Source organism: Oreochromis aureus, linkage group 2, assembly GCF_013358895.1.
Source record: "Oreochromis aureus strain Israel breed Guangdong linkage group 2, ZZ_aureus, whole genome shotgun sequence".
NCBI classification, from domain to species: Eukaryota; Metazoa; Chordata; class Actinopteri; order Cichliformes; family Cichlidae; genus Oreochromis; species Oreochromis aureus.
The window spans coordinates 10257218-10543430 of record NC_052943.1 but is presented as its reverse complement, the minus strand read 5'-3'; the positions used below and the strand labels follow the sequence as shown (position 1 = coordinate 10543430).

Here is a 286213-nt window from a genome sequence, read left to right as displayed (position 1 = left end):
CGTTGCAGATCCGAGTGAAGGATCTGGAGCTGATTCACGACTTCTGGCTTGCTGACATTCAAGACCAGTGCATCATCGGCCTCGATCTGCTGACCCGCTGGGGGGCCTGCGTCGACACCGCAAAGCGGGCTATCACTCTTGGCACAGAGACCCTCGGCCTCCAGTGCGGTCAAAAGCAGGGAGCGACGGGGGCCAGAGCCAGACGAGACAGGCGTCGGGCAGCTGCCACTCAGCGGACTTCAGGTGCCGGTGGCCCCGGGTCATCTCTACTCACCTCAGCCCCGGCCCCTCAGCCCAACAAATCTCCTTTGACCGAGACAACCGAGGCTGTTTGTGACCTGTGGCAGCGCAGCAGCGTGGGTCTCAACGGTGATCAGCGCCAGCGGTTATGGTGCCTCCTGGACGAGAATGTGGACCTCTTTGCCACCAGTGACAAAGACTGCAGGCAGACAGGGCTGGTCCAGCACACCATCGACACCGGCTCCGCCCAACCCATCCGTCTGCGCCCCCACCGGCTGCCCCTCTCAAAACGGCAGGTGGTGGAGGGAAAGATCCGTGAGATGGCTGCGGCTGGGGTGATCGAGCCGTCCAACAGCCCATGGGCGGCACCCGTGGTCCTGGTGGGGAAGAAGGATGGCAGCCCGAGGTTCTGCGTGGACTTTCGCCGTCTCAACGCAGTCACGAAGAAGGACTCGCATTTCGCCTCCGCGGATCGACGAGGCCCTAGACTACATCAGCGGCTCTAGCTGGTTCAGCTCCCTCGACCTACGCAGCGGTTACTGGCAGGTGGAGCTAGCCCCCGAAGCAAGGCCTAAGACTGCGTTCACCATTGGACAGGGGCTGTGGGAGTTCAGGGTCATGCCCTTTGGGCTCTGCAATGCGCCAGCGACGTTTGAGAGGTTGATGGAGAGGGTGCTCGTGAACATCCCCCGTAGCCGCTGTGTTGTGTACCTGGATGACCTGTTGGTACACGGGGCGACTTCGACAGTGCGCTGTCCCACCTGAGCGAGGTCTTCGTGCCATCCGCAAGCTGGGCTGCGGCTCAACCCCGCGGCGCCGGCTGTTGACGAGAGAGACTACGTTCTTAGGCCATGTGATCAGCGCCAGGGCATCGCCACCGATCCCGCAAAGGTGGCTGCGGTCCGGGATTGGCCGACTCCCTCGAACGCCAAAGAACTGCGGAGCTTCCTGGGCCTAGCCTCCTACTACCGCCGGTTCATTAAGGGGTTCGCGACGACAGCCAGCCCCTCCACCGCTTAACCGACAAGGGCCAGCCGTTTGGCTGGAGTGATGCTCTGCGCTGCGGCCTTCGCACAGCTGAAGGAGGCCCTCACCAGAGCCCCAGTCCTGGTTTACCCCGACGCCCGCAACCCTTCATTGTGGACACTGATGCTAGCAACGAGGAGTTGGGGCGGTCCTCTCTCAGCAGGACGATGCTGGAGAACGAGTGGTGGCATACTTCAGCCGAACTCTGGGGCGAGCCGAGAGGAACTACTGTGTGACCCGGCGGGAGCTGCTGGCTGTGGTGCTAGCGGTGCGGCACTTCCGGCCATATCTGCACGGCTGCCGGTTCCTCCTGCGCACCGACCATGCATCTCTGACTTGGCTCCTGAACTTCAAACACCCGGAGGGTCAGGTGGCCCGCTGGCTGGAGGTCCTTCAGGGTTACGACTTTGAGATCCAGCATCGGGCAGGTCAACAGCATGGCAACGCTGATGCCCTCTCCAGAAGGCCCTGCATGGCCGTCGAGTGCCGCTACTGTCTGCGACAGGAGGAGCGGGCCCAGGAGGCGCTGGGGGTGGCTGCTGCTCAGGCCACGGCCAGCGGAGGGGGATGGCTCCCATCCCCGGGAGCAGGAGGCCGATGCGACGTTGGTTCAGGTAGGGGCCTGGCTGGAGGCGGCGCAACACCCCGACTGGACGGGGGTGTCGGGACAGGAGCCCGAGGTGAAGGCCTACTACTCCCAGTACAACAACCTGGAGACCCACGACGGCCTCCTGTACCGGAGATGGCGGGCCCCCGGGCAGGGCAGAGATCTCCTGCAGTTGTTGGTGCCTCGGTCGCTGCGGTCGCAGGTGCTCGAGCTCGCCCACTGCTCGGTGGGGGCCGGCCACTATGGGAATGCCAAAACTCTCCGCCGTCTCAGAGGACGGTTCTACTGGCCTGGCTGGCGGAGGTCGTGGAGCGGCTAACAGAAGTGGTGTACCGTGTTCGCATGCCGGGCCCGGGCGCCTGGTGGTGTTGCACCAGGACAGACTCGCCAGATCGACCGCTTCGCTCCGGCAGATGCCGGGCAGGGATGCTGGCAGCGCCCATGTTCTGACCCGAGTGACTTTTCCCCGCCTGTCGGGACCGCCGGTGCGCCAGAAGAAGGCACCGGGCGTTTGCAGGACTTTGTGTGGGGTAATGGGGTTGTCGGGGACGACTGACCCCTTAGGTGGGGGCTATGTAGCGGGTCAGGGCTGTTCGGGGATGTTATGGACATTTATGTTATGTTTTACAGTTCTATTTGTTGTCATGTTGTCATGGTGACGGGCGTCGCTCCCTCTGTGTGTGTTTTCCGGTGAGAGAGCGCCTTTTTGTGTTGTTGTTGTTTTGGTTGCCGCGCTGAGCAGTTGCTCGCGGCAGTGTTCTCCAAAAGACTCTTAATAAACGGCTGTGCTCCCGGGCTAACACGGCGGGTAGCAAGACCGAACGGAACCTCTGTCTCCTCCGTTTCCTGAGCTCGCCACAATATATATATATATATATATATATATATATATATATATATATAGAGAGAGAGAGAGTGAGAGAGAGAGAGAGAGAGTGTAAATAATACCCTCACGGGAGAATCGATATCTCTGAGCACACCGTCGCGCTGAGCTAAAGGATCCTGTCTATTCCGCAATATACGCTAAATTCTGTAAACTCTCCTTATCAATCTTGCACCTTCCTTGCTCGCGTACAAACGGACAGGACATGGCTGCGACAGACTTCCCAAATCCACCTTCGCGTTTATAGTCGTGGTCTCTCATCTTGATTGCACGTAGTAATTTACTATTACTACTCTAAAATATGAATTACATCTGACATGATCTACTACATGTAATAGAATGATTAATAGTACATTTCCCTTTTTTTCGGAAATGACCTGTATGTATCTGTATGAAATCAATAAAAGAATCAAATGCTGCATTATCTTTAGTTACATTGATAATATTTATTTATGGTAAAACAGTGGTGAAATATCGCCTTGCTTTCATATAACTGCAGCGGACATACCTGAGTGGCCGCGATCTAATCCTGTTTACATAAAGTAAACCTGCTCCCGAGCAGGTTTACGCCACGGATCTGTTGCTATGACAGCAAGTCCCAGATGAGCTTCGGAGAACCGAACGATCCAAGATCACGCGAAATCGTCAACATTCAAATCCGCTAACTTACTTAGCGAGGTACGAAGAACGGCCCCGGGACCTACCTGTTCCCATGCAAGGGGTGACTGAAGCATGCACAGTAAGTTTGGTTATATATATATATATATATATATATATATATATATATATATATATATATATATATATATATATATATATATATATGATCTTTTTTTAATTATTTAGACCAATAGGCTGTACCACATCCCTTTGTAACACCATTTTGTTTCCATTGGACAGGACAGTGAATCAACCCTGTCAGATGACTGTGGTTTGGAGGAAGTCCCAGTAAGTGCATGCATAATTTGGCCTGAATTTGTATCTACTTGTGTACTTCTATGTGTTTCTGACTGCAGTATGATTTGCAGGCAAAGAGGCCGGCAGAGAGGCCTGATACAGAGGTGGGCAGTCTTGTAATTAATTTTACTTCCTATATGACATGTATTGACCGTTAAATGTTGTCTCTACAATTGAAACAGGGTGACATTTGTTTGCTCTATAAGAGAAGTCTCCAGCAAAAAATGGAGTATACTGAGCTAAAGAAACAAAAGCTTCTAGGTGAAATCGAACTTTAAGCTCTAATGAGGCAAAAAGTTCAACTCGAAATCGAGTTGCTTCAAAAGGAACTTCAGAGTAAGTAAAAATACACTTTCATACAGAGCACTATTGATGACCTTGCGTGATCCAGTATATATGATTTTTTTCCTGGCAAATGATGACTGGCTTTTTTTTGATGAGACAGAAAAAGATGCTCAAATAAATTTCAATGAAAAATATGTTTTGTCATGTTTTTATATTCGAAATTGTGTTGCACAATTCTGTCCCGTGCAGCTCTGCCACTAGGTTGGTCCAAGTGCACTGGCTGGAGGTCATCATCAGGCTGCACCTCCACCACAGGAGTCCTCTCCTTTCTGATGGTAGCAATGTTGTGCAGTACGGCACATCCAACAATAATGTCACATGCCCTGTCAGGTGCAACCCTCAGACTTTTCAGACACTGAAATCTTCCCTTTATTTGCCCAAAGGTCATTTCAATGCGTGCCCTTGTCCTGGCTAGAGCTGCACTGTAGCGGGTTCGTGGCCCAGGGTTGGGGTCAGGGAACGGTGTCATGAAGTACTGCCTGCATGCATAACCCCTGTCTCCAAGGAGAATCCCATCGTAGGCCCCTGTGTAATGGAGAAATGCTGTTATGTTAGGCCCAAAATAAGTATGAAATATCAAAATAAGTCTCTTTTTCTTACCACGCTCAAATAATGTGCATAACCCTGACTCTCTGAAAATTCTTGAGTCATGCACTGATCCGGGCCATTTAGCTTCCACATTTGTGATATGGCACATAGAGTCACACACCATCTAAGAGATTTCATTATATGTGAACACACTCCTTTTCATTATATATTACCATCTAAAATATTAGTATTACTCACCTGCACATTTATACTGTGAACCCCCTTTCGATTGACAAAATCCCCTTCATTGGGGCCTGGGGGGGCCTTGATCGCAATGTGTGTGCAGTCTATGGTATGGTACCAATCACATTAGGGAAGCCTGCGGACAATCGAGCTATAGTTACAGACATAGGTCATGATTGCATCACATTCATTATCGAATTTAATGTACCTGCAATAGAAGAAAAGCCCTGTTTGACAACCTGTGGTCTTAAGTGGCTTGGAAAAACCACAAACACACCCAGGAAATGCTTGAGTGCCAGGTATACTTTGCGAATGGAACGGCAGACAGCACTTTTGCCAATGTTCTCTGCGTCTCCAACAGCGTACAGAAACGTGCCACTTGCAAAGAAACACAAGGCAATGCACACAGTTTGTGCAGTTGTTAATGCCCGACTACGGTGAGTGGCACTTTTAACATAGGGATCCAACAAGTTGGTTAAGTAAATAATACCCTGACGGGAAAATCGATATTTCTCTATGAGCACACTGTCGTGCTGAGCTAAAGGATCCTGTCTATCCCGCAATATACGCTGAATTCTGAAAACTCTCCTTATCAATCTTGCACCTTCCGCAATGGGTTGCTTGCGTACAAACGGACAGGACATGGCTGCGACAGACTTCCCAAATGTCATGGTCCTGAGTCTGTCTACTCAGTGTTTTGTGTTTCTTTATATTATTTCCTGTGCTTGTTTATCCTGTTATATCTTTGGTTGAGGTTTGCCATTTGTTAAGGTTTTGTTCTGTGCCTGCCTGCTCCCACTTCTGTGTTCCCTCCGTCTGTTTATGGTGTCACTATGTCCGCTCGTGAGTCTGCCTGTCTAGTTCAGTGTCCTGTCTGGTTCTCTGTGTCTGTGTGTTTCCTGTTTTATTCTGAAAGTTCATGTCTCATGTCAGTGTGTTCAGTTTTACCTCTCCCCTGTCTCGTTAGCCTCATTTCTCCCAGCTGTGTCTCCCTCCTGTTGCCCATTCCCTGATTACTCCCCTGTGTATTTAAGCCCTGTGTTTTCCTGTGCTCTCTGTCGCGTCGTCTGTTTAATTCCATGTCAGTCTGCATTAGTCTATGTTACCCGGTAGGGCTGGGCGATATATCAAAAATTTATCGTTACCGAAATTTGTGACTCTCATCGACGTCATTTTGCCCATGTCGGTAAATTCGGTATTTAAAAAAAAAAAGAAAAGGCATGTGCAGGTTGGCGATGTTCATGTCCCTTTAAGACGCTGTGCTACGTTACAGACTTGACGGGTGGAGTCACATGACTCTACTACCTGTCAGTGTTGTTAACTTAGCGACTTTGTCGCTATATTTAGCGAGTTTTCAGACCCCTTTGCGACTTTTTTTCTAAAAAGCGACTAGCGACAAATCTGGCGACTTTTTCTGGTGTTATTGGAGATTTATTTATGACGACTTTTGACGTGAAAGTGGGTATCGCTTTTACTCTCAACAAGCAGCGGGTGCTGCCGTGGGCACCTCGCCCGTACCAAAGCGCTCACAGGCGGAGGATAGTCCTCCCCAGCTGCTATCAGGGCAGACGATGTTCACACCTATGCGTCCGAACTGCAAATGAATCGCGCATGAGCGAAGCTGTTGCTCCCGCACTGACTGTAACGCAGTCAGTTCTTCTTTACTGTTATGCTGTTTTGTGGATCACGAGGTTTAAAACTACTTATACAAACACACACACACACACACACACACACACACACACACACACACACACAAAGTAACTCACACCAGAGTGCCTACCAGAGGCCTATTTTTGCCGGTCCAAGCCCGGATAAAGGAGCAGGGTTGGAATTCTGACTTTAAAAAAAACAATAATTGCTAAAATAAATTTAATTTGTAGTTCTAAATAAATTCTAAATGCATTTAGGACGTTTTTTACTCACTTTATGTCTCTAACACAATGTTATTTTCTCTCCAACAACGTAGGTTACAATTATATTAGCATGACCAATTATGCAAATTAGGCGATGATGTCATTTAGCGACTTCTGGCGACTTTAGGACAGCCAATAGCGATTTTCCTTACTGAGGAGTTGGCAACACTGCTACCTGTAACAAGACGAGACACGGGTGAACAAATGGAGGACGATTTAAATGTTGAAGCAGCAGCGACGGAGGTAGAGCTGGTGGAGGAGGAAGAGAGACGCTTGTTAAAAAAAAAAAATGCATCATCAATCGTTTGGCAACATTTTGGATTCAACAAGGATGATATTGATCAAAAATTGTTAAATGTAAACTCTGCAAAAGACTGTTGCGTCAAGTCAAGGTAACACAACCAACCTCTTCCACCACCTGCAGCACAACCATGTGATTCGTTTGTTTCAACGTTTGTTTTTTTGGCACTTGGGGTGGTTATCGTCCATTTATCGTTATCGAGGTTAACTGCTCAATTTATCGTGATATTGATTTTAGGCCATATCGCCCAGCCCTATTACCCGGTATTCATTCTGTGTCTCTCTGCCATCTCTCTTTGTGCATTTTGCTCCTCCTCCCGTGAGTGTCTGGTTTAAGTTTTGTTCTTTAGTTTTCCCAGTTTAGGTTTGTTTACTCCCCGCTCTGCTCTTCCTGTTTTTGTCACCTTATCACCGCTGTAAATAAACACTCACTCGCACCCCAGCCAGTACCTGCATTTTGGATTCTTTTTCAATACTCCACACGACTGCTCCCCAGCCGTGACACCAAATCCACCTTCGCTTTTATAGCCGTGGTCTCTCATCTTGATTACACGAAGTAATTTACTATTACTACTCTAAAATATGAATTACATCTGAAATAATCAAATACATGAAATAGAATGATTAATAGTACATTTCCCTTTTTTTAGGAAATGACCTGTATGTATCTGTATGAAATCAATAAAAGAATCAAATACTGCATTATCTTTAGTTACATTGATAATATTTATTTATGGAAAACAGTGGAGAAATATCGCTGTTGCTTTCAGATAAATGAAGCGGACATACCTGAGTGGCCGCGATCTAATCCTGTTTACATAAAGTAAGCCTGCTCCCAAGCAGGTTTACGCTTACAGATCTGTTGCTATGACAGCAAGTCCCGGATGAGCTTCTGAGAACCGAACGATCCAAGATCACGCGAAATCGTCAACATTCAAATCCGGCTAACTTACTTAGCGAGGTACGAAGAACGGACCCCAGGTGAGACACACATGTTAGTCAAATGGTTGTTTACCAAAACTCATCAGAACATGTATCTAGTGCCTAGTGTAACTTTTTAGATACCATTTGTTACTTTTCAAATTCTATATTTATTAAGTTATGCAGGCTTATGAAGGCTAAATAGTTATATAAACTTTTCTGAATCTAAATAGTGTACTTTGGTAGAATTAAAAAAATAAGTGTAGTGCAGGTCTATGATGATTTTTAGTGCTAGTATCATGTAGTTTTGATTCTGGTTCTGTCTTGGTTAAGTCCTAATTAGTCCGGATTTTGAACTGTTGTTGTCCTGTTTTAATTCTGGATCAGTTCTGGGTCTGGTTGAATTGGGGTTTAGTCCCTGTGTCTTGATACAGCCCCGACTTTGTTCTGCCTTGCTGCTTAATTAAAAACTAGTTTAAGGTGTCCTGCATATGTGATATTTATTTTCCTATATGAAGTCAGTCTTTATTGAACAAAACTCAAAACAGAGCCTATTAATCTTACAGTCATTTCTACCCTCACTTAATTTCCTTTTGCTGCTCAGCTCTCACACAGTGGCTCAGCTATGCTCCAATCCCTCCATATTGTGGCCAATCACATGCGAGGATATAGGATAATATCATTATGTGAAAAACGGAGAGGGTGAGAGACGCAACAGTCAAGTGGAGCATGCGTCTGTCCTCTCAGTAAGTGAGTGAGACAGTAGACAGCGGTGAGGAGGGCTGTGCGAAAGCAAAAACACATAAATATGCCTGACACCCGTAAACGAAGCAGCATCTGGCTGCTGTTTAAAGACTTTTTTTGTCTCGGTCCTGGTCTTGGTCTCGTCTCAACTTGGTCTTGATCTTGTCTTGGTCTCGAAACCCTCTGGTCCTCGTCTTGTCTTGGTCTCGAAACCCTCTGGTCTTGGTCTTGTCTTGGTCTCGGATTAGGCGGTCTTGACTACAAGTCTAATCGAGGGGCCCAAAGAGTGCCAGGAAAAGATTCCCTACATCATTAAACCACCACCAGCCTGAACTGTTGATGCAGAGCTGGATAGATCCATGTGCCCATGTTCTTTCTGACCCTATCATCCACATGTTGACTCATCAGACCAGGCAATGTTTTTCCATCTTATGTTATTGTAATTTTGGTGAGCCCATGTAAATTTTAAGCTTCAGGTTCCTGTTGTTAGCTGACGGCAGTGTCACTTCTTGTGGTCTTCTGCTGCTGTAGCCCATCTGCTTTCAGGTTCAATGCGTTGTGCATTCACAACAAATGCTCTTCTTCATACCTTGATTGTAACAAGTGGTTAAATGAGTTGCTGTTGCCTTGTATCACCTCGACGCGGCTAAATCATTCTCCTCTGACTTCTGACGTCAACAAGGAATTTTCCCACAGAGAACTGCTGCTCACTAGATATTTTCTGTTTTTCAGGACATTCTGCTGAAAGATTGTTGCTCAGGAAAATCCCGGTAGATTAGCAGTTTCTGAAATGCTCAAATCAGCACAACAGGCACCAGCAAACATGTGACATTATAACTCCTAAATTATCTTGCTTCCTCATTCTGATGCTCTGTTTGAAACATGTCTACAATCCTAAATGCACTTATTTGGTGCCATATGAATATTTAACATGACCCAAATATTTGTTTGGTTTTGTTTTTTTGTTTTGTTTTTATCAAAATTAATTCATAATGCAAAATGTTTAAGAAATAAAGGTCCATGTGTCTTTGCCTGTTCACACAAACATTCAGAATAGAAGTTCGTCTTTTAACTGTTATGCAAAAAGGTTTAATGTTCTCTTGTAATGTATCATATTACCACAAAATGTCAAAATGTTGTACCAACAGCCACAGAGCTGAGAAGGAGTGGGGGTGGGGGTGGGGTGGGGGGGTTGTTTTTTTTCTATTTTGTGACATTTTTGAGTTTCACTTTCCACAAATTTCCCTTTGTCACAGGAAAGATTACGTATGCAGCCAAAGTAAAAGTATTTAAGAGCCCACTCTGAGTCGAATCCTCACAGCACTCCTGTCAACAATCAGTCTTTAATTGTTGCTAGTCTTTCTCTGGCTGCATTATTATCTTTGCTGCACGTTTTCAGCACCGGTGTCATCTTGAAAACAACAATGTCCACCCTCATCAAAGTGTTTCTGCTCCTGGCTGTCATGGTCTGCATCTCCCAGGCCCAACGTAAGTTTCTTTATTTCTTTATCCTTTTACATGATTTAGATTTTTGATTGAAATTACCCAAACTTGAATTTCTGCACGTTGGATATTAATTTCTTTTTCATTGCCTTCTTTTCTAGTCAAACAAGCAGGACAACAGTGTCTGTGTCACCGTGTCAGGAATCGTCTCGGCATGAAGTCTGAAATAAAGGACGTACAGATCTACCCAGCAACCAAATCATGCAACAAAGTGGAGATTGTGTAAGTTTTTTTTATTGATTATTTTTCATTATTACTTTTGATAAATTCAACATGAAGATTCACTAAGCTCAAATAAACGATTACACAAGAAATTGCATGACAGTGCAAATTAGATGCATCCTAACTAAAAATGCCTTTTTAAGGTAGATAATGATCTTTGAAAAATACTTGTAGGATCAGTGTATTTAAAGAGCTTGTTTATATGTGTCAGTGTATTCTTAGCTTTTCCATTTCTATTGAACTTACCTCTATTTTCCATTTCAACAGCGTTACCTTGAACAGTGGTCTCCGCTATTGCTTGAACCCCGAGCTGAAGGCCGTGAAAAGACTCGTGACTAACATCATGTGAGTAGACTTCACCACACTTATCCAAGTTTTACATCCAGTACACTGATTATCTAAATAATAATGTTAGATTTTTAGTGAATCGCTTCAGTTTATAAAAATAAAGTAATAAATGACATTTTTTTTCTAATGAGTGCACTGTTTGTTTGTTTTTTTGTCAATTTAGGGATAAAAAGCAGAAGACCACTTCCTCCCCAGTGGAACCCTCCACAGCTGCCAATATAATTTTGACGACAAACTCATCAGACCTTCATATCATTTGTAGTATTTTTAAAGAATATTGCTTGAAATTGCACATCAGTGCAAAATAATCAGCATTACTAAAATATGTCTCAGGGAAATGGAAAATATTCAAGAATTTTCCACTTGAATTAGTCCTTTAACATAATGAAACACAGCAGCAACATTTAGCACATGCAAACAGCACAGCACAGCCAGTCACACACAGTCCTGCTATACATAACAAGAGGTAGAGGCTAAAGAAGACAAAATCAAACAAACAAACAAGACAGTTGATTTTAAGCAGGTTTCAGTTGCTGAAAAAAATGATATTCTAGAAATATGAAGGTATGACACCAAAGGATGGTTTCCCTCTTGGAGCATGAATGTTCCCTCTAATTCTGAATTTCATTAATTTGACCCCTGAGATGATTTTCATTTATTCTTTAGTCCTGCTCTAGTTATACTTTATTTATACTTTTTACTTATATATTTAATTAGTCCCTTCAGGATTTTACTCTCTGTATTCCACTTTGTCCTCCTCCCATGTTAAGTTTATTCATGTGTAAGCATTTCCCTGCTGCAGTTGTTGTTATTCATGTCCCACTTTAGTTTTGTAATAATTTGTCTTCTGTGTTTCATGTTTAATTTTACTTCACGTCCTAGCTCATTGCCATTGTCTTCAACTGTGTGATTACCTTGTGTCTGTTTATCCTCCTGTTTTCAATCTCCTGACATGTGTGTATAAATAGTCCTGTCTATGATCCATTTGGCAAAATAAATCCATTTGGTATCCTTGTTGGTCTTCAGACAACAATTCTGACGGCTTAAGAACCAAATGGGACAGACAAAAAAAATAAAAAATAAATAAATAAATAAATAAATAGTCCTGTCTTACTGTCTTTGAGAACTTATTTCTTCCTCTTTCAGATTCCTGCACTTGATTCCCTTTCCTGCAATCACAACAGCTTGTCCAATTAGAATATTACATATGAAAAATGTAAAATATAGTATCAATTTCTCTCCTCAAGAAACCACAAGTAGACAGTACATCAACTTTCACGCTGACTTTTCAAAACCGTGAGAGCTTTTGTGTGTGTGTGTGTGTGTGTGTGTGTGTGTGCATTTGTGTGTGTGTGCATTTGTGTGTGTGTGCATGCTTTCAGTGTCAGCTGTGATGATCCATTTCTGTTGCAATAACTGTTACGAAATGTTTCTTGTAAATGCTGAACAGTCCACGATGCTGACTCAGAAGACTTGTAACCCAACCCTCCATTCAGAACAGCTTCACCTCTGGGATATTTGTGGGTTTGTGCACATGAAGTGGTTGCACACTTTCAAGCAGACTGCCAAGCACAAATTAAGAAGATAAAGTCTGGCATCAAATAGTACACATGACACTGAAGCTGCAAACAGACCAGGATTACAGGGTCCAGTAAGCAGTCAGCAGTGTCCTCACTGACAGGGGTGGCTGAGCTTTGCAGAGTCCTATAGGCTGCTATCCACCACACCCTCACCCACCTAATTTGCATGTGCATTCCCTGAACCCAAGGGTGACCTTAGCCATCTATATGTTACCCAATCCTTTTACCACGACTAGACCTCAGTCTACCCTTAGCTTTGAAACCAAGCCTTAAGTGCAGTTCCTTTTAAATAAAAGGCCAGGCTCTTCCCAGGCCCACAGTGCTGATCACGCTGATCAAGTCTAATCTTTGCAGATGACCCTTGAAACTTCACCATTACTGCAACTCCTCTTATGTAATACACTAAAGTTTAAAAATAAAAAAAGATCTAAAGTTTTAAATGATAAGAATGAATGAGAATTAGGCATTCACTGCAGATTCACGTCTACCAGCAAACCTGCCTTGTCGCCATCCCGCCTCAGCTTTGAAGTATAACATTCAGGATTGTTATGAGGTGATAAAATATACACAGTAACGATCTTGATCTATTGCACCACACCAAAACATACTGAGTCAAGTTTCAGCGGATCCCTCCGCGGCTTAGGCTGCTGCCAAGGAGGTACGTTCACCGTGACGTGGGCATATGGACTCTGTTTGCATGTCCAAAAGTCATGGATAAACTAGCCGGCGAACAAACAAACAATATCCTTTTGTTCGTTATCCCAAATCTGCGCGACAGTGGCAAAGAAATCACTGCAGCTGTGGAGTAATTTCAGAGGGACAGTGGCAGAAATCTTCACGGGTGAGTTTTAAGTTTAAAATATACGATGAAGAGATCGTGCAAATTCTGGACAGCCTAAAATGTAGATCTGTGTGTATATACAGACTAAATGTATAGCCTATTCTAAAAGACATCGTTTTAAAGTGGTTTAAATGAGCTTCTCTGTTTTTTGCATGCATGTATTTTTCTCGGAAAACACTGCAGCGTGAGTAATGTGTTATTCCTCATTTATCACAAGTAGTTTGCGTTAAAAAAAAATCCCACACCGACACGAGTCAAACATCTCCATGTGTGACTTCTTTTCTTTGAGGGGGGTTCTTTTTTTCTTTTTCTTTTTTTTTTTTTGCAAGTCACTGTATCTGGCTTCCATGAGTGCCGACGTGAACAGCACGATGTCAGCTGTCTGGAAAGTAGACCGGACTACTAAACACCACCGACCCATGTCTATAAAATCTGGATTCTGCTGCAATATGTATGAGAAACATGTCACATTCTGAGTTCATTTAAGAGCGCATTCAGCTGGAAAGTGAGCTCAGATCACGGCGATTGGGAGCTAAACAAGACTGAGTGTGATTTTATTCGACTGAATAGGGAACTAACTAACTGTGGATCCGCTGTCAGACGGAAATGCAAAAGTGTCATTTCCTTGTTTAATCCAGAGCTCGGTTGTGTTGTAGTGTTGTGCGATACTACAGATTGTGATATCAATCTGATACCAAGAAAATACACTAAATAAAGTGTCAATATACCGATGCCGAATATGTTGTAGCTGTGTCATGATTTATGAAAGGGATCATCATTATTCTGCGAATTCCAAACACGTTTTAACATTCACTAAATACTCACTGTGCTTTTTTACTTTCCAAAATAATGATTTAGCAAAATAAAAGCATACCTTTCACCTTTTCATATATTTTCAAATCTTTTTTTTTAGACCTGAAATGTAAATATTCCTGTCTCTAAACACTTTTGGGTCAGCTTCTGATGCTTAGATGTGTTAGAAATGTATTAAAAAAAGTGTCACTCTTGTCATGCTAGTATTAATCTGATACCAGTACTAATACTATCGATATTTGGGTAAATTTGGCCACCTCTGCTGTGCTCCTCTGCTATCAGCAGGAATTTATGTGCGACTGATATTAATGGCGCTGCTGTAACTAGACTCTGTATTTCTATTTAAGGCAGGTCAGGACTCCTTGCACTGTGCACAATAATTAATGTCTGTTGTGTTTATTTTTTTTCACTTACCCATAATCATGTTGTTAAACATATGCATAGAGTACATGTGTAGGCCTAACTTCTTCCCCAGGTAAAAGAAATGACAGTAGTGAGCAGTGTTTTACATTCGTTTCTGTGAGCCTAATAACCTTCCGTGTCTGGTGTCATGTGATGAAGTGGTCAGATCTGAGTCCAGCATCAAGCTTAGTGTCAGGTGAACGGCCACGCTGTCAGACCCCACCGTCTCCTGCGGTCAGCTGCTCAGAACACAATGGCCTCAGGACGGGGAGACATTCCAGGTAAACAAGATTTGAGATATGGTACAGTTAAACTGAGAGACAAGTGATTATCTTTTACTGATAAGAGAAGTTGTTTCTCTTGTTTATTTGTTTGTTTATTTACACAGTAACATGTCCTTTTCCTTCATTTCAGTACTTGAGTCCGGCATGCCGTCCTGCCTCATGGGTGCATTATCATCTCCAATTGGAATACAGCGACACAATATCAGCTATGATGAGAACATGGATGCCCCAATGCATTCCCCACCTTCTGACTTGACTGTCAACATCATGTGGAAAGAACCTGTCATCCCACAGCACAGGTTCAGGAAAACTGAGGTGCTCCCCCATTTACCCTTATTTTCTAACCCACATCGTTTTGAATTGGTTACCAGAACAAAATGATCCTTGTATTAGTTGCGTGTAAATGCTTCTTGAATGTTAGGTGCATGCACTTTTGATTTGCTCCCTTTTCTATTATGTAACTAGCTTGTAAGCACAGCCTAACACTTAGGATTTGTGTGACTAGGAAGGGAAGAGTGGTGGGAAGTTACTGAGCGTTGAGGGAGCAGCATCAGCCAAGTCTCCTGGGCCTGTGGTGAAAGCCAAAGCCACCACTTTAATGAGCTCGCTAATGATCAGTAAGTCCACGAAAGCAACTTCACTAAACAACTTTATTTAAAAATATAGAGATACTTAATAAGAACACTGTCCACTACATGAATTATGATGTCCAGAACGACTTGGCTCCCACTTAAACAATCTTAAGAGTGTTAGTGGAGCTATAGTGGAGTACAGCACCTTAAACACACTGACTAGTTGTCTGCAATGTTCCCATAATCTCTCAGAGGAATCCCACGAGAGCCTTGAGGAGTTTGAGCACCAGGCTGGACTAACAGAGTCTGGTTATTATCCTCACAAGGGCCTTTCTGCTGAAGAGACCCACTTTCACCGACGAGGTGATGTCACACTGCTGGTGAGTATTAACAGTTTTAATAACTGACCGCAAGTAACGATGAACTCAAAAGAAAATGCACACCTAAATGTCATTTGTCAGAAGGTTATTATTATTATTACAAAGCAAACATTAAAAAAAAACCATAATAAATCTGACACTTATCTAATCAAGTTGATGGACTGGGTCAGATATATAGATATTTGAGGCCTGTGCTACAAGGCAGGATTTCATCTTATTTGGGTAACTACAGCGTTAATCCTGGGTTTTCTTTTAGTTTTCATACATGCATGAGCAATAAGTTTTTAGAAAGTCACAGAAGAGGACAATATATATCCCCCACCACAACTAGCAACGCACCTACAGGTCCTCAAATTTACTGCTATCTACTGACCTAATTCTTATTGAACTCACAAAGTTACTGAAGATCACTTAAGTTTAAAGATCACTTAGTAAGGTAAGCTAAGTAAACTTTTACTTAAAGAAAATTGATATGTGCATTTCTAATTACATAACAACATATTGTTAACATGGAAAAACATCTTGGTAAACAAATTACGTAATGAGCTGTGCCCTGGCCCCATAGGCTGTAGTTCTTGCAGTATTGTTGCCAAGCAACGCCCTTGCACAAACCAAACCCCCTCCTTTTTCCTGTTCCCTGAGAGGACCAATCACAGAGCTCCTACTAAAACCAGAAAAGGCCTACTTTGCTGCACAGACTGTATCGTCGTCGTTTTCGTGAAAAATAATCGTCAGTTAAACTGGAAATTATGGACAAAGTGAAAGAAACTGTCGGACCGAGGCGTCAACGAAAAGTTATCATAAAAAGGTTAGTCAAGAAGGCGCTGCTTTAGTTGACGACAGTCAGGTCGAAGGTGTTGTAGGCCGTTAGCGAAGCTAGCATTCAGACAAACGTATTTATTCGGAACAATAAAAAAGAAATTATCGGCATATATCAACTACCGTGAATCTCGCAGTACAGAGGAGGAGATGGTGGTTTGTGTATTGCGTAGTTTGATGGGTTAAAGTGGTTAACCATTGTGTGGCCTTGGTTAGCACTGGCTAACTAGCAACCAGCAGACATTTAAAGGCCGTGTTGCTTACAGTGAGTGGAAGCTTCAGGTAAATAAAATAACCAGAAAGGGTGACTTTAGGGGCTGGGAAGCCCTTTCGCACTTGCTTAGTGAGCGTGATGTAAATATATAACTTAGATAATTACTCTGTCTGCCCCTCACTATCATCATTTCACTATCTTTACTCACTATCATGAGGCCTAACGCTAAGAAATGAGGCACAAACTGGTGCTGGCATTAATTTTTTAAAACACTTGTATCTATATTGAAACCAGATTTCACACAGATTCCACTTTAGGTGGTGTTATTTGAAAAATGTTTTAAGAACGTAAATGTAATAAATGTGTTTGTCTTTTGTTTTATATATACACACGAGGAACAAATCGACTACCAGAGGTTTTCCATGCGATATATGTATATTTATTTATTGCTGTGTTAGTGTATTTGTGGTTTTTGTATGTCTTTACTCTTCTTTTTTTTTTTTCTCCCTTTTTTTTTTTTCCAGCTTTCTGACACTTTATAAGCTATACAGAATTGGTTGCATGTGCCAGGCTGTTGTTATAGCCTCATGTTGATTGTTCTGGCTGAGGGCCAGCCGGGTTCATGTAGTGACGAACTAGGTTACTGACCCAAGTAATGTGGATAAAAGGCCACAACGTTGCTTTGCGCTCTTCACTTGCAAAATGGACACTACCCAGAGCAGAAAGCAGGACCTCATGCACAATGGAGATATGAGCTTGGAAGGGCATTTGCCATATGATTGGGAATATGCCCATACCGAATGGAAACTGGGCACTGAAAATGTTTTTCAAGAGATTAGTCATGAACTCAATTTCAGTCTGATGGCAAGTATATTGGAACTTGGATTTGTTTTGGGGTTTTTTTTCCTTTAGTCAAAAACTAGCTTTTGCTTACTCTGTGCTAAGATTGAAGAGGACTGATGATAGACGATTACATTAACATGGATTTGTTGTTTTTTCGTACGTGTTTCAGGGATTTTAATCAATTTTGTGAAAAAGTCTAAGTTATGTAATGAAAACACAATTTGGTGCACAACAGTTCTGTGGTTCTTAATGTGTTTACTGCTGTTTAATAATAATTTAAGATGAGTAATTTTTGCACACTTTGTTTCTAACCTATCTGCGTTCCCACCTGCATAACGTAGTCAATGGCAATAGGCTCTGAGGACATGTGACGTACTATTTTTCGATCTGCAAGCCAAGTAAAACAGTGTTGACCTTTTGCATGGCATATGCAGGGATGTTTGCTCTGTAAATAAAATTAGTTGTTTCACTGACACATCAACAAAAGATCATAAAACAACAAACTTACAAACAGGGTCACGGGGGAAACAAAACACCACTGTTGTGCTTTTGTGCTGGCCAGACACACGTGGGAAGATTAAAACTGTTTATTAAATTTACACTGACAGTGGAGCAGATGGGAGCTTGTGACTATTTTTTTTTTTTTTAACTGTTTTTGTTTTTCGTGCTGTGCAGAAGTTGAGAATGCCAAGTGGAAACTTTAAGGAGGACAGGCTTACAACATCAGCAACATCCACCCCAAGTGGCACCCCTTCTGTTACCCCCAACGTCACCCCCTGTGTTAGTCCCTACTCTTCACCGGGTGTTCATCGCAGGTAGGAACTGTGCTGTTGTAAAGCCAGTTGTGATTCAGCAAAGAAACCCCCTTATATTTATACATTTGTACAGTTTCCAAAATGACTGTATGTTCATGTTGTTCTTGGGTAATGGGAATACAGGAACTGGTTTCATCTGAATCCTGCACCTTTCCTTGCTGCACCTGAGACCCACAGTCCCAACCCAAGCACAGACATGGGAGGAAATGAAGGAGGAGGAGGAGATAGGTGGAGTTTCTTCGGAATCCGATCTGTGGTACAGAAGTCCCCCACTGATCCTGGCTCTGAAACCAGCACAGGTAAAAGATTTGTGCCCACGCCTGTTTCTGTATCTTCACAGTCCTTTAGCATTTTTATGCTGATACTCTGTGAATAGGATGAATTGTCATATCACTCAACCTCACACCAAAACAAACTGTATTGACCCTCCCATTTATTTTTGGGGGAAAAAAAGTTTGTAAATTGATAGCTTTTGAAACTACTTGATGAATTTCCAGTCACCCTTCTAGTCATACCAGAGCCATGTTGAAACCACAGCCTGCAGCAGAACTGTTTACAAAGACAGGCCTCACATCACAGAAACAAAAACAGAAAATGTGATGCTAATCACGTGTGAGAACATAGCTTGTTTTCACTGTAACATGCATATTTTAACCCTGTAAAAGATGAGACCTTTTTGAGACCTTGAATTTGTCAAACAGTTCAATAAACATTCAATTTTTTGTGTGTTTTGTTTTTAAAGAAGAATTTTCTGCCAATTATGTCATGGTTCAGGCTTTACAGGGTTAAATGCAGAATAAGGTGCGATTTAAAAGTTTTCTTTTAAAAGTTAAAAGCTGTAACGGCATGTAGGTGGAATATTTCAGGGAAATTTCACACAGTATGCCAGTGATGCTGTGTGTTGCTCTGTGCAGCACTGAAGTAATTAATGACATCATCTACCACACCTCTCTCCTGCAGGTTTGTCTCTGCAATCCTATTTTGGTCTGCAGAAATCCTCAACCATGGATGGCACCAACACCCAGGTCAACCTCAAGGTGGATGACCCTACAAAATTCATGCCACCCAAGATTGAAATCTCAGACATTGAAGCCAAGCGGCAAAACTCACGGCCGCATAAACTTAAACCTCGGGACATGAATGTTTTGACACCATCGGGCTTCTGAAGACCAGCTATGTAGCTGCTCCTCCGATTCCACATTCTCAATGTTTGTTTGTGTTTTGTTTTTTTTTGTCTGTCCTCTGGTTCCACATTTGCCTCCCTGTCTACCTCTGTTCCCTCTGCCTCCATGCAATTTCACTCAAGCTGGGGGGGAATGAGGACCCATAGTACCTACAGTATTAGCTAACTAGCAGCAGACTGCACTGCTACTCCTCCCTAGCTCACACATTCAGATCAGTCGCTGTCTGCTGTCTATGCCCCCTCCTCTCGTTCTATCTTGTTAGTCCAAAAAATAAAACAAATGGATTAACTTCATTTGTAACCCTAACATTGGTACTGCTTCCTATTGCTTTGTCACGTAATGGGTGCGTTGGTATGCATCGCCTAGATGTCCTCGTTCCATTGTCAGCAATGGCTTGAGATAAACGTTGAAATATCTTGCCAGATTTTTTGCAGAAGTTGTTCATTTTTAAGACTGCTGATCATGCTAAAGTGGCAAGGTATTTCAGTTTATATCTCAGGTTCCTGTCTTTAAATAAGATTATTGGTTTAAAGTTATGTAGTGCTTTTCTCCATCAGCATGCAGAGTATCATGGTATATGACTGATATTGTGCCTAAGTCTGCAATGGGTTTGCTTTTGGCATCAAATTTCAGCTTCTTTTTTTTTTTTTCTTTCTTTCTTTCATCTGTGACCATGTGCCTGCTGACCTGAAGTTATTTCTTTTTTATGTTCTGCTTTAAATCAAGGTTTCTAAATTGTAGGTAGTGCAGTTTGTTGGGTTTGCCACTTTATTTTATTTTTTTTTAAATGTAGGACTGAAGTGGCCATTGTCAACTTTTCAACTTTTTTTGTGTGTGTGTGTGTGTGTGTGTGTGTGTGTGTGTGTGTGCCTGAAATTTCCTGCTGTTTTGTTTGGGAAAAACCGATGAATTCGGCTAATAAAATGCACAAGGGAGCTCTCCCACTTTCATCTGTAAATAAATGTCATTATGAAACTAAATTCCTTTTTGGTTGTTTCTTTAAAAAAGAAAAAGGGGGGGGGGGGGGTCTATTCCCGGTATTTCATATTCAGTGCTCTGTTCTGATCAAGCAGGAAGTGATTCAGAGGTTCCAAGCCAGATGCATCTCATTCCGTGCCAGAATTCCACTCAAGAATTTGAAAATAATACAGGCATGAGTGTATGTATGGTTGTCTCACCAATTTTGCAGAGTTAGAGTAGTAGTTTTATCTAGTAGTTGTCCCAGTTTCTTCATTAACCATTTCAAATATAACACTTAAAATATGTTTGGGTTTTTTTTATTTGTTTTTTATTTGTTGCTACAAGTCTCTTATAATTGTTAAACCTTGTGCTAATTCATGGATAGACCAAAGATGAGTCCTTGTCTTTATATTTTCTATAATCTTTTCAGACAGAGTATATCTAACCAGTGCAAACCTGTTACTATGCTACTGAAAGAAGATGCATTTAAAGTTTCCTACATTTAGTTGTGCTGTATAACTGCATTCATCCTTGGCTTTCACAGTCCATTATGTTCCACAATAAGTTTGTTTTTCTACAAAATGCTAATGTTGGAGCTGATTTTCAGCCATGTTAACCTATTAAACATTACAAATATATATTTAAAAGTATTTTTGTCAATCTACAAAAAAAGTAATGCATCCAGTCAACCCTGATACATAAGAACAGACATTTACATTAAAAAAATGTAAGAATATAAAATTAAAATAGTTTAAATGGGCCAAGCATCTCATTGTTGGTGGTTTATTTAAATAAAACTGAAATTTACATTGAAAAAACTTGATTTTTTTTTTAGCATTTGTGAAGCGTAAATTGTCCTCCAGTTCTGGAATGACCCATTTATCTATTGTGAAATGCATAAACCCACTATAACCTGTTCATCATTTCCTTTGCTATTGCACCATTTACAGTCATTACTGTAGTGATATAAAGATATAAACTGTGGTGCAACAACTTGGCACAAATATTTTACCTACAACTTTTCACCACAAGGTGGAGCAACAACTTCAACATGAGTTGTAAGTTTCCTCCTCAGTTTGACTCTCAAATTTCACTATGATGTTACTCAGACTACTTTGCATTAAAAGTTAAGAAGAGATGCACAAATTCTGCATGTACACTGTAGTAGTAATCAGTTATATTAGCATAATCAATAAAAGAAGAAGTGTGGGAAATAATGAGATAATGAATTTGAGCACACAAGCATAAAAGCCTGTGAGGACCCAGAGGGAGGTTATTGTTGTCTCCGGTCAACTACTCCTCTATCCGGTCATCCACTGTGCACACACTGATTTAGTCTTGTCCCGTAGTCACAGAGACTGGTTTTATTGCACTAATGATACTGTTGACAGTTCCACACAATTGTCAAATTTCAATTTCCAAAGCTATTATTACCACATCAACGCAAACATGTCATATTACAGCAAGCAATCAGAGCAAACAGAGTTTTTCCCCTGAAAGCTCAACCGTGCGGAAGACTTTACCTTGTTAAAGTTCTCAGTAGTTGGTGGTTAATGTCCTGTATGTTGTGTGTGTTTGTGTGTGTGAGAGAGAGTGAGAGAGTGAAAGACAGCAGAAAAATGTCCTGTATGTTAATGTTGAAGATTTATTATAGGATGGACCTTCTATTTTTAATAAGAATGCAGGATTGAAGTTCACAACGTTTCAATAACTTTTTTGCCTACCAACAGAAATACAGTGTCTTACTTTGGCTTTAGTGCTGTAATTTAGGTGTTAACAATGGTCTGTTTGAGGTAATTCACACTTTAGCTGAAGCTTGTAACTGAAGCACTCCTCAGCTTAATGAAAGGCTGTTAACCATTCACATGTGGTTTCCAGGTGGTGCTCAAGAGGCTTGTAAATTAAATAAGAAAGTCAAGTGAAGACAGAGAGCTGATAGTGAAAAACCTAAAGGTGGTCAAGCACTAAAAGCAAAACAAAATGTGGGGGTGGTGGCATAGGGGACACAAGAACACAGGGTTAGGTGCAGGAGTTTGGAAAAACTGCAAACCAAGGTGGAGCTAGTCAGCCTTTTCAGTCTTAAGCCACATTTGTTTAGAGATGTGCAATGCAATACATAAACAGCTGACACAATAATCGTGTCTGTAACACTAAACCAAAAACACACAGCAATACAGCAAAGGCAAGACAAGCCGTGGGTGGGGGGAGTCTGGAAGGGAAAAAGAAAGACACGGGGAAATGGGGAAACAGAGAAGAGGGTGGAGTGCCTCAGCAATCATGACATAACACAGATGGCTTTCTCACTAGGTCTGACATGACGTTAGTCAGTCGAGCAGCCCCCTCACCCTGACGCTGCTGCTTGACTTCTGCCTGATCACGCGGAAATCGTTTCATTTACTCAGAGATGTGCAATGGTGAGCACCACCCTGGCAAAGTAACCACGCAGCAAAACAAAAACAATCACGACATGACTTCCTCGCTTACTCATCTATTTTTGAAAAATTAGTCTGGCAAAACTGCCTCCACACACTCCGCAACTTAAGATTCACCACCCCGGCCTCTATGCTATCTCCACATGGACAGATAATTGGGACGCCAGCACCAGTTTACAAGAAACCACGTCAGGTTTTTTTTTCCTTTTTGGAAGATCGCCTAGCTCCAGTAATCCAAGTTTATGTATACCCGGACAACATTGTTAACGTTTAAATGTGCATAAAGGTCAGCCTGGAGAAAGATTAGGTGAACTTTTATCTAATACGTGTAGGAGTGGTAGAGATGCACTTTATGTCAGGTTGACTCCGGTGAGATTCTGCGAAATCCTCTTAAGCACATGCTCTCAAATGGAAGGATTTTGTAATGAAACACTGTTGGGCTGTTGATACGTGACCTAGACAGAGGAATTAAGGCCTAAAGCATGTGTTTTCTATTTCAGCTGTACTTAAAATGTTCTTCACTGAAGTTTTTGAGAAAAAAAAATCTTATAGTGCATTACTAAAAGTGATAAGATAATACCAACTCATAGAAGTTTTTATTACTGGTGTTACATTTCATTTATAGCTTCCACTGTATATATAGTGCCACTTACCCGTCTAACTATTAATAATGGTGATAAGTAATGTGTCATTTTGCAGGGGTAATGTAGCTGTTCACAGAGCTGGTGACGAAATGTAAGGAGGGATTTTTTGAGACAAAGCGGGTGGGGTGGGGGGGTCTGTTTGACGTTTGTTGGGTGTTGTCTGCGTCGTACGCTACGCCATCTGCCTCCAGAATCACATCTGGGATTGATTTACAGTGAGCTGGCCCAGAGGTGAACCCACCAAGCTGAGTGAGTGAGAGATAGAGATAGGGGCTGGTGAGGTTGGGTGTTGACCACTGGGACTTGATAAGACCTTCATGGTTGTCCTCAGGTGTCCTGTGAAAATAAATATCATCATGTCCACAACTCTTGGATAGGGTTAAACTTTTATGGCTATTACCATAGATGTGGGTTGCATCCAAATCAGATCACTGTGCTTATGTTATGCAATAACAGTTTTCTATTCCTCAGAAATCGTGAAGACGTGACCCCTTGCTGCGTCTCTGTGTTCCCAAGAGCCCCCACAGAAGACGGATTGCAAGTGTCTGAGTAAGAAATGCTTTACAGCTGTGATTTTTTTAAATGTATTCAAAGCTAAATGTGCAAAATTCATTGTTAGGAATAAAGTATTGTATCTGATTTTAGTAGCTCTGCCTCTTCATGATAGCCTTTGATCTTGGATCACTTCCCTGCTAAACTATCAAGATTGAATATTGGTTCCAGCAGAGAGCTGAATCACCTCTGTATTGCCAAAAGGCTCTCCGTTTACTGCTCTACACTCCTTTTCTAAGGCAGTATAAAAGATAATAGTGTTCCTGTTTGTACACTGAGTAAAACACAGGACACAAATGTCAGACATGCAGTTCTTCTGGGTTTTATATACAGATATATATATATGGCTTTTTTTTCTTTCTTTGTGTTCTTTGTGCTTTCAGGGAAAACAAATCAAAGAAAGAGGGATCTACAGTAGCTACCTGTTTCCTATAAGCCAGCTTCCAGCCTCAGGCCCTCATGCTGTTGGTCTCTTCTGTGCAGTTCAATAGTTATTTTCCTGCCATCCCCCACAAAGATTGTTAGGCCCTCCTGTACTGGCCTCCGGGATCTAACTCGAAACAGATGTGAGGGGAGAATCCCCTACAAACTGTGTCTGAAACAGTCAGACTTAGCTGGTCAATACACAAGAACCACATCCGGTTGATGTACTCAGACCTCGAACATTCATTCAGAGCCTGTACATGCCCAGAGAGTGTGTCGATGTCTGGCACACTTTAAGCATTTCCACGAAGCCCCGGCTGTGTGTGTTCGCGTGTCAAAGCAAAACATATAAGAGTAGAGATGAATCATTTATTGGATCTCCTGATATAAATGAAGAATTTAATACCCAAGACACGTATTGTGCAATTGACCAAAGTACATCATATTTTATAATCTCAATCACATTACCCATGCTGCAGTGTTTCCTTATGTAATCTACCCCAAAGCTTGATGTGTCTTCGTTTTCATTTATCTCTAAGAGTTGGCTACTGACCAGGTCTTATCGTTATCGTGATATAGGTATTATCATTACTAATGTTTACACAAACTTTATTAATATTACACTATAAATTACAAGAACTGTTGCCAACATTGCATATCATGCATTTTCTACCAGATAGGTTCAGTTAATGATTTATGATTGTTGTTTTACTATTGTTTTTATACGGTTTTAAGGTTATGGTATTTTTTATGGCTATTAGGTTTATGTGGGTGTGGCCTGATGAATATTTCTGACACTTAGACAATTAGATGGTATTAATCACCAGTGAAATATCAATAAATCACAGACTGACTAACTAGACAAATATAAGTTAAAGGGTTATTGGTTCAAACCCTTAATGTGAAAATGAATTGAAGCTTGACTGAAGCTGGGGCCAAACCTCACCTTGTGCCCATCATTTTACATTGTTGTAGTCATTAAAGAACCTTTGATCTTTGGGGTGAATCTCATTGGATAACCGTGTCAAATCGCACACATAATTATACTTATTAATCCCTTAAGCCAGGGGAGGAATGTGGTTCTTTGGCTCATGTCACTGATTCTCACTCACGAACTTCTACAGCAGCACACCTTGACATGAGTTGGCAGACAGTACAAAAAAAAGAGAAGAGGATTGTACGCAATAGGCTTCAATTAAACATCATTTTCAAAATAGTTCTCCCTCAGTGTGGGCTGATGGGGTTTGGAAAAAGCGAGGTGAGGCGTGTGACTTGGCCAGACCGTCACACATTCCTTAAAAGTAGCCATGGACTGTGGATATGATGTGGTCAGAAGGAACACAGGAACACCCATTTTCATACTTCTCTGAGTCTGGGATTTTAATTTAACTGGGTTTCTTCCATGGACACATGCACACTACCTACTCCGTGTCTTTTGATACATATGCAACCGAGTTACATGCCGGGGCACAGATAAGCAGCGTTCATATCTGCCTCTCCGTCTAAATAACATTGTACATAAATCGACATAAACCTGTCAGTCGTTTCATTTATTATGTTCATTAACAATTAATGTTGCCTTGGAGTCAGTTAGGAGCACTTGGAGGACCTTTGCACCACAGAAAACTAGAAGCAGTGGGAGCAATAAAACTGATAGGAGTTTAAAAGTTACAGTAAATGCATGACTTTTATTCATGAAGGGTGTTTCAGTGTAACTTTGTCCTTATTACCATGGTAACATAACCTAAGCACTGAAACAGCCATGTGAGTACTTAGATGGTTTGGATGGATAATGAATAAAACTGAATTATTGGGCAGTTGTGAAATGAGTAAATAATTTCAAGTTGATTTTTTTCTTTCTTTTTTTTTTAAGATTTTAGAAATTAGAGCGTTTCCATTACACCAGGTGGTCACCACACAGTTGCAAGAACTCATCCAAGTATATTTATATGACAGGGACTAGTAAAACTACTTTTCTGGCCACATAACACAACAGGAATTACTCACATACTCATGGAAGTGAGGATCTATGCACAAAGAACTATTTTCCCACCAAATAAACTGTCATTTTTTCCATATGAATACAATTTAACTGCATAATTACCCACATCATGGAGGCTGTGTTTTGATAGCGTTGTCATTCATCCACCAAGTTCTTCTTGCTCAACTTGATGATTTATTGGTTGAAAACTGAATGCTTCTTGTTACCAATACAAACTTTAATCTAAAAAGAGTTTTATCAACAATTAACTTTTTTAACAAACTGAGCTGCTGGGGCGCCTGTGGCTCAACAGGTAGAGCAGGTCATGTACTAATTGAAGAACTGAACTTGTCACCTTTCACTATAAACGCAGGTTCATCAGGAACTTGCTTGAGTCACTTGAGAAATACTGGAGTTCCGGAGTGCAATCAGGCGGGATTAGGACTGCAGGTCCAGTCCGAATACACTTACTTACACTTAATACTTACTTGGATTCCTTAGAGACCTTGTGGTCATGACCACAAGGTCTCTAAGGAATCCAAGTAAGTAGGGTTTACACCTACAAGGGAAGAAATGTAAGGAAACCTGCAGCTTTGGAGCTTGAGGAAGTAAAAATTCTCGTCATGTCAGTAACAGGGCTGGTTTTGTGTTTTTGCTTGTACAGAGAAAGACTCCCTGAACCTTGATGAAGAACTGTGCACACACTTTGGCATCGCTCACACCTGATGGGCCACCCACAGAGAGCCAAGCGCCCTCAACAGCCATCCTCAGCGCTCTGATAAGGATAATGGTAAGATATACTCACAAAGCATTTATGGGATCCTCATAGAGAGCAAGTCACTGAAAAACAAATCCATGTATCATGCCCCTCTCTGGGGCTGGTTTTTATGCTTTTACATGATCTTTTCAGATCATAGAATAAAGAGCAAGAAAGTCTAAACAGGTGTACGAATAATTAATGTTGCAGAGCAAGGATATCAGACATAAGGAAGATATAGACTCCAATCTGGCCTCCTGGAAGGCTTTGGAAAATGTGAAGGAGTAAACTTTTAACTGTATTTTCATAACTTTTGCATCTTTTCCTACCATAAAGAGCTCCCCACTGCCATTCACACAACAAAAAATTAATAATGTAATAGATAAACTACTAAATATAAGACAAGTTCTTGTTTTTCACTACCTACTATAGAGAAAATAATCTGGTGAACTAACTAGCTTGAGGAAGTAAAAGTTTTTTGGGTTTTTTTTTACAAAGAACAATGGACGCTAACAGTGATCTCTGAAGCATGTATACAATACATTCCTGACATGCCATATTAATGAATGAATGAATGAATGAATCGCCATTTCTAAAAATGTTCTGCTTCTTTTAAGTAGACACCCTTACACAAAGGTGCTTAATGCAAGTTTTTCAAACACTTGGTTATCACGAACTGTGCCGATTGAGTCCTGAGTTTCTGCTAATTCGGGGATAAGTACAGCAAATTCAAACGTCATTTTAGAGTAACGCGTGGTTGTAAACGGATCCCTGTTTAAAAATGTTTAGTCTGGATTTAAATCAATTCGTTTTTCCATAGATATCGATTAACAAATTTATTTATTTATTTATTTTATTTATTTTTTTTAAAGCCTGCATGCTTCAGTGATCGGTGAAGGCCTGATTCTTCATTCAGAACCAGAAGTGCTGTGAAAACTGTTAAAACTGAAATAGAGAAAGCAGGGCCCCACCTTACCCAAATGCATAACTAAAGAGAAAAGCCATTATTATTATTCACACTGTGGTCAAAGTCTACAAACTCTTGAGTCCGGCTGACGCTGGCAGGTGGGTTGGGATAAAACCAAGTTCACCCATCTTTCGACTGATGAAGTAGTGAGCACCTGCGTCCGACACCAGGACAGCGTTAACAGAACAGGCAACAGGGGAGGTGTTAGAGGAGGTGCGTCTCTCCAGGAATCAGTAGTTAAATACGGAGGCGGAGTGAACTGCAGAGCGCAGTCCGTCTGGATTTAATGTCGAAGCAGTAGAAGCATCACTTCGATCGGGAAATTACAAACGTTCTGTTTCATTTTTCAGAGGAGCCGTGTGCGGGAGCGAGGACGAAACTTGAACCATGTGCGGTAAGACTTATCGTCGTAAATTTGCCCTTTTCAGAAAGATGTTGGAAAGGTTGCGGCAATTACGCACGGGAGTTGCTTTGATGGAGAGTGGCCAGTAAAACTACCGATGATTTAAACGCAAGTTACAAAGCAAGATACTGGCAGACGTGTCATATTGTCAAAGTTTTATGTAGTCACTTTGAACTTAGTTTGAGCTCTGTTTTCGACTCTGTGTGGATTCCTGAAAAGTTTCATATTCAGCTGCTACGTGTCAGTGTTTTTACTGACGGGTGTGAGGGACAGGGCAGGGTAGTTAGACCAGTCATCCAACTGTTAAAAGATCGGTCTGTTTCATTCACAGCCATCCGCTTTGCGTCCCGGGAACGTTGAGGTGATAGTGCGTCTCACACTTTTTTTTTTTTTATTACTCTTAAAGAAGAACGTTTACAGCCTGAAGTAAATCTTTAACAGTTCTCCGGCCTCACCCCGAGCCTGCAAGAAAGAGGCCGATATTGGAGGAGTTTTACTTTACCCTCTCTACCTGGCTGCTACAACACTGCGTGCAATGTTTGTCCGTCAATGGCCAGCTGTGTGCCTGCGGGAGCAGAGCTGCCCGGAACATTCCTGCAAACACACACACGCCGTCGTGTTTCCACCACTTCAGAGGACATATCCTCTAAACCTTACAACAAGTCCTTATACTATATTTTACTTACAGACTCGTTGTCGCACATTCAAAAATAAAGATCCTCGGATGTTTATTATTCCTGGACTTGCTCATACCAAGTAGAGCAGTATAAGTGTGGTGAAGGTCATAGTGAATCTTTATTGCAGCTTTATCTTCTTTATTAATGACCTATTAATGAAACACGCCAGATAATGTTTTCTATCCACTGTGTGTTTCTTGGTGCTGTCTGCAAGAAGTATTCCTAATAAATTGTCTAAACTAAATGAACTTTGACAGCAGCTTCAACTCTGAATGCAGCGTTGAGCCTCTCAGAGGATTGAGGTTCTGTTTCTGTTTCTCTAAAAGGGATCTTTGCCTACCTGAATTACCGAGTGCCTCGCACCAGAAAGGAGATATTTGAGACGCTGGTGAAGGGACTGCAGAGACTGGAGTACAGAGGGTACGATTCAGCAGGTAAGACACTCAACTTCACAGAGTTACCACACACGTATACACCCACACACGTATACACACACACACCACAGATGCTTTTAGTTCTCCCTGGCCTCACCTGTATATCATGCTCCTGCAAATGAAATCAAGCATTCAATACATAAACATATATCATGATTTGCTCTTGAACCCTTGTTTATAATATTTGCAGGCACGCAGTGAATACTGTGATCTCTATAAAGGCACAGTCTCACCCACTGAACTGCTTCCAGCACATGTAGGCTAACTTAGAAATGAAATACTCTCAAGTATAGAAGAACCAGTGTAGCATTTGATACCTGTAACTCTTAGCAAAGTGAGATAGGTGACGTGTCAGCACGGCTTTCCTTCTAAAAGCATATTTGACCTACATGCATTTGTAGCTGGTAGTGATGTCATTCATTTTGCTATTATTCCTAAACCAGGTAAATACAGTGCCAGTATTGCTGATACAAGTACCAATCCTCTCAACCTCTAAAGGCAGCTGTAGGGGAAAGCAGTGTCATGGTTTAAAAGATAGATCATCATCAATTTGCAAATTCTGAACACATTTTAATAACCACTGTGGTTTTAACTTTCCACAATAATGAGTTAACACAACAGAAACACATCTCTGAAGACTCTGGGTCAACTTCTGTGTTAAAAATAAATAAATATTAACACATCTTACTGGACCACATTCTGAATTTAGAAAATAGAAACAACGTATGAACCCTACAACACTAATATCTTTCCGAAACTAGTACCAGTATTGCTATCGATACCATCTTTATGGGCCCAGAGGAAACCTATTTAGACAATAACGACATAAGCCTCAGGTTCCACATGATAATAGTATCTGACACGACTTCACCTACTTACAGGCTGCACGAAGATGAGGAAAAGTGGTATTTGTGCAGTTTACAACTGGATTCTTTTAAACTGCCTTTGAGTGCTCTGGGAGAGCAGGAAAGCACTGTAAAAGAATCACTCCATTTACTATTTACCAAGATCAAACTGGCCTCAGACACAGCCCTTATCTGCTAAGTAAGCCTCATACTTAGCAGAAAGATCCTCTTCCTCATCTTCCAGCCTACCTGCTTGTGCTTTACTTGAAGGTCCTATTAGTTGTTTTGAAGATTGATATGACTGCAGATTTTTTGGACTCTTTGAATGACACAGCAGGTTTAATCACTTACATAAGGTCCTAGAAAACAGCATTCGCCTGCATATGAGGAATCTTGGTATAATTTCTGATTCAACTATGAAATTTGAGAGATGTAACAACTGAGTGATTATTGCGTTTTAAAGCTGAGGAATATTATCGTATTGTATTGTATCCTCTTTCTCAAGGATATGAACATTGTTACTACTGCACTAATCTCCTACAGACTTTATTACTACAGCCCACCGGCCCCAACTTATTGCCCAGTCAACACTTAGAGCTGCTTGTGCAAGGGCGAGCTCCGAGTATGTGGACTAGCTCTCCTATCGCAGTCAAATGTTCTTCTATAAGCACACAGATGCATTTTATAGTTTACTTAATAACATCATGAAATGTTTTCATTTACATAAGCATGAAGTCTTTAAGTACAAAAAGTATTGCATTTGTGCCTGCAGTGACAGTGATGAAGATTAACACTTCTAAAGCCCAAACGAAAGTATCACCGTTAACTCAGACACTGCTTAAATAAAATCTTTTGCCTGTTAATCATTTAAATTTATTTCAACCTTCCAAATTCCTAAGAAAGATTTTCCAAGTTTGTCATCGGGAACAATCCACTCTTTCCGGTGTCTCGAAACATGCCCAATCACCCAGATAAGGAAATCCCAGAAAGTTGATTCTGTTCATCTGAAAATGCTACATCCCGATGAACAGAATCAACTTTCTGGGACTCTTTCCAGTAATTTCCATCAAAACAATTTCCCCCTCAGCTGGCATATCATAGCAGCCTTCACAGGAATACCACCAGTTTCCAAAGGTGTGTTTTTCTTTCTGCCTTTCTGCTCCAACCTCTGAGTTTTTCTACACTTTGATTGAGCTCCTCCTCCACCTCCTGCTACACATCAAACCACTAAGTCAACAGGGAATTTCGTCATTGAATTTTATTGTCGTCTGTAAGCATGATCCGAAGCTGCAGTACCTTTATTAAAGAGAAACATGCCATGTTTGGGATAGTTGGGTTGGAAAACACTATGATCCTTTGACAGTGACATCTAACTTAGAGCCTTTCTGTAGTATCCCACACAAAAAACACACCCATACAAACACATGCTTGTATTTGTTCATCCTGTTTGAGCAGGATGAAGCAACAGAAGGTCATTGTAAAACACACACACACATGCAAAATCAGAAATAGTACCTCCTATAATAATGTATTGTATCTCAAGCCTCTTTGATTGTCCAAACTTATCTTGCTGCAACTCATGTTTAAAATCTTTAATGTCTTTTTGTGGTGAGCATTATTGTTATAGTGAGTGCCTCTCACCTAAACACATCATTTTGACAGGTTACTGTTTGCTGCCTTTTTGTTTGAAAAATGGAGTTAACACCTCACCCCCACCCTCTCTCCCTGTTAACAGGTATTGCTGTGGATGGCCCTAGCAAGACAACAAGTGACCAAAACAATAACAGCATCTGTTTAATCAAGAAGACAGGGAAGGTCAAGGCTCTGGACGAGGAGCTTTACAGTGGGTTTCTTGTGTTTTTTTCTGTGTCTGTTCACTTGGTTCTCATTAGCTCTAAAACCTCCTCATTGTCCTCTTTAAAAGTACAAAACAATTGAAGGAATTCTGAACAAACTTTGACATTTGTCAAGCTTAAAAATCATCTGAATTCTCGTCATGTCAGTAACAGGGCTGGTTTTGTGTTTTTGCTTGTACAGAGAAAGACTCGCTGAACCTTGATGAAGAACTGTGCACACACTTTGGCATCGCTCACACCCGATGGGCCACCCACGGAGAGCCGAGCGCCCTCAACAGCCATCCTCAGCGCTCTGATAAGGATAATGGTAAGATATACTCACAAAGCATTTATGGGATCCTCATAGAGAGCAAGTCACTGAAAAACAAATCCATGTATCATGCCCCTCTCTGGGGCTGGTTTTTATGCTTTTACATGATCTTTTCAGATCATAGAATAAAGAGCAAGAAAGTCTAAACAGGTGTACGAATAATTAATGTTGCAGAGCAAGGATATCAGACATAAGGAAGATATAGACTCCAATCTGGCCTCCTGGAAGGCTTTGGAAAATGTGAAGGAGTAAACTTTTAACTGTATTTTTATAACTTTTGCATCTTTTCCTACCATAAAGAGCTCCCCACTGCCATTCACACAACAAAAATTTAATAATGTAATAGATAAACTACTAAATATAAGAGAAGTTCTTGTTTTTCACTACCTACTATAGAGAAAATAATCTGGTGAACTAACTAAAACTATGTGTTTTCCAAATACAGGTCAGTCTGGGCATAATCTACCACAACCTTTTCTCTAATTTTACATCTATAATTAAGAGTAATGAGATTACTATCTTTTTTACGTTAAAAACATGTTGGGTATTAAATGTTTCATTAAATACCTTTGACTCGGTTGGCCTGCTTCAGATCAAAGTGTACATATGTAAAATGAGTTTGGCATCTCTGTTGTAGAGGGTTAACTAGAGATTTCCAAATGGAAGAAGTTGGGTTCACGTCCAGGGTGGCGTCAGAACTTTTTTTCTCCTTTCCACGTGAAGCACATGCAAATGACCTCTTTGCTTATTTTGTCAGAGCTGCTTAGAACAAAGAGGAGAGGGCTGTCTGTTTTCAAATTCCCTCAAAATTCTTCCATCTGCTGCTTTAACACCCATGCCCAGCAAACTAAATAAATGGTTTAAATGAAACACATATTAAATTTTGATTCCCTGAAAAAAACGTGGACTCGACTCCATAGTTCTCGTGCCTTAAATCATTTCACGCTAAGCTTAATAATAAAGCATTAAAAAGAAAGCATTTAAATACCATGCTATGCTGAATATCTTTTTTAATGCACTGGCACACACGCCTTCCATTCATGAAGTGAAACAAACACGTTTGTCCGAAGTATGCCACGTGTATAGGTGTGTCAGTTATGTACCTTGGCATGGAACGTGCTCATCAGAGTGTGACAGAAAATTACAAAACTGACTCAAAATTAGTTTGGAAAATATAGAAGTCTTATTATGTTGTTGTCATTATAATAATGTATGTTTTTGAACTTGTTCGTACTCTTTTTTCTGTCTTTCTCCACCTTGTATTGATTGTAGTATTCAGCAACTCTTAAACCCAGTGCTTTGTGTAAATTAGCATTCGTTCAGTAACAGGAGCCTGTTAAACTTGCTTCAGGGCACACTTAACATTGTCGTCGTCTAGCCCTAAAGGTGCGGCAGTTACATATCTTCTATAATCTTTTCACTCTTGTGTTTTTGCTCAGAATTTGTCGTCATCCATAATGGCATCATTACCAACTACAAAGAGCTGAAGAAGTACCTGGTACGTCATCATCTCATTAGAAAAAATCCTCTTGACGTAAACGCACCTCTTGTGCTACAGGCCTTATTGCCATTGCCTTTTGTGCCACTGGTTATGACACTCTTATAACCTGTAATTGTGGATGCTGCTGGGTTTGGTAGTCAGTTTGTCACATCGCTTAAGCAAATAAAAGAAAAAATATATATGTATGTATTAAGATACTAGATGTTACAAATCTGATTGAATTTTTCCTCTAATTTTTGTCTACATAAATAAATCTTAAGTCAAAACAATCTGTTCACATTAATTTTGTTGAGGTTTCTAAGCTACTGAGCATGCGTACAGTCCCGGGTGTTGCTGGAGCATTCATTAAATGCTTTTAATACAGAAACAGTTTACTGGATGAAAAGCAAGTGAGGATGAGATATCAACAGTGTGGATTCAATTATTATATTAATATTAACTTCTTTTTTTTGCCTTCCTCAGATCAACAAAGGTTACGAGTTTGAGTCAGAGACAGACACAGAGGTGATCCCGAAGCTGATCAAATATATTTATGACAACAGAGAGAATGACAGCATCACTTTCTCCAAGCTAGTAGAGCGGGTGATTAAACAGCTGGTGAGTTGCTCTTGTAGCAGCAATGGACACTGACCTACTTTATGGCTTCACAGATGCACTCTTTTGCTTTCTTCTCCAATTTTTGCTTCAGTTAAAGCAGTGGAAAAGTTTTACAGCCAGTTTGCTGGTAACCGTGAAAGCTAAAAGACTGTCACCGAGTGTCATAAAGTGTATCCGTGACAGTCATACACTCATTTACTTGTTTTACTTGGTGTGAAATTGCTTAAATTTCCTGCCCATTAAAAAACACGCTCCATTACAAACACACATGCTATGGCAACCGCCTGAACAGCATCATCAGTGACATCATTAGTCACAGAAAAAAGGGAAAAAAGAAAATGAAAAAAGAGTGTCAGTTTTTAATCATGTGAGTAACGCTTTAATAGCGTCACGGAGTAGAAGAACAGAGGAAGTATAGGCAGCCATTCTGAGTAATGGGAACCAGACAGTTGAGATACCCACTAAAAAAATCCCGGATCATGACACCATCCCTTCGCCCTCTACTGAGTGCTTGCTTACCCACTATCCACCCACCCATCCTTCAACCCCCACCCCCTATTTCACCACCACAGCCACACACTCAGCCAGTTTGGCTTCAATAACCACCACAGGCAGCCTTGAAGTCAGTCCTTTCGAAACACAGCTGATCTTGTACAATAGGGGTCTTATTTCTTTTAACCCCCCCCAGTTTCCCCACACACACGCACACCCACACACACACACGCACACACCTTGTACCTTAACATCCCCCCTCCTACACACATACAGACACAAATGCGCACATGTTTGAAACCCCACAGGGCCAGGAGAAACATTTGTTTGTGCTCAGTGTCTCTCAAATGTCCCACACTTTCCTGGAATCGTTAATTGCCTTTACGTTAACTTTTCAAGATGTTTTTTTTTTTATTTTGTTGTTATTATTATTATCCTTCTTTCTCACCCTTTGTTTCTTCATCATTTATTGGACTGAATTCTTTCATCAAGCTTAGCTGAATTCTCTTTTTCCTCTGCTTTTTTATGTGTTATAGGAGGGGGCCTTTGCTCTCGTGTTTAAAAGCCGTCATTTCCCCGGAGAGGCCGTGGCGACCAGGTTAGTATGCACGCTCTGACGCACACGCAGTCACACACTGTCTTCCACAATTACCGCCCAGGAATATATAAATGAACCAGACTTAATGGGAGTGACTCATTCCTGTTGTTACCACAATAAAGCAATACAATATAATTTTAGGAGGCTCCTTAGATTTATGTGTCGTGGCTTATCTGAGCTTACATTTACTATGACAGGACTCTGGAACTTCGTTTGTTTACAATAGTGGATATATATGCTGAGGAAATTCCTGTTCGGGTATATGAGTCAGTACAATCTGCATCTTAGGACCAGAGACTGAATTGAGAGCCTCCCTCTCCCTTCTGGGCCCCTGGCCCTAGGCCACCTTCTCTATGACTTATTAACAAAGACGGGTTCGCGTTTCAGCTTCAGGAAATGTGCCTGGGTCGCATGAAACTCCAGGTTAATTGCGTCTCATCATTTTATTTCATACCTTTCCTGGTTCAGTGACCCTGCCAGAGATCGGGGAAAAGGCCGCGCACTGGAGTAAGTTAATAAGGAAGAGAGAAATGAGGAGGGCGGCAAAATGAGAAGTAGGCGTAAAATCTCGCCGTGTTTTTAAGATGAATTCTTGGCGCTCGGGAATCTCTGCTGTCTCAGCTGTCGCCTACGTTCTGAAAGCCGATATCAGTATAACGCATGTCATTGGCTGTACTTGATGTATTTTTGTGGTTTACATGTTTAACAATCAGCATTGTCTGCCAAGACAGAGGGAAAAAAAGGGAATGTTTTCAATTATCTAGTGATGCTAGACACCACCCACCCTTTGCCATCATGGATGACCTTCACAGCAAAACTTTTACTCTCACCACCTTTCTGGGACTTTGTTCTGCCATTTCCTCTCGTGTCTTTTTTTTAATATAAGTCCCTGTCATACCCCGTTGACGGTGTATCATTGCGCCATTTTTCTGCCTCACCGGTCTCTGTAACAGGCACTTTATTGTTGTGCCTTTAAGCCTGCAGTGGAGGTTGTAACACAACTGAATCGGACCAAATCCAAAAGTAGATCCAGCACCATTTCATGCAGATGCTGTTGTGTTAAACGTCACACCCCTCTGATTCTGCTATGCTTGCATGCCATACATGCTAGGGTGTGCTGGGTGTGATTTAGCGTTATCGTGATAAGGCTCTCCGTTGACTTCACTTCTTCCCATCTCTCCCTCCTTTGGCGAAACTACAATATTGTACTGGATGGCCACCACATGTTTCTGTTTGCAATCCTCCATTTTCAAGCCCCACGCCTCTTAAAACAACCATCGGGCTTACGTCAACACAGCCCCAGAGACATGCGAAGCAGAGAGAAAAGATGCAGACAAGAGAAGGAGGAGAAGTAAGGAGAGGCCTTTAGAATACAGATCCTTAACTCACAATGAAGCGCTTTTGTTTTGACATACTGTTTGCACTGCGATCACTAGAGTGCGTGTAAAGGTATCTCCTGCTTTAAGATTGGTGTCCTCTCACCTTCCTCCCCCACCTGTGATACATGTTTACACTTTCTCTGCCTCCTGAGCCAATAGGAGACGGCCACATGGCATCAACGGCCAATACGGATCCAGTGACTTGTTCCAGGAACTGTCAAGCACTCTTGGAAAATATATATAAATTATGGAGGACTAATGTTGAACATACTTATTCTACTGTATATATTATTCTATTTTTATTCTATTCTGTACAGTTGTGTACTGTATTTATTCTTTTTTATTTTATTCTAATTGTCCTTCATAACTTTTGCACTGTCCACTTCCTGCTGTGACAAAACAAATTTCCCACGTGTGGGACTAATAAAGGTTATCTTATCTTATCTTATCTTATCTTATACTGAATTAGCAGTAGTATAAGCAAGAACTAACTAATAGATTTCTTTAATGTTTTGCTTTGTTTAGAAGTATTATAATAAAGAATGCCAGGTCATCTCCTACAAAGCATATCACAAGATTGGATCTGACAGTGAATGTGAAACTTAATCCTTCTCCCATCTTATCCCCCCTCCCCCCTCCATTCTGTTTCTTCTCCTTCACCTGCTTCATTCTTATCTTGGCAGGAGAGGAAGTCCTATGGTCATCGGTGTGCGAAGTGAGCATGAGCTGCTGACTGAGCACATCCCCGTGCAGTACAACAGTGGTGAGCTCTATTCCTCTTTCAGTGTTATATTCACTTACACTGCACCCTAAACCTGCCCGTCTAGAGTCTGACTGTAGATATGAAGATTTACTACACGATAGAAAAGTGGGACATGATAAAAAATTTGGAATGTCAAGATAAATGGTCCATGAAATTATCTAACATGATCTCACTCCTGCTGGTTATCACCTGGATATCTGACCCTTATAAGGAAGCAGTTATAGTTTTATTGTTCAAGGAAGTTTCAACTGAATGGGACAGTCCCCCTGAAGCAATTTGCTTTTTTATAACAGAGCCGAGAAGTTTAAAATATAAATATTCTCCCCCTTTTTTTAAGCAACGTTATTTCATCACTGCTTAAGAAGCATCTTAAGAACTGTGTGGTAAAATTATAATCAATTTAAAGCTTGAAAATGTTTTTCTTCATGTTTCTAGTACCAAGTTTAAATGCTCATTTAAGGATGAGGGGAAAACCCAAACCATTAGCAGCATTTTCTTACTTATGTTTGTTTCTCAGTCCCAAGGTTAGTCAGTCCGACTTAATTTTGCTAAACCTCGATATAAATATTCCAAGTTCATACATTTTTAATACTTTCTGTGACAGTTTGGCACTGTCATTCTGAGCAAACTCATACTGGAGCAAATATTTGTTAGGCCTTGCTCTTAGCCACTAATAAGATGCACTAGTTAGTATTTATAGCAGCAGGACGGTGTATTTGGGGCAGAGTCAAATTAAGATATAACGCCTATGTTTATGTTTAAAGAAGGTATAGAGATTGGTTGATGTATAGCCTACAGAAACAACCCCACACTCTCAAAATGATTTTCCCAGCTACTGTCAAAGTAATACCAGCTTTCCACTTTTTACTGTAAAGTAATAATAAAATAAAACATTTCTTCCAGTGTAATAGGGAACTTTGTGTCAAGTTTTAACGGCAATGATGTTTTGGAAATTTAATGACATCCTGAGAAACATTTAGTTTAACAAAATTCCCCAGTTTGGGTCCAAACTTTTTGAAACCACCCACCCCGGTGCATTCACTGATTCAAGTGGCGTATTCACATGATAGAGTGTCCACTGTTAAAAAACCCCAGTCCAGTGAGAGCAGCGGGAAGACTGACCACTAGTCCCTGTGCTTCATGAGCAAGAATAACTCCAATGTTTAAACTGAGCGTGAGTTCTGCCAGGCTGTGGAGTGAAGCTCAGCCGGCCATATCAGGTCTGCTGATCCACATCAGCTGATGGCTCAGCTGATGTGGATCTTTCCCATTTGCAATTCTCATACGTGCTGTGCTATTTAATATAGTTTGGGGCTATATACAGTTGCAGCCTCTGCAAGCTGCTTTGCAGACGCACCTCCACCCCAACTCCTCAATTTCACAGTATTCTCACTATTTCTGGCTTAATTATTGTGACTGATGCCTCTGTTCTGTGAGGGGGTCTCGCTGCTGCTGCTGTTCCTGCTGCTGTTCCTGCTCTCCCCACTTTGTGCTTTCCACAGCGGCACACGAAAGAGCAGGGAGATCCTGGATACAGAGCTAAATATAAATGACTGTAGTTTGAATAATAATCCCATTTTAAATAAAGTGATCCTGATAGAGCTTTTGTCAGGCGTTGTCAAACCACAACAGGGATTTGTTAAAAACCACTGTTGATCTTATCTAGACACTCCCAGTCATTGCTGCTGAATGAGAGATGGAGAAGCATGCTGGACTGGTATTACTTGCCTGGCTATGACAAACTACATTTTAGTGTAGCCAGGTGTCAGTTTGAATTTAAATTGGCATGATGATTCAGGTGCTTACATTGGTTTACAGTGATTGGTTGGCACAAATTCACACAGCCCTTCAGCCACAGAACCTGCAGAAAGTGGAGGGAACGAAAGAGGAAAAATGTAGTGACGTGTTACAAAGTGATCACAGTTTGAATGTCTAAATCTAAAAGTTGAAGTATCTTTTTTAAATGTCCAGATATTGAATGTTAGAAAGAAATCATCAGCTGCTACGATCACACCACCCTGCTGGTGTTCTTTCTTTCTTTCTGTAGACTGTGTCCGCAGTATCTTATCTATCTATGGTTGTTAATGAAGGCGTCCAAAGTTCAAGGCAGAGGTTCTTCCGGGGCACTGAAAAGCTTAGTGTGGTGTTTCAAATGACCTCAAAATGGAGTGATAAGTCCTTTTTGGGTCGTTTATTTAAATATACCATTACATATAAGATATTTTCTAAATTTAGTGACTCTAATTTATATCCCCAGATTAACTGAAAGGCAAAGATTAATTTATTAACCAGACATATTGAGTACAAAAATCTGTGTTTCACTTTGTCTGTTCTTCACATTGAATGTATAAAATTTTCCTTTTTAAAAAAAAACCATATCAAGATTAGAAAACATCCCAGCCTTAGCAGGCCCCTCTTCATCTTAGAAAAGTAACAGACAGATATGAGTAAAAAAAAAAGTCAGGTATACTTGGAAATTAACAAATTATAGGCTGATTTGTGTGTAGAGGTATGAATGCATACTCTGAGTAGACTCAGAGTATGTGTATAATGTGAGGAGGAGGATGGTTTCCCTCTGCAAATAACCCTGTCTTGGGTACACAATAAGACTTCACAGATGGAAACCACTCTTTCACCCTGCATAAACACTTAGTGTGGGGCTTCAGCAACCCCCAGCAATTTTGTGGGGGTTTTGTTTGTTAGTTTGTGTCTCTACATACTTTGGAATCTTTTGATTTGCAATAAAAAAAATAACAGTATCTTTTTGAGCTGCAAAGCAACTCTGCTTCTCTACTTTGCAATGTGCAGGTTTCTAATGCTGAGAATTTAATGTTTGCTGAATAAAAGCGACTTTCAACTGTTCCCTTACTCACAAGGGGGTCGTCACAGCAGGTAGCTCCACATGTTTCCTTTGGCAGATTTTTTTTTAACACCAGATGCCCTTCCTGACACAGCCCGAGAGGGATTTGTGTCTCCTCGCTGTAATCAAACGGGGCAACTTTTGCGCATTAGGTAAACGTGCAAACCACAAATGAATAAACAAAGTGAAATACTGTGAAACAGACTGGGTGGGAAGTACATGCAAGAGTTTGGGAAATGAAAATCAAAGGATACAGGAATCAAATCCAAGATATTATTAAGTAAGCTATTCTTTCCACAGAAGCAAACAAAATCCAAGATAGGGCTAATCTTAAGAGGAACTTGCTTGAATCATAATAAGTAATAACGACAAGGATAAATGGCTGGGTATGTTGACTACAATTAGTACAAAGACTAAATGGCAAAAACAGGAGCATGCCACTGAACCTTGATTTTTGACTTCTGACCTGCAGCTCACCACAAGGAGGAAGTCCATGAGAAGAACACTCGCAACCGAGCTGACAGCTCCAGCAACATCAACTCTGTGGGGGATGGCAGGGCTGTGGAGTTCTATTTTGCCTCTGACGCTAGGTGAGGCCTCTTCTATGTAACTCAAAATGCAAAAACATAATATTACTAATTTATATTACTCATTCATTTCTTTTTCCCCAAACTTTTCTGTCTACCCACAGTGCCATCATTGAGCACACCAACAAGGTGTTGTACATGGAGGATGATGACATAGCAGTAGTGACCGGAGGGAAACTCTCCATCCACAGAATGAACCGGCAGGCCGGCGAAGACCCAGTCAGAGCTATCATGACCCTACAGATGGAGCTGCAGCAGATCATGAAAGGTCAGAAACTATTTGAAATTACTTTGTGGCTCTTAGGTAGCGAATTTCAAACTGCAAATACTGTGCATGCAGTGCAGCAGATTTAAGTCAATAGTTACACATGCTCGCCCTCTGCTGGCCGAATGAGTGCAAACAAGGCCACAAGACAAACTCCATGCATCCTTATTTCCTGTCTCACTTCTTATTAGGAAAGCATTCAGCATGTCACAGTGCGTCAGAGAATGTGATGGTAATGTATGCTCCTGTTGTCCTTTGCAGGAAACTTCGATGCCTTCATGCAGAAGGAGATCTTTGAGCAGCCGGAGTCAGTAGTCAACACGATGAGGGGCCGCATTTGTTTTGACACCAAAAAAGGTGGCTAGTGAACTGATAGCCAGTCCTACATTCTAGCATGTCCCACAACTCTCTAATATAAATGGAAGTTTTAAAGAAAATTACTCTCAGATATAAAAACATGTATGTTATGATTGCTACAGTAAAAACCTTGTTTTTATGAGCCCTATTTACCTCCTAAAATGCAATATTTAATAACTGCAGGCGGTAAATGCATGATGACTGAGCACTACAGTGTATGACAGACATTAGTTGTGATGCAGTGAGTGATCAGTAGGTCTAACTTTTTTGCCTTCTGTTCTCTCAGTTGTTCTCGGGGGGCTGAAGGACCACCTGAAAGAAATAAAGCGTTGCAGACGGCTAATCATGATCGGCTGTGGCACGAGTTTCCACGCTGCGGTGGCTGTGAGTACAGCAATTACATCACTATTTTAGCTTGTATATGCTTGATGATGTCATTTTGCACCAAAGAAGGCAATCATTAGTAACAGTCTGGTTCAAAGAATTAAATTATTGTATGGATGGAGTGTAGCAGTGTTAATTAATCTACTGTTTTTACTCACTTGCTCTACAGACCAGACAGATCCTGGAGGAGCTGACGGAATTGCCTGTCATGGTGGAGCTGGCCAGTGACTTCCTGGACCGTATCACACCTGTCTTCAGAGATGATGTTTGCTTCTTTATCAGCCAGTCAGGTGACAATGATGCACAATAGCACTTTTTTATCCTCCTTTCTAAGACACATATCCTGAAAGTGGCTTTAGAAAGAAAAGCTTTATTTACACTGTAATTTCCTGTGTGACACCTGTCCATGTTCAATGCCTTTTTCATTTTTTCCTAAAACAGGAACGTTGTTGTGGTTTAATTGCACGTTATGAACATATGTTTTCATTCTCTGTGCTCCTTAGGAGAGACAGCAGACACTTTGATGGCACTGCGCTACTGCAAAGACCGGGGCGCTCTGACAGTTGGTGTAACCAACACTGTTGGCAGCTCTATCTGCAGAGAAACCGACTGTGGAGTCCACATAAATGCTGGGCCTGAGATAGGAGTGGCTAGCACAAAGGTATGGCTGGTTTATGGTCTATGCTTGTCTCGACTGGTTTTACCCCCAACCGGTTGCGGCAGATGGCTGCTCCTCCCTGAGTCCGATTCTAAATTGGTGTGTTCTTTCTCATTGTTCAGCACAGGGGGGCTTATAAAGTGTTTCTCTGTGTGTGTCTTATCCAGGCTTACACCAGTCAGTTTGTGTCACTCATTATGTTTGGCTTGATGATGAGTGAGGACAGACTCTCCCTACAGAAGAGAAGAGAGGAGATCATCAACAGCCTCAAGATGCTACCTGGTCAGTACCCCAACAAAATTTACAAAAAGGCCTTTGTGGATTCAAAAGAAGTACTTAGATGTGCAGATACAAGCTAAATAAAATTAATGCATCATTCACTCATCTTTCTTTTACTCTCTTAGAACTGATAAAGAAGGTGTTGTCCCTGGATGAGAAGATCAAGGCCATTGCCAATGAACTGTATCAGCAAAGGTCTCTTTTGGTTATGGGCCGAGGTTTCAACTATGCCACCTGCCTGGAGGGGGCACTGGTGAGTTACACAAAAAGCCATAATATTAGTCGTAAAATGAGTACAGTGGAATTAGGAATCAGGACATGTTATATAATCGATACAGGGAAATTGTTTTGTAACAGTTCTTGAAATAAAAGCTATTCTAAATAATGATTAACAAAATTATAAACAATTAAATGGCAACACTAAAAGAAGTTATGTAACTAGATGGCCATAGGAGTGATGTTCAGTGGAGCATTTAGTCATTATTAGTCTCTGGCTGAATGTGCACCTCTGGCTAACCACAACACTGTGTAGAGGGAAGGGAACATTGTCTATGATGCAGAGGAGTTTTGACAACAGCTTCCTCTCTGCTACTACATGTAGACAGTCCAATTCCACCCACAAGACTCAGCCAAGTTTGAACAAGTTTACTGAGGTTTTTCATATCATGCACCGTCAAGCCTTTTGCTCTAATTTAGCACAACACAGAAAAAACGTCTGATCATCAAAGGCTCGGGAAACATCATCAACACTGTGCCATTTATGATGAAAGAATAGAGCCTCTGCATGAAAAAGAGCCCATTCTGGCACTTCCTGTAGAGAGCCAGTCTAGTGTTCCTGTCCAAGTAACCCACCAGTACTGTAATTGCTCAGGTCCCTAATAAAAGCCCCCTTTGACTCAGAAACCAGGCGGGATGTCGTCCACAGGATTGGGACGACTGGAGCTCTGCGTTATGCCATTAGGGTGATGTCACTGTGCATCCTTTACTTGCATGTACCCTCCTCATTTGTTCAGTGAGGTGGTCTGTGCTAGTGAAGGTGTCATTGCCGAGTGACTGCTTATAAATGTAGTCAGTAGGTGACTGCATGCTGGATCTGTTGAAGAAATCATTCAGCACTGGCTCTGTTGATGTCCCCATCTACATTTCGGCTGCCAGCCTTGTAACCATGGACAGTCCACATGCCTTTCCGGCTCTGCAGTTTCTGTGCCATCGTCTGCGGTGTTTCCTTGTCTAAGATTCACTGATAGTTGTTTTTAGATGTTTTTAATCTTCTTCCTGTCACCTGACATGAACACCCTAACATCTTATTTGCCACTATCAGATTTCTTTCATTGCCGAGGTGATGTTGCATCTCCATGTCATTCTGATTTCTGGGATATTTGTTGTCAAGCTGATAGCTGTGTGGGCTTGCTTCAGTATGATCAGCTGGTCCCTGATGCAAAGAGTGTAAAGGTGTAGCTGATGGGCAACAGTACTGTCCTTGAAAATAGCACATAAGCAGAACAGAAGATGTCTAACTATCATATAATCCAAACAAGTTTGAGGAAAACTAAAATTAAAGTGAAACCACATGAGAAAAAGTTGCTCACACAGATTTCATACCATGCAAGGAATGTTGGCTGTGCTGTAATTTATCTTCATTTTTACTATTAATCTTCATACTAAACAAGTTTTACTATTCTTATTCTGATGCAGAAAATTAAGGAGATCACTTACATGCACTCAGAGGGCATCCTGGCTGGGGAGCTGAAGCATGGTCCTCTTGCACTCGTTGACAAACACATGCCAGTCATCATGATCATCATGAGGGACGCCTGCTACACCAAATGCCAGAATGCTCTGCAGCAAGTCACCGCCAGATCGGTAGGTCTTTGACAAAACACATCTTACTCATCCGACCCAAAGCACACACTCAAAGTACAACAAACACACACAAATACTAAATTTTGAAAGTCCCAAGTACAACAGAAATGAGTGGACAGACAGAGTGATATTAATATTCTTGCCCTCTCGATGTCTGTCTTCATCAGGGTCGGCCCATCATCATCTGTTGCCAGGATGACACTGAGTTGACTAAGAATGCCTACCAGACCATCGAACTGCCGCAAACTGTGGACTGCCTGCAGGGTATCCTCAGCGTCATCCCTTTGCAGCTTATGTCATTTCACTTGGCTGTCCTCCGAGGATATGACGTAAGTATTCAACACAACTGTTCGTTTGATTATTGACGTGAGTCCTAGGAATAAAGAAATCATCATGACCAAATCCGCATATTTAGATATATAATAGATATAAATAAATACTAATAATGGGCATTGTTTTAGCAAAACACACGCACAGTCACTGCGATGTTTTTAATACCTCAGTAATCACACATTGATATTAATATCAGATGTTATAGCAATATTCATTTTGTTCAAACTCAACGAATGTAATGTGTGCTTCTGTTGTTTGGTTTTCAAATGCTTGCAGTGGAATCTATTTGCATGTGGATTTGATGTTGTCACACATTCATTTCAATTCCACACTAACACACTAAGATACTTCTTCTGCTCGTCTGATTTAAAACTGATTTAAAATGATTACAAAACTTCTAATGCTACAATCATGCCGTTGGAACATGTGCAGAATTTGGCCTTGTCTGGCTTTAATGGGGGAAGGTATTCCTTGAAAAAGACAGTAATGGCAGCCAGCATGTGTTCTTCTAAGCTTGTATATACGCTTTAGGGATAGTGGTGCCCATGAATACCAATGCTTTGTCCATGTCTCTGGTTCTGCTTGTGTCTATTCATCTTTTCTTTCCTTGTGAATGTTTTAGTTTACTAAGAAGGCAGCTCATGTTCCCTACTCACCACAGTGCAGACAGACTTTATCTGTCAGAATTGTGAACTCTTTATTTACAGTCCATGATCACAACATGTATAACATTTATAGCCAAATCCTTATTATGGCACATCTTTACCAGGATGCAATTGTTTTACCATGTACACTAATATAATGAGTTGGGAAATGTGTTATTAAAAAACAAGTTATACAGTGCAGCTAAATTCATTGATCATGTGTAATTTGTTATAACAAACTTTCTTTTGTTTTTTTTAAAGGTTGACTTTCCCAGAAACCTGGCCAAGTCTGTGACAGTGGAATAATTACAGTTCACAAAGCCCTGGAGAGGAGAGACAGCTCTTTAGGAGATTAACAGTGCAATAGTGCAATCAAACATTAAGTGTGTATGTGTGTGTGTGTGTGTGTGTGTGTGTGTGTGTGTGTGTGTGTGTGTGTGTGTGTGTGTTTCTGTATTGAAGTGGGGGGAAGAGACGGCTATTGTCTATTGTACAATGAACTTGTAAAACAAAAAAAAAGCCAAATGTGAAATCAGACCAATACACTGCTGAAGAATGGCCTTGGTAACACTTGATGAGGCCTTGCAGAACAATCTATGAAAACGACATTCACACAGCTGCTGTGCCTTATTCTAATCACAAGATGAGCCAAAACCGTGTAAGAAGTTTAGCATTGAAATGGTATACTGAAGTGTTTACAGTTGTGCAATACGGGGACCAAATGTGCATTATGAATGTACACAATCATGAGGTGATTGATTCTGAATTTCTATTTTATGAGTTTCTTATGTCCACTGGGGGCTGCATACCTCTCAGCTCCAATATCGTGAAAGTTGTTGGGGACTTTTTTTTTGTAGAGAATTCTGAAAGCGATCGATAATACATCTCATTTTATACGTTTCATTGTAAAGTCATAAAATCACTGTGCCTGGTGGGCCAGTAACCCATAACTTTTTTTTTTTTTAATTTCATCTTAATATAAAATATGTCGTCTTTCTGTTCTGTTTCACAGAATTCCAATTTTTAATGTCATTTCATGGCAGAACATAGACCCCCCTCCCAAAAAAACCCCTTCCTTACTCATTGGGTTGAGCATTTTGATTATTTAAAGAGCACTTATGCAGCAAAAACAAATAATATATCATAACTTTTAATAATGATTGTTTTCTTTTGCTTTTTTGTTTGTTTGTTGTTTTTTGTTTCAGGCATTTGCATGGGTTTATAATAATTCTGATAATAGTATTCTGTATTTAACTGATTTTTTTATTATTATTATGGGGAAGACTGATAAAATTGGATTTGTATCTTTAACTATGATTGTGTTTTATACTGTATCTTTATAGACAAATGGGAACTGCCAATCAATAAATAGAAAATGCCTTCTGTTCAAAAGGTTTACCTGTCTGTTCATTCCCCCCTACCACACCCCCATTCACTTTCTAATATTTATGCATAGTTATTGATTTTGTCTTGTGTGTCTTTATTTGTGCCCTCATAGGATTATTGTTATTATTTAGGGTTTCCTGTTTTTTGTAATTTTTCAAAACACATACATTATTACATTAACCAATCACACGAAGAAGAAAAAGTTTTCCAAGTTTTGGCTAAGGGAAAAAAAACTTTGCGCCCACGTAAACTCTGCGTGATGACGTCATGCCCGTGCTGGGTCTCTGCTTGTTGTGGCGTTCCCTTCCTCCGCACCCGTCCGTCCGTGCTGCCGCTGGAGTTAGCTAGGAACTAAAGGAAGGTCTGTCAGTCGTGACAGCCGGGCCGACCGTCCTTTTCAACTTTTCCAAGTCCAGGTTGTGTCTGAGGAGCCCGGGGAGTGTTTTATCTATATTTTCAATGCATGGGAGTGCCCTGGGAGAGACGAAGGGAGAAGGTAGGTCTCGCCGCAGCAGCTGCCGCCTGCTGCCCGTTTGCTGGTCCGCCGGAGCTTACAGTTCAGCCTGACTACCGCATTGCTGCCCACCGAATTGAAAAACAATGGTAGTGTAGGCCCTGCTAACTTCGTACCTTTACTGAGGTGTGGGGAACTCAGCTGTCGTGTATGCTGGTGTAACTTTAGCTGTGTAAACCGATGGTTTCTGACTGTGTTAAAGCACCGAGTGCCAACAGTGCTGCGGCCACGGTGTGTCATACCCGGGTGACTTCATACCTCACTCTCTCTCTCTGTGTGTGTGTATGTGTGTGTGTGTGTGTTGTAGAGCAGGCGTGCGGCGCTATGAAATGCTAAAAATTCACGTCGTCTAGCTGTCAGTTCGCATAGCTTACACACAGAGCCTCGAAAACACACATGTAATCCAAATTAATGACATTTGTGTAGGCCTGCTCACAAACCTTAACCACAGTCACCACAAGCGCAGGTGCAGATGCAATGAAAACTAGGGGGATTTTTTTTCTTCACAGCCCAAGCTAGGTTTTTCTGGCATGTCATTGGCAAGGCGAGCTCGTCAGTGATTCAGCCACTTTGTGCGCACTGAACTTTTTAGTGGGATCACATGGATGTTCAGAGTGTGTCCAACTTTGCCGTGTTTTAATTTGCATCCTTCTTCTTCCCCGGGAGACTGCTCTCAAAGACTAATTTGGTGTGTCTAGTTCAGCAGCAGTAGACTCCCGTGTAGTTGTACCCATCCCTGCTGTGTTTTGTAACTCTGCTACATCAAGATGAGATGCTGAGGCTTCAGGCCACGCTAATCTGATCTCATGGCCAGCTCACTGACTCCCCATCTTAACTCCCAAGTCTAGGCCACGTCAGACCCCCAAGCCTGGATTAGACTGAACTGAACACTCACTGCCACGAGCTTTGGTTGAGGTCCGTGATGCTTGTGTGAAGGTCACTTCTCTCATCAACTCTTTGATCATCATACCATTGCATAAATATGGATTAGTGTAATAAGTATCATCACGTAAGAGAAAAGAGTACGTAACCCCCATCTTTTCATTCATATTCCAGATAACTGTATTCTTTACAGTTTATAGCACCATGAGGTGACTGTTGTTGAGATTTGGTGCTATATAAATAAATAAATATGAATTGATTTGAATTTCTCAGTGACAAAGAATTAGAATTCCAGTGAGTTAGCACCCTGTCCTACTAGGCTTTAACAATAAACTGGAAGCTCATTGTAAAAGGTTTCCATATCCGAGCATTATAACCTTTAACTCTAGAACTATTCATATTTTCAGTAATTTCAGCCATTTTTAGGCATATATCGGTTTGATATTTGAACTGTGCCAGAAGCATTGTAGTACACTGCATCAATCCTTTTTTTTTGGTCGGCAGTTCAATTTCAGGCTCCTCAATCATATACTGAAGTGTTCTTGAGCAATGCACACAACTCTAAACTGCTGCATACACTGTACCAGTCACTAAATACAGTGCATGTTCATATTTGCAATTAAAATCATCTTGAATAATGTGCAGGGGGGGAAAATGTGTTATTTGAGTACATTTTCTCAGCCATAAAACTGTAACACTGTTTGCACTAAGAAAACATCCAGCCAAACTGGATATTCTTTACTATTCTGATTCTGATAAACTATTGCTGCATTGAAAACAGAGTGTAAAAAAATAAAAATAAATTAATTAATAAGGCTTCCAGGCCTGAAAAGTGAAACCAACTGAGAAGTACCTTAAGCTGTCTTTTTCTTTTTCTTTTTCTTTTTTTTTTAAATGGCCATGTGGGCTGGTGGGCTGGTGTTTTCCGCTGTTGACCAATAGTACACAGGAGGGTTTGTATAATAGGTAATATTCCCCAACTGGTTGATTATATTCTGCCTTGATTTATGGGAGTAAATATATATTACTGTGTGTAAGTGATTGTGTGAACAATGGCCACAAGGGCCCCGATACCAGTGTTTTCCGGTTCTGCAGAAGTTTACGGGAAAACAGACCTCAGGCTTGACCTCTGTAAACACTTTCCTGATGACATGATGAGCTCAGTCGCTCATATCGTCGATACAACATAAACTCCATTTAGTAAATTTTGGGTATTCTAATTTTCAGAAAGGAGGATCACACACGGTGTGCTTGTTGAGCCTGCGGTGTCACTGTCAGACTCACCCCTCGCTTGTCACATCGCTTTTCAAAACACCAACCAGATATGACACGGTGAAAACGCTCGACTCGAGGCTTTCACTCTTACTACGAGTAAGCCTTGAAGCTCTTTTCTGAACTGAGCGGATTCTGTCATATTTCAGGCCTGCTTATAGAACAAAATGACTGGGTTTGCATCATTAGTGAGGTCATCAGGTTTACTGATATACACTGAGGTATCGAAACTCACCATTAAGGGCATGGGTGAGGTCGTTAAATGTCGTCTTTATGTGGAAAAGAGTTAAAACAGGACTTCACAAACCAGAGGATGATGTCATAGTAGCTACGTCTACCTTTAATTCAGTCTGAGGGGAAAAAAATGGAGACACTGTTGATGACAGTGTTCCCTGTAAGCTTTTAGATTAATAGGCAGTTTTGTGGTTGACATGGTTTAATCATCCTTTTTAAAATAATTTTCAACCTAAAGTAGTGTTTTGTTTGTTTTCCCTCTGGTGTTTGATGAAGTGTTTTAGCAGTTTATCTGCATTCACAGGATCAGCTGCATCAGTGTTGCCCTTAACCTTGGCTAGTAATGATTAATGGTATCATTCACAAGCAGTTTGTTCTGGGATGTCTCTTCCTTTTAGTGTACCCACAGTTGCTGAGGAATCTCTGGGGAACTTTTTTTCCACACGATCGATTTACCTTTTGATTTTAAATAAATTCCTCAGAGCCTGCTGCCCAGAACTGTGGCAGGTGTCTGCCTATGTTTCTGTTTGGCTTTCTTAGCGGTATGTAGCTTTAATCAAACAGTTGTTCCCTGTCAGTGTTTGTGCTGAATCAACTTTAGAATTACCCAGTAGTTGTGACTAACCTGGCACCAGGTGACTGATGAAGCTACAGTGGTTTTGGTTATGAATAACGGTCTCCTCAGAGCATCCTTTAACTCGATGTGTGTGTTGCAAAAGCAGCACACCAGATCTTATATGAAAAAATATAAATATCTCAAAATGCTGCTGTTGTCAGTGAGGCTAAAATGGTCTTTTCTGTATTTTTTAGCAGAAGGTGTTTGTGTCCTGTGGCCTGAGATCTGTGCTGTTGAGACGTGGAGTACAGCCTTGGCATTAGCATGCTGTTTTGCCTGTACCTACATTTTACATCATTATGTAAACAGAAAAGCTCAGCTTGCGTGTCAGTCACAGCAGTCATGAAAATATATATCTGTCAGGACCATCATTGGAGATATCTGTGAGGAGGCCGTAGGAACGATGCAATTGAGGGGGGATGTTAGTAGCACAATAGGAAAAGGACAAAGCCAAAGAAGTTGTGAAAAACAAAAAGAATGAAGGAAGTAAAGGTCTTTGCAGTTCTTCCCTTGGGTGTAGTCAGAGAGGGTGTACGTTTGAAAGAGAGGAGACAGGCAGAGGAAGAAAGTAACTGAGAAGGATTCATTTTTCATCTGACTAATGGCAAGGTTGCAGTTCTGTACCTCCTACACGTGAAGGCTTTTTCCCAGTGTTTGTTCATGGTCAAAAAACCCCGGCCTACAAACGGGCGAATAAGTCATAACAAACCACAGTAGGAAATAAACAATCATATACAATGGCAAGCAGAGACGTGGACCTTTGCCATCAGTAAATGTCGCCTTATTTGTCGATAACAATGTTTGGCTGATATAGCTGTATACCAGTGCATACCAACCAGCATTATTATTTACACATCATTTTTTTCCTTTATCTAAAAATGGAAGTTAAAACTGTGAAGCAAACAATGAAAATACACACACACAAACACTGGAGATTATTTAGGGCATGTTTGAAAAGTGTCCTTTAGTTTGAGAGTAAGAAACAATTACCAGTGGCTGTTATGCTTTACTTGCATGGAAAAGGCCCAGCTGAGGCATGTATAGGTTTTGAAGGAACTTAGGTTGATCTCCAGACAGTGATCTTTTAAGGATGGTCTAGCTCATTTCAACAATGTGGCACTTACTGAGTGTGATGCAGCACAGTGGTATGTGCCCCCTTTTCGCAGATAGTTGGACAGTGCCAACTACACACCTGGGCCATGTTAAATTGCGGAGCTTTTGAGTTTTCGTGATACGGTGAGGACGTGGCGCCACGGCGAATTTCGATGACTCGCCATGAAAATCTTATTGCCTCTCATTCTGTCATACATTGTCCACCCTGCACCAAAGAGCACACATATGATAAGGCTCCAGCCCTGAACATATTTCAACTGCCATATTTGACATCAGGGACAGCGCCACCTAGTGGGAACAGGAAGTGTCATGTTTTACACTTTGGAGTACAGTATTGTGATCGGTGACATCTGCAGCCTCAAATTTCTCCAGGAAAGCCTTAAGGAGTTGGTCTTGGGTTACAGTGAAAACTGTGACTTTTCGCGAAAGGGTGTGACCCCAGCAGCATGGCGAACTTTGATGTCTCGCCATGAAGAAACAAGTTAGTATAACTCAATGAAATCTAGTCTGATCAGAACCAGACTTTAAAGGCATGATGTCAAACCCGCCCTGAACAGATTGATGTGCCCATTGTCAGGAATACGCAGAGCGCCACCTAGTGGCAACAGGAAATGTCATGTCTTTCACTTTGTTGTACTGATTTTCACATGTTCATCGTGGCCACCTCAAAAGCGGTGAATATCACCATCAGTCCCTCATGATGCTTCAGTGAGAAAATTGTGACTTTAAACTGAACGGCGCACCCTGGTGGCAACGCGGTTCACCATGAACAATGAAGTGGCTTTTGAGGGGCTTGGAAAGTTTAAAATGTCGTGAAATTAGGCGCACACCTCCAATGTGATGAGCGCTTTCTTGTTATTTTACCATTTTCATTGAATAGCGCAAAATGGCTCCACAGCGCCCCCTACAAAATTTCAAATCATCAGCCCCTGCTCTGTGTTTAATCTATGAGTCTGAAACCAGGTAAGCTTATAGGAGCTACCAAGATGTACAAAAAAGTCTCTTGGAGCAATATCCCAAATCCAACAGGAAGTCAGCCATTTTAAAATTAATATGTCATTTTGGCGAGATTTTCCCCTCTTTTCAGGCAGCGTTCTTTGATGAACTCCTCCAAGGGATTTCATCATATTGCCGCAATCTCAAGTGCGTGTAATCTAAAAACCTTTGTGATGTTAAATTGCGAAGCTTTTTACGTTCAGGGAAACGGGGTGGTCATGGCGGCACGTGGAGTTTCAATCACTCGCCAAAAAGCAGTAATCTGCTGTCACTCAAAAACACAATGTCCAATCTCTCCCAAAGGTCGCAGGCGTGATGAGACTCGAACTCGGAAATGTTTGTTATGCCATTTTTCAATAAAGGTTAGAGCGCCACCTAGTGGGACGACTATAATCATGATTGAATAAGACGAAATGTTACCTGGTGGTTAAACGCATGAATTCCATCAATGTGACATCAGATCGGACGTGCTGGTTTTAGGTGTTGGGCGTGACTCGATGCGCTAGGGGTGCGAGGGCCCTCATAACGCTGCTTGCAGCTTTAATTTTGAAATGTATTCCTTATATAAAATTCAGAATAAGCATCACCTTTAGGTAAATTTATAATTGAAATAATTTGCATGCTATTTCTTGATTATTGGAGAATGAACTACTATCATTAGATTTTCTTTTGATTATTTTTTTAATAAATGTTTCTGTCTCCAGTTGAACATTTAAGCTAAACGCACACACTTTGTTACCCGACAGCAGTTCTGTTTCAGATTCCTTATGTACCTCTTTGCTTTTTTAGCTTTACAGTTTTTTTTTCTGGTCCATTCGATCATAAACGTCTTATTTTTCTCGTCAGCACGTTTGTGTCTGTGACCACGAAATCCAGTGATTGCTTGTCTCGCTGTTCCCCGTCAAAGGGGGAAAAAAAATGGGTCTCCTTTCAAACTGGTGACTGTTTTCTGAAGGAATGACAAACAGCCGTGACTGCTTGCTGTTGCGTAGCTACACGATTATGTGTTCTCGCCCACAGATGTATGCACATACACACATAAACTATTGCCAAGAATAATACCCCTCCACTTCCTGTCTGTGGAAACGGTGCTAACACTTTCATATTTTGTTATAAACACTCAAGCACATCGTGTAATTTATTAGCATGTATGTGCTCATCCAGTGCTCATAGCTGAACGCACACTTGTAGTGAAGCTGGATGCAGTTCAAGAAACAATGAAGAGGCTCAAGCTAAATGCTGTGTGTGTGCGTGTGCGTGGTATGTTCGTGTTTACTGAGGGAACTGTAAGCTGTTAGCCTTCTCGCTCCTCTGTTTTGACAAGCACACCAAACATTAAAGGCTCAGCCTGTAGCTCCAGCCTTATGCTGCTGTTATCATAAAAAATATTGGAGAAGCATGAGGTTATCAATTAATCAATGAAAGCATTTAAAGTTCCATGCAAGTCAAGTCAAAGTTTATCTTGGATTAGATATTTTATTGGCCCTAACAGACGATCCTCGTCTTTAGTTTTAGAAAAAAGTAACTCTTTTGGGAAGGGTTGTTCAAGGTTTTTACCTCAATAAAGTGCTACATTCAGCTAAGCCTGTCTCTCATCTGTTAAGCTGTGCTGTGTGCCCCTCTCCAGCCCTTTTCACACACTGTGAAACGGAGAGCAGAGGAGAGCATGCATGGGATTCGAACGTGGTGATATTCATCTGTTTTGTTTTCCTTTGTCCTGCAGACAGCGCTGGTGGTCCTGACTGTTCAGCAGGATGAGTGAGGCGGAGGGGCAGTTCTACAGTGTTCAGGTGGTGGACTCCACCTTCACTGTACTCAAGCGCTACCAGCAGTTGCGGCCCATTGGCTCTGGGGCCCAAGGCATTGTTTGGTAAGACTGCAGTTTTTTTTTAGTTTGATTGATTAAATGGGCACAGGTTAAAACTTTAGACTGCTTTGGGAAATCTACATTCTAACTTGCGTAGTAACTGAAAACCCTTTTTTTCCCTACACCGTAAACTTCCATACCACTCAAGGTGACACGTAGTTACATTTTTCGGGAGGTGCAGGTCAGGTAGAATATTGTGTCGTAGGATTAAAATGGGGTTTCGGTTACGGTGTAGATCTGACGCTGAAGTATAATTCATGTGTTAGTGATTGTTGCAAAATCGGTTGAGTGCCTTTGGGTCAGGTGTTAGATAAGCTGGCTCATTATCAAGTGTCACAGCTTGCAGCGACTCTTAAATAGAGACACAGTTAATGTGATCAGTAGTGTCATCTGTGTTTTTGCTTCCATCATGAGTGTAAATGTTGCTGGAAAAAGTACTGTAATGTCAATATCATTGTTCCAAGCTGAAAATCTCACATTTGTTGAAGCTATTGATTAGAAATATTGGCACCCTTGACTTAATTCATTAATGGCTACATCATTATATCAAATGGAGCTTGAATTTAATTTGAGATATGTTTCCCTGAATGTCAGACTTACAGAGTACTGTGCGAAAGTCCTGAGCCATCATTTCTTTGTGTTTTGTTTCCAAGGAGCCAGATTTTCTGGTTGTTTTCCAAGTGGTCTTGAGCAATTTTTGTCCAGGCTTTCTGAAGGTCTTCAAAGGGATTCTTTTGTTTTGTTTTATTTATATTTTTTTTGTTTGTTAAACCACTTACATTGAATCAGTCAAACAGAAAAAATTAACTTATGGGATGATCCAGTGTTGATCCCTTGAGTTAGGTGTAAAAAACAGACATATTGGCAGCTTTAATGTGGCACTTTGTTACGCAGAAACACAATTTATTCAAATTTCCTTAGTTGAGTCAATGGAAAATCACATCCAAAGAACAGCTTTGAATCTCCTTAACAAAGCCTGGAGAACTATTCCTGAAGACTACGTGAAGAAAGCAGACTCAGAGAGCTCAGGCTGTGTAGACGTTTCAAGAGGTTCATATCAAATGTTAACTTTCAAGCTTGTTGGAATTATATAAAGTCTGCCTTTCCCTCATATACTGTATTTACATGTGTTTTTGCACATGTTTCAGTAAATCACTGCCCCCATCTGGTTTGGGTTTAGGTTGCTTTATGGGTACAGACCCATGAGTAGATTTGGTCTGCAGTCGTGAGTCATCCATCCTCACACGCACCCCGCACCTGTTTTATGTTGTATTCTATTGATTTGCATTGTTGTGTTATACTTTTATTTCTTATGTTTCATTATGAAGCACTTTGTGATTTCTGTCTGTGAAAAGTGCTATACAAATACATTTTACTGAGAGTTAAACTGCTGTGGTTTAGGTGACCTTTTGAAGCTAAATATTTTCCATTTTTCTCAATAATATGGTTTTTATTGCCTTGATAATGTTTCAGAGCCCCTTAAACTTGAGATCGCTCTTTGGCAAGATTAACCACCTTGAATATTCTCTGAAGTCTCTGCAAGCTAACCCTAACTCAAGGCCGTAATGTAGGCATTAGATACAAGAGCTAAGCTGTATTAACATTTATTACAGTGTACTACTGTTAAGGCTTTACAAAAATCAGCACGTAGTGTAGTTAAATGAATATCACTACCCCTAAGGGCTCTTATCAGGGTTTTAGACTGAAGTCATCTTTGAAGAGCTGATTACTTTGCTCTGTGCAGCCCCATGTTTAAAGTAGGGTCGTTAAAAAATCATATTTTTATTTTTACTATTTTTAAAATGTGAATGAAACTGAATGTGTAACTTGGAATTTTTGAATAAACTCTTTTCTCTGGGATGCATTTAGTTTCTTCTTTGATAACATTTGTCTCTGTCTTTTTCCTCTTTAATTAAATCTGTTGCAGCTCTGCTCTCGATACGGTCCTCGGTATACCAGTGGCAGTGAAAAAGCTGTGTCGGCCCTTTCAGAACCAGACCCATGCTAAGCGTGCCTACAGGGAGCTGGTGCTGCTCAAATGTGTCAACCACAAAAATGTAAATCTTCTTTTTCTACCTGCAATAAAATGTGTTGAACGTTTGATAAAGGTTAAACCGAGGTGTGGCCGAAAAATTTTAAATTTTATAATTTCCATCTCTCGTGTGTTGGACAATATTTTTAATATTAAGAGGCAGCCAGAACATATTTAATATAAATTTAAGTTAAAGTTATCTCCTTGCATTAAATATAACATTTCTGTTTTGAGGTAACAGAAGCCCTGCTGTGCCTTTAGTTGGGCCTCTGCAGTAGGTGGGAGAGCGACAGAGTAGAGTAACGGCTTGTCTCTCTGCTTGCAGATCATCCGTCTGATCAATGTATTCACGCCTCAGAAGTCCCTGGAGGAATTTCAGGATCTGTGAGTGGCACTCAAGTGTTTTTTGGCTGCTTTGGTTTTCTCTCAGATGCAAAGATTTAAACTGAAGTATTTTGCGTCTTTCTTTCATTTAACAAACATCCTCTTATTTACTTTCCAACGTTCTCTAATCCTCTGCGTTGCTTTCATTCGGTCTCTGGTTTCTATTTTTCATGCTTTGCCTTTGTCACATTTCCTCTATCTGCTTTCTTACTTTGTCTTCTTTCTGATTCTTTTTTTTTAATCCCTGTTATTTTGTTTCTTTTCTTTGCACTTGTAGCTCTCGCTGTTGAACAGTAGCACACAAAAACAGTTTTCACTTCTAATCATTTCCTCCTCTCAGGTATCTGGTGATGGAGCTAATGGATGCCAGCCTATGCCAGGTGATCCATATGGACCTAGACCACGAGAGGATGTCCTACCTGCTATACCAGATCCTTTGTGGCATCAGGCACCTGCACTCTGCTGGCATAATCCACAGGGTAAGTGCAAGCAGTAAATGTGCTGCTGGCTAAAAGAGTCAGTCTGAAAACACAGTAACTTAATACTTAAATAGCGCTTAAAAGTTTCACGTTTCCTATGTTGTGCCTGTAACCTGACAACTCTTTAATATTTATTCAAACATGAAAAAAATTGGCATTTATTTAAACTTTTGCTTGTTTTGGTATTTTAGCATTAACCAATGAGTATATCTCTGAAATAACATTGTTCATTTTGTATTTATATTTATATTTTGTATTTAGACAATTCTTTCAAAGTTAACTTTAAAATGGTTATATTAAATTTCCAGCTGCTTGTTCTATATTAAACAAATAGTTTTAGATAAATGTGCCTGTTTTCCTACAAATTTATAGATTTTTTTTTTTCCCCACTCAGGATCTGAAGCCCAGTAACATTGTGGTTAAGTCAGATTGCACACTAAAGATCTTAGACTTTGGCCTAGCTAGGACAGCCTGCACTAATTTTATGATGACCCCGTACGTGGTGACCAGATATTACCGTGCCCCGGAGGTCATTCTCGGCATGAAGTACAAGGAAAATGGTGAGTACAAACCAACACCAGTCTTAAAAGTATAACTTTTAAACACTACTTGGTCAACATGTAACACTGTTCTCTTTCAGAATAATTATTTTATAATAATCTGTCTGACATGACTTTATGTAGCGTGCCCGTGCTATACTCTGTTTGCAGAATGAAAATCATTTAACACATCAGGATTTATGAATACAAGCTGCTCCCTGGAGCTCTTCGTGTTCTTGAAGGTTTTTTTAACCTTTGTGATTAATTGATGTTTTTGATTATTGTGTTGTTGTTTTTTTCTTTCTGGTCCAATGCTCCAAAAAAAAAAAAAAACACTCACTGACCACTTTATTAGATGCACTTTGCTCTAGTACCAGGTTGGTCTCCCTTTTACCTTCAGAATTGGGAAAATGACTAAATTGAGTTTCTGTCATGTGACTGGCTGATTGGTTATCTGCATTAGTGAGCAGTTGAACGGGTGTGCCTAATAAAGTGAAAGGTGAGTGTGTATTAGCAATGGTTCTCAAGTGCAAAGCGGTAACATTAATTAATTTTGATTCATCATAGTAAGTTTGACTCTTGGTATATTAACATGATGTTAACAAATATGTTTACTATACCACCACTCTGCTGCAGTGGACCTGTGGTCAGTTGGCTGCATAATGGCTGAAATGATTTCTCACAAAGTCCTCTTTCCTGGAAAGGACTGTATCCTTTCTTGTTCGTCTCACACAACAGTTGGTTGCTCTGTCTGGAGCCAGGAGACATTGAGATATTTTTGTTTGTTAAAGGCAAGAATTGTTTATTTAGTTGTATAAAACACATCTGGAGGGGGGAATCAAAGCAATAGTTAAGTTAATATTCTGAGAAATGCATGCTCTGTGTAGAGCCATTGCAGTCAGAGATAGAAACCTGACCCGTGATATTATTTATCTACTAAACAGACAGGTTATCTCAATATTTTCTGACCTGGGTTAATTACAGGGTGGAGCATGAAATATGACTCATCATATTGGGGTAGGTTTGGAAAATGGAAGTAGTCCTGGAACTGCTCTCCAAAGAATGTAGCTAATCTGTGAGACCAATCATCAGTGAAACCCACCCAGAGTTTACATTTATGTAATGGCTGAGTGGACTTGGAGTAGATTCTCTGGAGATATTTTCAGAGAGAGAACTTTTAATTTTTAGGGAAGGTGAATTTGAGGGAAAAAGAGGAGTTAATGGGTATTTGCCCCAGACAACCACTGACAAGCAAGCAGTCGACTTGGAGAGTGAGAGAGAGAAACGAAATACAGCCTGTCCTGCTAAGTGCGTACAATTACACACATGAAAAATGAGGGAGAGAGCAACAGCTGTGCAAACTGATAAGCCAGGCTGTGGAGAAAGGCGTGGAAAGCTGAGACTGACTCCGGAGCGAGAGAAAGAAAAGCCTGAAGATGGCTATGATGAAAGCCTCAGGCCGCGACTCTGCTGGCAGATGCACCAAAACCGATGAGAGCTCATTTCGCATTTTAAATGTTTCTCATTCAAATTTGAATCCATAGAGCATGATGTTCATCATTCTGTGTGTCACTTTATGTTACTATATATTCAGTGTGGATTTGTATTATGTAGTTGATGTTATCTGGTCACTTTTAATTTAATATCTCTTCTGTGTGGTTATGTGTGTGTTTGTGTGCATCTGTGCGTGCTTGTGTGTTTTCTGTTCCCAGTGGACATCTGGTCAGTGGGGTGTATCATGGGAGAGATGGTAAAGGGCAGCGTCATCTTCCAGGGCACTGATCGTATCCTTCACAGCTCTCATCGTCTCTGTGCCGGTTGTTGTCCCTCCTCCTGCATCGTCATTCACTCTCTATCAAATATTTCTAGTCTTGTGGGTCTCCCGGCACACTCGCACCTTCTCAGCTGTTGAATTTACAATTTACAAAACACTCAGGCTGAGTTTAAACATAAAGTTTTGTGTTTTCTCTGTAGAGTCTAACTCATTATACACTGATATGATTTACTTATTTTGCAGATCCTAACCCACTGAGAATTTTTTACTCCTAATATATCCAGTATAGGTCAGGCTCTAATTCCCGGTTCTCTTCAATAAATATTAATCTCTGTTGTTACATATGTAAGGTGCCTCTTAGCTCCCAGCTTCCCCTTTGCATTGCACCCGAGTAGCTGAGAATGGATGCTGGGCACAAGTGTGATTCGATGATAGATTGCTTCCCATGCTTTGAAGTAATTGCCTTGTCCAGAAGTAACTCAGCAGACCATGCATATCTGTATTTTTAGCCATGCTAACATGGTTCTTCATATTGTAATACTGCTCTGTTCACTTAACTGAGTCGCCACATTAACCTAGACTGAAATTGCCCAATATCCACCTGATGGATTGGGACAGATACCCATTGTTCCCAGATTAGGGACTTTTTATATGTTGCCACGATGTGGTTACATCTGTAGCTTTTCAGGATGAATCATTGCTTTTGTAGTTATTTGACAGTAAAATGACTCAGCGTCTATTTGATGCATTTACATTTCTTTAGAGCACAAATTCCTGTTAATCTGAGTGTGAATGGTAATAACTGGTAATCATGTAAGGTCAAAATTTTCATCTCTCCTATGCTTTGGTGATAGTTACAGCATTACAGTAGTTACATTACCATAAGGCTTGGCTGTGCTTTATCTTTTGTGACTGTTAGTCAACATCAGCATGCTAAATTAGCAGGAAAAAACACACCACTTTAACATAAGCATGTTGTTGTCATGCATCAGCATCAATTTTGACTTGTTTTGCTAGTTTCCACACTGAACATTGAACATTGCAGAATGATTTAGTGTACATGTCGGATCAATTCTGTACCTTTTCATCTGTTCTTTTCACTTGCTTACATGTGCACAGGCCCATCAATTTACTGGATATTTCCATAACAAGTGTGTTTTCTAGACATCGACCAGTGGAATAAGGTGATTGAGATTCTGGGCACACCCAGTCTCGAGTTTATGAACCGACTGATGGAGACAGTGAGGAACTATGTGATGAACAAGCCACAGTACCCTGGCGTCAGCTTTGGCGAGCTTTTCCCAGACTGGGCCTTCCCTTCTGAGTCAGAACATGACAAATTGAAGAGTAAGAATTTTTGATACTCTATTTATGTAGAGTGTTATTTTTAGAATAGAATAGAATAGCCTTTGTCATTGTACAGGGTACAACGAAATTGGAGTGCCACTCCCTTGGTGCAAAATGCAATAATAAATGTAAAATATAAAAAGTACAATAAAACAATCGTAAGTACTCAAACAATAGTAAGTACGATATATACAAGATAGCAGCATTAATATAATGATAGTATTAGTATCCACTGATACTGCTGTACTGCATAGTTTTAGTAATTAATCTGCGGTGTAATGGTGTAGCTTAAGAGGTCAAATGGAACAAATCTTGACATTGACAGAAATGTTCGCCAACACCATCAGGGACAATATTCAGTTGTCAAAAAGAATACTTAAATTTAATGATGTCGTAAGCCTGTTTCAATAGTAATCCTGCCCTTCCTGTGTTGTCATAACAGCAAGTCAAGCACGGGATTTGCTTTCCAAAATGCTGGTCATTGATCCCGAGTGCCGCATATCTGTAGAAGAAGCTCTTAATCACCCCTACATTCACGTGTGGTACGACCCGGCAGAGGCCGACGCGGTGAGCAAGCTGTTCCCCTCAATTTGTGGTAAACTTTATCAGCGCTGCGGCTGTGTGTGACCTTCCTCTAACATGTGTATTTCCTTTTGTTTCACAGCCTCCTCCCCAGATTTCTGACAAGCAGCTGGAAGAGAGAGAGCACACTATTGAGCAGTGGAAAGGTGGGATACACTGACCTCTAGAGAAGCAAACCCAGCAGTGCACCATACCGGGCAACTGCTTTTCTACTGTTGCTGTAATCTGCTTTTGTGTTGAACGTCCAGGCGTGAGTGTGGTCACCACTGAAGGGCCTTAACCTGTTCTGTTTCTCCACAGAACTTATTTATGAAGAGGTGATTGACTGGGAGGAGAGGAACAAGAATGGTCTAATGAAAGAAGATTGCTCAGGTACAAAGATGCGGCTTATTTTTCCTCTGTCAGCCCAAACATAGTTAGCATAAGCCCAAAGCTCCAGCGCCACTGGACTTGTCACTGTTTGAAAAACGCTTCAGCTTCACCAAAACAAACACTCACTTTGACGTTCATAAGGCGCAAAAGGATCCTCGAACAGTGTGTACATGTATTTATATTTTTTGTTAGTTTTGTTTGTTCACACACACAGACGTCAGTGTGCAGCAGTGGAAACAGTAGTTGTCCCTAAATATTGTCTTTCAGTACAATACTCTTAAAACAGCAGCATCATCTTAATGCCAGCAGTCTTATTAGCTACAGTACGCTTTCATTTATGGGCCACAAGACAGCTATCCTTAAATGTACCATTGTGGACACATGTCATTTTAGGTAGGTATGCCATTTTATTAGGTATACCTTGCCATTTTGCCTTGAGAACTATCCTTAATTCTTAGTAGGATAATTCAACAACATGTTGGAAACATTTCTCAGGAATTGTGGTCCATATTGCTTTGATAGCGTCACACAGTTGCTGCACATTTGTCGGCTGCTCGTCCATGATGTGATTCTCTCATTCCACCACATCCCAGAGATGATTTACTGGACCCCGATCTGGCCTGTTTGTGCTGACAGTTAGAATGCAGTGAACTCGCTGTCATGTTCAAGAAAGCAGCTTGAGATTGTTAGCAGAAGAAGCTGTTAGAAGAGGGATACACTGGACATGGTCAGCAAGAGTCCTCAGGTAGCCTGTGATGTTTAAATAATGCTTAATTGGTACTAAGATGCCCAATGTGTGCCAAGAAAATATGCTCCAGACGATTACATCACCAGTAGCAGCCTGAACTGTTGATGCAAGGCAGGATGAAGTCACGCTTTCATGTTGTCGACGACAAATTCTGACCCTACCATCTAAATGTCACTGCAGAAATCGAGACGCATCATATTAGACATTTTTCAAACCTGTGGTGAGCCCATGTTAATTGTAGCCTCAGTTGCTGCTCGCTGGATATTTCCTATTTTCAAACCATTCTCTGTAAACCTTGGAGATGGTTGTGTAGGTCAGTAGTTTCTGAAACACTCAGACTACTCTGGCACCAACGACCATGCCACATTCAAAGTTACTTAAATCGTTTTTCTTTCCCATTCTGATTCTCCGTTTGAACTTCAGCAGGTTGTCTTGAGCATGTCTACATGTCTACATGCACTGAGTTGTGTCATGTGATTGGCTGATTAGGTATTTGCATTATCAGTTTAACAGGTATACCTAATAGAGTGGATGTTCCAGTAATAATGTACTAGGAAGTGTAAATTTTGTTGCCATATGCAGCTAAATTTCTGGTTCTGTCTGTTGTTTTTGTGTGTAACGTGTCAGATGTGGTGTCAGGTTCGGCCTCCCAGTCCTCTTCAGCCAACGATATCTCGTCCATGTCCACAGAGCACACCTTGGCCTCAGACACAGACAGCAGCAGCATCGACACACTGACAGGACCTCTGGATGAGAATCACTGAACACAGACGTTTTCCACACATCTCTCTGTCCGTCTGCCTGCCTGCCATCTCCAGTTTTCGCTGTCCAAACATCAGTAGCCCTTTTCAGACATGGAATATGTAACATCGGTGAAGTCAGCAATCTGTTAAAGTGACGGCACAATCTTTCAGACATTGGTCAGTTTTACATCAGTGTTGTTCATGGATTCAACCCAACAAACATGACATGCCTGAATATTGTCAGCATTGCCTTTAGTTAAGCGTAAACACACTCTTGAGCGCGTTGTTCTCAAACAGGGGCACTCTGTGTATGTGTGTGTGTGCGCGCTGCTGAGAAAAGCCTTCCCACACAGGCTCCAAAGCAAATCTCTCTCTTCATGAGTGGGAATAATGAAAATGAAGAATGTTTTAATCTTATTGCAAACTAAGTTTATGAGCTAAAATGTTAATATGCGCATATTTTATTGTTTAGGGCCTTCTCTTGTGAGCTGAGCAACTCACAAAGACGCGTTCGCGGCACACCTTTGGGCGTGCGTTACCGTTAATGTCCTGCATGCTCTTAGTCTTGTGCCATGCTGGAAGTGTTACGTAACCGTTACAAGGTCTGACCCAGGAGATTTGCCATCACAGGTTTGAATACATGAAGCAGACATGTTCAGACACCGTCAGGAGAGGGTACATGTCTGAAAGGGGCTTAACAGCCATCACCATCCTTTCTTTTCTTTGTTTTTTAACTCCACATCCACTAGTTCTGTCCCTTTATGTCTCTAGTTTTCCTCTTTATCCTCAATGGACAGGTTTATTTTTCTAATTTGTTACCCCCTCTGTCGTTGGAACTGCTGCCTGCAGGTAAAAGATACCTGTCCTCTCTGTTTTCTCCGTTGTTTTACTTGATCACCTGCCTCTATGCGGTGTATGCATCCATATTGATTTGCCAGTAGTAGGTGGGGGAGTTGTTTGTTTTTGTACGCCTGTATTTTAAAAGTTTTATTTTTTTAGCGAGTCGAGACCAGAGGTCATCGTCATCAAATCGGGGCAGGCAAGCATCACACTGCGACCTGCTCTAGTGCATGTTACGCCACAAAGAACAAAAGCTTACCATAAACTGATGGCATCAATCATCTGATGATCAAACACTGATCTAAAGTTTCATCAAAAGTATTGCAGATCTCCACAGCGGCGCGTTCTGCACGGTGTTTTTGTTTTTAATTGAATGATTAATTAATTGGCTTGAGTGATGTTGGTTTTAAGCTTTTCCCCCTGACACCGAGGGGAAGCTGTGATTGCAGTGTTACTGTTTATTTTCCGATACAATGTACTGTATGTAAAGATGTCACTCATAGTGGCTGTAGACCCTTTCATTACACATAGATAGGATGTGCTTGTTTGGTTAAGAAATTCAACATGTCTGTGGAGCTACATATATCTATATCTATATATATTGCAATCACCCCTATTTGACTTACGGTACTGACTATCAGTGTGTACATCAAAAGATCGTAATCCTGTACATCCGCAAGAGGCAAAACAAGATACTTGTATTTATTTTTGTGTGTTCTTGCAGAGTGTTGCACACAATTACAGTGACGCCCGTGGGAATTAAGCCTCTTGTCAAAACATTTCATTGAAAAACGTGTGGGCTGCTCCCTTTTTTCTTTTTTTCTTTTTTTTAAACCATTCCATTAGTGCTGGAAAAGTTACACAATGAATCATGAAACCAGACGACACGTTTTAACCTGCATGAAGGCTTCACACCTGTAAGAAACTGTAGTTCTTGCGATACAAAGAATTGCATTCAAGTGCATTCTTTCACTCACAGTATGTTTCCGTTATTAATTCAGAAAGCTTTTGGAGTTGGGGAGCTGTTGTAGTTTTTCGAGGGTTTGTTTTTTGTTGTTTTTTTTGGCCTTAAATGTGTGTTGTATGTTTTATGAGAACATGCTGTGCAGCGCTCGTCCTTATTTTTGAATAATCTGACCCAGCTGTTCAGGTTTTTTAAAAGTTCCCAGAGAGAAAGCAGACATGGTGTGGTTTAAGCGTGGATGAGACTGTGTTGTCCTGAATCAGAATCTGAAACTCAAAGATAAACCTTGAAAATGGACTGTGCAGCTGCCCCTCTTTTTTTCTTTTTTTATGCATAACTTGATTGCACATGTGATGGACATGCAGAAAGAAGACACTACGGAGTCACCGAGGACTAATGCACTATGTTGTACACAACCATGACCTTATTCTTTCAGTCATGCCTTAAATGACCTGAGGAGTGGCCATCCAACTCTCCAAATCTTAGCAGATAAGGACTGAGCATCACGTTGCTCAGGTTATCTCATGTGTTTACTATGTTTTTAAAAGAAAATACTCCATTGTATACACTGTACATCTCAGTTTGTTCCTCCTTTTATTTCCAGAGATGTCCTCTGTGATTGCAATGACCACAATATTACCATTTGGCCAACATCTTTTGCCCATACTCAGCTAATAAAGTGGACATCAGTGATTATTTTTCTTTCTTTGGTGCCGTTTTGTGCAATTCTCAGATTCTTCATGAGGAAATGACTGTACATTGCTTTATTAGTGACATAGTGATAAAAGACCCTCGTTAGAGTGTAATGACCAGCTCATCTTGTGCATTTATTTCCTACTCTTTGCACACACTGCTCGTATCATAACCTTTCTCAAAAGCTCTTCACAATGTGTTCTGTTTTCTTTTCCTCGTTGTTGAGCTCTCCAAAGATGTCAAAAAACTGCTCCATCTCTCTCTGCATCGTGGTATTATGTGCTTCCGCGGCAGCCCGTGCCCGTTCAGATTCCACGATCTTCGCCTGCACAACCTGGTACCAGTGCCGCTGCTGTGCGAGGTTTGTTTTCAGACAAACTACCTCCACCTGTAGCTCTTCATTTCTCTGCTCCAGACTGATGACGTGAGGAGGAAAAGAGACAGACAATATTAAAGTTAATAAGGAGAAGAATAGGGTAAAGGATAAGAATTTATTTGTAATTTATTTAAAAATGACAGGATGGATTACTGGATTGTTCCTTATATCAACAACATAATTACAGTCCTGTAAAAAAGTACACAAGTCTTTTAATATCCAAGGTAACCTGAGTGAATATAAAATACAGTTTTTAAATGATTTCCTTTAAGGGAAAAAACACTATCCAAACCTACTTGACCTTGTATGAAAAGTAACACTGCCAGCTTATTAAATCATGAATTAACTGTGATTAACCACACTTTCTGGGAAGCCAAATTCAGTTTCACTAGGCACCTCCAGGGCTTATTGTTACCATATGTGTTAAACTAAGCAGTCACTTAAATAGAATCTGACAAACTGAAGTAGGCTAACTTGTTTCAAACAAACACATTTATTAAAAAAAAAAAAAAAAGCCCAGCAAGAAAGAATTACAAAGCTGTTTCTATGACTTTGGGACTAGTGAACGACAGAGAGAGCCATTATCCACAAATGGAGAAAACATGGAACAGTGGTGGCTGACCTACCAAAATTACTCCAAGACTGCCTCGGCAACTTATGCAGAAAGTGACCGGAGAACCCAGAACAACATCTAAAGAACTGCAGGCATCACCTGCCTCGGTTAAAGCCAGAGTTCATGATTCAACAATAAGAAAGAAACTGGGTAAAAATGGCCTCCATTGTAGAGTTCCAAGGAGAAACCCACTGCTGATCAGAAAGAAAACAAAGGCTTGTTTCACATTTGAAAAAAAAAACAAAAAAAACATCTTGATGATCCCAGAGACTTGTGGGAAAATGTTCTGTGGACTGATGAGGCAAAGTTAAACTTTCTGGAAGGTTTGCATCCTGTTACATCTGGCAAAAAACCGACGGCATTTCATAAAAGGAACATCATATCGACAGTCATACACGGTGGTGGTAGTGTCATCGTCCGGGGCTGCTTTGCTGCTTCAGCATCTGGGCGACTTGCTGTAATTATTGAAACCATAAATTCTGTCCAGCCATCTGTTCAAACTTGAGTTATGCAGCATGATGATGAGCCGAATGAAGGTAGTGGAGTGACCTAGTCAAAGTCCAGTTCTAAATCCAACTCTGATGCTTTGGCATGACTTCAAACAGGCTGTTCGTGCCTGAAAACCCTCCAGTGTGCCTGAATTAAAACAACTCTACAAAGAGGTGTGGAGCAGATTCCTCCACAGTGAAAGGCTCATTGCCAATTATTCCAAATGCTTAATTACAGTTCTTGCTCCAAAGGGTGGCACAACCAGTTATTAGGTTTAGGGAGCAATTGATCTTTCTTTTTTTTTTTTACACAGGTTTGGATAGCTTTTCCCCCCTTAATTAATGAAATTAATATTTTAAAACTGCATTTTGTGTTTACTCTGGTTATTTTCATCTAATGTTAAAATTTGTCTGATGCTCTGAAACATGTAACTGTGACTAATATGCAAAAAACTAAGAAATCAAGAAGGGCACAAATCACAGCACTGTTTGGTTGGAGAGTCTGAACAGGTAGTTCTAAAGCTTAGCGTGCAGAGTTAAATCTGTCTGCATATTTATGTATTTCTTTTCTTACGGTCCTTATTGAGCTAAAAGGATTGTCATCTCCACTACTACCAATGCATTACCTTACACTGAGTGTTGGTCTATCTATATCAGTAATAAATGAGGTACGTGTTGTGTCTAGGTCAGCAGCATGGCCCCTTAAATTAGCTCTCTTTCCACTGTCATGAGCTGGTCTATATGTCATGCGCACGGACTGTGCTTCTTTTTTTTGCTGGCTTATACCAACTAGATGGCAACAAAAAAGCAGGTTTCTCCTTATTTTGCCACAAACATAGATGCACATCCGTTTCCACTCCAGACTAAAAAACCCAAATCACAACTTTGGTTATCCAAAATGCAGGGAGTTGTTTCGTGTGTTTACAAGCAGCATTTCCATCATAGCACATCACGAGGAGATCCGTGGGAAACTATGACAGAATTGAATCAGCTCTCGCTGATCTGTGAACTAAACAGGATATAGGGTGAAGCTTGGAGTCAACTGAGGGACCACACCAGCACAGCTGAGTGGACACACGTACACACTTTCTTTGCCTGGGAACAGTGTGTTACCCTTCACTGAAAATACACCGCAGGCTGGAAAATTCTTAAAGTCATTGAGCTGTAAGTGTATGCTAATATTAAAGCCAAAAGCATCACCACGTTACATTTTAAGACACTTCATATTGTTTCGCATGGTGTAATTAATCTTTGTTGGGGATTTATAAATAGAAAATGTAGGACAAAGAAAAACAAGCTGAAGTTACCTGATTATCCGTGCTTCATATTCCTCTCTCTGCTTCATTATCTGGTGCTGCAGGCTGGTGAGGAGGCTGCGTAGAGCACTGGCAGAGGGGTCTGCCAGGGGTAATGGAGGGGGCACTCTGGGAGACGATGTCTGTTTTGGCTGTTTGACATCAGCCGGAGGCCACAGCGGTGGGTCGTGACACTTGGTTTGACACATCTGAGCGGAATTTTGTGTAAGATGTTGAGGAAGCAACATAGGGAGGTGGTGATGCTGCATCAGGTCCCCTTCTGTTAATCTACAGGATCCTGAGTCCAGCTCTGGCTCCTGTTCATGCTCCTCGTCTTGGTCTGGTTTCTGGTCCTGGTTGCTAGAACATCTTTTACTGAGCATCTTTTCAGTCACACGGTCGTCCTCCACCAGTCCCTGGATTTGTTTGGATGCTACAGCTTGGTGCATCTGCTCCTGCAAGTGTTCCTGGAGGCTTGTTTCTGTGTCAAAGTCCTGGAGGCTGTTGGATGTTTCAGCATCAGGGAGATTATCATACAGAGACAGAGCGCTCCGGTGCTCCTCACTCTGTGATGGGCTTGGGCTTTGGTTCACATGAACTCCCCAGCTACACCCCTGTTCTCCTCCTCTGTCTCCTCCTCTTGCTGTGTTTATGCCTCTGCTTAGCTCTGCTTCCCAGGCCTGTCTTCCCAGGCCTTCTTTACAGTTGCAGTAGCTGTGAGCTGGCCAAATGCCAGGCCCTCTTCCCCCACCGACCACTGTCTGAACCTCAGCCACAGCTGGGGCCAGACCAGGCAGTGGGCTCTGGGGGCCTGGGAGTCTGGTTACAGCAGGGCACACAACTCCACTCTCCATTTCCTTCTCCCTGGCTCTCTCTCGCTGGCCAAAAGGTGGGCAGTTGTCGTACGGGGGATCCGTGGAGCAGGAGCTGGCTGTGGTGGGGGTATCAGTGGGAAGGCAGTGCAGCTCCATGATCCAAGCAGACACATGGGGGTGCTGAGAGAGTTAGATAACTGCCCTCCCCTTTTCAGTCTGCTATAACTTGGGATTAAAGGCTTGGATTGTGGATTTGTGAAGCGTGGTATGGAGCCTCCTCTGTGCCAAGTGCTGATGTGTCGCAGGGAGAGGAAGGTGCAGGAGCCCTACTCCCCTTTGGCTGGCTCTCTTTGACCGAGTAGCCAGTGTGGTCTGTGTGCATGTGTGTGCATATGTGTGTGTGTGTCTTTAAGCAGGACTGACATCAGCTGTTACTTTAGCACAGCTTCTGGGGGAGGGAAGAGGGTGTAATATAGTCTGGTCCATTCCTGAAGACTGTCACAGATAACTGAGACCACAGAAATAGATGATGGCCACAGGCACAAAGTGTGAAACACTCTATGAAAGCTGTAATCGCCACACAATCTTTGTGCATTTTTAAAAAATGCATAAACCACGAGATTGAAATTTACTGGGATTACTTTTAATGCACTCATTCTGCATCACTACAAGTCCTAACCAGACGCTTGTACTGCAAGCAAAGGTTCACAGCATGAACTCCTGAGGAGTTCATTAGTGAATAAAAAACCACAAGGTGGCGCTACAGACAAGCTTTTTAACAGAGTGTTTTTCTGTCAGTGGGTGGCGTACCCTTGAGATCGCTCAGGATATTATTTAGTAAGCTCTTAGATACATGTGATTTAATTAGCTCCTCAAATAAACTGTTATTGTTATTCAGTTTCTTTTGTTGCCTCTCATGCACCTTCATTCACATATTACAGAAGTGGTCAAAAGTTTAGTGTATAGGTGAACAGTCCAGATAATTTGGGGCTCTTAAGGACTTCTTTGAATTTCTCTTATCTAGAGGGTAACAACTGTACAGTATACACCTTTACTGACTTTTTTTTTAAAAAAGAATTTGACTTTATTTTGGATTTTCACACCAGGCCAAATTATACACGCAGGCTCAAATGTATCCATACAATGTCCTGACTAATATTTGGTTAAGCATACCTTATCAAGTTGCACCTCAACCAGACACTTTTGTTAGCCACTAACAAGCTTCTGACTGGAGATTTGAGCACTTTTCTTGGCAGAATTGGTAGAGTTCATTTAATTTGGTTGGTTTCCTGGCATGGACCTACCTTTTAAGCATAGTCCACAAATTTTAAGTAGGGTTGAGGTTGGAGCTTTGGGAAGACCATTACAGAAGCATAATTTTAGCCTGCTTTGTCCATTCCAAAACTCAGTTTTGATGTGTGTTTGGCATCAATGTCCTGTTGGAACAGCCAGTTGTGTCCAAGTTTCAAACCATCTGCCTGTTGAATTGAACTGAAATTGAAGAATTAGGAGGTAGTCCTCCTCTAAGGAGTGTGGAAAGAAAGCGAATCCTGTGTGTAAAACTCTGACGCACCTGTATGTGACATTTGCCTGTTTCTGTGTGCTTTTTGGAAGCCTTTGTTTTTAGAAACTAACAAAACCAGATAAGGCATACTGTCTCTGTGGCCCCTCCTCAGGAAACATTCATAAAAGCAGTTTTCTTTACTTTGTCTTTTAGTCACCCTCCTATCAAAGAGTCAGACAACCTGAAGTGATAGTTCTCTGTTTATTTTAACCACTTGTCCCACTGAGGACTGCCTCCTTTCTAGACCTTAAACGATTCCAAAAAAATGTGTTTTACAAACTCGTCACAGGAGTGTCTCACAAATCAAGGATGCACCGCAAATTTATTCTCTGCACAGCCACATTAGACACTCAGTTGTCCATCAACATTGACAAAGCTCCACTTTTATCCGCCCTATGTAAATTACCCCACGCCCTTCAAGGCTGTGCAGACAGGCTGGGGTTTTTATTCTGTTTGTAGTAGTGCATTGCAGTATTTCAAAGCGCTTCTTGAAGCAATTTTCTGCTTTACCAAAATCCTCCTTGTCGATCTTGAAGTTAAAGAGGAAATTGCTTTGAGATTTCAAAGCACCTTGAGTGGTCAACAAGACTAGAAAAGCACTGTATAAATGCAGTGCATTTACTATTGACAGATACGGGTAATGTGTTGTTGTAGTTGTGCTCAAGGTAAGACCAGAAAATACCCCACTGAGGCAAAGCAGCAGCAAGAAAACAAGCCAGACATTAACTGTAATCCCTCTCACATCCCTCTGAGGGTTTGCCCTGACCTTCATGCGTCATTGAATATAGGATGGCCAACCTCGCTGTCCCCCTCCTCGGGCTGAATGCCGTGACTTATCACAGCTTGATCTTCACCCTGCAGAGGTTAAGCTTCCTTCAAGTCCCCTTATCACCCCAGCCCACTGCGCTATTTCCATCCTTCTATACTTCCTGTACATCTGCGTAGTTGTTTGTAGCCATGACGACAGAATCCATGGCAACAAAGATCTCCCTGGTATTAAACTAAAGGTAGATGTATGAGGGGGGAGGAAAGGTGGCGGGGCTCTGAGGGTGTTTTAACAAGCGTCTGGATGGAGAGTAATTGAGAAGGGCCTTGTTAACAAGAGACAGGGTCTTCTGCTTAACAGCCAAAGCTTCTCCGAGCAACACACGCTGATGGCTGTAGAGAGGCACGTATACAACGCATGATGAAATTCAGTTCGTGACTAAGTGTAAAACCAAGAAAAAGATAAAGGAAAGTGTGACTGTGAGAGTTCTGAAAAGGAGTGGGAGAAATCACACAGCAGCTTCGCGAGGGAAACAGATAAGAAAAAGGCAAGAAGGGTTTGTCTGCAATGAGATGTTTTTGTCTGCATCCAGGTGTGTTTTGGCGAGATTAACATCCCTGCCTTTCCTTTTCTTTCATCTGCAGCCTCTCTGTGTGAAGCTTCTCTGCTACCTGAACAGGTTATGAACAGTTTCCTTGCTGTGTATGTAGACAGCCACGTCACCCCAGCAGCTCTCGCCAAGCCTCTCAAACATCAGTGCCACATCGAGTATAGTGCCAAAATATGTTGCCTTAGGTTGGGGATGTTTTTGATTGGGTTTTACGTGTGTGTGTGTGTGTGTGTGTGTGTGTGTGTGTGTGTGTGTGTGTGTGTGTGTGTGTGTGTGTGTGTGTGTGTGTGTGTGTGTGTGTGTGTGTGTGTGTGTGTGTGTGTGTGTGTGTGTGTGTGTGAGCATGTTTCAGGAATAGTCATAATTGATGAATAGACTACATTAGCTCAGAAAAAAATGGGCCTCATTCACACATTTAGAGATTGCCAGCAGGAAGCTGCCATACAAGATACTTTGTGGCAAAAGTAAAAGTATATGCAGCTTCCTTTCTCGTAAAGTCAAATATTTCTCTCAGTATTATTCAGCACATTTTCCACATTTGCATATTAAACTGTATACAGTTCGGTCCATACTGTGTTGTACAAAGACACAGTGCTCATAGCTTTACCTCTGTACACCTACACAGTGGATGTGCAGACATTCATCTTTAATTCAAGGGCTTTTATAAACATTTTACATTTATACTCCAATTGAGAAGGCGTCTGCAGCCTGTCCAGTAAGAGGTGCAGAGGGTGAACAGGATTATCCATGATGGATAACAGTTTGTCCAGTGACCTCCTCTCCACCACAGCTCAGAAGGGTCAGTGTCACAGAGCTGGCCTTCTGAATAGTTTTATCAGATCTGTTGGTGTCACCATCTCCAATGCTGCTCCCCCAGCAGACCACAGAAAAGTACAATGACTGATAGAAAATCTCTAAACTTTGCTGTACGCACTGAAAAAGTTTCTGCTTCTTAAGCAAGAAATATACAGCCTCTGTGGTGGTCATTCTGTTCTGTCTGCTGCTGGTCAGGCTGGCTTCTTGCTTTTGAAGCCAATCGCCATGTCACCATTCAGAAGCAGAAGGTTCCTTGCAGACCCATCCACAAAATCATCTAGTGTTCTGTAATCCTCCTCCTGCCCATCACTTATACATCCAGCCACTGCAGAATCCTCAGAATATTATTGTAGGTGATCTGACCCTGAGTTGTACTGACATCCTGAGGTGTACAAGGTAACCAGGAATGGAGACAGAACCCCCTATAAAGTTTCTGTACTGCACATCACCAAATCAGACTGAGCTCTGCAAAGTGTGAAGACTCAAACCAGAAATGGTGAATGTTTGTTCAGCTTGTATTTTGAAAGACAAGCGTTCTCTGTTTGCAGTTTTTGTTGCACTTTTCACATTTTCACTATTCTGTGAGTGTTTTGTGTTTGCAGACGACCTGGCATCTTCCATGCAAATTACAAGCGGCTGAAACATCTTGCTAGCAATCGAAACAATCTCAAAGGGGCTTTTGTTGCAGCACTAAAGCCTCTTGGTAACCAGCTTCACCGAGCAACAGCCAGCAATCACTCCCAACTGGTCAGTGAATACACATATTGCACATGCGAGAGGTCTCTAAATCTGAATGACTAAGATCTTATATGACTGAGGACCTATAAGGTTAAAGTGTCTTATAATCTTCAAAATATTTACAATTCTCCAGGATATTATGAGACAATGTTAAAGTGGGGTTGGATCAAAAACCAGACATGAACCAGAGAAGTGCCGATGAAGAAGAAGACTGAGCTGAATGCATAGAAATAATCTGAGGCATAAAGAACATCAGGTTAATAGATGCATGAAGAGGAATTAAGCTAATCATCTAACAGCTAAATGGCCACTGTCACCACTAAAAGGGTAGAAATGAATGTCTGGGACACATTTGGCCTTGACTGACAGCAATGACTCAAGGTAAGTCTGGATGCCTCAAGTCAGCAACAGATCTGCCTTATGTGGGCCATGCATCAGATGTGTTGTAACATTTGGACATCCTGCCCATGCACCATATGTTATTTGCAGCAGTCCATGTCAGCTCAGATATATGACTTTTGAGCTACATCTAGTCCAGAGAACACATAATTGAGCCACAGTAAAGTAGACCCAAAATAAAGCTCTATATATCTACTCTAAAAGACAGACTGGAGTAGATACCTATACTTACAGATAGACTGTGGGTAGATATCTACCCTGACAGAAAGACAAAGGTAGATATCTACCCTGAAAGATAGATCAGGGTAGATATACACCCTGAACAACAGATCAGGTAGATAGCTAACCTGAAAGACAGACCAGAGTCGATATCTACCTTGAAAGACACATGAGAGTAGAGATATGTAACCAGACAGAAAGACAAAGGTAGACTTGTACTCTAAAAGACAAATCTGGGTAGATATCTACCCTGGAAGACAGATCAGGTACATATATAACCAGAAAGATAGACCAGAGCAGATATCTAGCTTGAAAGACTGATCAGAGTAGATATCCACCCTGAAAGTTAAACCAAGTTTTGCCATTTGTCAGATGAGTAGATAAAAGCCAGGTGTGTTGAATCAGTAAACCAGTATGAGAGAATAAAGTACAACACCTGCACACACAAATACATCAGCATGAACAGGGAATTAGAGAGGCACAAAAAGAGGGGAAAACCCCAGGAATTTGTTTGTTGTTTTTCCTGGTTCTACCACATATACCTTTGTGGCGTCCTCGGGATTCCCATATGCTTGTTTGCCATTCACCTAGGGACCATTTTTGATCCGAGGACACCACAAGGGTTACGATAACATCAAAATAAAGCAAGACAGAATGACGAACTTTACCCGACATCAAAATGTAGACCGTGTTTGAAGCTATTTCTGGTCCAAGCAGTTAGCGTGATCCCATTGCAAGATTTCTACCATAGTTAATGATTTGCATCATATCCAAATTCATATTCAGTGACCTCCGCTGCCCTTATCTAATTTTTCTTTCATTGTGCTACATTAGTATCTTGTCACCCATTTACATGCTTTTCAGGATTGATTGTTAAACATTCAGATTTGAACAGAATCAGAACTTTTCCGGTCATGCAGCACCCTTGCCCTTTTAAAGTGCCTGTTTCAAGGTTTCACTTACCACCATGGATGATTTGAGAACATTTACAGTGTGACTTCAGGCAACAAGAAGCACGCGCTCACATGGATACACACTCCTGTTCTTTTTCTCAGACAATCCCACACAGATTCATACATTGGAGATGTGCGTCACTGGTATCCATGTGTGGGTAGGTTATGTTAAATGCTAAATAGGATTATATTGCTTTTTTCTGCATGCACTCTCAGTTAAAACCCTCTACACATATTAACTTTTGACACATTCACACCTCTGTGCGAGTGTCCAGAGGCTCTATAGTTTCATTATAGCTCATATCATTAACATTTTGATTAGATAGCTCTTATTATCGTCTCTTGAGGCAGCTGTGCAATGTGATTATCTGCAGAATAAAACAGTGACACACTTTTGTTTGCCAGATTTTGTCTCATCACAAAGTATTACACATTTTGACAGACAATTAGCAAACCTGCCAGAGTTACCATGGGAACAACTTCTTTGAGAGTAGACGGGACAGGCGGGAGTGCTCAGAAGTAACATTTCACAACAACTAGCCTTTCTGGATCACTTCAGCCCTGAGCAGCTGATGCATGTGTTAAATGTATATATATGCGACTCCTATTTGCATAGCACAGCTGCCGTCCCAGGGTAGAGTGAAACAGATGTTCACTTTACTCAGGCTGAAAATGAAATAGATGGGAAGAGCATTTCAGTGGAAATCCCTTATGAATTTAGGGTGGAATCAGAGTGTCCTGCCATCAGATCCCCGAGTGAGGGGATGAACAGGACAACTGTGTGCTGTGCAATGAGAGTACTAAACAGAGATGGGAAAGGAAATTAGCAGGAAAAAAAATTAGATGATCTGAAGGCAGTGAGGCACAGAGAAGAAGAGAATCTACAAGGGATGAAAATATTTGCATGAGCAGATAAAATGGACAGCACACGGGCCACAGGACAAAAAGGAAGAAGAGATTAGATGACTTATTCAGGACTATCTAGTTCTCTCCTCTGAGGATCTCTTTGAAAAGCAGCATGTTTGAAGTGTCTGCATACGTGATATTCTGTCTGTCAGTGGGACGTGGAGCAGGAGGTGGTAGAACAGACGCAAGGACAGATACACAGCATGAGGAGATGTGACTGCAAGGAAGAAGGAACGGAGTGCTTGAAGTAGAGGAAATGTGACAGAGGAGGGCAGAATATTTATGCTTTCTTCTATATGGAGGCCTCAGTAGGCACCAGCAAGGTCAGAGCATGAGAACAGGTTATTAAAAGAGCTAAAGCTTATCTCTTGCATTTGATTAGTAGTAAAAAAAAATCTGGGAGAGGAGAGAAAAATATAAAAAAAGAGCAGGATGGGAAAGGACACAACAAAGGAATGTAATACATGAAAAATAAAAAAAATATAGAAAGAGGATCTGAGAAGAGAACAGCTGCCTAAACATTGGTGAGATATTAAAGCTGAGAAGTGGCACCTCCAGAGCTACGTGGATCGCTGGCCTTTTCACGCCATTGTGAGGAGAAAGGACAGGTCCGAGCTTCTGGCTGGCTAATGGGCAAACAGAGGCCTGACAGTTTCTCAGTTTAACAGGACAATCTGGACTCAGTGTGTTGGCTCCCAGGCTCCTTTGTGTGTGTGTGTGTGTGTGTGTGTTTGCGTTTGGAACATATCCAGCTTTCACCGAACCCCCGGAAAACTCGGCTCATTGGCTAACCTAGCCGTTGCCATGGGAGACAGCCGATTGGGTCTGGGAGAGTAAACAGTAGGACGATGAGAATAGCCAAAGCGAGGGTCAAAGGTCATCAGGGTGGATACATATGAGCAGTGCAGCTACATGCAGAGGAATCACATATATCACAGTGTAAATACTGTAATGAATTCATAGATGTCTTTTATGAGAACATAAATCTCAGGTCGTGTGTGTGTGTGTGTGTGTTTATGCATGATATTGCTGAGGTAGCACTGCATGTATACGCTGTTCATGTTGGCAGGCTTTCATGCAGCATGTGTAAAGATACTGCTCTATTGGTCCCTTTCTATTTGAAAGATTAGTGACCGCTACAGCTCATGTTTATTTATACGGCTGATACACACGGAGATAGCAGGACTGAGGGTTGGTACGCTGCACACAAACAGCCATGGGCATTTATTAGCTCACAGTTAGCGTGGCTTCATAAAGGCACAGAAGGAGACTGTCTTTTCTCTTAGTGAGGCATGTGCTTTAACATATTAAGGGGGTTTTGAAAAAAACACAAAAACCAAAAAACAATCACAGTAAGTGAGTTATGACTCAATTTGTACTGATCACGTGTGGCATGTTTGTGTGTACTGTAGGTGTGCTTCTTTTGCCAGAGCTGCTCCCATCCCCCTCTGAGAACAGTGGAGGAAGGCCATTTCTGTGCTGATTAAACTGTAAACACATAGGAACTATGCCTAGCTTCCTCCATCATAGCAGACACACAGGGCCAATTTAATTTAGAGTACTGAGCAAAGGTCTACCTGTCCTATTTTTATATTTTGCTTCCAAGGAGCCTGACTTTCTTGTAAATTCTTAAAGTACTCTTGAGTAATAATTTTCCATGCTTTCTTAACATCTTTCAAATTTTTTCATTGGACACCTTTTCTTTCTCATGGTTCGGACCTGAATTTCAGCCAATGATGTTGAGGATATTGTCAAAATTGACTGAATAATAAACTGAGAAAAGTACCAACAGATACTTTCAACACCATCCATAAACACACTGTCAGTACAATGGATTGGTCTCCCCACAGCCTGGCCCTCAACATTACTGAAACAGTGTGGGATGATCCTGTCACAGAGTTCGGGCTGTGTTAAAGAATAACGGTGGTTGTACCAAGTATCCACTTTCAAGCTTATTAGAATTGTACAAACTTTTGTGTTTGCCGCATTTACCATATTTCCAGTTGTGCTTGCACGTTTCAGCAGAAACATGTCAACACACTTTCACGCAGTACTGCACTATCAAAGGGAAATTCCAGTGAAATATAACTTGTGTTCCTCATTTGATTATTGCTCTGCTTCTTGCCAGTCTCCACAGTTTTCAGTCATAATAAAGCATAAAAAGCTTACTTCCTAATTTCATAGATGACTGCAAGTGAATGCTATAAACTCGGCCATAGAGTTTTAGCTCTCATTATATCCTTATTTTGGTAAACCTGTTTGGTAAACCATCATGAACCCACAGTTCATGATGATATTTTAGCAATACGGCCGTGTATTTTGGTCTGAACTGCGTAGCTACATTCCTGTATCTCATTAGCATAATGAATACAATGTTATTATTAGCAATGGAAATGACCGACGAAACCGTGACTCGTGTAATATGAAACTGGAATTTCCTGCCAACTTTAAGATGAGGAAATCTCAAAATAAAAAAATAAAGTGAATATGTGATCCTGAATTAAAGAACACAACGTGAAAGCACTGTTTACAAGAAAAGGAAGAAGCTGTTGCTTTTGTGTCTGAACAGTAGCGCTCACGCACAGGGTTTACCTGCTGCTGGGTTTGGAATTATACTTCATATGCACACCATTTATCTACACAGTGTCATAGTCATAGTCACACACGTCTCATTCTATACTGAACGAAAAGCTTCTGTGTCCTCTCCTGTTTTAACTTCCTCATCCTCGATGGAACCACCGCTGCGTGCTGGCATGAATTTACATTAAATGCTGCAGAAAACAGATTTCTTCATTCACATGATGTTATGGATATTACAGATCAGTTAAGACTTTCTATAATGTGACAACTTGAGTGTTAATGACACTGAACTGTTGCAACAGGTAGCAGATCTTCCTTACCTTGCTCATCAACAGCTTCCCTATTGTATGTTAGCTAGACATGCAGTTTTCATTCTTATCTCCAAAGCTTGGTTGTTTTCCAAATCTACACATTTTCTACTATGTGATTTCGAGATAAGGTGACTGGGTAAACTGTGGCACTAGACTGGATAGCACATACGAGGTCGGTTGAGAGTAACACCAAGAAGCGCTGGAGGCATATGCTCTGTCTCACTCCGCTGTCTCCCTCAGTGGGAGGGCCGACGATCGCATACCCAAATGTCTACTTCTGCGTGTGAGTCTGCACACCTACCGCTTTCCAGCCCTGCAGGCACAGACATTTGCTATCTATAGAAACAATCTTTCCTCTTTAATTCAAGCTCAGCAGAGACTTGTGCTCCAAATATCAATGATAAAGGATTCACGGAGCAATCATTCGCTTCATCCTATGGATAGTTATACAAAGCCCTGTGAAGGATATGGGAGTGTTTTATTATGCACAATAGGAAGCTCAATACTCCATCTGTCACACATAATTCCCAAACCATTATGAGTCCTCCCACGAGCAAACATCCATGTATAAATAGGAAGACTCTTATCTCCTAGAAAAGATGTGATTATGAGTGAGGTGGGAGACCATAAAGCGGAGATTTAATAGGCGGAGGCTGTTCTTTTAATGTACCTGCTGCTGCAGAGACCCACATCCATCAGATACTCTTTAAATTCTCTCACACAATGACAGGAAATAGGCTCATTCAAGCTCACGGAGGATCCACATAAAATCAAATTACTGAATATAATACTCTCCTTTCCATTTTTGTCTCTCTCATTCCTCTCTCCTCCCAAATTCTGCGCTCTCTTATCCACAAAGCCGGCTTTTTTGTGAAGATTTTGAGTTGTGCTTCCCATCGGGAAATGTGTCAGGCAAAACAAGACATATATTATTTGTTTGTGTCACAGGAAAAAAAAGTAAGAAGTCATTTCTGAACACAAAAATGAAGAGAAGTGACAAAAAAGGAAGGATTTTTTTTTAGAATGAAAACATTCAGTTAAATTGCATAACAGCATGAGGAATGATGAGCCATACCATTAACAAATCAGCAGTGGCAGCAATTTACATTAATATTCATGCTGGCTTTATCATTACTTAGAGTGTAATGCTTTTTCTCTCTTTTCCTCCTTCTGTCTTGCCCATTTTCACAGATTACATTAAGTCTTGTCATCGGACTGGGAAGCACAGGTGTTACCAATTAAACCAGTGCAACATGCTGAAAACTTGCTTCGATTTGAGATGCGTGGGGCTCAGTCTCAAATTGTCCTCATGTGTGGACATCAGCTCTCTCTCATTAAGTGAATATACACTGGCCAAAAAATCAAAGGAACACTTTTTAATCAGAGTATAGAAAATTAGTTACATGTTAAGTTGCAGAGAGGGGTTTGTTAATCCACTTCAGCTGGTTTGGTGTTGTGACATTAACAACAGAATAGAATAGAATAGAATAGAATAGAATAGAATAGAATAGAATAGAATAGCTCTTTATTGTCACTGTTACAAGAACAATAAAATAGGTGCACTAGGCAGGAAACAATGAGACAACACCCAAAACAGGAATGGTTTTACAGGTGGAGGCTAATGACATTTTTCCCTCCACATCTTTTCTGATTGGTTTTTTCACTAGTTTTGCATTCGGCTATGGTCAGTGTGTCAGTACTGGTAACATGAGGAGATACTGAAACTCTACAGAGATTGCACAGGTAGTTCAACTCCTCCAGGGAGGCACATCAGTATGTACCATTCCCAGAAGGTTTGCTGTGTTTCCCAACACAGTCTTAACAGCATGAAGGACATAACCATAGATAGATAGATAGATAGATAGATAGATAGATAGATGCAATCTGACTTCAAAAACTGAACGTTTAATTTGCAATATTTTTTCTTTAGTCCATAAAGCTTTGCAAAAGATTTGCAGATGCATGAGCTGTGCCGTTAAGGTGTTCCTTGTAATTTATTCAGCGTGGTTTCTGTGCAGACTGTGATTGCTGAAGTAGCTGGAGGTGTTATTTCTACCCGAGCTTCATCTTATTTCCCCAATTTATTTCTTCAAAACATTACCAAGGTCCTGTTACAATTATAGCGAGGTGTCCTCTTTCTTTGGTTTATATAATTGCCTTTTTGTCTTCCATTAGAGGCTTCATTAGAGGAGAGGCAACACCCAGTCTCACCCACCCATAATGAGTATTCCCCTGGATCTTATTTGGCCTCTTATACTGGAAATCAATGAGGACCGAGAGAAAAATTACAGAGGCCTCTTACGCTGATCAGCCAGCAGTTAAAGACGAAATGTGTAGTCATTATTTACCCATTAGATTCACATCGAGACATGCGGGGAGCAAAGGAGGCAACACGCCAGCTCCAGTGGGCTATCACAGACAAAGTGGGAGTAATGATGGGAGGAGAAAAAATTTAAATTGGCCTGTTGAAGAGAAAAAGAGAAGAGAGGATGTAATGGATAGAACAGTAAAGAAGTAAGTATTTATCCGGTCATATCAGAAAGGAGCCTCCGTCCCCAGCACCTCTTCTGCTAAGGGAATCCATGATTGAAATTCAGACAGTGGGATATTCTAAACTGTGATTCATAGCTTTTATTTTGAAGAACACAATTTAAATAGAGCTGATCTCAGTGTGTGTGCAGTGTGGTAACAGATTTAGAAGTCTAAAGACGGCTGTGTCATAATGTGATTTGGCCAGTCTCCTATCAATAGTATTTTACAGACAAAGAGAAGCCCACACCACCCATACTTCCCCTTCCACTCTCATTCCTCCTTCCTCCCCCAATTCTCAACTATCCATTAACTGCACCAAATAGATGCCTGGAGGAGGAGAGGAAAAGGTCCTCACTCTGTTAAAGAGATTTTCTGAGCGATGGAAGGACACGGAGAGAGGCAGCGAGGGAGAGTTTGCTAACAATGAGCGGGCACGGAAGAAAAGGGGAGTGAAGAGCGAGAGAGGATGAAATGGCTTTAAAATGGTAGTTTGGAGAGAAACAGGAGAGGGCGGATGGATGGCATTCAACATGACATAGAAAGTACCCTGCGACCTACTTCTGCCAGCTCAGTCATTATGTTCCTCTTGGCCATTTCCCTGTTACTGGTTACCAATTAACTTACCGTATCCCCTCTCATTCACTATGCATGAGATGACACCAGCAGTAAAAGCATATAGCGCTTCACTATCCAAAAGGAGAAATACAGCTATTCTTCTACAGAAGAAAAGCGTGCGAGATATTATGAGGTAGGGGAAGTCCTGCCCATTTTTCTCTGTTAGAAAAAAAATACAGTCTTTTAATATTTTTCTACAGTTAAAAAAAAGGGGAAGAAACACAACATGTGGGGGATTCTGTCTATAGTTTAAGCTAAGTTGGGCGTGCTGTGCTATTGTACTAAAAAGTTCCTCATGATGTGAATTGAGATAAAGCAACAGAGCTGTTGTTTGTATCCAGAGGCTAGAATTCAATGCATGAACAGCTTACCAAAGACGACACGCCCATATATAAAGCATATATGAGACACTGACTGGGCAGTAAAGCCTGGAATACACTGACCATCCTAATCAAGTCAGAACTATTTTTATTCCAGACCGAGGATGTCAAAGTCGTTTTACATCGTGGACCACATACAGCCTAATTTGATCTTAGGTGGTCCGGACTATATTATAAATGTGTAAAATTACAGAAAATGTTCTGGCAGTTAATGCACAGATCATCCTATAATTGTAAAATATTAAGTTTTTCTGTTAGTTTTCTGATTACTGTAGATTAATTGTTTTAAAAAAACACATTTATATAGCAGATAGTGGAAAAACAGGAACTTTTTTGTCAGTTAACTTTTTATGTATTACTTAATAACTTTGATGTATTATGAATGGCAGTGGCGGGGGTGGGGGTGGGGGGGTATCAATAGGAAAAGCTTATGAAAATACAGTTAAAAGCTCAAAATCTATGCACTCCTTCACATTTTCCAAAGTCGTCCAATGGTCCATATTGGAGTCTTTGCTGAGCTGATTCTGGCCCCCAGACCTTATATTTGACTTCCCTGCCCTGTTTTATACTAACTACACCTGGTTTGTCATGTAACTCTCATTTTCAGCTGAAACACTGAAGTTTGAAAAACACTTTTATTTTATACTTTTATTGAAAAGTATTCTCTCGATTCCACGGGCTTAGCAAGCATTGGACTGCAAACAGATCTGGAGGTTACAGTTATGGGTTTGAGGTACTGATGAGACATGAAATCTGACTCTAAGTCCACATGGAGTAAAGCATTAATGCCTGTGCAAGAGAAATAAATCTTTTTTAGGTATTTTCCAAATATTGGATATCTATAGGATTTGGTACTGGGAAACAAAGTCAAAAACAAAAGAACAGACCAGTGTGACCTTAAATATGCTCGATCTTTCCTCCCCCTCAATGCATTTTGAAGTCTGTCTTTCCACTGTGGTTTAGAGCATTATCAGTCAACATCAAACAGTGGTGCTGCTGAGTGTCATGTACTGATTTGTATACTTTTTTTAAACTCTGTAAAAGAGACTACTACCAGTGGCAAAGCAGTCACAAAGCACTTTTTTGACGTGAGCAGAGAGTAAAATAGGTCCTTCCTAGTTTAGGCGTTGGTGCTTGTGGTGGAAATACACTACCTCCAAAAGTTCCTAGTCACTGGGGGAAGTTCCAGTGGTATAAATGCGGTCTTAGTCTTTCATACTTGTCGTTGTCCTGTTAGGTGCTATTCCACCTGAGATGTTGAGGTCTGATGCTCCTGTGGTTATGTGGGATGTAAATACATTAAGAAAAAGCTGCTACCCTAAAGCGCAGAGTGAATTTATAGATCTGTCATGCATCAGAAACTGGGCCATAAGCACACCACATCCCACCACAACGCTCTGGTAATCTTTGCAGCTCAATCTGCTGTCGCCCCTTCAGAGGTTTAACATATAATAGTGACGAGTGAAATTGAGAGCAAGGCTCACTCATAATGTACATACATTTGAATGAACGTGTATCCACAAATGCAGTAGAATAGAGTAAAAACATATTCATCAGACTCCTTGTTAAAAATATGTGCCACAGTTACAGCCTGCAGCATCTGGGTGTTTGAAAAGAGGGCTTTCTGCTGGTGGACGGCCAGTGCTAGACGGTGGAGAATGGCCTCAATCTAGATGTAGATCTGGGTTCAGACTCCAGACACAGGCAGTCTGTCTGCCTTTGTGGCCCCCAGTGCTTTCAGCCTCGTCTGTGCTCTCAGACTGAGGTAATGAATGAGCTAAATGCTTTTAGGTCTCCTTAGTGTTTTGAGCTGTTGTCTAGTTCCCCTTCAATAACCTTAAAACATTTCCTCTGGTCAAGCTTGTCTCATTTTGTTATTATTTTATTTTTAAACACATACATTAGGACAAATCGATAATGGAAAATTACAGTGTATTAACACAAAACACTGGGTTGAAGTTCAGGCTCTCAAAGCCAGGGTGCTATGATGATGTAAAGTAGTTTCAGCAACTGAGAAAGAGGTGGAAACACAATCTGGCTTATACTGACGCCCGGTGATGGACACCTTGCTTTCTTGTTTTTCTGCCCAGCTGGGATGAGGGCTTAACAGACGTGACAGCATAAACTGAAAAAAGGGTAAAACAGGGAAGTAGGTGGGCTTTTTAAATGACCATGAGCTTAGACCTCACAATAACAGATCACGCTTTGAGGGAGGGGGAACAGAAAGATGCTCCTTAAAAAATGAATTCACCTGGTTATTCTCAGCGGAAGAGCGGATGAATTGCTGGGATTGTATTTTCTTCCCCCATGTGTGCATGTCTGCTCTGCCTGCTCTGTCTTTGTTTGCAGCATATATCCCCAAAATAATCAAATATAATATATATATGTGGAGGCTAAGCTGAAGGATATTGACCAGCTCTGTAACAGGGTCTCCTGGGTCGTTGTAATATAGAAGAAGAATTCATGGCTGACTCGCATGCGTTCATCATCCCTCTCTCTCCCTCCTGACTTTTACTCTCGCACATTCAGCCTCCTCTTTGTCTGCAAACCTCGCTGCTTCTCCTGTGCACATGTCCTTCCATACGCCCACATCTGAACATTTTTGTTCTTCTTCATCCTCCCCAGTGGCCTTCAACCCCCACACCTCTTCTTTGCCGGAACAACAGTTATTACAACTCTAACTTTCCAGATGAGCAGAGATCAGTATTGACTTCCTATGACTCCATCTTCCTCGCTCGTCTCCCGTGAATTGCTCTGGTATATCATTAATTTGAAATTGAAATTTATGTTCAGTGTTTTGTTCTAGCTTAGAAAGCAGTGTGATGTTCACAGACGGGCGCCAGAAGTCAGGCTGGTGGATTTGGATACAAACCATATGACTTGGCCTGGTCTCCTGTTTTATGATTTAAGTCAGAGATTAGATGCAGATGATCATAAAAGCCTTATTTTTTAAATTTAATAAAGTGAAAATGATAAAATAGATAATGTTATGAAACTGTTGTATGGTTTAGAAGGACAAAAGACTGAGAAACAGGGACAGATGGCAGCTGCAGGAATACGTCTATAACAGGCTTATTAACATTCACTGTGCCGCTGGAACAATTATCAAATTAATACATAAAACCCTTTTTTAGTAGATTTCATAGGTGAAAGTTTAAATTAAACACTTTAAATTACAATGTAATTATATTTACTTACAAATACTTGGTCAAATCAAATACAATGAAAATCCATTTAATTACATGGAAATTACAATCCTTATTTGTAGGCTGTGTTATAAAGGGCTACCAAGACTTTTGGCCATCATTAAGATATTTGCGCATCAAAAGACTCCGTCTTATCTTGTGATAATGGTTCTTCCTTCACTTTCACAAGATGGTTGCAGCTGATCGTGACACTCCACATCTAATAATCAGGCACTGTGTGTTTGAAAAACTCCCTCTGACAGAGTTCTTAATGACTTGGAGCTATTTGAATGTACACGTCAGCTTTAACGTGTAGGTTGATTCATCAAGAGTCGCAGAGCCACCTCCATCTATTGCACCCCTCCTGCACTTGCCTATTATCATGCTAATGTTCTGGAATGAGATTAGGTCGCTGTCTCACTTTGGTCAGATCAAGCAATCCTATAGTAATACCGTACTAGACAAAGCCGCTGTATTGCTATTGAACTTCAATACACCACTGGCAGAGGATAAATGAGGCAGATCCAAGCAGCCAACAGCCTCTTTGGTAATCATCCCCATCTTTCAAATGATTTATAACCACTTTGCATTGGGTACTTCTTTATAGATACAACTGATGATTCTTTTTATGGTCTTCTTCAGTGTAGATGAACAACAACAGTGTTTGTAGGGTGAGAATAGAAATCCACGGTTACTCCCTTATTTCCATATCTGGTATTTAAGTCTGACCTCATTAGCCGTTTCTGGGTCCAACCTCCGCTTCAGGTCCCAAAGGCAAACGAACACTGCGGCATCACTGTGAGTTAAAAACTGTCTAAATTCTTTTATCTTTAATAAAATGATCAGTGTGGTTGCTCTACTAGGTGTAACAATTAAGTTTAACATTCAGGCAACAATGAAAACAGGCTTTATGAAGTTTAACAGAGTTAGAAGTTAGCAAGGAGTTAGCTTGCTATTTTCCATCTAAAGATGATATACTGACTGAGGGGTTTCTGAAACAAATTAAAACGTACAGCTCTGCTATCACTTCTGACATAAATGAACACAGAAAACCAAACGGCAGTGACTTTTGTAGGGTTATTAAAGTTGGGCTAGCTGCTGTGCTATGTGGTGGCTAGCCACACAGCTATGTTAGCATAATATAAACACAGTGAAGCTGGAAAATGAGTGCTAACCTTTTTCCACTCGATAAAAGTTAACGTGGGGGTTCCTGAAGGTCAGGGACAAATGCAATCGCATGACAGGATGCTGTAAACGGACCAAACTTCAGTCAGGAGAACAACTGAGATAATCCATCCACAATACGAGGTTAGTCATTCATATACTGCTGCATGGGCTGGGCTGTAGTTACATCATAAGGTTTTAAAAACTGAGCTTTAAAATGAATAGTGGTAATAAAAACCGAGAGAGGCCGACAGTGATCACTGACTGTTTTTAGGGGCTTTTTGAGATTAAATAAAACAAGATACCAAGCATTAAAACACTTTGGACCCGGAAGCAGGTTCATACTTCATCGCTTCAAGACCAGATTGGATCCACTGCAGTGGATTGATTCAGGACATTTAACCGGGTTTGGAACCGTCATTAGAGGCACACTATCTTGTGTCCCCCTGAGACAGGGTTTGTGTCTCCTCCCAGTCTTGAACTGGGGATCTTTCACATGTTAGGCGAATGTGTTGACCACAAATGATTCATCTTGTTTAACGCTGCATATTTCCCACCTTACACACACCTACGCGAATATAAAAGGGGATTTTTGCATGCACTGGAGAGACCCTAACACAGGTCTGAGATATAAATGATAAAAAAAGACAACAAGTAAATGATGATGAGACAACATCTTATGATCTCACAGTTAATAGAATAAAAACATAATGTTGCTGATTTAATTTAATCTGACTACAATTATCATTATGCCCAAGATGATGTCATCAGTAGTGCTTCTTGGCCTATAGGTTTGGGGAATGTAAAAAGCTTTGTCCTTGAGGGTGCGTGGGTGTGTGCGTGGATGACCATACACCGGAAATGTCAACCTAATGAACTTCAGTCTGATGATGACAAATTGGAGTAGAAACACACCCCTCTGCACAATGAGATTACTTAAGCATTATAAGTGAAGTCACATTTAACGGGCTTGTGAAGGTAATAAGGAAGTCGTACAGTCATTTAGACATAATGACATGAAATATGGACATTGTGACATCTCGTGAATACATTCAGGAGCATTATTATGCTTATTTCTCATATAGAGTAGAATGATATTCTGAAGTTGGTAGATACTTTTAAAAATAAAATAAATCTAAATGTGTTATACATACAGAAAAGTAAAGAGTAGAACAGCTACAGAGTCCAGAGTCCTCCTCTCACGTGGAGCCTCGTGTTCCTTGTTATGTGCTTTCACAGCATAATTACAGAATTTGTTCAGAAAATACTGAAAACCTACCAAGTGTAAATATATATTATGTAATAAATCACACAGGAGTTGTTGCAATTACTAAAACATTTAGTATTTTTGATTTTAAAAAATTAAATAAATAACTAAAAGGCCCTGCTGGGTGTGCAGTCTGTTATGTTTTGTCTCAGTTCTCAGGAACTTTGGGTGCCTCAGCAATAATTTCCACAGCGAAACATGTTATATTTATATATTGTGCTGGAAAGAATGAGAACAAAGCCGCTCTCAGTTTTCACTCCTCACTTCCTCTGTCTGTGACCTGACGTGGTCCTTTCTTTCAATGGCCAGACTGTGGTCACTTACTGACCCTGTACACAGCTTCTTGCTCTCTCTCTCTCTGTCTCCCTGATGGAGGAGGAGACCTTCTATCCCAGATCATGCAATGAATCACTCAGAAGCACAATCATCCTAAAACACACACTATAAATCTCTCTCTCTGCCTTTTCACAAACACACAGACACACACAGAGCAGGTTTCTTGTTGAGTTGGTGCAACATGGTGGCTTTCTCCAGGCTATAATAAGTGTCTGCAGCCTCCAGGCCTGCAGAGCTCCCGCCATGCATCACGGAGTACATGTTGTGCTTGTGTGGCTTTGTTTTTGCATTCATAAATAAAGTATCTATTAATAGTTCATGTACTGCCATTGTTCTAATGAATACTTTCAATCTGTCGACGTGTGTTAATGTTATCCCGTGTAGCACTATGTACAGATTCATACTGGTCTTATCTGTCAATTTGTAAAATGAGCCACCCGTTTAAGGAGGAAAGCTGTTTCCAAGTAGCCTGAACGAGCGTTGTTGTTCATGCAAATTAAAGCCCACTTTTGGGAATTGTTTCATGATTGAGCTGAAAGAGAGGGAGAGCAAGGGAGAGCAAGGGAGCAGAGGCTAGTTATCCACTTGCTGATGTGGGGCATTGTGTAGAGAGCAGGAGATAGTGGAGAATAATCTTTCACCCTAGTACAGCGCTACCAGCTGTCTCCCAAGCCCCAGGAATGAAGACAGATAGCAGTGAACGGCTACGATCAGCAGGAGCGGGAATTCATTTGCTACTGTAAGAGAGAGAGAAATGGAAGAGAAAGAGACTGTGTGTGTGTGTGTGTGTGTGTGTGTGAGAGAGTGACGCATGTTGCGGGAACATAAATTTGTTTACACAGTCACAATGTTGGGACCCACTTCCCCTTTGAAAATGAAATGTAAGTCAATATAATGCCCTGTGAAGTGATGAAAATAACATTTTGTGTGTGTGTGTGTGTGTGTGTGTGTGTGTGTGTGTGTGTGTGTGTGTATATGAGTGTGGGCATATATATGTGTGCGTGGTCGAGCTGTAGAGCAGTGATAGAGAGGAGTGAGCCATGCGGTTTTCACAGGCCATTTCACCAGTCTGTGTGTGTGCACATTCAGAGCCTCCAGAGACACCTCAAAGATAGAGGCAACACTTCATATGGTTTAAGATACTCGAGGTATTAGAAGATGCAACAGTAATGACTGTGGGGTTGAAATTGTTGCACTACTGCTGGAAAAGCCATATTAAAATGTTCTAAACATTAATCAAAGTAAGCATTAGCTTGTTTTCCCTTGAAACATATCACTGTGTTTTATTTGGATGTTCTCATCAATACAATGCCGATGACTTCTATGAATACTAGGTGTGTACTTACTTTAGTAGTCCATGAATTTTGAAAGGGAATGTTGTCTCAACCGGTTGAGAAATGAAGATCACAACATCTGACTGTGTCTTCATCTGCAAGTATGATTTGAGATGCTAAAACAGCAAATGATGAGTCTCATCTGTGTTTATAGCCAATTAATGAGCAAACGCCATTTTTAGCATTGCTAGGGATCATACATCAAATGTCACACTTCTCTATGACATCTAGTGATGTCTTGTGTCATTCCCGACAAGTTTGAAACTCAACATTTGGTGTGACCACATTTATTCTTCAACGCAGTCTGAACTCGCTTGGATTTTCTTTAAGTAGTCTTCAGGAATAGCTCTCCAGGCTCCTTGAAGGACCTTCAAAGCTCTTCTTTGAATGTTGGCTTTTGGTTTCTTCTCTGTCAAGATGATCCCAGACTGCTTCAATAATGTTGAAGTCCAGGCTCTGTGGAGACCAATCCATGACTGAAGTGATGCATTTTGTGGTTTTTCTATCTAGGTTTGTTTGGCAGTGCGTTTGGGATCATTGTCATGCTGAAAAATGAAGCTGTTGGCAATCAGATGCTTTCCACACGGTACTGCATGGTGGATCCAAATCTGATGGTACGTTTCTGTGTTACTAATTCCATCAATTTTGACAAGGTCTCTAACACCACTGGCTGAAATGCAGTTCCAAACCATGACACAGCCTGTAGATGTTCATTGTTGTACCGGTTCTAACCTCCTGACAGTAATTTGAACCAAAAACTTCAAATTTGAATTCATCGCTCCATCAGACCTGTTGCGACTGACTCAGTCCAGTTCTTGTGTAATTTGGCGCAACTCAGCCTTTTCTCTCTGTTTACCTTAAGAATGGCTTCTTAACAGCTCCCATTTACTGAGACCATTTTTGATGAGGCTTAGGTGAACAGTACAGGGAACAACTGAAGGGCTGGTGCATCTTCAGGTCCTGTGTCAGATCTTTGCTGGGAATTTTTTCTTTGACTTTCACAACTTTTCATCTGCTGTAGATAGTGTTTTTAGGGATGTCACTTCTTCTTTTCTCCTCCATTTTGCCCAGTTTACTCAAACTTTTTAAAGACACGCTGCACAGCATACTGCAATATGCCAAGTTTTTGGCTAACAGCTCTTTGAGAATCACCTTTGTTAGTCATCTTTGGCATTTTCCATAGACTGAACTAAAGAAATGGGAACAAATGATGTATTTATGCAATAGCGAGTATGTTTCTATTTCCTAAATATAGAATCATATGAATTAAAAGTGGTTGTTTGCTAAGTTGTCATACCTTGAGTTAGGTGCCTTGTTTATACTTGATTCAAGTATCCGGTCTTTAAGTGATGAAGTGATGAATCCTGCTTCCGGGCCCAAACTACCCTGCATTTAATAAGACTTTGTGTTTTTAACATGTTTTAATGCTTGGTATCTTGTTCTATTTAATCTCAAAAAGCCCCTAAAAACAGTCAGTGATCACTGTCGGCCTCTCTCGGTTTTTATTACCACTATTCATTTTAAAGCTCAGTTTTTAAAACCTTATGATGTAACTACAGCCCAGCCCATGCAGCAGTATATTAATGACTAACCTCGTATTGTGGATGGATTAGTTGTTCTCCTGACTGAAGTTTGGTCCGTTTACAGCATCCTGCCATGTGATTGCATTTGTCCCTGACCATCGGGAACCCTCACATTAACTTTTCTCGAGTGGAAAAAGGTTAGCGCTCATCCACAAGCTTCGCTGTTTATATTATGCTAACATAGCTGTGTCGCTAGCGATCACGTAGCGCATCATTATATACCAGCTAGCCAAACTTCAGTAACGCTACAAACGTCACTGCTGTTTACTTTCCTGTCTTCATTTATGTCGGAAGTGTTAGCAGAGCTGTACGTCTTAATTTGTTTCAGAAATCCCTCAGTCAGAACATGGTATATTATATTTAGATGGAAACTAGCAAGCTAACTCCCTGCTAACTTCTAACTCCGTTAAATTTAATAAATTCCGTTTTCATGGATGCCTGGATGTTAAACTTAATTGTTACACCTGGTAGAGCAGCCACTCTGATCATTTTATTACAGATGAAAGAATTTAGACAGTTTTTAACTTGCAGTGATCCTGCAGTGATCGTTTGATTTAGGGACCTGAAGCGGAGTTTGGGCCCAGACACGCTCAATGACGTCAAACTAAAGACCAGATTAAGTGAAAAAAACAAATCCTTTCAAAATGATCTCTCACAGACAGTAAAACCTTGAAAGACTGTCAGAAAATCTGGAGAACTCTTGCTCAAGACCACTTTAAAAACGACAAAAAGGTCAGACTCCTTTGAAGCAAAATATAAAGAGATGAGTGGTGCCTCAAGTCTTTTCCACAGCTCTGTAGACAAATGTAATGCAGCATTATGGCAAATGCTGCAAATGATTCTTAAACATTTCCAGTGCAGTTCTTACCTTGAATGTCATCCTGCAACATTTTGTATCATCTTCCTTAGACACAATAATCCGTCTTGTAACTGAAATGTAATGGCATTGGAATTCTAATTAGTCTGATTGTGTCAGCACTCTAAGCTCCTTTGTAAATGCAGCCCAGCGCCTTGGCAAAGATTCATATAGGCCATCTGGGCACATGTGAGGTGGAACTAATGCCATGTTTCTTTCAGCCTCTCGCCAAAAGAAAATAAATGTTTAAATTTTTATGGTTTTTATGTCATTTTTCTAGAAGAAAAGCACCTTTGCTGCAGCTGCGTTGGTGTGTGACTTGGTGCGTGTGTGTATCAATAGGCAGTGAAAGATAAAATGTTTCCCCCATCCCCAGTGGAGTTTAATCCCCATTAAAACAGGAATGACACAGAACAGGAGATTAGGCAGTTATGCAATAATTGGAATGTCAAATAGGGAGATGCCCTTTCCCTACGCTTCCTTCACTTTTTTTACCCAAGGGACGTTTCACAAGTGCTGACTCATTAACGAAAGCAAGAGAATACTTCACACTATGAGAGTCTGTGCACGCACATGCTCATGCAAGATCACGCACACACATATTTTCTGCTAGTAATCCCCCCAGTTCTGTCTTTTTGAGCCTCAAATCAAAACGAGCAGCCGCTGCAGAGAACACCGCAAAAACAGTTTGGCTCCCAGTTAGCTGTGGAAGTGGTGAACAATCATCAGAAAACCGAGGCGGGAGCATTTGCTGAGAATTTGACACCTTACTTCTAACGCAGGCTCTCCGCGCTCTGGGAGTACACACAGAGACACACAGCACCAGTGACAAAGCTGGAGGCTAAAAATGAGAGAAGCACCCAAATTCACGGGAAGGTGTGCACATTCGGTCGTATATTCTGTGGCACCTTAAAATCACATGTACAGACAAACGCACGTGCGGGAACACAGGGGAGTATTTAAAGAAGCAACCTTACATCATGCACAGAAAGCAAATCCAGTCTTATCACCCTCTTCCCCAATAACACAGCCAACTCCTGCCAGGATGAGTGGGTTTGAATAGTATTTTGGATAAGCTGCCCTGACTGATTGGTGTGGGCGGGCGGGTAGTAGCGGGCACGACATCTTCAAAGACTCATTGTTTAGTGATGCGTTGGGCACGAAAACAAATCTCCGAGATGAGGAGTATAACCCTTTGTGCTTCATCCACACATATATGTTTTTCCATAGAAGTATGACAGCTATGTTGTTATGTAATCAGCCGCGTATTGAAGCTGTCACCGTCTTCAGCTGGCTGCAAAGACACTCTCTATACATAGATTCCCCTTTCTGTTCATCCAGCCTTCCCTGGGCCTACACGCTCTGACTCACCAGTGGCCTCTGTCTAATTCTACAGCAGCGCTTACCATGAGGATAGATGCTGTCACTGCTACACTTCAGAGTAGTTTGACGGGTTTGTCAAAGACCTTTTGTAGTCCTCAGTTTTTGGACTATTTTAAGGTAAGCAAATGTAGATGCTCTAACTACATCATCTCAAAATGAGAAAGGAGTGAGAGGAAATGCAATGCACCGTTTGCAAATGCTGTTTCACTGATAGAGAATATTATAAGGAAAGCAAACGAGGATGCTCGAACTAAATCACACATAATGAGAAAGGAGTGAGAGGAAATGCAACGCAAGATTGGTAAACACCGTTTCACAGCTCTTCACCATAGTAACTGCGCTGGTCTCTGCAGGCATGTGGGCCTTAGCTGGAAGCTGAGTGGAAATGACAGAAACAAATGACTGAGCTGGCACAAATCTCGAGCCTTTACTTTTGTAGTAGAATTTTCTTTTCTTGACTTTTGTTAATTTGCATTTCAAACTGTGGCCCGAGGATGTGGGCATTTCAGTAGCGAGCGTGTTTCTGCAGCATAAGAAATAACTGCAGAAATATGTTCTAAATAAATCCACGGAATAATATTGTTGCATATCTGCCGCAGCTCATCTGCAATCTACATAATCACTGGGTCCAGCTTATTAAATGACAAAATATGTTAATAGCCCAATCAAAATTGGATTAAGTTCATCACTGTCGGGGGAAGGCTACGGTGCTTTTAGCGCATATGGATTTCCCTTTAATATGAATCATATCACAGCCGTGAATGATAAGAGTGAGACGTGCTGAGGTGAATTCTGTATTTACCCTAAAGCAACGTCTTTTATCACTGTACAAGTTGTTCCAGCATGTTCAACAAATCCACCCACACAATATCGGGTGGGGTCCTTTTGTACGAACACACATGCAAAGACATTCATCCATGCCCACATTACGAGTTGGGAAAGACAGCTTCTGTTTCTTCAGGGAAACTCTTTGCACCAGGCAAAATATCTTACTTTTTTCATCCTCCTTAGCTCCTCGTCATTCCCCCCACCTCAGCATCTTCCACTTCTTCTTCTTCTTTCCTGCTCAGCTTATTTCTCCTTTTCTTACTTCTCATGCACACTTAGACTCACGGTAACCATGGGTACTCTAACGATGGCACAAGTCAGATGAGTAACAACTGGGTGACATTAAATTACATGTGAAGTGTGCGTGCATATAAATGTGTGTGCTGCATCTGCTTTTAGGCGCGCTACAACAGTGCTTGTGTGTTTCTTACAGGAGGATGTGACAGCAGTTCGTCGCTCGTCTGCAGAGGAACAAGACAAAGCGGTCTACAGCTGTGCTGCTGGCCTTGTGAGGCTGATACACAGCGGCACTTTCAGCTAAATGTTAATCTCAGCATGTTAACATGCTCACAACTAAGACGCTGCTACAAGGGCTCGTCTTAAAGGAGAACGGATCCTCCAATGAGCAAATTCGCTGCCTAACCTTGTTTTTTTTAAAACGGCTTAAGTGGCCCCTGCAGCATTAAAGTAGGAGGAAATACACAGTGGCTAAGCAGCTGCTTTGATAGCTGCCAATGTATGGATGTCTAAGAAGAGACTGTGAGCAGGTGGGGGTACATATCCAGAGACCCTCGCTTCCATTAAAGTAATTAGAGGCTAATCAGGATGGGGACACTGCTATCCCCCTCTTTGCACCAGCCCTTACACAGACCTGTTGCTAGGAAACCCAACAGAGGGCCTGTGGAAGGACTATCAAAAACAAACCAGCCTGATAATAAATTCCCTGCATCACGGAAGGCATCACCAAATGAGATTCTGGCAAATGCAGACATGATTATGTGACGGAGCAGTTATGAGGCTGAATGGAGGGCTGATAGCGTAAATAGCTTTCCTCACAGGTAGGAAATAGGTTTCAGGTTCTGAAAGATGTGATCACCGACGTGGTTTATTCGATGCAATCTGAAAAGCATCCGTTTCAGCTGTTTAAAGAAGCGAAGGAAGTTAAAAGCTAGAAAACTGCTTCGGCATATGTCTTTGTGTGTGTGCGTGAGTGTCATTGCGGTTGTTTTGTGGTGTGTGCTGCTAAGTTTATTTTAATCCCGCTAATGACAGAGCAGTGTCTTGGTAATTACGGAGAAGGAGAAGCAACCACGTGGGTTCATTTTCACACATAATGAGACGAGATGCTTCTTCACACATCCTATCAATCTCTCCGCCATTCTCACTCGCTTCTGTCCTTTTTTTCCTCCTTTTGCTTTCTTTCCCTAAGTCACTCTCTCTTTCACAAGCGAAACCTAATTTGTTTTTTTTATTAATTTCCCAGGATATGTGGCATTTACGCACTGTGCGCCTCAATGGTGGCCAGTTTCTCCCAGATATGGGGAAAAAACAGTGGGTGCAGAGCAACAGAAAGGACGGATTGAAAGGCGGGGAGCAGCAGCGGCTTACAGGGTGCGATCGAGCAAAGAAAGGATAGCCTTCTGTAAAAAAAAATGAAAAAAATACAGAAAGTGATGTTTCTGTCAGGGTGTGATTCACTCGAATAGCAGCAGACACCAACGATGCAGCTCATATCATGTGGCTCTGAGAATGTGTTTGGTGAGGGTTGAAGGGAGTTTGTTATGTCAGCTGGTTAAAAAAAGTGCACCTTGATAAATCCTGTGAGTCTCCATGAGGAATAACAAACGTGGAGTAACAGACGTGTGCGCAAAATAATTCTAACTCAGACTGTCTGTGAGTCATAATTTATCAGGAGCTCCTGTCTTTGCATTATGCAGCATAAATTGACTATCAGAGTCGTACACCCACTGGCTGCCCTGAGAGTTCAAAGTAGCTGTCATGACTTGAAGCACTGCTCACACGCTGATTTCGTGCAGTTTTCGATAGCAATCTACCAACTCTGGTGATGTGAAGCCATACATGTCACGCGTGGTTATCATAACTATGGCTCAGAGGGGGTGGCTTTAATGCAGTGTCTCTTTGCAAGTATGGACATGCACATTTCTTATATTTTCTTCATGAAAACAAAAGCATTTTGATTTTTACTGTCAGGCTACATGTCTCTTTCGATCCTGTGTGATCTGTATCTACACACTGTTGATGTGACATTGTACTGCTGTGGCATTTTCACAGCACAGAGCCCATCTGAGGTCTTTTTTCCCCTCATTGATACTGATGCTGTCAGAATTACTGATGTACACACTGCTTACTGGCATGTAGGCATGATCAAGATGACCTGATAAAGTTCAAACTGAGCATCAGCATGGATACAAAAGGCACGGGTAAGTGACTTTAAATATGGCATGTTAGTGCCAGATGGGCTGCCTGATTATTTTAGAAACTGCTGATCTATTGGGATTTTCCCCCACACAACCATCTCTTGGGTTTACTAGAAAAGAGGAAATTTCCAGCGAACTGTAATTCATTTGGTGAAAACCCTTTACTGGATAGGTCAGAGGAGTATGGACAGATCGCATTGAGCTGATAGGAAGGTAACAGTAACTCAAATAGCCATTCATTACAAACAAGGTATGCAGAAGAGCATCTCTTCTTGAACCTTGAAGCTTGAAGATGAGCTACAGTTGCAGAAGACCACACTTAGTGCCATCCCCGTCAACTAAAAACAGGAAACTAAGGCTACAATTCACACAAGCTCACCAAAACTGATTTGAACAAAGATTTGAAAAATATTGCATTGTATTATCCAAAGCTCAAATCATCTCAAACTGATTAACTGAGCATGACAGCGAGTTCACTTTACTCAAAGGGCCTCCACAGACACCAGATCTCAGCCCACTAGAACAGTGGTCCCCAACCTTTTTTGAGCCACCGACCGGTTTAATGTCAGCCAATATTTTCACGGGCCGGCCTTTAAGGTGTCATGGATAAATACAACAAAATGAAATGATACGACCAAGACAAAAATTGTGGTATTTTGTAAATATAATAATAAACGAGAATTCACTGTGTAATTGTGTAACTTTATTAGCTTTATTAACTTTATTTCCTTCTGAAATGCACCAAAAACATTGAGAGTAACATCCTCCTCTCTGCCCCTTAATGCTCTCTGGTTGCTATGGTAATGCGTAAATATTTCTTTCAAAATAAGACACAACTATAACACGGGAAAAGATCCAGGGAAACCAAGTAAACTGTAAAAACTCTAAACAACCATACATTTCACACCCGAGCCTCAGCTCTTGCGGCCCAGTACCAAACAGCTCACGGACCAGTACTGGTCCGTGGCCCGGGGGTTGGGGACCGCTGCACTAGAGCAGCTTTGGGATGCGGTGAAACAGGAGAGCATTATGAATGTGCAGCCAACAAATCTGCAGAATCGTGTGATGCTGTCATGTCAATATGGATCAAAATCTCTGAGGAATGTTTCCAGCACCTTGTTAAATCTATGCCAAGTTGTTCTGAAAGCAAACACAGATCTAACCTGGTATTAGCAAAGTGTATCTGAAATAAGTGTGTGGTGTTGGTGTATTTTCTAATTTGCCTCAAAATTGCCCATTTTTACTCCCGTCGTTCCACTGTATCCACCTTCATTAATTACATCCTATATTTATTAAACTTTAATTCCATGAACGTTGGGAAATAAAACCATGATCTGCAAACTGTATTATGAAATATTACTGAAATGATTTCTATTTCATACCAGGCTCCTGGTAGTCAACTGTTGTATTTAGATGACATGGTGTGTGCTTCCAGCTCTCATGCAAACTATGTAGCCAACACTGCTGCATGGAGAATCTTCTGTGAAGCGTTCCTCCTGAAGCTGTAATACAGCCTTCCATGTTTGAGCGTCTGACATGATGTTCATTATCCACCCGTAATTAAGCATGTCACATACCTGCTGAACAAAATGTGTGAAGACTGCTCTGAGAAGTGACAGAGTGCTGGCGTGTATCTTTGTGTGGTCATGTGCCTGTCTGTGTGTGCATACCAAGGTGTGTGTGTGTGCATGTATCGAGCCCCTTATGACTAATTCGACAGTCACACTTGTCCACCTGGTTCTTCCTTAATTATCACTGCAAGACAGCTCAGCGTCTCACCATGTTCCCTTATCTGCTTCTTCTCTCGCATGTCTGGCTCCCAACAGGGAGATAATATACTTACCTTCGAACACCAACACAAAACTTAGAGGAAAAAAAGACCTGAAAGTTTAAGTAATGGGGTTCCAGGTAGAAATCTGTAATTACAATATGGGAAAACTTTTTAAAAAGACACCCTTGTGACGACCCAAAAAGGAAATGTTACAGCAAATGAAAGTGTTTGGGGTTTTATCTCGTTTGCATCCACCCAATCAAATATACGTTCATCACTCTTTTCGAGGTGTAACCTATCATAAACAAGCCGATGTGTTTTCTCCGAGCTTGTGCAAGCACGTTTGTCATCGTGCACATAAATGCTCGCACGTTCCAGTAATACCTGTCATCAGTTCTTCAGTTGTGTTTCGCTGTCTTAGCTCCCCGTGGGAACTTACCTCCTTCTGTCAGGGAATCTTGTGACTGTTTCCCCAGATTTTCATTTTTCCTTTTTTTTGTTTTCAGACTGCCAACACGTTTCAAAGATCGACAGAAAAGCAAAAATATACAACCTGTAATGTGTTGTAGATTTTTTACATTTATTTACTTGTAAGGCTGCTCTTATTTCCTGCAGACATGTAACAGAAAAAAGGGCTTCACAGGAAGAAACATTCATTCAGGGGTAAGATGAGTTTCTACTCCTGCCAATGAAATAAGCTGATGGGAAGACCATGTTTTTGAATAATACAGGATTAGGAAAAAGCACAAGGATTGCCTTGGGTAGGGTCAAATCAGAATATATGGTAGAAGCAACAACAGCAGCAGCAGGTGTGCTTGTTTATTAACTCAACATGCAGGCGCACAGACAGTCTACATATGAGTTATTCTTCACACCTGGTTTTAGATGATAGATTTCCACATTGATTCAGGAATGATCTGGGACCTGTAATCATTACTAGCGAGGCTCTAAACAGATTATTAGACACCTGCGATCGTAATAATTGACTCAGATGGATGATGTCAGTGCCTCCATAGGGAAACTGACTGAAGGGTGATGTCATGGTCTCAACGCTAATCAAGTCCAAAGCTTCATACTGGTGCCTCAAAGCCTGACTGGACTAGTGCACAAGCACAACGGATGATGTCATCTATTTCACTTGGCACTGGCCCAATTGTGCCACGGGCACTGCCAGCGTGAATGATGAGCTGTGCTAATAGCAACGTTGTTAGAGATGATGCTAAGTGACAAAAGGGAAAACGGGGGGGGGAAGGAAGGGGAGAGACAGAGAGGAGCAAAACGAGAGGTACTTTAGCTGAGGAAGCAGCTGCCTCCAGGCTGTTTTTTTGACCCGTTCCAGTTGGTTTTGAATCAAAGACTCCTACCTCTGCTGGCACAGGAAGCCAAAGCTCTATGTTTAAGCATCATCTGAGGGAGAGCAGAGAAATATCTTCACTGTGAATCACAGACAGGCGCAGTCTGCTTTTAATGTCAGCTCCCATTCCAGAGAGAGAACACTGTGCAAGATTGGTGTGAGCAGAGTGTGAGAGACTATGAGACAATGTCACAGTTAGAAACACAAACGACTCACTGTGCACTGTTTGTCTGTGCCGCTGTCATTTGTCATGGGAAGTGTAGGATTGACTAAGACTCAAACACCGTTCCTTGCTCTCTTTCGTGAACGCTCACCAATCTGAGGTGACAGAGATGGAAACCGAGTGTTACAGCAGAGAAAACCCATCTGTCACCCAGGCAACGAGAGAGGTGGGAAGGGTATTATCCAGCAGGAGCAGAACACAGGCCTGTCAATCAGTCCGCCTCCTGGAGCATCTGGTTGTGAAGTGAGAGGATGGAGAGACGATCAATAAAGAGAGAGGAGTTCATAAGGAGAGCACGATAAAAAAAAGCAAGTTAATGTAAGCTGCTATACTTTTTTCCTCTAATTTATAGTCTTCCCCTTTTAGCCCAGACACACCTGTTTAATGGCGACTGTTAAATGCACCATATAGAACGAAAATGTGGCCTCACTCTCTGTTGCTTTTGCGATATTGTTCAGTCCCATCCAGTGGCATGGTTGTCAATCATTTTAAGACTCAACAGCGCCCAAGTTCGAGACGGAAATAGCTTCACTGCTCCTTTCGTCTAATGCCTTCAAAAGCAGGTCAGAGAAGAATAGTTTCCACATCAAAATGATCAGTTTTACTTGTGATTGTTGAAGTAAAAGCTCCTGAAATCTCCTGCATCAAATGAAAATAGCAGTACCTAGCACCTCTATGAAGCCACACAAATTAAAAGCACCGTAGTAGTATTAGACACACACAGATCGGTCCTCTATTTTCTTGGGGTTTTAGGAAGAAATATGAAATAAAAAGCCTAAAATAGTAAAGTATAGATGAGGACCTGCACTGCTGAGTTTTTGGAGAGGTTTGTAGATGAAAGTGACTATGGGGATGTTTTATGTTTTTATGTGGAATCCATTCATGCCCTTTATGGTGAAAATTTATATTTTGTAAAGATTTTTTAATGAAAAAAATACAAGTAGTATTGTTATTGACACTTTTGGTAAAAAGGATTTAAAAAAAAATGTTTAATTTCTTTTTAATCTTGATCCATATTTACCATCCAGTTTCAGCCAAACTGAACCACAGACGCCCCTGAGCATGCAACAAAAATGTGTGAAATACAGCCAATATTCATTCTTTTAATTTGAAATCCAAATTCAATAAATCCAAATCTATTCAAGCTCATCTCGGTCCCCTCCAGCAGAATGAAGTCCCTGTTTTTCTAAGTAAGTTTCTTGTACATTTTGACCCTTCTTATGTAAATAGGTTTTAAATTTACTCTGTAGTCTTATCAGCTACTCAGAGTGAACTGTAGTACTACAAGCCTCATTCAACTGTTCAGCACTTTCACTGTCATACTAACAGCCAAGGACACTTCAACATGCAGACTGAGCCACACATTAAACCACCCACCTTCAGATAAGTGGACGACCTCCTCGACCTCCAGATCCACAGCCGCTTGTAGTAATCATTGGCTCTAACATTCAGGATTTTGGACAGCACATATAAGCCTTTCACTGGGAAATTTTCAATTTAAATATTTAAAGTTTGTGGACGCTGGGTTGACCTGACTTGGTCAACCTGACCAGCATTCAGCTTAAAAGTTTCATTTCATCCTGTTAGCCTCATGTGCTGCCTCTGAGTGAAAGAGGACAAGAGTTAAAGTGTCACTGACATAAAGAGCAATGTGGATAAGAGATTTTTGGTTTTTGCTGGTTCACACTCATTCGTCTACAAACATATATGCTTTAATTATTGAACACACATCATATGTGGTCTCAGTTTCCCTAAAACCCAAAATTACTGCCACTTTTTAAGAGGTTTTTAACTTGGCAGTGACAGTCATGGTAAAACATAGAGGTAATCATTTAATTCCGTATGTAAAATTCAATATAATTAAATATGAACGCTGCAGAATGTGGGATTGCTGCTTGCTTATTAAGTGCTTACTTGTCTCACTCGATTCAATTGCAGTTGAAAAACTGAGTAGAAATTTTGACAAAAAAAGATATGCGACAACTGTAAACACCACCTGCTGATGAAGCTGCCATGATTGACATTTGAGAACATCTACTGTACTCAATCATGAAGTCACATCAGCGTTTCCAGTAGCAGGAATGAACTCTGAAAGGTCTCCTAACCACACTAAGGACAACGCCTCTGATCACATGGCTCAGACGTGCACGTTATAGCAGTAGCATGTGACCTCTAAAGTGAACAGTAGATAAGAAATGTTGTTTTTTGTTTTCATCACACAAGTGATGCAAAGTCAACTTCACTATCTTCTTGAATCAAAAATCATTTTAACAAAGTATCTCCAAAAGCACGCAGGCTTCACTATTTCGTTCAGCCCACTCTTGTGCCAAAGCAGAGGGGTAAAAGCTGCTGTCATGACTGTATATCAATATTCATGTTAAATTATCAACAAAGAGATGTTCTGTGTCTGTGCCAAGTTTTTTTTTTTCAAGTTAATCATCACTCACAACTTTGGAGAATAAGAAATGAGGCAGGTTAGAAGCTGCGGCTGTGGCTCAGGAGGTATGTTGAAGTATCCTTGGGCAAAATACTAAACCTTGAGTCTCCACAGTCCTTCCATCAGAGTGTGAGTGTGAGGCCTTTACAGTGCCTTGCAAAAAAAAGACCTATATACATGTATATATACGTATATGTAACAAATATACACACCGAAAGTGTTGCGATTTTGCCAAAAGTTCATGCTCACTACAAAAAACATTGAGGTCAACATCAGGTAATGATGTTTGGTGCTGATGTGTCTAAACAAGAAAAGGAAGAAACAGAGATTCTGGGAGCAGCAGGGAGAATTTCATGGTTTGATCGAGATGTTGAAGCTGTATCACGGCCGCTTTTGGACATATTTCAGGTTGTCAGTGGGGCAGTTTGAGCTCATTAGTAGAGATGGGACCACATCTGAGGAGGCAGAGAAATAGCAAAAGAGTCGATTGACCCAGAGCAACATCAACCTGTGTGTCTGAGGCAAAATAGGATTATTTTCCTATGTCTGTATCATTGTATATTCAGTACCAGTGCATGTTTTTAGCATTGGTACTAAATGGTCAGATTGATCAGATATGTTAATTTGCATGATAAACACTGGAAATATCAAGTGTGATCTGAAACAAATGGTGCAAATTCATCCTGCAAAATTCCCCAGATGGTGTGAATGTCTACATTATGAATAAGTCAGTCTGAAAAAATGTTTTATCGCACAAATTTCATCCATCCACTGTGTAAAGGCCTTAAATGATAGGTTAAGCATACATAAAAGGACTTGTATGAATGTGCATGTGTGAATGGGGAATGAGGCTTGTAGTAAGAAAATACTGTGAGTGCTTTTTTTCTAGCAGAAAGAAGAGCAGATGTATTACTCTACAGGCAAAAACCAGGTCAAGCTTAAGTTCACAAAGGTTAAAATGAACTGTTTGACATTCATTTTAATCTCTATTTTACACAATCAGGGTTGCAGTCATTCAGTCAACTAAAGAGATGGCTACTTACTCACAAAGTATTAGTCAGAATTTTTTATTTGCATAACTGCTGCAGGTCTTTTCTTTAATAAAGCAAACCAACAAGCAAATATTTGTATCAAATAACTGTGAATGGGTCTTTTTTTCTTTTCTTTTTTTTAAATCTGAAGCCACTGAGACATGCAGTAAGTACAGTGTGTGCTGAAGCCCTGGCAGATACATGATGTCAGGACCAAAGCTGTCAACTCGGATTCCTCGAGCTTCACGATGACCTTCCATCCACCGATCATTTCTGCATCCTTTCTCTCTGCATCAGTTTACACACAAGACGTGACACATGTCAGAAAGCGTCAGCCACAACTGTACTGGAGCGATGCGTTGACACTGTTGTAATGATGCCCTGAAATCCACTGTGTCCACAAACCCCAGAAAAGATTTGTGAAGCTGTTTGACAAACAAGACTCCACATCTTCTCATTTTAGCCTTGCTAAATATTGAAGCTAACTTGAATTTGGATCTGTGATGTTTGCACGGCTTTGTCTTTAACCGGGAGCACAGATTTCAGCTGAAACATCAAATAATCCTCCTCTTGTTTGATTACAACTGAGGCACAAAGCAACCCTGAAGATCCCCTAATGTGAATGGTTTTAAGGAGACTTCACTTGATTTTACAAGTATTTTCAAAGAAATTGGTTAGTTTTTGTCAACTTAAGCTACTTGGCATATCTAGAGGAAAAAATAGAAACTCAGTGTCGTTGAGCAGCCAGCACATTTCCCTCTATGTGGTCGTGTAATTCCCTGTACCCTGCCGATCCCAGAGCCACAGGGCCACAAGAAAAAATGGCTGATCCTCTAGCCCACTGAAGGGGCTCTGCTCTGGGCAGGCTAAACACAAACAGACCCATTCACCCCTAGTAGTGCTGCCAACATTAGGCGGATTATGATGCAGCCTGACATCTCAGTGTGTGCGATTGGCATCCAAGTGCAAGCTATACATGACAATAACGTCATTAATTATATTTCCGCTTTGATGGAATAGCAGAGGTTATGCTGTGTGGGAAGATGATGTGAATAGATGCTTCTTCACAGTTTCTTCTAGTTGTTAATGACATGCAGCCTGCGCAGGTGAGGAAAGAGAAAAGATGACAAAGCTTTCGCATACACCCCCACAAACACTCGCTCTGTTGAAGGTTAAAGATTTTATAGTGACTAACCAAAATCACTTTTGATAAAGTAATTTTTTTTAATTTACTGCAATTGTTCTTTCTTGTGCCATCTTTTTCTCCTCCTTCCATTTACCCCTGATGTAAGTGTGCATTTCTGAGCGTTAGCAGCATACCCACAGACATCTTTAGTCACTGCTTTTAATGATCTCTAAATTACTGTTGAGTTATTCCCCTATTGCACTGCCTATCTGAGAGGAGTAGAAAAAATCACCACCGTGTGCTCTTGAAAAACAAATGACATTTAAAAACAAGTGTTTACGCATGTAAAGCACTGAGTGTGTCTCCTTACTGGAAGAGAGTCCGCTGATTGGGACAGTTTCTAAAATGTAGACATGCGAAATTAAGAAGTGATACACAATAAATCAAACTCATATTTACAAGTGAGAAGGTTTAGCATCAATTTTTACATAGAAACAAAATTTGATTGCTCTTTAAATGACTTCTTTCTGTGCACTTCATGTCACAGATCTGAATTTCTGCTTGCTCACCGTTACTTTGCTAAGTGTTATCAATGTGTGCCTTGTTGTCAACTTCCTCTCATATATCATCATTCATTTAAGCTTTCATTTAACAAAACTGCTGATAAAGTGCTGATTAAAGTTGACTAAAGAATTAAGGCAGCTTGCCTTCATAGCTAGCTTAATTCTGCATGGCACAGAATCAACGAGGTGCTGGAAACATTACTCAAAGATTTTGGTCCATGTTGACATGAGAGCATCACACAGTTGCTGCAGGTTTGTTGGTTGCACATCCATGATGTGAATCTCCAGTTCCACCAAATCCCAAAGGTGCTCTATTGGACTGGATGACTGTGGAGGCCGTTTGAGTACAAGAAACTTACTGTCATGTTAATGAAACCAGTTTAAGATGATCTGAGATTTGTGACACGCTGGAAGCAGCCATCAGAAGATTGGTACACCGTGGTCGTGAAGGGATGACACAATACTGAGGTGAACAGTGCTCAGTTGGTACTAAGGAGCACAAGAAAGTGCCAAGAAAATATCCCCCGCACCATTACAACACCTCTACCACACCTCTACCACAAGCCTGAACTACTGATCCATCCCCGTGTTTTTTATTGTTAATTTCTACCCTACCATCCAAGTGTCGTAACAGAAATTGAGAAATCCAGGATTTTTCTGACATACGCCTGTCTGGCACCGGAACCATGCCACGTTCAAAGACATATAATCCCTTTTCTTCCTCATTCTGATGCTCAATTTGAACTTCAGCGGGTCATCCTGACCACGTCTACATGCCTAAATCCACCGTGTTGGCCTGATGGGATTGGCTGATCAGATATTTGCATTAACAAGCAGTTGAATTGTTTTACCTAACTAAGCACCAGTTGGTGTGTGTATGACAGGGCGTGCCAGTTCTTGGATTTCTCAGCATGCTGAAGTGCTTGGGCTTTCTTAGACAGCCTTTCCTAAACAAAAACAAAGGGAAAAAAGCAAAGGAATAGCATTTATAGGCTCAGTTGTAAGCTGTGAGCATTCACCAACTAGGTTACAACCTAATGCTAATGTAGTACTAACTCCACTAGTATCTTCTATCTAGAAATATTTAGAAAATATCTAAAAAACAAAAGGATCAGTTGAACTTTAATATAACTTCTTCTTTGCTTGATATAGTGTATATCGCTATAAAAAAAATCACATGTGTGAGATCCTTTTATACTTATCTTGTTTCAAAATGAGTCAGTCAGACACAAACCTTTCAACCTATTCCACAAGTTGATTACTCATCTTGCATGAACAACCTTCTGAACTGAGTCCCGACAATGCTCCATGTCGCTGATATAAATCATAATCCAGACTAGCATGGTGAGGGATTTTCACTGATCTCTGAGCTCCCAGTGACTCACCGTTCATGCCGTTTTGCAAGTATATTATGTACACACCAACCACCTACCTCATGACACCCCCTTCCCACCCTCAATCAAACCTACTGACATACATCATCCTCTCTCCTCCCTCTTTGTCTGACCTAGAAATCAGCATCCACACCCATTTCGTGGATCTATTGGGTGTTGTTATTGTGTTTGAGTTCTTATTACTTTCCAATTTTTTTGCCAGAAGGGGCCTACGACAGGGAGAGTCAGACAACCATCCCTGTCCTCCTCAACCGCCACAAAAGAGCCCTCTTGTTTTGTCTCCTCATTCTCTTTATTCCCCTCTTCTGAAATTGAGGGGGACATGGGATGGGTACAGACTGAGCTATTGAGAGACAGAGAGGCGCCTGTTGAAATGAGGAGCGATCAGCCAAGGGTGGGCAGACCAGACTCAGATCTGGCACTGACAACTCTTTGGCCACATTCTTCACAAGCTCCAGTGGACAAACAAAATGACAGACAGCGAAAGGTCTCTCAACTCTCACTGAAGCAAATCTGTCCTGTGAACGCTTTAAATTCCATATTTTTTAGCTTTTGGTTATAGGTACCTGTCATCTCTCCTGAATGTTTCCTCTCTTTTCTTGCTTTCCTCCCACTTATCGCTGACAGCTACTAATCTGTCCATCCTGTCATGCACAGGAGAAATATTGCCGTCTCTAATGTAATCCTGCAGCATCCTCGTATTATATCACTCGTGCTCTTCCGTGAATCGTGAATATTCCATCTGCAGTAATCATAAGTTAGTCTAACTACAGACACAGCATGATGGGACCAAAAAAAAGATTGTTAAATAGAACTAATAGCCTCCTTTTAGAAGTGAATTACACTCGTAACAGATGCAAAAGTAATTTTACATTGTTGTGGTACATTTGCAGTGGCATAAATAATGAGTATGCTTCTGGCAAGGCATGTTGGGCCCTGCAGGAGAGCCGAGGAAGCAGGGCCGTTAGAGAGACACAGAGAGAGGTGGGAAGAGATAACGTTGAAAGCTGAGAGCAGAGAGAAAAGAGGGAATACATCTTTTAAGTTATTTGCTGTCTGGATTTAAAAAAAAAAAAAAAAAAAAAAAAAAAAAAGGTCACCTCCATCCCTACCAGCTCGTGCTATGTACTGTTTCAGACCTATAAGCTTGAAACAGAATTAGCATAGCCACATTTCAATAGTGGCTTTGTCATTGTACTAAAGTGACTGACTGCTGCAGTTGCTGTGAAGATCGTAATGGAGAACACAGCATTCACACCTATACTGACTGTAGCGCTAGATTTGATCTGTGACTGTCGAGTTTATTTGCAGCACTTCTCTGGGATGTTGTTCTCTCGGCACCAAGCAACAGCTTCTGATGAAGGCGCAATGCAGGTGTTATATACTGCAGGCAAATGATTTTGAAAAAGAAAGAAAGAAAGAAAGAAAGAAAGAAAGAAAGAAAGAAAGAAAGAAAGAAAGAAAGAAAGAAAGAAAGAAAGAAAGAAAGAAAGAAAGAAAGAAAAAAGAAGGAGGGGTGGGCACACAAACTTTGAAACGTTTCAAATGCGATCAGCATCTGTCACTGAGCCTCACTGTGCAACGTAAGCCTGCAAGGGGAGAGTGAGGAGCAGAGGTGATGCCACAGTTTTGAAAGTTGGGTCTTCTTCTTCTTCTAGAAGCTTCTTGGAATCACAGATTCACGTTTAGGCCACAGACTAAAACATACAAACACACACACATATATGCATGACAGGAACTAATCAAAGAGTTTAGCTGCTGTTGAGTAATAGAGAAACAGGAATAGTGACAAACATCCCCCTAAACAAATTAGCCTCATATCTGAACTATGTTTGTTTTTTTTTGTCTCCAAGTCCGTCCCTGCGTGTTGCTTCGATTATTGTTGTGTTTGTATGTGTGTGTGTATCACCAATGTATACTCACGCAGCCACAGTGTGGGAAATCACCCTTCCATCTGGGGAAAAACATGCCACAAGCTTAATCATTTGTACTTGTGGTTTTATGTGAAGGCATGAGGTCAGGTATTGAGCACTTAGTTTGAGTGTGATTTTAGTTGACTCAGCAATTATTTTTATCAGTTGTGATGTCATTGTTTGCACACAATTAGGTCTTGGATCTATAAATAAAACTAAAACCAAATTTAAAACACAAATAGTATCATCTCTCTTAACAGACAGTTCATAGTGGTGTGCCAAAATCTTAAGACAGAAGAAGATTTTGCACACTGGAAGCTGAAAGGTCTCCTAGTAGGTGCATTTGCTGAAATGAAACCTTAGGCTATCCATCCATCTTCTTCCACTTATCCAATTCAGGGTCACAGGGGGTGCTGGAGCCTATTCAAGCTGTCATTGAATGGACAAGTCACCAGTCTATCACAGAAAACCATTCCTATCTACAGCCAATTTAGAATTACCAATTAACCTCAACATACATGTCTTTGGACTGTGGCAGGAAACCAGAGAGAGCCTCCAAACTCCACATAAAGGCCCCAACCAGTCACTCAATTCAAACCCAGGACCTTCTTACTGTGAGGAAACAATGCAAACTACTGCACTGCCATTGGTTCTGCCTCTCATCATTCCCTGACAACAACCACTGTGAAAATATATATATGTATGTATGTATATAGCCTTTACTAGCTCTTTTATATGTCTGTCTGAACAGAACAGAACGTCATGAACAATATGCTCACTATCATCTATCCAGACAGCCTGGCTACACCGAAGTACACCCAAAATCTGGCATTTCCCAGGAGGCTAGGTCAGTGAACTATCCATTAGTTTACAACATTACAGACAGTAAAAGGTTTTAAACAAAGGCTTGTGTTCTGCACTGATTTGGAAGGTGAAACAAATGTGATGGTGCATTTTCATAGTTAGATAGAATAATGTGTTCCAGCTTTGGTCTGCTGCTGTTGTTTTTTTAGTCGTCTGCACACTGTGTGTCATGATACCAGATTTTCACTGCATAATTATCCCCAAAAAGTAGTTACAATGATATGACTGCAAGTACTGTGGTATTAAAAAACTGTATGAGAAGATTTTATTATTAACTTTGTTTGCTAATTGCAAATGAAAACAGGTGGAACTTGGGAAAGCACTGTGGTTATGAAATGCAGGCGGTGGATATAAATCTTGACGTGCAGCGTCGTCCTACATTTGAAATGTCTGGCACATCTGACTTCTTTTGAGTGATGGCCTTTCATTCTCAATCTCGGTTGCATTGTAAAGCAAAATGTTACAGAAATCAATAGAATGGATGACTAAATAAAGGTCAGAGCAGTCTCTTGTACAAATGACAAAAACAGCTGTCTATGGACGTGTGAAATAGCATGCACATGTGCAGATTAATTCCCACCTCTCATAACAAGACCCTGTGCACCTGCCTCACTTATTTGTGTGTGTGTATATATAGCAGAGAGAGAGATTTATCTCTGTCCTTTGCTGCAATGTCAGAACAAATTTTTCCTTCATCCAGAAGCCACAGCAGCAGGCATCAAAGCTCCAGGGACAGCAGCTCGCACACAGCCCCTCACGACACGACAAGGACCTTTACCACTCTGCATTTCATCTACTTAATTATCTCCCGCTCTGTCCATCTCTCCCCTTCCCTCTCTCCAACCCTTCCCTTCAAATTAATTACTCCCCTCCAATACATTACAGCTTAACTTTGGAGAAAAAAAAAACTGAAACTGAAAAAAGCAAGACCTCACATTCTTATAGCATCTCCACTCAGTAAGGATGTTTTGAACATCCCATTGTTATTTTTATATTAACATAAAGATATTAAGTCAATTTTAATGGAAATACAGCCTGACTCCGAATGTTAGAGTCTCATTTCCACATTCAGATGTGACCCTTTCAATCTGGGGTCATGGTTAGCGGGCATCACTCAGGCTGTCAGTGGTAAAACAGACGCCTCAGGATTACAAATTAAAAGTGATCCTTGCTTCTTGTAAATTGGTTGTGACTGGAGATGGAAAAGGTGATTCATACAGACAACTATTAAAGGAATTTTGACAATTTGCTTAACTTTCTTGTTCTTCTTATATTGGTTGTAAAATTAATATAGCCATGGACTCAAAGCTCCAGAGGTAAACATTGTTATTTTCACAACCCTGCTGAATACGTCCCAATTAATTTAATTGGGAAGTCTGGGGGGGGTTTCGCATTGTGTTTAAATAGGTGAAACACTGCTGCGATTTATTGTGCTTTGGTATGAGAGTGAGTAGCAGAAACAGAAAAGACCTGTGTGTGTGTGTGTGTGTGTGTGTGTGTGTGTGTGTGTGTGGAGACGGAGGATGGACAAGAAGAGTAAGAGAGAATATCACTGCTTGCCCACGGCAGTATCCAGGTCCCTACTAGAAACAACCACCGGAAATTATTTCTACTTTCAAAATAAAAGCTTAAAACGATGAGAAACGCTGGCAAGACAAAGTTCAACGCTGTTACAGATGCACATGCGTGTAAAAGTGACTTTTTAGACATTATTCAATGTTTATTTGATTGATTAATATGCGCCAAAGCTCCGTGGGGACCATAGAGCCTCACAAAATACAGGATCCTCATAGAGCCTTTATTTTGTGTTTGACTTTCAACTTTGACTTAAATGGCATTTTAAACGAGCCCTGAATCATTATTGCTAACTAACTTTTCAATTGTACTCGATGAACATGTGGCTTTTAACCCTTCTTATTATTCGGGGTTCTCGAGAATTCCCGCAGTACTCGTGGATCATCTTATTTTGAAAGAGTCGAACGCGGAAGTCATATTATACGCTGCCTGACCGGTGAGTAGTAGGAGCTACCCTCCTCTGTGGCTGATCACTCGCTCCGAGGACGTGTGGATGTAACTGTGCAGTCCGCCGAGTCTCCGTGGCGCAGGACAGGACGGTCGCCACGCCTTCAGGGACGCTCTTTTGAACAGCCTAACCTTGCGTTTGTGTCCGCTGCACACCGGTACGCACGAGCCTGTGCGGGACATTTAACAAGCAACTGTAAACACTGTACTTAACGGCAGCCAGGCGGTGTGCCTCTGGAGTCCGGCTTCACTTCTCCCAGCTGATGCCCAGCTGCTTCTAAACCCTGATTAATTTGGGAATAACCGGCACCGGAGCTTATATTTGACATCGGATACAAGTCGGATAAAAGATGAGGATCAAAGTGTAGTGCTGGTGAGTGGCAACAATTACAATATTATCACTCTGAAATATTGAAATTGCGCTCACGCCCACAGCCTGCGCTCGCGCCAGCGTGTGGGCTATTGTGCGTACGGGTAGGTGTGTGTGTATATATGTGTGCGCGCGCGCGTTGTAATCAGACAGATTGCCTACAAGGACACTGTGTCGTCATAATAAGAAGTTCAACTGGAGGCAGTGATGACATCACGATTCCTTATCGCTGTAGAGGTACAGCAGCGTCGCTTGCATCACTTTACTACGATGGAAACATCGCAGATGTGTGCCGTGAGTCAGCGGCGTGCTCGTCTGTTTAAAGGCGTGAAAGGATCCGGCTCTAATTTTTTCTATTTTAATAGAGCGCTGTCACTGCGTCTTCTGCCTTTGACACGTTTATGAGCGAGAATGCGTGCGGGCAGGTGATAATGTGGTATTGGAAACAAAGACAGCAGCCACTCATAAGTGAAAAATGTCACGGTGTGCTGTGCGCTGATAGACTGGGTTTAGTTAACATGCAGTTATTAACTGTGTAAACTTGCTGCTTATTATTCTCAGACAAAATACACCCTTAAAAAGTGCCTTGGAGGGGAGGGGTGTAGGAGAGGGAGTAAACGGGTGTGGTGGTGGTGGCACTGTTGACATTTACTCTGTTCTCCTTGGAATGAAAGGGGAAAGGAAAATGAGCATCCAGTAGGTGGTAAGTAGCCTTGACACCCAAGGGATGATGCAGCAGCTCGCACATGTAACCAAGTACAAACCAGAAGGGTTTGTTGTCAGTCTCTCAGCAGCTTTATGCAAAAGGGGATGGGAGTAAAACCGGTTCTGTCGACTAACCAGTCAGGTGGGTGAGCGAGTTCTGCAATTCACCACCACACTTTGATCCTGTGTTTCTCTCATCCAAGTCTCAGCAGCCAGACTGCATCTCCTAGTCCCCCAGTAGGAGGGAAACACCAGAGTCCAGGGGGGTGACCATACCTTCTCTGTGTGGACTTCCAGGAGGCAGCAGCAGACTCCGTCTCCTCTCTGTTGGCACATGCTCTGCTTTGCCCTTCCTCTGTTTATCACTCAGCCCCACTGAAATGTGTTTTCTTCGCTTTCACCCTCACTGGCACTGTTCGCGTCTGTTTGCTGAACCAGTGCTTCAGTTCATTGCTTCTCTGCCGTCTAGCATGCCATCCATTTTGGATGAAGGGTGAATTATGATTTTTAGTCCCGCAGCGTCATTTACACCCTTTGACTTTGTTCTCCGTGATCAGGACCTCCACTCAGCTCTTTGTTCCATTTCCTCTGTGGGTTTACCAATGCAGCTGACCTTGTCTCTGCTTTGCCCATATATAGCCCTGCTGCCCTCAGCCAGAATATGTTTTTATTTATTTATTTTTTAATTGAACTGACAGCTTGCCCTCGCTGTGCAGTACATGGGGGGGGGATGTACAGATATAAGTCACTGGAGCAGGGGTCTGGCAGAAGTCACTGGTTACATAGATTACAGCTCACATTCCCTCCAATTCAGGCCGAGCCTGCAGAGGATAACAGGTGTGCTGCTAATGAGGGCATCGTTTGGTCTAACGTGAGACTGAAAGAGACAAATTCTCAGACAGTGAGGTCTGTGTGTATAGGTGTAGAGAGAGACAGCAAAGGGAAAGGCGAGGTCTCTCTGGTAGCAGGTCAACAGGGAGGTAAACGCAGTCGCTGTTAGTCTGGTAGCAATGACAGCTTTATCACCACCGCAAGGTTTATGGCTGTGTTTGTGTGGGGGAAGGGGATTTGTGTGTTTGCCTGTGTGAAGTGCTCTACTATACTGGTATGATGGAATTCCACTACTGTCCTGTGACAGAGCAATGCAAACAGAAACCTGCTACATATGACTGCCAGTACTTAAGCAGTAATAAAATACTCAGACTTCTTCATGTATTCATTTTTTATGAAATGGGTGCTGAGTTAATTATAGTGGGATTGGCTTCATGCTCCTGTAGCACTTGCATGGATGGATGGATGATCAATCAGTGAAAAATTGTTGTTGTTTTTTTTTTTTTTACCTTTTTTCATCTTAAGCCAAGATGAATTTAATTTAATTGTATTGCTAAGTTTGCTATAATGTTTTTTTGCATAATATGAACATGAAACGAGTTGTGAATGGTACAAAAAAACGGGCGCTGTAGAAAGATGAAACACAGCCCGTTATTTTCACTGCTACTAACACTCACGCAATGTTCTTGCTAAGTGTTTGCAAATCTCCCCCATTTCACATTGCTAGTGGTGTAGTGTCAAGAATTCAAATGTTTTTTTTCACACATTACATAGTCAGGACGTGCTCGACTCACAAAGGGACGTTACATTATGACGGCCTGTGTACCTGACAGCTCTTGGGATGTCCTTTGGCGACGCAGCAGCTCTGCCGCTGACTCGGAGGTGATGAGACTGATCGTGTTGACAGCTCGTGGCAGATGGAGTTCACATGTGGAGTCACTCAGAGCTGCCTGCTCTGTCACCAGAGAGTGAGCGCGAGGACAAACACGGGATTTCGATGGAATAAAGGGGTGCGAGAAGGGGGGTTGTGTCACAGTGGAGATTCAACAGGCATCTAATTACCTCCCAACAGGAGCCTTGACTCCATGGAAACGCTCTGCGCTCTTCAGAGCTGGTATTAGCTGCCTAAACATGACCTTCATGCTGTCATATGGACAGTATTGATGGTCAATCATAGAGGATTCGACAGGGTCCAAAAAGCAATGAGATATGATTAGATGCTTGTTGTGTTCGATAAACTGTGAGGATGGTGATTGCTCCATCAGATATAGGATCTAAGGCATAAAGCGATGACCGGCAAGCTTCTGCTCACCTGAGGTATGAGGTGGCAGGCGTGTCTACAAATTCAGATAAAGTTCACATTAAACTTTGCTATTAAATCAAGAGTGTGTGTGTTCTTGGAAGTACTGTCCGATATTGATATTGATATGTATTATTTATGCTTGCATCTTGAAGGCAGCAGCATTTATAACTATAAGTAAATGAAGGGCATTTTCTATCTTTTTGTTCCAGTGACCTGCTGTCATTGATGAACTCTAACCTAAATTAGAGACAGCAGCAATATTTCAAAATTTCAGTAAATGTATAAAATAGCTGCTCAACATTTTAGTTTGACAGTAACTAAACTTACTGATAAAAATTTTCTACCTGCAGTCTTGTAGCTTGGGTTGAGCTTTTTAAGCTCAGTACTTTCCATTCAACATTTACTCTTCCTGTTATATGGAGCAAAGGTGGGCACATCGACCCAAATGTCGATAGTATTGATACCTATGTTGGTATTGGTATCGGATCGATACTAGTGCAATAAGACTGATACCTGGTTTCAGTTTATTTATAGCCTATAGCACATTTAAACAACAGATGTCAAGTCAAAGTGCTTCAGAGACGGCCATATTTACATTTCAGCTCTACAAAAAACCCAGTTTCAAAATGCATGAAAAGCTGAAATGTGTGTTATTTTGTGTTAACAAAATAAGAGTAATTGAGTGATTTGGTGGTCACTGAAATGTGTTCAGAATTTGCGACGTTTGTATTGGTATTGATAATATTAGTCCTGTATTTAGTTGGTGCTCGATCATTTCTTTGGGTTTGGGTTCCACGTGAACAGTTTCTAGCATTTCTTGCTTTACAGTCTGGTTGTACTAGATGTTGTGTATTTTTTTTGTTTTGTTTTGTTTTTTTTGTTTGTTTGTTTTTTGCCTCAAACGATAAAACACTCTTGTTGTTTCGTCATTTAGCAGTAAAGATTTTCTTGCATGTTTTAAAAAGTGCTGTGTTTTGTTGAGGGTTGATGAGGTAGCTTGTAGGTACTAAATTGCCTTACATGCGCCTCTCACTCTCAGACATGCCTGCTCTTCTCTCATTGTCTTGCACAAGGGAACATAAATGCAAAGCGTTGCTATGGCAATGATATCACAATATGAGATGCAGGTATTATCCTGGACGACATGGCGCAAGTACATTGTGCTTAGATAACAGCTGAGCACTACAGTGCACCTGAAGAGGGTAGTAAAGAGAAAAGCTAGAAACCATGGCTTTAATGCACGGTTCAAAATATGTTGCCTGAGGGAAATTCCACTAATCTCTCCAGCTCAGACTGCTGTGTTGGCATGCAGTGGTAGATATAGAATCTTTTGGCCTAAAGCTATTCTAAAGAGTGCTTTACGGTGTTTGTGTGTGTGTGCTGTTCTTTTTCTTCTTCTTTTTTTTCATTTATGGACTTGCACACAATTGAATCTGCTGTGCAAGGTGTTTTCCTGCCACAGAGAAACATTTGGGGTTCAGTGTCTTGCCCAAGGACGCTTTGACACATGGAGAGGCCAGCGATTGAGCTGCCAGCACTCTGTGATTAGTGGACAGCCTGCTCTACAAACTGAGCCAAAGCCGCCTCCAGTGTTTGTATAGTGTAATTTGTAGAACTCCCCGTAACAATGAAAAGAGAAAGCAGAAGGTGTGACTGCAAAGTGATTTATTATGCACCGTGTGTGATACAGTTCTGCCTGACAGTAGGTTAAGATGCAAAATGACATACAGGGATATGAAACGTTGGGTCCAAATAGCAAAAATGAAACTAACTGTGAATTAATGAGTCTTGTATTTTGGTGTTGCCCGTGTGTAACCGTATCAAAATCCATGAAGCATGAGCGGTGAACAGACAGTCCCTGTGAAATCACCAAATGCTAATTAGTACGCTTTGAGATCATACATCAGCAGTGACACACAGTGCAGCCTCTGCCTGTGCTGGTTGTAATGAGCTGATAGATGTACTTAAATGGCAAAGGCGACGGCCGTGATGAAATTGTCAAGGTGTGCTTATTAGATTTGCATCTGTTACTATTTCGCTCATTACCTCACGGTGGTTATTGTGCAGGTTTGATTGAGAGTAATACAATGCTGAGTGGGTGTTTCCATTCGCAGACTAATTTTAAAAAGTGCTTAGCGGCCTATTTAGGTTGCTGCGCATTGGCATTGTTTAATTCAGATTTTCTGTCTGGATGCTTTCAATCGCCCTGCGCTGGTTTTCTGTGCTATTTCCTTCCATTTACTTGGTGTGCTGGTAATTTCTCACAAGTAGCACTTGAGGCGAAATTGTGCCTGTTTCGGACAGAGACAAAATCACTCGTCTGATTCTCTGCAAAAGTACGTTGCATGAATGGTGGCTGCAAATTGACATATTATGACTAACACATGGCTGTTTTTTAAGGCATTGTGACCATTGTGAGTGACAGATTTAGGGCACTCACAACTCAGCCATGTGCTATGTGCTCACTAAGAACCAATCTGTGCTCAACTCCAATTATCTCTACATAATATGATAGATTGACCGGGCCCATCATGTCAGAGACCTTCAGCTTATTTTAATACACGATTTTTATCCTCGACAAACCAGGGAGATGGACCCAGAAGTGTGTTTCGTGCACGTGTGAAGTGCTTTGAAAGTGGAGTCTATGATAATGGTGCTCAACCTTTAAATTTGGAGGGTTTGGGGTCTTTTTTTCACCCCTCACAGTTAATGGTTTTTTGCAATGATGAACTCGATTCCATCTAAATGTAAATTTTACAAAGGTGACAGTTTGACTTTAGAGATTAGTTGTCTGCAGTTCCTCTCGTGCTATAGGTTTAGCAGCACTTCTTGGAGGACAGTAAGACGGATGGTTGTGTTCATACTGGGTGAATGACTTCACTTGGACTTGGATGGACGTTGACTGTCTCGGGCTCTTGTGAGCACGTACGCAAACAGAAACTCCAACACTTGCGTGGAAGCAGCTGTGTCTGAACTCGCTCAGGAATGAGGATGGGAACACACACACAAGCTGTTTTCATTAAAGAAATTTCCCAGTGAGCTTCAATGGGACTGATGGAGCTGGTGGGTGTGGAACAGGTGCCAGAATATTAGTGTCACTCCACTTAGACACTTAAGGGGAATTCCACTGAAAGGGATTCGGGGAGTGTGTCCCTGTTGAGCCCTGACTGTGATTTTTTTTTTTTTTTTTCTTTTTCAACCCCAGTCAGGGTTTTATCAAAGGAAAAAAAAAAATAGGCAGATGAATGGGTGTGTAACCAGAATGCCTTCACTGTAACTCGATTCTGAGCTTGGCCGCTACGTGGGTGCAAGTGTGCATAGATATGTTTTCTTAAGATACAATGTACTCGATTGTGTTCAGCTCCTCAAATATGCACACACACCATTACCCAACAATAGTGCGCTGGTCTGGTTTTGTTGCAGCGTGTGTAGTGACATGTGTGGTATTTTGCGGTCTCTCTGTTGTCAGCTGTGCCAGGAGGTTGCTGTGCAGCTCAGCAGCCAGTTTGGCTCAGTCTGTGTACCTCGACATTCGGCCTGGACGCCAGTACACTTATTCTTGGGCTCCTGTAGCGACTGGGGATGATGGCAGAGGCAGAGGGCCAAAAAAGCCTCCCATGCCAGGAGCTCCCACTGGGAGAGCAGGCTGCTGCAGGGCCATCTGTACAGGCGTCCCGACTGGGAGCGTTCGAATCTGGGGCGTGGAGCGGGAGATAAAGGAGGAGGAGAGTAAAATAGGGGACATGTGCAAGGGGAAGGGAAGTGAGAGGCTGCATGACAAAGAGGTGTTTACTCGCTTTTAAGCCTGTGCCATCCTGAGAATACTCATCATTTCAGCTTTCAAAGAACTCGGTAGAAAATTCAGGCCAGAGCTTTAATACTCGGAGGAGCACAAAACAGTGTCAGTCCCAAAAATACCCAAGTATCTGCTTTTTTAGAGCACTATCCCAAAATAGATGAAGTGTTGAAGCTGTTCTGTGTTAAAGGAGTTAACATGTGGGTCCGAAATTAGTTGGTGAGGAGGAAGCCTGCAGAGGACGAGATTAACACTGATAGAGCCAAAACCGTTTGCAAACTTCATTTGGATTGAGTATCAGCATCTTGAGCAAAAAAGGGGAAGCACTTTTTGTTATATATTCTTTCGACTTTCCTTCAGCTGTGATCTCTGAAACCACGAAGCAACGACAGAAGCAAAACAAAACGTTGCTGTAGCACCCATGCCATATACTTGATGTGCTTGCTTTCAGATGATGTGCCGCTTGTCTAAGAATAGCTTTGTATCATGTAATCGTTTCCGTCTTTCTTCGTTGCGTTTCTTAGTATCAGTGCAATGTGTTACAGATATAAGATCTTATATCTATAACCAAAATCAAAGATGTGCTTAACTACAATTTGAATGCTGTATGAAATGTAACTAAAAATAAAATGCAATGAGGTGCAAACCACTTAAATTCAACTTTGAAAGTAGCACCAAGTATTAAAAGGATAGAACAAAAAGCTAAAAATAAAACGTGGGAAAGTGTCTTAGAAATCTTTTGCGTTAAACAGCAAGAGGTCAATAACACAAATGCGTATAAAAATAACTTCCCAGTAAAAACTTGTTCCTTCTAAACTACCGATGTGGAACGCTTCTTTGTCAAAGGCTGCGTGTGCAAACAGTTCAACGGCTTAAGAATGTTTATCAGTGGAAAACTGAGGGGGCTGGACGACGTGGTGAAGGTCCCATTACTTAATGCTGAATAATAAATGGAAGTTTCAGAGCAGAGTGTTCGGGCAGTGTCTTGCTTATTTTAGCAAAGCAATGCACATGAACATCGGCCTGCATATTAACATATGACTTTGTAAAAGAGTTCAGCTACCCTGCCTGACCTGAAACTTTCAGTTCTTTTAGTGTGAACTGCGCACAATTATAGCAAAATATTGAGATCAGATGAAGTGATAGAAAATCAGTGACTTCACTCACTTGTAAGTGGCTTGAATGATATTGTTTATACAAGCCTATTGGTAACAATGAAAGATAATCAGTGAAAATTAAGAAAAGTTCTCCTTCTTGGAGTGAAAATGGTTAAATGTAATGATACAAAAGGAATAATGTTAGTCTAGCCTCAACTTTAGAGGAGATACGCTAGCATCAAGTTATTTCTTTTGTTTGCTTTGCCGATTAACACGAGTTAAGTCAGTTAGCAGGACAGCCTAGTATGTTGATCTCTGGACATGTGTCCGATTATTTATCACATAATCGTGAGGGGGCCCCCCTGTGAATTTTAGCCTTGGGCCACAACAGCCTGTAGAATCGCCACTGCTCAAGGGCACGAAATCAGCTTTGAAAAAACTTCCCTGGAACATATTCAAGTGTCTGGAAGAATATTGTTAGGCTGAGATAAAAATGTTGCTTAGGACTTTGTACAATCAGTTAGCTAACGTCAGAGGAGTTGAAAATATAAAAGTGTTAATATTTGTTTCTTTATTGAAAGGAAAAGAGAAATTTTTGCTCAGACGTGGATGCATTTGTATAGTTAAGCATCCCACTTTTATGTAATTGTCAAAAGAGCCAGACTGTTTATTTTAATATGCGTGTGGGTGTTGACCTATAGACAAGTTCCTTGTCTTGCTTGGGCAATGACTAATAATCCTGAGCAGCAGAGGTAGTGTTTGCCCTAATGGAAGTAAGCAGAGTGACCCCAAAGCTGCTTCTGCCCCATCAAATAACCCCACCTCTTCTCATTTGACCCTTGACCCACTGATGGCACAGATTCTTCTCTTGTTTTTTCTCTTGAAGAAACCTCATCAGTCTGAACGTAGACCAGTCTCTGATGCTGCTCGTCCATCAACCCCTCTGTGAAAGAACATATTTGCACAGTTTTGTCACCACTCACCTAAGCAGGAAGACACAAGAACAGTAGGTGTGACAAGTACTCTTCCTTTTTTGTTTTAGTGAAACAGGTTTTACAGAGAGTGTTGTAGAAATGATTGCTACAAGGCAGCTGACTAACAACAAAGAGGCAGTTTGACAGCTTTAAACTGGCTGGTTATGTCAGGAATGCGTTTGATTCATCGATACATGCGCTGCTGGACAGCCGAGGTGTTGTCGAAGATTGTGTGGCCGCAGACCGTGCCACTCTGTTAATCATAATGGAACAAAGGATGCAGATCTCCTGATGACAACGATAGCAGCCTAACCAAATCACACAACAACATGCACACATGAATACAGGCTGCAAGGGCACATAACAATGACACTCCCCCAGCTGTCTAGACTGAGTGCAAGGCTACCGTAGATCTCAAGGGGGGGATTAAAGCGCACATCACTACGCTCACCTGTTCTTAGCTGCATGTTTCTCAATGTGTTTTTTCATGCAGCGCTGACACAGTGTGACAGGCGCAGAGAGGGCTGCGTGTAGCAGGAGCTGTGAAAACAAGTTATACACAGAGTACAGCTGTGGATGACTTCTTCACACTGTAGAAAAAGCGGTGTAAGCAGTATGGCTTAGAGGGGGGGGGGAAGTGACATTTTACAGGAAGTATTTCAGTTTGTCAGTCATAAGACTTTGTCTTAGGTAAACTGGTCTTCCCTTGGAGTTTCCAAGCGGGGAAGCATTTTAGAGGAAGTTTAACTGGGATGGCGTGAGATGACAAACAGCTGACGGTGCCTGTTGTTAGCTAATGTAAAGCAAACCTCATTATTTGTTGCTCTTATTGATGTTATTCAGTCAGTCTCTGCTCTTGCTGCTGTTTCACTGCAAGCACTACTTTTCCACAGTTGTCTCTTTTAGTTAAATTGGCCATCGGTCAACAAAAGTTGCATAGTCTGTCTTTCACTTTATGTCAGTGCTTACAGTTGCACCGCTGCAGGTTTCACTACTACTTCGAACTCACACATCACGACCTCAACCCTAAAGTCATTTTGGGTTACTTTCAGTGTCGCCGAAAAGAATTTGCTTTCGGCTTGTTCATTTAGAAAATGTACACATCGGCAGATGAGCCGCCTGACTGACTGAAACTGTGAGGTATCGACTGACAGACATGAGGAGCTGTGATGAAATAATGACTCAGAGCCTGAGAAGTGCTGGAGGGAGGAGCGGGAGGCTGAGGAGGAAACAGTGGGGAGAAATATGGAGAGTGGAGATTATCACATGCGATACGGGGAATCATTGACAGTGTGAGCACGTAGTATAAAACTCACAGACACTGCTATACATGTAGAAATACAAACTCAGTGATATACAGAGTTGTGTGAGCGTTTGTGTGCATGAATCATTTTTAAAATGCCAGATTTAGTCACCTTGAACTAAGCAGATATTGTCCTCCTGTCAGTCTTAACATAAAGGAAGTTTTCTTTAGTAACCATAAAGCTTCACTCGTGTAGTTTAGTCCTTTATCCTGTTCTCTGTGGCTCGATGTTATAATCCAATCTGCAGGATGTCACTGCAAGGACACCCCAGTCTTTTCTAGACAGAGCCAGTAACTTTTATGAGTGAAAAACAAGTCAAATGTAATTTAAGGCAATTTTTTTTAGCATTTTTTAACAATATTCATTCATCCTCTATAATCTCTAACTCTACAATTTAAACTCAGTTTATTCACCCACTGTTATTTATAGAGCTTAAGTATTTAGGCTGATGAGTCTGAATCAGATGTACAGTGTTTTGGTTGGTTACACACACCCCCGATTGCACATAGAGCCAAGATCCCTCCACCGATACGCAGATGAGATGTCGGCCTTCTCTAACCACAACATATATTAAAAGAAATGTGACTTTAGGTGTCAGTGGTGTAAGTAGGAAGGAAGGCTCTTTAAAACGCTTCTCAGAACTCCCCATCCCCCAGCCTTTTGTGAGCCTGTCTGTGTGTGTTTGTGTCTAGGTGTGCACAAGTGCATAAGTAAGTGCCCGAATGTAGGGGAACAAGGAGGACAAAGGAAAGCTGATCCACTCACGCAGAGAACTTGAAACATGAGCTGCATTTGTGCATGGCACCATGCGTTTCACCTTTCAACCCAGGGGGACCCACGATACTCATTTATCGGGGCGGCGTGTAGAGGTCAGCAGAGGATGAAAGTATGGCCGAAGACATTTCCTTCACTGTCTTAGGATGATCACTAATATGGACGAACATGCCGTCTCTCATACAGTTTACTAAGGACTTCTTTTGTGTTAGTACTATTGTGTGTGTGTGTATGTGTAGGCACGTATACATACAGACTTTACTATGTGTTCAGGTGCGTATTTAGGCCAAGCTGACAATAGACAACAGGAAGAGTGTTTGGTATGACATGTTGTTGTGCTTGAGGTTTCAGTGTCAGCGTGTAGGTTTTTTGCTTTTATTGTGAGTCCTGCAGGCAGAGATCTTTTGTAACACCAAAGCAACCTTGAGACTGCAGTTTTTCGAGGTGGATGTGGTGCTACGGGTCATTTTAGTCGCTGTCAGAGAGCACAGGAGCTATTCCCACAGAAGAGTTGGATGAAACTATAAAATGTAATTAACTATTAATGGCTGCCATTTTTTAAAGCTGGGTGATGAAGAAGAGCTCTTTTGTACTGCGAGTGACATTATGGTATCACTGCTCTAGCTTACACCACATTAAGCGTTCCTTTCCACTACAGCTGCAGTGTTGGTCCACTGAGGGGAAGAGCCTGTTGAATTTTTAAAATGTGTAAGCCAGAGCCTTACAAAGGCAAAGGGATTCATTTCAGTGGTGGAGACAACATGATCAGCCTCCACAGCGACCTGTTTTCATTCTCACCTCTGGCTTGTCAGCGTGGTAGGCGGGGCTTGTTGTTTAGGAGAGGTACTCTGTATCACCTGCCACTGACAGGCACTCATCAAGTGAGGGGAAATAAGAGTCTTTGCAGTCTTTGAAAATAAGAGTGAAAGCGATACATTAGGAGGATGCACAGAGGATCTAAATGAGACAGAGAAAATGTTTGGGTCCAGCAGGTCAACTGGAGTGAGTGGAAACAAGAAAGATGCCAAACTGGTTTATGTAATGATGATTAAGCTTCCCGGTGCCAGGTGAATCTCTCAGCGTTTCACAGTATAGACCGATTTTAATCTGGTTTTTGTGGCAACATTTCTGCCTGATGCACCAGCAGCAACCGGCTGTACTGGTTAGCTAGAGCTGAAGAGGCGATGACCTGGAGATGGATTGGAAAGTATGAGGGCGGGGCTTGTGTTTCTGTGTCCTTGAATGTACACATGAGATTAAATGGTGCAAATCTTGAATTACACAAACAAACTGTCTTGTTTACATGGCTGTACCAGAGACCTTTATGAAAATGAAGTGAATGACTTTTCTAAATCCCAATTTCATCCCTGTACTTCATTCATTTGGTGTGTTTGTGTTTATATTCTAGTCAGGAATGCCCCAGACTGCGTGCTCAGGCACCATGTTTACCACTCCCAGTGGCTTCAGCCCTCATCTGGCCTGTGCTGAGCCTGGGGAGGAGGAGGCCCCACAGGAAGGCCCGGGGCCGGGGCCTGGGGCTTGCCTCGCCGATGGGCCGCCCATCACTTCTGCCTCCCTGGACACCCTGATCCAGAACCTGGTGCCCACTGCCGATTACTACCCCGAGGTAAAATTAAATGTGTTACAGTCACTGCTGCTCATCATGTTCCCATCAGCCTCAGAGTCCATTTCAGTTTATAGTCATAGTAATAGTGCTGCCGATTAGATTATTAACCACGTGTCTATGTTTAAAGTGCTCCTCTGCTTCTTTTAATTACAGTAAGCTGCAGTGGTGTTTATTGATGTGGCGAGTGTCTTAGCGAATGTCTTTTTACGTCCTTTGACAGAAAGCCTATGTGTTTACCTTCTTGCTGAGCGCTCGTCTCTTCATTCCTCCTCCGGAGCTGCTGGCCAGGGTGTGTGAGCTGTGCATCAAACAGCAGCAGCTGGATCAGAGCCCACTCGATACGGTCAGCACTGCACCACACATAAATACATATTCCCGCGTATGAAAAGCATTCAGGCGTACTTATCTGCTGCATGTGAGCATCTTAATAACCTCTGTTTTTGCCTACACTCTATGCAGGTGTTTTTGTTTCTATGATGTTATAAAACCAGTTGTAAATCTTTCTCATGTCGTTAACAACAGGCAAAAGTACGCAAGTTTGGCCCCAAGATCCTGCAGCTGCTGACAGAATGGACAGAGACATTCCCGTCCGATTTCAGGGATGAAAAGATGGTCGGACACCTCAAAGACATCATCCACAGGATAGCTCCATGTGATGAGGTACCCGTATTATGCCCAATCATCTTTACTTAATATGTCCTAAGATTTTTTTTTTCCAGTTTTGAAAGGCTGTAAATTTTCAAACAGGATAGAATAACCAATACAACTGGACAAAAAACACTATATAGAAAGCATCTGCAGTGAAAAATAGTCTGATGGGGAGCTAGATTTAATTATTGTCACTTGTTCTGTGGCTGTTGATGAGGGAGTCAGTGTAGGGTGAATACACACAGCCTTACTGTTATGCAATCTTACATTACATGAGGGAGGAAGGAAGGATACTAGAGGAGTGGCTCTATCTGCAGCCTTGAGGGAAAATAGAGGGAAGGAGACGGATGGAGAAAAAGGGGAGAGGGTTGGGATGCAAGGGCGCAGAGAGCCGAAGAAAAGGTAGGGGAGTGGGAGTGGAACAATAGTGAAAAATGTAGGGAGGTGAAGGGAGGATAGAAAGGAAGCAGGAAAGACAGGTGGTGATGAATGTGCTGCTATTTAAAGCTGGCCGTCTGCACTACGGGTGTGTGTGCATACATGTGGGAGGTGTGGCTCTGGGTCACTTGTGAAACAGACTGACCTCACGGCCTCTTTGAAGCCCTTGTGTGGAGCGAGGAACACCAAAACACACATTCCCAGGCAGGGCACACAGCACACCTCTGCTTGCACTGCTGAAACTCACAATAAAATGTTTAACATGTTGCTCTCCTCTCCTCTCCTCTCCTCTCCTCTCCTCTCCTCTCCTCTCCTCTCCTCTCCTCTCCTCTCCTCTCCTCTCAAGGCATACTGGAAAACCCTGAACCAGGTGCTGCAGAAACTTAGCCAGAGGCTGTCCCTGATGAGCCAGGGGGAAGAGAGCATTGTCAAGGTCTCCCTCAACGCCTCCTCTGACAAGCTGGTGGCCTTCAAGACCAAGCCTCCGCCCATCCAGAAGGACATACTCTCCATCTGCAACGACCCCTACACGCTGGCACAACAGCTCACCCACGTGGAGCTGGTAAGGAAGAGGAGGGGGAGGGGAAGAGAGAGCAGGATGCGGGTTAGAAAGAGGTCAGGGGTAAGAGATGATAACGAGGGTGGACGAGGGGAAGTAGAAAGGATGTCAGCGGAGAGATGAAGGCGGAGGATGGTGAAGCATGGGTGGAGATTAAGTCCACCCATGTCAAGGACGTAAACATTAAATCACATCAAGAGAGCGGGAACTGGAGGGTGATAAAGATTTTAACAGAACAATGGAAAGGCAGTGAACGAAATGATGACGAACATAAATCATCAAAATAACTCGCTGGATTTTGACGCCATGCGTTTGATAACCTGACCTTACTTGTCAGCTATTACAGCGCCAACTTCCTTCACAGACAGCAGAACAAAGGGAATGAGGAGATGAAACCCACATGAACAAAGGATCCGTGCATTGTCCCTCACATTGCATGCTCGGTGCCTTCAGTCTGTTCATGTGTGTCTTCATGTGGACACGTGTATCTCGGGGTGGTCGTGTTTCTGTCTGTGCATGTGAGAGTGTCTGAGTAAGCTTGTACCCTTGTCTGAGCGGTGACATCACCTCTGAAGTCAGTGATGTGCCCGGGGCCTCAAACAAAAGGGATGAAAACTGCAGTGGATATATGTGACCTGACAGCTTCACATGCGTTCACACGCACACATACAAAAGGAAACAGAGATGGGCAGGCAGAGAGGCATGCACCAACCACACAGCCTGGATATTGTTGTATGTTTTAGCAACATGTTGCTACTTATTTTTAAAACTACACAGCTGTGCTTTATGCCACTGTGTGCACGCTTGTGTGCAGCGCTGCTTTGGTTTTGGGTTGCGTCACCAGTTGAGATGGTGCTAATGACTCATTTTGATTTGCACATGTATGCGGCTGCACAGCTGTCTTTTAATAGAGGTGAATATTGTCTCAAGTGTCACTGTGAGGAAATCTGATTCCAGTGAGTCACCTCAGTCAGTCATTACTTGTCCATATTGATTGCCTTCCATTACTGAAATGAAAGAATTATTAATGGGGCTACCCCCGTCGGTGTGTGTGAGCGGACTTGTAATGCTCATGTTATGGGAACATAAATAAGTTGCTGCTGTCAAGGAAAGACTTGGTACGATGTTGGGGTTGGTTTAAAGTTCAGGTCAGATTTGTTATGGTTAGTAATTGTTATGGTTGGGGCATGTCTAGGAAAAGAATGAGAGTGAATGTATTGTCCTGCAGGGATGAGTGATTCATGACTATGTGTTTGTATTTTCCAGGAACATTTGAGTCGTATCGGACCGGAGGAGTTTGTCCAAGCTTTTGTTCAGAAAGACCCTCTAGATGGAACACAGGTGAACTTATTTTTAATAAACTGTCCTATTTAATTAGAAAAGTAGTTTTGCACTAAGCTTGCCAGAGTCTGTACTTGGATCAATCCTGTAGACTGTAAATAGAAGATGTCGTCCGTTCATTTGTGGACTTGAGTTCCGCATTTGACCATCGCCATCTTGGTCTCTTCAAAATGGTGCATAACCGTGTATCAGCTTACTAACAATAAAGGTGCATCCAAACAGGAAGCAAATCACTCGTCTCATATTTCTTTAAAGCTAACAGCTGATCACTATTAGGCACTGGTTGCCTAGGTAACATTCTAATGTATTTACTACTCTGTTATATGCCACCAGTATCCCTCATTGGTAGTCCCTTCAATCACTTGCCCCAAAGTTGAATAATGTTTATTTACAGCAGGACCCGCTCACTTTGTTTTGGCTGAAAAGTGGTCAAATGCTTTTGATTTTCTTTGGTTGACACGTTGCTGCAAATTCCTGATGAATTTCATAAAGACTGCAACACAGATGATTTAAAAACAGGCTTAAAACATGGTGTTCTTAAAAAAATGTCACTGTTACTATTATTGTCATTAGCTTCACATTTAGAACCAAAGACTAGATCCATTTTTATGATCTTACAGTCTACAGTCAGACCACAGCATTTGTTTATTTTTGTATATGTGGTTAAAATTGTTATTTTGTACGTATCCAAACAAATGTCAGTGAGCGTAAATGTCACAAATGGCAAACTACAGCAAGCACACACAGTGTGCTCTCTGTGCCCTCTATGTATGACCGCTGAATGCTTCCACCCTCCGTTCCATCGCTGTCACTCATTCACTGATTTCCTTTCATTTTCAGTTATCATCACTTTAACCTGTCTTCACTCCGTTTCTCCTTCCTCCCCTTTTTAATTTTTTTTGTGTGCTCTAAATTGGTTCTGTTATTTCTGCTCCAAGATCGCCGTCTTTGTTATTTGCACTCACACAGGGGGTCAAGCTTGTAGACGGGAAGCTAATTAATAGTGGAATTCCCGATAGTAGCACTCACTTGTGGTGTGTGTGTGTGTGTGTGTGTGTGTGTGTGTGTGTGTGTGTGTGTGTGTGTGTGTGTGTGTGTGTGTGTGTGTGTGTGTGTGTGTGTGTGTGTGTGTGTGTGTGTGTGTGTGTGTGTGTGTGTGTGTGTGTGTGTGTGTGTGTGTGTGTGTGTGTGTGTGCATCTTATTAAGCAGCCGTGCTTCAGTGACCAGAAGAAAAAAACCTCCAACCTGGAAGCCTACGTGAGGTGGTTCAACAGACTGTGCTACCTGGTAGCAACAGAGATCTGCATGGTGAGTGGAAAACACAACTCAGTTTCAGCCATATTGAAACCTTCAAAACATTAGAAAGATGAGGAAGGAAAATGAGAACAGAACAAGATTATAAACACCTCCCAGAGATCTACTTCAGACTGAATGGGGAAAACCTGGAAATGTCAGTAACACTACAGGATATATTTGGGTACCCATTGTAGCATATATGCATGTTTTTAGTTTATAGATTCTCTTTATTTAATAGTAATTTCAACTGAATTCTACCATAGTAGTAATTTATTCCCCTAAGTAAATGGACAGAAGATAAAGGTTGTTTAGTTTTTACAGGGCATTACTGCCCCTTAATGGACATTGTGTGTTACTGCACTTGCACAGACAACATTTCTGCCTGTATCTGTATATGTAGAGAGAAATTCTCTATGAATAATTAAGTCAGAATTTTAAAAAATGTTTTGTTTTGGGGGTTTTTGTCTCACTGCTGCAGCCAGCGAAGAAGAAACAGAGGGCCCAGGTGATAGAGTTCTTCATCGATGTGGCCAGGGAGTGTTTCAACATTGGAAACTTCAACTCACTCATGGCAATTATTTGTGAGTTGTTCATTTTACAATCCCTGAGCATTGATTCCCATCTTGTGTTGATAGTTAAAAAAATATATATATACATTTTTTCTCTCAGCTGGTATGAACATGAGTCCTGTGTCACGGCTGAAGAAGACTTGGAGCAAAGCTAAGACTGCCAAGTTCTTCATTCTTGAGGTAAACACAGCTATTCGCTGTCTGAGAAGTAAAAGACGGGAAAAACTAGATGCTGACAGTGTTTTTGCTTGTTGCCATTTACTCTTGACAGCATCAGATGGATCCGACTGGAAACTTTTACAACTACAGGACTGCCCTGAGGGGGGCCGCCCACCGCTCTCAGACTGCCAACAGTAACAGAGAAAGGGTGGGGCTCAGCAACACATTGACTGATTTCCTCCAAAAACCTGCTGGCTGCAGTTCAGTATTCACTATTTACTTTGCCTTCCTGCCCATTTTCTCTCCTCAGATTGTGATTCCTTTCTTCAGTCTGCTGATAAAGGACATTTATTTCCTGAATGAAGGATGTGCCAATCGGCTGCCCAACGGCCACGTCAACTTTGAGGTGAGGCTGTTTCCTAACCCTGCCTCTCGTCCATTGTTAACCTCATCCTAAACCATTAAATGGTTACTCGCTTATTTATTTATTTAGAAATTTGTCGAGTTGGCGCGGCAAGTTGGCGAGTTCATGACATGGAAACAAGTAGAGTGTCCATTTGAGGAGGATAGGGCCATCCTACACTACCTCCACACTGCTCCCATCTTCAGCGAGGACGGTGAGAACCTGGCACATAGTTTTCATTTACAGTCCAGTTCGTTTGATGCCTCTACTGCTTTGTTCCAGAAAGATCTGAACATCTTACAGTCTTTGTTGCCTTGTATTTTCAAGTTGCCCTCAGGCCAAATTTGAATGACGTGACTAATCCGCTTACTTTCCATTTAGCGCCATCGTTGGGTCAAATTATTCATTATTCCTAATTACTTCGGTTTATGAGCAAAAGCCTGAAAAACTAATGACATTCTCATCACCCTCGGTTGTAATTTGTTTTAATAGCAATCGGCAAATGTTACCATGGCGACATTACCCTTTAGCTCAAAGCATCGGTTTCCAACATCTTCACAGCTGCAGACTCTTTAATGTCTCAGCCAAATACATTAAAAATAAGACGGCAACCTCCATGTGACTGTTGCCCAGAGGTTGAGCGTGCAACACCTTCAATCTTTGGAAGACCACTTTTGATTGCAAGGCAGTTCTATACATTACCTAGTTGGAAGCAAAGGTTTGCAAATAACTGCCATGTAATTTATTAATTTAGGCAGATTGTAGTTGTAGCTCTTTTGGACTTTTCTGAAATTCCTGAAAACACACAGTGTCTCTTTTTTTTTAATTTATTTATTTATCTGTTATCATTATTCCTAGGGCTCTATCTTGCTTCCTATGAGAGTGAGAGTCCAGAGAATCAGGTAGAGAAGGACAGATGGAAAGCACTCAGGTGAGAACACATTAAATGGGAACTGCTTAAGTCTAAATAGACCTGCTTTACTTAATTAACCTTTCACCTCTTTGCTCCCATCAGGTCCAACGTCCTGGCAAAGACATGAGGCAGCGAAGGCAGCTCACCTGCCACCAACAAGGGAGCGTGTGGTCTCTTTGCACTAAACTGAACTGTGAAGGAACCTAACTGGTACTTTGATGTTTTTCTATGAAGAAAAAAAAGGGAGAAACACGATGAACAGGATTCATCATGGAGTGTGTAAAAAAAAATTAATTAAAAAAAAAAGTGAAGTGACTATATTAAGCTATGAAGCAAAATCCCTCTGCAGTTTGCAGGAGGCTCGGTGATGAGGTACAGTATATTGGAGAGGGACAATGCTTCTCCATGTGTGATGTGTGTTTACTCTGTGAAGATGTTTACTACTTTAGAGAGTACAGTTACAGGGAAAACCACTTTCTAAAACAAAAATTCCTATTAATGCCGTTTGTGTTTTTTTTGTATTTGCTCCTCCCACCTCCTTCTCGCCCTCCCTCTTCCCCTTTGCTACAAAACCTTGTCTAGGTATTTAAATTTGACTTTCTTTTTTTTTCTTTACTTGTAATGTACTGTAATGAAACATGAAAATAATGTGACGGGCGCTGGCTAGCCCATTTCAACTGTCAAGTTTTATAGGTCTACTGAAGAAATGGCATCTGTGTGTTTTCAGAGAAGATGGAAGGCAACATGCCTTGAGCATTTTACGACATCTCATCTGACTGTGCGTGATCACGCGTTTGTTCATATTGTCTCTGTCTTGTGCTACACGCTAACGATCGGAGAAACCTGTTTATGGTTCGTCTCTATTTTTTATTTTTATTTATTCTTTTTCATTTTGGGGAAGGTGTCGTGTGGGGATTATCAACCTGTTTTAAAAGTGTTTACTTCTTTTAAATGTGTTGTGCCATCAACTACACAAGAAAACTACAGTAATTGGTCGCTGCATGGGGAGCCAGGCCAGGTGTAGATTGTGTACAGGTGACATTTACCCCTCATCTTTCTGCTCTACAGGAAGTTTTCTCTGACTGATGTTCAGTTGTCTGATATATTTATGGAGATTTCTGTGCTGACAGATGTATAATTTTTATTGTAATGTTCCTTTATTGGTTATGAAGTCCAACGGCATGCTACGACAGGTGTTCTTAAAGGGGCATTAGAGTATCCACCTTGTGAAGACTGCAACACAGACTTTGTGGTGAGGATGCTTTGTTACATTTTGTGGAAGGACGATAATGAAAGGAGGTCTTCTGTCTTGATATAAAGTAAAGAGGGAAACTTGTGCCATACAATTCACTGGTTGTCATAACAATTCAGGTTCCTTTGACTTGAAACGTGTTGTTGAATCGTTTTGTGGGATTGTCACCGAGTTTTGTTTTTTGGCTTCTTTTTTTGGTTCTGTGATTCTAGAGCCATTTTTGCGAGGGAGGGTATGGATGGAGGGGAGGGGAGGGAGGGAGGGAGGGACTATGACATGATAAGCTTTTTTTTTTTTGTATTAAATGGTCTAAATCGGTTTCTTTTTATTGATTGATGTCAGTGTTTTCTCTAAAGAAGCACCTTTCCCTCTCTATAACAGTCTGACTTTGATTCTCCCACTTCATTTGTCATCAGTAAACTTCCTTTCACTGCAACCCATTCCTCAGATAATTTATTCCAGAGAGATGCGATGTCAAATCTGCCACTCGTGGTAAAGACATGTTTTTGTTTTTGTTTTTGTTTTTAAAAAATGATGGCTGTGCTGAACATGTGCTTTCAACGACAATCGTCTACGTGTCATCAGATCCGCTCTTACTTTTGCGTTGTTGTTTTTTTTCTTCTTTTTTTTAAAATAGTGTGACTGGACTGTCTGCTCCAGTTTTGCATTTTTATTTTATTTTATTTTATTTTTGCTTGCACACGCATCACAGTGTGCAGTTAAATGGGTGGAACACATTCAGTCTTTTTGGCTGTAACTGCAAAATTTGTGACAAGTTCCTTTAAAGCCTTTAATAAAACTAAACCATGCTTGGTCTGGTGTCTGTTTGCAGTTGATGTTTATCTGTGATTATGTTTGCTCCACAGTTCAAGGTTTGTGGCTCCATTAAAGTTAGTTCTGGTTTATAAAAAGCACCTTAAATGCCTTGAGAATCTAAGATTTCTACAAGATTTCACCCTCAAATTAAGCTGAAAATTACATTTAGCGTTACTAAATTTATGAGGCAGCCACACATCAATGTTTAGTTTGACAAGGAAGAGAACTGCATACTTTAAATGGTCAAATCCTGTGACTACAAATTATAAAATGTGTGCTTTAGCTTTCAGGTTTATTTAGTCTTAGAGAAAATCACATTTTTCTATTAACTGCATGCATATGCATGTTAGTGGTCAAGGTATCTCAAAGAGAAACCGGGGTACTCATTCACTCATAACATGGCTATAACAGTTAACTATGGAAATTCGTGCAGCAGCAGTATCCACCCACTAAAAATAGGAAAGTAAGCATGAATAATACATCGCTAAGCTGATAATGGCCTGTCATAGATTAACGAGTATCTTCTAATATGCAAACTTATTTTTAGCCATTGTTGTCAGTGGATTGATGAACTTGTGCCATTCTTATGCCATGACAAGGCAACCGTCTGTCCACTACTCACAAGGAATGCTTCTCCTCCTACACTATTGGTCACAATTTAATCAAATTTACACACGATCAGTCCTCAGCCAAACTGTACTCGAGGTCAAGGTCACATTTGTCATTTTACAGGCAATAACCTGTTTTTTGTGGTGGGTTGTGAGACAGATACGCTACTACGTCATTGACTCTCTGGTTTATAGAACCTAATATAGGAAGCACAGGATGTAGTAAATCAGAAATGGTGTCATCAGAGTTTATCAGATTACCACTAGTCTTGTGAGTCACTGCAACACCTTTTTTTTTTCTTTTCACCCTTTCTGTTGTAGATTTGCTGCCGAGCTTGGGATCATTGTCCTGTTTATGATCCAATTTTAGCCAAGCTTTAATCAATGAGAATCAATTGAGTGTAAAGGTGCCCAGGTCATTACCCCTCCACCACGGTGTTTGACAGCTGGTATGAATGTTAATGCTGATATACTTTGTTTGGTTTCTGCCAAACATCTCCGCTTTGATCTCATCTGGTCAAATGACATAATCTCAGAAGTCTTGTGGTTTGTTCAGAGGCAACTTTGCAAACAAGCTGTACATGTTCGTGCTGTTTTTAATTGTGCTGAGCATTGGACAGTCTGACCTTTGAATTAGTTTGCTGAGACATCCACTCCTGGGGAGATTGTGGCTTTGAATGCTACAGACCAGCAAATTTCTGCTTTTATAGGGTTAATTAATTCCTATAGAAGCAGGAAGTAGGTCGATTTTTTTTTAAATAGGACTCTATGAAGAACTTCTACACATTGCTGTATATGGATATCAGAAGTTTTTACTACCTAATAAGTCTGAATTGACATTGATGTTGGATTTTTAAAGCCAGAGTCTATTTATTGCTTTAAAATGTATTGTGCAATTTATTTAGCTTTTTTAGGGTGAAAAAGAAAACGCACACTGATGATGCAGAATTCTCAAAAACTCATGTATCAAATATAACAAACTTAAATCTTTTCTGTAAATTCTTCCACAAGCATATTTGGTGATTAAATGCAAACAATTATGATTAGATGCAGCTCATATGAACCTGCATTTCAACTACTGTTTTGTGTAGAAAAAGTTATACTGACAGGCAAAATCTTTATTTTGTCTGCACGATTTAAATGTAGAATCATTAGAACATCTCAGAGCCATACAAAGCTCAATGTTTTCAAGTGTAATAAAATAAAGACATGTAGAAAATCTGCACAAGTAATTAAATAGCTACTCAATTAATTGGTTCAGCTCTAATTTTAAAGAAGATATAGTGGGTAGTGCAAACATAACAATTTATATATTCAGGGCGAACCAGAAAAGATTTCAGAACAGATACGTCAAATACATTTATTTCCACCATGACAATCTCAGGCATTGGGATATACCATGTGAAACAGCGATCAAGATCAAATGAATGTGTTTATTTATAGTTCAGTGCATTTAGTCTTTGAGTTCTTCTCCACCTGGGCCAAATGTTATCCTGGCCAGTTTGGTATATGTTTCATAGTGCCTGGATCCCAGGTAGGTGCCGAAGAAAGCTTGGAGGACTAAAACTGCCCTCATCCTCCTCAAGACCGGTCTGGAGATCTCCACACAGTAGCGGATCATATTGCCCTTCTCTGGCATTGGAGCTGTGCTGTACCTGGAAGCAAGGCCAATATTCATAGGTAAGGCCAGGAGGATGGGGTACACCCCACCACCGATCACACCAACAAGTGCACCTCGTATTATTGAGCACATGGGACAGTTGAGGTCACCGGACAGGAGCGGGTTGGACACGGTTGCGCTGTACAGGGCGCATGTTGTCAGGAAGGGCAGCACGGCCATGGGCAGGCTGGAGGTGATGGGCGCCTGTCTGACGTTCAGAGCTCTGCGATACAAGCTGTTGGATATCAGTCCCGCAAGTCCGGCGTTTCCCCCCAGATACAAGGGTCCGTAGCTGAAGACTTTCTGATCAATGTCAGGCAATCTCTCGAAATTCTGCAGCAGCATTTCAGCAATCACCGCTTTTGTCAGCCCATTTCCAGAGGTGATCTTCTTCTGAGGATTTTCCGACATGTTCACAGCGTGTTGGAATCAAGCCGGTTTGCAGCTAGAAAGCCTTTGGATAATTCAGATATTCACTGTAAGCAAGGTGCTTTCAGGAAACAAGACAGGGCGCAGACATGTCTTACCCACAATTCAAAGCGCCGATATGAGTATTTGTGCCCTGAACGCAACCTGCCAGGCGGGGTTGAGCCTAGCTAGGCTAGCTTGGATTTCAACAATGATAACGTTCAGTGTATTCACTTGGATGTTTTTGTCCCAGAACCCTTTCAAAATATTCCTGTCATATGGAGAAAGTATCATTTCCACTCAGATTGCGGAGAGGAGTGAAGAGGATCTATTTATTATATTTGAAAAAGCACAAAAACAATAATAAAACGGAGTGGTAACAACCAAGTTCAGCATAAAAACAGGAATGACAAAAGTATATATGGGTATAAAACATTTGAAAGATGCTGTGTTTGTTCCTACTGCAAAATCAAAATAAAATTATTTCCTAGTAAGTAAGGCAAGATACTAAAAACACCCTGAAATAGCTGTTTATTATTTAACATTGGATTCTTTAAGTAATACAATTATTATGATTATAAAAAATGTTTTTCTTTTTTTGCGCCATAGTTCAGGAAAACTAATTCGTTGTGGGCTGTCTGAAAGACTCAGCGTAGAACAACAAGTCCCAGAAGGCATTGCGATAGGCGTTGTTATTGTGCATTGCGTCATGGAATGTGTTTTAGAAAGTTCCATCGGATTCTACGGAAGGTCGCCATTTTTGAAGACGGCTGGACGGTCCGTTTTTCCGCTTTCTTTGTCCGTATTTTTCCACACAGCCGCAAAAGTATCGGCTTTATAACTTGTAACTGTGAAATAAAGGTAAGACGAATTCTCCTGTCTCTGAAAATTACTATTTGGTCCGGTTTTTTTCAGTCATTGGGTATTTTTTACTGCTGGCGTTTGCTCTTGAGCTTCTATAAGAGTCGACGCCTTGCTAACATGGTAGTTGCGTGTCTGATTATTAACTGCCATCTCCTCGGAAATGTTTTAACTGGCTGAACCGAATATGATGCGCTGCTTTCTACAATGTTACTCACTCTTAAGTACGATCAGATAGTAATGTAATGTTTATTTCAATGAAATTAGCCTGCTAAAGTACCATTCGCGGTGGTTGAAGTACTCGACGTGTGCAATACAAGCTAACTGCAGCTAAGCTGCTTTATCCCTACACTGCTAAGCAGTTTTACACAAGCAATAAACAAAAGTTTCTGATTGTGTTTGATTGAAAGTTCTTACAGTCTGTGCAAATACAAGCGAGAAACGCAGGTAGTAGATGGACAACGTGGAGCCCTTAAAGGCCCTTTGCGGTTACCGGGTCATTGTGAAAACGTCGACCATACGTCCACGTTCGGCCTCAGAACTTGTTTGTTGGGGCTTTGCAGTTGTATTAATGCGTCTTTACCCAGCAAACATCACATATTATGAAATATTTGATATTTTTGATAAATCCCCTTAAACTAGGCGAAATTTAGTTTTCTTATTGTCCATTTACCTGTTTTGTCTTTTACCCCGAACAGCTTACGTAAAATGTGACTATAATAGTTAATAAAGGCTCGGGTCCTATGTTCAGGTTGCTAATGTGGCTGTTGTTGTAGGGTGTTGATTTACGGTTACATGAACAGAACAAAAAAAGTTTAAATCAGTGCTCACTATAAGCTGAATTCAGAACATATTCACATAATTTTCTAGAAATTAAATTCCTATTAAGGTTCTTCAGTGTTAAATCTATGTTAATGATTTCAGCGTTATTTGCTTAGTCATTAGTACTTACATTTCAGCTACAATTTCTTCATTCACGTGTAATGCAGGATATTGGATGTCTGCCAGCAGGATAAAGGCTCTTTCTAGGAAGCTGTTTATCCTGTAGCTGAGGTCATGTGACCATGGACCAGTAGGATACAGTGCACTAGATGATAAATAATCAGATTTAACACTTTCTGAAGTTTGAGTAGAATTCCGTTCTACCCAATTGACGTGTTTTGTTTGTTTGTTTTCTTTTTTTAAATTATCTTTACCCATCATGTCTTCCAGATGCGCCACTCAAAGCGAATGCGCTCCCCTGGCATCTGGCTCGATGAGTACAGCTGGGAAGAGAGGATGGAGTGTCGTAAGCGAAAGAGGCGAGATTCACACAGCAGTGAAAGAGAAAACAAATCTCGAAGAACTCACCGACACCACAAGACCTACGAGGGGTAAATATCTGTCAGCATTTATAGGATACCAATTCAAATTCTATAACATGTCTTGGAGGTCCAGTAGTGTTATATTTTTCATTTACTAGTATCCCACATATTTCAAACAATCGTTAAACACAGTGAAACTGATACTGTTATACTACGTAACTGCATTTAAATTGGTTTGCCTGTCAGGTGTGTCAAACATTAGCAACGACACGTGTAGCTAATCTTTGGTATGATGGGTGTCTGACCCAACTAAACCTAACATGAGTAAAACCTGTAATACATTACTTCACTTGTGAACAAAGTTCATGTTGGAAAGATTTTCATGGGGACTTGTAAAGACAAAATGATCCCCTGCTACTGCACAAGGTCATCAGACTGGATGTTATTGTTTTGAGAGACCTCTAGTGGCGGAAGTTATGTTTTGTGGAAAGACTGTTTGTATAATCTGGCATTGCATAATGATTGCAACAGTTGATAGCAAACTTTTGATTGAGTGGTCTTTAAAAAAAAAAAAAAAAAAAAAAATAGAACATAGAACCAAATATACAGCTCCTGAACTGGGAAGCTCGATCAGCACGAATGCCAAAAATACCTGTACATATCTTGACACAAAAAAGCGTAGTTGTTACACAGTGTTACACTGGGGGAAAACTGTTAACTGTGAAGATAAGCTGTAATTAAAAATAAAAATGAATCTACCTTCAACCAGTACTTGATGAGTCAATTTGTGCTGCTGTGAAGTTATGAGAAGCACAAAAACACGATATGGGACAAGTAACCAATACCGGCCTACTCAATGTGGCTGATGCAGTATATTTACAAACCATTAAAGGTTTTTCCTGCATTTAAAAATAAAAGGATGTCCATCAGAGATTTTCTCCTTCCACCAACATGATATATAAATTCACTCTTTAATCAAATGGCTCTAAATAACAGGACTGCTTGACAGTCTGTGGACAAATAGTGCTTATGTGTAGTAACCCCTAAAGGCCCATTTTGAATGAGGATAAATTGGTATTAATCTATAGTGGTTTATTTTTTCATAACTGACAAATTTATGTAAATATATTTTTGTAACACTGCAAGTCTTCACTGTCTCTGTAACTGCTGGTAGACAGGAGTAGGTGCTGAGCTGGATGCATACTGAATGTATTGTACACAGGATATTTTTTACATTATACGTTAATCAAACTTGAGCCAATTTGAATGAAAGCCTGCAATGGTGTGTGACTCAATCTAGAGCTGGAAGTAATGGTTTGGCATATTGCGTTAGAAGCCCTGTAAACTCTTGTTTTGATGAGCAGGGGAATTGGTGTTGACTGTGGGTGGAGTACTTGAAGGTGACTTGTTACAGTTTATTTACTTTGCTCTGCTTGTTCAGCTTGTTGGAACACCCTGGGTCTTTTGTCTTGTACAGGCATACTCCATAATACAAGTGGATAATGAGCACTTAAACTCAGTGTTCATTTACTTAATGTGTTCACCAAGGTCATGTTCACCAAGGTCATGTTTACAGCGTTTCAACCTTCATGGCAATGCTCGTCACAGGCCACATCTTTCCATAAACAGGCAAAATCAGTGATTTGATACTTAGGCTACATTGCACATCCCTCCCCGCTGCTGGTGCCATGAACTTCGTTTTTTCTTTTTTCTTTTTTTTTTAAATGATTCATGTGTCATAGACAACCGTGTGTAACACTCTAAATGTGCATGTTAAACTGTCAGTATTCTGTCTGTTTTTTTGTTTTTTTTTCAATAACACAAAACTCAAAATAAAGTGGGTTGGAGACTTTCGTTTTGCCATTCCCAGCTTTTTGTGAGTATGCATGATGATTCATAAGGTTACATTAGATGTTTTCCAGATCTACTCTAATTTTAATTCTGTAGAGAGGCAGACTTCATTTGGAAGACACTTGACACCACCAGGGTGCTAAGGCTCTAAGGGTTTCTTGGTCTTTTTTAGATGCTTAGGTGCTAAAATCACATGCTGGGTGGGAGTTTGCTCCAAGTTAGTGGAAACTTTCAGCCTTATTGAGGAAATGGCGAGTAAGGTATGTGTATATGCAAGTAAACAATTATGCAAGGAATAAATGGAGTTTTCTAACACTAGATTTTCTATTGGCTCAAATGGTACCATGAAGGTGTTGACTACCAGCTTCCAAGATGCACAGGTGTGGAATCGCAGATTATATTTCGCACCATCAACTATCAATGTCTTGCACTTGAACTCTGCCAATGTGGCTCTCTGTCAAGGTGAATGCCTTATTAAGAGGACGTGCTTTGGGCTGCCAATGAAAAGCTGTATAAATGTTAAAAATTGCCCAGAAGTGTGGTGTTACATGTTGTTTTGCCAACTTGCGATTGGGGTATTTTTGATGAATCTATGAATAAATTTGCTTTCTTTAGTTGAACCCCTTATTGAACAGGATGCGAGGTGTTTGGTGGCTGTAAACCAGTAGGTTGCTAATTCCAAATGTTACATAAAAGGCTCCTGGATAGGGTGTCAGGCAATAAGCGTATCATTAGCACTCTCACATCCAGTCTTCAGTTTAGAGCTTGATCACAAACAAGGAACTGGACTGTTCTTACCTGAGCCCTTATGCGTGTTTTTCATCTGTTTGTGTTCTCGTTTGTTTGACTGCAGGCACTACCTAGAGACCCGTAATCTGAACCAGAGACTGGACTCTCGAGAAAGGGACCATAGCTGGGACATGGCCTGTGACGAGGACAGCCATGAAAGCAACTGCAAGGAGAGAGACCGCGATTGGCACCACTACAGCAAGTCCTCTGCACGTAGCGGTCGCAGCAGGCGAAGCAGCCGTAGCCGTAGGCACCGTGATAGAAGGCGCCAGCGGAGCCACTCTCGCCACATGTCCTCTTCGGTACGGGAACTTCCTTCTCCCCTCTACCCCCGCCCCTTCCTATCTATACCACCAAGATGAAAGGATCATTACCACTGGTGTTTAGCCAATGCTTAACACCCATTTCTTTGTCTTTCTGTATCTGTGCGTGTGTCCTACTCCTTACTATTAAGCATGATTTCCAGTAATGAAACGTATGGGGCTTGGGGGGGGGGGCCTCGGGAAGTAATGGATTGTGAGTGTAGTTTTGCAAGAGAAAAGTGGACTCATTATTTGTTGCTGTGATCATAGTGGGCAGTCATTTGACGTGATGGTAAATGGTAAAGCTGTATCCGAAGAGTTAAAAAGAGCTACATGTAGAAAGACTGTAATCAAGTTTAGTTTTTTTTCTGTACTACTTTGAGAAAGTCTCTCATCTGTAAATTTTGTTGCCATGTTTTTCTTCTGTAACACACACTATGTGGTGGCTGCCGCCCAATTTCTCTGACGGGGCTGAATTTGAATTTGGCTGCTCCGTCCTTCCGTCCATTCGCCTGATGGTGTTACTGAACGGGCTGAATCTATCCACCCCTACAACTCCCCCCCTTGGTCCGGTTGAATGAATGGCGATGTCGCATTGTGGTGGCCTGGTGCTGGCTGGCTGATGGGTTATTGGTGTGATGGCGGATTGCGGCGGTTCCGGTGCAGAGGAGGAGCCATCACCGCAGGAAAAGATCCAGGAGTTTTGAGGATGATGACGAGGGTCACCTCATCTATCACAGTGGAGACATGCTAAGAGCGAGATGTATAGAATTATATACCTTTTCTTTCTACTGTTGTTCACACTTTGTCTCTTTCACTCTCTTGTTGTCTGGTTTTTATTTCCAAACATTAATTTAGAGGCTGAAATATTTGGTCCAGTAGACTTACATTTTTGGTTTAGACATTGATTGTCAGTGTTACATTTACTGAGTTTTATGCCAGTCTTAAGAAGACTTTTACTGTAGTGTAGCTAAACAGAGCAATGTAACATCAGGCAGTGAACCAGGAAACGGTCAGTTTTCTACTGTCATTGCTAGGTGTCTAACTTTTACTCTTTATTTTCTGTAGATGAGATTGTGTGTACTCTAGGAGAGGGAGCCTTTGGGAGAGTCGCAGAGTGCATTGATCATTCAAAGTAAGTACTATCAGGAAAGTCTAAGGAGCTTGGAAAGAAAAGGAAAAATGTTCCTGTTAATGTAATGTGTTCATTTACTGCTGTATACTTGTAGGTTTAAATATAAAGTCCTGTATTTCCTTTTGTTTCAGTGATGGGGCTCGAGTGGCTCTGAAGATCATTAAAAATATAGACCGCTACCGAGAGGCAGCTCTGTCTGAGGTAGAGGTCCTTAAACAGCTGAATTCTCTCGACAATGATAGGCGATAGTAAGTTATTATCACACAGCAATGACAACATACTTAGATTTATATAGCTCTACATGCTGTGTATATTAACATCCTCTCTTCCTTCCTTTCCCATTAAGCGCTTGTGTTCATATGCTGGACTGGTTTGACTTTAATGGTCACATTTGTATTGCTTTTGAGCTGCTTGGGCTCAGCACATACGATTTCCTCAAGGAAAACAACTTCCAGCCTTTCCCCATTGACCACATAAGACACATGGCCTACCAGATTATTCGAGCTGTACGATGTAAGTAATGAATACTTGCTCTGTTTGTGTGCAGAAAGCTCAGTATGATAACATAAAAGATCAGGGTTAAAATTGTTTTGTTTTTTAAAATGTGATCTTGTCTTTCAGTTCTGCATAAGAACAAGCTGACGCACACAGACTTGAAGCCTGAGAATATTCTCTTCATAGAGTCAGAGTATGATATGGAGTACAATCGTGAAATGGTAAGGTTTCGTTGATATCAAATACTGGTAAAAGGTGAAATATTATATGTGGGAGCAGCTGTGTGAGCTTTATGGTTGTATTTTGTTCTCAGAAAAGAGATGAACGAACGTTGAGGAATCCAGATGTGAAAATTGTTGACTTTGGTAACGCCACATATGACCACGAGCATCATACCTCTGTGGTGTCAACACGTCACTACCGTGCTCCTGAAGTCATTTTAGGTAAGTAGCTGTTTTTAAGCACCATGCTGAAGCTTGAGACAACCCCTGGGGTGGTGACTAAACGATTTTACATGGTGTCCTTCAGATCTAGGGTGGGATCATTCCTGCGATGTCTGGAGTGTAGGCTGCATACTCATTGAGTACTATCTGGGAAATACTCTTTTTCAGGTAGGTAACAGTACAGAGCAGGTGCACAATGCTCCTGCCATTTGGCATGACATTGAACTAATTCAGGTCATATTGTTCCCTCATTCAGACACATGACAGCAAAGAGCATCTTGCTATGATGGAGCGAGTCCTGGGCCCCATCCCTACAAACCTCCTGGAGAAAACAAAGTAAGAGTTGTTTGAAAAAGCTGCTTGTTAAAATTATTTACTTAGAACTAGAACTTATATAAATTGTGATTATGTATGTTTATATAAAGAATTGACAATGTCGAATGAATTGACTTTAAAAACAAAAATGTTCTGCAGAAAACGGCGATATGTTCACCGGAACAAGCTGGATTGGGATGTACATAGCTCTGCTGGGAGATATGTCAAGAAACACTGCAAACCCCTCAAGGTAAGAATAACTGCGATGGAGAGACTGAAAGTCAGAGGTGGAGACGTGTTTTTATCGAAAAATATTAAAATCAACATTCTCAGGTCTGTCAAATTATCCCGATTGTGTTCTTTAATTTGTAAAATATTGGTTGTTCTAAAGCAATAAGCAATGACTTTAGTAACAAACCCATAGAAACTGATTAACAGTTGTCATTCTTTTTTTCTCTTCTTTTTTTTTTTTTTTTTTTGTTATGTCATCAGCATTACATGATGTCAAAGCGCGAAGACCACCAGCAGCTTTTTGACCTGATAGAGAAGATGATGGAGTATGACCCAGCTAAGCGCCTCAGTCTCGAGCAAGCCCTCCGACACCCCTTCTTCGCATTCTACCACAAGAGCAGGGGCAGCAGCAGCAGAAGCAGCCGCAGTAGCAGTAATAATAGCAACAGCAGCAAAAAAGACAGCTCCTGAACCTGTAGACCTCCGGCATGTACTCTCATTTAGAGCCTGGCTGTCTCAGGCCAGTCTCTACTTCCTGCCTCTCTGGGAGAGGTGTAGATAAGCTGACTGTATCAGTCCACTGCCCCGCTACGATGTGTCCTGCCCTGAAAACTGTTTTGTCTCATTTGTTAACCAATCATGTTTACATAGTTGGCATTTTTGATGTAATGAACCCACCATAGTTGATATCTATTTATTTGCTGGTAATTTAAATTGTATTTTCTGAACATATCCTGGAAGAACTATTTTTCTTCTTTTTTTTTTTGAAGTCCAGATTTTTCAGTGCTCTCTTTGCAATGGGATATAGGTCATTGATGAATGAACAGATTGAGAATCTCTTAATCATTCAGTGTCTTGAGTAATTTCTTAAGGGTTAATGTTTAAAAAAATAAAATAAAACACACAAACGATTGGGGCAGAAATTCCTTGTACATAGTACTAAGCTTGTTTTTTAGTTTTTGTTTTTTCCCCACTGAATGGTTATGTAAATTTTTGTGAAATACATTTTCAATAAACAACAGATCACAAACTCTATTGAGTTTAAATGGTTTTTGTACATGGGTTGCTGTAGTTGCATTTGTCCTCATGATGGCGCCAAACAGCTAAAATACTGCAAAAACTGAACCGTCTGAAGCCAATATTACTAGAGCCCGTTGTGGCAGCTTGAGCTGAACCAGAGCCTCGTGTCCATCTTAGAACAATCACTTAATATTCCCCCCTTAGTAGGACATCGCGCTAAGATTTCAGCCTGTCTGTGTGACCTAACCCTGATCATTATCTTACTGTCAGACTCTGTGGATCAACTTACATCTCAAACTAGTTAAAAAGCTTTTTTTTAAAGCAATGATTTTGTCCTCTAAGATTAAAAGACAGTAACTGGTTCAGCACTAAAGACTGCGCAGATTCGTTTTCTCCTTTGTAAATGATCCTGTTTTGTATTAGAGTTGGACAAAAACAAGCCTTGAGCACCCACATATCTCCTGAACATCATCTGCTGCCGCTCTCATTTAAATAAAACGGACTGCAATGGCTTGGAAGAGTTTACTGCTATAATATATTCTTAATTTTTATTTAAGTCATAGGAACCAACCCGGATTTTCCTGACTGATTTCAATTGTTCCAGCCAAATCTGTTTTATTTACAGCTGTCAATCCAAAGCCTCCCACGTGGTCTTCAGGGCGGGCGCATCTCGACTAGTTGAATGTGCAACTTTTAGGGGGGCAGTTGCACTTGCACGTGCATGTAGGATACTCATCAGAAAACAGCGTCCTGGAAGTCTGGAGGCGCGTCTTCTCCGGCATCCAGATTACTCCCATCTGGTGTAAACCCAGTGCGCGCTTTTGCTGCCTCTTATTCCAGGACTAATTTCAGTCAGCGCTTTGAACCCCGAGCGCACTGCGCTGTGGTGGAGTGTGAGTGCGTTTAGTTCGCTCTGGGAGCCTGAATACGGTTTATATTTTAACAACGCCAAACACAACAAAGTATTTTGGCCATTTCTCTTGAGCAAGAGGACTTTGAAGTAGGATCGCACCATGGATACGGTCGGCGACTCTATCGGAGAAAGTAAGCCGGTGTGCCAGTGTACCCGCAAGTCCCGGAGCCAGCGATGGGTGCCAGGTTTCCCCATCGCTCTGTGCTTGCTGATGTCGATGAGCTCCATCACCGTGTGTCTTCTGATGAGCTTGAAGACCTATCAGCTGGAGAACCGACTGCAGATGGAGTTGGACAAGGCGTCTATCTTCCAACACCCGAACAGGGCGTTCGTAAACGAGGATGGGACCCTACTGTCAGAGTTGAGCGCCCCAATAGGAAAGCTCGTGGAAGAGGTACATGTCTGTTGTGGATACGCAGTGATTGTCGTTGATAAATACATGTGCTGTGCGTGTGGATGTCTGCTCCCCGTGCTCCCCAAACTTTGCGCAATAACGCAGAACATGTGTAGTGTGCGCAGGCAGACTTGGCAATCGTTGGTAGTTGTACCCTAATTGCCTCCCCACCACCACCCCAAAATCAGTTAATGCACAGTGTTAGGAATTGAAAGACAACATGCAGCTGGCCAATTAGTTTGCGGTTACGGCGCTTTATGGGGTGACATAACCGCTGATGATAGACACCAAACTAAAATGTTATCACATGGAAAAGAAATTAAGCAAACTCTTCTCATTTGGAGCTGCATATAATAGCAGAAAGATCATGATCTCATAACTGTTACTTGGATGTCTTGATAACATTATTTTGTTCTCTTAATCCCAATTTAGTCCCATTTGTCTCGTAAATTAAACTGAAATCTCATTCTCAAGGAACTTTTAGAGTTAGTGAAACTGTACTATTTTGCAACTGAATGCATTCATGCATATTTATAACGTACTGGAATTTGCTCTTTCTTTGCAGAAAGTGGTGGCTCTGACGCCAAAAGTGCGGCCAGCGAGGGATGTTGGCCAAGAGTGCTCCTGTCCTCCAGGTACCTGTGTGTCTGTACCTTAAATACCACCTACCAAAACACATAAGCAAAACACTAAAACCCACCACTCTCAGGTAAACGTTAACGACTAAGCTTGCAAACACTTTTGGCAGCCCCCCTCGGACTCTGTTTGTCTGTCTGTGTGTGTGTGTGTGGAGGATTACAGCCCCCTAAAGCCTGGGGTAGGGCTCGTAGAGCTCAACACTCAGCAGATCAGTGGGACAAATCAGTGGGACTGGGATGTCCATCCCTGAGCATTTCAGCCTTATGCCACTTTAATAGATGGAGCAGTCCTGTGCCAAGATAGGCCACGTTTGGCGTGTGGTGTTCATTACAGGGCCAGTGATAGTTCCTGGGGTGGAGAACAGTGTGTGATCCACATCATGATACACACACACAAACACACACACACACACACACACACTCCCCCATTATCCTTCTAAATTAAAGAAAGATATAAGGTATTTCTTTGATTTCTAATTACACTGCAGTTTGGTGCAACTTGCGTGCCAAGAGTGATGCATAAACATCAGCTGGAGTACGCTGCTGCTCAGTGCTGCTTTACACGGAGCATTTGGGCTGAGCTTTTAAAGGGGAAACTGTTCTTTATTGACAGAAATCTTTTGGCTAGCAGCAACAGGATGTGTGAGTGTGTTGAAGTTGGCATTCATGACATTCCAGTTTTGTTTTTTTGTTTTTCTTTTTCTTAAACTTGCAACTCAAGTGGAATCTGGCCACAGTCCCTGCTTGGACACACTTTCTTTTCTTGCTTTCTTGTATAAAGAGGTAAAGCCAGAAGTAGAGTTTTCAAGGTGCTTATTGCAGATTTGAAATTGCCTTGCATGGTTCTTCTTTTTGTTGTTGTTGTTCTTCTCTTTCTCAGTGTTTCTGGGCGTGAATAGCTGTGCAACAATAAGAACAGGTGAAAACATTCACAAGTGGAATTTCTGGCCCGCTTTCAACACTTTGTGCTTTCCATCCAGAAGCGTGCTCTGCCGAGAAAAGCTTGTTGGTGCTGTCTGCTGGGTTAGAGGAGATACTGATACTGCTAATTTAGGTTTTAGATTTATTATATATGGATTTATTGAATGCAGTTGCACTCCAAGCACTCTTAAATCAGACGTATGCAGCACACACTTTGTAAGAAATGCATAGGAGATGTTTTTACTCCATTAGATCTTATTATTGTGTCACATGTTGCCCCCTCGTTTTCCTATAAATCTCGTAAACTGCTGCGTAATCGAGTGGTTTTGGCACTGATACGATCCATAGCAACTCTTCAGGAGTCTATTTAAAGTCCTCTCTAGATGTGGTGGTTTGTTTTTGTCGAAACAAAAGGCTATTTTGTTTATTGCGGCTTTGATGCAATAGAATGCTTGTGGACATCTATTTTTTTTCCACGTCTCAGCGATTTGATTGCTCAACACAGACTTGTTAACATTTCTCTATAAAAATGTGTTTATTTCTAAGGAGGGATTTCCAGAAAATAAATGCTTTTCTTCTTCTTTTTGCACGTTTTTATGAAAAGTATCGCGTATTTGTCTGCGTCCTTGGATGAGGGTTTGCGCTTCACGTCGTGGTCCCATGTGGCTGCGTGTGTGGTGCAAGTCTGAGTTTCTGTCTCCGAGCCTTTGAGGGGCCGACAGGAAGGGGGGGGCTCCTCTCTCTCTCTTAATGCGACACTGTAAGATAAGACCATCTTCTCCCCTTTGGTACCAACTCTCGCTGCTTGAAACTTGATTCTCTTACCACCAGGATCACAGGCCAAGGTATTTCTGCTTGTATGCGTGTGAGACACAAACTACCACACTGCATGAGTGGCATTTCTGCCATTAAGTCCGTGCCCATGCCCTCCACATCAGGGTGCTCACCTTTCACTAAGCATGAGGCCAGGAGCCCAACAGGGGGCAGCAGCTGTGCAGCAGCGTTGGAAAGGATGATGCAGAACTGTTGGTTGACACTTTTTAGTTGAAAGATGTTCCTCTAATGGAAAAAAAAAGTAGTAAAGATTGTGAAGGCCGGCAGACCCACTGACTGTAAATGGTAATGTCCCTCACGCTTTCCCTTCAGGGACATTTACCTCCAGCGTCCTCCTAAAGGCAGCAGCACTGGGCCTCCTCTGTGTGCTCACAGATACAGCACGGCCAGCCGTTGTTAAGTCAAACTGTCACTAAATGCAGCTCTGCTTACGAGCTTCAGGTGTTTGCAATTAACACCCGCCTACACCCTCAACGCACACTCAAGCAGCACATGCACACAGGCGTACACAGACATTCGCGTACACAGGCGTTCATTACTTACACATGAGCACAACACCTCTACGGTGCCCCGACTAATTCGAATCATGTGGGGACAGCATGTGTCCCGCGAGGAAGGAGTGTATTGTCATCTAAGCAAATTGCGCTTAAAAGCTGTTTAACAGGTCTGATACGTAGTAGGGGGCACAAAGTCTGCCAGCACTTTGGCGAGTACCAGCCTGAAAATGACTATAAATAAACCTGAGTCAGCAGCCAGCGATGGCTCTGCTGAATGAATGGGTGTTAAAAATATGTTGTTTTATGTGTGCTGTGCTTGTTTTCTGCTATACGTGAGGACTGAGCTCCTTCAGTGTGCCTAATGCATCTGTGAGAGTCTGTGGTGTTCTTGTATGTGATGCCACGAGGTCAGACCCCTGGTTGTGCAGTCAGATTAGATTCCATGAGATAAGAAGAGGTCATTAGCACACTAAATGGGAGCACGGGGCCCCTTGAGTGTTTGTGCGTAGTAATTGCCAGAGCATTCTCACGGAGGGATTCCTTCATGCATTTAACATGTGCCGATGCCAACAGAAGTCCTACATATATATACTCTTGACGCCTTCTGCAGCAGGGTGATGTTTAATCGCCTGAGAAATGCACTACATCTTGTGTGAAACCCTCCTGCACTCTGTTGGCGTTAAACATCCCGGCATGGGATTGGCCTCTCACTCTCACTTAAGGGCAGCTGAATGCACTCATTGCCCAGCACCGTGCTCTACCACCTGGAGGCGGGGATGGAGAAAAGTCTTTTGGGAGATGGAGACCCACAGCGGGGCCAGCAATCACCCCTCCCTTCAGGCTGAATTTTGTTTAAAAGCCATAATAAATCAGACAGGAAGCTTGCTGCTACCTATGCAACGTATTGCCACAGGAAGAACACATATAAGTTTCATTAATGACCACTTTAAAACAATAAAAGCAGGAAATTTTGTTTTTGTAGGCCATGTTTTAGATCTGTTACACTGTAGCTTTGGGCTGGACCGGAGCACATAACCAGCTCTTTGTGCACGATTGTGAGTCCTTTGACTTTGTGTTTGTACTCGCACCCATGTATTTCTAGTACTTGTGTTTATTTTGATGTCTGCAGGTACATGGTTTATTATGTCTTGAGGTGACTGAATACATTGCTTTAGGTATCATATGGCATCAATATCCTCTCCCCTGTGGTAACAAGTAATAACCTGATGCCACAGGGGAGAGGGGTTTTCAAAAAAAAGGGGGAGTAAAATGGACAATTTTCAGGAGACAAAATCATTTCTGTCCTGCTGGCACACAGAGTTAATTGTCTGTGCACACATACTCATACTTGCAGATATCAGTTGGACCACAGCTCCTTTTTTCCAGCATAAATCTTCTTCTGCTCCAGGCAAAGTTGTAGTGCAGAATAAAAATATGTTCTACATCCAGCTGACCTATTTTTTTTCTCTTTGCACCTGTTTTACTTCACATACTGTACTTCATGAGGTGAACATACAAGCTAAATAGATTTACACCTCTGTGCACTCTAAGCTATTTATTAAATGTAATTATTTGAAAAGAATATTTCAGTAAGACACCAGTGTGTGTGGTGGTCTTTTATTTGAAAGGAAGTAGAATGTTTCCCTCTTCCCTCCTGTGCTGTCCGACAGCCTGCTTCGCATTTAGGATACATCCCAAAAGACTACACACATCATTTTCACATGGACAGCAGCTCCACAGCATTTCGTCTTCAAGTTACTTTTTTGCTTCGGCTGACATGTCGTTAAGAAGGGGAATAAAAATAAGTGATGTATCTTAATTTTTTCTTATTTGGAAGATGATCTTGGAAGGCTTAAGTGTACTCAGTTTATTTGTAGGAGGAAAGCGGAATGCTGCTTCTTAGATAGCTGGAGATATTTACTTTGGCGATGGCTACGTCTGCATTGCTGAAGTCATGCGCTGAGTGCAGCGATTGAGTTCAAGAGGTGTCTCTAGATCAAAGCCTTTTAACTGGTAGTCACTGTCAAACAAGTAATTTTAATGGCTGCACCATTAAAAGTTACAAGGGGAAATTGCTGAATTTATACATTTAAAGTCTTGTAACGGGTTACAGGGAGGACTTTTGCACATGTGAAAAACTTGTAGGAAACCTTTGTGGCTTTAAAGGGAAGCTGTGTGAAGTTTGGTGCTGTGTGACTGACTCCAATCAGCAATGCAAGAAGGAAGTCATGAAGTAAATGTATTATTCCCACAGTTTGATGTGTGTGTTTTACAAAAGTACAGTTTGAGCCTTCTCAGTTTACGTCTTCTTTACATAACTTTTGGTCTGTTATGATCTTGTTAGAGCGATCTTGGTAAGCCAGGGTGAGTGCCAGTGCTTCATCTGTTATGTGGCTGAACCAAGATGGTGTCAGTGAAGTGAAGAGACGACTCGTCTCTATATGAGATGTTCATGTGTTCATGTTCACCAAAACATTTTCGTTAAAGTCAGACTGAAGCACAGCTGGTGGAATCCACTCCAGGTGTGGACATTTTTATCCATGTGTGAGCCCTTCTGACCATCGATTAGCTCTCTCTCTCACACACACACACACACACACACACACACACACACACACACACACACACACACACACACACACACACACACACACACACACACACACACACACACACACACACACACACACACACACTTGCACTACATAACCGCAGAGAAAAACGTCCACACGTCTCCCCTCTCTGTCTCTCAGCAGCTCTTTTTATTAAAGTTAGCTTTGTGAAACCACAACATTTAACAGCGGGGCCAACATTCTTCCTGGCTGGACACAGGCCGGCCAGGCGGCAAGGCCCACGCGGACCCCAGGAGAACGAAAAACTGTCTGAACGCAGCGATCTGCCCTGGGATCGTAGTCTTGATTCACAATAAAGGTTTCTGGATGCAATTATCTGCTGGCATGTTATCATATTATCTGTCAGAATTGACCGAGGCCATTAAAAGCAGGAAATGATGTGAAGCAGTTAAAGGAGGAAGCACAGATTATGGCTTATTTAAAGAACTTTGCATCCATGTGTACATATTTAAGCATCGTCACCTCTTGGCTAGCAGGGGGAAAATCACCTGTTTTGAATGTTGTCAGCCCAATAAATAGCTGGAGCCGGCTAATGAGCAACAGCTATTTAAGGACATGTTTATATTTATAAAGTGTTTTTCTAGACAAGTAGAGAGCTGAGAGCAGTTTCTCAAGCGCGGCACAGCAGTGGTGCGAGGGCATTAAATAAAAGAATCAGTTTTGAACACATCCCCAACACAAACATGAATTAGATGTTTATTTTTTACCACAGATGGACACTGACTTAAAAATAAAATTCTGCATTTTTGAGGTTTATTGTACATTGTGAACTGAATCAACAAGCTATTTTAAAATTGCTTTATTTAAACATCTTTTAACATCAAATGCTACTTAAAAGAAAAGTTAAAGCGATTCAGCGGGAAATATAAAATCAGATATCAATCATTTCAAATGCACATGGCATCAAAGTACAGCTAGACTTTGAAGAACATCTGATGTGCTGCTTTTCACACAGTAATGCTTTGTCTGATGGGCATGATTTGAAAACAGCCATTGTTTGCAGCAGACCAGCATGCATCAAAAGCATCAAATGTTGTGTTAAACCACAGGGATGTAATTCATTTCTTTAGCCCTGGGTTGATTTAGAAGCATCACCACAGAAGTATCCATGGTGTTTCTTTGGCTGGAAACTCAGCAGATGGCCTTTAGAGGATTACTTTAAATGCAAAACAGCACTTATTATAGCTATTGAGTATTTCTAGTTTATCCATACTAGATATTCTGGTATTTTAAGATGTGTTTGGGACATTTTGTCTCATATTTTCTTTCATAATAATCAGTAATGGAAAAAAAATACTTTTTTTTTTTCCAGGGAGTCCATATTTTCAGGACAAGAAAGTATGGTTTTGCAATTAGGAGTTGCAGGAACTTGCAGAGTGGTGCAGAGCAGACACGCAGTGCCAAATGTGGAAACTATTAACGTGTTTTCTTTAATTATCACAAGTGGCAGGTGACAAGGTGAATAGCCTTTTAATGGGGGAGCAAAAAAACTCTTTAACACCACCATGTGGGCTCCTGCTGGCTGACAGCACCGTGATGATGAAAACAGCCCCTTTCTGTGCTACAGTATGAACCTGTTTTATATAAATTTAATTGATTCTTGTTAATTATTTCTCTGTATTCACAAAGATCTGAAACACCTCATCGTGATGTCTTTTAAAGTGTGTTTTCACTTGAACGCTCTTATCCTCTATTAAAGAATAAAGATCGACAGAAATGAGTATCCCATATCAGCCCTTCTGCATTTTTACAGCCCAGTTAATCTGTCAGGAATGTAACAAGGCTGACCCCAGCTGCGGGACGGCACTCGTGCAAACACACCTGGATTTATTGGGCAGTTAGCATCTCTGGACATGAACCCAGACAAGCAGATAGGCAGGGATGGTGCAGAGGATACTGTTTATCCTTCCAGACGCAGACTGGTAGTAACAGTCAGGGTATATCTCTCTTTGGGAGTCACAGAACGGCTGTTGGAGATGTGAAGAAGAGCACTGGTGATCCAGATGGTCACACTGTGGCAAACGTGCTCCTGCTCAGCGTAAAAGCTCCTGGATGGACTCCACTCTCCCGGCACCTCTTTAATGAGAGCTGAGCTCATAAAACTGGGCCTGAAACCTTTGAACGGGCCCTCGGCACCACTGGTGCATGTTATTCTGTCATAGCAGGGAGTGCAGTATAGCTCTCAACAACTTAACACCCCCACTTTGAGCAGCGGTTTATTTACTTGTCTCAGGTCTGCTCTCGCTCTTTCTCTCTATGTTTGACCTCTCCAAATATGTCTTTCTGTCTGTTATTCCCCCCCCCCCCGCCCAATGTCTCTGTTTCCTACGAGCAGCCCCTCCCCCATCATTCTGCTCAATATTTATGATTTCAGGAGTTTATATTTAGCTCACGATCTGGTTGGTCTGAGGCTGCTGTACATCCACACTGGGTCAGTCAGTGTATACATTAACCCAGAGTTCAGCCAGAAGTGAGGCGGGGGGAATGGAGCTTGTTATCACACATGCTGTAAACAGACGATGAGGAGATGCAGGGGGACTTTCACGGGATAAGTGGGGAGTCCCTGAAGGTACAGGCCAAGGTTGTCTTGTATTATAGCTACTGGTGAAGAGGAGCAGTAGCTGTTTAAGGCTATAACCTGCTGACTGAATGATTGCATTTCTAATAAGATGAACAATATGAGCTGGGGTTTATTTTTTAGGGTTGGTTTAAAAAAAAAATAAATTAAAAATCAAAAATGGCAAAAGTTAGCCAAGCAAAACTCGCAGTCATTCTGCTCTCATGTTTACAACCATATGTAACACATGCAGGGCTTAAGACTAAGCCACAGTGGCTGCAGTTAAACGATCAGCATCACTCTATGTGAAATGGCCTGTCCCGCCGATGGAGTCATTCATCTCTCTGAGGTTTCTCTTCACTGATTTGAGGATTTCGCACGCAGTGGTCCGCCAACCCGACGTCGCGCCTAATAACCATACCAAAAATGACCCCGTAAATAGATCTGATCGCCGGCCAAACTTGGGCAGAAGTCTGTGCGTGTTCAAGCTGTATGTCTCTACGTGGGGGTCACCGATTTTGGGTGAATGTTTGCCAGCGGGCCTCAGGGTGAAGCAATGTGATAATTTGAGCTAAATGTGTGTTTATGTGCACACAAAAAACACACACACACACACACACACACACACACACACACACACACACACACACACACACACACACACACACACACACACTTGATTTGCTGCTATTAAATTGAAACACTTGATTTGTATCAAGAATGCTGTTGCTGCTGCTGCTCACTCTCTAACTGCTTGGCCCGGATGGAGGCATAGGTGGAGGTGGGGCGGGGGTGGGAGGGGGCGAGGAGGAGGAAATGGAGAAACTTAGAATAGCAAAGTATATTGCACATGTTGAAACTTTTTATCAGCGTTCCATCTGTTTTTTACATACTGAGCAAGCTTGTGTGCGAGCGTATGCTTGTTTTGTGTGCGTGTCTATATGTGTGGGCTCACCTTGTGTGTGTGCACGTGTGTGTTCCCCACATTTCTGCATACCACCCGACAGCCCATCTCCATTGCCAGCCTCTGCAGGGACTTCTTATCTGCATATTTGCTGTTCCACTCAGGAATCATAATAAAACGAGTCCTGAGTGCATTTTGGGAGCCAGGAGAGTATATCACAGATGTCCAGTCAGCTTGGGTTACACATGGAATATCTGACTTGAACATGTGGACAATCTATCAGGTCTACCATCTCTTTCCTCTCATTTTCTCCCTGCCTGCATCCAAATTTTGTTTCTCTTACTTGCTTTTCCTACTTTTCCCTCTCAGTATTTAGCACGCAAATGCCGCTCTTCTTCCCACATAGCGTTTACACAGACGGAGCATCGGAAGTATGTAAGAAGGATCCAATCAGCGTGTTTGCGCATTTTTGTGTCACAGTATTTTGTTTCAGGGGTTGCAGCGTCAACGCACATCAATAGAAAGAGGCTTGCAACCCATTTAAACATAGAACCACAAAACAGCACAGATGCATGCTCAAGTTTTTGTTTTTTTCCACCGTCAGTCTTCTGCTTGCTGTTGATACTCCTTAAAGCCGGGGATTCACACTAGGAACTGAGCAGTCTCCACTTTAGCTCTGTTTATTTACTCCGAGTGTTTTCTCGCTTTCATGTGGTTCTGATGTGTGATCTGGAACAAGGACAAAGACTGGGATGAGTGGAGAGAACGGGGAGAACAAGACAGCGGCCCGAGGAAGCGCCAGAGAGACTAATGTGTGCAATGTGATTCCCATGAATGGGATTTAAGATGTGAAGTAGACAAATGAAACCAAAGTCTTTCTGTCACTTTAAATTGCTCTCTGTCCTTTACCAATTAGCAAATATGGTGTTACTGCAACACTCTCTTGGCATGCAGCATTTCCTGCCCTGCCTGGAGCTCCATATGATTCCTTTTACACTCGGAGCACAGATTGGCTGTTTTTAAACCAAAAGCGAATGTATACACATCTATAACCGCTCAAACTGGATCTTAAACGGGCAACGTGTTTATAACGCGCAATGAGCCAGTAAGGAGATCTGACCCAATTCAAGCTGCTCATCATAAAACGCGCTGAGCGTCGGAGCCAAACCACCAGTGAGAAGCGATTCTCTAGTGTACTCTTAATTGGAAGAATTGGCTTGACATGCGGTGTTATTGTCTAAGAAGGGGGAGGAGGGGAAAAAAAGAAAAAAAGCTGGCACAGATGAGAGAAAACTGCGGTTGTTCAAATGAGCGAGGAAAATTAAGATGTTATGGTATGAGGCTGGAGATGGGAGGTAGGATTTCTAGCTTGTGGATTTTTGTCTGGGTGTGTGTTTTTACAGAAGAACAGTGGAATTTATTAGATTTTTAAAAATGGTTCTGATGAAAGCTAATACAAGCCTAACCAGTGAAAACCAGCTGACTGCAGGTACAGCTGCTTTGCTCTAAAGTAACACCTCTGACACATTTTTCAGTTTCTAAATCGCGTTTAGTCGGCTGCTGCTGCGAGCTCTGATCTGTCGCTTGTTAGTGAGGCCTTGTCTGCCTGTTAACTCATCCAAATCTGTTTCACCTTGCTTGTGGAAACTTTAAGATGAACTCTCAGCCAAGCACCTTATTTTCCTTTTCTGGTTGCTTTCTCTTGAGGTTGTATGAAAAGAAAAACACACAACTATTTTTGGTGCTGTCATTCTCCTGTGAAGAGCCAACCTACTGTAATTTCCAGAAAACCCCAACGCTATCCTATTTTTCTTTTTTCAGACCCCAGTTTTGAACAACTAGTGTACCTGGCTCATTCGGGAAACAGGAATGTGACTGACTCTTTTTAACAAGCAGGTTTCTTGGAGACAGATTTCCTGGCGCCATGGAGCTCTCATTGATTTATTCGGGGCAGCAGGTTTGATCAAATCAGACAGACCTGACGAGCGTCTCTCACGTGGCAGATCAGCTGGACAGCCCGTCATCTTGCATGACCCTTTAAACCGTGTTAACATTCATTCAGTCTGTCTCTGTGTCCTCCTCTATTGGGAAGACAGACAGTGGTAAATGGAGCATAAGTGCACTGATGCTTGTCTTTCCTGTGCAGGGTTTTTGCTCAGTGCACATCTTGAATGCTTGTTTGTGTGTATGTGTGAGAGAGAGAGGAGTAGTCCACGTGCAGAAAAATGCAGAGGGAGGGTGACTGACTGCAGGACATGCTGGGGGTAGGAGGGTGTCAAAGTTTGTGTGCTCTCCATGCAAACAGATAAAGTCTGAATGGGGCACAGACCCATTTTCTCTGCGACTATTTCACCTCCTAACATCTTTTTTTTCCTGCTTCACCTCATCTTTTTCACTTCCCGGTTCCCTCCCAGGAATGTTTCAGCATAACACTCCATCTATTATCTGTATTTTTCAAACATTATCCTCATGTTGGGAGTTTCCTTTGTGGTGTCTCCCCTCCTGTTCTTCACTTTACTGCCTCTTCCCCATCTGCCTCCTCTCGCTTCTTTCCCCCTCCTCTCTGCAGGACCTCAGTAAAGTGGGGTCAGCCTTTAGCATGTAATGCTGTGTCTGTCCTCTTGTTTCTCCCCTGCTCGTTGACTACTTCATTAATGCTGGCCTCTCCAAACTGGCCGATTGCCTTTCATGTTTTCCCCTGGGTCATGGCCTAGACACGACAGTAGGCCTAACATTTCAAAATAAGGCCTCTCAACCGGGACATGTCAGGTTTTTGCACTGAATTTATGTGTATTTGTGTCTAACGGGATTAGGACAGAGCAAAAAGAAAAAAATCTTACAAACATCTGTGCTTGTTATCTTTTTTTAACCTGATTTAGTGTCACCGAGTGGAGCCATTGTGGATTGTGCCATTCATCAGGAGATAGAGGTTGAAGTTCTTTCAAAAAAAACCAAGAGTTTATACTTAACGGAGGAGGAAAGTTAGAAAACGGGGAAATGTGAAACCTGTCATTGTATGCTGTCTTGGAATAATCGTCACGTATATTTAGCTCATTGAGACACAAAGACAGCTGTTGTTGCCAGCTCACTTCTATTTTGGCCCTGCGTCGGTCCCTCCTGTCATTTTAACTGGGCCCATATCTGTAAATAGTCTGTGCCGCTGACAGGCTGTTCACACAGATCACACGCCACACCAAGATCTTATCTTTTAATATTAATAGAAGCCAGACTTTGGGGATCTAATAACCTAAATTAAACTGAACACAGTCTTAGGTTCAGTTATAGAAATTCGCTGCTGGCCCTCAGCACACATCAGGCGTTTAGTTTATCCGGGATCTTGCGTCCAGTAATAATCCTTAGCCTCTAACCTTGCAACCTCTTCACCTTTTAGTAACAGTGGAGCCCCACAATCCTCCTTCAGTAAGCTTCAAAACCTAAACAAGGGCAAACAGGATGCTCGGTCACTCCTCCACCTTTTAATCTACCTCCACTAAAAACACCCAGTGTTATCTCTGGGAGCTGAACGCCATCATCAGCACCCCCGCAAACCTCTCTCACCATGGCTCTGGGTGGGGGGAGTGTTTAAATTAGGGGAGAATAAACTACAGTTATAACATGTTTGTAAATGTTTAAAGGTTCTGACAGATGAATGTCTGACAAAAGCATAAATATAGTAGTTATCACAAAATTGTATGTGAAAACTATATCTGAACTCTTTTCCCCATAAAGATGACATTTGACGACCTCCCCTGCACCCTAAATGACGAGTTTTGTCACCTTAGTATGTGTCAAAGCTGTGGTTTGACAAGCATCAGAATAGTTTCCAGGCATTTCCGAGGGTAGCTGCATATGCAGAGAGCACCCTTAATGACGTGTGATGTACACCCAGACATTTTGTTCTATAAGGAGGCCTGAAATGTGACAGAAACTGCTCAGTTCAGAGAAGAGCTTCAAGGGTTACTCCCATAGACTTTCATGGAGGCCAGGTATGATTTAAACATTACTTGTTTTATACTTTACCAGGAGGGAACTGATCCCTATAAATTCTTCTGAGTGCTGAGATTTAAGTTAGAAGTGGAGCTCACAGTTCAAAACACCTAAAACACATGTAAAGGATACTTTAAGCCAATCATCTCTCAGCTTTTGGTCTGAATCTACCACCTTTACTGTGCAGACATCCATGCAAGAAGAAGGATGAAGATAAGGGTTGTTTGTCTCTGTAGGGTGGAGGGGTGAAGGAGGAGGAGCAGAAGAACTGGAGGGCTGTCAGGGTTCCACGAAGGATCTGATCAGGCTGCTTGAGGGGGGTCAAGGGAGCCTTTCCTAACAAAACAGATCAGATGACTTGGCGTTTGGTCCTGAAGTTGTCCATTCATCTATCTGTCAGTCTTTCTGTCTGTTGGGTTATGTGGGTCTGCCAACCATCAGTCATCATTCACTCAGTCTCCCACACATACACTGACCTGGCCCCCTCAGTCCAGTATCCTGCCTCTGGCACAGATACTGGACTCGGCTGTGGTTGATGTTGAAGTTGGAGCTGAATTGAGTTAGCCAAACTGTTTTTGGATCCTCATGACATGAAACAAAAGGGCCCCCGAGGAGAACATTGAACCTGCTTCCAGAGAGCAAACAAATATGTTTCGACGCAGGGGCCCACATGCACAGGTATATGGATGTGTACACAAAGGCAGGGCTTACATGCCAATAAAAACAGATACACATACATGCAAAGCCATGTTGCCATATGTGCGTTTGATGGAAACACACGTACATTTTGGATACAATCCAACAAACCCTTGATGGATTTTCAGCTCCACTCTACCCTAGGACACACTCAAAAACAGTGACAAAACAAAGAAGCAGGAGCCATAGAAAGAAGCAGGAGAATGTCGTCTCTCCCAATCCCAGTTTTCCTATTTTTCCCTTGAGGGACGTGAAGTGAAACCATCATTTGTTCTCTTTCCCCTCATCCCAGCCATCGTTTGTCCCTCTTTCTCCTCTTCAGCTAATTCTGATATTTTATGTTTGAATTCACAAAAAAATCCTTCATGCTGGAGACCCACACGATGCCCTTCTCTCCTCCTGGTTGTGATTGTACATGTGGTATTGGGCTCTTTAGTCTTATGTACTGCGGTGTCACTTTTGTGCTTTGTGGTATGGTGTTGCGGTAACACCGAAGGGACATTGGGCAGACAGGCTGAGCAGGGTTCTTCTTCAAAGTGAATTTTTAAAAAGTCTTCATTGTTTTTCATTCACGTCTCTTTCACACGCTGACATAAACGGACATATGTGCACACTTAAGGTAGGCTGATGTTCCTGTCTCCAATTAGGTGCTTTTTTTTGGTGGGGGGTGTCTGCAAGTGCAGCCCATGTGTGCATAGTACGACTCTACCTCTGCCTATGGAGGCACGCTCACACACTGCAGACAGCTCCAGGAAAAGCTTCAGTAACTCGCGCCCTCAACAAAAGAACCTGCAGCTGGCTGTCATAATGAACAACAGGGCCTCCTCAATTGAGTAAGAATGGGAGACGTCTAGAATATCATTTTAAATGTCTGGAACATAAGACATGACGTAGATTATCATGTATTGCTGTCAGAAGAGTGCAAAGGCAAACAAAACCCATGAATTGTGTTGTCTTAATGATGATGGAACCATAAGTAACATGCTAGCTTAGCTGTGTGGACCGGACTACAATTATTCAGTAACTGGCGGATCACCTGCTGGATCCTAATGACTTTGGTGATCTTCCAGTTTTCTTCATGCCACCGGGAAGTTTGTGGCTTTGAGTAAAACGTCTCAACAACTATTGGATGTCTTTTCACAAAATTTGGTGCAGCTGTTTTGTCTGTGTAGTGCAAATTTGCAGATGTTAGCACACTATTACACCAAACTAAGTTAGTGATAATGGTAAACATACAGACCGAACGCAATTTGTGGCTCATGGGTGATATTTTTTTTTATTTTTTTTTTTGTGTGTGTTGCTTGAAGAAGGTGCCTCCTGTGGGGATGCACTATTATAACTGGATGAAGAACTCAAGTCTTCATAAGCTGCCAAACCAAAAACAGCGGTTTGGCAACAATAATACACACAGCATGAATACAGTTCAATTCAGTTTTATTTTTATAGTGCCAAATCACAACAACAGTCACCTCAAGGTGTTTTGTATTGTATGATAAAGACCCTACAATAACACAGAGAAACCCCAACAATCACATGACTGCCTTTGAGCAAACATCTGGTGACAGTGGGAAGGAGAAACTCCCTGTAAACAGGAAGAAAGCGGCAGAACCAGGCTCAGGGAGGGGCAGCCATGTGCCACGACCAGCTGGGGGTGAGGGGAGAGAGACGGGGCAAATATACGCTGTGGATGAGACCCAGAGATTTATAATAACTAATGATTAAAAGCCCTGTAGAAACACATGCGTCGTGGGAATGCCCCATGAACTAGGCATATTGCAGTGTGACTGTGGGAGGATTCAGGGTCACGTGATCCTGCCCTAACTATAAGATTTATCAATAAGGAAAGAAATGTGACACAAGGACCCCTGTGTTCACTGTGCTTACATGTGCAACAGGAAGTCAGAAATCCAGATGTCATTGTCAGGTTACCGTATTTCCGAGTTGAGAGAAATCTAAAATAATCTGATGTGTTAAATCTGTTGGTTTTTCAGTGTTTCAGGTCTTAGTTTCACACCGTGAGGCTGACTGTTTTTCCCTACAGTTTTACAGAGTTTTACAGAGTGACAAGTTGTTAGTGTATTTTCCAGTTAATAACAAAATTTACCTCAAAGCATTTCCAGTATATCATTGATATCCCAGCATGTAAAATTATGGACTTGATGTTTTCATTTTGCAGTGTACCGCCATTTTTTATCTTCGATAGTTAATAAAATAGTTAATAAAAAAAAAAACCAATCTCTTTTGGTTTTCAGTGCTGCTGTAATTAACATAACTGAACATCATGTCTCTACACAAAATCTTCCTGCTCTGACCACATTCTCATGCTTTTAACAGCTTTTTTTAATGCTTTTATATCGAGGGTTAAAGCGATCTCGAGCCTAATCCCATTTTAAGAGTCAGAGTCCTCCTTCAGCCTTGGTTCTTGTTGGTTTTTCAAACCCTTTGCTTGACTGGCTTAGGCAGAGTGGGATTTAGCCAAACCACTGCTGTCACTTTCAATCCACAGGATCTCAGTTGTCATTTGATTGCTGCTTTGGGTTTTTTTTTCTTTCCTTTTTGGTCATGATTCAGTCAAGATGTTTCCACTGCAGAGGACTTTAACTGTATAATGTTGTAATGATTTTGCCAGCACATTAACTTGACTCCACACACACCTGCAACCAGACGGGGAGAGGTGGGATTCTCATTGGGGGTCATTTTGTAACTGATCTCCTGCCTGTTCGCTTTGTTGTTTTATGTTTTACGTTGCCAATCTCTCCTTTGCTCTGTTTCGCCTCTACTCTCATCTCCTCTCTGCTGCTCGGCTGTCCCCTAAGTGGGAATGCAGATGTCAAAGCCATTTGCTGCATTGCCTGTGTTGGTGACAGGGGTGTAAAAGGGGGGACAGTAAAAGTCAAAGACCGCTATTGAACATGATCCTCAATGTGCCGTTAACCATAATCTGACCTGATTTGATCTTTCCTTCCACTCTTCCTTCCAGTTTTCCTCTCTCTTTACTGCTTCCTCGCCGTTTCTCCATCATTCCCCCGACTCGTCTCGTCTGCCACTTTCTTACTCAGTCCGTCTGCAGATAGAAAGATAATATTCAAAAATGTCTGTGGTTGCTTAATAGGGTTGAAAAGGCAAATAATGACAGGTTATGGTCATCTGTAAAAAGAGATGTTTTTAATATTTGTGGCAGTACAGAATGAAATTGTGCCGTTCTTTGCAGAAAAACCACAACCAGTAGATGCCCCAGGCGAGTTTAAACCAAATACTAAAGATGATTTGATTTTCACTTTAATCCACATTTACTATTTAGAGAGCGGGGCTCGTTCTTTTCCATTCACTTACCCCATCCTCTGACCCCAACAGACCTCAGTGTCTTAGGAAGCATCTCTTTTTTCCACTCATTTCCTCTACGGCTATCATTCTATTGCTCCCCAGGGTATTTTGTGTCCACAAATCCCCTGAACGTGGTTTCTCTTTCGCCCCTTATAGCCCACATGTGTCACCAAACACTCTGGTGTTATCCTATTAGCACACCAAGTAGCCCTCTCGAAATTCCTCTGATAGTTTTTAATGAAGCCACTTGCTCTGGGCATCAGAGCAGCAGTTTTAAATTTAGGCTTTCAGTAACCATGTGTCTTACTACTGTCAGACGGCGGGCAGGAGCATGATGTACAGTTGGTGTAAAGTTAGCACGCTGATGATCCAATCCAGACATGGAGATGAGAAGGAGATCATCACCAGAGATGGCTGGTAATAGATGCATCAGTGGGATGTATGGATAAACAAAGGTCTGAAATGAAGGCAGCTTGTCCAGAGACCGAGGAGGCCAATCATGAGAGGAATCGGGGGGTCGTGACCCTCGACAGGTGTGGAGGGTGGATGGCATTGTTGAAGCATTCATAAAGGACCAAAAAAGGACAGCAGATATAGGAAGGAGATGCCCCGCGTGGGGGAAGCTCACACATCAACAGTTCATCAACACTTAAAGCCTAAGAGGCTTATGAAGACATTTTTCGAATTTATTTCCCTTCTTCTCTCATTCTGCCAACACATCATTCAGCAAATCTTGTATATCCAATGTTTTCTCAGTCTGTATATGCTATATTTGAGTTATGCTAATGAGAACTTGCCCTGCCAGCAGAAGAAGAAGAAAAATATACTTCATAGCTGAGCACTTTCCAAACAGTCTGAGACTCCTGCTGCTTGTCGGGCTGTTTTATACTGAATAAACGGATAGACAGTCACTGCTCGAATGACACCAGTTCGTAACTAATAATGAAAAAATGAGAGCTCAAAAAAGTTGTTTAAAATAATCTTGGGATCAGTTCTGAACTCTGCTGGGAATTTTTTGAAGGAAAAATGAAATTCGTACCTGAACTTACCGACAACTTCTCATAGACAAAGCAGTTTATTTTGCTTTTCTATAATAAAAATTATAAAAATTGATTACTTCAAGCAGTAACTGTAAAAAGTCATTAAGCGAATGACAGTTTTAAAAAAAAAATTAGATATAAAAACTGAGGTATTACTACATCAATGACCTGCTGAAAATGGTACTTTTTAGGATCTGTTTCACACTCTTCTCCTTCCACCATGACAGTTCTGTGTAGAAATAAACAAACATCTGGCTTTTCATTGTTGATTTTCATAAATAGGTTAGCAAGTAGGACCAAAACCTAGTCCTGTTGTAGAGTACGATTAGTATTGCTACAGTATCTTCTGTTATCATGCAGCTAATTCAAATGAATAAACTGGGCAAAGAGAAAAAAGGCCCATCCACATGATGGTAACACTTTGAGTGAAGCATCAGGCTGTGGTGAATGTGGGGCTGTAGGTGTTGGAGGGGTCTGCAAAGAGAGGATCTGGCAAGTCTTCACTGATGCCAGGCACCAGTGGGAATGTTGGGAATGCTGGGTGCCCTTCACAGTGACCCATGTGTGCAAGAGAGATAAGTGGGAAATGTGGGGGAATAAGCGAGCGTCCTTGAAAAGTGTATAAGGTGCACTGTATAAACAACAGCAATACTCCAGTCGACCTAAATGCACTAATAGATTTTCCGTGCCGTGCAGTCGCAAAGAGCCTCATCATACCGAGCTTGTAGGGCATGAAGCCTCCTGTGTTTGGGGTTTAAGGCAGAACTAATTCAAGTTTTCATTAAAATTCTCACTCTATATTTGTCTGTCTGTGAACCGCTAATTGGAAAATATCTCAGGGAATCAAGATTGGCCTTGGACGCCGAATTTGGGGTATGAAATTGAGAGCAGATGTTTATAGTCTAATTAAGTCAAATATTTATTTCTTTGACATTTTGGTCTCTTTTGTTGTGTTGTGCTAACCCCTTATAGTCGAATAGTCAGCAAAAAAAGTTCAAAGCAGTTACAGAGTGGAAAAATAGACAGCTACAATCTTCTCAGGGCATTTAAAGGAGCTGTGTTATGGTAATTTGTCTCTGTGATACCCCTATGCATGGTAAATCTAGGTTTTGTGTTTAGCATCCATCACGTTCTTATCAGACCTGTTGGGGTGTACCGCTTCCTGATTGATTAGTTGCTCGTGCAAAGTGGAAGCTGCAGGGTTTTGGTGTTTGTTTTTTTTGTACAGACAACCCAGAAAAAGACAAAGAGAGAAGCCAGCAAAGGAGTAAATGTGGCACAGAGATCGCTTTCAGGAGCATTAAAGCTCTGGAGTGTCTTGCACCAGAGGAGTGAAGGCCATGTTTAGAAAAGTGTGGAATGCTTTGGCCCGTTATTGTCCCGCTGGTCTGGTGATGGTGGTGTCAGGTTAACTGTGAGCCCGAGTTACTCGCATTCCCATCGTCCCCTCCCTAAAAACACCCAGCCATCCCAGCCCAGCTCTGGGACTGGATCCTCAACTCATCTGCCATCATTGTCTCACAGGCTTCTCGTTCATCATATAGAGACAGGTATGCTAAGCCTTCTGCCCACATTAACATTCATCGGATGTCAGTGGGTGTAAGGTGGGAAGGACAGAGTCACCTTTTCCAAGTTTTCTTTTTCTTCTTCTTCTTTTTTTTTCAGACAAATCGATAAACATTCAGGCTGACAGCCAGAAAGATAACAAACTCTTGCTTATCAAGGACCCGTGAAACAAAGCCACTGGAAGGAACTCTGCATATTTTAGGCTCACTATAGTCCTCATATACAAAAGCACATTTGTATGTGACCATAACCTTAAGCATGCGCGTGTGCGCGCGCACACACACACACACACACACACACACACAGTCGCACAAGCTATTCTTGTCTGAACCACTCATCTGAAAAAGTGCCGAGCTGGTTATGTTACACTGGGACGGGCCGTGGAGGATTTGAAGGTCAGATGTTGAAGCTGGATAACCTCTCAGGCAGTTTAATGTCACTGTCATTGTTGTTGGCTCGGTACCGTGCTGCTGACTGCACAACTTCTAATAAAGTTAAACTTGCCCATTATGGGAATAATTGTTCTGGTTAGGCGGAATGTGGGCTCAGTCTGTGTGTGGCCGGGCATCGCCTCCCTCCAATGTAGCTCTAAATGCTTCACTTCCCTCGGGGAGGTTTGTGTTGCTCTGCTTCTCTTTGCCTTCACACACACAAACGCGCACACACACACATTGAGCCTCGAGGCTGGTTCCATTGGACAGTTCACAGATCAGATTCACTGACATTTTAAAACGGGACAACAATGTGAAATCTCAAACAGTCAGATGTAAATTTCAAAGGCGGGATGCAAATGAACTGGGACGGTGGTGGAACAGCAGAGGATGAATGCAGATTAACTTTGTCATTCAAATTGATGGTTAGATATCAAAAACTCGGTTCTTGAAATAACCTCAGTGCTGACAGGACTTTGCTGTCATTGTTTAGAAGGAGAGCCAGTGGAAAAATCACTGAAATGCCACTCAGTGTGGTTTGTAGTCCCAGATTTTATGAAGTCCCGCGTCAACAATTCCCTTTTTTCCAAATTCCATTTAAAACCTCAGGAATCTTCCCCACTGTGTCACCCACTGCTGGTGACAGAATATTCTCAATGACAAAATAAACCATGAGGATTTCTTTTATTCTGATTCTGCAAAAAGCCGCTGTAATCCACTGGATACAGAGAGTGGAGGGATACGAGCGGTCTCTGAAGTTTTACATTAAAAAAGCATTCTGTTAGATATTCTGCTTCTTTTTTATACCAAATGATGACTGATTTAGATCTGCATATAAGTATTGTCTGTGAGCCAAATCAAATTGTTGGTTTGGAGATGGACAGATGCAATCAAATTATGCTAATGAAAAAAATAGTGCCAGCATGAAAATATAGAAAACTGCAGTTCCTCGAATGGCCACTTGAGACTCAACCCAAATGCAAGTCAGTCCCCGTAGACCCCATGTTGAAAGGTTTACAGTGTTTTTAAAAAATCTATGAAGTGTTTTCTATTTTTCACAGTGGAACTTTAGGTTTGGAGCAGCACAGTTTTGAGGTGGCTAGCACTGTTTCCTCACAGCCTTCTGCCCTGTCACAGCTGGGATAAGCTGATAATGAAGAAATGATGCTCTAGTAAGTGAAAGAAATCTATCAGTATGAGTATTTGGGTTGAAATAAGTGTTAAATTATAAAATGAAAAGTTAGACTGTACTGTAACTATAAAAACTTTTTTGATTTGATTTTGTTTTTTACTGCGGATCCAACTGAAAATGAGGAAGACATTTCTATAATTATGAAATATTTGGAAAAAACAGTAAGATTTGTCATTTAAATGTCTGTTATTACTAATTTATTGCTAATTCAGGCCCGTTGGCCTTACACACCTCCCCTAGTACATACAGTTTAAAGTTTACTTGCTCCAACTGTACTACCAAAAAGTTGAAGAAAATGACTTTCCAAAAATGAAACTAAATATTTGTGTTTTTTAGAGATTTACATCTTCGGTAGAAATGCTAGAATTCCCCAGCTAGCATAGTCAGGCTAGGGAATTTAAACAAGAGACACCCGCAATTTCTGTCTAGAAATAGTCACGGAATATACTGGCATTGCGTAAGGTATGCAATTTGTCAGGCTTGTCTTTTCCTTGGTTTTTGTGTTTTGTTTTTTTTTTTTGTTTTTTTTTCATGCGACTGACAGGATACTGATCATAGATCGGACCTCAAAACAAAAGTTTTCTAAGGAAATCCCAAATCATTGGCACGTTGCAGTAAATTGTACAGAGTGTGTTTGGCGTGCAGTCGCTCGCTGATCCCTATCGCTGTGATTAGAACTGTCATTAGTTCCAGCTCTTCCAGCTCCAGCAGAGCCTAAAAAAACACATTTATCTGTGGACGCGTAAAGTATTAGAATGCACACGGACGCGAACAGAGTCCTTTTTGTGCGACTCTGTAGGACACTGCACTCACTTCCTGGCTTGACTCAACCCTTACTGTAACCTTAAGCCAGATCTTCACCCTGAATTATAAGGATTTATAGTATTGCAACTTGATCGTTGTCAGCAAAACCAAAGTCAAATTATTGAGATTACATAAACAGATTTATGTCTCTACAGCATGAGTAATACAAGTGCACAAACAAACACGCAGACGCACACACTATAAAAACGTCTGTGTGCCACACGCTAACAGCTCTCACTCTCTGTATTTGTTGTTGTTTGCTTTGTTTGTGTGTGTTGTCCTGCCTCCGTGTTGCCCCGTGTGTGTTTTTGCATGGTGTCTTTGTCCGCATGTGCATGTTTGTCTTTGCCATATGTTTGTCATTTGCGAGGAGCTAAAAAAAAGGATTTAAAAGCCATTCGTTTAAGGACTCTGCTCCGTTTCCGTCGCTGCCTATAGGACCGCAGTTTACATTTTCTCTGTATTAATGAACAGAAGTGGTGTGTGCCGGCTGGCTTGGCTGCGAGGTTAGATCTGTGTACTTTCTGTTCGATGGGCAGATGTTTGTGTGTAAACACTCCTCCTGCTCCAGATGGGACTTCAAATGAATCTGTCAGCTGCCAAAAAGGAAAATGTGTACGAGTGCTTTTAATAGATGATTTATAAATACAGACTGTGTGTGTGACATCTTTTTTGGCTCATAGAATCTTCCCACGTTTTGTTCTGGACTCTTACATCAGTGTATTATATGCACAGTATGAAGTCGTTTGTTAGGGTTTTTTTCAGTTTTTCATGCGGTATCAGTACCCCTGTGATCTTTAAGCTTTCAGGGGATTTTTTTGTGCATTGTCCTGTTTGTAGGAGTTTTCAAGTATTCAGATTGTGATGTTTCTGCAGGCATGGTGGAATGTGTTTGAAGTACTGGTAGGAGTATGTGGCCCTCTGCCCCAATGGCTCCCTTGTGCTGTCTGAAGTGTGCCAACCCCTTCACCCTTTTCTCTCCCTCCACCAAAGGGCCCCCTCGTGCTCTCTGCTCCCGGCTCAACCCTTACCCCGCTTTAACTCCCATTGGGCCTCCTGCTCTCTCCTGCCCTGACCCTGATCCTGACCCTTTCCCCATCTTCTCCCCTCTCCCCTCCATCTTCACCTGGTGTCCACGCTGCCCTCTATCTGTCCTCATTTGCGTCTGTGCTTGTGGATGTCCCATTATCCTCAGGTCTTCTGGGAGCTTTAACCTCTTCCATTTCTTGCCCTTGCCTTTGACAAGCTAGCGCTTGATGCTAGGAAAGAGGAATGCGTCCGCTCTGTGGCGAACAGTCAAACAAAAATACGCCACTTGTATTTCTTGAGCGAAGGAAACGGCGATATTATGGTGTGAAGACAGATGGCTGCCAGTTCTCATCATCTTCTCAATAACTTGACCCCACATCTGGCTCCAGGGAGCCGCCACACAGGCAGGCAAGGTGTTCATGCACTGCGAGAGATTCATGTGCGGGTTTTATGCATACAAGTGTGAAGAAATGAGAGGTTGGATCCCCATAGTGCAATGTTTATAAGACCTCACTTATTGGGTTAGCAGGATATAAATGAAAGGCTGTCATTCCAAGTCCTTTTTAATGGGAACGTAATGTAGATCATGATCCTTTATGATCACTTAAATCTTAAGGCTTAGAGCTCATTCTTCTTTTCTTTTTATATGACTGTTGCGCCTCTGTGTCTGTCTTTATTGGCTCGTGTTGAGTTGGCCTCAATGAAAAGTTCAACAGCCAAAGTGGAAATACTAGTTTTCTTCTGGGCAACACAAATTACCCCAGTCACAAACACATTCAGACAGAAGCGGCACTCGAAACAACGCTTTGGCTTGACCGCCGCTATTGAGAAATGGAAGCAAAAAGTTGCTACACTCTCTCTTCTGTGACAAGTACTGATGCAATCTACCGATAACACTCAGCCTTGTTTGACAGAATAAGACGTTTCCTCCTCATCGGGCCAGCTGACCCTCTTGTGAGGAGACTTTAGTAGAGCGTGAGATCAGTGATGGCCAACGCCTAGCTGGTGTGGCGTGACTGAGTGAAAAGTAGACGCTTTGACTCTCTTATATAAGCGCATTACAGAGAGGCTTTAGTTTACACTAAAGGTGCAGTTGTGTTCGAACTGATGGAAGTTTAGTCATTTCTTGCCTTAAATGACCACTGCTATTGAGTACGTTGAGGCCCAGTTTCTTTTTGTTCAACCTCAGGACTTGTTGTAAGAGCAGTAGATTATTCCAGATAAAAGTTTGGTAAATCAAGGAAAAGAGAACGCTTGGTACACAGCAACACAACACACCCTTCAGTCTATCTTTATTTTCCCCAAAGAGCTGCCCGAGTGGGCAAGCCCAAGCTGCTCTGTATCAAACAAGCCGGGCTTCCTGATGCGTGATAAGTGATGAAGAACTGGTCCGGGTCCACGGAGAACAACCCCAGAGAGACACCGAGAGGTCGCAGGGCATGTCAGAGGTCACGAATGAGGAAGATGAAGAGAGATTGGGTCGAGCTCCTCGTGGGATCTCAACACAGATGGCAACGGGGGGTAATAAGAGAGGGAGCTGCTATTGCTGTGCAAATCAAAACATGGGAACTGCAGCTACTGCCGTCTGTTGCTGATGATCTGAAAGTGTGTCTGCACGCATGAGAGCAAACAACACCTTCAAACATGCGCTCCCACACCTATAAATGAAACACTCGACTGAAAACATGACAATCAAACAGGAAAACTTTCTGAGCGGCACAATTAAGAGGTTTGTTTTCCGAATGTCCAAAATAGCTGACGTGCTGCCCATTAATCTTTCATGGAGCTCGAGGCAGAAAATCCCCATTATGCTACAGAAAGGTACACAGAGTTGGACGAGTTGTTTATTTACCATGAAATTTAAACTGCGGGGGTCATTAGCTCATATTATAATTGGTGTCATATACGCTTTTCCTTTATGGTCTGGTCTCAGTTCAGGGCGGCACTGGATGGCAGGTGTGACTAATTAGACTGCATGTGTACTACTATGTGCGTGCGTGTGTGTGAAAACAAGCCTGAGATGAGAGTGGAGCATACAGATGTGCATGCATGCTTGTACTCCCTCATGACTGATTGGTGCAGGGCTTGTAGCATTTGGCCCTCTGCTGTAGGATGACCCCCAGTTGAAGTCCTGCAAGCTCTGGGGACCAGCTGCTGAAGTGGGTGCCTTCTGTCTCAGATGGCGCCCTCTGTAGTCTCTTTACCAGAGTAATGAGAGTTTTAAAGGGTGTAATAAAAGTGTTATTTTTCAAGAAGATCCAATCTGAGTTGGGTTAAACTCCGGAAGCAGGACAAAACAAGGGAATGTAAATGGCTTCACAGTCTGTTAGTCATATCGTCAAACTCGTGTCTCTATCTTTCCTTTTCAGCAAGTTAGGCTAATTACCTCCTGTCCTGGCTCCCTTGCGCAGTAAAAGTCAAATCTCTCAGCAGACGAGCGTTTCCTGGTTGGCAGGAAATTGACTTTTGAGATAAAAGCTATTTGCATAAAGATGGTAGGAAAAATGTGCATGTAATTATTAGCAGGGAGATGGAGAGTTGGGTCAGAACTTATTCCTTCTTGAGGGTAAAGTCCTTGTCTTGATAGTTCTTTGGTTATCTTTATTATAGTTCTTTGATTCTGTTGACGTATTTGATGTTTTCTTATCACAGATGTTGGCCTAAGGATAGTTCCCATGCATTTGGCTTAGAACGAGAATCATTATGCAGTCCAAATGTGCTGATTTATTGCGATGCTATCGAGTAACGAACCTATGTTTTCTTAGATGGAAAACAGGCAGCGGATTTACCACCAAGAGGGAACGTAACCTGCCGAGCCAGATGGTTCATTACACAGAAACATCTGAGGAGCGCTTGTTTGGAAAGCTGTTTGGAAAGCTGTTTGGAAAACGGCAGTCACTTTCAAAAAGGAGAAGGTGATTGAAGGCGGCATCTATCACTGTACAGTTTAAACCAGGGCCATGGGTCTCATTAGCTCCTCCATGGACACTGATTGGTCCGAATCAAGCCAGTGGTGTGATGGATTTTAGTTTAATCTTGTTACAGTCCAGCTGCCAGACAGGGCACCAGGGAGTGTTTTCTGAATTTCATGGAGGTTTAGAAACACGTTAGTGGAAGCAGATAAGGTTAGCTTGGTGTCTTCTTCTTTAGGGGTTGGCACAGCAGAACATCTGCCTCCATCTCACACTCTCCCTAGCATCCTCCTCTGGTACACCAGCCCTCTGCACGTCCTCTGTCACTACAACCATGAATCTTATCTGTGGTCTTTCTCTTTTCGTCCTGCCTGCCAGCTCTGTATTCAACATCCTTTGTCTAGCATTTCCACTATCAACGTTCTGCACATGTCCAAGGTTAGCTTAGTGACTGAAACCTGGTCTCTCTATCCAAAAGCATCTTTAATCTTACAACATAACTTTTTTTTTTTATCACAGGTTAAACAGTCACAGATATCCTTAACTTAAGCAGAAATACAAATACAGCTGTAGATTCATCTACAGGCAACACCTTGTGAATAGCAGAGCAGCCAAATGAGGCTTATTGAGTGCAAAACACTGAATTCCGAAGTCATATGGGAGCACTGGACTAGCTCTTTGTTGCAGTGCCTTGTTGCCTAAAATACACATCTCTGTATAACACTGTAACTTTTCATGTCGATATAAGTTTTCGACCAGATGAATATGTTTATAAAGCAGCTTGACAGGTGTTATTTGTTGAATCAGACAGAAGCAGGCGCACTGTTTCCTCCCATTTCCCGACATGTCAGATGGTTTGCTGGGAAATATAGGAAGTGTGTGTGGTTTTAAACTTAGTTAGCTTTTAAGTAACCTCACAAGCTTGACGAGCTGTTGTCGCCTTCCTGTTGAAGTGTTCCTACAAACCAGTCCTTGTAGTTCCCCCTCAACATCAGCCGCACCAGCATACATGCATTAGCAAGGGCTCACCTTCCAAAGACCGGCTGACTTTAGAAGACGCACTTCACTTGGACGTGATGATGTGGAGCTTTGGCTGCTGTGTTAGATGAGACATGTTTTGGAGGTCGGTGTAGATGTCTGTATGCGATAGGGTTTGGTAGAAACACGCTCTTTCTGTTTCAGATGGAAGTCCTTTGGTAGTCTGTGGTTCTGGCCAGGTAATGAGCTGCTATTGAAACCTCATGTCTCAGTTACATTTACAGTTTGCTTTTAGCGTTTTGATATTTTATCTCCATCATGGAAATCTAGATGCCAAAAAATGCCCAGTGTATATCCGCGGTTTTATTTCCATCCACTTCAACATGTCCACAGCCAATTTAAGAGAGGGCAGCTCTGTCATCCAGTGGCAATGCAGAAGCAGAAACACACTGATTGACTCTGGTTTAGCTCAAATTGCCTGAATGTGTTGAGATCATCTAAAACGTATGGTGAGAATCTTGTGGGTTTTATAGAAAGTAAGGCAGAGCTGTGTAATTTGCATTTGTAATTCATTGATGAATAGTAAATACATTTTTTTAGCCTGATGAACGAGGAACCAAAGGCATGCAAGCATAACAACCAACTCCTCAATCCTTAGCTTAGGCCAATTCTGGTGAAGTTTGGTGCTGCTAATTTACATTTTCCCCAGTTTAAAGCTCTTAACTCATTGGTTTCTAAATTGGATAAGCACATCTCTTATCTGAGGGTTGCCGGTTCGGTCATCTACCAAGCCTCTCATGGGAGTGTATGCACTAATTGCTGGTCAAAGGTGAGAGATTACTGCAGCAATGTTCTCACGCCATGTCAGCATTAGCACCGATGGTATCCAGCGCCGTGATTGATCATCACAGAGCTTTAAACTTTGCCTAACTTCACCACAGAGCCAATGTGTACAAAACAAACACGAAAGGGACAAAAAACAGAATCAAACACCCCCTACGAAAGGCAACAGAATTGACCCAATTGGCTTAAGAGAGACTTCTGGCAATACTTAATCTTCCTCTGTGGTCTTCTAGCTTTATACTGTTGTGGGAATGATGCTGGGACTGGAATGATGTCTAAACTGTGTACAGATCCTGTTCATCCTAAACACATGGGATATTATAAATGTTTGTGTCTGCTCTGTTTTTAGTGGCAGAACTGAATTATACAATCTTAGCTAACACACACATTTGATTTCCTAGAGGCACTATTGCTCACACACATATACAAATGCTCAGTGCCCTTTCTAGAGAATACTTCATGAGTCAGCAGTCACTCATGTCATTGCATGGGTAGAGATTAGGAAAATGAGGTTTAGATGAAATATATGGGATGATCTATTTACTGTTTTTCAAGTACATCAAATATTTTTCTAAAGGTTTGATTTTTGTGTATTTTTTTTTTTGCATTCGATGGCAAATTAATCCAATTTTCCTCAGAAAGCTCATATGTGAAAGTGAAAGTGATCCCCAGCAGCTGAATAAAATATGTGATTCATGGGTTAAATGCATCAGAAAGCACATCGGAAATTTTGTCCTGCTACACTGGCTTTTTGTATTCACCACTGGGTGGCTCTTGAAAGTTTGATAAGTGTCCTACCCCAGGCCATTAAATAGAAGCTTTTGATTTTGGGAAGAAAGCCTCTCTTTCATTTTTCTGGTCCAAGTCTTTGCTTCCCATTCAGCCAACCTTTAGGCGATCACCATCTTCAGCTGTTATGGGATAATCAATTGTATTTATTGCCTAGTATTGGAAGGGAAAAGACCTATAAATAACCGTATGGACCTCCGCAGTCTGGCCATGTTAGCCACGGTGAATAGCACAGATAAAATCATGCTCCTCTCCACACCCACTTCCATTAAAGGTCTTCCACTGTTTGAGTCTTCTAACAAACAGCACATGGTTCCTGTTTTAGAAAATGATCTCTTAGTGCTTTTTTCTTTTTGCTGTGTAGTTTGTTTCTCCAAACTAACAGATGGACAGTGGATTTGAAAGGTAAATGTCCTCCTGCAGGGGGGTTGGCTGTGGATCATTGTATGCACTGGTGTTCGAGTTACATGAGATGAGATGAAGTTAGCAAGTAATGAAATGTCACGCTACTAACAGGCAGGGAAAAAGATGACATCATAATCCACATGGAGGGTCCACCTGAACAACATTTTTCCCCCACTCTGAGTATGGGGTAATAGTCCCCTATAGGGCCCCTTCACTGCTACATATGGCGACCTCTGTACCCTTTTTATATTTTAGACTTCCTGTTTTACGTATGTCAGTGGTTCTCACAATTTTGAGTTATTCCATCTGCAGTAAAAAGTATCTTGGTTGAATTTTAGTGAAATAAAGGCCAGTTTGATGGCATAAATGAATGCTGTTCGTGTTTATTTTCCCTCTCATAAGCTTAGTTTTGTTCCGTATTTTTCCCCTGACATCAGAGGATAACCATCCAACCATCCATGTTCTTCAGCTCATCCAATTCAGGGTGGAGCTGGAGGACCCTGAGATGGAGCCCACCCTATGACACCTATCCCAGCTGTCATAGGGTGATATCATCCATGCTGTGGGTGGTTGAGGCCGGTTCTACAGTTTGACACCTGTTGATCTTTATATTATTTGGTGTTTAGTATCAGACCTTTAATATAAACCAGTTATGTTAGGATTTAATTTCTGGAAGGTTAAGAAGTCACGATTTACACGATTTAATTCATGATTTAAATGTGTTTTAAATGTGTAAACAGACACGCCTTGAAATCAGGTCTGTGTCCATATGAGTGGACTGTGAGGACAAACCTTATGAAAACATCTGAGCGGGTCTATAGAGCTGATGTCTCTGTGCTGGACAGCCAATGGAAGTGCTGATGGTTTGGTGGCCCAGCGGATGAGATTCAGTCACAATTAATAAAACTGCAGCACCACTTCCCGCTGTGAAAGCCCAGCAGCAGTCTGGGATAATTTTCAAATATTCCATTGTTTTCCCTTCTCTTTGGTTTTTGGACTCTCATTAAATCGAGTGTGTTTGCATGTGTGTGGAGATGCAATCGTGCCAGTATGTGTGCTTGCACAATCTGCTGTCTGCATGAATATGACTTGGGAGACTTGGTGTCTCGGTCACAAACTTAAATAGGATGCAAATTTATGAATACTTTGTGCTGAATAGCTGGCAGTATCCTCAGAGGAGCAACTTTTGTTTTGGTTGGAGCATCACGCTGACCCTCATTCCACTCCCACAGCCTCATCCCTCACCATGACTTTCACCCATGCACATGTGACCCATAGTTTGTTGATCGCTGCTCGCAATAAAAGTTTAAGATAACACTTTTGAGTGGGAGGGTGTTTGATTTCTGAAGTTATCTCTGCTATTTCCGAGTACTTTTCAGAGATTCACTTTTCAGCTCGTATCTTGAAGGAGTTTAAAAATATCTTCTTTGGAATCTAGACCTAAGTAGTAGCTGCTTGCATCCCCATTTCTCTTGATTTCTGGTTCAGAGCTGTGGAAGTTATATGCCAGCACACTGCCTTATGAGGATAATTTTATCACAGGAATACAAAAGCAAGGCTTTAGAGTCAGATGAGCGTTGCAGGGGGTTAAGCTGCACTTTCAAGTCGCATCCACTTGTTTGAAAACCAGGTCTTATATTCTTCCTGCCTCCTGCCATCTTAGTCCCGTCCAACTGACCTGACATCATCCGTCCTGCAGGCGCGCACAATGCTAACACACGCTGTTGTGCTGAATGGCTATCATTCTGGGCTTAGTGTTATCTGGATGCTCATTTCCTGCTCCTCACACCTCACTGCCCTGTGCTCAAACACACACACACAATCAAATGCATACACAGCAAGAGAGGGAGGAGGGGAGATTACAAAGGTAGTCACAGAAGTTAAAGGTTACTAAGTCTTCACCTCCCGGTGATTGTGGGTCAGTGTGTTGTGCACCCTTGTGCTTTGCACGCATACGTGTGTGCGTTGAAGGTGGACAAAGCGGGGCTTGTGTACACGAGCGCGCAGCTGCAGTGACCACATCGTGTTGATGAGGTCTTAATCAGAGCGCTTACAGCTGGGGTTAGAAGGTCGCTGGGTGACTCTAGGTTTTGATTGGGCCCCTGGGAACCTGAGCGAGCCTGAGGGCACGATGGCAGGGTGGCAGCGGAGGGCCGCAGCGCCACGACATGGCTGATTTCTCTCGGTCAGTGCACCCAGCATGTTTCTTTCTTTTTTTTTTCCCTTTTCCTTTTTTTTTTAAAACACATAGGTACTCACACAAATGCACACACATCTGATTGGGCACCACACAGAGACAATAGCCAGAGGTTTGTTATGGCAAGACAGGAAGGGTCTATTGTGAAACTAAACCAGCTCTTGTACTGCAAACAGTCTCTTCAGCTCAAAATCTTTGCAATGAAGTTATCAGTAAGCTAAATGTGTAATTGTAGAAGACGGAATATAAAAGATTGGAATGGTTTAGTGGGTTTTTATAGGGAGTCTGCATCCACACTGTGGACTGTGTCTGGAGGCAAGGATGGCTCACACAGATCTGGAGAGTTTAGAGAGCTTTTGTGCTTGAGATCTGTGGGCATGTTTTGCGTGTTCGTCACGGTCACACAGTTTCTAAAAATGCCCTCTAAATTTCAGTAAAAGTTTAAAATAAATCAAAAGCTGCCACTGGAAATTTGGAGCGCAGCTTCCCTGTCCACGTTTATTTACATGAGCGTTTGAAAGTGCAAGAATTTTTCCCTTGTGGGCCACTGAAAGAGATTTGTGACTGTGGCCTTTTTTGTTCCAGTGTGGAAAAGAAAAATGAGGTGGTTTTTGACCAGACTACTACTATATGTATGGTGCCTGAAGCAGCAGAAAATGTTTGGTGCTGTGCCACCAACAGCAGCAGAAAATACTGACCACACACAACCCATTGACAGAATATAAAGCGATCGTTATGCTGGTCCAAGGACCAGAAGATGAACAGTTTGGTTTGGTATTGGGGAGTTTAACACCACAGCAACATCCTCTCCTGTATGGGTGGTAAAAATCTGAAAAAAAAAAAAATTACAAGACATTTTAAACATGCAATCTGAATATTTCTTTGCTTACATGAAATTACATGCAATTATAATAATTAAAAGTTCGATCAAAGGTTGACCTAGAGGAGAACTTCCTGCTGTCCCTCCACAGAATACCTTTGTGATAGCCTAATGGTCTTCTCTGGCCCCAGAGCACGCATCCCCTTCTTTGCTTTAAGCTCTTAAAAGTCCAAGAAAAGAACTATAAAATGAAATATGAAAGAAGAAAAGGTGAAGCAGAGGTCACTGCAGAGCAGTTGCTCAACAGCGACTGGTTTTCCTCCATCCAGCAGACGTTCTTGGGAAGCACAGCTGCAGTCAGAACCAATCAGTTTCTTTAAGAACCAGTAAGTGTAACATGTATTTATGTTCTGAATAAGTATATGCCATATACTTTTGATACAGTGACATGCCCAGATCCTGTCCTATATATCATGCGCATCCTTTAATATGCAGTATTAGATCCACATCACGTTTCTTAGTGATGTCTAACATCTGTCTTGTTTCAGGAAGCAGATGCTTTGTAGCACTCTGCCCTTCAGGATTACTCAAAATTAGAGGCCTTCCTTTCCTTCTATAGGAGACTACATGTTTGAATGTTGATTTTTCTGCCCAGTGTTTAAATGCTGCTGTTTATTCAACCTTGTCCCTTCTGATCCTAAAATGCTCACTGAAAATAAATGGATGGGGATGTGCCGTGTTAGGTGAGGATGAGTGGATGACGATACTGGGTGGAAGATGCAAACATCGCCTTTTGCTCTAATGGACCCAGCTGTTGGAGCGGTAATCACGCACATACAGTCTGTGACAAATGAGCAACAAAGCCCTCTAATTCAAGGAACCGCTGTCCACATGAAGAAAAGCAGCAGTTAAGGTGCTTCCTCGTGTCACTGTGAATCCTTGCGGCTCCATCAGTCCACAATAATATTTTACTTTAATCCGTTTCAGGGTCAGCCGCCCAGGTTTGGCTATTCTCGTACCTTCAGTCTCTTTCATTTCTGTTTCTTCATATTGCGAAATATAAATCTAGAGAGCTTGGCTGCCCTTTAAGCATTTCAGTTTTTATCTGCTTGTTGGTGAATGATGACAGACACGCATAAATACACACACTTTTTAGCTCACGCTAAAAGACAGTCTTTCTCACGAGACCAGCACACTGACAGGCACACACCCACAGCAGAGAAAGGTTAAAGCAGTGTAATCAAAGCCACACTGGTTCATTTCATAGTTCAGATGTTTCTGTTTTAGAGGACTGATTGACAAAATTATTAACCCTTTTGTGATACAGTAAAATATACTGACTGCTTTATGGTTAGAGCATAAAAATGATAAACAGAGTGAGAACCCCAGTTCTGAAAAAGTTGGGACGCTGTGTAAAATGTAAATCAAAACAGAATGCAATGATATGTAAATCTTATAAAACTCATTTTCAATTTGATGGCAGCAAAATCTCTCAGAAAAGTTGAAATGGGGCCATTTTTAACCCTGTGTAAACATGTCTGAAGATCACGGGCCTTGTTCCTTGCACACAGAGATTTCTTCAGATTTACTGATTCTACTGATGATACTCTACACCAGGGGTGGGCAATTCCAGGCCTCGAGGGCCGGTGTCCTGCAGGTTTTAGATCTCACCTTGGGTCAACACACCTGAATCACATGATTAGTTCGTTACCAGGCCTCTGGAGAACTTCAGGACATGTTGAGGAGCTAATTTAGCCATTTAAATCAGCTGTGTTGGTTCAAGGACACATCTAAAACCTGCAGGGACACCGGCCCTCGAGGCCTGGAGTTGCCCACCCCTCCTCTACACTGTAGACGATGAGGTGGTCAAAGTCATTGAGGAACATTATTCTGAAATTATTTCACATTTTTAGACTGAGTTTTTTGCAGATCGATGAAACCTCTGTCCATCTTCACTTCACTTTGCTCTTTTTAGACCCAGTCATGATACTGGCCTGTCACAAATTAACCTAATTATTTGCATATTCCTCCAGTTGTTTCCTTCTAAAACCACTTGGTTTTCCAGTCTTTTCTTACCCCTGTCTCAACTTTTCTGAGACATGTTTCTGCCATCTATTTAAATATTTTCAACAATATAATAAAATGTAGCTGTTTAACTGTTTTTTTTTTTTTTGTTTTCTAATTTCTATTGTAAGTAAAATATGGGTTTATGGGATTTGCAGATCATTGTTTTCTGTTTTTAATTACATTTTATACTCTGTCCCAACATTTCTGGAATTGGGTTTGTAGATGCAATCCAAACAACTGTGGTAAAAATCAAAATTTGCCTTTGAGAATTTCAGTGCATTATAGTACAGCTTGTGCATGTCCATGGTCAGGCTTCGCTATGTGGCACTCAGTGATTCTAGTCTGCTATGCTGGACCCACAGGGTGTCTCTATAGGGAGATTAGTGGCCTTCCGCTGGCTCAGTTAGATTTGGGTCTTAGCATTGTTACAACAAGCAGACAAACTGCTTTGCAGCTCTTTTTCATTCAGCCCCGTTTTTTTCTGTTTTGTTTTGTTTTTTGGGGGGGTGACCCACCAACCGGGTGCTGGATGGATAAGAGGAAAAGGATGGTAACGAAAAGAAAGGATGTCAGGGAAGAAAAAAGAAACCAATGACATCCATCGTGAACAGTCATGTTTATTTATTTATTTATTTGTTTCTCTGGAAATCCCATCAGTCATCAGCGTGTGAGCAGAGGTAATCGTGTTTACTGCTGATTAATTGATAATTGATAAATGCTGTGGTGCAGTTTAGTGCTGAGAGGACCGTGAGCAGGACCATGTGGAACCCCCGCTCGTCCCGGAGATGAAAGACAGACCTCCCCTCATTGTTTTGGTCCTGCATCAGTTTGGTTTTTTTCAGGAGGCACCAACGAAGGCCAACGAAAGATCTCGATCCAGTCAGCCCCATTAAAAAAAATGTTGGGGATGGTGGTGGAGGCTGGGCAGGGGACTTCCATGCCAGGGGATGCCAGATGTGTGACCCAGCACATCACTCTGTGATAAGAGCGACAGCTGACTCTGGGAAGACGGAAAAGTCCAGACGAAAACAATTGTAGAGATATGGAAAAAAGAAAAAAGAAAGAGAATATGGGCAATGTGACAAATAGACGATTCAGAGATTCTAGCATGGGATAAAAGGGGTTTTTGAGAAGGAGAGAGGCTTCTGTTATTCATCTGCACTTCACATGTGCAGTCCTTTTTTCACTGAATGTACCAGCATGGTGAGTCCTCGAGGCATCAATAACCAGACGCTCACTCAACACAAGTTTCAGCCCTCTTTCCACCCCTAACAGACTATGTAATAAAACCAGTGTGTTTCACAGAGACTCTCTCTTTTGTCGTCCGCTCCTCCCCCCACATTTTATGTCTAATTACCTTACCAACACTAAGTCGGGCTGTGCAGGGTCACCTATTTATACAATGCTCGCGGGGGGCCGGGAAAAGATGATAGCGATTTATTGGTCGTGTTTTTTATTTTAATAGACTGCAGGCTCTGCAAGGCACACATGTTTGCTCCTGTTAGTGAAGGGATTTTTTTTTTTTTCCTCTTCACAGGTTATGACTGACCATCCATGAGCTAATGGCTAATGTTATCTGAGTGATCTGCTCACCACTAGATCCCCCGCTGTGTCTAACCTGGACACTGCAGAACAAAAACAGACCACATGCTGATCTGTGTTGTTTTAACCCTCTGGGGAGAGGGAAGAGATAAGTGATAAAGATCTCTGTCGGGCTTTTGGCCAATCCCTATTGTTCAGACGGAGAGAGGAATCCATCACTTCATCAGTTCGCTCCGCAGTCAGCGCAGGCACAGTAATGTTTAATGTCAGGGTACGGTATATTCTTTTGTATGTAGCAATGGAGGTTGTGCAAGAGCGAAAGAAGAGGAAAAGAAGGGGAGGAGATGTGGAAAAGAAAAAAGAGGCAAAAGTAGCAAAATGTGTGGATAAAGCTGTATGAGACAATTTACAATCAGGCAAAGAGAAATTTAACTCGGAGTCTTAAATCACAATCAGTGTGCTGATTGTGGACGCAGCAGGTCAATTTAAGTTGCATTAGCGTGAATAACGCAAACGTTCCTAAAATATCAGCCACGACAGCGAAAGACCCCAAGAGAATGTCTTCATTTACTTTGTGGGATTTAATAATCATCGAGTTACAGGAGTTACAGTGAGTGGGCTGTGCAGGACGCCAGTCGCCACAGGACCACCGCAACCACGGGGCTCCTCTGCAGTGTATCGCTTTCATCTCTTCTCCCATGAAAAACCTTTGTTACACCCCCCACCAAAAAACCCCCACTGTGTAGTCAACAAAGCGATTCATCTGAAACATAATTTTAGGAATCACTTTATATCACTTTACAACGTAAAAAGTAGCAATTCATCCACATCAGATCGACTGAGGTGCATGTTAAAGCGGAGAAGAGTCGTGCGTGTGCGTGTGCGTGTGTGTGTGTGTGTGTGTAGTCACCCCAGAGCCTCCCCTTAAAGTAGCCATAATGAGAACAGCATGTATTGAGCAGCAGAGAGAAAAAGCAGCAGAGTGCTGTTAGCTGTCTGTTATCAGTTGGCCTTTGATAGCACATATTCCAAATAAAATTAAACAGCCATTTAATTCATTAAATGTGGATTAAGTTTTAAAAATCTCTTTTATACACAAATCCTTATCCTCAGAACTACCTAATATTAGGTCCCAATACTGATATTAATGAGCCAAAAAAAAGAAAGGCACAAATATTTACATCCTTGTGTTTGTTTTCTCCTACACTTAAAGCTGTCATGTTTGACTGTCCTCGCTTTTGTGCGTGTGTATGTTTGTGTCCATGAGTCGGACTCAGACAGCGGTAAGCCCAGAGGAAATACAGCTCAATAAAGTATGCAACCGTGTCGAATAGGAGACTTGCGTAAAGGGCAAAGAGAGGTAACAAGATTTCAAACTTTCACTTAAAGAAACATGATAGATCAAATCATAGTTTTGTTTTGTTTTTTTACTTTGAATACTCTTCCTTGAAGTCGTATTGCATGGTTCACTGACCCTCTCTTTAAGGTAGTGTTTTTAACGTGTCTTTTTAGGGGACGGTGATCTCTGTTGGTCCTGGCTGCTCTTTGGCACCACCTGCATTGGTTGGTGTTAGTAGGGTTAAGACTATGCCAAGAAGAGATGAGTTGAAAATTAACTGAAATTACTTCTGGGTCTTATTGATATGAGCTGTAGATGAAAGAAATGCACTGTACTTGCATAAGGGGAGCAGTGGCATTTTGGGAACTCTGGATATCGGAGATCAGACGCACGGTTTGCTTTTTGTCACCATCTGCTTCTTCCTGAGCACATGTGTTTGGTGTGTGTCGTGCGTCTGCTTCTCGGCTTCGCACACCGTGTTTGTGTGTGCCTGTGCTTGTGTCATTCCAGTGTTTGCTGTTGCGACTCAGTTTGGTCGAAAGCACAGGTAACGTATTACCATGTCACATCTGGTCTCGGGTGCTTTTGTCGGGTTGTTTGAAGTTCTGGCCTGAGCTTTGTATCGTTTCTCCCTCAGTGACTATTTCACCTCTCTGTCCCTGTCCACTTGAGATGCAGACTGGATGCTGCAGGCTTCGTTCCTCTGCGTGACTTTTTGAAGTTTTAAATGGAGGTCCAGACCTCGGCTGATCCTCGATGATCCAGATATTATAGTGTAGAAAAAAAGAAAAAAGCTGTAAAGATTCAGACTTTGATGATCTGCGCTGAAATAATCTGACTTTGATGACCTCTACCGCGGTAATCGTACTTTAATGACTCTCACATACTCTGTGCCAATGTTGCTCTTGTTCATTAAGACAGACAGAATCACTGATGTATAGCAGCAAGAGCGATCCATCACGTAGGAACTTGAAACAGGGAGCTGAGTCAAAAGAACAACATGAGGCATAGAGGAAAGAAAGGGCTTGAAAAGCAGCGTGAGAGAAGTCTCTGCCAATTATTTCGGGCTGTTTAGAAATGCAAAAAGATGTTTACAGTCATTATTTGCAGGTGGAGACGCTGAGATCACTGTCAGTGAATTCCTCTCTGTCGAACCGCGTCACTGTGAGAAAGTGCCTCTTCACTAAAGAATAACTTTCTCCTGCTATTGCCTATAAATCAATCAGAGAGGAGAGTTTGGGTTGGAGTGGCCATTAAAGTGCCAATGATGCTGATTAATGGATAATCTCTCATGTAAAGTGCTCTGGAGCATTGTTTATGAGGTGGTGGATGTTTCACAAAAACAACAGAGAAGATTTTAGATATGATTTCCTTATGTCAGATCTGTCAGGGGCCGATGATTCGTGGGTCATGCAGCTTCTCTCCTGCTCAGTTGCCAAAAGCTCCCCCTTGTGTTCAGAGATATTTAAAATAAGGATCCCTTCTAGGTTTCTCCGGGATATGATTTTATCTCTTCTGATTTACTCCTCTCCTTTGTGTGTCTTGCATGAAGTTAAAGGACTTTGTGTTCTCTAATTTTCAGATAGAGAACACATTTTCTAAATCAGTGGCACATTTGCCCTCTGCTTGGATCAGGAGAAAGTTAACTAATCATGCCAAACAAAGAGAATGTATGTGAATATTAAATGTATGAGCATTGTGACATCTTACAAGGGTAATAAACTGCTGTCAAAGTCTATAAATATCTAAATGTGGTTCACTTTGTTGCGTTTCAAATGTTGGAAAAATGTGTAAGTAGTGCATCTAAAGCCGTGCTTCGTTTAAGGACCTACAACAAAACAAACTTCTTGAAATCTGTTGTCCTTTTTGAGCGTTTTTCTTTAAATCTCCACCAAAAAACGTTTTAAACTTACTGTAAATTAATCTGTCTCAAATAATCTAGTTGTGGTTCCTTTTCAGCTTCTGATTAATCTGTGTCATCTGTACAGATGGCATCTCTTTGTCTTTGCCATGTGTTTTATCTGTTATGCTGTGAAGCACAGCAGATGAAGAGCAGCATGAGTTATTGGAGGATTTTTAATGTTTACTGCTGTAATAAAAGCATATTTTTTTGGAGTAAAGTATTTGAATCCAGTTCAGTTGGACAGTAAACGCAGCCAGTTTAAAATGCATATGTAAGTATTTAAAGGTCTGTAGAGAGTAGCGATAAGTAGTCTGACTGTTACATTTTACAAACAGGGTGCAATCCTCTTGACTCAGTATCATGTTTGGCGTGAGTCAGGAGGGTTTGAGGTGTACCACTACACAACTTCTATTTTTTGCCTCTGTTGGTACTTCTAATTTATTCAGTATTTGGCAACTCATCACGGGTCTCCTCATGACAACCCTGAATTAGATAAATATGGACGGATGGGTGGACTTTGACTAATTAATGAATGTTCTTTGGGAGTAATGATTCATGGGAGAAATGTGTATATTAGGGGACACCTCAGGTTTAGTGGTTTAGAGACAAAGTTAGAGAGGAAAGGCTGAAATAGTTTAGAGTTAGGGTTCTGTGTTTAGGGGTGGAATGAAGCCATAATTATGAATCTAAATCTAGATTGGGCGCCGTTGACCTGGTGGCTGTTAAGAGGCTACGATCCGGCTAAAGGGTTAAGTATAATAGTTAGAGTATGCACGATGTCTTTGCATATTGTAGAAGTTCAAAGAAACATTGTGTGTGATTTATGGTTTGCTGGAGGTTTATTTTGACTTGAGCACCAGGGCAACGACTGACAGCTGGGTTTGTCGCCGTCGCTGACACACACATTCACACATGCCACCCTGATGCATCATATGAGATTACACATTCACACATTCTCACAGGCAAATAGTGAAATTCATTATTTAGCTCTTATTCTCTCTATTAACTCTTTTATTTCTTTTTTCTCTCCCTCCATGTCGTCGGGACGGCATCTCCCTGTGGTCTACCACCTTCTTTCCGTCATGTCAGGTATGTGTTTCAAGTTGGCCCCACCTCCCCTTCCCATCTCTCTTTTCTTTTTATCCTATTGTCACATATTCCCAATTTTTCAACCACTGCTTTCAACTAATATGTTAAACAACCACACTGTCGAGGCACTCAACACACGAGCCTGAATGTCCTCCACGTGTTGAGCCAGCAGTGGTATGTATTGGGGCATACAGTCGCCCACTGCAGTGAATACTGTATATTCCAAGCACACTGACAGTATGCCAGTAAATATCATTAATCACAGTCTTGTTCTGGCTCTTTGAGTCAGCCATGTGGAAGTGATTTCTGTGGCTTAAACACTGTTTAACTTTTGGGCTCTGCAATGAGTTTTACTCCTTCAACCTTTTTTTTTGCATGTTTTTTATTTTCTGTTCTAGCCAGAGTTGCTCACAGAGTGACTCGGCAGTTATTCACTCCGGCTAAAAATATACCTTCCCCACTGCTTCGGCCCCTCCTTTATCTGAGGAAGTGGCAGTCGGAAGAATCACAAGCTGCGTGTTTCTGTTTTGTTTTCTGTTGTTTGATGCAAAAAAAAAAAAAAAAACAACCTTCAATCACAGTGGTTACACACTTGACTCTGTGATACATGTGTTTGCATGTTTGCCAATGTGAGAACACGACAACACGTCGGTAAGTGTTTCCCGATGGGCACTTAGTGGACGTAGCTGATATACGTCCTAACAGGTGGAGAAAAGGGAGAAGGATGTTCTCTTCAACCACCTCTCAGCCTTTTTTTTTTAGCTAGGGATGTCCTGTGGTGGTACGAGTAGTTTAGAAATATGTGTTGCCGAAAGAATGGCGAAGGAGATTCATCCTGATCTCCAAATGACTTTTCTTCCCCCCTGAAGTGAGTCATCTATGACAGCTTTATGTTATCTTCAGTTTACCGACAAACACATTTAGACTAATCACGCCGGGATAATTGAGTTAACTGCGTCACCATCGTATTCAGCACTACTGTTAATCTGATGATGGCGACAAATATAATTGTGTACGTCTGTATTTTTATTGAGTCTGAATGTCTGGATGTATAAAGTAGATAAAGGAGTCTCAGTGAGTCACAGTACATGTCTTCCTGGGAAACAGCTGCCAGGTGTCCACATGTTCCACCACCCATTTTGGCACTAGTTTCACAAAAATGATGAGTTGATATCAGGTTATTTTAAGATTAAAAAATACTCTTTGCCAGTTTTATCTTACCCTCAGATACACCTGTTCGACTTCTTATTAATGCACAAATCACATGGCAACAATTCAATGCATTTAGGCAGGTAGACATGGTCAAGCTGACCTGATCGAGTTCAAACTGAGCGTCAGAATGGGGAAAGAAAGGTGATTGAAATGACTTTGAATGCGGCATTGTTGTTAGTGCTGGACAGGTTGGTATGAGTATTCTCTAGGGTTTTACAAAGTATGATCTTAAATACCTATACCATACCAATACTCAAAAATACCCACTTGTTACAGCCAAGTTATACAGAAGTGGATCTCTCAACCTTGAAGGAGATGGGCTACAGCAGCATAGGAAGCCCTCCTGTCAGCTAAGCTTAGCCAAGCTTAGCCAAAAGTGACCAATAAAAGATTTGTAAAAATGTTGCCCTAATTCTTTCTGCAGTCATCAAAAGTTGATGTAAACCACATTTAAGGATGGATGCGTCCTGCCTTCTAACATTCGTTAAGGCTGGTGGAAGTGGTGTAATGATGTGAGGGGATATTTTCATCTAAAACTGTTTCTTGAAATGACAATACGTTCACTGTACTCTAACGGCCTCCACAGTCACCAGATCTCACCTTTGGGATGTGGTGGAACCGGAGATTTGCATCATGGATGTTCAGCCAACAACTCTGCAGCAACTGTGTGATGCTATCATGTAAATCAAAATCTCTGCCAAATGTTTCCAGCACCTTGTTGAATCTATGCCATTTGGGAAGTACCACCGTGGTCTACAAATCTCCCATATGTTCTATATCAACAGATAAAACTGCTTGTTGCTTCAAATTTACCATCTTGTAATATTTTTGAATGAGAAGAAGCAGAAGAAGCACAAGCTCTGAATCATAAAATCTCAACTCAGTAAAACTGGACAGAAATCTGATAATATTAGCAACATAAGTTTTAAAAGTATAAGCACACACTAGACTTGGTAACATGGGATATTGTATTAGTAAAATAGTTAATGTTCTATAATGTATTTCATTATCCTGCAGCAGTTTAGATGTTAATCTTTTAAATATTTCCTGAGCTTCTCTTGCCAGTATTTGCTTTCATAGCTTCTTCAGAATTTATGAACTCGTTTCTGCTGTGAAAGCATATCTGACATGCGTTAAGTATGTTATCATTGTCCTGTTAAATGCAAGTGGAGGAAAGCCATGCCTGGTTTCACTTTATTTCTCTAACTGGCTAAATATGTGGCCCCAGGAATATCTAACATCCCTGCAAAATCAAAAATCAATAAATGCATGTTTTAACAAATTTTAAATCCGACGTGAGAATCTGGGCGCCTGCCAAAAGGTGTAGAAACCTCTGCTGTCACTGCTGGAGCCCTGCGAATGTAACCGAAAGTCTGATGACGCTACTTCTCAGTGGAAGTTAGGCTGGTTTCCCGTCACTTCAAAAGGACAAGCATACAGTTCAACAACAAACTCAGAGCTTAGCACTTGGGACGGCTATTGGATACTGACTGTAGAATCAAAACAAACCTGATAAAACAAACAGGACCCCCTTCCCTGGGCTAACGGATGCGTGCTGGGGGGGCACCACTTGGCCTGCTGGGGGGGGCTCTTTAATGTGCCTCGGAGGCGTCACACTGGAATGCGCTGCATAAACAAGCCTCAGCGCACATGTGTTGATGGTCAGTGTGTGCGTGTGTTGAAGGAAAGCACTGTGATGTGTGTATCTGTGTGACTTTTCTGCTAAGCGTAGTCTAGGCTTTATATGGACCCCTGTATTAACCGCAAACCCACACTGTGGTTGTCAGAGAAAACACGCCTGCAGCGACTCCAAACAGGGACGATTCGGCCTGAGTCTTTCCAGGTTTTCTAAAATCACATCTTTATCTTTTTTGCAGAAGTCTCTAGCAACACTGGGGTTATTCAAAACACACACTACAATTGCACAATCCCTTTACCTCCATCATGTTTACCTTACTGTGCTGTCTTGTGTGGCAGTTAGTGATGGGGAAACAAATATCCCGTTTCCCTGCTCTGTTCTGAGTAGTTTTTTCTCTCCGTTCCTCTGACTTTCTGTGGTTCTTTCTATCCATTCACATTCACCAGAAACTTTGTTAGGGACACTGTTTGCCTTCTTGACTGCCTTAAGTCTTTATAACATATATTCAACAAGGTGCTGAAAACATTCCTCACAGATTTTCATCCATGTCGACATGATAGTGTCAATGCACATCCATGATGTGAATCTTGTGTTCCACTACGTCTCTAACATGCTGTGTTGGATTAGACCTGGTGACTGTGGAGGCCATTCGAGTACAGTGAACTCACCTGAACTCGTAATGATCAAGAAACCGGTTTGAGAGTATTTGGATACACCACAGTGTAACCATCAAATTGAGTTCACTGTGCCATCCTTTCATGTTGTTTATGCCGAATTCTGACGCTATCATCCGAATGTTGCAGCAGGAATTGAAACTTATCAGATCAGGCAACATTTTTCCAATCATCTATTGCCCAATGTTGGTGTGCTCGTGTAAATTGTTGCCTCAGTTCCCTGTTGTTACCTGTTGGAGTGCCATGCAGTGTCATCTTTATATGCTGCAGTAGCCCATCTGCTTCAAGATGAGCTAGAGAGGTTCTTCTGTGTGCTTCTGGCATCCCTGACTTTCCCAGACATCTGCCACTCTCTGGGTATTTTCTCTTTTTCATATCATTCTCTGTAAACTCTAGAGGTGGTTGTGTGGGAAAATCCCAGTAGATCAGCAGTTTTTCAAAAACTCAGAGCAGCCTGTGTGGCACCAACAACCATGGCACATTAAAAATCTCTTAAATCACCTTTCTCCCCCTTTGTGATGCTCAGTTTGAACTTCATCAGGCCGCCTTTTACATGTCTACATGTGTAAATGCACGGATTTGCAGCCATGCGATTGGCTGTTTAGATATTAGTGTTAAGAAGCAGTTGAACAGCTATGTACATAATAAGGCTGGTGAGTTGTAACATTGGTGATGGAGATAATCTAATTTTTACTAAGTCCCAATCATGTTGACAAGCACTGCTTTTATATTGCTAACAGGTACATCTGTTTTCACTTCTGAAATCCTGGGTGCTAATTAGCTAACACTAGCTTGCTATTTAATATTGATCCATCAGTGTTAAAGTACAGTAATAACAAAACAGTAATAGGTTATGACATCTTATCTTATTTCTCATGTTAGTTTTAATGACTCTTCATTGACAACCTGAGTTGATTTGGAGAAGAAAGAATCGGTGCAGTTCAGCTACTCTGCTGGTCTGGGATTAGAAAATGGGTTTTTGTAAGCTGTTTTGTCCACTTTGCTAACAGATCAACTAACTTTGTGCAAATGTTTGTATATAGCGGTATTGTAGGGTCATTGCCTAACAATATAAAATACCTCGAGGCAACTGTTAACAGCTATCCATCATTATAAAGCTGGTAAAAGTACAGTTGCTTTTAGCAGGAAAGCTTTGTTTTGCTCTCCAGGTGGGAGTTTCCTGAAAACTATAAATATGCCAATTCCTCATGATGACCGTTTCTGCTGTCAACATCGCCTCCATGCCATTTATTCTTATCTCATTAATTTAGGTCACATCAATGAAAAACACATTACTGCCATAGGCTGTTACACAAGTATTAAAAATTCCGCACCAGCATATAAAATCGTGATGAAATAATTATGTTAATATTTTGCCTGAAATGCTTGAGTTTTAAATGTTTATCAATTACTGAAAGGCAAACATTAGTGCACTGCACTGCCAACAAACATCCCCACGTTCCTTTGTGTGTGTTCTATTCAGATGTGAAGTTAAGTGAGGCGTGTGATGGTTTTCTGAGCTATAAACATATTAATGAAGTGACTAATTTATTAATCCCTAAGTGTGATAGTGATATTCCACAATGCTTATCTGAATGCATAAACACGGGACTGTTAAAACCTTGTGTTCGGCTCCCAGTGTAAATTAAAAGATTAAAACAAGGACTTATCTGGTGTAGATTACGTGAAAAATTGGGAAAATATTAACAAACTTAGTTTGTATATGGCCTTGGATATCCTTGAGGAACTCGAGTCCCGACTCTATAAACAAGCTTTCTGGAGTAGTTTATGTTTACTTGTATTTTGCATTGCTTTTTTTTGTCATGCTGTGAGCGCTGCCATTTGTTGCTGTTTGTCTTTGCTTCTTCAGATACAACCATTACCAACTTTGTCAGCCTTGTTTACGTGCTTGCGTAAACATCTCAGAGAGGGTGGAAAATTGAGCCACAATTAAAGGCGAGAGGAACGAAAGTGAAAGCTTCATTTTCTTTCGTTAAAAGGAAATGTGTGTAAATGATTGGGCCTCTGATACTATTTGAAAAGGTTAGCCATCTGTTCTTTCATGCTTGATGGTAACCATGTAGATCGGTTTGGGTTTACAATTCTTGCCAAGCACTTAAAGCAAGGGCCCCTAATAAGAGTCTGAGGGCATAACTTCTGAGACACAGAAGAATGAAAGGAAGGAAAATACTTTTAATTAGAAGCCTGCCATTTATTAATGTCCTAATTTTCTCCACATACAATAGATGGTATGCCTGGGGATTTAATGAACTCCTGACAAGGGGATAAATGCAGCCGAAGGGGGTGAATTGGAATAAAAGACACCATGTTATTTCTAAACCTCAGGTTAGGCACAGTAGCTTTTATATTAGGATTAAAGCAACTGCTCCAGCAAAGTTTGGTTAAATGGATTTTCTACTCTGTTAAAGGATTCGATTTTGGTGATATTGCATAGTTTTCTTATTGCCAACAAATCCTAAAAAAAGACCAAAAGACTGGCATATTTGTTTTCATCCACTTCTGTCCAGGTTCAGCTACAGACTGATGCGGGCTACCTAATTATTCTTAAGTTGAGCCTTGCATTTTACCTTTGTGCTTTTAATACACAACAGTGGGACTAAAAGTGCATGTGCATGCTTCACTTAGTCTTGGTTGCACAATATTTGCCTGCAGTAAAAAAAAAGATGGATATCTAATCTCAAACAAACAACAAACTCACTTCATTCTCACTCTCTTCAGTTCATACCATCCTGTTCAAGCGAGGAAAGAAAGTTAAACTATTACAGACGTTTTACAGAAACTGTTTGTTGAGCCACCTGCATTAATCCCATCTGTTTTGTAGGCTCAGTGCACTGGTATCCTCCAAGTGCTAGTGTGAGTGCTGTGTTAGGCCGGAAACTTCCTATGACACCCAGGATAGGCTTTATAGGACCTCAGGTTGGGTAAAGGGTTTAAAAAAATGAATGAATGGATGGCAAAAATGTATGGGGATTTATCCTTATATTACAGTTTATTGAGGTGATGGGAAATCACTTGTGGCATACTGTAAACAGTACAGTCCCTGGTCAGTGTCCAAACCCCCTTTAAGCCATCAGGAACCGCTTTACTCCAAATGTGCCATTTTTGCACAGCTGCATGCACTACACATGTCATAAACAATCACATAAGGCATAACACGTGTCTAAATATTCAGCAAATAAGAAATCACGTAATAATCCAACATGGAGGCTCGTCATTAAATACAACTTCCAACAATTAGCAGATGTCCAGGAACCGTGTCAAAATGTATCCACTCATAAATATCTAATCCAAGTTAGCTTTGTGCTGAAAATCGACTGTGACAGCAGCTGATGAGTTTTATGGATCCTTCCTGCACGATGCTGACGTGACCTTAGCACTAATCGCCCATTGTTTCCATGTACGTCTGCAAAAAGCTCACCAATTTCCTTAAAAACATTACCATTAGTAGTTTTCGGGAACTCTTTAGGTTATAAACCATCTTAACACTTCACTCAGTCACTGCTTATTACAGTTCTTTAGACAATTTATTATTTTAAATCATTATTTTACACAGTTTAATCAGTTTGATCTCACCATGTTGACACAATCAAGTACATGTATGTGTGCATCCTGTTACTGTCCCTTACTCCTTTATGCATGCTGCCAAGTTTGCTGAAACCGCCAAATGGTCCTGATTAATGAAGTGTGGAGGCATATGAAGGTGACTACGCTGACCGTGAGACTTAATACTGGCTGTATAGCATAATTACATGTGTGTTTATACAACGCACAGACAAAGGAAAACATCGGAAAGTACAAATTAACCTCGGTGACTTCATACTGATGCATTGGCTCAGCAGCCGCTCATAACCATATGTTCTATCACTGAATGTGAGCTTTTATGAAAATCGCCCTGTTCCGCACTGTTCTCTATCAAGCTGTTCTCGTAATATCATGTCAGAAACAATCAGCCCCCTGCTGAGACATCAGGTGAAACGGTTAAACATGAGCAGAACCCTCTATAAGGAAGAAGGGATGTGGAAAAGAGGCAAAGGAAGGAAAGGTGCAGCAGAGGTGCAGTCAGAGTGCTGCAGGTCAGGGTGCTGCATTGACCTGTAGCACAGGTTGTGTATCCTGTGTGTGTGTGTGTGTGTGTGTGTGTGTGTGTGTGTGTGTGTGTGTGTGTGTGTGTGGAGGGGGGGCTGGGGCTGTCTCAAAAAATGATGATTGATTATTAAAGTGTCTAATGTTGCACGCTTAATTATTAAATATTTGTAAGGTCTTGTTTCTTGTCATTGGTAATCAATGTTGGGGGTCGATACTCAACTAAAGCTAATGTATCACATCTTAGTTAATTATTCACTGGAGAAATAATTTGGTATGCTATTCGTTACTGCATTACTTTCATGTTACTCTGTAACATGTCCTAAAATGCATTGTCATGCAAATACCATGTAATAGCCTATAAAGCTAAGCTACAGTCCCTACATTATGGTCTTTTTTTAGTGTTTAACTTTGAACACAAAGCCAACAACACTTAGTGTTAGCATTTCTGTGCAGATGCTTGCAGAGAGCTGATGTATTGTTAGCAGCATAAGGTTCTGTCATGGACAGTGTTTGCCCTCGCGCTGTGGTCCTAGAATAAAATTCATGTTCATCTCTCCAGTCTTCAGAAGTTGTACAGCAGGCATCAATTTGCTTAAAATGTCCACAACACAAGGTTTGAAACTCATCCACAGATGAGAAAAATATTAAAAGAATATAACAGGCGGAAAAAAATGCACAGAAACAGAAGAGCCGTGTGAGTGTCAGGTGTAACGTACACATGGAGCAACAGGGAGCAGCCCTTTGGCTCAGACACTGACTTCAACGCTGATAAATTTGGTGTAAAAATCTAATAGACTCTGTATATGCAGGCCGGAGCCCCGCCTGCTCTCTGGTGGACTTCTTATGCAGTCCGAAACTCCCTTTGCACTCTGAGGCTCTATTAATCTAAACCCTCTACCCAAATGAGAAGGTTTGGGTCTCACTGTGGGACCTGAGCTCATTAAAACCTATATTTCTCCCCATGTCATCAAGTTCTTAACTGTCATTTTTATTCTTACAATATCCTGTTCTGTACTTCCTCTCTCATCTGTGCTAAGTCATCAGTAATTTAAAGCCAAATACGTATCAAATATTCCAATGTCAACAGGTTTGCAGGTAAATGTAAGATTGTGCTGTGAAAGGGTAACAGGACTTTAGATTCCTCAGGCAATAAGAAAGTTATTAAATTTAAAAAGAAACCACTGTCCCAGCCGGTCAGACAAAGATGTGTGTGTCAGTGTGTTCATGCAGTATGTTTAGACTTATTAAAAGCAGAACTGTGCTTTTACAGGCAGCACCAGTTACATCACTTTTAAAGGTGAGTGTACAAAATGTACAAAATACCCCGAAGTGCACGAGCAGTGCTGCATTCATTATTACTGTTTCACAATAAGTTGGATTTGACTGGTGTGCCAAATGTGTGTCAATATTTGTATTTTGGAGAAAATCCCTTTTATGAATTGATTACACTGCCTGTGAATCAAACCCAGCTGGAGCGCAGCTCTCTCGACATGTGTGCGTCTGCTGCGTGCGCGAATAGTCAAACACGAAGGCGAGCACTCATTCGTCTCTGATTAAGAACCCATGCCTCCCATTCGTCTAACACTAAAGGTGCACTCGATGACATGTAACTTCTATGAAGTACAACTAGAGCGGTGGATTTGCTTGGAAAGGGGGCGTGGGGAGATGGTGATGCATCACTTTTATTTAGCAGGGACAGATGGCCCATTACTGCTTATTATAGCCTGTTCCCTCTACTTACACCATAATTTGTTTCTAGTTATTTGTACAGTAACTGGGGCTTTTCTTAAACACAGATATTGAAACATGCACGCACCCACCGCTTCTCTTTTGTGCATGTGCATTCATATGCACATTTTTGCTCTTGAGAGGCCTCCTTTTTTTAAAACAAATGCTAATGAGGGAAACTTTCTTACACATATATCAACTTTAAAGTGCGTTTGTGTGCATTTGTTTGCCACTGAGGGGTGAAACGTTAGCTCGCAGAGCAGCTGGGCATCGGGCTTGCTGCCATTTGCCCTGGTCCAGTAGGGATGAAGTGCTGGGGAAATTAAGTTTAAATGAAGTCGGATGAGGACTTGGAAGGAAAGGACAGGATGGAAAGTGGACATTTTAGAGAGGAAAAGAACATCTAATAGTAAAAAGAAGAAGCCTTTGGCAGAGAATGCAAAAGAAGGGAGCATAACCGAAAGCTGTTCTGCACTTTGCCAGATTCACATTAATGAGCCGTTCACTGTCAGCCAGAGGCAGCTGAGCCAGAGGTGCTGATGTCACGGACGGGATCTTCCAGCTGACTTTACTGTTTCACTTTATTTGGAATTTAACTTTGAGAATAAGGTTTCACAAGCTCCTTTAATCTGTTATAATGGCTACGAATAAAGATTCCAGTGTCTATAATGAGTAATTACAGTCATTTAATAATTTACAGCTAAGTAGACTGTATGTCCAAGGTAAAAATAAAAAAAGTATCCTTTTATAGCACTGAAATATTAGTGTTGACCATCCAATCAGTGAAAGCATTGGTTATCAAACTGTAGTTAAACTGTTAAGACAGTTGTTCTCCTTTTTTAGAATACAGTTTATCAGGATGTGAGATGACGTAAGGCTGTTTTTGTCCAGATGTTTCTCCACAGCAGGGACACAAGCTTAGCGTCCCTCAACACATTTTTATTTGCCTTCAAACCAGTTTGACAATATGAAATAAACCATAATAAATTTAATAAAGCTCGTCATCACGTGTGCCAAGACCAGTCACGAGAAACGTTAAAAGTATTTCCAGTAATATTTCACGTGCATGTTGACAAATGCCTTTCTGATCTCATGAAGGCAGGTGATGCAGACAGCGAACAGAGATAACTGCCTGCCAAGTGAAATTTGGTTTCTACATGCGCTGGATTGATCCCATATTGAATTTTTAAAGCCTGACATGTGACATATAATAAAATGTAAAAGCTTTTTTTCCTGCAATGAGCTGTCAGTCTAATTCAAACTGATTTTCATTCTCCGGATAAAAGAAGTCGATTAAGAAGGTGCTGGTATTTTGATATTGTGGTAAAGTTCAGGCTAAAGTGTCAGAGATGGATGATTGTTCTCCCTGTGGAGCAGAGGGTGATGTAGGAGCATGTGCCACAGTTTGATCTTCATGTTCAGACTACAGGCCTTCCTGCCTGTGGCGAGACTAGGACACCCGATCTGAGTCCCTGTCAAGCACGGTTAACCAACTCCACGCCCGAGAGCCTGGAACAGAGCATAAAATACAATATCGAACGTATGCAAATGGAGTCAGAGTTGAACCCAGTTGTTGTTGTAAGCTGCAGTTTGTGGTCGAGTCTCCGACAGATGCTGTTAACTCGTAACAGGGAACCATAATTATGCCGTGTTTTCACTGTAAATGATGTTACCTGAATGAGTCAGATCGCTTAGCGTTCCCTGGAGGTTCATTTCTTGGTTCACTGGCTTTGATAGGTTAGGCCTGCCTTGTTCTGTGCCGCGATTGGCTGCAGACCTCAGAGTACCTCACAACTTGAAAGAGGAAAACAAAATTGTCGATAAATGACATAAATGTTTCTTGTGTTTGTGGTTTTTTAGCCAAATTAGCCACAAACTCTACTCCAAATCCAGTGAGGCTGACTAATATGTCTGCTTCAGTAGCGTAATTTAATTCACTCAAAATCAAGAAAATGTCCAGAAAGTAGTTTGCACTCAACAGATGCAGACAATAAAATACATCCAACCTCTTAAGTGTGGGGCGAAGTCGGAGAGGTGTAAACTATCTCCTCCCTAAACACGATTGTTTCCACTACCCTCTGTGTGGATCCATCTTTAAACAAGAGCTGGAGACACCAAATGGTTAGCGTATGAAGTGGATAATGCTGAATAATTACAGCTTGTTTCCTGTAATGAAAACCTTCTGCAACCGTGACTCACTGTGACCTGCAAAGCTGGGTCGGCCGGGCTTCTATGAGGAAGATACAGTTTAAATAAGAACTGTTGTGTTTAGATGTAGTTGATGCATCTACCATGCTTCACCTCAGAGCATCTCTGTAACACAGCAGGAAGCATGTGGACATCTGGTGACGGGAAACGCGAAATTTGAGGCGTTTAGCTTACACACCTGTGCTTGCGCAGAAATTTGAAGTAATGATGCAGTTAGTTTGAGTCGTGGCCGCCTCCCCGGCTCAGTTTTTCCTCCCCTGTCTTCTCTGGCGAATCTACAGAGAAATTCCACGATAAATTATCTGTCCTTGTCGTCCCTTTCTTGTGGAAGCCACATAAAGAGCTTTGTGGGCTGAAGCCGTAGTGGATTTTATTATGACTGGTAAATTAAAACTAGCTGCCAGGTTGCAGGGGACATCAATGTGTGCATCACAGAACTGAGACTTTTTTTTCTGTTGTTGTTGTTGTATTTTTCGGGACTTTTTAGCCTTTAATCAGTCAAGACGGTGGAGAGAAGAAAGAGCGGGGGGGAGGATACCCAGTAAAGTAGCCTGATGGGATATGGATTGCAGGCTCAACCCAGAGAGCTATACCAGCACCTCAAACTGAGAATATTTGATGTTTTACTGATCACATAAACTTTATGCATACATATCTGTATGAATTTGGATGGAAGACCCATTTAGTTACATGTCCATTGAGGGCCCGCGTAGCATAACTTTCAATTATTCCCCTTAAACACTAATACTTAGTGTATCAGCTGAGGCTTAATCACTAAAGACAACACAAAGTGCTCTGTGATCGTGTCAGAACAAATGAACCCCTTCCACCAGTTCAGCAGGGATTCTCAAAATATGAAGAAAACCTCACAAAACATCAGTTTTCGTGCACTTGTCAGTTTTGCCCATGCAGAGATAATGATTTAAAGTGGCTGACATCTCCACCACCCCAGTTGACAGGTTGGGAGGCATTTCTATCAATGCGCATTAACTTCCTGCTTTCATCTGTTTGTTCCTTGCGATGAGAAATGGAGTCTCTCTCCTCTCAGGTCACATCTCTTTGTTTTCGTTCCCTCTCCGTATGTCTCATTCTCCTGTTTTCAGCAGTCATGATGAAAGAGACATCGGCTGCTCTGCTGTAGTCTGATTGTCTGGTTGACAGCTGGCCCAGATGTTTGTTTTTGTATTTATCTCTGGCACTCCGAGCCCTCACATGCTCGACCGCTCGCGAAATCGACGGGCCTAGCCCGGTGAGAAAGGGGAGAGATGATTGGCCAGATGTGTGGACAGACTGTGCTATGTGTTTCACATCAAAGATCATTTCTTGAGAATTGTTAGATTTGACAGATCTGGACTCATTAGGCAGGCACACAAATATACTCAAGACTCACACAGATGAATACCACTAGTGTTTACATGAGGAAACACTTGGATTGCCTAATCCTGAAATGTGTTGTTCAGTTTTTGCCTGTCACAAGCTCAGGGCTGCTTCTTGGTGTTCTTCAAACCACCGAGTGTTCTGCATGTCAGTTGTCTCCTGATACGCAAGTACTTCCTGTGGATCACATCAAGGCCTTCTAGAAGCTTGAGTTACTTACATGTGTGTTTCCCTTTAGGTAAGAGTCACTTTTTTCATCTGTCAGCGAGGCCCAGATTCAGCAGAGCCAGTCATGTGTGGCTTCTTAGCAGACATTTTTACATTTAAGTTTAAGTTACCTTTAAGTTTCCTTTCCATTCAAAAGAAATATGAGCACCAGCTTGCAGGTCGTGTATAGCCGTGTTAGCAGGAACGTTGAACCAGTTACGCACACCAGTGTGCTGACTCACTAACAGTGAAGATGCCATATACTGATGGTTAGCAGGGAGCTTTATTGGACCACACAACCTTTTGAATTCAGGTGTTTTCAGTACCAATGCTCCGGGTGAATAAAATCAAACAGCTCATCGTGTAGTCACGCCTTTACAAACATTTGTGAAAGAATGGCTTGTTCTAAAGAGCTATAATTGGGTTCCACCACTGCAAGAAGACAGTTCCTGAAATTTCTTCCCTCTCGATATTCCACAATTACCTGAAAGTGGTGTTACTGCAATTTAGCAACTAAGCCACAAAGTGGCAGACCACATAAAGTCACAGAGTGGGGTCAGTGAGTGCTGGTGTATAGTGTTTGAAAGCTGCAGACACTTTGTGGGCTCAATAACTACAGTTTCAAACCTCTTCTAGCTTTAACATCAGCACAAACATTGAGCTTCATGGCATGGGTTTCTGTGGTTGAGCAGCTCCTGTTGGTGTAATGTGTAGATGACACAGTACTTCACATATACTTGTCCACATTGTGGGATGGATGCAGCTCAGGCGGTAGAGCAGGTCATCGACTAACTAGAAGGTTGGTTTAATTCTTGGCTGCTCCAGTCTGCATGCCAAAGTATCCTTTGGCAAGATACTGAACCCCAAGTTGCTCTCCAATGCGCTCAGCGGAGTGTGATGGAAAAGCACGTATGCATAGAAAATAGTGCTTGATATATCTGGTAGGCATTCTTGTGCAGTGTATGCTGCAGCATTAAAAATGCTGTTGAGGAAACGTGCATTTTTTTGCCACTGAGGGTTGAAATGTGAGCCCGCAGAGGACCCCGGAACAGAAACTGTGCATCCTTTGTGCCATGAGCTTCCACGGCCAAGTAGCTCCTAAAGCTATAAATTGTTGATGGCTCTTTAGTTTCTCCCTATAGTGTACCATGCTCACTGACTTTGATGTTTTAGCATACATGTAGGTGTTTCGCTATAAATTGAACAAACACAAATTTTGACCTGATGACAATTGTGACTGGTGGATCATAGCTGTAATTTTTTTTAGTTCACAATTCATCATGAGGCCATAAATGTGGTAGGTCTGTTTTCTAGTACTGAAATGGATATTGTTTTATTTCATCATTAGAGCAACAGTCAGTGATTTACCAGAGTCATTAAAACCATCTGGGAATCATCAACATCTTCACAAATCTATCATGTCATCAAGTTGGTGTTGATATATTTTATGGATTTTAGCGTTGTCCCGCTGGTAGGGAAGATTGAACAGAAAAGGAGAATAGAGAGTCACAATTTGGGTATCTTCAATGAAGAATTATTATATCTTGCAAAATTCACTAAAATCAATCCAATATTTCACCCTGAAGCATAAATTTTATCTCCGTAAATTGGAAAAACTACACTCGCATTAGGATTCATCCCCTATGGACCATGAAAATCAAATAATTGCAATAACTACAGGAAAAACTTCAAACCAAAACCATGTATGCATACTTTCTCTCTAATTATACATCCCCAGGCACAGGATACCAGCAAACCCTTTGTAAAGGTGCAGACACTGTTGCACCAGCATACATCTGCAGCCTAGCAGGAAGCTTCTTCCATCCCACCATGGGATGGTCTGTGTCTGTCCATCTTCAAGCGCTGCAGCAGGTTTGTTCCACTGCCTGGAACTAAGGAGAAGTGGAAGGTGAGGTCACATGGCCTCCTGACCTCTTAACCCTAGCTGTGTTAACCTCTGGCACCAGCTCTCTCTCCTTTAGCTGCTAACAGGAAGCCGCATTTGCCCCTAGAGGTGTCTGTTTGCTCTGTGCATCTGTGCTGATGCTGAGACCCAGACCGGACATTCCCCGACCATTCCCACACCTCCAACCGTGCCAGAAAACCCTTTTGTCTTCATTACTCATCCTTCCTCACCTCTCTGTCAGCTGTATTCTCACTAATTGAATTACACTGTCGCCTGAGGGAGGAAGAAGGGCCTGTTGTGAGGAGGGACTCACTGAGCAGAGCTGAGAAAGGATCACTGTTTTTCCTGTGTTTGTTACTAATATTGTGCTCTGGAAGTCTTAAGATGATGGCGGCGGCGGTGGTTGACAATGACGTGAACAAATTTGTGGGAGCAGGAAGGGATGGGAAGCCCCGTTAGTAAACTTTGTCCTAACTGTGAAAACCACAATTGGGCTCCAGTCAGATGTTGTGTTGAATGATATGTCAAAACGAGCCTGTGATCTCTGAGTGCAAAGCTGCAACAGAACAGATCACTACATGGATTTCTTTGTTCTTTTGTCACGATGTGTGTATCTGTGCAAGTCACTGCATCGGAGCGCCGCGAAACCTGAACCCGCACGCCTGCGACTTCTTATGTCCAATTGATGGTCCACAGTGTTGTTTGGAGTTGAAGAGACAAGAAGGTGTTGTTTCTTCTCTCTGGGGTCGACTGAAGAAGACAAAGCTTCCTTTTAAAAGTACAGTTTGTTCTCTGAGCAGTATCTATCCGTTTCATTAGGAACTTTGATTCGATCTGTTCAGCTGTTGTTTGTGCCGTTCCTTCATACAATTCAAGTCTTCTCAGACACCACAAGACAGTAAAGCCTGCCACGCTGTCAACCGGGGAGCCATTAAACAGGACCAGATCAAAGCTAGACTCCATTCTTGAAATAAAGCGAGAGTTTCTTTATTAGTTGTTGTTTCTGTTCAAATGTGAACGGTAGTGTTTATCTAATGTTCCCGTGATTTATATTTATGTCTCCAAACTTTCAGCGGGGCCCAGCGGACCAAAACAGTCACAGGGGTTTCCACGTTACCATGTTTACTTTGAGTCGACCGAGATTTCGTTGCAGTTTGTCATTCGTCTTTTAGCACGTTATTTTGTTGTATTTTCTTTTGAAGTCAAAGCTGTAGAAACGGTACGACACTATTGTCAGTTTAGTAGTTTGTCAAACCCACACCCTGTTTATTAATATTTGGCTTTAGGTTTATACCAGAAATACAGAAATGTACCAGCTACTGCTTTTTTTTTTAATTGGTTTTGTTTTTCAGATTAGAAATGTCCATCCAATCCAAGACTGGATTCGCCTCCCTGGAAGCATTCTCTATTATGGTAATGATAATAATAATAATTAGTGATTGTCATCATTATAATTGCTAGCCCTGATTTTGCCAGGCCTGCGATGCTTTTTGAAAATTCTTAATTCCTTATTCGTGGTGAGTCGATCAAAATTCTGTTGCAGATAAAAATTTTGGTGACCGGTAATTTACCTACTGGCATACATGGAGAATGTAGCATGCTCAGTTGAAATCTAAATAATCTTTTAAATAATCTTTTGTAATTTATAACAAATGTTTTAAAAAACACAGTTATCATTATTATATATGTGTCATGATGTTTGTGTGAAGTTTGTTGAGTTCGGCCAACCATTAAGGAGAAGATACATAGGGACACATACATACGTTTGCTACGATCATTGTACTACGATGACTACGACTATTATTAATATTAATAGTAGTCGTAGCGAACATATTTCATTTAATGTACTACTTAATATGAAACGGAGCAAAGCATTTGGGAAGCTTTAGTTTAAGACATTACCTCCAATCCGTTTTTATTACTTTTATTTAATGAACTAATCAAATAAGGAAAACGCTTTATTGCTCTGTTGCAGCCTCCTGAGAGAAATAATCTGCTCTTATGTGTTCTGCAAAATTCGTAGCTGTTTTCACCAAAAGGCAAATGAAATGCAGGCGATGGCGGTGACGGATGCCCTTAGACATGTTTAGTGAGATAGGTTGTTCCTCCTGGACATTGGCTAAATGAAAACATGTGGTGAGAGGTAATGGACGAGTACCAGGTGCGTCTTTAGCCCGTGATGTGTCTGCATCATTGATTAGCTGAGCAGAATAGCGTGAAAGGCTCATTGTCCCGATTTCCAAAGGCTTAGGGAAAGACTTGATTTATATGGAAACAGTATGTTTATTTTGAAGCAACAATTTTCTCCATCTTCTCATATTTGCGTGCAATAAATATATAATAAAATACTACATTTGCACTTTGTTCTCAACACTTGTGCCCTTTCACATGAATTGCCTGCAGTCTCAGTGGAGTAATCCTCTTGCCTGTTTATGGTGTACTCTTATTTTGTGGAGGACAATGAAAGCAAACCTTACTCTTTTTTCCAAGAGTCCAAAATCCATAATCCCTTTAGTGGAAGAAGGCCTTGCAAGCTGGCTTGGCGTTTGCACGTTTTAAATATGAGGAAACCTTGTATCTGATCTCTTTTCTTTTTAAGAGGAAAACCATGCTGAACAGCTGCTATGCTCATTCGTTCAGTAAAGGTCAGCTAAAACACACTTTACATTAGAAAAAACTTACTATGTAAACTATTTGCCTCGTAGAGCCTCCCCCTTTATCTTTACCCTCGCTCTTATCGGACATTAAAGAACCTGGTGGCAGTCAGACCCGGGACCTGATAGCCTCGATGGTCATGGTTGGCATTCAAAAAAACAGAGCCACAAAATGCACTAAAGATAATATAGCTCTGGTAACTTTGGCAGCCGACCCGCAGTGAAGATAATGTAACACCAACAAGATGTGTGGAATGGCCTCATGAGTTCTCTCAGCGGCGTGCCTCAGGCCTGCGGGCTCTTACTCCGAGTCACTGAAGAGAATTAAAGCTGACTTTCCCCATCAAAGGAACATTTCTCCCCTCGGGCTAACAACTACCCAACTTTCTTCATCTGATTCCAAGGTATTGTGCTGACTGGGACAAGGTACATGACCTGTCCCCAAGATACAGTTTTATATGAGCCATGATGGGAGAGAGGTGGAGGGAACAGAAGGAAAATTGTTGGTGTTACTGTTAAAACAGAGATTTGGTTTCTCTCTGTAATGTTTCCTGGAAGCAGATCGTTAAGTCTTTGCCACAGGGTGACATTGTTTGCCTCAGAAATCGTGTAAATCTCCTCTGCACAATGATTCGGTCTCAACTGACAGATGTAGATTTGGTTGGAGTTCAAAATAATATTGTGAAACTTGTTTGTCCATCAACTGCAAACAGTAACTACTAACAGCCAGCTCAGCATAAATTTAATTGAGTACACTTTGACAAAATGGAAACAAATTGTGGCTGCAGCCAACTACCTAACAGCCTGGAAATACACAAACTGGGCACTTTATTAGGTACACTTTGCTTGTACCAGGTTGGACGCCCTTTTGCCTTCAGAAGTGATTTAATTCTTTGTGGCACTGATTCAACAAGGTACTGAAAACGTCAATCAGAGATTTAGGTTCATATTGACATGATGGCATCACACAGTTGCTGCAGATTTTTTAGCTGCACATCCATGATGTGAATCTCCTGTTCCACAACATCCCAAAGGTACTCTAATGGGCTGAGATCCGGTGACTGTGGAGGCCATCTGAGTAGAGTGATCTCATTGGCATATTCAAGAAACAGGTTTGAGATGATCTGAGGTTTATGACAAGGTGCTGCTAGAAGGAGCCATCAGAAGAGTGTAAACTGTTCATAAAGGGATGGACATGATTAGCAACAAAACTCAGATAGGCTGTGGTGTTCAGATGGTGCTCAGCTGGTACTAAGGGCTCCAAAGTGTGCCAAGAAAATATCGTACACAAAGTCAAAGTCATTCTGATGCTTAGTTTAAACTTTGGCAGGTTGTCTTGAACATGATGATTGTAGTTCACACAAATATCCTTGATTAAATGAAAGACTCAATTTATTCTTATTTGTATCGGTCGGTTTATTTATTTCTCTATTTTCCAATGTGACATAATGTTTGGAAGATGCTCAACTCACCCCCACAAGAGGTAGCTTCAAGGTTTTCCATGATCGTATGATTTCCAGTTGACCAGATCCATGTTCTCTAGACACGTCTGATGATGCCTTTGTTTTGTCAAAACTGTCAGTCGTCTTTAAACAGTTGCATCATCAAATGCGTCTCTGTCCAACATGTGGCCTCCTCTGCACTGTCAGAGAAGATTTCCTGCGACCTCTGCCAATCATTTAATCCCACAGGGCCAATTACCTCGCAGGTTAAACTCCTCAGTTTAGAGGTCACTAAAAGAGGTATTCTCAAGTCATCATTGTTATTTTACTTTTTTATTTCTAGTGATGGACACGGGGGGAGGTAATCTGCTTTTGTTCATCTTTTTGGCTGAAAAAAGACAGTCCACTGCCTTACCGTGTCATGTCGTATTGTAATGATTACTGGCTGTCATTATCTCAATGAAATATGGAGGACAGGGTGAATTTGGACCGTGGCCTTTAGATCTGTAACTCGCTTTTGAACTTTTCTGGAAGAGATCAACAACACAGGGTTGATCAGCCGTAAGCAGGTGAGGATAAATAAAGGATCAGCGTTCGGAAACATCAGACCACCATCACTTTCTATGATAATCATGTCCACATTTTAAAAGTTTATGCAGGTGGAAACGGATATGGATATGGATAAACTGCGATAGACTGAGTGTGGGTAGGGAAACCCTTTCCAAATATACAGCTCAACCCATTTCCAGTTCCCTGCTTACTGGATGTGGCGCGTTGAAGATGTGGGCGCCCCACGATGCACGTTAGCTGCAGGCCACGACTGATCAGAGGCCAGCTTCGACTCACGCCATCTCAACAACAACGCAAATAAACAAAGAGAAAAACGATGAAGGATGAGGCATGGGAGAAATCACAAAAACAAGCAGCGAACAAGGAGGAGTTCAGCAGAGAGGGTAAACGACAGAGAGATGATAGAAGGACGCAGGAAGAGAAAAATAATAAAACGCATCAATAAACAAAGACATCCCAAACCTCTCTTTGACCAATTACAAAGGGTTTTTCTTTTGTTTGTTGATAACCCTTAAAGTAGCGCGTTGTTTACCAGTCTCACCACATGGCACCGCTTATTGCGCATGGCATTTTCTAAAAATGTGCTGCCACGGTACTTTTACATAGAACAAAGGTAGTGAAAGGGTCAGGCTGTTACTGTTGTTGGTTTAGCTTGTGGCTAACAGAGGCTTCGTCTTCCACCACATGTTTTTGTAATATTTTTGTGGCACTCCATTTAAACAGTGCTGGTTCAGCACGTATGACGAAGTCTTTGGGACCTCCAACGGTCAAAGTAATCATTTAATCTCAGCATAATTTAATCTGGGCCTTTCAACTGCCTGATATCTGTGTTGGGAGACTCCAGTGATGTCATATCTCTTTTATCACTTCGTCTCCTCGAAGCATGGGGCCCTGAGCGTACGAGTAGTGAATGGAGTCCTTTCTTTATTTTTGCAAACCCAATGGTGCCATTAGACCTCCATAACACACTCTGTCTATGTTTCTGTGCAACTTTAATCTCCTCCCTGTTGCTTTGTCTGCTCTGCTTTCCCTCCCTTTCCTTCACGTTGGCCCTCCACCACCACCACCCTATTCTGTGCACACATAACATTCCTGGCTCTGGTCTCAGGTACAATAATATTATCTCAATCAAGTGTCTGTTGTTCATGCGATCTTCACCATGGGACTCCAGTTAACCATATCCAGACTGCGCTGCTACTTAAGAGGCTCTATTTCCATTTCTCAGACAGTACTGTAGGTCATAATTAAAGTGAAACAACGCACTGACCTGTGACAAATGGACTGTAACGCTACACCCACCCCATGCCCTCCCTGCTCAGCATAGCACAGGGCGACAGATACGGCATGGGCGATACAGTGAGATGCAGATGGATGGGTTCTGCAGATTAAAACTTAGCTTGAGGGCAATGAGAGAGAATTCCAGGGAAGTGTAGACATTACAGCACGGTAAAACTTTGTGAATTAACCCTGGAACTTAAAGTAATTACGAAGTAATTACATTAAGTGCTGTCGCCCGCAGCCAGAGCGGAGTGGATGATATCGTCCTGCGGTCACATGTGTGATGGTTATTTATACTGCAGCTGCAGTGAGAAATACTTGGAACTGAGAGTGAAATGATTACGAGAGCACCTCAAGGACAGCTGTCTGGTCAGCTGGCTGTGCACTGAGTTTATTAAGTACACTTGTACACGCTGTTGCACTGCGGCACAGCATCTCTGCAAATATCCAGTTTCATGAAGCTGTGATGATTTAATTGATGAGTTTCTCTCTTTTTTTCGATTTAGAGTTAGCAGATCTGTTTTTGCAATTTTATGTGGTTGTTTTCCTCACATGTGGTACGAAATGGGAAGGGACGAAATATTAGAAAGATTTTGCACCTGTGTTAGCAACTTTACAACTATTCTTGCAGCCTTTAATATCGTGTATAAGACCACTGCAGGAAATCTTTCGTTTTAGAATAAACACCTTTTATAAAAAGATTGAACCTTCATCTGATTGACAGTAAACAAAACTATGATCTTTTAAAATTTGGTTTAACACTTTCCTTTTTTTATAAAGCTTAGAGTTAGGGCTGGATCAAGTGACCCTGAACCCTCCATTAGTTACATTACAATAGGCCTGGCTGGTCTTATTAGTCTTGATTACTTTATAGCTGCTGGTGCCTTCCCGTGATGCATTGAGTGCATCTCTTTCACTCATCTATTTTCACTATATGTGTTTATAGGCTACTTTGCTTTTCATCATTAGTTATCATTAATTTCTGGCTGTGTTTCAAAGTGCCGTCTGTCCTGTCTCCCTGTCCTCACTCCTAATAGGTCAGGGCAGATGCTGCTGGAGATTTCTTTCTGTTAAAAGTGATTTTTTTTCCTTTCCATTGTTGCTAAGTGCTTGCTTATAGGGGGTCATCTGTGTCTTTACCTTACAATATAAAGCGCCTTGAGGCGACTGTTGTCATTTGGTGCTATACAATGAAATTGAACTGAATTAAATAAATTAGCTGAAAATAGATTTTGTATTCTGTATTACTTACTAGTTTGTAATTATTAAATGTTTTTCAGTTTTTTTCCTCCAAAATGCATATTGTAATGTAAAACAACACAGCTGATTTTAATATTTTTATTGAGACGTCTCAATATGAAGTGCGTTTCTTTGATTAAAATGAACTAAACACCAGTTCTCACTGATATCAAGAAATTATGTAGTTGGCATTAACACTCTCTTGTACTTATCAGTCACTCGTGATTCATCAATCATTCCAGACTCCCCACAATGTTTTAAAGTCTCAAGTTGTGGTTTTCCCTGCATCATAAACCATCATGCATACATGCAGAACGAACTCACACAGCGAAATGCACACCCAGCAGCATCTGTTACCTGCTATTTAGAACCTCTGTGTCATCCTATAATCGCTCCTCTGATGCAGCTTATCTGTGTTTTGTATGCATTCTCATGACTGTTTATACATTCATTCCCCCGTAGCATGTCAAATAACATAGAAAAAAGATTTCTATGAGTCATTTAAGATATTTGAAACGATAATGCAGTAACAGTAATTACAGTTGAATTTCCCAACAGGCGCACTTCTCAAGCAAATCATAGTACAGGAGAGTTAAGCGTTATTATTTATTATATATATCACTCTGTAAGGCTTGTTAAATGAGACGTGAAACACTGATGTGTGTGTGTGTGTGTGTGTGTGGTGGGTTGGGGGGTGATGTATTTCAGAATCACAAAAAGTCCCCTGGTAATACTACGCCCGTGTGAAAAGGGCTTAACATATACAGTACATGGCATATACTTTATGATCGTAGCATGCACTGGAAAATATAAAGCAGAACATAATACTTAAAAGTTGCAGGGGTCATGAGAATATGAGGACTTTTAAACAGAGCAGAAATGTTAAAAAGATGCTTGTTTACAGTAGTACTCCGGCTTCGGTCAGTTTTAGTTGATTTGTTGTATCCCCAGAATATCTCCCACATAATCCTGTCATCCCTTATTCCCATCCTCTGCTAATTGCAACAGAAAATACACACAGACACTCCCCACAGCTTTTAACCATGCAGTTACCACAGGTATGTTAACTGTGCCTGGCTTTGGTCTCTGTGCATTAGCTGCACATTCCGGTGGTGTGCAGGATGGGATGTTCTATTAGGAGCTATTTGTGGCTTTGCTGTGGCGTGTCTCACCAGAATCCAAAGTTCACCGAGGTTTTAACCTCTCTGGGTGAAGGATAGGAGAGGAGTGAGGGCCTGGTGCTTTGTCTCCGTTTGCCCCGTTTGTTTCAGTTGTCAGGCCTTCTCCTTGTATATTTGTGCTCTGTGCAGACAGGGGAATGCCTGTTTGTTTACCGTCTGTGCACATGGCATGCTTTCTCTTTTAGATTTTACACCTTCACCGCTGCCTGGTCTCTGCTCTGTATGTTCACTATCGCAGTTCGCGTACACGTTATTCTGTGACTCTGTGTGCGTGAGACCGACGGAGACCTTGTGGCCACAGCAGCGAGGGGTGGCCTGTTGACACTGAGCTGCAGCAGGGGAGCTTCCTTCTCTCCGGCTTATAGAAAGCAAACAAGCTAATCAGAGCCAGCGCACCGGCCCCGTTTCAGCTCTGCACCCAGTCAGTCAGCCGGACAGAGGACTACAACCGTCCCGCTGCAGAGGAGTTACAGTGAAAAGTGTGTGTGTGTGTGTGTGTCTGTGTAGGTGGTGGAGGAGGAAAAAAAAACGGCAAGCAGATGTGCCCCCAACAACCTCTTGAAACTGTTGATAGTCTAAACTTTCTTAACGCTTCACTGGCCACATCCTGATTAGCAGCCCCTTGTTGGTCCTTCTCAATGATTTGCGCTGAAAAATGACTTGGTTATGGCTTCTTTCTTCGAACACTTCAAGGACTTCTTCTAGTTCATTCATACACTTTGAAATAACAGGAAATCTCCTCATTGCAAATTTCCACTTTTTAGCCATGTCTTTTCCATTACAAAACACACAGACACACACACAATCTGGCAAGAAAGAAATACCCTAAAATTTACAGTAAAATACCAGTAGCAAGGTTGCCACCCACTGTATGTAATTTTAGTGACCTTAGGGTAATTAAAAATACATCAAAACACTGTAGTTTTTACTTTTATTTGTATGTCTTTACTGTCCACACATCATTACAGTTTATTCAGGTGTGTTGATATATGCAAAATGATCTCATCTGCAGACCAGCTCATTTTGTCCTTTCCCACAGCCTCTCCTGTCCACTTCATTCATCTGTGTACTTTAAAACGACCTTTTAGTCAACACATATAATATTCCACTCCACCCACCCCACTGCCGGTGTTTGGGCCGGGCAGCAGAATCTTTTAAAACGTCTGCCCGCTGTGTACAGGTCACAGTCAGTGCTACAAACATACAGAAGCTATAAGTCTTAACGGAGTTGCGTAGTGTAATCAAGTGTGTGTTTTTCAGTGAAAACACCTTAATCTCCTCTCCTCCGCTCTTTAGTTTTAAGTGCCTCTTTCCAGATGGGGTTGTGTGTGTGTTTGTGTATGTGTGCATGTTTGTAACATCAGGTGCAGATTCAAATTCATCTCGGACTTTTGTAAACACTCCTTTCCCCCTTGTCCTACGCTCCACTTGACGACCGCAAACAAATAAAGCCTCATTCAAAACATGCACACCTTCTTCTCGTCTGATCACCTTCAGGGAGATGTAAGGTAGATTCCTACAAGATAGGTTTTTAATTACCCATGATCCTCCTTGGCCGTCCTTGACCTGGTAAAAGCTAACAGAAGTGATCTTGAAACAATTTATGTGTAGCCTGTGATACTCCCTTGAACTCTTTGCTCCGTGTCAAGTTGTGTCCATGAATTCTGGTCCTGGCCATATCTTCTTCTGTCAACACTCTCACGCTCCACATCCTAACTGCCCTCCTCCAGGGAAGCAGAGAGGGACAGACAGTGAGGGAAAGAGAGGGATGAGCAACGATGGGGAGGGATGTAAATGCTATACAGCAACTTTCTGTTTCTGTGCTTCATGACAGAAGCCATTTGACAGCTCTGTTATCTATTGAGCTGTTCTTCACTCAAGGTCTGGCCTATGCCCAAGACCAATCATCACATGCATAAGAATACATAAGAACATTAATCACAAGCTTCCTTCCAGCACAGATCCTGCTGGAATTTAGTGTGAGGGTTTGAATTTCTCATCTTGCACATTTAAATGCAGTTTTGTTTTTTTGTTTTTTCCTGTAAAACTAACCCAAAGCCTGTCCTTCACACCCAGAACCATACATATGAATAAAAGTCTCATTGAGATTAAAAGTATCTTTTTCAAGGCAGATCTGGCAGAAAGAGGGCAGGAGGAAAATAAGTCATACTGACCAAGGGAACTATTTTCTTGCTCCTCAAACTCCTCAATCCTAACCAGTTCTGACAACTTCAGTTCCTTCTGTAGATTATTCCAGGAAAAACGGGCAGTGTGTTTAAAAGACTCTTTTTTTTTCCTAATTCCATTCTGACTTTAGGGACAAATATTTGTAATCGTCTATAGACCGTACTGGTCATCATTTTTACACATCAGGTTTTCTGTGTCTTGTGTTTTGTGTACTTCAAGAAAAGATTCTGTATAAAAGTCGGTGGTGCAGATAATGAGATAATGGTTTTTGTTTCAGAAAAGACAGGTAGGTACAGCTTGCAAAGGGATTTGAGCACTGATGTCAGAGAGACAAAAGCCAAATCACTATACTGTTTCCAGTGAGAACCAGTCATATCTTCCAGCATGTTTCCACACCTTTCACGTTTCCATTGAGAGGATGCAATTTATCATTTCCATGTAGTATATATAACTGATAAAAAAAAACAGCCATAGGGAGGTATATATTACCATTACATCTCCAAGATACAAACAGAAAAATGACTGATCATTGTTTAGCCGTAAGATCCTTTTGAAACAGTCCAAAAATGGGGGAAAGAAATGTGGGAATTGTACACAACTAAACTACATGGACATGGTCCAGTTGTAATGATCCACACTTTCGCTGTAATAAATCACAACTAGCAGACCCAAATCCTGACTCTTGAAACTGATTGAATAAACTGAAAGAGTGCTTTTGTTGAGTCAGTGGACAGTTCAGACAAAATAGAAAAATCCAAACTGAGAGAAGGTAACAGACTCCTAGAAAACTCCAAATATATGCACAGACACAAATGTGAAAACAGCTGGGAAACAAGACACAGGTGAACAGAATCAGACAATCAGAAAGGGAGGGAAAGATATAGGAGACCACTATTGAGAAACAAAGGCTATGTTCACACTGCAGATCTTAATGCTCAATCCCGATTTTTTTTTTTTTGATCAAATCCGATTTTTTTGATCAAATCCGATTTTTTTTTTTTTTTTTTTTTTGTCTGATTGTTCACACTACAAATAAAATGCGACAGCAAACGCGCTCTAGTGTGAACGCCAAAGCGCCCGCATGCTAAGAAAAGAAGATGTCACACACAACGCGCGGTTTAGACCCAGAGCAAACAGTATTGTTTGACTGATGGCCTTTAATATAAAGACTTCGGACTTTACGTTTCCCAATTTTTGCTTTTGTTATTTACATAATAATGTTATAGAGGAGCAGTTTCAAAGGATAGTTTGTTATTATACATAATAATGTAAATAACCTAAAAATTATCCTTATTGCTGTTTTAGAGGAGCGGTGCTTCAAAGGATAGTTGCAGATTTCTGTCAGAATCTGCAGATTATACAGTACAAATAAAATGTTCACGTTGTCTTCCCAACAGTTTCACTAACATCTACACTGGATGGCCAGGAAGCGTTTGCATTATGTCTTCTCGGACGCTTCTCTGGCGCTGATAATCATGGCGTCTGTCTTGTGTCAGTGGAGTTGTTATTCAAAAAGACGGATTTAATACGTACATGACCGCTCAAACAGCAGTCGCTTTTATTTAAAACATCGGATATGTATCGGATTCAGTACCACATACAAAAAGTGACCCAGATCGGATTTGAAAATATCGGATTTGTGCCGTTCACACTGGCATACCATGATCGGATATGGGTCGCTAGGAATACTGGGGGCGGTTCTTGATTCCCATCCCTAGTGAAATGGTAAATGGAAAAAAATCGGATTTGATGCGAGTAAAGCTTAGCTAAAATGACTAAGTTCGCCTGCAGTGTGAACTCAGCCAGAAGTAACTCAAGAGAGGACCAAGTTAGGGCACACACACACATGCAGTTTAGGAAATGGGAAATGTAGGGATGGGAATTGAAAAGAATTTAGCAATTCTGATTCCATTATCGATATCACTTATCAGTTGTCACTGGGTTCATTGGTTCCGTTTTGAGAGTAACCACCTTTGCTAAGAAGCAATAAAGAAATTGCATTCATGCAAGTTAATTATATGCTGTGGGTCAAATGTTGAGGTATTGCCCTCTTTGTTATGATCAGTGTTGGAGTTGTTATTCAAAAAAGTCATTATTACACAGAACACTTACTTAATTACTCCCGCGAAAGAGTAATTTGTTATTGTATTCTTTACATTACTTTCATGTTACTCTATAAAATAGCTGAATTACACTGTCTCATAATTACCATTTAACACGAGTCCCTAATCAGGACACACATCTCTACGATCTTTCTCTTAGTAGAACACAAAGTTGACCGCGCAAAGCAAAGATGAAAACCAGCACAAAAAAAGCGATCGCCACAATGATTCTGCTTTAGAAACGTGAACAGGTAGAAAGCGAGGCTGCAGCCTGACTGCTCGTCTGCTTGTTACCTGTTGAAGTTCAGGGTCTGGCTGCTGGGCTCAGCATTCGCTCAGCTTTCACTCCAGGTTCTTGGCTAGCTTAGCGTTAGCATGCTGTCTTCACTGATACTTACAAAGAACCGAAGTTGTTTTAGCAGCATAATGCGGTTGTTTCTGTCCTGGATTCAGTTTTTTTACTGTACTTTTTATTTATTTTATCTCCATATCCAGGCTCCAGACGGTGTCACTATTTTCCTCCTCACATGCAAACTGAAACCAGCTGATTGTAATGCGAGTGCAAGAACCAATAAGCAGGATCCGTTGGCAGGCAGACTAACAATTCCTAGGAATTGGACTACTGGGAATCGGTTTCCCAAAGAACCGGTTCTTGATTCCCATCCCTAGTGAAATGCGTTTTTGCATAAAAAATGGAATGATTCTTATATAGTTCAGCCTATTTAATATTTTTAATTAAACACAATATTACATTTTACAGTGTAGCACTTTTCTACTCTACCTGAGCATTCAAAGTGCTTTATTGAACACTCAGTGCTTATAAAGAACCCCTACCATAATATGGAATGATTTTTTATTTTTTATTTTTTTTTAAAAAAAAGGTCAACCAAATAATAGTAATAAAAACTGAAACCAGAAAAGTTCAAAATAATCACAAAATCCAAGAACTTAAACTGAATCAGGCCAATATTGTTCCTTTTATTGTGGCTTAATACATATATTTCTTCTCCTCCATTGTCCTTGAAAACAGTTGGAAAAAAATGTATTTGAGGACACTGCTTTGTTTCTTTCCTTTTTAAATGTGTTGCTTTAAAATTACATTTGTGTACATCTAATGTGGAAGTCAGAACACATAAAATATGCGTTCACATGTCTACTGAGTAACGGAGAAGCCTCGGGAACACGGCCCTAAGTGGAAAAAGGTGACATCTACTGACATAAAGGCTGTTTTGCACTACCGTGAAAATTAAAGTCCTCACAGATGTCTACATATGGCGAGCACACTTGTTATCGAATCAGCATAAGCCTCTGGTCTGACCCGTGTTTATGGCATTGGTAACTTCAGAACACTATTGAATAAAGAGAAATGAGCCTCCTCATTCCTCGCAGTGTGTCGGTGTCAGATGGATTACTAAGGTATATATGAAACACTTCACAACACACATGGTGCCTGAACTCTCTTTGGGCCACTGTGCAGCAATGTCTAATCTGCCGCTTTGGTCAAACAAACATCAAAGAAAGTGAAAGTTTAGACTACGTGATAGTCTGTGTACCCCAGCAGAGGAAATCTCAGGCTCCGCTAACCTGAGCCACTCGCTTCTAAGCTGCTCTCATTTGCATTTACACGCACACCTTCCCCTTGTGGTGTGTGCCTGGCGTTTGTGATGCGGGTCTGTGCACCACACAGCATGTGGTGTATGTTTCCCTTAGTGTATCCCGTGTACAAGTTTGTGTGCGTGAAAAGAAGTGCAGCTTCTAGACTAACAGGTACTCGTGTCATTGTGGTGAGTCACGTTGCAAGGACCTTGGGGATATTGGAATGTCTTCAAAGTGATTTTGTTTCTGCTGCTGTGAAATGAGCTGAGAAGATCTGGACTGGCCAGATGAAAGAAGTAAAAGAGCGTGGTGGGACTTTTGCACAGCATGTCACCGAGTGAAAAGGGGATCTGTAGCACAAAAGCGAAGCAGGTCTATGTTGTGGGGCTCTTTAGGAGGGCTCACACTCTGCTAAAATCAGTGTAAACAGCTAGCTCATGAGTGTCCTGTATGTGGGGTTATCACAAAACATATCATGGGTTCACATGAGGAAAATCATGAAGTGTGGAGCACATGATTGCATACCTTTGATCTCCAAAAACTTGAAAACAAGACTAAAGAATTATTATATTTACATAATTTATTTTTTATGCTTCAGTTGATCCCAGCATTAGGAAACATGGCATATTATATCAACGTGTTATTACAGTTAGAAAAAACAATCAAGATGGAAGACAGACCTTTATATTTATACGCATTTTATCAGCTCCATCAGGAAATTTCTTGCAGTAAGAAACACACTGGACTAGGAGGAGGAAGAAAAACATTTCCAACAGACTGCACGGTGATTCTGCGGCCCACTCGTGATATATGCATAAATAAATGGTAGTTTGTACACATTTGCTTTACCTTTTTGTCATTCGGTGTTTACTGTGGATGAAGGATAAGACACATCCTGAATGTTAGAACGGCCACCTGGGTGACCGTGCAGCTGCACTGACCGTGAGTGCAACTGCGTGACTGCGCAGCCTGCAGGGCCGTAATGAGGGAATCCATCAACAAGGTGCAAAGGGTCCGAGGTAAGGGCGATGCAGGTGCAAATGCATATACTACCCTAAAAAGGAAAAACTGTGTTCTGGGAAACTTTTCTTGTGAAGGTGATCAATTAGTGACACTTAAAATCATTCTGCAACTTAAAGCCGATGATTTGTTAACAAATGAACAGGCTGGATGATGAATAGAAAACCTCAGGCACAAGACCAAAATTATGCACGCCAAATGTCCAAACCTCTCCCAGCTTTTTTTCCCCCCTTTTTAAATTCCCTAAGAACAAAGATGAATGAGGGACATGATGAAGTCCCCCCTTTTTTTTTCCCTAACATGGATTCTCCACATTTATAAATCCCTCTCTCCAGAGTCAGTCAGGCTTCATGTAGTGTGTGTGTGTGTGTGTGTGTGTGTGTGTGTGTGTCCTAACAGCTGGGCAGGTCTCACTGAACCAGAGCACCATGGATGGCTGCTAATAATCCACCCTAATAATCCCTACATTACCTAATGTCTTTCTGCATTGAGTGCTATTAAATACCCATTGATTGTAATGCCACCAGTTACAGCTATTGTGACCATAGTCCCAGAGGAGGCGGCTAACGCCAGACGATGCCTGGCTGAATCTGCAGTGGTGCAGCGGGCTAGCTCGTGCCCCTGGGTGATGATGCTTTGTGATTACTCAGGGTCCCAGAGAGGTGAAGCTCTGCGCAGAGCTTCCTCAGCAGGGCATCTGGTTAATGAGTTTAGGGCATGTGGCTGGAGACCCAGACTGGAAAGGCAGGAACTTAACACAACTTGATATTGTACTGGTAGGCAGCCACACACACAAGCACACATGTAAATGCAGAGTCTCAATGGTCCTTTGCTTGGTGCTCCATTTCCTCCACACAGTGGATCACTATGTAGAGCCTGCTGAGAGAACCCACAAGACAAGTAGCTGAACCTTAAGCACACATTTGGTGGCTTATATTAGTCACATTTTCTGAAGCCAAATATGACTAACAGCGTTCATGTGTTGAGGCATGCTTGTTATTCCACAAGTGCTTTATCCCAGATTAAGTCTGAGTTTTAAGATGGCATGAGGCTTAGCAGTCCATGTCTTGATTACGCTGCTCTGGATGTAAAGTCTAATTGGACGCACAGAGGAGCTCCCCTGGAGGATGGCTGGCTATACACTGGGGACTCTGGGAACTTTACTGGAAACCATTAAGGAAACAAGACATTTCCGACCACAAGGAACTAGAAAAATGACTGAAAATGAGGAGAAGGCAGAAAAAAGGAGACTGAATAGTTAAGAACATGATTGCTGTGTGTGTTTTTCTAGTCGCGTGCCAAATTACACGTTGGCCTGGTACCAGCATGGCTCTGAATTGTCAACTCGTATCAGCTTTTTACCCTGTAAGACATTTAATTCTGTTCAGTCAGCTCTGACATATATATATAATAAACCGTCCACTTATTGTCATCAGGTTTTCCATTTAAACTAAGGCTTGAACTTGTTTGCCTCTGTGGCAATGCCCGGTTCAGCCTGTGCAGGGGTGAAGAGAACACAGAATACACTCTTAATATGAAGCCCGAAGTTTTTCTGTCACTTTCAGCTTCTCTTGGAGAAACTGATGGAAAGTCTTCACCATAGTTGAATGGTTACTTGAAGCGTGGGGTTAAGGATAGTTAGCAGCCGCACACTTGAACAGCGGTGGAATCTGTAAGAACACCTGGAAGCAATTGCGTTTCCCTCCTAGGAATATTTATGCACTGGTGAATTATTCTAAGCATGTTCCTGGTGTTTATTTCTACAACGATGTCTGCCTGGATGGCAGAACAACCATGCAGTCACTTGAACACTCTGAAATACTGCTGCATGTGTGTGTGTGTGTGTGTGTGTGTGTGTGTGTGTGTGTGTGTGTGTGTGTGTGTGTGTGTGTGTGAAATATGTCTTCTATCTATTGACAGTGTAGTACCAAACTAGTCCAACTGTATCCCTCAGGCTCGCCTTTTTATAAGCACCATCCCGTGTCCAAACACTGCTAAAAGCTCTTAAATGTCGTGCATAATATTTTGATACCTGTCATCTTACTGTATGCTGTTATAAAGAAGCCAAAGGGAGAGGAAGCTGCCTTTGTTTGTGGTATCCATTCCCAGCATAACACACAAGCTCCAGTTTCCCATGGGTGTCTTTGCTGTGATGTCTCGTGGCACCAAGGCAAACAGACACAGTCTGCACAAGGCCGAACGGCCCGGTGGATTTATTTAGTCTTGGTGGATGTGACACAAGATTTTGATATATGCTGGTTGTAAATTTCAAACGAAATTGATTCCACTATAAGAGCTGTGGTCTCTGGAATAGATTGTTTTCTTAGCGGGGCTTTTAATGTCGACAACTTTTAGCAATGATGCCAAGGTGGATGACGGTGACAGTGTAGCCGGGTAAATAAAGCCGGCACTTTGTTTAAGCTACAATGCCCATTAAGTAGCATGTCAGTATCACTGACGTGATGTTTAATGTAGATATACCAGATGATGAGACTTTGATGATCCTCAACCTCAAGGACCTCCGCCAGGTTACAAGTTGTGGTTGAGAGTAAAATGTGTCAAAAGTGATGAGGTGGTTGGTCATAAAATTTTATCCAGACATTCGATATGAATTATAATAACTTTGCGTTTCCTTTTCCCCTCACTCTGGTTATTGCGTCCAGATAGGGCTAATTAGCAAATGTTAGTAGGCTAAAATGTTAAATTAAGTGAACGTGGTAACAATTTACCAAGCAGAAGGTGGGGGTTGAACATATGGAAGTGCCAAAACTGCAGTTACTTTGATGGGGAACTGGAGGGTTTTTTCAAAAACAAGTCAAACGCAGTAGCCTCACTTGTTAAAATATGTAACTATACAAAAGAAATATAATGTGGTGCATTTAGAGAAAGTGTATGATAGGATGGTACTGCACAAAGAAGTCAGGAGTGTAGTGAAGTATGTGAAGGTGGTGCAGGACATGTATGAGGACAGCAAGACAGTAGCGAGGTGTGCGGTAGGAGTGACAGATGGGTTCAAGGTGGGGGTGGGATTACGTCGGGGATCAGCTCTGAGCACCTTCTTATTTGCAGTGATGATGGGCAGACTGGCAGATGAGTTCAGGGAGGAGTCTCTGTAGATTTTAATGTTTGCAGATGTCACTGTGATCTCTAGTAAGAGGGGGGAGCAGGTGGAAGAGAACATGGAGAGGTGGAGGTTTATATGTTTCAGTGAGAGGGAGACAGATGGATAGGTGAAGACTGCATGAGAGTTAAGGTAGATGAGTTTAAATAGCTGAGGTCAACCATCTAAAGCAACGGACAGTGCAGGAGAGAGGTGAAGAAGTGAGTGCAGGCAGGGTGGAGATGAGTTAACACAAAAAACGTGAATAATCAACGAAACATTGTGAGTGGGGTTACTCACTGGCTCCATCTGCAGTTTTTTTCCCCCCCTTAAGCTGAGTTACGCTCAAGAGTAAGGATGAGAGAGGTGGGTACACACCATATGTTGGGTGTGGGGAGGGTGTTTGAGGAATGGGGTGGTGGGTGAAAGGTGAGACTCTGACAAGTGCTGTTTACGAGAGTAGAGAACACCGGAGGACAACTGTCGGCCGCCTTGAATATGAGACAGAAGATGAGAACAGAGAAGGAGGGCCTCTGAGACGGAGACGTCTGAGAGAAAAGTGAGAGGAAAACGGAGGTTGAGAGCCAAGTTGTAAGACGTGACGGGGACACGAGGATCTCTCTCAGATTGACACCTGCTCTTAACCCTCAGCTCTGAAAGATGGAGACATAGTGAGAGGGAGACTTGGTATTAATATGACACAACCACTGAGGGATCTTCACAGAAATGTGACAACCACCTACCGAGTCGCAACGTGTGGGTGCGCACTATAAAACTTTATCTCTAGTCTGTATTTTATTGGTTTAATGTGTGTTTCACAGCCGTGCCTGCAAAGAAAATGTGAATGTCGGGGTCAGAGGTGGGCCGTGTTGGAGTACGGTGGCAGATTTATGGGCTCCACCAACCTGTAGGCTGGAGGTCACATCCTGACTTAATTACACGCTTTAACCATCACACTCACCCCCAAAGTAGTGGCACACACACACAATATCAGCCCTGCTGATGTTAGATCATGTGTGTTAAGATCCAAGAAATAGGTAAAACATGGAATGAGGTTTGTGTGCGAGTAAATGTGCGTGCGTTAGGCTCCGTCTCATCTCATCTGGCCCACATGTAAAAATCTGATTAAGATGGAGGACACTGGACGTTGATCGATAACAAGCTTCTGGATCAAAGATGAAAGATCAAAATCGGATCGTGTTGCTTGGTATCATTAATATCTATCAAGAGCAGTGCAAAGCTTAAAACGGCCAGACATGGATGGATGAGAGGATGAAAAATGGGGGAGGAAACAAAAACAGCTTCTCAAGATCTAGTGTTGCCCCTCTCTAGTGCATTCATTTGTTATCTCCCTCCCTTTTTCTGCGACTATCCAGAGGGAGCTCTTATCTATCCTCCGGGGTGGTTAAGCTGTGAAAAGTCAAATCTATAAAGTTTTCATCAGCTCCTTTACAAAACGATTCATCCTGTGATCCTTGGTACATGTTTCTGCTATGTTTTCTTCCTCTTTTTTTGCCCTGTTCTTTAATTATTCTTACCAGACTGACACTAAGTGTTTGTGTGTTTACACTGATTCATCATTCGTCGTCTGGAGCCACCCTTCATTACTTTTGTTTTTAAATTTTCCTGGGAAAATGGGAAATAGGCGCAGCGCTTTACTGACACGTGCAAATATATATATATAGAAAAACACAGTATAGTCCTAAAGCGACGTTTGCCAAAATCTATATCTTTTTCTTTCATTTTTTTTAAAACAAGCAGGGTGAATTTGAAACAATTGTTCCCTTGTTGTACCCTTAATTTCCTCCAACAATGGATCTGTTAGGAAATTCCTTTAACAGAAGGTTGATTCAGAGGGGAGAAATGTGCTGTAAGTGCCGTTTGACCATATTTGGTTTTGTGTAAGGCCATATTGGCTCAGCTACAGTCAGGTGTATTCAGACAAAGCCTCCATTGTTTGAAAAACCCAGATAGTTAGTTTTACCATAAACCTCCTCTGACCGATTTATGAGGCAGGCACCGTTCTGTGAGTATGAAACATTTTGAAAGCGCTACTTCTTGGAGCAGATGACAAGGGTCCTAAATCACTTTCAAAGTGACCACAAAATGTATTTCTTGTTCTGACATATCAGTTTACCCGCAACGCCTGTTGATCTGGGACTCCAGCTTAATCCAAGAACCTGTCTGTTGGTCAGAGGGGCGTTACAACCACAAGCGGTTTCTTCCACTTGACCTGGCAGCCAAATGCTGAAACATAAAGCACGCCCTGAAGCTGCTCTAGGGCAGCACATCAGGTTGGTTTCAGACCTTAATCAGTTTCCATGTTGGGCCAGTTTTGCTCCACTGAGAAGGTTCATTAAATTATGTTCTGATATCCAGATGAGGGCTTTTATGATTAAAAATATACAGCTCCTCTTATTTATTTTTTTCCGATGCTCACGCTCACATGTTGGCATCCTTGCAAATGTGGGAGTTTGTTGGATTTTAGGCCAGCAGCAGCTGGGGTCAGGCAGCTTGGCAAGAAGGTGGCGCAGCAGGAGAGCGAAAGGCGCGTCTGTTTTCATCTTTGGTGTAAAGAAAAGAATCCCATTAAGTCAAAAAACAGCGATTTATATAGAGTGGATAATCATGACACGACTATTTGGTGTGGCATTAGACGAGCTAAACGAATGCTCTCTGCAGCTGTTGTCTCCTGTCTTTTATATGAACGTGCTCCATCTTAACTCCTATGCAAGGTCACTTTGTTATGAATGCGCACACAGAGATGCGATTGGTCTACAGCGTTGAATGGCACATACCTCTCCCAGCTGTGTTTAACTTTCATCATTGCACATGAAGCCTATCAGGCATATCAGCTGTGTCAGCCATCTATCACAGTTGCAGCTGCCGAGCTCACACACACTAGCAAAGTTCAACACACACACTGACACGCTGTAAAGATCTTCACTTGAAAATCTGTACGGTGGTGGACTCTCTAATAGAGCCGTCTGCTCAGAGAAATGAAAACTCCATATATTCCTAACATATATTTATTGAAAGTGATATTATCCATGGTGAGTGTTTGAATGACTGTAAGTAAACTCACAACAGGCTGAAACATCAGACTGATCCCAGTCTATCACCAACTGTGTTAAAGGCTCGACAGCCATCCCAGCCATGTTCAGGCCCCAGGAACTCAAGCAGCTGATTGGACCTAAAATGGGAGCCACCAACCGGATAAAGTGACGCATGACACCCTACCCATAAAGTTCACACTGGGGCAAGTCTGCACCTGCCACAGGAAAGGACTTCACAACACACCATACAACACAACACACAAGCATGGACGCACCACGCTGTCCCAACTCTGAGATCTCACGGTAGCGAAATGAGAGCGAGGGGTACTCAGAAACCCCGCGGTGACGGCAGCGTGAAGTGATATCCTCCTTGCACCCACCTGTATGTGTAAGTCTGAAATAAAGAGATGATGATCTTCGAAGAAGCAGCTGAGGGCTCTTGTTTAGAAATCCTAAAGTGTTTATGAGCGATCACAGAGGCAGCGCTACTGACGTAAGTGACTGACAAAGTTCATGTCCCAACCGGCTGCAACAGGCGCTCCCATGACATGAAACTGTGACCCAATAAAGGTGAACTTCAGTCTGAGTTTTCTTGATGTAGTTACTGTTTTAAAAAATACAAATCACTAGTCCTGGGGGTTGATCCTGAGGTTTTAGTATAGAGACACATTAGGGTATTTTAAAAAGTGTATTTATCCATTATAACATGCTTTATGTTGATTTATGAGGTGGTTGTAGCTCAGGAGGTAAAGCAGGTCATCTGCTAACTGGAAGTTGGTGGTTTGAGCTCTGGCTGCTCCAGTCTGCATGCCAAAGTGTCCTTGGGCAAGATCCTGATCTCAAAGTTGCTCTCTGATGCGTTCATTGGAGCGCGGATGTTAGATAGAAAAGGATTTAGAAGTAGAAAAAGTGCTTGTATGAATGTGTGTGAATCGGTAAATGGGGCATGTTGTAAAAGTGCCTCGAATGCTCAAGTAGTAGAAAAGAAAAAAAAAATAACATGCAGTGAAAGGAATAATTATTTATAGTCTGAAACGTCTTGCTGTTTTGGCTGTTGTCTTCATCCTTGATTGCTACCCAATCCACAATGCACCCACAAGAAGAGTTTCACAAGTGGAGTGGTGCGGTGTCTGCAGTGATGGGATGGTGTATCAATCCATAGAAGAGAGAGCTGAGTGTGAAAGCAAAATTGTCCATTTACTGCTCAGTCTATGTTCCTGCCCTGACATCTGGCTTGTTCCAATGAATGAGCTGGAGAAGGTGGCCATGTAGAGAGACAGGTCTAGGCTTCTCCGCGTAGACCTCTGCGACCTGGACCTGTAGAAAAACGTATATACTGTAACTGGAAAAGTCCAGTATTTTCTCTCTTGTATTGAAAAATGTATTTTTGCAGATTATGACTGAGCAGGAGACCACAGAATATATATCGCTATGAGTTTAAGCCCCCCAAAGTAGTTTTGACAGTATTGCAGCTGCACAAGGCATTGAAAAGTAGTGAGCCTTCACATACCAACAGTGCATGCTTTTAGAGATCCTTTGTGCACTGCTTAACGTCTGTGTGCACATAAATTGAGTGTAAATGTACAGAATTAGGACAATGTGCCCAGTATGCAAAGCCAAGACCTCTACAAGTCCTACATATTTACACATTTCCCCTGAGTTTTTGGAGTACTGTGAATCACATCCAACATGGACATTTTCTTGTCAGAAAGCCTGTAAGTCTGCGGTTTTCTTTATTCCTCTATCTGATGATTTTTTTTCTTCCTTTTTTTTCGCCTTCATTTGGAAACTGCTCCTCGTAATCAATCACAGTGTGCCTGTTTGGCTATGAGCTTTAATTCCACAATAACGCTGATTATTCTTGATTCATCCACATCTGTCAGATAGCATCAGGGGTTCTTTACTTAAGTCAGGTTGGGTTGACAGAGAAGGTTGTTCACTGGGATGGAATTACTATGAGACCCAAGACAGGATATTGGCAAATAGAGCAGGTCACATATCATTGCTGGTGAAGTCATGGAGATTGGAAATGTACAGAACGCATGCTGCTGATGAACTTACTGTATATGTGAAAAAGATGAGTGAAGGATGAAGAAAGTTAAATTAAATGTAACAATATAAGTAGGGTCAAATATTCAGATTCTAATCAGTACATTCACCCTGCTATTAACTTAGTAAGGTCCTCAAATAAAGCAAGGTTTGGAATCTGGCAGACCACTTAGGTAGTCAGAGGAGGAGATCTGACGCAAATTTCTATGTACAAGTAAAAGCACACTCTTAATACTTTGCACGTGAAGCCTATCAGCAGAAATTGCAAGAAGCATTTAGTCACTGTTAATCAAATGCACTTTATGAACTGATCATCAGCAAGTGTGACCACCTCTATAAAAGCAGAAATTCACTGCAAGGTCAGACCACCCAGGCAGAGAAACTACATTCAGGTGTACACCATGCCACCATCTTCCCTGAATCGACATCCCATCAAATTCACACCAAGGTCAGACCGTGCAATTTGCAAAAAAACTCAAGAGCTTCATCTTCAAGTCCACTAGCTTCAGTTGGCATGTTAAATGTTAAATTTCATGACAGTACAATTCGAAAAAGAAAACTTTGTAAATATGAAACCAAAGTGGAGATGTTGGGACATAATTCACTGGTTTTTCAAAAACTAAATGGAGAATATTAGCACAGATATCTCATACTAACTGTTAAGCACAGTGGTGGAGGGTGCAGGGGCTTCTCAAAGTATCCTAGAGTCAAATGTGAGGTCATCTGTCGGACAGTTAAAGCTTAGACAAAGTTGGGTCGTCCAGCAGGCCAATAAGCCCAAAGAAAGCAGTCGATCTATAACTGTATGGCTGAAAAAGAAAAGAGTGAACCTGACTGCTGTGGTGGGACCTTAAGAGAGCTTTGAGGTTATTCAAGTTATGTAAAGATATTGAATCCTTACTTTGTTTTTCACAGGACTGCATAGAAAACATTTTGTATTTTTCATATAATTTTACATATAAAACAAAACAAAAAAACCCAGATAACTTCAGAAAAACCACAGGGATTGTGAATGCACCACTCCTTCTTAGATCCAGATGCCCATTCTCAGTTCCTTCACGAAGCCGGGTTCAGCATGCCCAGTCATGACTGTGTAATCTACACGCTCTCACCTTGGTTTCCAAAGTAGCTGTAATTGGCCTGTCTATTTTAGGTGTAAGAACAGAGGAAGCACAAACCAGACAGAGGACCTAGCTCAAGGGTAAGGTCTAAGGGCAATAGGTGTGAAACACCTGTAACGAAAAAGAGAGGTGGAAATAATGGTGAGAATTAGAAACTGCTTTCAAATGGTTGGAACTGCACAGATATGCAGGGCTTGAAGAAATTTGAAGAAAGCTGTGGGAACGACAGAAGGTGGAAGCCTTTTGCAATAAGATAATTGTTAAAGCAGGAGTTAAGCTGCCTTTTGAACATTCACACCATGTTTCCTCAACCATGGTGTACACACACACACACACACACACACACACACACACACACACACACACACACACACACACACACACACACACACACACACACACACACACACACACATATACTGGAGTATTCGTGGTGATTATTGCGATTTTCTCTTTATGCCTCCGCACTTTAAGACCCACCCCCGCGCTCTCCATGCCCGGGTCTCCAGTTTTGCCCTAACATGTTCCAGAACTTCCAGAAACTAGAACCACATTTTGTGAATGAATAAAGGCTACAAAGATAAAAGAGCGTTTTTATCCTGTTACAGACCACCGTTCACCATAAGCTGGCCCCGGACAAAACCAGCACTTCAAAAATAACCCCGTCAAACTACCACTGAACACACTGATGCTGTTGATGTTTCTCACATTAAAGAGTCTGAAACTTTTATCTTCAAAAACTGTTGTCCAAATGCGCTGAAGGGAGTCCTGATACTTTGTATATTTGAGGCACAATCCCTTGTTAAAGAAAATATGTTAAAGTCTGTATTGGTAATATCAGATATGCTGTTTACTGTCTGCTTGCTTTTTAACACTAAAGACCTCTCCTAACCTTTGGTTTGGTATCTGTGTCTTTGTTGAATGATAATGTCCCAGAAGTGCTATGAAATATCCAGCCTGTCTTTTTCAAACTTGACATGTGTTGCCATGATTTTTGTGGGACTCGTATTCACCGTTTCTTCAGGTCTTCACCTCTTTCAGGGTTGCCTGTTGTACTCTTTGTAAGCTTTGCAGGATGTCCACTCTTAGCGAGAGTAGCAAGAGCGCTGAATTTCCCCCATTTGTAGACGGGCAGTCTTTAGAAGAATTTAGCCCTTTCAAGCTGTGATCAAGGCATTGTTTACACCCATCAGTCATGAGGACAACCGATTTCATCCTTTGTATGCCTTTCTTTACATCAAGGCTTACCTCTAAACCCACACTTTCAGTCACAACCCCTGAATTACATCACTTGACTCCAACTCCTTTTGGAGGCATCATTAGCTTAGAGGTTTACTTATTTGTTCCCATCTGCACTGTGTGTGATTATTCAATGTTCAATAAAGCCATAAACACACACCATGTTTGTGTCATCATGATAATCACACCACTTTTTTCTAAATTTGTCACTTAAATGACATTCAGACCTCATTTTCTAACAAATCTATGCAGACATGCAAAATTTTGTTGCACAATATGTAATGACTTCCAGGAGAAGACTACAAAGATTTTGTTATACAGCGTGCTGTTATAAAGTGAAACTAGCTGGCATCAGTTTTTAACATTTTACAAGCCAGACGCAATGTGAAAAATTAAAAAGCAGGTTGCCATAGCGACAAACCTTCAAATCTGCATCCTCCCTCAGTTTTGTAATATAAATTCTACAAAAACGTAAAAATAATGTTTCGTCAGTTTGTCTGCTTTACGTTACTGTCTTGTGCTAGTGTTTTACCGCATTACTTGTGACGTCACTCCTCTTACTGTTGCACATAAACATGTCTGCACCCGTTTCTGCCAAGTGTTACATAAGTTTAGGCCATTATTTACTCAGGCAATGAGTTATGAGATGATATTTTTCATCGTGCTCATCGGTAAACATTTTCTTGAGATGAAAAAAACTTAGTTTTCCACCCTTCCACTGCCTTTCTGGCCTTAGTTTGTGCCTGTATGTAAATACATCTGGTAGCACCTAAAGGCAAAAGCTCTGTCCCCTGTCTGCTGAACTTTGGGTGCTTTGGTCTTCTTTGTTGTGATCTGACGTATTTGCTATGCTTGGCTGGGGCTGGCTGTGTTTTTGCAAGGATACTGTCATTGTTTTGACTGCATCTTTCTCTGTGTGGGGCAGTCCCGTCCCTGCCTTCACGTCTCATTAGGTGTGTCACACGATAAATGCCCAGGCGGCCTTTCAGCACCAGCCCAGCGCTCAACACAAACCACCTGCCAGACGTCGCAGCGACAGACCCAGTGCAGAGCTCCTTTGTGTCTTCCTCTCCAACCTGCGCGCACTTTCAAACAAATATAAACACGTAATCAAAGTTCTCTACAAGTATACACTGTGTCACCCCAAAAACACAAATGAGCTGTCAAAGATTATGCGAACCCACATCAGTGCCGGCCTGATGAGTTTTTAGAGATGGAGCTCGTTAGGGCAAAATGAATAATGCAGCAGACACCTAAACAACCCTGCAGCTTTAAGAGCATGCATACATACATCGCTCGCATGCAGGTTTACAGCGGCGTCACTCAGCTTTGACGGAGCGTGCTAAGAAAACTATATGTTGATCACACTCATGGGCGTGAAGCAGGCATCCAGTCCTTCGCACAAACATACTCAGAGAAAGACGCTCTGCTGCCACGCAACACTTGCAGAAACTCAAACACAAAAGCCGAAACTCCGCCGGTTCTTATTTCCCAATCAAAGATGACCTTTGCTTGAATACCAGAGAGATGTTTACTAGCATCTCTCTCTAACCACATATCAACAGTCGCAGAGCCAAAGTTCAACCCACATGAGAGGCAGACAAGTTTTATAAAGACAATTTAATCCACAAGAGGTTTGTATTACTGATGTGATTCAGGCTGTTCATCATCTGGTGAGACTTCCAACAGCAGTTCTTACACTGCTTACCCTACTTTTGCTGTCTTATCCGCAGGAATTAGAAGAATAAGATTATTTCTTAAAACCATTTGTACTAAACTTTGGAATACGAGGGACATTTTTTGTATATTTTCTTTAAAACGGTCAAGTTTGGTGTAAAACAAGAGGTTTGTGGCGACATCATGCCAGAAAGTCCAGCTCAGCCAGCAATCCTGGTACATCAGCAGTGAATAGTTGAGTTCAGTGCCAGCCCACATCACCTGATACCTCCGTTGACACCTTCTTTTATACATCCAGCCTTATATATAGCTCACTGTTCACACTTTCTACTCTTCTTGTCAAGGAAAGGCTGTGTGGCAGACAGGATGTCGACCTGGGGAAACAAGAGTAACTCAAAAAAATCAGTTTTAATGCCATCAGGCAAAAATTAAGTCCAAAACGCAACACTGAACAGGGGCAGGAAATCTAAATACCAGAAACCACAGAGCAAAGGGAATACACACAGCATTGAGAAACAGCAAAACAAAGGGGAGACTCAGACAACATATATATTCCCTGATAAGTAGGGGAGAGGCAATAGGTGGCACGTCAAGGCACAGAAAAAAAATAGCAAAATAAAACAGGAAAGGGTAGACAAACACAGCAACAGACAGCAGCTTCACACTAACTGAAATGCTGGGGAAGACTTCAAACTTGAAAGAGAAACTCAAAAACTAAAAGCATGAAAGTAATTTACAAAAAAACTCTAAACAATCCCCCAAAACCACAAACTAATAATAAACATGAACAATGCATACCCCATTTTCATCTTCTTTCTGACAGTAGTCAGTGATGTTTGCTCACTTCTGTACCCCATAAACAGGGATTGAGGTGGGATGGGGTAGATGGGAGGGACCCTAAGATCTAGGGATGATGTGTATTTTCCCCACTGATGAGGGGGAAAAAACATCTAAATTAATAACAACAATGCATGTAAGCTTTAAAATGTTTAGTTTATCATATAGGCCTATCACTTGCTTATCAGTTTTTACCTCTGAAAGCAATCTCTCATCTTCCTCTTCTGTGCTCTCTTCCTCGTGTTTTTCTCCATCTGTATTCGGACTTAGAGTGAGGACATAACTAGTGAGACCTAATGAGTGCCAAACGGCACAGGAACACTTTGTGCTTTTGGTGATGTTTCTTGAGTTTTATGAAACACTGCCAAAACGTTACTAACATAACTGAAGGATCTGTGTCCAGTGCAGGCAGAACCGTGGGGTGAGGTTACTTTATGACTTGTTACGTGAGATCTCCACAACATGAGGCTGCAGCATATGAAAAATGAACTTATTGGATATTTTTATGTATTAAATTGCCTGTGAGATTTAATTAACTGAAGCTACTGGAAGCCCGCTTTTACCCATGTCTATACTGGGGTCTTTGTTGCTGGTTCCAGAACAGAGCCATAAAAAATAAATTATTGCGAACAGAAATAATAATTTTCTCTGACTAAAGTAAGAAGAATATTAAGTAATCGTTTGCACATATATATGATATGCAAGGTTGTTATGATATCTGTCACAAGAAGATTTAATAGGTTTGAGTTGGAATTTTCTAACTATTTTTCCTGCTTGATTTGGATTTCTGATTGTACCCACTATGAGATCGGATATTCATAAACCCAGACTGAGCCACTGAACCTCGCCTGACCCAGAACAAGAGAGATGCGGGGCAGCTGGTGAATGAATCATCGTTACGTGATTCACATCCGTTGTCTTTTTGTCTTTTTGTAGCTGTTTACATCCACAGCATGTGTCCCCCAGCTTGCTGGAACAAAACTTGGACAAACACGAATGTGGACTGATCAGGAGACGGCAGAGAGAAGTAGTTTTGTTTCAGGCAAAGAAGCTTAACAGCTGTCCACGATTCTGCGAATCAAGGGAATCCTCGCAATCGTGCCTGATGTCAGTAGACGTTTGCAGTGACGGCACTTAACCTCGCCTTATGAGACCATAAATTCTCTCTCTGACAAAAGGGGAAACAGTTCGTTTAGTTGCTATAAACATATTTTGCAAGTATAATCTTGAGTCAAGTGTTGCAATATTAGTGTCAGCATTTCTACAAATGTGGTCAAAATTTGGCTTAAGGTGGTTTTAGCTCACCAGCATGTGTAGAAAACTCAGGTATCTGCACAGAACAACCTCTTCAATGTTTTCATGATTGTAATATAAGGTGGAAAAAATCTGTCATTAGTGATTATTCATCTCTGGCTCTCTTCCACAGCGTGTTTTGTTTGAATTGCAAAATCAAGAGATGATATGCTGTAGGTTCATTACCTAAAGCTATTATGAAAGCAAGAAACAGACCTTTTCTACTTTCCTCTCGATATTTCCATCCCACTTTTCTCGTTCTTTGCTCTAAATTCATTTTCCCATATTTGTGTGTGGGGAAGGTGGATGGAAGGATTTTAGTTGGCTCTTGTTGATCCCACCTAGGTTAAACAAAATAGGACCTTAACAAAGATAAGGTGGGCTCAGTTCTCAAACATCGTGCACTTTATTCTCTCGAAGTTCTCTCTTTCCAAGAAATGTCACAATAGCTCAATCATGCCAAACTTCAGCTATGAGAAACAAACAGGAGTAGATGGAAGATGGACTGGCGTGTATGTGTGTGTATGTTATGTTGATTTGAGACCACGGTGGGTTTAAATAGTTTTTACAACCTGTAAAAACGTTGATAGAAAAATGGCTTACGGCGCCGCTCAGGTCGATTTCACTTATCAGCAGGAATTTTGGATTTGCCTGAGTGTGTTTGTGTCTGTGAATGTCTTCTGTGTGTGTGTGTGTGTGTGCATGAGAGAGCTTATCCACAGGACTGTGATGTTCAGTATTGGTCAATCTTTAGTGGCTTCCTGAAAGATACTGTGTGAAGACTTGAGAAGGATGCTGTATCTAAACAGAGATCCATGTGTTTGTTTTTCACTGGTTTCTGACATTCTCTCACACACATAGAAACTCCGAGGGGGGTATTGGCTCACTTGTGGCCTCCCGGTCAAACCTTGAATGCTCTCTGTGTGGAGCTTGAGATCGAGTGCTTTGGGCAAGCGTGCACATACACGCACACGCACGCGCACTTATCTGCAGTTCAAATGAAGTTCGTTGTATGTTTCCGTGTTATCGTGCTGTTCCCAGGGATTTCTTAACATGTGCTCAGCTGAGTGAGCTCATGGATGTCCAGCGTTTTTTGCGCATCTCTTAAAGAGATCTGCACACATCACACATGTTTACGTGTAGCCTTATTTTCTAAATATCCAGTATTACACATTTATCAGTTCACATTTTTTCTACCTTAATCCCATACGTCTGTTTGTTTAGCATCCTCCCATCTGTTTTACAGTGTGCAAATCAACCAGTCACTCTGGGAAATGTATTGCTGCTTTGTCTTGGAGTTGTACAGTCATCTTTTAGTCAGTTAGCAACCTAGACCTCTAAAGAGTATAATGAAAACCTGCTTTTGTGTGCTATCATCCCATTAAATCATCAGTATAAGTTGTCATCACTCCCATAGACATCACAAGTAGGCTGCCTGCACCTAGTAGTAGGCTCAATAGGCTGTTATCACTTCGTGGAGTTGGTGCAGCATTGCTTAAATGACATAATGAGCATGTTTCCACTTTGAAATAACAACACAAGTCCACATATGGAGGTTGGAACCAGAATGTCACCCAGGAGTACGTGTGTGATACTTCATTTTTCATTTGTTTTAGATTTATTGTTTTTAATCTGCTTTACATTTAAACTTTACATTTGCCTGCATGACCTTTCTGTTTCATGCCTTGCACACTTTGACTGGATGATACCTGCTGAGATTTTTTTACATGTGATTATTCAAGTAACCTCAAATTTGCTGACTTCTACTAGATTGAAGAGTGTCCTTGCAGACTCGTAGGACATTTTCAACTCCTTTCACCTCAGCTGACCCAGAAATGCCACGGTGAAACAGAAAGACAGAGCTGAAACCCAAGTCAAGCCACAGCCATTTGTTTGCATCTCAGCCGATATGTGCTCACCTCGCTGTTCTGGAGCAGGAATCTGAACTGCTTTCACACATGCCTACACTCTGCTCTCCAGCCCTGCTGCTATTCCCATTAATTCCTCCAGTCAATCTAGTCCTACATCAGCTTGTCATCACCCGCCACAATTCCCCCTCAACTATGCCACTCAGGACTAATCACGCTCCCACATTTCAGTCACTCTGACGCCTGCCCCTCCAGTGTTTGGCCACTAACCTGTCGACATGCAGACGGCCGCCTTTCAAGTCTCAAACAAAGGTAGAGCAGGCATGGCCCGTGGTGACCCATATCTTATGAAGTATACGCTTGGTTAAGGAAGAATTTTACACACCCAAAGACCATGTACGTGCAAGACTTGTGAAAGCATTCATCCATCGATCCCTGCTGACTTCGTTTTGTCTGCCAATCCTTTCCTCTGTCATTTTTCTTATATTTGTAAGGCTGTCTTTCTCTGTCCCTCCCATTTAATTTCTCTACCTCCTGGTCTTTCCTCCCCATCCCATCACTCCCATGCACATTCCTGTCTCCCTGTTTCCAGCTTTTTCAGCTTTTCCAACTTGTCATCTAGCATCTCTCTCCATCTAGTCTCTTTTCAGAGGCCTTGGGCTTATTCTAGCATCTCCCACTCCTGTTTATGACGGTGGAGGCTGAGGGAGGGGAAGTCAAGCCCACTGTGAAATATGGAGGCTATTATAATACGGCTGGCATCTGTGCCTGAGGTTTGAAGGTGTAGAGGTGTTAAAAGTGTAAAACTGTTCAAACATAAATTTTAAATGAGAGTCAGTGCAGTGGGTGCACAGCTGCAGCCCACTCAGTTTCCTTTGTTATTCTTTGTTATTTTTTTTCATTTGCCAGCAAAATCCTGTGGGAGCTTAAAATGGCAAATGGAATCACTTACATACAGCATAAAAATATGATTTAGTCAAGCACTTAAAACAAGGTTCAATCTTCATTTCTTTAATTAAAGTTATTACTTTTTTTTTTTTTACTATTCCTTAAATCCCCGAGTTCCAGTGTCATTAATAGCTCATTGCTGTTGCATTAAGGAGGATGAAAGTAGAAGAGGCAGACATGAGTAGGAGGTGGGAGCCATGATTGAGGTCTCCTTGAAAGGGCTGGCAGAGTCAGGAAGTGATTAGGCCACTACAATACTCTCAATAATGACAATAGAAAACATGCTCAGAGCCATTTATGTGGAACCAGTTTGGTTCTGATTTCACTATGAGAGCAGGGGAGGACGGTCACATGGAACAAAAGACAGAAGAAGTGAGGTGTTGCCCACAGAAGGGTTTTAGACCATGGGAAAGCAAGCTGAAGGCTTACTTGTTACTTTAGCTGCCCTGTTTTCTTGCCATGTCTGGATCCTGTACAGTAAATTGACGGCAAATTTGCCTTTTGAGATTAATTTTTAGAACAAGGAGAATATATTTTTCACAGAGAGGTTGACAAAAACAGGTTCTGACATGGAGCAGAAAGAAAGTGATCGTTTTGAGGCTACCATAAGTCCTGCGTCAATCAAACGACTCCCTATGAGCAAGCGCTTGGCGACAGTGGGAAGGAAAAGCTTCATTTTAGCAGGAAGAACCTCCAGCAGAACCAGGCTCATGCAGGGTGATTCTGGTGCTGAGAGTAAGGGGAGGAAGACAGAACAAAAAACACACTGTGGAAGAGAGCTAGAGATGAAGAACAACTAATGATTAAATGCAGAATGGTGTGTAAGCACATGGTGTATACAGCCCAGTATAAAGATTTTTGATACTAGAATTTAGATTAGAAAAAACAATACTGGACAAGTAAGTCAAAGTCCAGAGTTTATTTATTCTGATTATTATCATTATTATTATTATTCCATCTTGTCTCGCTGGTTTGAAAAGAACCTCAAAAAGTTAAATCAGAACGTGTGACTCGATTAAGAATGTTTTCCTATTACTTTGGCAGCGATTCGTCGTTTATAGTAAATTCACAAAAATATTTAACATGGCTGCTTCAGTAAGGTGAATAATGACAATAATGATAATGAGCAGTTCATTCCTTCTGATGCCTCTCTTGACACATCCTTTCAGCTCCTGTTGCCTCCTTATGGCTGACCCGGCAGTAGTATTAACATACTCGTAAGTTTTTCCGGAAATTTTCTGGTGTTTTGCTTTTAATGTTACAGGAGAAAATGGGGTGAACATTCAACTGTGTGTTAGACAAACCTGCGGCTAGCATGTCCCCAACGTAAGAGAAATATTAAACTGAAATTGCAGCATCCAGCGTGCATGGAAGCAACCATTTTATGGTTGACTATCACACAGTAGAAGTGGATATCGATAGTATCAATACCAGTGCCGATCAATACTAGCACCAATTGATCTTTTTTTTCAGTTTGTAGCCACTGAACTGTGTTAAATGTATTTCCTTTATTTGAGGGGAAAAAAAGAAAAGACCTCAAACATGCACTGTGAAAAATGTCTGAACCTTTTTGTGCTGACTGTCATGTCTTTTGGATTTATAGCCTCTGGCGCATTGAAACAAAAGAAGCTGACCCAGAGTATTTTAGGGACAAGCACATTTAATTCAGTTCAATTCAGTTTTGTTTATACAGCGCCAAATCACCCACAGAAAAACCCAACGATCATATGACCCCTATGAGCAAGCACTTTGGCATATAGCACCAAATGACAACAGTCGCCTCAAGGCGCTTTATACTGTAAGGTAAAGACCCATCAATAATAAGGAGAGAACCTTAACAATCATATGATACCCTATGAGCAAGCACTTTGGTGACAGTGGGAAGGAAAAACTCCCTTTTAACAAGAAGAAACCTCCAGCAGAACCAAGCTCAGGGAGGGACAGCCCCTTACATTTCAGGTCTCCAAAAAACCAAGTTTCAGAATGCATGAAAAACTGAAAGGTGTGTTTTATTGTATTAACTCATTATTGTGAAAAGAAAAAACCACAGTGATTTAGTGATCAGTATCGCTCGCTGCTACCACACAGTGGATGTGCATCAGCATTGACAGGAGCTTATCCTGATGTCCTGATAGGGCAGTAGGCAAAAGGAGCAGTTTGCATCCTGATCGGTACTGATCGGTCCTACTGTAGCTCCTCCGATCTGCATGCTGAAGTGTCCTTAGCCAGAATCCTAAACCCAAGTTGCCCCTAGTGCATACATCACAGTGTGAGTGTAAATGTTAAACAAAAAGCTTAAAGACATCGAACATGTGAATGCATGTGCTCATGGGTGAATGAAGCGTGTAGAAGAAAATACTTTGAGACCTCTTTACTTAAATAAATAAGCCCACAAAATATCCTCAGCCTGTAATATTCTGCTTGGGTGTAATGTAATTAGCTATAACACTGTGGCAAACTGTGCTAAAAATTTGCAGTGTAAATTAGAGGCTAATTAGAGACTACGGGCTGGTCTGCTATGCACCAAGCAGCCAGCTTGGTGCATAGCACATATGGAGAGAACTTGGAAAATCTTTTGTGGCTAGCTACAGCTTTTAAGCCAAATGGGAAGCTTGAGTGATCTTTCTGAGGCTGATCACAACCCTATTTTTCTTTGGGGTGCATTCAAGTGCACTAGTTGTAAGAACAGTACTCCTGTGAAATCACCAAGCAGACACTGACGCAAATCAATGGAAGTGTAGAAAATGACTCCTGGTCTTCTAGCAGCATGAGGTCTAACGTCTCACATCATCTCCCGTTCCTTCTATAGCTTTCTTCCTAGTTTTCCAAGCTTGGCAAGAATTCGCCAACAATGACAAAAAAAGCTTTTTACTAGAAAGGTCACAGTGGAGGCTGCATCATAACAGGACCAGAGGAAAGTTGCTGCATGAAAGCCAAACAGAGATGAATGTGATATTCGCCCAACATGAGGGGAAGAGTCTTGTACACACACGAAAGTCTTTGTTCAGCCAAACTGAAAGTCCCAGAGTGCATTTAGCTCTAAAGAAATCTTTTTCTGTCATTTTATTTTTGTTTCTCGCATCTGAAACTGAAACTACATGTGCAATTTGTGCGCTGACATTTTAGCGTGCCAGCTGTACACATTTGATGCCAAACAGCGCTCGAGCAGCAGAGGCGAAACTGCGAGTGAGGTTGAGTTGTTTTCTACTCATCCCTGCAGTGCTGATTTTGGCAATTCATTGCTCTGTCTGTGTTTCCACAGGGCCTCCAGGAAAACGTGGAAGGATGGGAAGAAGAGGGGAACCTGGTAAGTAATGCCCATCAAATCATTTAACGGTTTATTTTTCCTTTTAACCTCTTTTCCTGGAAGACACACACTTTGTTTTTTTCTTCATCGCACTCACACACCGTCCCTCTTTTTCCTGTGTGACTGGGTAAGTTCGAGGCGAGGGCCCAGCAAAGGCAGTGATCCATGAGTCAAGCCACTGGATGATGGGCTTCAGTTGGCCCCTCTCCCTGTCCCTTTCCATTTGCGCCGACATAGTGCTAACTCTGGCCATGTGGTTCCACTAACTTTGCCCAGATGTCAGTCGTTCTTGCTGAGCGGTAGCAGCTGCTGTAGTACGAGCCTAATGAGTTTGCCTCGCCAACATCGCTACCCACCATTATGGTGCTGCTTTTTCAATCGATCCAAACCACAAAAACACTCCATGAGGAACCAAAACAGAGCAAGGACATAAGTCTTGTTTCACAAATGTCATCGTGAAAGATGAAGCGGATGTTGTACAAGTCTCACTCATCCCGATTTTTAAATGTTTTTTATTAAAAGTGGGCTCCACGACAGTATTAGGCAATTTTATCAAAACCTGCAGGATATGTGTCACTGTCGTAAAATTTCCATTGTGGTTGTGAATCACTGAGGTGGATGTTTACAGATGGGATCTCTTCTTGTGAACACGGTGACTAAGTGAAAGATCATCAGTGATCCCTTTCTGCTTGTCTGCTTATTTGATTTTATCTGATCAAACGTCCATCATTTAGGTGACGGGTCGAGCAAAACGTCCCATAAATCTCGACTCGGAATTGCACTTTTTTTTTTTCTGTACTAGAGGGCGGACAAACAGGATATTTCTGTTTTCTAGAAATCGCAGGAGAAGGTGAACACCATCAATGTGTTAGTCTCTTGCAGGCATGAACGGCCTGTGTGTGGTTTGTGCAATTTGGTTCTCTTTGGAGATGCAAATCTTAAGTCTTAATCTTACCGTTTACAGAGTTTCAGTCATTTTCTGAAACGACTAAAAAAAACAAGAAGTGAAATTAGATTTGTTAGGGTCAATTTGCTGTGGCAGATTTGGTGGACTAGTAAGTGTTCACGGCAGCGTTACGGTCTCAGCGGGACTGACCCAGTTCAGCATTATACCTTACTCATGTTTTTAATGGATTTTGGAAAGCAGTAGTGACTGGTCTCAAATCTCGATAATCAGTTTACTGTCTAAGTAAATTTACATTAGCATAAAATGTGGAAATCCCTTTGGGTGTCCTCCAGGTCCGTTTAATGGAAACCTCATCATTACGAGCAGGGTGGGGAATTAATTTAAGAAACTGGGACTGTTATGGAGGCCCACACCCTTGGGAAAATTAATTACCCACCCCTGATTTGGAGGATGTGTGCTGCTACGGTTTCAGCCGAGAGTGGACGCCTATTTGAGGCAGATGGTCTGTGTCTGAAGGGCGTCGTGGTTCTGTTTAGGCTATCGCTTGTATTTTTTAGTCTCTCATCCTCACATTGCATCCTGGGTCAGAGCAAGTACGTATATGAAATGGAGAGGCTGTTTCGCCATCCTGATGCTGATGACTCCAGGACAACATTTTACAAGGCCAGAAGAGGTTTTTCTCCATTCTCTCAGGGAAAAAAAACAAATGAAAGTGGAGAAGGGAACGCACAAACACAAATAACAGGAAAGAGGGCAGACAGAGTAGTTAAGCATCTTAAAATCAGCCCTCGCTGTCGTCTTCTCTCTTACATGCCTCGTTTTTTGTTCTTTAAATTGTTTCCTTTTCTCTCATGTTTGCTCGTGCCTCTCTTTGTTTCTCAGTAGTCTACAAGCACATATACACACCTGTCCCAAGTTCTAGTAGTTAAAGCTTGTCTTTCTGTGTGGCTTTCCAAGCTAGTGTGTTTGTTTGCGTAACCGCCTGGCCCGGGAGGTCCCCGTCGAAGCATCCAGACACAGATAAACTTTCATCCCTCATGAACCTAAACGCGTCCCTCCTCTTCTTCTTGACACATGCTCGCTCCTAAAACGTGCATTTTCATCTCTCTCTACGTATGCAAAGCTCCTGCTGAATCAAAGAGCCCACTTCAAGGCCACAATAGAATCTGTTCATGTTAACAAGGATTTTTTTGTGAGCCTGTTTTCAGTCTTGCTGACTTTATGTAGGTGTTTGATGTCGTACTCATGCTGATGAGGTATGCTGTACTGAAGCTGCAAAGGTGGCAGAGCCCCAAATGACATCATACATTATAAGCTGCATTAATCAGCATCATTATCGGTTTTATCGGATAGCATATTAAGGAACAGCTAATAGAAATTCTGCTAATGATGCGTTCACTTTGTAGGGATTTAAGTGATTTAATAGTGCTCCTGGTCATAGCCTCGGACTTTAAGGAGATTATTAAAAAAAAAAAAAGGCCACTAACAACAAAAGGAGTTCTTTGATCATTACTTTTGTTTTCTGTTAGGCAAAGAATGAAAAGCTGAATGTAGTTTTGCTGCTGAGGCTCAACATCAGAGCATTTCAATCACGACAAAAACACTGCCCCGGAGAAATCTCAGAAGCATCTCATTCTTTTTTTTCCCCCCAACTTTAAAGGGACAGACAGTTTGCCAGCACGCCCCGACCTTTTTGCTCGCTGTTTTTCCGCCATCCAATACGCCCTTATGTTCTTAAGAAACAAAGTCCTGACATGACTTCATTTCCTAATGCAAAACATGACCCATTATCCAGAGTCTGTTTATCATAACGGGTTCACCACAAACTGCGCTGGCGGCAGCTCTAATATGTTTGTTCTGTACCGTATTTAGGTGGTTAATTGCAGCCATCATCTAACGAACCACATTGCATGTGCAGGTTTTTTCTTTTTTTTGTTTTTTTGTTGCAGACCACTGTTCAGAGGAATTGATTGCTGTATAAACCAGAGGCTGCTGCAGCTCTTGCATGTTGTGCTTCATGTGTCAGTAGAGACTTATAGCATTTACTTTCTAACGCCTGGTTTCTCTTTTGTGTTGCAGGGCCTCCTGTAAGTACCATTCCACCTCATCCAGGTAGTATCGAAGCAAACTAAAGAGAGGTTTCAACATCAGTCACGCATGCACACGCATCCACCTTGTATCATCCTTCGCTGTGCGTCGTGCACGGCCCGGCAAACTGCGGGACTTGCCAGAAATCCTTTCACTCACAGACGTACAGACTGTCACAGACTCACTCACACATGCATCCACAGAGAACGCCAATAAATGAACCACCTGTGCATGTGGGTGTCCATGACTGTGTTTGACTCTTTAATGGTGATGGTTAGGGAGGTGTGACTTATTTGCAGTGAGTTATTCTCCTCTGTGGGACTGTAACTCCTGCTGACACTCTGACACACTCGGGAGATAAAACGCACAGTTACTCAAAGCCTTGTACAGAGTGGAAACTGATGCAGCTGCCTTCAGATTTGTTTTTTGTTTTGTTTTTTCCATCTGCATTTTAAATGTCCAATTTCAGTTTTTATTCCATTCTTTTTCTTTCTTTTTTTTATTAAATTGTCCCATGTGGCACTGATCAGATATGCAGAATTGGAAATGCTCTGAAACACACCGTGACGCGCTTCCTGACACATCAGAACAAAAACAGCACGTCCGGCCAACCGGGATTTGTTCGATTGGTCTGCATCTGGTCCACACTAGGTGTGCATGAAACAATGTCTTTTCTTAAAGACCCCCAAAAACTTACAGCCTACATCCCATAAAGTTGATGGGAAGGTGTGGTAATCCAGTCACTCGCTACTCTGTAAAGTAGCAATCTGTCAGTGCCGTTTATCTAAGTAATGTGCAGTGGCTGGTACTGTAGACACAATGAAAACAACTGATCTGATTTTGTTTTTGTTTTTTAATTATTTTTTTGTGTGCAAGTGGCTTTTAGTTTTAAAACCGTGGTTCATTTTTGAGAGCAGATGAGGAAAAAGAAAATCCCAGAAAATGTGAGTCAAAAGCTGTGGTGTAAACATATGACCTCGCTAGTTCATTCATTTCCAAATACAAATTTAGTCTCCATTTACAGTAAATTATTTCATTCAAGAATTCAATGTTTTGTATGAATAAATAAATAGTCAGCCACAATCCTTTAAATCATTAACCACTTGTCTCCTTTTATTATGTAGGATGCCAGGCTACATGTTGATCTTTGTGAGTTTGTTGTGTGCAGCTGTTAGTGTCTGTTCAGCCTTGATTAATGCTTCATGCTTCAATGTCTAACCTCACCAGGGCAAGGCTGGACGGGATGGATACCCGGTAAATTAGATTTTTATTTATCCTGTCACTCTATTCCCTTCACCTACTTGTGTGTCTGGGCCTGGATCTGTTCTAACTTTTCCCCCACATTTATTCTTCTTTGCCTTTTCTTTCTAAATTACTAAATTAACTCATTTACCCTTTCCATGACATCCTCTTCATAACCAGTAACCAACAGTGATGTATCCTGCCTCATAAATGAGAAGTAAACTCACAGATATACAAAGCTCAGACTGGTTATCAGACTGGTTGTATCACACGAAATACGACTGACCCAAGGCAGTTGGCAGGGGGAAATGCAGCACGTTTAGTTCTCAGTAAACATAAAGAGTAAACATAAAGAGCAGTAGACATAAATGCTCAATAATGTTAAGATATCATCAGTAAACACAAACCACAGGAGTGTAAACCGTACCACAATGTGAAACAGTCATCCACAAGGCTCCAATCATGGCTTGCAGCTTCTAGTTGGGCTTTAATATGCTTGGAGTAATGCAACAATGTACATGAATAGCTACTGAATGGAAAGCAGGTTACCAATTTCCACAAAAACACAGAGCCATGCCTAATGTTATCCAGAGATACAGTGGCCTCTAGTGGACAGCTAGACCATTTTTCTTTTTTCTTTCTCCCACAATTTATGAGATGAAACGGTGATTTCTAGCTTATCATCCATTTATGAATACACCTACACAAAACAGTGTGACTTCTATAAAAGTGTGCACAATGCCACAGTCTTCCCTGAGTGGACATCTCGGCAATCCCCCCCAAGGTCAGACGATGCAGTGCTCAGAGAAACAGCAAAACCCCAAAAGCATCTCAAACTCTACAGGCCTCAATAAGCATGTTAAATGTTAAATTTTACGACCGTACAATTAGAAAAAGACTGGACAAGTATGGTTTGTTTGTTAGGGGTTGCGGGAGAAAGAAAAATATTGTAGCATGGCTTAAATTTGCAAAGTTGCTTCTGGAAAAAAACAAAAAAAACACCAAAAACCAAAGACTCTGGGAAAAATGTGCTTTTTGAATAGACAAGACCAAAGTGGATCTGTTTGGCTATAATGCACAGCCCCACATTTTGAGAATCACACACAATAAATCAACACAAACACCTCATATCAGCTGACAAGCAGGGTTGTATTTTAGTCAGTTGTGAACTCCTCTGTATACCAAAGTACTCTAGAGTCAAATGAGAAGCCATCTGTCTGATAGCTAAAGCTTGGCCTAATTGAGCCATGCAACAGGACTCAATTTAAATCTAAACACAGCAGCTAATCTACAACAGAATGGCTTAAAAGAATCAAAGTGTTGCCCAAAGTCCAGACCTCAGCATGACTGAATATTCTGAGAGTTCTGTGCACAAAACAAAACGCTTAAAGAAGAGCGAGCAAAGAGGCCACAACCATGTGAGACACTGATAAAGTCATACAGAAACATTTACTTCAGATAATTGATGCTAAAGGTGGTTCTACAAGCTCCTGAATCATGGGGTGCACTTAGTTTTTCACACTTACAGTCACATGTGAACTCTTTTTCACATGACTGTAACTGTATTGGTATACATGCTTTGTGAAACCATGTGTCCTCCTCACTGGCTGGTTCCATGGTGACCCAAAATAGTCACGCCATCTTAACTCCAACAACATCTTTGCCATGCTGGCTGTGTAGTTGTGGATGTTGGGAATGTGGGTATCTCGGGCATATTCCCATACAGTCTGCCTGGCACTGCACAGCCCTGCTGACGGGAAATGCCTGCTGCTAATTACACACAGGTGGACTCGGTGCACAGATAAGCCTGTGCACATTTGTGTTTTTTAGAGGATTTTGTTTGTTTGCTCGCTTGTTTGTTTTTGCCTGTGACCGTTCATCTCCATTGCCATCTCCATTTGAAACCCCAGAGTTATGGCACATTTTATTGTCTTGTTTTCATTTAACATTGTCCTGGGATGCCATTATTTGTGCATTGCTTAAACGCTGCACAATCTGGTTAATTCTTCCCAGTCTAGTTAGGATAATGAAATCAATCTGTATAGTGCTAAGATTACATAGATGAAACAGTATAACAACTGGAGGAGCTCAGTCTGCTGTTGCAAGAGGCAGCTTCCTGGTCCGTGTGTGTGTGATTATAAACTGAGGATGCTGTGTGCTTGAGGTCACAGTGAAACAACGGCAGATTAATCACGCTGACAGTTATCATGGACAGTATATCATTACATTTAGCAGCAGCAGAGATGATAGAGTTTCAAACATCTGACTTTAAAAAGGGCCGTTCTTCCTGTTGGGTATCAATGTTTGTGTGTCTGTGTGCACATGTGTGGAGGCCATATGTGTGTGGCCTCCGTCCAAACCACCTATTGTTTATGTATGTCTCTGTAACAAACGCCAGGACTGTGGAAGTGGTCAGAGGTATGTGTGTGGATGTGAGTGCTAGATATGTTTTCACACCAGTATTTTCTCTCAGATGCTCATATATGAGGAGGGCAATCAGCACAAATGAGACAAGTCGGTTACTGGAGACCGCTGCGCTGCTAACTGCATTGTGCCAGAGATTTGTGCCAACAAGACTTTTTTTTTTTTCTCTTTCTGTTTCCATTCCTTAAACAAACAGCTAGATTGCTTCCCAGTGTTTTTTCATGTCCTCTCTCACCCCTATTATGTCTCTCTGAATTACATACAATGCCAGTTCAAGCTTTTAACCCTCCCGAGCCAAAAGTCTGTAAGTCTACAAACTAGCAAACAGTTCAACAAGATGATAATAACAGCTGTGGAAGTCCAGAGTAACAAAGGGAATGTAATCAAGTACTAATTAGAGGTACTTGTCCCTGATTTACTGGTAACACCATTTTCTGCTGCAATTTATTCTCCTGCACTGCAATTTAGAGGCATTTTTTATAATATACGTTTTTGTACACTTTAATGGACTTTGAATACTGTGTACTGCTACTTTCGATACTTAACCTTTGTTGGTTTGGAGTGTTACCAACTATTTTTTACATTTTGATATTGCAATTTTTCCATCAATCCATTATCTTCAATTTGTCCTGAGTTGGGTTCAGTTGAAGCAGGCTAAGCAAACGTCCTTCTCACCAGCAACGGTTTCCAATTCATCCAAACTTGAGGAGAACCTGAGGTGTTCTCAAGCCAGATGAAATGTACACTGCTGAAAAGGACTGAAACATGATGTCCCAGAGGGGTTCTACTGGATTTAGGTCAGGCAAACGTGGGGCCCAGGCAGTGGTATCAATTCCTTCATCCTCCAGGAGCTATCTGCATATGACGGCTCATGAGTCCAGTTATTGTTGTCCACCAGGAGGAACCCAGGACCTGCAGCAGCAGTGTAGCATCTGACAGTGGGTCTAAAGCTGAGTCCAGCCATCCTACAGAGGAAACTCATGTATTTGCAGCTTGTATTTGCAGCCCTACTCTTTCAGTCATTTATGCCATGACCATAGATGAGGGTCAGATCTTAGATGGATTGATGATTTGGAAAAGCCTCGACTTTCGGTTCAGTTCTCTCTTCACCACAACAGTCCATGTCACAGTCCACATTCCGTCACTCATGAACAAGATTTCAAGATGCTTGAATTCCATCACTTGGTCCATCCTCTTTCATATCCTACCCATACATGAAGCCAACAGAACCACATCATCTACATGAGGAAGGTTGCAGGGAGGTTCCCAGGGCACATGCCCTCCTAAGCCTTGCTACGCCTTGAGATCCTTTCCATGAATATCTCAAACAAGACTTAAGAAAAGAGGGAATCCTAGCAGAGTCAAACTCCAGTGAAAACAGGCCCGACTTTGCAGAAAGTAAGTGGATACACTTGGTTTTATGAGGACATGATGGCCCGTGACAACTGACTCGCAACCGCATACTCCTGCAGTTCCCCCAACAGGTGCTCCCGGGGGACCTGGTCATAACCACTCTCCAAGCCACCAAAACAACCCTAGCCTCAACGTTCAAACCTCTGTGAATTATCCAGACGTTCTGCAAGGGTGAAGATCAGGTCCTCTGTTCCACAGCTGGGACTTGATCCTGAATCCAAGTTGTAATTGCAACTTTCAAATATTGGAATTAAAAAAAATACTGGTGGAAAAAACATTGGATCCCTTCATCCACCACTGAAGACCTGTTAAACTGCATGCATGTGTGCAGTGTGAGTGCACATGAGCTGCACTTCATTTAGGTGGCATACACATGTTGAATTCATCAGCCTAATTCATGCAGCAGCCCACTTCCAGTGAATCATCAGTTGTATGATAAACAGTGTTAATGAAATGCGGTTTGCGTGTCTCTCAAGCATAACACTACGATGTGCGTGTGTGTTTTTTGCGTGTGCTCATGTATGTTTTCTCCCCTCATGTAACCCCTGCCACTTCTTCCTCTCATAAATCACAGCCAAGGCGAGTTTCAGAAAAGAGTCTTCCCCCTGTCAAATAATCACAGTCAGGCAGGCTGACAGAGCAGGGCAGAGGGGTAAACACACACCCACACACACCAACTGACTCCTTTTCACATGTGCAGCATGCCCAGCCACAAGTGTGTTTATTCGCGAGTGCAACACTGAGACAGACAGCGGACCTCAATCAGGGAGAAGGGCCCAAGCTCGCCGTTGTTCAGCCTTCAAGGCTGCAGAGCGCAGATCAAAGCCTGACGGGCACCCGGCAACATGTTGGCAATTTTCTGTCCCAAACAAACAGCACTCTGGTATGCTTTATTGTGCGCTTTGGTTCTGCTTGTAGCCACTGACTATTTCTAAGAGCCGTGTATCACAAATTGCGCACATGTAGAGCTAACACCGATTTCTGTCCCTGTGTTGACATTAAACAAAGGTTTTCATGGGCAGCCTCAAGAGGAAAAAATTAATCATATCCCAGCAAGAGAATGAGGAAAGCGCTCTCTCACTATCTCGCCTTCACCTTAATGGCATAAAAGTTTGTTGAGCCTGCAGTTTGCAGCATATGCAGCGTGCGATTCTAGCTGAGACGCCGGCTCTGATGTGCAGACACCAGCTTTTCATGCTGCATCCTCGACAATCACACCCCCGTGGATAATTAGCAGTCTGCACCGTAGGGAGTACAGTAAAGGCAGCTAAGACAGCCTTCGGCTTCTTTCACCAGGATTAAGAGACGAGCGCATGCAAACAGACACGCCTGAATCAACGCGCGCATTCACACATAAGCAAACACAGACATGTGCCCTCCTGCAGGCCATGTTATTTCCCAGAGATCTCTTTAACAGCCTTCTAATTGATGGGAATGTGAGTCAAAGCTGGTTTTTTTGTTGTTTTACCTGCTGAGGGATGCTGCAGGATAATGTGGCGCTGCAGACTAGAAATACAAGTTCTTTTTATGCAAGTGTGGTTCTTTATTTTGTTTTCTCCCACATTTACTTGAGGTTTTGGCAGTAATCTCCAGCTCTTTTTCTCACTTTTTCTAAACATTAGTCTCCTATTTTTTATTTTTTTGCCTTTTGTGTTCTTCTACCCTCCATCCTTCCCTCCCTTTCTTCTCCAGCCTGATCCATTTGTGGTTTTAGATGCAGAAATTTAGCAGCAGCCCCTCAGCCCAACACCCTGAAACCCACCAACACCACTCATGTTTTTTTAGTTCAGCCTATTTTTATTTGAATTCCAGCACACGTTTCAGGCTTTGCAGACTGTTTTAAAGTGAAGCTATTATATTAAAAAAAACAATAGATAAGGTACCTAACTCCCTTTGATTCTGTTTGTTTCATCGTTATTGAAACCCATTTGTCATTGGTTTTCAGTGAACACCGACTCTTATTTCTATTGCTGATTTAATGAAGCTTGTATATTTTAAAGTATTTTATTACCAGACATACCAGAGCTCTCTCCACTGCTCGTTGCATGAAATATTGCTTCAGGCAGCTCTAGCAATTCCTCAAGTTAGTAGAAATTCTATGCTACTACTTCTTAACGCAAGTGGTCCGATGTCAGACATTAGCTACAGGGTTTTATTACTGAAAATAAACCTTTCATACACATCTCGTCGCAAAGAAAAAGACCCAACCAGCAGTTGTACCCACAATTCATAAGGCTCTTTGTCGCTTGTTAGCGGCCATAAATCAGTCCCTTTTAGATTGTGCAGCAGCCGCTGACCTCGCATTGTTCACCTCTCCTGCTCATCCTGACGAGTCTTGAAGGAGCCAGACCCCGATAAACGCTCCCAGATGCAGAGATGTCCCCGCATAGATGTATGTATACATGGTAGAGCTTAGTGTGCATGTAGGGATGTAGCCTCGGAAAACTCAGAGGGACATTTGAAATTCTCATGGGAAACTCAGAGTGTTGTTTTTAATAGAGGGGTGGACATCCAGCCTGTCCTGCGCTGCATTCAGTGAAGGATACTAGGAGCATTTCATATTTAGTCTTCACACTCTGAACTTTGGACAGTCATGGTGAAATTATTGCCGTCCAATTGGTCCCAGTCATTTGTTCCACCCTGGTCTCGGCTACCTACTGCTGACTTCACAAGGGTCCCTTAATCTAAAAGACGTTCTGTAAAGACGCACTTTTTATGCTTTTCATAAATCTCTTTTACGGGCTGCTTTCAAGTTTGACAGCAGTCTGTAGCCACGCTGGCAAATTATGAGGCAAAAGCAAAGCAGTAAATGATCAGATGAGCGGGTAACGAGAGCAGCTTCACATATCGCTCCCTCTCTGTACCCACTGCCCATCCAGCGAAGCAGGCCAAGATGAGACTGTGGTAGGGTTGCATCCGTGGGGCTGGTAAATCAGGAGATCATGAGAAAAGCCAAGACTTGTGTGCGCCATCCAAGGCCAGAAGTGATTATTGTTAATGATGGTTTCCACCCTGGAAAGCCACCAGGACTGTGAACAGTTGAGCAAGCCAGTACTTAAGGGACCCTGTAAAAACAGTTAGCTTAACATAGAGTAGGGTTGTTAAGAAGGAAGGCGGCAGGAAGTCAACATTAGCCCTTACCGCATACATCACATATAAGTGTTTGTCAGGAAAGTTTGATCCAAGAGCCGACTCTTCCTTCATGTTTAACTAATCCAAAGATTTGAGCGCCTTTGAACCGAGCGTAGAGGAAGTTCAGTGACTGCTTGTTAGTTGTTTCTATCGAGGTAAACAAAGTGAACATCTCCAACTGCTGCTTCAGTGCTAGAGAGTGGATGAATAGGGACTTTATTTAACTGCCTGTTGTATAATCTCAGCACCACAAACACACACACACAGGAGATGTGGGGGTGTGTGTCAAATTAATACAACTGGAACAAATCCACTCAAGTAATATAATTATACAGCACATAGCCTGGGAGGCTTTTATGTGAGTGCTACTTGCATGCACACACACACACACGGGGCAGGATATACATAAACCTACACATTTACTTAAATACAAAACTGAAAAACTTTCTTCCCTTTCCTACTTTTTCACTCTGAAGTTTCGGTTATTTTTGCTGTCCTCTCTTGAAATGTTTGCCTCTACAAATCCACTTAATTGCTTTTTCCAAGGCTAACACAATTTACATTTTTTCATAAGCGATATGGAGACGAGACTAAAACATTATGAAATACTAATAAGTAACAGCTGCTGTAGGGTATCTTGCCGAGAAAAGATTGTCTTGTCCGTGGACTGAAAACAAATAGTGCCTTCAGTGTTTTGAAGCAATGCTTTATTCACAGCAGACTCGGTAGGGTGACCTGCCAGTATAATTATTGGCTCATTGTGCCTTCTTAAACCAGCAATTAAAGAGCATTTTTTTCTTCTTCTTTTTTTTAAATAGGCCTATTTTCTTTCTTGTTGAGAGTCTAATGAAAAGATTGATACCATTCTCATGTCTGCAGGTTAAATATAAGCTCCAGACAAAAGTGCCTGACTTAGTTTAATTAGCATAAACACGGCAAACAAGGGGAAATTGCTGGAATTGCTCTGAGGGAAGGTGAAATCTCTAAAGACTACTAATCACAACTTTATCGGCACAAAAATGACACGTAAAAATGACAATGTGGAGCTTACCTTCTTCTGGCTTTAATTCTTTACCGAGAGAGGTGCTTTAATGTGACTCTCAACAAGCAGTGGGCCAGTGTGTATTCATATAATGTTCCCAACACAAGATAAGCTGTCATGTCGGCTATTACTTGGGCTTCATTTATAAAAATGTCTTATACTTTATAAAATATTAAATCATATATAACATCATTCCCTCATTGTTAAAATATACCTATATAATGCCTGCACAAAGGAGGCTTTAGCATAGATAGACATATAGATAGATGTTTTCTGTGTAATTTTGTTACGTAACTATAATGTTAAACTTTCAAAATTGAACGAAATCTAGAAAAATGACATTTTATTGATTGGCTTATACCAAACTTATTTTCCATAATAATGCATTATTTAAATAAATAAACCTTTGATTTTATATATTTCAGTTTACTCCAAATTATAGCCTCGTGTTAAAGAGAGCAAAGAATCTTTTTTTGAGTGCATGTATCGAAAAAGAAAAGCAAACTCCTGAGATGAGATCATCGCGCACCAAAAATTTCGTCCTCCTAAAAGTGTGTTTGGCTTTTTTTAAAGCAGCCGTGGTTACATGTCTCTAATTTGATATATGAATTACAGAACACTGCATCCTGCTTTTAATTCAAAACACCTTTCGTCTGGCAATTGATAATTCCCATCATAAAGCTCACGCGAAGTTCACGGCAAGCGTGGAGGCATGTGTGTCCAAAATTGCAATAGCTCTTACATAACTGACAGGAAAATCACTAAAGTCTACACTTTAAGGTTTTTATAAACGACTGCTTATTCCTGTTTGACTCATTTTTATAAATGAGGCCCCTAAAGTGGTTCAGTAGTGACAGGGCTCTCGGGACTTTGTGTTGGTCATAATTTCTCTTTGTTTCATTCCCAACAGGGTCCACTTGGCTTAGATGGCAAACCAGTGAGTATTCTCAGCCAATTTTGCCAAGTATGCCCAAAATAAATGAAAACAAGTTTGATTTTTAACTCTGTTTTCTTTCCTCTCAGGGTCCACCAGGGCTGAAGGGAAGCCAGGTACACCGTCACACGCCTCTTATTCTTACTTTCTTATTTTTATTTTATTTATTCAGTTCCTATTTAAAGATTTAAAATAAATCCAGCTGGGCACTGCATTTGTCCTGTAAGACCGGTGAGAGTTTGCTATACCTCATCAATCATTTGAGAAGTCACTGCAAGTGCATGAAAAACCCGGTAGCCATCTTACTTCCTGTTCCACCTCTTAAGTCATCCCAATGGCTTACAGCCACGGGGGGAGTCTGGGCTCAGCTGAGCTGAGTGTTGAAATCCCCTTTGCACTCCCATCCATCAACTCGCGCCTGAAATGTTGGTGCACTCAGAGGCACGCCCAGGTGCAGCGTGGAAACAGGTGAAGCAGAGCGAATGGGTTACACACCATTTGGGAAAGTAAGAAAGAGATTAGTTTATAACCTTCAAACAGAGACTCTTTAAAAAGTCATTATTGTGCCCCCTCCGCCCCTCCTTCAGCACATCGCTGCGCTCACCCACAAGAGGAATAAGTCATCAGCTGAAATGTAAACCCCCTCGCAGCATAATGAGAGCTGTTCCTCTCCAAACACCATTAAACTGTTCCTGTTCCTGTGAAAGGAGTCCTGAGGCTGGGTGTATCCTTTAACAGGTTTCTCCCCATCAACAAGGGTCTGGCATAAAACCCTCAGAAGGCGTGACTCATGACCAGAGTCACCTGCAAACCCAAAGGATGTAGAGGGGGCATGAAAACAACATAATAAAGGGGGAAAACATGTAGCGCATTTTTCATCTGTGAGGGACTTCTGTTTCCAAAATTAATAATGAACTTTTTATGAGCTGGCATTTGTTTTTTTTTCTTTTTGAATCAATTGGAAAACTAATGATTTTTTTTTATAATTTCCCCTTTTAAAATGCCATTCCTGCACATAAAATACACAATAAATGAAATTAAACCAGATGGGAAATCAGTTTATTGAAAATCTACTGATTTTTTTTTGTTTTGTTTTAGATCATTATGAATGAGGAAGTTGACTGTAAAGTTAGTCTTGTTTGAACAATTTGTGGCTTGGCTCTGAGTTTATGAACGTTAAAGGCGACATCAAGCTTTCTTCCGCTGCTCGCTCTTTGGACTGAAAGAGCGAGCAGCTCGGGAGATAAGCTCTGTCTGTCATCGCGTAGATAGTCACATTGACACACTGCTTGTCATCTTCGCTGTTGTGCTCTTGAATGTGTTTATAGCTCCAAGATAAAACTGTCGCCAGATGAAAGAAGTTATGGAAGAAGGTACAAAATAGAGTGAAAGTCTTCAAAAAGTTCCAAGGCAGATTTGGAACCAGGGGACTGAGAAACGGCAGAAACAGGGGACAAGTTGAGTGCGATACAAATAAAAATAGAAATGTGAAGGGTCTAACCTAAGTGGTGACTTGGCTTTAAGAGGTATGATCTGTCCATTGTTGTCACAGATGGACGGTGGATGCTTTCCACCTCTTATTCTTCTGCCTGTCACAGTCAATAGAGGGCCTGCAGTCAGTTTGCTGCTTGTGCTTCCACATTTGGCATCCTTATGCTCCTTACCACCAACAGCAGCAGCATACTGAGACATGGCCCGACACAGAAATGGACAAGGGCCCTGCCTCATACATAGTGCTCATATGAGGATTTGAAACTGTCCGACACAAAGCGGGACCGTGTATCAGTGTAGGATCGCACAGGGATGTTTGATACCCCGTGTTTTTAGTTAGCGTTTCAGCATTCCTCATCTAAAACATCTCAAGAGGTCCCAAGAGTCACTGATGGAGGAACAAAGGTTTTATCTCTGAGAAAACTTTTATCTCTCAAAGAGCGCTCTTAAAAGGGATTCTTGGGACAAGCTTGAGTCATATGGTATTCTTACTGTGAAATACGCTCAGACAAAAGTGATGTTTGGATTGAGCGGTCTCAATGCCATGAATCCATTAAGCAGAATAACTGCCTTGTCTTACCGTTTGATTGAAAGCTCCCTTCTGAAGGGCCATTGAAGATGCGTGTGATGTGTGATAACTGATTTATCTTGACCAAGTGTCTCTGATTTTCTCCCCCCCTCCTCCCACAGGGACCAGCCGGACCCAAGGGAGAAAAGGTATGCTTCAATATGGATTTCAAAAGCCTTTCTAGACAAGTCAATGCACTGTACGAGTGTATTTTGAACATTTATTTATGGGCAGAAGGTGCTCGGACAACCTTGCCGTCGCCCTCCCACGTTTGAGTTTTCGCTGCGTGTCCATCAAAAGAGCCGTAGATTACATTTAGCTTTGCAGGAGCTCATGTGTCTCTGCACATTCTCACGTCAAGGTACTAAGCAGGTTTACAGGCCTTCCGCAAAGCTCGATGATAGCCAGATGTTTTCCCGCTCTGTGAACCTCTGCCCAGCCTAAGATCTTAGCAACCGTAAGAGCTGTAAGTGCTGGCAAGAGGAGCCTCGTCGTGTGGTCGTTTCTCTCCACACTGCTGGTTGGCTCTGTGTATATGTTCGAGACTGCGTTTCAGCAGAATCACGAGGGCAACACAACTGCATTAAAGTGCATCTGTCAGAGCGGGAATCAGCCTGATTAATGAGGCGATTGCATCTGACAGATGAAGCTGAGGTTCGGAAAATTGGCTCGCTTCATGTAATCATGCTAGTAGCCCTGTGATGAGAACATGAACTCCAAAATGTTGATCAGAAATCAGCTGTGTTCAGCATGTGCACTCCGCATTTTGACTTCATTGATATTGTGCTGTCAGATGATTTATGGCCTACCAAATGATTTATACAATAAATGTCAAAACGCTGAGCTGTTTAGGAGACAGATGACCTTTGAACCACTTCCTTCCCATAACCAAATCTTCCATTTTAAGCCTGTCTGTCATCGCTGCTCCACAGTAGCTGAGCTCTTTTGGATAACTGGTCTGCTGCACATATACAGTGCTAATAACTGCTGACAATTGCTATTTTCCTGTTTTTCCTCCAGGGTGACCAAGGAGACATTGGGCCAAGGGTAAGTCGGTGTTTTCTGTATTCATCAGAGAAGGTTAAATATGTTGTTTTTGGCTGTTATATGCACATTTTGGAAACTATGTCCTCACTGCAGCTGACTCTGGAGAAAAGATGCTGTCCTTTATATTTTTTTTTCTCTGTGTAATTTAAAAATGACCTTCCATTTAAACCTTACTTCCAGTTTTTGTTCTCCTTTTATTTTGAGTTTTTGTCTGTTAGTGTTCTTAAACATTCACCCTTTTTAAAGGTCATAAGCCGCACTTTCCTTTCGACTGAAACAAAGAACATACGGTACCGTGCAAAAGTCTGGAGCCAACCCTCATTTTTATCATATTTCGCTTCCAAGGAGCCAGACTGTCTTCTCATTTTTAAAGTGGTCTTGAGCAATAGTTCTCAAGGCTTTATAAAGATCTTTCAAAGTTTTTATTTGGACATTGGCTGCCTTTTCATTCATTTTTCAGTCCAGATGTTGTTTGTTTGTCAAGCCACTTAACACTGGACCGAGAACCAGTTTTAGATTGTGTCTTTAGGCAATTTGTTATTAGCCGCCTGTCGCAAAACACATCATTTGTTCACATTTCTTTAGTCGAATCGATGAAGACTGCCAAAGAAAACACAGTTTGACAGGTATAAAATATCATTTTTGCCACAATGAGGTGATTCCTACAGAAATAACGGGTAACTTGAGGCTTTTACACAGTGCTGTTGAAGTTAAAGAGAAAAACAGAAACTTGACATTTTAGAAATTTGGCTATTGCATGTGAAGCAAGGCTTTAATGTGTTATTAAGTCAGTAAATAGAAATTCTGTTAAGTAGAGCCAGAGTTACAGTTTTCCCCATGCAGAGCTGTCTTTATGCTAACTGCCTGCTGTCTGAGATGAGTGGTAACGATCCTTATATATGATTTTTCGTAAGACAGAATCACCAGTTTTAAAAGCTATGCTTGAAATTAGCTTAATGTATTTTACCTTTATTATAACTGTAGAGCTTCCTCAGCTGGTTTCTAGTCTGCTATCACAAACTGAAAATCAAATGTCAGGGAGACTGAAACGTTTCTTCTCCGAAGTGTTTATGTCATCTGAAAACCACTAAACGGTTTATTTGTTATCACAATGTGGGAAAAATCTGGATAAATAAGGATAAAAGTCTCGGTCTGTCTATAAAACGCATACACAAAGTATTTTAATAATCCAAAAGCAAACGTGTGTTTACCCCAGTGTGGCTTCCCCACACACAACTGCACTGACAGCACACGAGGTTTGAGTCTCCCATCTCCAAAGCCAGACATGAGAAATGACGTTATTAGCAAACATTAAACCTTCACCATGTTACCTCAGTGGTCGGGGCGGTGTGCCAAAGCTGCCGTCTCTTACCCAAGCTAAGCTACTTTTTTTTAACATTACAGAGAAACCTCACCCTGCATCTGGTCTATGTTGTCAGTGCTGCCTTTTCATCTGATATCATTCCTCCCTCCATGAGAGCTCCCATTTCATTTAGTGTGGTTTGAAAATAAAACCTCTGTTCTTTACATGGTAAACAGTTTCAAATCTTTAAAGAGGTCACATACCCATGAATGGTTTTTTTTAGAGCGCTTAGATCAGAATGCCACATAAAGCCGCTTCTTCACATGAATTTTAAAGTGGGGATGAACATGAAAACATGTTACGAGCATGTTTCTAATGGTGCTAAAATCTTCTCATAGCCATTAATTTTTGTGTTTATTACCACCAATATCCTTTGATCTGTCCATCCATCCATTTTCAACTGCTTATCCCGGGTCGGGTAGTGCAGGCAGCAGTCTAAGCAGAGAAACCCGGACTTGTCTCACCTTTGCCACCTCTCCCAGCTCATCCTGGGGACGCAGAGTCATTCCCAAGTCAGCTTAGAGATATAATCTTGATGGATCAGTAGATGGATTGTAGATTAGAAATGTGGAAGTACATCTCCTATGACTTGAACCCCAGTAATGGAATCACAGAAGAGTCTAAGGTTATTGGAATTAAACTGGCTATTGTTTTATAGCAAAACCTAAATGGAGAGTAAATGTGATGTGGCTACTCAATGGAACAGTATTTATGATGCGGTTCAAAAAATTACAGAAATTCCTATCAAGGCGTAAGGCATTTGATTTCCCCACCTATCCTTTCAGATAGTTTGTGCAAGAATTAAATCTCTTTTGGCATTTTGCATTACATAGTTATTCCAAATGATAAATATTGCACTTGGCCCAGGCCTCTGCAGCTTTGATGTTCCTGGATAAATCTGCAGCCCCAAAAACCTCAAGCTTGGTTCAAATCAAACCCAACAGCTCCTAAAGCTACTGTAGATGTGGATGAGGTTTGGCTCCCTCATATAGGTTGTCACAGATACGGCTGTAGATGGGTTAGAAAACAAAAATCTCTTGCTTGCTCAGTACTATTTTTAACAGTCTGATTGTCTTCAGGTCATTACATATGCTCATTTATCACCTTACTGTGATTTCAAAACTGTATTCACAGGTTCAGCTCTGACCTTTACGGGCAGATAAGCGTATATGGAAAAAAAAGAAAGCAACCACGAATCTCCGTCAATGTGCCGCTTCCTGTCAGTCCATCATTTTTAGTGCCTCTTCCAGGCTGATTCTGGTCTCAGACCAGGATGTCAAAACAGGATAACAGGGTTATTAAAATAAAATGTTAAAGAACCACCAAAATCATGTGAGGAAAAAGGTCATGTATAGTGTTGCGTCTTTCTCCAAAGCAACTTTTTGTTGAGCGGAGTAAAGCTGGTAGCTATTTTTCCCAAGCCTCCATACTGTCAAATCCATACGGAGGACATTGTCACTGCATGTTTAGGTTCATCTGGGGGCTGTATTGAAAGACAAGCTCTGATGAGAGTTTGATCCCCTGCCAAATCCTGCCTTTGCCTCCCTGAGAGCATCTGCAAACAGGCCATAGTGAGACGGGCCTCCAGGGTTGAATAGCCATTTGTCTTAGTATCAGCCTTAAGTCTGATGAGAACAATGTAAAGGGGAAACCCACCATGAAACAGTCTATTCTCTTATGCAGTGTTTAAGGAGCATATGCATAAGTGGTCTTCATGGTGGGAACGGTGTGAATGAGCGACTGTGACAGTGGGCAGAGAGGGGTGCACAGGCCCAGAGAGGAGGAGGTGGAGTCTGCGGTGGTGCAAAAACCTCAGCCATCCAGCCCTCACCAGAGCCTGTTAGCAGAAACTTCTCTAGCAGACTAGCAGCTCTCCTTCTTCCCCTGTCACTCTCCCACCCCCCTCTCTTAGATCTTCTCCCCATCCTTCCTTCCCTCCCTTGTGTTTTTGAGGGAGCTGAACCAAAGAAGCGGCACAGTGCTCCAGGCTCTGTGGCAGCAGAAAAACTCTGCTCCTTTCAGCCTGACAGACAATCAACACATTTACTGTGTAGACTGGAAAGAGCCAAACCACCACTGTTTTGTTTGGTCACAGTGGAAATGATGGGAAGGCACTAAATGTTGTGCACACACACACACACACACACACACACACACACTACTCCAAAATCATTTTTCAAGGGTCAAAATCCACAGCTATTGGGCCTTACTTGCAGATTTTACGGATGTCTGTCTCACGATTTGCCGATGATGCATTTTATTTGCACCTGATGGGTTTTTAACTGCATATATAATTTGATTTGAAACAGCTGCAAACATGACTGTAATGCTGCGCTATCTTGTTCACCTTTTCCTCTTCTCTTCAGGGTCCTCCTATGTACGGCACACATGCAAGCCTGCACAGTAATCAGATTCTCACTGTTAAGGTTTGTGCCTCCTAGAGAACTGCTGTCGGACTGCTGAGCTACCGCTATCCCTGCAGACAGAGGAGCAAAACACCTCTCTTGCAGTTTTTCCCTCCTTTCTTTGTGCTTAGAGCTTAAGAGGCTGTTGAACTCTTATCTGTTTTTCCTGCAGCATTTGTTTTCATGAACTCTGGACTCACGGTTAACAGCGGACCTCTGATTTCCAACTTATGTAACTGACGCTCTTCTCGCGCTCATTTTAATCCACTCCATGTCCTCTTCTCTCTTTTTTCTGTATCCCCTCTCTTTCTTTTCTTTTCATCACTGGTGCACCCCTTTGCATCGTAGATGGTTTTCCCCAGAACTGACCACGGCTTTCTCTCTCGAGAGCCGACCAACAGCTTTCAGAGACTCTTTCTGAAGGTAGACCACAACTAAAAGGCATGTGTGCTTTTTCTTTTGTTTCCTTAACACTTTAACCCGCTTTTCCTTGTCGTGTTCTGACTAGCGTCCTCCCTTCTTTCCCACTTTTTCCACATTCTTCAGTCATGTTGCATGAAATTGATCTCGTGTTTCTTGTGTTTTGGTCAACTAAAAATTTATTGCTATGAATGATTAATTAAAAGTGTTTTTATTCAGAGCTCCAAAGCGTTTTGAAATGTAGGAAAACATCTTTGGAAGATGAGCCACCCACACTGTAGAAATGTGCGGTTCTCGTTAATCTTACTCCTCAGTCTCGAAAACATCACTTCATCACTTTGGTTCAAGCTCGAGCCAAACAGGGACATAATAATTATCAGTGCATAGAACTGAGGTTCTAGTCTGCTTTAAGGCACTGGTTATATCATTTTCATGAAAGTGTTTTTGACAAAGCAAACCATAATACATCACATGTCTGTAGGGATGGGAGAATAGCATCAAAGTGGAGACAAAACTGGTGTCTGTTTTAGCCTAAATAGGCAGTGGGATGGTGGTAATTTTCAGTAAAAAAAAGATGGCATGCAGTATAAATCCAGTGATCAGATTTATTTTTCACGTACAAATGAAGTTGTTTTGCCAGCATGGATTTGTTTGAAATGTCAGTCTAACTCACCAGATAAAAACTCTTCTTATTGGCCAGTTCCTCCTGCTGTTGTCCTTTATTACCAGTGCCCTGGTACAAAACCACACTAACTAACAAGCTGCATGCCAGTAATTGCAAGTTAAGTTTGAGGGATTTCTGCTCATAACACAAAGCATATTTAAAGCTTTTCTTAATAAATGTGTTTGTGAGATCCGTGGCTTACAGTGACCCACAGATAATTATCACCCAACTCTGCAGTTTCCCTCAGCTCTACAGAACTTTGGAGAGTCTTTTATCTCCCCGTTTCTTACTTTCACTCTCTGTTCTCTCACTGCTCTTTCCTGGCAGTCGTTGCGTCAAAATGAGAAAGAAAATGTAGGCCCCCGCGATTCCTTTCAAGCACCAAACAGCAAACAGTGTTCTCAACTAGCTGTTAAACATATGTGGAGCATTTAGCAGATAAAGAACCAAATATTTTTCTCACGAAACTCGACTGGGTCTAAAGCACGAGGGAATTTTGTAGTCATGTTTATCAGGTGAAAAGAAAGGCAGCTGTAAATAAATGTTGGGCAAATAAATAAACAGAATAAGGATTATACACCTTGACTGCCCACACAGACAGCTGCAGAAGCTGAGGGGTAGTTCTTTGTTTGCCGTATAACCTTAACAGGTCACTGGCATGTCAGTGTTTGCTACTGTTGCTAAAAACAAATCAGTTAATGGGGGCGTTTAAGGAGTTTTAGCTTAATATATTATGTAATTATGTGTACTTAAAAATGTATTTATTACAAGTTTGTAGTTGGTAGTTTATTTTTGCTTTTTTTTTTTTTCTTTTTGTTTTTTATCAGGGTGATCAGGGTCAGGCTGGACCCGCTGGTCCTCCCGGTCCTCCAGGTCCTCCAGGTCCCCGTGGCCCCCCTGGGAACACTGGAAAAGATGGACCTCGTGGTCTTCCCGGAGAGCCAGTAAGAGAATCTCTTTATCTCTACCCCTCTTCTTGAACTAGCCCTCGTTTCTTTACATTTGGCTTCTAAGGAGCCAGACTTGTATTTTTCAATTAACAAGGTGATTTTTAAAGAGCTCTTAGCTAAAAACTTGGCATATCCCAGCATGGTGTGCAGTGTGTTCTTAAAAATTTTGAGGCAAAAGAAAGGCAAAAGAAGAAGTGACAGGCCTAAAACAGTATCTAAAAGAAATAGAAAAAATCCAGCAAACCTGGCACAGGACCTGAGAGACGCATCTAGCCATTCACTGAAGACTCATCAGAAATGGTCTCAGTGGAATGGTGGCTGTCAGTAAGCCATTCTTAAGAAAGAAAAACAGTTAAGAAAGGCTGAGGTAAATTATACAAGAACTTCATTGAAAATAAGTGGCAACATGTCGTATAGAGTGATGAGTCCAAATTTGGCATTTTTGGTTCATGTCATCGTCAGTATGTAAGGTCAGCAGAGAGGAACAACAGTGAGTGTCTACAGTCATCTGTAAAACACAGCGGAGCTGCAATTAAGCCAGTGGTGTTGAGGATTTCATCAAAACTGATGGTGTTATAAACAACACAAAGTACAGTCAGATTTTGATCCTCCATGCAATAAAAAACCTGAAAAGCTTCTGACTGGCAATGGCTTCATTTTTCAGCATGACAAAGATTCCAAACACACTGCAAATGCAGTAAAAGCATACCTGGATAGAAAAACAAACAGTGGAACACTATCAGTCATGGATTGGCCTCCTCAGAGCCCAGACCTCAGCAGTATCGAAGCAGTGTAGGCTCATCTTGACAGAGAACAGAACAAAAGTTCTTCAAGAAGCCTGGAGAACTATTCCTGAAGACTGCTTAAAGAAATGACAAGAAATCTGCCTAAAAGAGTTCAGGCTGTGTGAAGAATAAAGGTGGTGATACCAAATATTGACTTTCAGGCTTGTATTTAAGTCAGTATTTCCATGTGTTTGCTGAAGTTTCAATAAATCACTGCACGTATTTCCCATTTTCCTTGTAAAATATGAAGAAATGATGGGTGACTCAAGACTTTTGCACAGTACTGTACAACAGCCAAATCCACACTGACTCAACAAAACAATGCCCTCCCACCCCCACTGTAGCTCTCCTCTTACTCCATCCCTTCTGGCTGTCAAACTAAGGTTACACCACAAGCAGCGCAGCCACTTAGAACACCTCAGTCATCAGCGGCTTTGTTACTCCCATCATACTCTTTAACCACAACACTGTGACAGATTGCAAACTGCGTAGCTCCAACCTGTAAATGTGGAATCCTATACATGTATTTAAGGGGTAAGGGTGTACACAGCAAATGGCAATGAACCCCTATTCTCATTTTTCTGGGATTTGCCAGCATGCTGTGGCTTACCTAAAGAAGTCCCAGAATAGCAAGTCTACTCCTGGCCTCATCTGTTTTGTGTAAGTTAGCGGCCACAAAGTTCTCCAACACCCCCCCCTTTCCAAATCCACATTCTCCCACCCTCCTACCACAACTGTGTTGCTGTGCACGCTGAAACTGATATGGCACTGCGGTGAGTTCATGGGCAGTTTGCCGGTCTCACCAAACAATAGTACGCTCCTCGCCTGTGGCCGTTTTCGTTTCTTAAAATTAACTTTTTGCTTCCCAGGGTTTAGTTCAGATGCAGCAAAACTTGCAGCTGTGGTTATTGAATTGAAGAGAAGGAGACTATGAAGGTAATTTTTGTTTATTCAAGTGTAGGAATGAATGCGCTGTTACCCTCAACTGGCACAAGAGGACAGCAAGGGATTCAAGTGAAAAATGTTGGTTTCGGTGTGGGTCACTTGAGAACTGCTGAACCAACATCAGGGAAAGCCAGCGCAGCTCAGAAAATGACAAAAAACAGACGGGTCGAAGAGAAAAGGGGGCCCATCCTGTAACCTAGTCGATTGCAAATGTGCTCTTCAAGTTGATTAAAGGAGTTGCAAAACCCCAAAACAGCAAAACAAAGCACAGAGACTTGCAGAGAGCCACTCCATGTTGTGGGCAGATGTCTGAGCGGGCCGAGCGGGAGAAAGTGAGCGAGACTGCCAGCCCTGGTGTCCTCAAACCTCCATCGTTTTTTATCTGTTATATAGAATGAAATGTCTGATGCTATTGGGTAGCTCTGTCACCTTAAAGTAAGAAGGGTACTGGGTTTTAACCTTCCAATCAGCAGGGTCTACATGTTCTGCCTGCATGGCTTCCCACAGGTTAATTGTCAAGTTAATTGGCAGTTGGTCGGTTCGGGTGGATTGATGAATGTACGGATGGATAGATGTTGTTGAGGAAATATGATGAGAAAGAAAGAGCAGTGCCAAAAAGATGAATGTAAAACAGATCCAGAAAACAGTAGGAAGGATCGCGATGACACTTTTTCACGCTGGCCAGCTGGAGAATATCTAATCAGCTTCTGCATATTACTGAATGGAAGGCTAACAACCTTCAATTTATATCATGCATTTATTAGGGTGCACTGGCCGATCAAGTAAACACGACTACTTGATAGTAGTGCGTGTATCTGTGTGTGAGGAAGCAATGGAGAAGGAGGATCTTGCACAAGAGCCCTCTAAGCTGTCTCCGCCATGAATGACTTCATAGCAGATGTTTAGCTGCTTCCACCTGGCTCTCACAGACAGTCGCTAAAAAAGATCTTTTTTGCTAAATAAAAAATGTGTCAGATCATTGATGGTCAGAAGTTTGTGCTCACTGGCTTAACACTCATCAAACACAGGCTTCAGTTTGAAGGCTTCAAATTCAAATCCAACTGCAAACAGAACAAAACTTGTTTAGTCTTCTTTTGTATGAATGGGCGTCAAAGCAAAGAAAGAAAACTCTCTTAATGCATTCTTAAGAGGCCTTTTGCAAGTCTCTTGAACCCTTTTTGGGGAGGTCGACGCACCATAAGATTGATCTTCACTGCTGACACGGGAACACCACTGTCCAACAAGTTAGACCGAGGTTGGGTTTATATCTGGCTGTTGGAAAGGCCAAAAGAGCATAATTTTCAGAATTTTCCTGCTTATCCATGCATTAGGTAACCAGTTGTGGCCTGTATTGAAGCATCTGTCTTTGTTATTTTTCTCTGCTCATCATTCATCCATTTCCTGTAATTATTCTCTAAACAGTCCAGCTCGTGCTGAAGGAGCTGAAGTCCACACACTGCCTTGTATGCCTTATTGAAAAGTGACATCTAGTGGCCAAAAAGGTTCATGTTCCTGAAGTAGATTCACCTCATTAAATGTCTCCTCTGTCCTTTCAGGGTTTTCCTGGTCGCGATGGAGCTGAGGTGAGCAGAGGTCACACTAAGCTTAAAGAGTTTGTTTCACATTTTGTTTGGTTTACAGCTGAAGCAATTTGGCTTTTTCTATTTGAGTCTTTTTAGTCGGAATAATTTGACTTTCTCTGAAAATTAATAATTAATTTTTAAAATATATTTCCACCTCAGGGGCCACAGGGACTGCCTGGGAAGCCGGTAAGACTGCTAACAAACTACTGATCTTAACTGAAATGTTGCCATCAAAGGGCTCAGAAGCTGTTTTAATGTAGCCAGACATTTAGCTCTCTCTGCATTTAATGGCTGTTTTGAATTGCTAGGGAGAAAATGGGCAGCCTGGTTATCCAGGACAACAGGGTCCCCCGGGGGAAAAGGTAAAGCCAAGCTTCACTCTAACACTCTCATGTCTCTGACGTGGATGATTTTAAATATGTTTCTCACCTTTAATATGCATTTAAACAGGGCGAGCCTGGGACTGCAGAAAAAGGAGAGCGAGGCATGGATGGACTTCCAGGATTAAAGGTAAGAAACATATCTGAAATTGTTTTTTAAATAATAATGATCAATAATAATGCTAACAATTATGCTACGAACAAGTTTTACCATAACATGGTGTTCATGGTGCAAACAGGGTGACAGAGGAGAGCAAGGACTACAGGGACCCATGGTATGTTATATGTTATGCTTAAGGGCCAACCCTGTCCTTCTGTTATTATGCTGAGCCATCTATGCATCTCTACATTTATATAAAATATTCCTACATTATTATTTTTTCTGCCTCAGGGTTTTCCTGGTGAGAAGGGCACCCCGGGCGCTTCAGACATCATCGACTTCAATGGGAAGCTTCTAGATGCTTTGCAGGTGAGTCATATTCAAGTGTCGGTGTCAGCGACACCCGATTCATTCAGCCACTTATGACTGAATTCCACATTAGGATTGAGGCAGAGCTTTTAAAAAAAAAAAGTAAATAACACCAGAGCTGGCAGTGTGGTAAAAAGAAACCAAAAACTGAACATGTCGCCATTTCTCTTCGACAGGCCATCAACACCATCAGTGTTTCGGTAATCTGCTGCTGCTGTTGCTGCATGTTTTTGGCGGTGTGACCAGTAACTAACACCAATGCACAGATTTGCATCTAAGCATCTCTTGTGTATTTACTGCATCACCCGCTTTCTCTTGCTAATAGGTTTTGTTTGTTTGTAGATGCCCTCAACAAAGAGCGTTGGACTTCATATGTATTGGATGTCACTCTAGGGCCCACATCTAAAGAGCATTACTGAGTGTCCCAGTTTTCCAGAGTCTCTTGTGTATTTGTTTGAGACATTAAAAAAAGCACAGCCCTTACAAATAAAGCACAGCTGTGCTATCAGATGACACGCAGCCTAAAGAGCTTTGATTAATTATGCAGAAAAACAAAAGCCTTCTGTGTTTTTATGGCATGTATGTGTAAAGTATGTGTTTGAAACCTACTACAGGGCAGCATGGTGTGTTTTACTTTGTGCTAGCACATAGAGAAGGGAGCGCCTCACTGTCAACACAGTTTCACATCACTCTCTTCAGACACGAGGTTCTTTGATCCCACTGTACACCGCAGTACATGCTACTGGCACATGGCTCTCTGAGAAGTGGAGCATGCATTTGATTTAAAACAATTATGAACCAGGTCCCCCTCGAGCTGAGCTCCTGCATGCAACAATCAATTCAAGCAATAATAGAATGTTGCAAAGGGATTGGTGAAAGCATGGACCCGAGATTTTATCGGGAGCTCTTTGCCATTGCGGATTAGTTGGCACAAATTCACACGCAGGGCTCCATGGAGCAGGTAGCGCTCACTGGCCACCCACCTTGTGAGTTGATCGCTTGTTTGTGTGAAAAGCAGTGTTTCATGTGCTTGTTGTGAAATGTTAGGTGATGATGAATTTGGTTTAAAACAATGCTAAGATGGGTTGTTTTTCACTGTCAGTCATTTTGCAGATGAATAGCATTCACCTTCCAGTGATGGAGTGTCTGGGATCAAATAGTTGCTTGTAAACATCAGTTTCCATGGCTTTAAAAGCGGAGAACGAACAACAAGTTAGAAACTGGAAAATGAATCGTACACCTCTGGGAGGCGACGTGGGGTTTTTTTCCTTTTTATTGCTTCAAGATGACCGGAGCCTTTACAAGGAGGAATAACAAGTGTAGCATTGTGAATATAAAGACTAAGTGGAGTGATTTACAAGAGCTATCACTCACAGCAGAACGGCGGAGCTGCATGGGAAGAATATGGCCTATTACATATATGCACGCCATTCTTCATTCATCATTAGGGTTGCATAAAGTCACATGAATGTTTTCTCCAGCAGTCCCATCATTCAGACAATCACAGAGAGCCGTGCCAGGCTATTGTGTAGCACAGACCACATTCAGAGCTCTTTTACAATCTCTGTGAGATAAAAATTGCTTCAATTTGGTTGTGATCAGCAAAAAGGAATGAAGGAAGGTTTTGGACTTGTTTACTGTCAGGCCCACATTGTGAATTATAGCGTTTTGTGTTCACGATTTGGCCCTTTTATAATGAGTTACCAGTCTCACTGTGATAAACAGTGTGAGAGTGAGCGGATAAAAAATGCAGAAGATGTCTAAGGGGCTGTCTGAAAATTGCAGCTCTAATTAAAGCTGTTATAGTGTCATATTTTTATATGATACATATGACTATTTGTAAGAGAAAGACCTCCTTAGCTCCCCACAACTTTATAGCTGCTTTCAGGTCTTGGTTTGATCTGTTTGAGTTTGGTCTCACAGCTCACACGAGCAATTTTATCCACCAAGAGAGGCAGCTGTTGTTAGCACGCCAGCCCGGCAGCAAGTGACACACAAAGTCGGTGACTAGCTTTAATGAGCTAAACCAGAAAATCGGTTGCTGCTAGGTTAATTTAGTCTAACACTGGTCACGCAACAAAGCTTTGTGCTCATTTCTTTTATTCTGCCTGTTTTTCTCCAGGGCCCACCTGGACCACCAGGACCTCCAGGACCTCCAGGGGAAAAGGTAAGCCATACAGCTGCGATTGGCTGATATTTATTGTTTGATAAATACCCAAAATATGCCAAGCCTGATTTTGTAGACAAAGTCAGATATATTAGTCCGAGTGAATCTTCCCTCTTTTTGTTCTGCATCAGGGTGAGCTCGGGTTACCTGGACCAGCAGGAGTTGACGGGGAGAAGGTAAAGCGACAAAGAGAGTATATTACACCCAGGCGCATGCTCCTTTCTTTTTTCACTACTTCATATAGCAGTCAGTGGGACGTTTAGCATCATGTGCCTTATTAATCTCTTCTTCATCTCCAGGGACCCAAAGGTGACATGGGTGAGGCAGGACCTCCCGGCATGAGAGGAGAGAAAGGAGAGATGGGTCTCTCTGGGCCTACTGTAAGTAGCGACAGTGACTCTATTTCACTAATAACACAATGGTGACAACTTTAAAAACAGCTGAAAGTTAATCCTGCTCTTTGTGGCTCAGGGTATGGATGGACAGAAAGGAGAAAAAGGCGACTGCAGACTAGATGACAACTTGGTTAGTATGAGTATGAAATACATGAATACTCTGAAGTTCATTACAGATTGCTGCCACTCCAAACAGTCAGTTTAAATTGTTATTTATTTGTCATTTGCATGTTTTGAACCATCTGCTTCATTGCTTTAAAGATCTGAATAATGTTCACACTCATTGATGTAGATTTTACTCTAGTTGTAAGTTCTTCCCAATTGATTTTCATTTTGGAAATGAGTGAGAATAATAAGCTAAAGAAGTAAACACATTAAACAGTCTGAAATTCTCTGGTTACTTTGAGGAACGGCTATACAAAGTTTTGAATTTAGCTGAGAAACTAAACAGTTGTGGCTCTCGACCACTTTTTTTGACTTAATTTATATGCTTCTCCTCTTGTTTCCACTTTTTCATCGGTGCTAAAGGTTCAGATGATTTCCCAGCCAGGCCCACCTGGCCCACCAGGCCCACCGGGAGTACCTGGGCACCCTGGATCCATGGTGAGTACCTGCAGCATAACTTTATATCATTTTCAGATAAAAACAAGTCCAGTCAGGTCTGTAGTTTGCAAAGACTCACATCACACAATGTCTTACAGGGGCTGCATGGAATGCCTGGTCCTAAGGTAAGCTCATTTATCTGTATGTGATGGAGGCTGATGGCAGCTGTATGATGCGTTGTCTGGTACTCAGTGGGACTTTTTTGTAATGCAGGGTGAACCAGGAGTGGGGATAAAGGGAGAGAAGGGAGACAGTGGACCTCCTGGATCCAGAGTAAGTGATAATGGGCTTTATTATTATTCTAACACCTGTAAAATACATTTTGGTCATGGCTCAAGAACTGGACATGATGCAGTGATGAATGTCTGCTTTTACTGCAGGGATCAGATGGCCTCCAAGGTCCACCTGGGTCTCCAGGCTTAGTGGGCCTTCCTGGTGCCAAGGGAGAAAAAGTAAGGACCCAACAACCTCCATAAAAGTGTTTAATAGATCTGTTGTTCATTCTGCAGGTTTATTCATTATTTTAAAAAAATTTCTCAATGTCTGTTTGTAGGGAAGACCAGGAGAGCCTGGACTAGATGTGAGTTTCTTACTAAGAATATACACATTGACATTTTTTTTCATAGTATCTTCAGTTTAAATAAAGTCTAACATATATTGGGTAATAAGTTCCCTCATAGATTGTGGTTTTATATCCAGGGTTTCCCAGGCCTGAGGGGAGAAAAAGGTGATCGAGGCGAAAAAGGAGACAAGGTAAGTCCAAACAGATCCTCAGTTCTCCTCCAGCTTATCGCATCTTCCTCCTTCAGTTTTTTAACATAGCAACAATAATGACTGACTGCTTAAACTATTTCCAGTGTATAATTGGGCTGTGTTCATTAGCTGCATGTGCTAAGTGTATGAATTTGTTTAACTGTTGTCCTCATCACTCCCAGGGTGACAGAGGAACAGTAGGGAAGAGAGGTCTAAAGGGCCAGAAGGGTGAACAAGGTCCTCCGGGTCTGGACCAGCCTTGTCCTGTGGTATGTCTCCTCCACACATGTACACACAAAGACTTTGCAGCAATGCTGATTTACTTACTGCCACTTTACTCTAGCGTTTTAGTTTAAAAACACTTAACATCTATCTTATCTCTGTTTCACCCTTTAACTGCTTTTCTGAACTTGTTCTTCTATGCTTTAAATGTCTAACCGGCTCCTGCTGACAGGGGTGCGATGAGTCTAAAGAGCAGTCTGTGAGGGCAGCGCTTTCTTCCCCTGCAACTCCTCCTCTTCCTCCTTCTGGCCCTGAGGGCCCCTGTCCTCTGGTACAGTATCTTTGCTTCTTTTCCCCACTTCTCTCTGATCACTGCTACTGATGCTGCTATTGACTGTTTAAGCGCTTCTTGTCATTTTGGTCTTTTGGAGGGGGGATCCATTTGGTCCCAACTCTGGAACATATACACTGACATTTACCAACACATTGTTCATGTGGGTCTGGCTTTATAATAATAATAATAAAGAAAGGCTTTCACAGATAATAAACAGCAAAACTGTCTAGGCCAGATCAAGCCAAAAACATAGAGCTTGCTATGAATTTGTGAAATATACACACAATGCCAAGTTCCAGAAATGCAGAATTACTTACTACACTTGATATCAAAGAAGAAAAACAGAAACGGAAAAAGCAGGTGTAATCAAGAAATTAATAGTTTAATCAGTATGAAGGATCGTGCAAAATCAGAGCCACAGACGGACATTTGGTCAATGCTGACAATGAGTCAGCATTGACCAAATGTCAATTTGAGACATGGTACAGTTCTTGCAATATTACTGTAGCTGGTTGCCATAGTTTTGCTTGGAGACTAGTAATAGAAGGAAACATCTAGCATATACACTATGTGGGCAAAACTACTGGGGCACCTACACATTACACCAACAGGAGGTGCTCGGCCATGGAAACCCATGCCAGGAAGCTCCTGGTGCACAGTTTATTTGCTTATGTTAATGCCACAGGTTTGGAGCTCTGCAGTTACTGAGGAAAGTTTTATGTGCTATGCAGCACAGCACTCAGTGACTAACTGTACATGGTTTGTCACTTTCTGGTCAAGTTGCCATAGTTCCTAAATAATTCCACTTTACAATAATACCATTTATAGTTGACGAAGACATTGCATGAACTGACTGCTGCATCCTACTCAGCAAGCTCTTTACAATGACCAAATGTTTCTAAAAGCAGACTGCATGGATAGGTGCATTTTATACACCTGTGGCAATGGGACTGAAAACTCATCAATTCAAAGATAAGGAGGTGTGTCCCAGTACTTCTGTCAAGACAGTGCACCTATCCAAAGCCAAGCTAACTGGACTGCTGACTGTACCTCTTTTTTACAGATTGACCATCGTGTTATCCAAGTATTTCTCCAAATATCTAAATGTTCATTTTAAAAGTGATAATAAAAGTAATGTAGTACTTAGAAATCTGGATTTATTAGAGTAACCTACCTATGTCTTAAAATCAAATCAAGAGTAAAATTAGTTTTTTAATATGACATAACTTGGCTGACCGTGAGGCCACACCAACAGCACAGTCATCAGTTATCACCGACATTAAAATCAGCAGTGTGCAAATTCTTCAGATGCGGGGAAGCATGCATCACTGGACATTTTCAGGCTTTTTTTAACTTCTGTTTTCACCTTACAGGGACGTGACGGGCTACCCATACCGGGCTGCTGGCACAAGGTGAGTGTCAAAATTTCTAACATATTTTTTTAATCATTTTTATTAACTTATGAAATCATTCCCAAATGATTTTGATACAGCAGAGAGTGCTCTGGGGGAATGGCTAACAAAGTCAAAACATATGCTTAGTATTATTCAATTGAATTCATATTTGTTGGCTTATTTGACACAGGAGCATTTTGTAAGTATATTACAGTGTGTGTGCGATTTTGTAATTGCAGAGCATGGATATCTGAATGCAGTGGTTATTTGCTCATTTTAATTCTTCCGCACTAATCGGTCTTTGTTTTTCTTCTTTTGCAGTGATTACTAACCAGCAGCATGGAATCTGTACATATTGATGTGGTATATATTGCAACAGAATACTATGCCAACAACCCCACTCCCTTTTTTCCTTTTTTATAAAATCCTATTATATAATATATTGAGACTTTGAGAACAAGGACATTTTTGGGTCTACAGTATTAAAAAAAATGTTTAAACTCGAGATCCGGTGTTGTTGTTGTGAAAGCAGCCATGCTTTTGAAGAGACTGACGTGACGTGGCCGTGAGACTCTTAGTTTGGAGGACAGTCCAGATGCCAGTGTTGGAGTAGAGGAGTGCCTAACTAACAAAGCCTGCCTTGTTGCCTGATTGTCGTGTGCGCACTCGTCCATTCTCACAGGATGGATGGATGCTTGGACGGATGGACGTTATTTCGTGGCGGATGCAAGAGTGTGTTGTCAGTACTCTCTTGTCCTCTCTCTGTTTTTGTTTTAAAAGGAGGAAATGGCAAGGCAGAAGCTCAAACGCAAGCGTCTCTCTCAGCCCTGAAACGGTGGGGGGCCCGGTTGGAGTAAGGACACGCAGAAATCACAAGGGGCTGATTTGCTTTTTGAAGCAGAGCCGGCCATGTAATGCCCCTGTGTCAAACCGAACTCTCACATCCTCCGACATGGAATCTCTCCAAGAGGACGCAAACACTGCGTTTCCACATTCACCTCAGAGGGAAAGATAAACCTGCTTCTGATGATGTTTTGCAAAGGCTTGAGGTTTTTTGAGAGTCAATGATGTCACTGGCACATAAGGAAGGATTTACTGTGCAGATAGTTTGAACATGTTATGGTGATCTCTTAAATTAATCTTAAGTCAGTAAGTAAGTTTTCACTAATGCATGATCATAACAGTTTTGTATAACATGCTATCAGCTTGTATGACTTGTGGTCCCTCATTGAAACCTCAAAGTGCATTAATTTTTACATACAATAAGCATTTTTAAATGAACAAGCCACTCAGAAATGTTAGTCCACTTTTTTACGGCTTACGTTTATGATGACTTGTGCCGTTTTGTTTTATTTTGGTATATTTTTACCTATCGCCAGTCTCATTTTTGCATTCCTGTGCATTACCATGATTGTGAGATGACTAGGTAGTGAAACTTTAAGGTCAGATTTGAAGGAACCATTAACAGTATTCATAATAAACCAGTGTTTCAGTTGTTTGACAAATGATTGCCAATCTTGATGCATTTTGACTGATTGTTATATTTTAGTCACGGAAAGAAAGGAAAAGATGTTTAATTACTGCTGCCAGTCTTTCCTGGACAACAGTAGAAGTCCTTGCTGCTGACTTAAATGTTTGTTGTTTGTTAGATAGCTTTGAATCAGTCATGGAATGCAGGACTAATGCTCTAAAGAAGAAACCTTTAATCAAACATGCACATAGCAGTTGTTTTGGCGGGTAGTTTCTTTTTCATTCAGCAAGATCTCAGCACAGTGGTTCTAAAGTCTTTGCAGTCAGATGACTTCAGCTAGTTTGTGGTTTTTGTAGTACATTTTCCTCAGACTTACTCATTTATTGGTGCTTAAATACTTTTGTGTACTGTTCAAATAAGACACAGACCCGCACAAATGCACACCTTTTAAAGAACTGTAAAACAAATGGTGAAATGGTAATCTGTGTTGGCTTGGACACTATACACAGGACTGATAATGCATAGGATCAATATATGCAAACATATTCATATTAATGGAAAGTGATGTTGAAGTTGTCTACGCATTGATATTTGTAATAGAGTATTACTATTACTCAGTAATGATCTTTTTGAAAGGCAAAATACATTTTCAGGTTAATCATTTTTGGCAATCTACAGGTTACACTGGTTAGTTGTCTTCATTACTATTAACCCATCACCACAGAGGCTGCTAAACATTTTCAACTAATGCTGTAATACTTCAAATGGATTTTATATTACAACAGTACATTTGTAATGCTGACTTTCTTGTAATTATAAATATCTTGATGTCCTATAACCAGGCTCACGTAATGTGCGAGTATGGTTTAGGCTGCAGATCCAGTAACTAACAAATTTGTTAGACTACCTGTCATTAAAAATCATAAATATTTTAGAAATCTCTTAAAAATGTGTTTAAAAATATAAAAAAAATATATATAATGTTTGTTTATTAGGCAAATACAAACTAAATTCATGTTTTTTGTATCCAAATTTAAGCTGGCACACTGGACTTCTCTAAGAAGTCAGAAATTAATGGAGCATAACGTTAAACCACTAACACTAATTTTTCTGTACAAGGTATGTAAGCATATAACCCTAATCTGGAATCTTAATCCAGAAATACTTACTTTTTATTACTGTTTTTTTCTGTTTTGGGTAAAACTGTAAATTGGAAAATTCATGGACAACAACAGTAATTATATTTTAGTATTAAAAATATTATTTACATAAGGTAGTTTTATATACTGGTGGATTAACCGGTACAGAAGCATAAGAAAATGATTTTGGTAATGACCAATACTGTTAATTTAGGGCAGCTGTGACATAGACCTGACACCAGGTGGTAGTCTAATAAATTTGTTAAGCTTTCTTCCAACAGAATATTTCCTGTTTAAGCCTCAGATAAGAAGCTGTAACAAACCTCATACCGCCTTTTGTTTATTATCATTTTGCATGAAGTCTTTTACATTGTACCTGCAAAGTTGCGTCACTTAAAACATACAAAACAATTTCTGTATCAGTAGAAAACTATACTTAGTTCAGGTTTTGAAAGATTAGTCCACCAAATGTTAACTTAAATAACACATACTCAAAAAACTAAAAGAAAAGGCATTGCATTAAGCTAAAACGAACTTTCTTTGGGATTCATGATCAAATGTGTGTTGAGGTTGCAGTTATGTAGAATGGTTTAATATGCAGGTTTAGGTTTTGTTTCATTGGGAAAGCTGGTAGTTATCTGCCACATTACATATGTGTGTTTATTTCTTTTGCAGATTCTATCAGTGTCTTTTTTTATGGCTAAATGAGTAAATGGCACCATGTCTGGATAGAGTTTGTTTTAGCAACTCTTTTACCACAGTGTTAGCTTAACTTTGTGAGAATGTTTTTGTTTGCTCTTTTTTTTTGGTTGGGTATTTGGTTGTAAAAGATTTAAGCTATTTTTTTAATTGTCTAAAATGTATAACATAAAATCTGGTAAACTAAACATGTAGAAGGAAATAAACCCTCTAGTTCTATGGTTGCTTGTCATTAAATCATATCCATGTTATATTGTTCTGGTTCATTCATTTTACATTAAAACTAAGAGGTGCAACCAAATTTGTGCCATACTTCATGCACTGAATTTAGAATCCTTCTAGTCATTTCTAAGTCCTGAATGATCAGGTCAGGTTAAGATTAGCAGTAAAACTTTCCTTTTTAAAAAGAAAATCATATACTTAGAGATGGATCGAGTGACCTTGACTCATCCCTTAATTATGTTACTATGGCAGGGGTTCCCATGATGCACTGAGCATCTATTCGCCATTCTCTATGCATCACATGTCACCACTGCATGTCATTGAATTAAATTGTGCTCTCTTCTATAGTTTGTTTTCTCCCTCCCTGTGCCTGTTTCTGTCAGAAGTTTCTTCCTGTTAAAAGGGAGTTCTTCCCTCCTGCAGTCACCAAATGCTTCCTCATAGGGGATCTGCTGATCGTTGAGGTTTTGTCTCTAATATTTTAGAGCCTCTACCATGCAATACAAAATTTCTTGAGGAACTGTTGTATATCAAATATAAATAAAATTGTTATTGGAATTGATCTGACTGCACTAAAGAATTAAGTGGCATATCCATGCAGTTTTCTTGTTTTTTAGATACTAAAATGTATTCTCCAGTTATCAATAAATGAAATTAAATTTTACATTACTTAGCAGGAAATTCATTTGCAACAAACAGCTAGAGACAGAAGACGGAAGACCTCTGGATTGGCAGACCGGAGTGGTGGTTCCCATCCTTAAGAAGGGGGACCCAAAGGTGTGCTCCAACTATAGGGGGATCACACTACTCAGCCTCCCGTGAAGGTCCATGCCAGGGTGCTGGAAAGGAGAGTCTGTCTGCTAGTTGAACCTCAGATACAGGAGGAACAACATGGTTTTTGTCCCAGTGGCAGAACACTGGACCAGGGCACGCTGGAGAGATTACTCTCAGCTGGCCTGAGAATGGGTTGGTGTTTCCCTGGAAAAGCTGGAGGAAGTGGCCGGGAAAAGAGAAGTCTGAACTTCTCTGCTTAAGCTGCTGTCCCTGCGACCCAGCCCTGGATAAGCGAAAGAAAATGGATAGCTGGATAGATGCACAAACACCTAGAGACAGAAGATTAAAGGAATAATATTCTAAAATTTTTAGTTTAATTTTTCATTTTATACATATTTGGACAAAGGAGCAAAAATGTACACAGTAGGAATCTCGAAGAACAATTAAATGGATTAATTCTATCATCCTACCAGCAGCGGCTGGTAGGATGGACCCATGGATATTTGCATTAGATTTTACCTAAAGCCAAAAATGTCAACCTGCTGAAAGGAAAAAAGTCTAAGGATTACCAAGGTCAGCAGGCTTTGTCCTCTAAGGATGTTTGTAGACACTGACAGAGATGCCTTCCACATATAGAGCTATGATACCAGCATTACTAAAAGTAGAAATGCTATGTCAAACACATGTACTGCAAACATCAGAGGAAAAGCTGCCTGTAATCTGATACACCTAACTTGATATGTTACTGATAATATTTATTAATATTTAGCATCTCCAGCTTTTCAGGTATTTCCGGAGTCCCTACTAGAATAGTAAGTTATGCGTATAAGTACAAATTTCATTTAATGTGAATGGAGAAAATATAACACATTATAATTTTACACCTACTGGCATGTGTGGTGTTGAGTATCAGATATTTTACCTTAGAGTGAGAAAAGGACAAACGCAGATGTTTTGTTAATAATGCTGTCATTGTTAATTTAAGTGTCAGAAGGTCAGGTGGTGTTACAGTGAAACATGAACATTAGACATTAAAAATGTTTGTTTTTGGAATCTAATATGACTCAAAACATAGAAAAACTTCTACTTTGGGAGGCAAACTCGTTTCCCGTTTCCAAAACACTCAACGTTTTTGTTCTGCATAGTTCCTAAAAATAATAATTGTTAAGGTTGATTAAACTGTTGGGGGGGCGGGGGGGTATGAAAATCTACAAAATAAATGGAATGGAATAGAAACAATAAAAGAGCAGTCTAAGATCTGTGCAAACATTTTTACATTGTCACAGGTCTTGGTCTTGTTTAAAATGGATTTTCTTTTGAGGCATTATAAAGTCATAGTCAACAGATATTGGGTTTACAGTTCGTTGGCCAAAGAGCCAAGACAAATAATGAGAGAGACACAAGCAAAGATTTCCAGTTTATTAACCAAATGAACCTTAAACAGTAATTAACTTTATGAGGTGGGATAGTTTTTGTCTGTGTTTCAGCAGTTATATGAGTGATCAAATGTTAGCTGTAGGCAAGACAGAGGGCCATCACTGTTAACAACTATATTTACATGAAAACAAGTTGGCATTAACCACAACAGAAACACTGTCACCTAAACAAAAACTACCAAAACTTTAAGCATGGAAAGATGTGACATTGTTATTTCTATATTAAAATGTCAAATCATCTAAGACTACGATTATTTCATTTTTAAATATTTCTAAGATGCTGTAATGGAGCTGAACCATTAGATCATTCGTTGTGATTACACCAATGTTTACATATGGTACACTTCACTGATTACCGAGCTCTTGCTGTCTACACTCTTTGACAGCAGGCACTTTGATATGAAATAATAGGTCCAAACTCGGTATCAAAGAAGTGTTTCTGAGGAGCTCTGTCTTTTGGTAAAATAAACAGTTAAAAAAAAACATCTTTGATTAGGTCTGTCATGAGCATCTGCATGTACACCATTACTCAGGATTAAATACCCGCGCCTGTAACAAAGCATTTCGCCCCTAGAGGGTGCTATAATTAAAAGCAAAGCTTCACACACGTTTGAACAATTACACAAAAATTCAACCGGAGTAAAATTCTGAATGACAATATGAAGTGAAGAAGTGAAGAAGGAAAATCCAGATTAGAATCCAGATCAAAATAAAATAATCCATAATTCAATCACTGAAGTGGAAGAAATCACACACTGTATACAAAAATAATGAATTCTGCTGCTCATAGTTTCATACCATGAAAAATAAGCTGATGTATACAACAGAGACCTGCCCAATACTAAAACTAAACTAAAAAGAGTTAACTGTTTCAAAAATGTTTGTTTGTATTTGAATACATGTAGTGATTTTCCTAAACCTTGCGTCTGGCATATGTCCTCCTTACAACAAGAGACTAAAACTAACACTTAATCTATTAAAAATTAAACTAAACATTTGGAAGCAATAAAAAAATGAATCTAAACTGAATTAAAAACAATATGTCAATACGAAATAAAAATGAAAATAATTAGGAAATACATAACTATATTAAGTATTGAAAGCATTTAGAGCCAGGCAGTGCTTGCTCATAGGGGGTCATATGATTGTTGGGTTTTCCTCTGTATTTATTATTGTGCTATCTACTGTACAATATAAAGCGCCTTGAGGCGACTTTTGTTGTGATTTGGCGCTATATAAATAAAATTGAATTGAATTGAATTGAATTCCTTTTCTTCTTCTTCTTCTTTGATGAGCAATAAAATAGGTGGTACGTAAATACAAGTATTAGAAGTTACATGAATTAAGCTCAATTTCTATTTGGGTAGAGAGCATTAACAAAAATGACAATGTCTGCATTTTGTGTTTTATTGATTTATTATTATTATTATGATGATGATGATGATGATGATGGAAAACGTACCTTGATACATTTTTATGATTATTGTATTACATGTTTGTTTGTTTTCGAGGCTTTTTGAGGACCATTTTTATCAAAACTTTTGCTAAATATGACAAAGTACAAAGAGAGCATGAATTTAAAATCATCCGTAGCACATACTAGATAGAGGTTTTCTTTTCGTTTCTTTTTACACATGTCGCTGTGTAATGGGCTGAAGTTCACATATCCCAGAATCCTCCGCGGGCCTCTCACCCCCTCTTAGTTTTTGCATCCGGGTCTGAACTTCCTTTTCCTCTGTGCCTAGATGCGATGAGGACCTAGGTTTTCCCGGACCTCTGAAAAATCCGAATCCATCCTTGCAAAAGGCACCACCGAACCTCGCCAAAATGACCGAGCAGATGACAGTGAGGGGGACCCTGAAGGGGCACAGTGGATGGGTCACCCAGATCGCCACTACGCCCCAGTACCCCGATATGATCCTGTCGGCGTCCCGAGGTGAGGCTTCCCCCGCCGGTTGCGCCAACATGGCTCAGATAGCATTGTTAAGGTAGCTGCTGCCGCTGTAGTGTGGGGCAAATACTTAAACTGGTGTGAAAGGAGCAGATAAAACATGAGTAACCACGTAATATTAGATAAAGAGGACTCCAACTTTTACATTAAAAAGGTCCTAACTAGCTGGAAAGAAGGAGGTTAGCTAAGCTCGCTAGCGCTATCTGTCGTCATCTGTAACAGACCCGGTGATGTCCATACTTGTAGGAGGAGGGTTATACCACGTTTAGTTACCTGAATAAATCTAATTATTTAGCATCAAAACCCAACTAACCTTAGTATACTGAGCCCGTGGATCCGAAGTTTAACAGGTGTGCATGTAGTGCTAGCATTAGATGCATGCTGATGCTTAAATTATTCATTTCCTGAATGAATATTGGACGTTGAGACATGAAAACGTGTTGCTTTTTTTTTTTTCAGACAAGTCCATCATCATGTGGAAACTGACCCGTGATGAAACCAACTACGGTATCCCCCAGCGCTCCCTGAAGGGTCACTCTCACTTTGTGAGTGATGTTGTGATCTCCTCTGATGGACAGTTTGCCCTGTCCGGAGCCTGGGACGGGACCCTCCGCCTGTGGGATCTCACCACGTAAGTGCAGGGAGTCTTTACCCCTGGGCAGATGTTTAGAAGTACAGGTGAAAAGCCAAGTCTTCTAAATGATATTTCATTTTTAAGAATCACTTGAGTTTGAAGAGGGCTTGTGCTAGTTTCTCGGATCTGTTATATGCCAGAAATAGTCTTACGAATTAAGTGTTTTCTTAGTTTCAGGATATCAAATTGTTCTCTATACCATCAGTAGATGAGGTCTGATACCAACAAAGCCTAAGTTGTCTAGATCAGGTCACACTGACTTTTACGCAGTCTGATCAACCTCACGTAGACAGAACCACCACGAAGGTAATGGGGAGAAGGTCTGTGCTCAGACAGGCACAGGTTCTGTCAAACCCATCACCTGTCCTCTACCCTTAGTATGAGCTCAGAAAATCACACATCCATGAGCTGCTGTTACTGTCTTTGCACACTGGACTCACAAAATCGAGGGGAAATGGAAGTTTGAACATAATGTAGCTGATTTTGTTCCTGTGTGGGAGCATAGTCAGAAAACAAGAGGTGTTTTTTGCTTAACAGATTAAGGACAAGTAGTATAGAAGAAACTGTAAGTGTAGCTGTATTCATTAGTGATTTCACAGACTACTTATGAACCCAAACCACATAGTTTGTCCTTTTCTTCACCTCTGGCCGTTGTTTTCCTTGATTTTTCATTTCTTTTATCACTGAAAACTTAGTTGAGCAGAAACATTAGTGTTTCTTGAATGGCCTCAAATAGCTGGCTTTTGGGTGTGCACAATATTTCACTGCCCAAGATCTATGCTGAAAACAGTGATGGTAATAAATGTGCCAAGGGTCCAGTTTTGCTGCAGCTTTAAAATCTTGAGTTGTATTTTTTATTCATTTTTTTCAGTGTCAGTGTTTGCATTGTAAAACAAAGACACAAGAAAAACTGGTGTAGTAATTTTTTTCTGGCTCTTAAATTAATGTCTAGGCCTTGGACTCATCAATAGTGTTTGGATGCAGTGGCAGCAGACATGTGTTGATTGGTTATGCTAAGGTGTGCAGTAATTTAGTTGATCTGAAATGTCTGCATATTTTTCTTCCTAGTGGTCTCACCACCCGCCGATTCGTTGGACACACAAAGGATGTTTTGAGCGTGGCTTTCTCTGCTGATAACCGCCAGATTGTGTCTGGCTCCCGGGACAAGACCATCAAGCTGTGGAACACTCTTGGAGTCTGCAAGTACACCATCCAGGTGAACTTCTATCTAATGCTCTCCTGCAGCTATCAGCCAGTTCTTAATGCCTTAATATTATTTTGAATGAGACACTTAACAGTTAAAGATGCTAGCTTTAATGTAAAGCAACTAGATGGCACTTTATTGTTGACATCTACATTTTCCCCACCTTGTTTGCCTGATTGTGATAAAATGATCTGGCAGATGATAAAACTTGGTGTTATGTGGTTTGTCCGCTCGATGATTATTACAAATTTTGCATGTATTACCTGATCTCGTTGATGAGAACTATTGATGAGGGCACAAACCAAATAGCATCACGTGACGCTTTTAATACCAGCATAACTGATAATCTGGCTTTGAGAATTCACAAAGCTCTTTATTTTGCAGGATGAGGGCCACACTGAGTGGGTGTCTTGTGTTCGCTTCTCCCCCAACAGCAGCAACCCCATCATCGTCTCCTGTGGCTGGGACAAGATGGTTAAGGTATGTTACCTTTGTGGAAACTTGGTCTTGTGTGGTTTGCTCAGTGATTTAAAACCTTTTCGCATGGCTTAACTGAACTCAGTGATGAGAATTATTTATGAGAGCAAAGCTCAGATAGGCTGACACGACGGCGCTTAAATCAGTGCAGGCCTAACATAATGTGCCCCTTGCTCATAGGTGTGGAACCTGGCCAACTGCAAGCTGAAGACCAACCACATTGGTCACACTGGCTACCTGAACACAGTGACCGTTTCTCCTGATGGCTCCCTGTGTGCATCTGGTGGAAAGGTAAGGCAGAGTTTAACTGAATGTCTTTTTCATCATTTTTACTCCACTTAATAGGAGTAAATTAAAGCCTGCAGGTTTCAACAATGATGTATTCTTTACATGCATCTGTTTTAATATTGATGACACCAGAGGCTGTTACTGAGTGATTCCTGCACCTTAAAGAGATCATCATTAGTGCTGAAGATTTTTAAAAGTGACTGTTTGCTTTAAATGTTACACAAAGATGTTTGAACTGAAGGACGTCTTCTGTCTTCCACATTAGGATGGCCAGGCCATGCTTTGGGACCTGAATGAAGGCAAGCACCTCTACACCCTGGACAGCGGTGATGTGATCAACGCCCTTTGCTTCAGCCCCAACCGTTACTGGCTCTGTGCCGCCACTGGACCCAGCATTAAGATCTGGGTAAGGCTTCACACTCTGGTATCAGTCTGTGTGTTAAAAATTGAAGTTGTAAAGGGCAGTGATGTAACCTAACATGCCAGCTGTATTCTATGATGAAAACCAGAGGCTGTTTCTGAGCTCTAACTTCGTTTGTTAGTTTAATAATAAATTTTGGTGCTCAACTTCAGTCACTCTTTTATACCTGTTATTAATCACACCACCTCTTGGCTCTTCTTTTCATGTAGGATCTGGAGGGCAAGATCATTGTGGACGAGCTGAGACAGGAAGTGATCAGCACAAACAGCAAGGCCGAACCCCCACAGTGTACTTCCCTGGCATGGTCTGCTGATGGACAGGTAAAAAAAAAAAAACACTTATTAAGCATATCTCACTATCAGAAGAGGTGCTTTTAGTGTTTTATCCCCAGTGATTATTCCCATTCACTTTTACCTCTGATGTCTACTGGTGACAGTCCTGCAAATATGAGGGGCACTAAAAACCGTTATCTGAATATGATCGGACTATAAAACGGCAGAAATTGGTTGATGAGCGTTGACTTTGTGTTCTCCATTTCTTTACAGACCCTGTTTGCTGGCTACACTGACAACCTGATCAGAGTGTGGCAGGTCACCATTGGAACGCGATAAGAAATCCTCGTTGAAGCAACTTTAAATAAAAGACTGTTTGGAAAGAATGTGTCCCGTCTTGCTCTGAACATTGTATAATATTGGTGGTTCTCATATAAGTTGGTTAAAGTCAAATTTATTCATATAGCACATTTAAAACACCAACTGTTGATCAAAGGGCTGTACATTTAAAATGATCAAAAGAGATAAAATAGACAAAATTTAAGAAAAGAAGCATAAAATGAGAAAATTTGAGTAAGAAATAAAACAAAATAGAACTGATTCTGGTTTAAAAGCCAAGGAAGAAAAGTAGGTTTTTAAACGGATTATGTAAGTGTCTGATGTTGGGGAGGTCCTGATGTGAAGAGGGAGTTTGTTGCACATTTCAGGAGCAGTCACAGCAAAGGCCAATCTCCTCTGTGCTTTAATCTGGACCTTTGGACAGCTAGGAGCATTTGGTCCCCAGACATCACTGATCTTGAAGGAATTTACCAGTTGAAAAGATCAAAAAGGTACGAGGGTGCTGACCTGTGCAATCCCTTGAAAAGTTAATTGTATTAGTCTGATTTAAGAAGGAAGCAAATGAGATCTAGTACAATATTTAAGTGCAAGTTTGTGGATCTCAGATCTTTTACTCAATTGTCTGATATCTTTAGTTAATGGTTACTTTTCAGATCATGTTACAGATGCTCCCTGAATGATAAAAGCCTCTTATCTCTATATCTGTTTTATGAATAAGATTTCGAATATATCAAGGGTCAGGTCTACTGCTCCTACTCGCTGAGTCAAGAGAGAGAAGCAGGTCACAGAGCAGCAATGCTGCAGAGTATGGAGGTTTGATGTGATCTGTATACAAAGAGGCTCAACTTTAAATATGTGCAGTAAAAGGCCTGAAATGGTCAATTAAATGGCCTTTGTAAAGCATTAATGTCTACTTTAGTAATATTTAAGTGTTGCTTTAAAGTATTTTCGCTGTCATCCTGGCAGTTCAACCAGGGTGCTAAGGTGCCCCCTTATTATACTGTGTACCACAATGTGACAGTCCTCCATATTCAAATTACTTTGGTTTGCAAAATCCATGCGAGTCACGAAAACAAGTCTGATTATCAGATCTGCTGCTGGAATAACACTGTTAATAGTTATTGCCACGCAAGAAGGGGGCATGCAAGTACAGATATCCACGAAAAGGTTTCTTCACTGAGGTATAACATAATGTCCCACATCATGTTTATTAATATACCCTGATATATTTGGCAAGATTTTATATAACTAAATAGATTTAAGAGAAACTGATACTTGTTTGAGGAAGGGGGACAAATATTTATTGAACCTTTGATTTCGCGAGTTTGTACATCGTAAGAATTGTCCTGCATGCGGTCCCGTACACGTGTATCCTAGCAACAGAGACACACACATCCAGAAGGTGGGTCAGTGGTTTAATTGAACGAGTAATCGCAGTTTGGCTTTTAAAAAACATTTTTATAATGAGGTTACTCAAACTCTTCATCGCCAGCTGTTATTAATATTAAGTAAATTACTATCATAAAGATAAATGTTACAAGCGTTTGTCTGGTTTAATGTTAGTGAACGAGAGGAGATGGATGAAAGTTCACCTTGTCGTATTTATGTGGAAAGAACACTGGCCATTATTAAACCAGATGCCATCGACAAAGCTGAGGAGGTAGAGAGTATTATCCTCAAGTCGGGCTTCACCATCCTGCAGGTATGTTAAAGTTTCTTACGTTGGTAAATTACAAGATGAGAACTGTGGGGTGAACTTTGTTGTGTCAGGAACGAGGCAATCCAGCTGAGGATTTTTGAGGAAATAATTTATCTATTTTCTATTATAAGAAGTGTGATATCTTCATTCATATAAATGCCCATTTTAAAAGTAATAGATTTGCTTCCTTTGCAGATATCAGTAGCGCAAAGGTTTTCCACTAGGGGGCGTTAATATCCAAAGCAATTCAATTTTATATAGCGTCAGCTCTCAACAGCAGTAACCTCAAGGTGTTTTATTCTGTATGGTAAAGACGCTACAATCAAACGTCCTTCTTTGAGCAAGCATTTGGCAACAGTGGGAGGGGAAAACTACCTTTTAACAGGAAGAAACCTCTAGCAGAATCAGACTCAGGGAGGGGCAGACATCTGATGCAACTGGCTGGGGGTGATGGGAGGAAGACAATAACTTAACAACAATAATAACAAACAATAGTGGATAATGCAATCACTGGGCACTTTATTTCTAGTAAACCTGGATCCCCTTTTCTCTCAGAAGTACCTGAATGTTTTATAGCATGGTTGTTGGAAACATTCCAGTTTGAGATGATTTTAGCTTTGTGACATGGCGCGTTGTCTTGCTGGAAGCAGCCATCAGAAGATGGGTATATTGTGGTCATAAATCGATCGTACATCTGGTACCTAAAGTGTGCCAAGAAAATGTACCCCACACTATTACAATACCACCATCCTAAACCATAGATACAAAGCAGGATGGATTCATGCTTTTGTGTTGTTTATGCCAAGTTCTGATCTTACCAAGTGTCGCTGCAGAAAGTGAGGCTTATAAGGCACAAGGCACCCGGTGTGGTCTTCTGATGTTGTAGCCCACCTGCTTCAGGTTCAATGTGTTGTACATTCAGAGATGCTCTTCTGCATATCTTGGTTGTAACCAGTGGTTACTGTTGCCTTCCTATCAGCTCGTAGCAGTCTGGCCATTTTCCTCTGACCTCCCTGAGAACTGCTAATATTTTCTCTTTTTCTATATTTTATCTTCTCAAGTCAATTGACTGTAATGGTTGTGCAGGAAAATCCCAGTAGATCAGCAGTTTCTGAAACACTAAGTTCCGCCCTCTGACACAAACAATCATGTCACCTTCAGAGTCACTTAAGTCGCCTTTTTTTCTCATTCTGATGCTCAATTTATACTTCAGAAGATCTATGACTATGCATACATGCCTAAATGGATTGAGCTGCTGTGACGTGATTGGCTGATTAAATATTTGCATTTACAAGCAGTTGAACAGGTGTACCTAATAAAGTGACTAGTGAGAGTATGTGACAGGACAAACCATTTTGGCACATGGTAAAAGCAATTGTAGTATGCATATGCAAATAGCAAATAGCCTCAGAATACCAGCCTGCAGAAATTAATCTGATCTATCTAATGTTGTTAGAGATAAATCATGACTGTGTTCACCACCATGTGCTTTCTCTGCCATATCCAATATTTAATCCCTGCATTAGAAGCGGAAGCTGCAGCTAAGTCCAGAGCAATGCAGTGATTTCTACGCAGAGGAGTATGGAAAGCATTTCTTCCCCAGCTTGACGGCCTTCATGAGCTCTGGCCCCATCATTGCCTTGACGCTAGCACGCGACAATGCTATTGCCCACTGGAAGTCCATCATAGGACCTGTCAACAGTGCCAAGGCCAGAGAAACCCATCCAGAGTGGTCAGTGTCATTCCTTGGGATAATGAAAAGTGGGCTGTGATTAGATTTTGAAATAGAAAAGAAGAAAATCAAAGGCCGACATTATTAAACAATATATACTGTGCAGCATGCTCACACTTTGGTGTAAAAGCACTTGAATATTACTCTGCAAACCTGCCCCATCCTTGGACTCAGACAAATGAATAACAGTAATAATGTGTATTATTTACATGGCATTTGTTATAAATTCGACTTGTATATAACTTACAGTGTTTGATTGTAATTCTGGATCTCAGCCTCAGAATTTTAGTTCACCGTGTCCTTTGACAGACCCATCATCAAGGCTTGGTATATTACTTTTATCAGAGGTATGGAATAAAGGTTGGCTCTGTTAAAACTCATACACAGATGTACAAAAAAAGAATGATGTCCTTTTCTTCAGCCTTAGAGCAAAATATGGCACTTCTGAGCTACAAAATGCCCTTCATGGCAGCGATTCATTTCAAGCAGCTATAAAGGAGATCAAATTCATGTTCCCAAACTGTAAGTAATTTGCACACCCACAAATAATATTCTATACATAGAGATCTTGTGCATATGCAAGTGTTTTGAATGCTTTTCATTCTTTGACCTATGTGCTTTTTTATGCAGCTATAATTGAACCTTTACCCTCAAGAGAAGAAAATGAAGAATACCTGAGCAGGTATATAAACCCAGTTCTGCTATGCGGGCTCACTGAGCTCTGCATGAACAAGCCACTCAACCCCATTGTAAGTATTAGAAGCTACACATGTTCACTCATTAGCCAGCTGTTTAGAGCTTTGTGAACATGTGGATTGGTATCTTGTATGTTTGCTGCTGACAGATTTGGCTCGCAGACTGGCTCATCAAAAACAACCCAGACCAACCTCAAATATGTGAAGCGGTCGTTGTGGAAGAAGACCAATGAGAGGCAAACAGTGGGAAAAAGGAGCAACGAGCACAGAGTTTAATGTCTTTCCTTTTGACTAAGAAATGAATCTGTTCAACGCTATAATGAAATAAATCATATTTTCAGTCGTAAGCATCTGTTTGCTTTCTGGCATAAATCAGCAATAGACTGGTGATCTGACTAGGTTCTACTTCGCTTCTCACCTAAGCCACAGAATTTGGGTTAGGAAAATGGATGGATGAATGAAAATTAAAATTCTTCTTATCACTTAAATATAGACACAACTTCTTAACTTTTAACTAAATACATCAAAAATGGCTGTGGCTCAGGAGGTAGAGTAGGTTATTTGCTCACTAAAAGCAAACAAAAGTGTTTAGGCATAGAAAAGGTGCTTGGTTGAATTAAGCTTTCTTACTAGAAGAAAGAAAGCACTTTCTTACTGCTTGTAGTAAGGTTTGAACTCTCAAAGCACTTTCTAAGCATTAAGAACAATTCTTATAAGTAAAGTTGTGTTAGTTTGTCCACTTACTTTCGAGCCTCTGAAAATGGGGGACTGCCTAGGTCTACTTCCCATTGAGTTGCAGTGGTTTTAGCGTGTCTGGTGCTGCACTTTCAAAGTAATTTACGTGTGATCTTACGTCATTTTTTACCTTGAGATATTTAAAGAAGTCTCATTGTGAGTGAACTTGACTTTGTTGGAAGGATATGAGAGTTACTTTTAGGTAAAAGTGGCCATGTTAAATATTTCTTTTATCCTCCGTGCAAAACAGTGCACCATCTGACTTGGAAGGAGGAAAGAAAGTATTCGGTATTATTGGAAATAATATTATTGGTGACTGTTTAATGTTGAAGAGCCACTCCATCTCCAACCCAGCAGGTAACACTGCTGGTCGACAAGGCAGTAGACAGCAGGGTAAATATTTGGCAGCACCAGATAACAGGACAAACAATTTTATAGGGTCTGCAAATAACACTGTTTAAAAAGAGTGCATTTTGAAGTAGTGA

The 286213-nt window shown here is 41.5% G+C and overlaps 11 protein-coding genes, 1 long non-coding RNA gene and 1 pseudogene across 20 annotated transcripts; 9 read left to right on the top strand and 4 right to left on the bottom strand.

Annotated features, from left to right (window-relative positions):
- Window positions 1-4179: 4179 nt before the first annotated feature.
- LOC116326797 lies at window positions 4180-5473 on the bottom strand (annotated as a pseudogene).
- A 4440-nt stretch (window positions 5474-9913) lies between these two features.
- On the top strand, window positions 9914-11884 carry LOC116329116 (C-X-C motif chemokine 10-like). The gene is made up of 4 exons (XM_031751071.2): window positions 9914-10198; window positions 10315-10435; window positions 10703-10780; window positions 10947-11884. Exons 1-4 carry the CDS (start codon window positions 10135-10137, stop codon window positions 11089-11091), a joined length of 408 nt encoding a protein of 135 aa, XP_031606931.2. The 5' UTR covers window positions 9914-10134; the 3' UTR covers window positions 11092-11884.
- Window positions 11885-13016: 1132 nt separating this feature from the next.
- On the top strand, window positions 13017-20510 carry kiaa1191 (KIAA1191 ortholog). Its single transcript, XM_031751015.2, has 8 exons — window positions 13017-13204; window positions 14579-14700; window positions 14834-15018; window positions 15209-15320; window positions 15528-15655; window positions 18207-18346; window positions 18470-18645; window positions 19307-20510. Exons 2-8 carry the CDS (start codon window positions 14673-14675, stop codon window positions 19510-19512), a joined length of 975 nt encoding a protein of 324 aa, XP_031606875.1. The 5' UTR covers window positions 13017-13204; window positions 14579-14672; the 3' UTR covers window positions 19513-20510.
- A 7930-nt stretch (window positions 20511-28440) lies between these two features.
- On the top strand, window positions 28441-47723 carry gfpt2 (glutamine-fructose-6-phosphate transaminase 2). The gene is made up of 19 exons (XM_031751068.2): window positions 28441-28640; window positions 29653-29760; window positions 32341-32448; window positions 32643-32768; window positions 34211-34269; window positions 34735-34869; window positions 35898-35959; window positions 38022-38101; window positions 41434-41551; window positions 41653-41816; window positions 42075-42170; window positions 42457-42554; window positions 42724-42844; window positions 43058-43215; window positions 43380-43494; window positions 43617-43744; window positions 45187-45354; window positions 45522-45683; window positions 46593-47723. The coding sequence occupies exons 1-19, from the start codon at window positions 28634-28636 to the stop codon at window positions 46635-46637; spliced, it is 2058 nt and encodes a 685-aa protein (XP_031606928.1). The 5' UTR covers window positions 28441-28633; the 3' UTR covers window positions 46638-47723.
- A 275-nt stretch (window positions 47724-47998) lies between these two features.
- mapk9 (mitogen-activated protein kinase 9) lies at window positions 47999-66821 on the top strand. 2 transcript variants are annotated; one of them, XM_031751051.2, is made up of 12 exons: window positions 47999-48213; window positions 55068-55214; window positions 57139-57268; window positions 57569-57627; window positions 57968-58106; window positions 58501-58666; window positions 60358-60429; window positions 61584-61766; window positions 62209-62333; window positions 62431-62494; window positions 62649-62720; window positions 64159-66821. In XM_031751051.2, exons 2-12 carry the CDS (start codon window positions 55099-55101, stop codon window positions 64230-64232), a joined length of 1200 nt encoding a protein of 399 aa, XP_031606911.1. In that variant the 5' UTR covers window positions 47999-48213; window positions 55068-55098; the 3' UTR covers window positions 64233-66821. The 2 variants fall into 2 exon arrangements, with proteins under 2 accessions (XP_031606911.1, XP_031606910.1); XM_031751050.2 differs by having other exon boundaries at window positions 64096-66821.
- On the bottom strand, window positions 65757-93488 carry LOC116329067. Of its 2 annotated transcripts, XM_039617414.1 has the most exons (3): window positions 93422-93488; window positions 69493-70411; window positions 65757-67124 (listed from the first exon to the last, which is right to left on the bottom strand). In XM_039617414.1, the coding sequence occupies exons 1-3, from the start codon at window positions 93441-93443 to the stop codon at window positions 66887-66889; spliced, it is 1179 nt and encodes a 392-aa protein (XP_039473348.1). In that variant the 5' UTR covers window positions 93444-93488; the 3' UTR covers window positions 65757-66886. The 2 variants fall into 2 exon arrangements, with proteins under 2 accessions (XP_039473348.1, XP_031606857.1); XM_031750997.2 differs by lacking the exon at window positions 93422-93488 and having other exon boundaries at window positions 69493-70605.
- A 19275-nt stretch (window positions 93489-112763) lies between these two features.
- LOC116329119 (ras-GEF domain-containing family member 1C) lies at window positions 112764-132097 on the top strand. Of its 3 annotated transcripts, XM_039617394.1 has the most exons (15): window positions 112764-113129; window positions 121745-121864; window positions 125319-125537; window positions 125758-125880; window positions 126060-126197; window positions 126970-127185; window positions 128449-128523; window positions 129731-129832; window positions 130299-130401; window positions 130490-130569; window positions 130661-130756; window positions 130859-130954; window positions 131042-131165; window positions 131810-131882; window positions 131967-132097. In XM_039617394.1, exons 3-15 carry the CDS (start codon window positions 125325-125327, stop codon window positions 131989-131991), a joined length of 1464 nt encoding a protein of 487 aa, XP_039473328.1. In that variant the 5' UTR covers window positions 112764-113129; window positions 121745-121864; window positions 125319-125324; the 3' UTR covers window positions 131992-132097. The 3 variants fall into 3 exon arrangements, with proteins under 3 accessions (XP_039473328.1, XP_031606935.1, XP_039473324.1); XM_031751075.2 differs by lacking the exon at window positions 121745-121864 and having other exon boundaries at window positions 129734-129832; XM_039617390.1 differs by lacking the exon at window positions 121745-121864.
- A 3787-nt stretch (window positions 132098-135884) lies between these two features.
- tmem126a (transmembrane protein 126A) lies at window positions 135885-136769 on the bottom strand. The gene has a single exon (XM_031751022.2). The coding sequence runs from the start codon at window positions 136609-136611 to the stop codon at window positions 135994-135996; it is 618 nt and encodes a 205-aa protein (XP_031606882.1). The 5' UTR covers window positions 136612-136769; the 3' UTR covers window positions 135885-135993.
- Window positions 136770-137332: 563 nt separating this feature from the next.
- On the top strand, window positions 137333-145369 carry clk4a (CDC-like kinase 4a). Of its 2 annotated transcripts, XM_031750960.2 has the most exons (13): window positions 137333-137469; window positions 138682-138842; window positions 141478-141715; window positions 142382-142478; window positions 142784-142850; window positions 142982-143098; window positions 143197-143363; window positions 143472-143566; window positions 143659-143788; window positions 143874-143956; window positions 144045-144124; window positions 144263-144353; window positions 144596-145369. In XM_031750960.2, exons 2-13 carry the CDS (start codon window positions 138682-138684, stop codon window positions 144803-144805), a joined length of 1536 nt encoding a protein of 511 aa, XP_031606820.1. In that variant the 5' UTR covers window positions 137333-137469; the 3' UTR covers window positions 144806-145369. The 2 variants fall into 2 exon arrangements, with proteins under 2 accessions (XP_031606820.1, XP_039473311.1); XM_039617377.1 differs by lacking the exons at window positions 137333-137469; window positions 138682-138842; window positions 142382-142478 and having other exon boundaries at window positions 141577-141715.
- A 466-nt stretch (window positions 145370-145835) lies between these two features.
- Window positions 145836-273100, top strand: col23a1a (collagen type XXIII alpha 1 chain a). 3 transcript variants are annotated; one of them, XM_039617360.1, is made up of 32 exons: window positions 145836-146661; window positions 147227-147296; window positions 237376-237420; window positions 240407-240414; window positions 241643-241669; window positions 250579-250605; window positions 250692-250718; window positions 252784-252810; window positions 253682-253708; window positions 257438-257497; window positions 259388-259504; window positions 262797-262823; window positions 262983-263009; window positions 263132-263185; window positions 263274-263333; window positions 263443-263478; window positions 263595-263672; window positions 263849-263872; window positions 265795-265839; window positions 265971-266015; window positions 266139-266219; window positions 266311-266364; window positions 266763-266837; window positions 266936-266962; window positions 267051-267110; window positions 267218-267289; window positions 267391-267417; window positions 267537-267590; window positions 267773-267859; window positions 268045-268143; window positions 269520-269558; window positions 270321-273100. In XM_039617360.1, the coding sequence occupies exons 1-32, from the start codon at window positions 146368-146370 to the stop codon at window positions 270369-270371; spliced, it is 1851 nt and encodes a 616-aa protein (XP_039473294.1). In that variant the 5' UTR covers window positions 145836-146367; the 3' UTR covers window positions 270372-273100. The 3 variants fall into 3 exon arrangements, with proteins under 3 accessions (XP_039473294.1, XP_039473297.1, XP_039473301.1); XM_039617363.1 differs by lacking the exons at window positions 257438-257497; window positions 268045-268143 and adding an exon at window positions 257825-257899; XM_039617367.1 differs by lacking the exons at window positions 257438-257497; window positions 268045-268143 and adding an exon at window positions 257825-257899 and having other exon boundaries at window positions 269862-273100.
- Window positions 162502-163798, bottom strand: LOC120441877. The gene is made up of 3 exons (XR_005614348.1): window positions 163662-163798; window positions 163275-163392; window positions 162502-163180 (listed from the first exon to the last, which is right to left on the bottom strand). It is a non-coding gene; the product is annotated as an uncharacterized LOC120441877 (long non-coding RNA).
- A 3902-nt stretch (window positions 273101-277002) lies between the features above and the next one.
- Window positions 277003-280914, top strand: rack1 (receptor for activated C kinase 1). Its single transcript, XM_031751016.2, has 8 exons — window positions 277003-277217; window positions 277692-277863; window positions 278935-279082; window positions 279455-279550; window positions 279728-279838; window positions 280101-280241; window positions 280466-280576; window positions 280802-280914. Exons 1-8 carry the CDS (start codon window positions 277109-277111, stop codon window positions 280865-280867), a joined length of 954 nt encoding a protein of 317 aa, XP_031606876.1. The 5' UTR covers window positions 277003-277108; the 3' UTR covers window positions 280868-280914.
- A 1298-nt stretch (window positions 280915-282212) lies between these two features.
- nme5 (NME/NM23 family member 5) lies at window positions 282213-285340 on the top strand. 2 transcript variants are annotated; one of them, XM_031751067.2, is made up of 6 exons: window positions 282213-282269; window positions 282431-282569; window positions 284093-284298; window positions 284720-284820; window positions 284929-285047; window positions 285143-285340. In XM_031751067.2, exons 2-6 carry the CDS (start codon window positions 282444-282446, stop codon window positions 285224-285226), a joined length of 636 nt encoding a protein of 211 aa, XP_031606927.2. In that variant the 5' UTR covers window positions 282213-282269; window positions 282431-282443; the 3' UTR covers window positions 285227-285340. The 2 variants fall into 2 exon arrangements, with proteins under 2 accessions (XP_031606927.2, XP_031606926.2); XM_031751066.2 differs by having other exon boundaries at window positions 282240-282569.
- The last annotated feature ends 873 nt before the right edge of the window (window positions 285341-286213 follow it).

Bases quoted from the DNA above. Each gene is read 5' to 3' on its own strand.
- LOC116329116 (XM_031751071.2), top strand. From the start codon at position 10,135: ATGTCCACCCTCATCAAAGTGTTTCTGCTCCTGGCTGTCATGGTCTGC. The intron at 10,436-10,702 runs GTAAGTTTTTTT...CCATTTCAACAG, and splicing joins TGCAACAAAGTGGAGATTGT to CGTTACCTTGAACAGTGGTC. The intron at 10,781-10,946 runs GTGAGTAGACTT...TTGTCAATTTAG, and splicing joins AGACTCGTGACTAACATCAT to GGATAAAAAGCAGAAGACCA.
- kiaa1191 (XM_031751015.2), top strand. From the start codon at position 14,673: ATGGCCTCAGGACGGGGAGACATTCCAG. The intron at 15,656-18,206 runs GTGAGTATTAAC...CGTGCTGTGCAG, and splicing joins GAGGTGATGTCACACTGCTG to AAGTTGAGAATGCCAAGTGG. The intron at 18,347-18,469 runs GTAGGAACTGTG...ATGGGAATACAG, and splicing joins TCACCGGGTGTTCATCGCAG to GAACTGGTTTCATCTGAATC.
- gfpt2 (XM_031751068.2), top strand. The intron at 38,102-41,433 runs GTGAGCTCTATT...TCTGACCTGCAG, and splicing joins CCCCGTGCAGTACAACAGTG to CTCACCACAAGGAGGAAGTC. The intron at 42,171-42,456 runs GTGGCTAGTGAA...CTGTTCTCTCAG, and splicing joins TTGTTTTGACACCAAAAAAG to TTGTTCTCGGGGGGCTGAAG.
- mapk9 (XM_031751050.2), top strand. From the start codon at position 55,099: ATGAGTGAGGCGGAGGGGCAGTTCTACAGTGTTCAGGTGGTGGACTCC. The intron at 61,767-62,208 runs GTAAGAATTTTT...TTGTCATAACAG, and splicing joins AGAACATGACAAATTGAAGA to CAAGTCAAGCACGGGATTTG. The intron at 62,721-64,095 runs GTACAAAGATGC...GTAACGTGTCAG, and splicing joins AATGAAAGAAGATTGCTCAG to ATGTGGTGTCAGGTTCGGCC.
- LOC116329067 (XM_031750997.2), bottom strand. From the start codon at position 70,451: ATGGAGCTGCACTGCCTTCCCACTGATACCCCCACCACAGCCAGCTCC. The intron at 67,125-69,492 runs GTAACTTCAGCT...TCACGTCATCAG, and splicing joins TATGAAGCACGGATAATCAG to TCTGGAGCAGAGAAATGAAG.
- LOC116329119 (XM_039617390.1), top strand. From the start codon at position 125,325: ATGCCCCAGACTGCGTGCTCAGGCACCATGTTTACCACTCCCAGTGGC. The intron at 125,881-126,059 runs GTCAGCACTGCA...CGTTAACAACAG, and splicing joins ATCAGAGCCCACTCGATACG to GCAAAAGTACGCAAGTTTGG. The intron at 131,883-131,966 runs GTGAGAACACAT...TGCTCCCATCAG, and splicing joins GACAGATGGAAAGCACTCAG to GTCCAACGTCCTGGCAAAGA.
- tmem126a (XM_031751022.2), bottom strand. From the start codon at position 136,611: ATGTCGGAAAATCCTCAGAAGAAGATCACCTCTGGAAATGGGCTGACA.
- clk4a (XM_031750960.2), top strand. From the start codon at position 138,682: ATGCGCCACTCAAAGCGAATGCGCTCCCCTGGCATCTGGCTCGATGAG. The intron at 143,099-143,196 runs GTAAGTTATTAT...TTTCCCATTAAG, and splicing joins CTCGACAATGATAGGCGATA to CGCTTGTGTTCATATGCTGG. The intron at 143,567-143,658 runs GTAAGGTTTCGT...TTTTGTTCTCAG, and splicing joins TGGAGTACAATCGTGAAATG to AAAAGAGATGAACGAACGTT.
- col23a1a (XM_039617360.1), top strand. From the start codon at position 146,368: ATGGATACGGTCGGCGACTCTATCGGAGAAAGTAAGCCGGTGTGCCAG. The intron at 250,606-250,691 runs GTGAGTATTCTC...CTTTCCTCTCAG, and splicing joins TTGGCTTAGATGGCAAACCA to GGTCCACCAGGGCTGAAGGG. The intron at 262,824-262,982 runs GTGAGCAGAGGT...TTTCCACCTCAG, and splicing joins CTGGTCGCGATGGAGCTGAG to GGGCCACAGGGACTGCCTGG.
- rack1 (XM_031751016.2), top strand. From the start codon at position 277,109: ATGACCGAGCAGATGACAGTGAGGGGGACCCTGAAGGGGCACAGTGGA. The intron at 277,218-277,691 runs GTGAGGCTTCCC...TTTTTTTTTCAG, and splicing joins GATCCTGTCGGCGTCCCGAG to ACAAGTCCATCATCATGTGG. The intron at 279,083-279,454 runs GTGAACTTCTAT...TTTATTTTGCAG, and splicing joins TCTGCAAGTACACCATCCAG to GATGAGGGCCACACTGAGTG.
- nme5 (XM_031751066.2), top strand. From the start codon at position 282,399: ATGTTACAAGCGTTTGTCTGGTTTAATGTTAGTGAACGAGAGGAGATG. The intron at 284,821-284,928 runs GTAAGTAATTTG...TTTTTTATGCAG, and splicing joins CAAATTCATGTTCCCAAACT to CTATAATTGAACCTTTACCC. The intron at 285,048-285,142 runs GTAAGTATTAGA...TGCTGCTGACAG, and splicing joins ACAAGCCACTCAACCCCATT to ATTTGGCTCGCAGACTGGCT.